A 231,162-nucleotide genomic window follows, 5' to 3' on the forward strand; every position below is an offset into this window, starting at 1 on the left:
TGGTAGGAAAGGAGTTGCAAGAAGCATGAATATCTAAAATGTGTTGGTTTTTTTTAAAATTTATCTCAGTATATAAAAGGAGTCCCTTTTATGACCAGACATAAAAAAGGGAGAAGTCGTCTATGGCTTATGATTTTTGAAAAAATTAGTTTCATGTATGATTTCTTTTTTTTTTTTTTTAATTAGTTTCAGGTGCACAAGACAAAGCAAAACTTAGACGTTTATCATTTACATCCCTCACACTGTGCATGTATGATTTCTTTACGATGGATGAAATGAGATAGCCTCGAGTTCTCCACAGCAACACACATGTGCACACACACATGCACACATGCATGTACATACACGCACACACACACATACATACATGCACATCTGTAGAGGGCAGGACTTGTAGAATCTGGACCATCCACTCTGGGCTCTTCTCCTCCTTCACACTCTGAATCCAGCTTCCTGGCTGGACCCGAGCAGGATAATGAGTGAAATGTGCTCAGGACAGGAGGAGGGAGAGGGGACGCCGGGAAGGCTGGTGTCTCTGAGCCAGAAGGTCCAGTGGCAGGTGTGCCAGAACTTAGATTGGAGAAGGTTTTGTTTAGTTCAGCAAATGTCTCCCTGGAAAAACCTGCCCCGAGGTTTGATTTAATATTGACCCCAGACGACTTGAATCAGACGTGCGAGAATTACAGCCCTAGCAGAGCAGTTAGGATCAGAACAGGTTTACAAAGAAGGCAAACGAGCACAATATTTTGGTCACTGGCTTTTTCCTCCATACCTACTGTCATGCAGGGTGTCATGCGGGGTCTCTGGTCCCGCTCCCCGCGTAAGACCGCAGGACATGGTGAGGCCAAAAAGGAACACCCACGGAGCCATAGATAGTGGAATCATACCACTATAGTCTCGCTGGCGGCTGGTTGGAGACACAGGAAACAGGATCCACACAATCTGCAACCTGCGGTCTGCTTCTCTACCAACCAACCAACCCCTCTTGCTAGCTGCTATCCATCGTGCTAACTGCAATCCGCGCTTGCCAGCCACAATCCGCTGCTAGCGTAGCCATGGTAGTGATATCAGTGGCTAATGGCTAACTGGTAACAGCTGAGGGCCACCTAGCCACAGCTGATGGCCATCTACTACCCGAGCCAGCACCTTTCCATGTAAGGCCGAGAGCCTGGAAACTGCTTTCTGGGACTCTGTCTCCACACCTGCTTCATGACTTCACACCTGAATCATGTCAATAGACCCCTCTACCTTGCAGGCCCTGGTTTCCCTGCAAAGTGCTCAGGAAATCCTGTGCATTGCCTGCCTCCCACAGCCACCAGAGGGTTTTGGTCTTTGTGGTTGTGCTGAGTGAGTCGTTGGGTCTTCCCAGGCTGCTGTCCTGCCTGCTACAGCAGGGCTGCAGAGTCTCTGTCAGGACACCCCCGTCAGTAGAGGACTCCTCAATGGAGCTTGTGGCCAGGAGAACACAGAGATGGGACTTGATTCTTAGAAGCTGCCTTATTTCCTTCCCACTTTACGTGGAGAAAGACCAAGTATAAGCATCATCGCAGATTGAGGGTTACAGCTTAAAAGCAGTCTACATTTTCTTGTCACGTCACCCTGTCTCCTGGGCTCCCTAGAGTTATTTGTGAAAGGTTGGTGCCTCAGTTTCTGAGCTGGGGCCTTCCTCCCACTGTCATTTCCACTTGGGCTGACTCCACCCATCAGATTCTCCCATCCTGGGGGTCCAAGGGACAAGCTGAAGGACTTGTTGGGACAGTAAATGCGGCAGGGCAGGCTGCTAACAGCTACTAAGGCCTTGTTGATGTTTGCAGAGATCATTAAAATTGGAAGGGTCTGGCAAGCTCATCTCATTCTAGCCTCTCATTTTACAGAAAAGGCTCCGAGGGGCTGGCCCCTGCACCTAGGGCAAGTAGACGTGAGGACCTTGGAATCAGCCCTCGGGTTGCCTTGTCCCATTTCTGTGACTTGGTTCAGGTGCTTTCTGAGCCTCAGTTTTCTCATCTATATAATGAGGATAATACTTACCTCCTGGGTTTCTTGTGGGGTCAAGTAGGATAATCCAGGCCTTCTACGTGGCAGGAATTAGTAGGTGTTCAGATAATGTTAGTACTTCTAGTCTCTCCCCAATTCTCTTTTCTGTGTGATACCTAGTCCCCTAATAGATAGTTTCCCACACTAGGCTATGAATTCCTGGAGGTCAGGGACTCCAATAAATACTTCTCAGGTTTCTCAGCATCTACGACAGTGCCGGGCATATACCAGTGAAATTTCAAATTGACCAATGTCATGCATGGCTTCCCCACTCCCAGAGCACTGACTGCCCCGTGGGAGCAGAGAGACTGGCCCCCATGGACAACTGCTCACAGCTGGCATGTCTGGGACTTCACAGCCCATTTCACAGAAGCACAGGAGCCATGGGGAGGTTTCTGGGACTTTTATTCTTACTCTTTATTTTTTAAAAGCCTGTAAAGATGGGTGAATGCTTGGTCCCTTTTGGGCTGCTCCCCTCTGGCCAGCCCCCACCCGCCTCCCCGAGCCCCTCCCACACGCCAGTAGCTCAGAATCACCTGGAGTCAAAAACACCGCCCTGCTGGCCAGGGCTCCCCAAGCAGCAGCTCCAGTGCCAGGCCACAGGGCATCCCAGGAAAGGAAGGGCCGTGGGTCCCATGCAAGTCCTTGGTGCAGCCCCTCCCTGTAGGGGCCTCTCCCTTCCTGTGTGGATACCTCAGTTGGCGGAGCAGGGGGTTCTGAGATCCCTTCCAGCCCTTTCTGTGGGTGGTTTTGTCTTGCATCAGCACCGAGGAAAGCCCAGGGGGGTGGCTTTGGGGTGCAGCATCAACTGCTAGGATTCTCTCATCTTTTCCTGCCTCTGTCTACAACCTGACCCTTTCCCAGCAATAGGGGTTTCTTGTCTCTTCCTGTCTCTGGGGAATCCTTCTGAGTGCAAAGTGGAGGAAGGAGGCCAGGAGGACTTCTCCCTCCAGGGGCGTCATCTTTGACTTTGAGTGTACGGGCTGTTTCTTCTTCGCTGGGACCCGCCTCCCCTCCCTGAGGTGGATGTCCTCCAGCCTGGGTTATATATTTGGCTCTGGCCCCTCAAGTGGGATCCTTCCCATGCCAGGGTCTGAGGAGAGTACCTGGACATGCCATTGTTTCTTCCGATGTCAGCCAGTAGCTGCCCTGGGCCCCGGGCCCTGGTGTCCCAACTCCCAGAGCAGAGGGGAGCCCCTTGCCAGGGCCAGCTGCCTCCCTGGGGGAAGGCCTCCCACGGCAGGAGCACAGTGGCATGTCTGAGACCCCCACGACCAGTTTCCTGGCTGCAGAACTTGGTCATTTTCATCTACCTGTGCACTTAGGAATCTGTAGAGCTGGCAGGGCAAGGCCTGGGTCCTCAGAGGTGCAAGATGGCACAGAAGGGACTAGGCCCCAGGACGCGATTGTGGCTCTCTCTTTGCTCCCTCCTCCCTTAGCCAGGGGAGCCTCCTCCAGCACCATCTCTGCTCCCGCCTCCTCCTCCCTCCCCCTTCCCTTCCCTCCTCCTCTTCCTCCTCCTCCTCCGCCCTCAGGTTTGCGTTCTGGCCCCTGTCCCTCCCAAGCATCGTGGGGAGGGAAGGGGGCTGAAGGCAGGCCCTTCTGAGATGCGGACCACCGGGCGGGCTGGGGCTGGCGGGGCGGGTGTCAGACGCCGTGCGCGCCCAGGCTGAGCACCGAGAAGGCGGCGCGGTGCTTGCGGAGCAGCAGCCGGATCTTCTCGTCGTCCGAGTCAGGGTCCAGCGGCTTGTTGTATTCGTCGTCCTCGTTCTCCGAGGCCGCGCGGTCCCCGCCCGAGCCCGCGCCGCCGGGGGCCCGAGGCGTGGAGGATGAGGGCTCCAGGGCGCTCTTCTTCCGCCACTTGGTCCTTCGGTTCTGGAACCACACCTGGGATGAGAAAGACTGAGGATCACACACAGCACACCCAGCGCCCCCCCCCCGTTTTTTTGGAGGGTGACTCTATTTGGTGGCAAGTACACTCAATCCTTGTTTTTATAGTAAAATAAATGGCTCAATAATAGAGTAGGCTGTAATGTCCACGCTCCTTTTTTTGTTTTTTCAGAGGCGCAATAAAATAAAAAGAAATGTTGTGAGTGCAGCAGTCCTTTAGGCTTAGCTGTAACCTTCTCCGTGGTGTGTCTTCCTTCTCGTTTGCCATCTGCGGCGCTTGCGTGGAAAATGCTGAGCCGGCCCCCGGTGGGAGGGTTTAGCCCAGGTGAGGGCGTGTCAGTAGGTGCTTGAGAGCGGCCCCTTCTTTTAGCCCTGCCGCCCCTCACTGAACTTCATGAAAAAAACTTCCGCTTAATTATAAAAATAATATATTCTCATTGCTTGAGATAGTTGAAGAGCACAGAAAAGTACCTAAAGCAGAAAAATATATAAGAGAGCCAAATTGTTTCCTTCCACTTCAATTCGGCAGCTTTCTCTCCAGTGGAGTTAATACTGGGCTGAGCAGGAGGCTGCAGACGTCAGTGGGTGGACATCCAGGGCCCTGAGCAGACCCCAGACCTGGGTCTCAACCTGCCCTTCTCTTTCCCTCTCCCCTCAAACTGTTGCCAGGTCACAGGACTGGGCAGTTCTGCCACAGCTCAAAGCTTTCTGCTTTGTGCTGCGCATCCAAAGCCCCTCAGGAGAGATCCAACATTAAAGCTGCCCAAGTTGTGCCAGGGAACCTGAGGAGGCCTGTTTACCCATTTCAGGCTCTGGTGTAAGCATGAGAGTGACCTTTGCGTGGGGCAGAGAAGCTTCCTACCTCTGGTATCCCATCGGAACTTCGTTTGGATGGGCGTGGGTAGGAGACGGTGTTATCTTCACTTTCAAGTGTAGTAAACCAAACTTTAGGCCAGCTCTGTCTGCTACCTAATAGAACAAGCCTAAATCCAGTTCTAAACTGGCCCTGTGGCTGACTCCTGATCTGAGCCAGAGGCTGTCATCAGCTCTTAAAATTTCTGGCCGAGACTATGCAGAGGAAGGAAAAGCATGAGGTTGGAGTCCCACAAATCTGGGTTTGACTCCCAACTCTACGCTTACCAGCTGGGTGACCTTGAGCAAGAGGCTCCGCTGAGATTGTTTTTCCATCTGTAAAATAGGTAATAATCCTCACCTCGAGGTTGCCGTGAGGGTTAAATGAGGTACTACACAAAAGGCTCTCAAAATAGGGCTCCGTCCTGACAGCCATTTTTTGGCTACAGTAATTATCACCATCTCTAGGGCTGGGTGGGCAGGCAGTGCCCAACCAGCAGGAGGCCTCCCACTCAGAGCTGGGAATTACTAGGAGAGTGCAGCTACTGCGCTCCCACGCGGTGGCATTCAGTCCTGCAGGCTCTTCACAGCCAGGCAGACCCCTTCTCCTGCACAGGCTTACCTTGACCTGCGACTCGGTCATTCCCAGGGAGTACGCCAGTCTTGCCCTCTCAGGGCCAGCCAAGTACTTGGTCTGCTCAAAGGTCTTCTCCAGGGCAAAGATCTGGTGCCCCGTGAAGGTGGGCCGGGTGTGCTTTTTCTTATGGATGCTGTCACTCAGGGGGTCTGGGGCTGGCAGGAGCAAGGACAGGTGTGGTTAGCAGGATGAGTGGGGTGCCAGCCCTGCCCTGCCTCTCCCCCACGGTTAGCTCTCCACTACAGAGAAGCCACTGAGGTGGCAGGGGTTGCGACACCTCTTACATAAGCAGCATTCCTGACGTTCCAATAACAATGACTTTAACCTCTGCCGTGTCTGGGTGGGCAGGCACCTGCTGAGAAGGCACGTGCCCCAGGTTACAGCTACTTAGGGGCAGAGGGAGCTGAGAACCTGCCCAGGTCTCATGCCTCTCTGTGTAATGTTCTTACTCAGTGATTCCACCTTCCCCAAAGCAGCAAGAAGAGTTTTCTCTCAGTCTCAGGGATGTCAAGCAATGGATTAGGCACCTTCCACCAGGCTTAGGGCTCTGGGGGGGTGGGAATTCCTCCCCTTTGGACTTACTTGTTCTTGGGATCCCATTTTCCAGATCACCAGAAACCAGAGTCTGGACACAGAGGCTCAAGACCCAACCATCTGCCCAGTTAGGGCAGCCTCCTCAGGAAGTTGCTGGGCCAGAGGGTGGCTGGGCTCAGGATAAGCAGAATGTCTACGTGTTGGGTCTTGTTCAGTGTAGCCCAATGGCCCATGTCCAGTCTCCTCATGTTACAGATGAGGAAACTGAGGACCAGAAAGGGGGAAGTGACATCCCGAGAGACCGTCACTTTCAGTCCTCCCTCCTTTTGTTAATCTACCCACTGACCCTCTTAGTTGTTTTCCTGTGTGGATATGCACCAGGATTGAAGAGCAGAGGTGTAGAGAGGGTGTGTGTTTGGTGTGTGTGTGGGGGGAAGACGGAGGTGAGAGGGAGAGACACCTTGAGACCTAAAGCACCCCCAAAAGTGGGTTATAAAATAGGTTTCAAGAGATGAGGCCTCCCCCCCCCAGGAACTCACTGTGTTTTCAGGTTGAGTGAGGGGTGGGCTACCAGGTAGTGTGACCACCTGGAGCAGTGCAGTGGAAGATGGGAGGCAATTGAGCTTCAGGGTTTCCTTGGCTGGCCCTACTGCAGTGGGCAGCCCCAAGTTCAGACAGAAATGGAGGCTCCCTCTGCCCTTGCCCTCGCCTAATCTAAGCAAGACCTTTGAGGCTCAGGAATGGCTCCTGCAGCGACTGTCACTCTCCCTGCCTCCCAGGTGAGCCTCACCTGCTTGTGCAGGTCCTGCCATCTCCTCCACTCCCTGACGGGCCTCATGGGGACCCTGGATCAGTTCTTTTTTTTTTTTTTTAATTTTTATAAGAGTTTATTTGAGCCAAACTGACGACATATGCTGGGAAGCAAGATCACAAATGCTGTCTAGTTCTTTGGAAACAGTTTTGGGGATGGGGAGGGTGAGTACAGCCCCCCCCCCCCCCGGCCCCAGCTACAGCCAAGTCCGACCTGGCTCAGCAGCTGCTCCTGGAGTTGGGGCAGTTGTCCCTGGGGAGGATGGTGGGAAACAGGGTCCCTTTTTCAAAGGTGGGAACTCAATGGGGTCAGCGTGCATTCTGTATCCCTGAATGGTGCCAAGGCATGAGTGGGCTCTCTGGGAAGGTGATGCTGTGGCAACTTCTCGCTATGGACAGCATTTGCCCACTTTGGTGAAGAAGTGGTGACATGGTTTCTGAGTGGGAGAAGGAAGGTGAGCAGCCAGATGGACCCTACACTGAGAGGGTGTGGGCTATGTGGTCTTCCTCAGACCTAGAGACTCCCAGGTCCCCTAGGAGGGCAGCTGAGATGGCAGCTAGTAAGTGTTGGGGGTGGGGAGCAAGACACCCCATCCAAACAAATCTGGGCAGGATGGAGGGGAGAACCCAGTCCCGCACCAAGCTCAGATACAGATCCAGGTGTCTGAGCTGGGCTGTGTGATGGTAGCTGAGGAGAGGTGGGCAGCAGGTGCGGGCCCCACCGTGGCGTCCCTTCCCATGCCTCCTCCTCCCTGATCTGGGGGTGCCCGGTACTCACTGTTGTTGCACTGCCTCCCGCCTCGCCAGTCTTGGCCTGTGTCTGCCCAGCAGTTCCGGGTCCGGGTGACGTACTCGTTCCCAGTCTTGGAAAAATTCCCCACCTGGGGGCCATAGTAGACCCCCTGGGAGCCGAGTCCACCAAAACCTGCCACATGGGGGTAGCTGGAGAGCAGGCTGTTGTTTGGGGTGGCCACAGGCCTGCTCAGGATGTCTGTGATGCCGTGGGGCGTCCCGGCGGCCAGCTGGGGGCCCAGCCCCGGGGGGCTGAGCTTGTAGAAGGAGTTCTGCACGGAGTACTGGCACACGGGGGCCTTCATCTCCGAGAACTGAGCCAGCGGCGTGTTGTTCAGCAGGAACGTCCCTTGCAGGTTGGACTCCATGTTCCCTAGGTCAGGGCGAGGGAAAGCAGGAAGCCCAAATCCAGGCTCCTACACCCTGAGACCCCGTGCTCTGGCCCAGAATCCCATGGCAGGTTTGGAGGGTCAAAAGCGGCCCGGAGCCCCAGCCAGCCCTCCAATCTAAGGCATCTGCCCAGCCCCTGCCCAGGGACTGGCACCCACGTCAGCTGCTAGGAAGTCAGGTGCTCCTGGACAGGTGAGAGGCCTCACCCGCGCCCCTGCCCTCTCTCCCTGCCAGGCCTTGAGAAAGGCGGCTCCCACACCTCAGCTCAGACCCCTCCTCTGCCTCTGAGTCTGGGGACCCTCCATGAGAAGTTTTAAGTTCAGAGAAGCAACATTTCCCTGATAAAGATATGGCCCATTAGAATACAGACCGGAGACTGGCTGAGGAGCGCCAGCTGCGTCGCCATTGGTCGAAATCCACACGGGCCTCACATTGGCTTTCCCTAGACAAATTGCACTTTGAAAGATTGACTGTAAAATCAGCCAGGGTGTGTGTGTGCGCGCGTGCATGTGTGTGTGTGTGTGTGTGTGTGTGTGTGTGTGTGTGTGTGTGTGTGTGTGTGAAAGAGAGAGAGAGAGCGAGAGAGGGAGCGAAAGAGAGAGAATGAGCAAGAATGAGCTCTGGAAGCTCAGTTCATTCTCAGAGGGTCCACCTGCTCCTAGTCCCCCAACACCAGCATCTAGGAAAAGGTGGGTGACTGGGGGGCCTCTGGAGAAGGCTCCTGAGGCAGCTGACAGTCACAGTTCCTCTAGCTGCTCCCCCCTGAGGGTGAGGAAGGAAGCTCAGGGTTCGCTGTCCTGGGGTGCTCAGGCCCCTTATGTGCAGATACCCAAGACTCTAGGGGAGTGTGCAGTCTGAGCATGGATGCTTCCCTTCCCTCCTCGTGCTGGGATGGGTAAGTGGGGAGGCTGGGCTTTGGGGTGGGGGGTGCAAATCCCTGTGCCTGGCCTGTGAGCCTGGGGTGGGAGCCTGCCTGGCAGACTGGGGCAGCTCTGGGCCGGCCAGGTGTGTGCTCCTCCTGTCTCTGCCGCTGGGCAGCCTTCGCTGATCAATTTTGTCCTCCCTTTCTTGGAGGAGGAGGAATCACTTGTGCCTCTGCTGGAGCAATTGCCATGTCCTGTCTGTCTTGGCACCTGGGTTGGAAATCATTGATGACTGAGATGGCTATTGATCCAGCAGTGGGTCCCTGTGCCTTGCACTTGGTTGGTGCTCAGTAAGTATTTGATGGACGAAACTAGATTGAATCACAGAGCACCCACATGACTTCTTTTTTCCTTTTTCTAATAAATTTTTACAACATACGAAGTTCTACTAGAGGCTATCTCTCATATTACAAACGGGGAAACCACGGTAAAAATCTTGAGTTATTTTTCTTTGGGCCAGTGTCCTTTCTTGAAGTTGTTTGTTTGTTTGTTTGTTTGTTTGTTTGTTTGTTTGTTTTTAATGGAGACTAGCATGCCACTGGTCTGAACAGGCAAAATGACAGGAAAAATAGTGACTGCCAGACAGATGGGTTTCTATCTCTCGTCTGTCTCTCCTCTCCCAAAGCCTCTCCTGACCATGCTGTAGGCTCCTTGGCCGTCTCACCACCCCATGGGTGCTCTTCAGCAGGTGAGCGATAAGAAGTGCTCTTCGCTGGCCTTCTCCTTGGTTTCCAATGGGAGGCCCAGGGCCAGGACTCAGGAGGGCTCCCCTTTCCCACAGAGCCCGGCCCCTCACACTGCTATTATCTGTTCATGGAGGAATTGGTTTCTGAGCCATGCTCTCTGTAGCATAAATGATGGAGTTTAATGCAAAAAAGACCTCACAAAGGCTGCATGTGGAGATTGTTTTTCTAAAATTTGGATTAAAAATAAGAAAAAGTTTTCTTATCCATTAGAGTTAGCTATGCTACCAAGCTGCACATAATCTGAACCCCAGTGCTGTAGCCTGGCCCCACACAGGCAATGGTGATTCCGAACCTCTGTTCAAAAGCAGAGGGTTTTCTGTTGAAAACCCTCTAGGCCATTTGTTTGCACAGCCCTGACTGGCCCTTTGGCCTGCGTGGTTCTTCCGATACTGAGAAAGAAGCTTCAGAGTGAGGGCTAGGAGTGCTTCTAAGATCCTGTGACTGTGCCTTGGTCACCCTTTAATGATGGGAACTTATGAGGAAGAAAAGCTGCAGCAAATGATTTGGCTCTTATTTAATGCCAAGCTTGACAAAGGCATTCGTGTTTAGGAATCTCAGGATGACAAACTGAAGAGATCTTAGCAAGTGCTTAATCCAGTTCCCCATTTGACAGATGAGGAAATTGAGGCCAGCTTGATGGCCAGCCTTGTATGCAACAGTAGGAACTAGTTGTTAGGGACAGGGCAATTTTCTAGAGAGTTCTTCAACTCCGAATGGCATCAAATGCAGGGTCCAGACAGCTTCACAGGGAGCACTAGGGGTTCCCCTGAGTGTATGCCAGCTGTGGGCTCAGGCATGTACCCTGCTGGTTTCTAGTGCCTCCCTCCCACCCACCTTAGACTTGTCCCCATCTCGTGGTAGTCATTAGGTGGGACAGAAATCTGCTCTATCTTAGGGGCTGGGGTGGCTTCTCCCAAAGTGAGTGGTCCTCATTAAAGGGCTGTCCAGGTTTCCAGGAGGTGGATACCTCCCGGGGTGCAGGTCTCTCTGCTGACTGATCCCACCCCAGGCTTCACTCCTGCCCCCCACCTCAAACTCCCCAAGGACAAGCCAGAAAGGACAGATCGAGCCCTGTGCCATGAGTCAATTTCTTTAATTTTGACATTTGTTCAGCTGGTGTAGGGAGAATGGTCTATACATCAGAGTGGGTACGGGGAATTCTCTCCCGATTACAGATCATGTGGGAGAGAGTCAAGAAAAGATTCATTTCATAACAATTAGAAAAATCAAGGTAATTCCAAAACTTCTAAAAAGCGTCTAATGTGCAGACTGCAGCATTCTCTAGGCATCGTGTGGAGACCCCAAACTCCTCCCCTAACAGCTCCTACTAGCAACCGGAGCAGGCAGCCATGCCGCCGAGGACCCGGGGCTACCCGGCCAAGCAGCCATGCCGGACGGAGCGGAAGGTGCCAAAGCATAGCCTGGGGCCGCGGGTTTGGGGCCGCGGGGCCACGCGGGGCTCTGAGGGGGGCTACTGGGGACGGCTGCAGCGGCGGACTGGGGCAGGAAGGAAGGTACAGGATCGAGGCGGGAGGCCGGCCCTGCGCCTGTCTTCCCTGGACCAGGTGGCGGGGCCGAAGGTGCCCGGGACGGGCGCGCGCTCCAGCCGAGCCGCACCGCCCGCTGCGAAGAAGCCCTGCGCTTCGGCCCCGCAGGGAGGGCGGGGGCTGCGCTTGCTTGGTCACAGCCTTGGGGGCCTGAGGCTGCGAGCCTGGCCTTTCCCTCCCTGGCCTGCCCCTCTGAAAGCAAAAGCGAAACTGCCCGGATCGACAGGAGCGCCTCGGCCAGGCCCCTGGGTTCCCCACTCCGCGCGGCCGCCCCACTGCGCCCGCTCCGCCAGTACCCGCGCGGCCGGCAGCAGGCACCAGGACCGTGGGGGCTCGGACACTGAGGGAGCTTCTGTGCTACTTGGAAGGTGTGAATGTGTTCTGAGGACACGTCAGAAGAGCGGCAGGGAGGAAGGTGACTGGACACCCACAAGCAGTGGCTCTGTGACAGCCACCAGAGCCTGCCAGTCTCTCTGGCCCAGGAGGGCGCCCGCCGCGCAGGTCGGGGCCGGATTGTGCTGATTCGGGCCTCCCTCTGCCGGGGGCTCTAGTGTAACTTTAAGGCTCTTCCCTGGTGGCACCGAGGCGAGGAACAACCAGCTGTCTGTTTCCTTCCTGCCCTGACCAGGGGGCCTGGCCTAGGAGGGTCTCCGCCTTAGCCCAGGTCAGCTGCTCTCTCGTCCTCCTCCTCCTCCGGCTCTCCTCCCTTGGGCTTGTGATCAGGAGCAGGCCCTTCCCCCACCTCTCCAGGTGGGGCTAAGGGGATTGGTCAGAGTGGGGGCACTGAGGCTGTCCAGCCTAGGCCCCCCATCCTGCGGGCTGCCAGGACTTAGAGCACCAAGTTCGCTCTGGGAGACCTTGGGGGTGGTGGCTGACTTCTGAGAACCCGCAGATACATTCACCAGCCCTATTCCCTTCCTTCCTCTTTCACTGAAAGACAGGCTGTAGCTCCCTTCTCCTGCAGCCTGGAGAAGTCCTCAGGAGCTGAGCTGTTAGTGCTTTGCACATACTGCTAAAGTGTTTCTATTGGTTTGCATAGTATTTATTATTTTTCATATACACAAGGCTGATTACTGTACAGTTTACACTTTGAACACAGACTATGATATAAGTGCTTCAAGATATAGAAAACCTCTTCTCTATTGAACATGCTGGTGCAATCCTGGCACAGCCACCAACTGAGAGAGAAGACCCTTTCAGATGGGGCACTGGCTCCCTTTGAGCCCTATAGCTAAGCCTGGGGTCCTCACCTCAGATTCTTAAGTCCCTAACACGAGGAACCCCGAATGCACTCTAAAGGTAATGATTTTCCATTGGAAGATGATTAATACTGAAACTGGGAGAGAGAGAGAGAGAGACAGAGAGACAGAGAGAGACAGAGAGAGAGAGAGCGACAGAGAGAGACAGAGAGACAGAGAGAGACAGAGAGAGAGAGAGAGAGAGAGACAGAGAGAGAGAGAGAGAAAACATAAAAAATTCCAGTTTATCCACAGGAGATTCTATACAGCTTCAGACATCACAGTAAAATCTGTGTGTATACTGAGTAGAGGGGAGAGGTGTGTGTGTGTCCTGAATGTCATGTCGAGCGTTCTGGGGGGAGCAGTCCACTGGGGAGAGGGAGGTACTATCACAAATGGAATGGAGATGTGTGTGCGTAGGGAAGGCTGGCAGATGAGGACACGGGAGTAAGAGGTGCTGAACTGATTTCATGCCTAGTTCTTTCCAGGAAGCCCACATTTTCTTTTCTTTTTTTTCCTTTCCAGGAAGCCCACAAGGATTTCTTACAGATGAGGTTGAAAAAAAATAAGTACCCTGTAAGAAGTTGAAATTAAAATGATTTAAAAATATATATCATCTCCAGCCACAAAGAGCCCTTGTTCACGTCTGCATTCATGCGCTCACTTGCATTTGTTTTTCTATCCCTCTCTCTCTCCCCACTTCTTGCTGCTTTTGTCCTGATTCCCCACAGAGATCCGTCGTCATCGCTAGAGGCAGGATTGAGGACTGTAGGTCATGCGTCTACAGTCAGTCGTTCATGCGAATAGGAGACTAAAGGAAGCCCCTTACGGAGACCATGCCGTTAGCCTAGAGGAACACGTGTGCCGCTTGTGGAGCCCTCCGGTCCAGCTCTCCTCCTGTGTGCATGGCAGAGTGTGTGGAGTTCAAGGGTTGGGTGTTGAGGTGCGATCCTGAGGGACACAAAGAGAGAAGGAGACACTTAGAATTTAAAGGTACAACTCCCTGCAAAACCCCCAAACACCGAGTTTTGGGCTGGTTGCTCAGGCAGTGTCTGATTCAGAAAAAGCAGCCTCCCCAAGCAAGGTGATGAGCTGAAGGGTGTTGAGCTCAGAGCCCCTGACCTTCCTGAGATAACAGCTATCCTTCCCCTGCTCCCCAACCCAAAGGTTGCCTCTCAGAGGTGGCTGCCCTGGCCTACATTAATTCCCTGCTGAGTGGATGAGCACTCCAGAAAACCCTCCTGTGTGGGTGCTCTGTGCCTCAGGAGGCAGGAGTTTCCCACGCCCTTGCAGTCACCTGGGGAGAAATCTCCATGAGTAGATCTTGTACCTACAAAAGGGGCCATGTTCATGAGCCAGGGCTTGTGCCAAGAAAGGGGCTAGGCTAGGCAGCAGTACCCTCTGCTTTTTCAGTTCAGTTCAGCCAACATGCACAGGTGTCTGCTATGTGCCAGCCCCAGGATCCCAGAGGTGGAACAGACATGATCGTAGCCTCAGGAGCTCATCATGGCTTCAAGGGATGACAGCACTTCTTCAGCTCTGGTCCACAGCTCCCACCGTCTGTCAGATGCCTCTAGCACCTCTCCCCATGTCTCATGGACAACCTCTGTTATGGCCAAGAGGTCTTTGGAAGACAGGTGCATTCTCCCTAGGATATTGTGTATCTCAGGCTGGAAGACAGTGCTTTGCCTACAGAATCAATTCCAAATTCTGCAGCCTGGGATTCACAGCAAGACACCACTCCTGCCACCCCTGGTGCCTCATCCTCTAACCTGGGGTGAAACTCTGTTTCCAAGACCAGCCACTGGGGGTTCTGTCCACAGAGACCTTGGGGCCAACCGGAAAAGGAGGACACTTAAATAAAGAGGAAATGACTGACAATCTTCTGGGTGGGGTAGGAAGTGACACAGAAAGGCAGAAACCCTTTCTGAGGCAGAGCTCTCCCCACAGGGAGCTGTCTTGGGCCCTTTGGGAATAGGCTTGGGGAAGAAGCTGGTGATGACGAACTCATTCTATTTGAGTGTTTTTCCAAGGATGAGAGAATGGTGCTAAACTCCTTGCCAGAGGCTGTGATAAAGCGAAAAACCAAGCCTTCTACTGCTATAGCTTGAAGGAGCTGTCACCTGGAGGGCAAGACTCTTCCATCACTGCCTGGAACGCTCTGCCTTCAGAACCCCCAATGCCTGCCTGTTCCCTGCCTTTGTTTGTGGCTGTCCTATCAAGGATGCCATCCAGTCTCCTCTGTGCTGAAGTTCTGCCCACCACCCTCAAGAACTCTGCTCCATGAAGCCTTCCTGATAATTCCAACTCACTCTTGTTTCTCTCCTCACAACTCTAGAAGCTTTTCCCTTCTGTCATTCCCTTTTATTTAGGGCGGTCATAGAGTATAGCAGTTAAGACCATGAACTCTGAAGCCAGACTGCCTGAGTTCATATCCTATCTCTGCCAAGTTCCTGCTGTGTGACCTTGATCAAGTTAGTTACGCTCTCTGTGACTCAGTTTCCTTTGTTGTAAAATCAGGGCAATAAGAGGAGGCACCTCGTCAGATTGTTTTGATGTTTAAAAGAGGTAAGGTATATAAAGTGCTTAGAACAATAAGTACTACTATGTGAATGTGACTGTAACTGACTGTCTGGAAATGCGACTGTCTTGCTTATCTTTCCTTTTTCACATCTGCATTCTTCCTCTGGCTACAGTATAAATTCTCTGAGGGCAAGAGCCGGGCCTTGCCTTCCCTGTGGTCTCCACATTGCTTACCCCAGTGCTAAGCATACCTGAAATAAGAAACCTTATAAAATCTTGGCCCCGGGGAAGAGAGGCTATAATCTGTCACACACTTTTCTGCCCAGACAGGGAGCAGAGGAGAAAGTTCAAGGCCAAGAGATCCTTCTATGGTAACTGCTTATTTCATCTTTGGGTAAAGTAATACTCCAGGAGAAGCGACAGGTCCAGTGGGGGCCCCCAGGCAGGGGTAGGACTAGAATGCAAGTCTGTCTGTGTCCAGTATGTGCCTCTGTCCTGCACCTCTGCTCCTGGGTGCCCTTCGAGAAAGGTCTTACCCTAATAAAAAGCTTAGACAATAGCCGCTTGCCACTCCTAGTGGTTACACTAATGAGGTTCTTTTCCTCTTTTCATCTCTCTGTGCTGTGTCACCTGTTCCCACCCCCTACCCAGTGTCTGTGGCGCTTTCCTCTCCCCAGCCCCAGACTCCAACAACACCTGCCATGTCTGAGGAGTGAGGGTGGACCAAAGCTTAAAACAGCCAAATAAAACAGGACCTGTTGCCTCCCCGCCTCTTTCCAATGAGATTATTGATTAAGTTTTAAACTCACTAAAATATTCTGTCAGAGCTAACATAAGTCTTGCAATCATAGGGTCTGAATGGAAAGTGTCTCTTAAAAAAGAAAAGAAAACAAAACCCCCAGCAGTCTTTAATACTGCAGCTTCTGAGAGTCCCAGAAGGTGGAGTGACATAGATGCAAAGGACTATTGAGAACCAGAGGGCTGCCCTGGCTCTGGGTATTGGGCGGCCCCTGTCCCCAGCCCTCTAGCTGCCCTGCTCCATGCTGTCATTCTAGTAGCACTGACACACTAATTCTTGGACCTAAATACTTGCCACAAAGCAAAACCCACTAGCTGCTACAGTCTGCCCCAAACAATCAGAACTTGACTAAACAGCAATTTTCTAGTTTCTTAGAAACTACTGGAAAGCATCCTTCCCCAACCTGCCAGGCCTTAAATGCAAAATCCTTCCCAAGGCGGGAGTGATTGTGGGGGCATCAGAACGGGTGACTGGGATCTAGTCAGGCCTCTCCTGGGATGGGGGTATTCTGCCCTTTGGGGGTGTTCCGTAGCTCTGAACAAACTACAACCATTATTCCTTTCAGCTTACCTTTTAAACACAAAGTCTACAACTGTGCCGTATCACCTCTAGGAGGTTTGTAAGGGAAAACTCAAATCAGTCATCATAGCTCACTCTTCCTTACGCATACAAATCACTTGAGGAGCTTGAGGCAGAAGCCTGAGTTCCAGAATTTTAATTCAGTAGGTCTGGGAGAGGCACCAGGAATCTGCACTTTAACCAGACTCTCGGAGGACTGACATGCAGGGATGCCGTGACCCTTTGAGAAACAGTAGATTAGAACTTGGCAATTTCTAAAGCCCTTTAACAAACATAAACTCATCGATCACCACAGCCACCCTACAAGGGGAATATCGGCATCATTGCTGTTGTATGGCTAAGGAACCCGAAGCTTTGAGAGGCCAATTGACTTGCCCCTGTCACACTCCAAATAAAATCTGCAACAGGTTGAGCACCAGAATACGTATGTTCTCCTTGACTCGTCACAATGGCCCTCACAGCTCCATTATAATAATACCGTGATTATTTTTATGGAAGTGTAACACACATTCAGAAGGAACTATTTTCATCCTTGCTTGAGGAGACAGAAGCTCAGGGCAGTTAAATGACTCGTGTAAGATAACACAACCTGTAAATCCGGGGGAGCTGGGCCTTGAATCTAGACTCCCAAGCCCCAGGTTTCCCCCTCTCTGAAACATATACAATCGATTCTCATTATCTGCAGTAGTTTTGTTCATGAACACTGGATTAGCCAATCTGAACCACTGCTCCTAAGGAAAACATGGCATTAGGTTCCTGCAAGCTTCTGTTCACAACATTTTTGTCAACCAATGACTACATAACGTTGTTTTACGTGTGTTTCTGTTTAAAGACGCCTGATTTAACATATATGGTTCATTAACATTGAACTCATGGCCACCAACACTCCAACTCAGGCCTGAAGGAAGCTTATCGAACACATGTATTTTCTCCATAAGGCACATCACAGCCTTCCTGCACTTAAGAACACTACACCGCTCTTCAACACTAGTCTTGAAAGCCATTTTAAACAGCAAAATCACCAACAAATAGCCCCAAATGCAAAACAAAAAAACCAAAAAACATGGCATTAGATAGACTGCCAAAAAGACATTTCTAATAGGAGAACAGAAACAAGAGGGCAGAGCACGGCCTTGTTTCACTTCACCTGGGAGTGTGCATGAAAGGCAACTCAAATTTTTCACCACTGTGCACGTACGTGTCTGTGGATGACCACGAAAGTGCAGTGAGTATTGGTTTGGGGGTTAAAATAAATTTGAGTCAGTAAGAGAATTTGCAAGTGTGGAATCCACGAATAATAAGGGCTGACTGTACATGCTTTCCAGTGGGTGGTCGTTAAGTATTAAGGACCAGAGAGGTTTCAGCCTCTTCACTGTTGTCTCTGTATCTGTCTTACTGGGAGGGTAAAGCATTGCAGGCCACCCGCCAGGCTCTCTGGGACCACACTGGCTCCCTCACCACGGTCCCCACCACACACTTCCCCGGCCTTCTCTTGGCAGAGGCCCCAGTACTGTCCTGGAGCCAGGCTGCTCTGTGTTCCTGACACTCACGCTCTGTGGTCTGGACTCACATCCCTGCGGAGGGTTCAGCCACTTCGCAGAAAAATCATCTATAGAAAATTTAAAAACAAAACCAAACTCCAAGGTTCTACCCTTCCCCTTCAGCCTGGCTTCTGGCTGCCTCGCTCCTGTTCAGGAACATCAATCAGTAGAACCCGAGCCAAACAGAAGCTAAAATTTAAAAATTTAAAGCCTCTGCTGCTGCTACTGCTGCTGCTGCTGCTGCAGACGCCACAAGGAAAATAGGACAGAAAAGTATACTTTTGCTTCCACTCTGCTTTTTCAAATTATTGGTACCGTTGGATTATCTTCAGGACTCATCACAGCTAATCTCCTAAACCAGCAGCCTGGTGGGACCCTCTGGCAGTGCCAGGGTTAACACTGTGACCTCCTTAAGCTGCTGAGGAGTCAGGTCTAATTTTATCCTATAACTGGATCCGCCAGTCCTCTTTTTTGCCCAAGTGCTGAGGTATGTCAGGAAGCCCCAAGTCAGCACTTCTGCTGGTTCGGGAGCAGACGCAGCGGCCCTGCTTTTTGCCGAAAGCAGAAAGTCGAAGCCAGCTTGCAGCTCGGCCCAGAGCCAGGCCCTGGGGGTTTAGATGGCAGCCACCTGGTTAGTGCCACGCTGGGGACACAGTGCTTCCTCGCTTTCCTGCCGACTCCCACCCCGACGCATCCTGTACTGAGCTGCCCCGAGCCGGGCACCGTGAAGAGCCTCGGGGCAGCTCAGTACAGGATCCCTCAGGGAGGATGAGGTCAGAGCTGGCCGCTGAAGCCCCCAGCACTGCACGGCCCGCTGGAGAGCCTTCGCCGCCACGTCGTCACAGCCCTCCCTCACTGCACAGCACCGTACACCCGCGCCCCTGGGCCACACTGCCCCATGCTCACACGCCATGCTCCGAGGCCCGGCAGCCCTCCTGACTCATAGGGAAAACACCATCCACCCCGTGGGCTTGTTAACTTTACCCTTTCCTAGAAAGCAAGGGAGCGACAGGTTTCAAGAAACACCAGGGAGAATGGAAGCCTTGGGTTCATGGGGACTTTTGTACGGTTCCAGGTTCAAGCGACAGTTCAGTTCTAAGTCTGTCACTGTTGGAGCTCTTCCTGGGGTCGTGGATCGAAACAGCACAGCCTAGACAGACTCGGCTGCCCTCTCCAATGCCCTGTCCCCATTGCTTGGTTTCCAGGAAAGCAATATTATTGAGATTACCAAGCACTTTGCACTCATCAAAGCATTTTTTTCAAATCTGTATTGTTGCACTTCCTGAAACGTAGGTCAACAGATATTGTTGATTTTGTTTTCTTGACAAGGAAATGAAGACTCAGAGACGCAGTTGGAAGGTGGGGAAATGAGAATCTGTGTCTCGAGACCACAGTAATGCTGTTCATCCTGAATCATGCCGGGGAGAGGGGACGGGAGTGAGCATGTGAGTAGCCCTTCCCAGGACCCACCACTCCACGAGGACCAAACCATGCAGAAAGCATGCAGAAAGACCTGTTACCTCCAAAGAGGCCATTCGAGGGCGGGGGTTTGCTCGAGATCACTGTTTCCCCCTTTTCAGGCTGGCCCGCTTCACTATCTGAGCCCCCTTCCTGCCCTCTATCAGGTCCGGTGGCTGCAGGCTCCTCCCTCTCAGCTCCACCTGGAGACAGCAGCAGAGACAGAATGCAGAACAGATGGCACCGAGAGACCGGCAACAATAGGCAAGAGAACGAAAGGCATCACACGGAGGTGTGGAACACACTGCCTTCTTCAGGGTAAGGGAGGCTCAAGCGAGAGCCCCGAGAGGTGGGCACAGTGCAGTCTGAAACCCCAGCAGGGCTGGCACAGAGGTGAGCAGCAGGAAGAGGTGCCGCCAGGCCCCTCGGAAGAGCGAGTGCCTCGGGGGACTGCGGCCACTGCAGTACCTTGGCGTGTTTCATAAAGTCATCAATATCATCTTCCATCTCCCTAGGATCCTCTGGGGGCCCCTCAATAATCACCTCCTCATGCTCCTGGGTGTCATCGGCACCAGACGAGTCTATCTGCCGAACAATTTTCCGAACGATCTGGAAAAGAGAGGGAAGGGAGAAAGGGCTGGTGAAGCCGGCAAGACAAAGCTTGAGAAGGGCGGGTCCCCAGGAATGACGTCGGGGGAGAGGCAATCTTTGTCCTAAAGTGCTCCTTCTTGAGAGGCAAAAATAGGGACAGGTCTCTCACTCCCATCACTGTGTGGAAACACGTGCATTGAACAGCCTCAGAGGGACTAGAATTTACAGAGGGGTCTTAGCAGAGGTTTTTAACGACCAAGGTTGGACCACATGTAACTTCTATCTCTTGTCCACAGCATTTCCTTCTGCCTCTTGGTATTAATGGACATTTACACTGTCTTGATTATACGCCTATAAGCTGCTGAGGGCATTTCTTTCTCATCTATAGTAATTCGATGCAATCTAGCCATCCCTTATTCCTTCCTCCAAATATCCTAACAACCATTTACTCTGTACCTACCATGCCTTAGGATGGGAGATGAAAACATAACTAAGACATGTTCCCTCCTGCACGTAGCTCACCATACACAGGGAAAGACGGACATAAGGGTTCTACTCCAAGGCACTGTGAGCAGCACCACAGGGGAGCACATAGGAGTTTTACCCTTTGTTCCTTCTTCTCCCTTCTGCGCAAACTCTTGACAGGCAACTTCATGTCTATTGAATTAAAATCTGCTACCGATTCAATGCCTTTCCACATCTCTTCTATTTTAGGAAGCGGTGGTAGTCTGGGGACCATCACACTGCTGTCTTACAGTTGTTTGCAGGGCTAGGCATCACGGGACAAGGTTTCTGGGCGGTCCTAGGGGGCTTCGTTCGTCAGGAACAGAGTAGCAGGAGCCCAATTCAGGTTGAATCAGGCAATGCGACTATGAAAAATGTCCAAATGTCATGTCCACATTGTGGAAGATAAGGGCTCCTGGCACCTGAGCCGTCCTGTCTGAGCCCTGCTTATCCCTCTGTTAGGGCAGCAACGAGAAGCTGGGAGGTGGGTGCACCACCTTTTAGCCTCTGGTCCACCTGCCTCTTCCCAACTTGGGAGACTCCTTATACCCACCTTCTTGGTGACGATGTTGCCCTGATCATCTGTGAATTGTTCCTCAGTCACCTGCTCCCCTGGAATATTCTGAAGCTCACTTCCCTGCAATTAGAGAAAGGGAGGAAACTTGAGATTGATTAAGTGGGAGATCAGGAATAAGAATCGAGGATGAGGAAATAGAAGAACAGCAGCAACGATAGACACTGTCCGACAAATCCCCACCCCAGCAGGAAACTCCAACTCAGCAAGTAGCAGCCGCCAAACCACCAGCTCCAAGTACAAGAGGTGCCCCGTGGGGCCATGGGGCCCAAGGACAGGATGGAGCCCAGAGCTTGCAAGAGCTTTGTGTGCTGGGTTCCCGCGTAGCACCGGGAGCAGGCAAAACAGGGACAATTACGCAAGTTTTATGAAGGAGGCCCTGAGAGAAGAAGTGAGTCACCTAATTTATATTTCTACCGCACTTTACAGTGTAGAAAGCCCTTCCACAGACATCATCACACTGAGTGTGACTTGAGGACAGAAGCAAAATGAGAACAGGCCTGCTAAGTCCCAGAGCTGAGCGAGCTCTGCCATCACACAGCTATGGTCCAAATGGGGGCCGCACACAGCTCTGGCTCCCAGTGCAGAGTCAGTCCCCCGAAGCCTTCCTGGCCCTTCTCTTCCAACATGTCTCCTGACCTGGAGTCTGGCGCCGTCCCCCAGCTCCTCCCCATTCACTTCACAGCACTGTGCCCTCAGCCCTGCCTCCTGCCTGGTGGTTACCTTCAAGAGGACCCGACGCCGGACCACCCTGGTAGAGATGGTCTCTTCGTCGTCACTCAGGCCCTCGTTCTCCCCCAGCTCCTTGTCCAGTTCCTGGTGGATGTGCTTCAGCACAAAGCACAGGGAGCCCCTGACAATGTGCATCACGTTCTGACAGCTGACCAGGAAGAAACCCAGCAGCACTAGGGTGACCAGGAGCTGGGTGATGAAAGTCCACATCCTCACCTCCTCACCAGCCGGGCCCTCCGGGGACCAGTGGAGCCAGGGCTCTGGCTGCTGCAGGGGTCCAACCTCTCATTCTCCTCTTGGACTCCAGAGTCCCCTGAGGACCCCTTTCATTGTTGCTCCTCAGTCTCCCACTCTTTTTCTCCAGGCAGGAGGCTGACCGGCCCCTCACTAGAACTGTCTGCCTGAGTGTCCTCCTCCTGCCGAGCAGCCCCAGGATCTGCCCTCATGCCTGGGTGACGTCGGGCTTCGATAATTTTAGCTCCCAAACCAGCTGCTGAGGCTGTCCAACTGGGCTAGAAGGAAGCTGGCAGGTGCGCGTGTCCTGGGCTCTGAAATTCCATGTCAAAGTCACTGTGAGTGACTTCCACCCTGCCCCACAATGAGAGTCTGAAGAGGGGCTTGGCTCCTCTCCTTTCCTGCCTGCCTGCCGCTATGCAAACTAAAGGTGGCTCTGCCCAGGGAAATCTGGTTCAGGGGCTCCAGAAAATAAGGCATCCGAAGAATATGGCTACTTGCATTTCCCTGCGCTGCTATTGCAGTGATCAGACTGATGTTTACCCTCTCCTGTGGGGGTGGGACCAGCTAATAACCTGGAGAGTGAGGGTTTATTTCAAAAATAGCCCTGGGATGAGTGATTTGCTCAGGTCCAGCGCAGCAGAGTCCAGCATAGGTGGTGGTGCAGTGCAATTCCCATCAGCCCCTTTACCGGCACAACAACCCTAAACGTAAGCGTGGAACTGGTGTTGTCTATTTAAGGCCTGTCCTCAAAGGCTCTTCCCATGCTGGCTGTCAATGCCCGCCCACGAGGAGCAGGAACCACGCACATTATACTCGCCTTTGCAGAGCTGATTCACAAATGCAGCTGTGGCTGAAAGGAATTTCGCTTTCGGGATCAGGCTGTTCCTCTTTGAGTAGCAGCTCACACGGCGGAGAGAACAAAGACCTGGGATGGCACACTGACCCTGGATGGCACACTGACCCTGCAACAAGCTCACTGTGGGGGCTTGGGAAAGCTGGATACCTTGTCTGGGCCTCAGTTTCCTCACCCAAAAACAGGGAGGATTAATGTGCTCTCCCCACCCCATTCTCAAGAGTGCTGTGCGGATCCTAGGGTTCATGAGTGCTACCACTATGAGTAATAACAGCAAACACTGACCACAGTGCACACTGTCCTTGTTCCATGTGTACTTCGCGTATTAACTCAGTTAAGCCTTCCCACAATCCTACCATGCAGGGTCTATCATTTCCCACCAAGGAAAAGGAAGCACGAATAAAGTTGCCTACGTGAAGGAGTAAATAAGTCAAAGAGTCAGATTTCAAACTCCTATCACTGCACAACACGGCCTCATTTCAACAAGAAAGCACTTGGAAAAATAGAAGCCACAGCACATTCAGTTTCAGCCCAGCCAAGAAGAGTCCACCTTCAGATAATTTTTCTCAGGTCCTCAGAGAGGGACTGGCTGGCTTAGTCATTTCAGGCCTGTTTTTCAAGCCCTTAATTACAGGGCATCCCTCTATCTCTCTGTCACTGTTTTCAGGACTCACTGGAAATACTAGCAAATGGGTGCTTTGCAAACCGGCACCTTAAATGATCACCCCCTTGTCCCCCAACCGGGGTTCTGTCAGATGATTCGGACAACAGCTCATCATCCATGCCATCCAATCTTGTCCTAGGCTGGGGAGGTGTTAGGTGTGCTGCTTGCCCCCCACCACACACACACACACACACACACACACACACACACACTCCTACTGGAAAACAGGGCATCTGGACTCTCCTGGCTCTGACGCTGGTTCACTGTGTGATCCTGGAGAAGCTGCCGGCTCTCTAGACCTCAGTTTCCTCCTGTGTAAATGATGCAGGAGGACCATATGACCTAGAAGTTTTCTCCCTTAACTCCCTGGGCCGGTCTTGCTTCCTCCCCAGTTCTCCCTTCACCAAAGGCTGACTGCAGAGGACTGGTGGGAAAGATTGCTCCTGGCATCCTTCTCTTTCCCCAGGAGACAGGAGTCCAGACCGGGTTAAGAGCCCCTGTGCTCTGGGCCAAGCACTTGCTACTGAGAGCAGTAGAAGTGGGTAACAAGGAATAGCCTGATGGCAAATAATGCATGGGGTGGGCTAGGGTTAAAAACGGACACGGTCGCCTGTCCTGTCTGAGGCACATACTTGGCAAGGACGCATTCTAAATAAAACCCTATTTAATTCCTAGCAGCGCTCGACAGCCAGCATCACAGGACCACTGTGGAGCCAGCTGAGTCCTGGGGTCTTCAAAGATGCCTGCTAGGCCTAATTTCAGATAGGAGTGAGGGGAGAAAAGGGAAGAAAGAAGCAGAGGAGAAAGAGAGGAGGAAAGTGGTTCCTGGATGAGGAAACGGTGCTGACTGAACAGTAAGAAACCAAACGAGACACAGAACACACTGTGAATGCACGTATTAAAAATACATATGCACATAACAGCAATGCACATCTTATAAAAACACATAAATTAAAAAGACACATTAATAAGACGTCTGCGATTTGCTTCACACTAATATGGAGGTGGGCTGGAAGAGAGCAGAGCGGGGTACAGATGAAACAAGATTGGCCATGAGTGGGTAATTGTGCAGCCTTGGTGGTGTGTGCATGGAAAGTTAATATGCTATTCTGTCTGTTTTGCTGCTTATTTGCAATTTTTCACAATAAAATTTTTTTGCAGAAAACACATTTAAATGGACGTCTATGGGAATGGGGAGGGGCAAGAGAATGGGAATGGGGCATGAAGATAAAAGTGAATAAATTAAAAAAGTAAAGTAGGGCAAACTGAAATGGAGGGAGGGAGGACTGAGAGAGGAAGAGGTCGGGGAAACTGGGAGGAGAGAGGAAAACGGGACGTGGCGAGAACCTTCTCCCCATCCATCTCCTGTTCCACTTGGTGAGCCTACCCACAGAATCACAGAATTCTCAAACTGTATGGACCTTGGTGATAATCCATTCACTCCTCCTCTAGTAGTGAGGAAACTGAGTTGCCAAGAAGAAAGTGGCTTGTCCACGGCCATGCAGACCACGGTAAGACCAGAGTTAGCACAACATCCAGCTTTCTTGGCTCTAAGCTCTTCCTAAAATATGATGGAAAAAGAAAAGAAGCAAAAAACCATGGCTTTGGAGTCAGCTAGACCTAGCTCAAAGCCCACCTCTGACCCCGTGACCTTGGGCAAGTTGCTTCACCATCTGTTGTCAGATGGGAATAACCTCTTGTGAGGATGATAACACCACAGGCTGTGCCTGGAATACTCAGGAGCTCCATGCATGTCAGCCCCTCCCTTTCCTCAATAGGGATCAAGGAAGCAGACAGGTAGACCAAGAACTTGTATCCTTCGTTCTAGAGAAAGTGAAGTCACCACCAAAATTTTTAAAGAAAGCAAACATTCTCAGCTCTGTGCTAAGTGAGCAAGAGGCTGCCTAGACATTAGGCCCCTTCTGGCACTGGTGCAGGCATCAGCTGGCTCCTTCCTGCGGTTCTCACCTTCACCACCTGGGAGAATGTGCTCCTGGACTCCTGCAGCCACTCTCGGTGTCCTTGTTGTCTCTGTTCCCAGTCAGCCTGTAGGCTCTCAGCCTCGGGCTGCTCTGGCTGCATGTGCTCAGTTGCAGACACCAGGACCTTCTCATACTCCCGAGACCCACTGGGCTCCAGCCCTTTGATGGTGGTGACTGTTCTCTGGAATGAGTGTGGGCCTTGCGTGACCTCTTCTTGCCAGGAACCTTGTGCAGCATCTTGCAGGTATGAGACAATGGAACCTTCTCCATCCCAGTCCTGCAGTCTTGGGTCCAGGAAGAGAGAAAGGACACCTGGTCACCCTTCAATCTCTGCTCTGTCTCAGATACCCTTCTCCTCCAAGTCCTGGCTCACTCAAAACACATCCTATACTGCCCATCCAAGGGACAGGAGAGTGTGAGCAAATCACGCAGTTGACTGCCCTGTCCAGAGAGGTACAAATAGGCCATCCATGCTGTCCAGGTGGAGAGGGCCAAGGATACCAGTGCCATTGCTTCCCTGGAGTGGACGGCTTCACTCTGGGCTCCCGAGGCACTTGGCTCACACCTATGATACCGTCCACACCCATCACCGCATCCCCCTCCCCTTCAGCCCCCCAGGCTACCTGCACTCCATAGACCTCATCTCAGTGCTCATCTGACAAGGTGATAACTGTCCCCCTCTGGAAACACGCTCTTCAATGGCTTCTAGGACACCACATTGGTCTGCTCCCCCTAACCCCCACTTCTCTGGCCACCACTACTTAGTGTCCTTGGTTGGTTCCTCCTAATTTTTTCCCTGACTTCTGAACATTGGAGCTCCCCAGGGCTCAGTTCTCAGACCTCAGCTCTATCTACATGTACTTCCTAAGGGAGCTCATTCAGTTTATGGCTTTACACCCTATCCGAATGCTCCAAACGCTCAGATGTACATCTCCAGCATCTCTTCCTTGAACTGCAGGTGTATAACTGCCTCCTCAACATCTCTGCTTTTTCTAATAGGCATCTTGAGGATAGCATGGTCAAATCCACACTTACGATCTTCGCCCCAAACCTGTTCCACCCAGTCTTCCCCCACTGCAGTAAATCAATTGACCTTTCAATTGCCAGGTCAAGGATACCAGGGAGCTCTTTGACTTCTCTCTTCTGCTCACACTCCACATCTTATTTCTCAGCAAACCCCTTGGTTCAACTTTCAAAAACATATCCTGAACACAACCACTTCTCACCACCACCACTGCTACCATCCTGGCCCATATCGCTATGAACGCTGGCCTCCTAGCTCATCTCCCCACCTACCTCTGGCCATGTCAGGCTGTTCTCAAAGCATTTGCCAGGTCATCTCACTGCCCTGCTTAGAACCCACCAATGGTCCTCCATCCCACTCAGTAAATGCCCAAGTCTTCCCAGGACTCAAGGCCTGACATGTGTGTCCCCATTACCTTCCTGACCTCATCTTCCTTGGCCACCTTATCTGTAATTTCAACCACCCCTCTCCACATACATACACACCTCCTGCTCCCCTTCCCTGCTTTGTTTTTCATTTTAGCACTTAATATCTAGCATTTCTCTTTTAATTTTATTTACTTTATCTTGTTTACTGTCAGTTTCTGCACTAGAACATAAACTTCTTGCTGATAGAGACTTTTGTCTCTTTTGTTCAACGCCACATCCGCAGCACCTAGGCACTTTTTACAGGTGCCCAGCATATCGTGGGCACTCAATACATATTGTTGAGTGAGTAAATGAAATTCGTCTGTCCCCGTCAGACGATTGACCAAGGTCACAGAGCCAAAGTGCAACATACTGAAGCCCAGCACTCAGGCCTTCTGGTTTCCCTGCTGTTGCAATGGTGCAGTGGTCAGCGCATAGGTAAGTATTCAATCAATGCTTGTGGAATGAAAGGCCATCACAGGTTGTTGGAAGATGGCCTCTCTCTATGGAAGGCCAGTATTTTACTTTGAATCCTCCCAGGCTCAGTCTGTCCAATTCTCCCCACTAATCAAAGGATTTGTTTGGAAACTAAATAAATCCTTGCTGTCTTGTTTTTTAAATGACTTTCCTTTCCTTCCTACTATGGTATTGGGGCCACCCTGAATGGGCCCTAGGGAATGGCCAGTCAGCCTGGGCTTTTGAGTGGAGCAATGTGGGTGGGAAGAGGACATGAGAACAGATATCCCGTAGCCGAGCCAGACCTGAGCTCTTTGGGTGGCCACAGCCTTCTGGGAGCACATAAACTGTGTTCCAACTTTAGGGGAAATTTAGGAAGCACAGCCATATGGAAGAAAGGGTCACTGTCACTTGCTTCCTGTGCCAGTGCAGGAAGGCCAAAGCGATACCTGCCACATGTCTGTCTCCTCTCTTTCTCACCCCAAGCCCTCCTCCACGCTCAGCACAGTGCGAGAGTGTGGTGTCCAGTGCAGGACTGCGTCGGGGCCGTGGCCTGAGGGCTTTCAGCGTCTGCAGAGATGCACAAGGCTCTTCTGCCTGAACTGCCACTGCTGTCTCCCTCCTGCTGGTATAGTGCCAAGCCTTCTCATCATGGGAGCTGGCTGAGGACTGACCCACGGGAATATCCATCTCTTCACAGTTGAAAGCTCTGTTCTGCCCCAGATAAGCCCACCAGCCTCACTCTTTCAGAGCGGTGAAGCAGAAAGGGCACCATTATCAGCTCTGTCACACTCAGGCTGTGTGACCACACAAATAACTTCCTGGGCCCTGATGTTAGTAGGTTTCTAAATGTGGTCTTCAACGATAAGCACACAACAGTGATGGGGGCCTAGAGCACCTCGCCCCAGTTGCACTTTGGAGACATGGTTCCTCCAAGCCTTATAACCTCTCTCCTAAGTATGCTCCAACTTGTCATGACACCCCAAGCCTCTCTCCTGCTGGCCACACCCAGGAGGTGTCTTGGGGAGGGACTGGCCTTTGCAGACCACAGCTCCGTTCTTATAATACATGACAGAGGCACGAGTGAGGGCTGGATGGCTTCAAATGCAAGGTGGAGCCTCCAGAATGTATTTTTGCTCCAGGGCATTTAGAACGCAGTGGTAGGGTCGGCAGCAGCACCTAAAAATTCCCTCTGTACTCACTGCCAGGCAGTCTCACCCAGAAGCCCAGGAAGACGAAAGGCATCCCGCCACGGCTGCCCAGCCCTTACCTGTCCTGGCTGGCCTCCATCACCCGACTCACGGTGGGGGATTCTGTGATGTGGGCTTGCACCCTCTGCTGGCCTGAAACAAGAGACACTTCATTCTCTGAGTCCTGCCCTGCACCTGTCGAGTCCTCCTGCCTGTTATGACTTGGCTGCTTCTCTTCTGACCTCTGACCTTCCTCCTGGTCAAGCAAATCGATAAGGCCATTTGTGGCATCTGAATCCACTGTGTCGTCCTCCACAAGGTCCAGAGAGCCCAGCGTGGGGCCCTGGGGTCCCTCGGAGAATGCCCCCTCCAGCTTCCACTCGTGGCCGGTGGCATCAGAGTCCTCGGCCTTGCTGCACTCCAGAGAGGAGTCCTCAGCAGTGACCAGAGAGGGTGTGAGGCCCGCGGACCACACCTGCATGTCAGACATCTCCAGCATGGCGTCATGCTCCGTGGCCGCCAAGGGGATGGCATCTATGACGGCCACCTCGTTCCAGTACTGGTCTGCACGCAGCGGAGAGGGAAGCGCGTAGTGCAGGGAGGCAGGGGACAGCAGCTCGTCCTGCAGCGAGGAGTAACCTGGATGGGCAGACAGAGGGCAACATGCTCCAGAAGCGATTTTTGTCACACACGCTTACGTGCAAGTCCACACACACACACACACACACACACACACACACACACACACACGGGCACAGCCACAGATAGGCATGCACATTCCGGGCGAGGGGCTTTCCAAGCTTAAAGTCCATTGCTCAGGCCTTGTGGCTGCTGCCCAGGGCGCCTGGGCAAGAGAAACAAGGCTCTAGGTTGGGTGACGGGCAGCCAGGGAGTGGGGGCAGAGAGGGAAGCTCCTTTGCTGGACGGCAAAGAGAAGAGATTGGAATTCTTTCTTATTCAGTTCAGAGCGCGAGATCAAGAAGCCTTGATCCAAAGGACTTGTGCTCCAACCTGTCTCCAGTCAGAGAAAAGCCCCACTTCTCAATGGCTGGGCAGAAAGAAATATTGCTCTTTCTTTGCTCAAAACTGCCCCTCAGCACAGTCCTCAGGTTGTCTGCCAGGAATGTGTGTTAAAGGGAGGGAACAATCCACCCGGATTCAGGGTCAGAAACTGAGCTGCCTTGGAGGGGTCTAACAGGGTACACTGAACACCCACAGACCTCAGGGCGGTGGTCAAATGGGAAACAATTTGGTTTGGGATGAAGTAACTTTTCCTCAAGTTGCAGATTCGTTCTAGAAACTCTGAATAGGCTAACGTGGCACAAGTAAGGGCTGTAAGCATTCAAAACAGAGGCCAGGTCAGAGGACACCAGGAGGTGCCAGGTACACTGGCTGCCACGTCAGCACTCTGCCCTGACACCCCTCACCCACGGGCCCTGAGCTCTTCATGCCAGCTCCCAGTCAGCAGTGAGCCGGCGGGAGTGGAGCCAGCCAGCTCCGGCCCCAGTGCATGGCCTCCTGGGCAGCACAGTCTGTTCATACGTCTGTTCCTGGCTGAGTCCCTGCTAGCTTTCTGCTGGGCTCTGGTATTGGCTCCCTGCTGGTCAGAAGTGACTAGGAACCTGAGTGAGCGGCACGTGTAAGTGTGTAAGGAATTTGTGTGCCAGTTGAGCGAGCAGTGTCCTGTCAGGTGGCTCTTCTGCCCTCCACTGGCCAGGAGCGGGGGTACCTGTGACAGGGGCAAGGGGGTCTCTACGCCCCTTCAGAGCAGGTGCTAACCTGTGGGTGGGAGAACGGACTAGAAGACAAAATTCTCCATTTGGCTAAGCTTGTCTGAGGAACTGGGGAGCAGGTGTATGCGTACAACCTCTGAAGACCCAGCAGAGCCCAAGGAGGGCCCTGGGTATGAGTGGGGCTGCCTCATGCGAGGTCTGTAAGGACTTTCCTGTGTCCAGAGAGGTGCCTACCCTAGTGTCCAGGTTCTTCATTCTGTCATTCATCCCTCCCCCCCTCGTGTCACCCCCTCTCTGGGTGTGGCTTTTCTTAAGCCAAATGGGTCCTACTCACTCACAGCTCTGGGCCTCAGCTCTTCTCCTCATCTCTTCTCTACTTCTGACAACACCATCTCCAGCTAACCTCATCCACTCACTTGTTTCAACCAAAAATTATTAATTGAGGTCCAGTTACACGCCAGGGACCATGCTAAAGGGTTGGGAATTACAAACATACAACACACACAAGCAAGACGGGTTTGCTTTGTCCTCTTTTTTCATGATGTTTTCCCAGCAACTTCCGCTCACCTGGATTTCCCCCATCTTTGAACCTGTCCTCGGTTCCCTCACTAAGCTGCTCACGAACTGTACACTCTTTGAGGGAAGGGATGGTGTTTACCTTTTCCTTCCACTTGCCTAGAACAGGACTGGGAATTCACTGGCCCCACTGACTACTGCAGAGCTCTCCAGGTGGGTAAGGGGGACACAGGAGCCAGACAGGTGACTTCATCCATATTTAGTAAAACCACAATTGCGAACGTTCACACTGTGACAGGAACCATGCTATGTGATTGACATACTCGTACATCCTCTCTTAATCTTCCCAGGAGAGTTTTCTTCCTGACTGAACTCTACAAGCCTATGCAGTTCCAGGTCCCAAAATTAGGAGGAGGGAGACCATGAAGCGATAGGGTGGCTGGCAGGTAGGGCTACGCAGTGACAGAAACTAAGGGAATCGCCTTTCAGCTCTGACCAAACTACGAACAAAGAGGAGGTAGGAGACTAGGAGAAATGGGTGGGTCAAATCTTACTACAATGTTAACTCCAAGTCATTGTATGTGAAACTGTGACCTAAGGAACTGGGAAACCAGGGGCAATGGCCTTCAAACCCTTCATAGACATCTGTCCAGATATACGCAAGCAGAACATTTTAGAGTCAAGTGATATTTTTCTTCTTGTTACTCTTGAAAGTGTTATTACATTAGTTCCATTACTAATTGAGCATCTATTTTGTATAAAACATATTTAACATATTGTTTTAAATTATCACAGCAATCCTACAAGGACAGCGACATTATTCCTACTTTATAAATTAGGAAATTAGAGGTTTAGCACCTTGCTTAAGGCACACAGAATGGTCTTTTCACTAGATTCTGCCCTGAATATCTTTTAAAGATAGCTTTATTGAGATGTAGTCGACACACAGTAAATGCACAGATTTAAAGTAGATAATTTGATAGGTTCTAACATCGGTATACACCCATGGAACCATCAACACAATGAGACATACGCATCATTCCTGAAAGGATTCCTTATGCTTCTTTGTAATCCTTCCTTCCGCTACCCTATTCCCAGGTAACTGCTGGTCTGCTTTTCATCACGATACATTAGTTTGAATTTCCTAGAATTTTACATAAATGAAACTAGTCAGAGTGTACTCGTTCTTGTCTGGCTTCTTTCACTCAGCTTAAACATTTGGGTATCATCCATATTGCTGCATGTATTGATGATGTACGCATTCTTAGTTTTGAGCTGTATTCCATTGGATGGATAGACCACAGTTTGTTTACCCATTTACCTGCTAATGGACATTTGGGGCTTCCAGTTTAGGGCTATTACAAATAAAGCTGCTTATCAGTGCAGACAGACACTTTCTTTTCTTTGGGTAAATACCTAGGAGTGGAATGGCTGGATCACATGGTAAGTATATGTTTAACTTTTTAAGAAACAACCAAAGTGTTTTCCCAAGTAGTTGTCCATTTTACATTCCCACCAGCAGTGTATGAGTCCCAGTTCTTGGTATGGTCAGCCTTTTTCATTTCATTCTTATGTGTAATGGTATCTCCTTATAGTTTCAATTTTTATTTCCCTAATAGTAACTGATGATGTTGAGGGTCTTCTCATGTGCTTATTTGCCATCTGTACATCTTCTGGGTTAAGTGTCTGTTCAAATCTTTTGCCCATTCTAAAAACTGGTTTGTTTGTTTTCCTATTATTGAGTTTTGAGAGTTCTTTATATATTTTGGATACAAGCCCTATATCAGATTTGCCAATATTTTCTCCCAATCTGTTGCTTGTTTTTTCATTTTCTTCACAGTGTATTTTGAAGAGCAGAAGTTTTTAATTTTGATAAAATCCAACTTATCAACTTGTTCTTTTATAGATTGTGCTTTTGGTGTTGTATTTAAGAAATCTTTGCCTTACCCAAGATCTCTACGGTTTTCTTTTATGTTTTCTTCTAGAAGTTTTATAGTTCTATGTTTACTTCTAGAAGTTTTTATATTAGGTTTTAAATTTAATTTATGATCCATTTGGGGTTAATTTTTGTATGTGGTGCAAAGTATGAATCCAAATTCATTTTTGCATATGGACATCCAATTGTTCCAGTACCACTTGTTGCAAACATTATCCTTTCTCCACTGAACTGCCTTTGCACCTTTGTTGAAAATCAGTTGTTCGTACATATGTGATTCTATTTCTGGACTCTATTCTGTTCCACTCATTTATGTACCTTTATGACAATCCCACACTTTATTGATTACTATAGCTTTATAACAAATCTTGAAGTCAGATATTGTAAGTCCTCCAAGTTTGTTCATTTTCTAGGTCCTTTCTATATGAATATTAGAATCACTTTGTTGATTTTTACAAAAAAGCCTGCCGGGATTTTGATTGGGATTGCATCAAATATATAGATCATTTAGGGAGTATTTACAACAATATCAAGTCTTCTGACCCATCAACAAGGTGAATCTCTACTTTCATTTCTGTCTTCTTTAATTCCTCTCAGAAATGTTTTGTAGTTTTCAATGTATAAGTCTTTCATCAGACTTATCTCCAAGTATTTCAAATTTTTCAATGCTATTGTAAATGTACATTTACAACTAACATAAGTCCACTTTTAATTTCAATTTACAATTGATTTTTATATATTGCAGTTGTATCTTGCAACCTTCCTAAATTCATTTATTAATCACTTTCTGTAGATTCCATTGGATTTCTTATATAGGTGATCTTGTGTCTGTGAATAAAGACAGTTTACTTCTTCCTTTCCAATCTGGCTGTCGTTTACGTGTCTTATTGTATTGGCTAGCGCTCCTAATGCAATGTTGAAAAGAGGCAGTGAGAGTAGACATCATTGTCTTGTTACTGAACTTAGAGGGAAAGCATTCAGTCTTTCACCATTAAGTTAATGTTAGCTTCAGGGGTTTTCTGTAGATGCCCTTTATCAGGTTGAATACATTCCTTTCTATTCCTACTTTGCTAAGAATTTTTAACAGGAATGGATGTTGGATTTGTCAAATACATTTCCTGCATCTAGTGCAATGATCATATGGTTTTTCTCTTTTAGTTTGTTAATGTGATGAAGTATATTGATTTATTTTACGATTTCTATTCTTTTACATTTGGTAAGGTGTGTTTTATGTCCCAGAATGTCGTCTATCTTGCTAAACATTCCATGTGAGCTTGAGAAGAATGTGTATTCTGCTGCTGTTGGAAGAAGTAGTTTGTAGATGTCACTTATATCTAGTTGATTAATGGTATTGTTTAGTTCAACTATGTCCTGATTTTTAGCCTGCGGGATCTGTCCATTTCTGATATAGGGGTGTTGAAGTTTCCAATTATGAGAGTGGAGTCATCTATGTCCCCTTGCAGTTCTATCAGTTTTGGTCTCATATAGTTTGATGCTCTGTTGTTAGGTGCATACACATTAAGGATCATTTTGTTTTCTTGAAAAATTGACCTCTATCATGCAATGCCCTTCTTTATCCCTAACTTTACTTGCTTTGAAGTCTGCTCTGTCTGAAATTAATATAGCTAATCCTGCTTTTTTTTTTTCAATTATTAGTTTCAGGTGTAATCCTGCTTTCTTTTGACTAGTGTTAGCGTGGTATATTTTTCTCAATCCATTTACTTTTAATCTATACGTATCTTTATATTTAAAGTGGGTTTCATGCAGGCAATATATAGTTGGGTTGTATTGTTTGATCCACTCTAAATAGCTCTATCTTTTAACTGGTACATTTAGACATTGATGTTCAAAGTGATTATTGACATAGTAGTTGGATTAATATATACCATATTTGTTACTGTTCTCTATTTGTTGCCCTTGTTCTTTGTTCCTATTTTTATCTTCTACTTTTTCTGCCTTTTGTGGTTTCAGTTGGGCATTTTATATGATCCCATTTTTTCTCCTTTCTTAGCATATTGATTATGCTTTTTTAAAACTTTTATTAGTGGTTGCCCTAGATAGTTTGCAATATACGTTTACAACTAATGCAAGTTCACTTTTAAATGAAATGATACCACTTCGCAGGTAGTGTATCTTACAACATAACAATCTTAATTCCTCCTTCCTGTCCTTTCTACATAGCTGTTTGCTGTCATTCATCATTCATTTCATTTACATAGAAGCAAACATAAGCAAATGTGTGTATATATATGATATACATAAATATACATAATTAAATACCTTGTTGCTATTATTATTTTGAACAAACTTATAGATCAACTAAAAATAAGATAAAGTTTTTATTTTATCTTCACTTAATCCTTCTTTGATATTCTTCCTTACTTTATGTAGATCCAAGTTTCTGACTTATATTACTTTAAAACTTCTTTTAACAGTTCTTTCAAAGCAGTTCTGCTGGCAACAATTTCCCTCAATTTTTGTTTGTCTGAGACTTTATTTTTCCTTTACCTGTGAAGGATAACTTTTCAAGATACAGACTTCTTGGTTGGTGGGTTTTCTTTCTCTCAACACTTCAAATAATTCACTCCACTTTCTTCTCGTTTGCAGGGCTTCTGAAGAGAAGTCTAATTAGAAAATTATGTATTTATCCATACGGTTAACATTTTTGGCACTGTTCATTCCTTTATGTTGTTTCAGTGCCCTGAAGGGCTTGTAGCATGGGTCTCATTCAGCCTTTGTATGTCTGATGAATTCGTTCAGACTTTGTATGTCTGAAAAAGTTATTTGCCTTCATTTTGAGTTATTTTTGTTGAGTATAAAATTCTAGGTTTAGAGATGTTCTTTAAAGATGTGGTCTGCTTTAAAGGTGTTGCTCCACTGTCTTCTCACTTGCATTGTTTCCAATAAGAAATCTGATGTCATCCTTATCTTTGTTTCTTTGTACATACTTTTTTCCTTTGGCTGCTTTTAAGACTTTCTCACTGGTTTTGACCATTTTGTTTAAAATATGCTTTGGCATAGTTGCTTTCATGCTTCCTGTGTATGTGGTTCATTGAACTTCTTGGCTCTGTCTATATAGTTTTCATCAAATTTAGAAAAATTTCAGCCATTATTTATTTAAATACTTTTTCACCCTGTGTTCTGTTGGAAACTCTAATTTCACAAATATAAGACCACTTCAAATTGTCACACAGTTCTCTAATATTTTTTAAAATGTTCTTTTCTTTTTGTGTTTCATTTTAGAGAGTTTCTACTGCTATGTCATCAAGTTCATTAATCTTTTCTTCTGTAATGTCTAATGTCTAATCCTATCCAGTGCATTTTTCATCTTACATATTATAGTTTCATCTCTAGAAGATTGGTTAGAGTCTTTTAAAAATATCTTCCATGTCTCTACTTAACATTTTGAATTTCTGAAATACAGTTATAATAACTGTTTTACCATTTAAAAAAATAGATTGTTTTACCACTCTTGTCTGCTAATTCTAATATCTGTATCAGTTGTAGGTCAGTTTCAATTGATTGGTTTTTCTCCTCATTATGGGTTATGGGTTATGTTTTCCTGCCTCTTTGTATGTCTGATAATCTTTAATTGGATGTCAGACATTGTGAATTTTTTCTTGTCTGGTGCTGGATATTTCTGTATTCTTATAAGTATTCCTGAGATTTGTTTTGTTATGCAGTTACTTTGAAATACTTTGATCTTTTAAAGTTTTGCTTTCAAGGTTGATAAGGCAGGGCTGCAGCACTGCTCAATTTCGGGCTAGTTATTCTCCATTTCTGAGACAGAACCTTTCGTTGTTCCCTGTGCAAAATCTGTGAATGTTCAGTCTGACAGTTGGGAATAATTGATTAATACTCAACCAAAACTTGCAGGAGACCCTATGAAGATCTCTATCCGGAGTTGTCTGTCTGTGCAGCTGTCTCTTCCTTAGTACTCTATCTTGGTACGTCTAGCCTGGACTCTCAACAACTTCTCAAACCAGGGAGTCTTCTTGGATTTCTCTTCCCTATGCCACGATCCAGGAACTAGCAACGGGATTCACCTCATGCATTTCCCATGTCTCATGGATCACTGCCCTTTGTTATCAGATGTCCAATGTCTTGAAACTGTTGTTTCATATATTTTGTCCACTTTTTGGCTGTTTTGAGAAGGAAGGTATATTCAGTACCTATTGTTTCTTCTTGGCCAGAAGTGAAATGCATCTTAAACAGCCCCTCAGATGTGGCCAGATGACTATTCTGTCACTCTGGGGAATCTTGATAAGAATTGGGAGAGCGTAGCTGTATTGGCCACAGAATACCTGAGGCTCATTTTTGGGTATTCTTTGTGACTTTTCCACCTTGAAACTTCCATGGTGTTCATTTTAATGGAATTTCACCCTAATGAAAATATGCCCGTGAAGAGAACTCATGCACACTCTCTCCCACCTTGTGTTTATCCTGGAGCCGCTCCCCTGGTAATAGTATTTAGTGTCTACACCTCACTGCTCCCTCTCAGTCTCCAGTGGACTCACTGATCCACCCACATCCCACAAGTTCAGATCTGAGGCTCTAGGTGTCCATACTAGTGCTGGTGGGAATTACTATTAAGTCAGAGCAATGCTCACTAAAGCCTGAGCACCTCATGCTCAGAAACATCTCACAAAGGGGGACGAGACCAAAATAAGGTCTGCTGAGTCTTCTAGGTTGAGTTTCAGAAGTATCTGTCTCTCTAGGAGTCTCATGTGGCCTTACCTGGGTCACCAGCCCATCTCTCAGCCTAGAGGTCTCCCCTCTGGGGTTGCATTTTGAGGAAATCAGGTAAAACGCAACCATACATACTGCTTTGGGGAAGAGAACAGTCCAGTTCTCCCCAGGTCTCTTGGGTTATCAGACTGGCTCTCTGCTAATCCAGACATAGTGATTATCCTGTTAGCTCAGTGTCAATAGCAAGCTAGACAGGGAGTGACAGACATCCTGGCCTCAGACAGGAGCCACATTCACCAGTCATAGTCAGTAACAGTCGATAGAAATAAAACACATTTTATTTCTAAGTAGATATTAATATGTGTTCAATTTATCAAGCCAAATGGAGCTGACAAGTGTAGGTATGAGATGTCCACTTTTTCCTTTCATATGAGAAATCTGTTTTACTTTTAGGAACATGGTACTTTTTTCTCCTTTTATGTAGTATTTTCCCCTACACATTTATTACCCAAGGGCCTGGGGTAGGCTCCTCTTGTGTAGGAGAAGCAAAGTGGCCTTTTGACTTAAGCCGCCTTCTATTCCGGTCAGTCGAAGAGCATATAGCAAGAGGACCCAGGAAGGAAGGAAAAGAGACCTCATATTTCTATTGCCCTGAAGCCATGGAGCATCCAATCCCTGCCCTGAGTTGCCATGGCTTCACAAGGAGGCTCAGACAAGCAGCGAGATGAGGTAAAGCACAAAGGAGGTAAGGTACGACCGTGACCACCAGCGCAGGGGGCTGGGCTGGCTCCAGGGCAACCCATCACTGTTCCTGCCCAGAAGAAAGCCAGAGAAACCGCAGCAGGCTGCTGTCTCCTACCCTTCGACCTCTGACTCCTCCTCCTCCTTCTTTCCAGGCCAGAGGACACCCAGACTTGGGATGCTCTTCCTGGGACAGGGAAGAGGGCAGGAAAAACAAACAAAAGACAATTCTGGTGCCCCATAAAGGTAGAATGGACCAAGCGCGGCATCTGTTTCTGAGTGTCTGCTCAGGCTGTGGCGGGAGCGAGCACGCAGGACACACAACCTGTGTCTACCCAGAGAGCGGGGGGTTCGGAGGGGCTGACAGGGCTGGACAGAGAGGCCAGGAAGCACAGCAGCAGTCAATCTGTGACTGTCTATAATCAACAAAGAGGAAGTGGGATCCTTTGAAAACTCAAGTTAGATCATGTTCCTGTTTTGCTCCGAAGCCTCCATCTCACTGCAGGTGAGATATCCTCAGGATAGTCTGTAAGAGCTGGCCTCCTGTGGCCCTTTGACCTCCACTGCTGCCCTTTCTTCTCCCCTCCCTCTGCCCCGCCCCTCTGGCCCCTCACTGTTCTGCAGCAAACACGCATCCCTCACTGGGCCACTGCTTGCTGTGCTTGCCTAGGAGCTTTCTCCACGTTTCCTTGACCCAGTCGGTCTCCTTCTATCCTCATTCAATGTTACCTACTCCCACCGTTTATTTATGCCCTTAACCCCAGCATGCCCATCACTCGTTACTCAAGTCTATTTACTTTCTACACCACTTATTGTTACCTGCCCCCACATTATATAACTCACCTTTCTGTCAAGTTATTGTTTGACTCTCCAAACAGAAGGTAAGCTCCATGAAGATAGAGTTTTGGGGTTCGGGGTGGGGCATCTGTTCAAAAACTGATTTATCTCCCCTACCTAGAACAACACCTGGCATGTGGTAGGTGTTCAAAACATATTTGCCAAATCAGCTGACCAACTGAAACAGAGACTCTTCCACCAGTCATGGAGCACAGAGAGACCCAGCCCCACATGGGAATTTAGAGTTCAGGCATTAGAGTCTCTAGGCTGGACTGGGCTAAGGGTGCTAAGTCCAATAGGAGACATTTAAAAATACCTGGGTCTGTTACTCTATTTTATTATTTTATTTTATATTTTATTTTATTGTGGTAAGAACACTTACCATGGGATCTATCCTCTTAACAGATTTTTAATTATTGTAACTGCCTTGTTTATAGTCCGGTAATTCTATGGGCCCGTTGTCCTGTAGGTACATAGGTGGGGCACAAAAACCAAACACTTGCTGATGTGACTTGACTGAAACAGCACTGGGGATGTTAAGAAACCCAACCAAGTGATGGCTTATCACATAGACAAGGAGAAGAGCTTTGTTAGTTGCATTTCCCGAAGATGGCCACATTCCTCAACCACCTTCCCTACTTCCCTCTGTGAAAAGGAGTGGATCTACTTAACAGTCCTGCAACGCTCCAACCAGGTGCCCTGAGGAACACGGGAGTGGCTCTCTATCGTGGAGCCATTTATGCTGGATGTGAAGAGCGAGCAGTGCACAGTGTGCAGCTTCCACTGAGAGCCAGAGATAAGCCCCTGTGCACGCACACACACATGCCCTCGCACACAGCCATGAGATGCGGGGCAGGGAAGGGCTAGGAGTCCCCCAGGACATGCATCTGTGGAGGCTGTTGGCTCCTGAACACCTGGCCAGGGTGGAGACAGTGGAGACAGGCAGTGGAAGAGAATGAGCGGACTAGAGGTCCAGATGAGGTCAGAGGCAGAAGAGAAAGGAGACAAGATGTGATCAACAGAATCTGAGCCCTGCACTCAGGGCTGCTAGGTGGCATGTTTCAGGAGATACAGGACAGGGGAGAAACATTTGAGGGGCTCAGCATGCACAGGCTAAACCTGGCAGAAGGAGGCCCTGTGCCCAGCCCAGCCTAGAACTTCCCCAGTCATGGCCTGTGCCTGGTGCCACAGGTGCCCATACAGGGAGCATGCTTGTGAGTGGCCAGGGACATCCATTACACTAGGAGCTTGGGGAGCATAAATAGCGTGATGCAGCTGTCCAGGGTGACATATTAGGCACCAGAGGGTGATAGTGCACAGAATTAAAAATAGGTTTTCTAGGTCTGTAAGGAACCTTGGGGATGTAACTCAACTTGCTGATTTTAAAGCACAGAAGATGACTCAGCTGCACGTGGAATCATTAGGAAAGAGAGACTAGAACCCTGGCCTCCTGGCTCCCACCACAGAGCGGGGTTCTGCTCTGTTTCTGTGTCCACTGGTTAGAGACAGGGCAGACAAAGAAGAGGGAATGGAGGTCCCTGGCTGGCTCCTTCATGGGGCTAGCTACTTCCACTGCTGCTGCAACAATAGCGGTCCTCAAGGGGCAGCAGTGGGGGTACCGGGAGCAAAGGTCAGCCCCCACCAGGGGCCTGGTCACATTTGGGACTCCCCACCATGCTGAACCACATCAAAAAGAATGAGGGGAAAGAGATGGGGTGAGAAAAAAAGGGACAGAGTGGAAAGGAGAAACTGGACGCAAAGAAAAGTAGCCCACTTAGCTTCACAGAAGGGGCCCGATAGGACTTTTAAACCAGCACCCAGCTAATCCACATCAGATCTTGGGCCAAAAGCTCCATGCCCTTTGTTCCTCAACCACTGACTGTTTTACAGATGGGGACACTGAAGCCCAAAAGGGCTCCTGCCTGGCACAGAGCTACACAGAGCACTTGTGACCTGTAGGGGCAGGAATTCAGTGGCTGCCTGAGACTAGATTCTGGATTCCAGCTACTCCACCAGGGAGCCTGTCCCTGGGAGCCTGTGGCTGATGGGAGCTGCAGGGAGCCTCTCTGCAGAGAAGGGCACACCTGTCTTTCTCACTAGTGCTCTCACTGCCCTCAGGGAGGGAGTTTGTAGACACAGACCTCCCACCACCGGAAGAGATGGTTTCATAGTCTTCTGCAGGCGGCTGGAAGGCTAGGCTTGGCTCAGCCTCACTTCCCTCCAGGAGACACTCACCATTCATCTGGGAGGGTGAGGACGAGTAGTCCCGCTCCGTGCGCCGCCGGTCGGGTTTCAGGTTGCGGCTTTGTCTGCCAGAGTTTTCCAACATGTTCACAATCTCACTGCGGTCAATGTTCCTCAGGGCGGCGTACAGGTTCTCCACTGCCGGGAGAAGAGAAGAAGGTGCTTGCAGAGGGAATTCTAATTACAGTAGGGCAGGGTGGGAATGTCGCTGGGGCTCTGAAAATTATGCCAAGAGGAAATGGGAGAAAGAAGGGAGATGACTTATTTTTTTCAGAACATGGAGGCATTGCTCTTTGGTCAGAATCAAAACAAACTTCCTCTTTAGAGAAGATTTCATTACCCTTCAACAGGTCTTTTCCAAACCCTAACAGTGGTCAATTTCAAAGCATGGAAAGACTTTCTTTTTCTTTCTGTCATCTAAGAGGAATACTACAAGAAAAGGAGACTGAGACAGACTGGATTCTATTCTTTTGAAATCCTGGGTCCTTGCCAGTTGATTTCAGATGCAAATGTAAACACTCAATCTCCTCTTGGTGTTTGTGACTATGGGACTTTGACTGAGGAGGATCTGAAAAGAGTGAGACAAATCTTCCCTCCAGATGGGAGAAAAAGATGTTGCTGAGAATGAGAACAGGCTTTGCTCACCCATGCGCTGCCCTGAGAGAACATTTCTCATTTGTTTGAGGAATTCAACAGGAAGTCACACACCCTACACACATGCTGTCATGTAGGGGTCCTGGTGCAATTGTTATATTATTCTGAGGATGGGAAAAGATGGAGGCCAAGATTCTCTGGTATTGTCTTCTGGCAGGATTGCCTAGAAAACCCAGTGACCCTGAGACGGGTGTGTGTGAGAGAGAGACGGAGACAGTGCAAAAGAGACTGGCTCCCAAGGTCACAGCACAAATGGAATTTGGAGAAAGAACTACTTTGGTGAAGACTATTTCCTGGCACAGACTTTGGAAAGAGAAGTCTTCTTCAGCTTAATGGTACTGACTGTTTGCATTTTTGCCTTCACGGATGACCCAGAGGTTCAACAAGGCTGCGCTCTGCTCCAACAGTGAGTTGGGGTTTTCTACGCGGATCCTGTTGATGTCTTCCACACTAAACTGAAGCTCCCGGGCCAGCTCTGCAAGCAAAGAACCAAGACCAGGTGTGAGCTAAGCCAGAGCTCGGCTCCAGCTCCCAAATATGCTCTGTGGACTGGAACATCTGTAGGGGAGCACCGGAAGTCTCCCTTTGGATTTGGTCTTCCTGCTTACCAAGAAATACCCAGGGAAATGCAGACAGCTACATTTTTATATCTTCAGAAAATGGGGCAGGAGTAAGGGTGCTCAATAAATAGGTATTGAATGAATGAATGAATGAATGAACGCCCTTTCTTCCATCACTTCAAATATGAGATGAGGAGACAGCTTCTCAGCAAGGTTAGCAACTGATGCAAGGTCACAGAACAGGCTGGTGCCAGACCAGGAAGTGGGGTTGAACCTGTTAATGTCTGCTCCAGTGCTGTCTGGGCTATACCAGGATGCCACTGACTTTCCACTCAGAAGCAATTATAACAGAAATGCATTTCTGTATTTATGTTTCTTCAGGGAAAGGCATTATTTACGTATAAAATGAAAATACAAGTTCCCATCTCAATGCAAGGCAATAACACAGAATGTTTCATTTTTCCCCTCCCATTGTTTTTTATTTTTCACAGGTGCTTTAGAAGGGAGAACAGCATCAACGTCTAATTTCAAGGATGAGGAAGGCCAGAGGGAGATTGATAGTGAGATAAGAACGTGCATGTGACACACACACACACACACACACACACACACACACACGTGCCTTCCCACCTAAGAAGTAGCAGTAGACACTCTTTTTTGCCTTCAAAAAATGAACCTTACTCTGAATTTCTGTTGTTGTGAACTTTTGTCACACTGCCTTTCAGAATGCCATTGCTAAGATTTCTGAGTTTGTTTGAAGCCCTCTCTGCAGGGTGACTGAGTGATAGGAGTTCATTCATATAAAAGCTACCGGAAAAAAGGGGGAGGGCAGAATTAAGTTATAGGACCTGTGATTGAGTAAAGCACATTTTGAGCTTTCACTTTATTTTGCCCATTGCCTTACTTTAAATAAGAGCAACCATTATTTTTGACAAGACATCTGGTAGACTTCAGCTGTTACCGGAGATTATAAATGAAAAATATTGAGACTTGCTCTTTAATTCCCCTTTTCCCTCAGCAATGCCATCCTGTGAGGAAAGGCATGTGTACAGTGTAGGGGGCAGTAGATGGGCCGCCAGGTGACAGGTCTTTTATTGAGTGTTTGTTATTTGTTTGCTGGCTTTTCTGGGTTCTGTCACTAACTAGCTACATAATTAAAGTCATGTCATTTATCTGGGTCTCAGTTTTCCCATCTGTAAAATGAAGTGAACTAGATCAATTCTAAGGTCTCTTGTAATATCAAATGTTGATTCTTTCTTAACAAAGGAAAGCCAGACAGAAGTGTAAGATGGAGCGAGCTACCCCCTTTCCATTGGCCCCCAAAGGCACTGCTTGGGCAACAGACCTATCTAAGCCAATCAGAACAGAAACACAATGGATAGTAAAAAGAGGTTCCGAAATGCTTTCATCAGTTGCTCATTAGAGGGAAGGAGATGTATGGGTGGGTAGGTAGGTATAGACAAGCAAAGTGCTTTTCTACCTCAAATTCTCCAACTCACCTGCCCAACTGAGGCCAAGGTGTTCTGATATAATAGCCATCTTCATATCTGCTCGGTCTGTCCCACTGAGAAAACCTGGGGAGAAGCATTGGATTTCACTCAGTAGCCTCACTGGACACAGACTAGACAGGGGTGAGTAAACGACCTCCGATGGATGCTCAAGTCCGGTGGCGGACCTCACAGTACACCAGGTAGATTGCTAAACCTGTAATGGTCAGGTGGAGATGCAAGCCAAAGGCTCCACCTGCTATATTCATAGCACACTGAGTCCATCGTGTCACATGGAGCTCTTGTCAGGGTGGGGGGAAGCGAGCTCCCTCACAAGCTCCTTGGGAAGGGAGTGAGCACATATCATCACAAAGAGGTTTATACCCTGTGTCGATTCACTGAGTATGCTGTATCTCAGGGCCAGCGGTGTCAAAGTCCTTCTCCTGTCATCGGCTCCGCTCCCCTGCAGAAGGAAGACAAAGAAAGGGTGCTTGGCGTTTCGGGTTATCTTCCTTCGTGGAGAAGGTGATTCAAGCTTATAGACGGTGGGGTGTGGAATGATGCCCGATCCTGGCAAACAGTAAGTACTCACTTCTTTGGAGCCTGAACACAAAGAGTAGAAGTGTGGGAGGAGGTAGGAGTGACAGGGAGTTGATGAGGCTCGTGTACTTTATTAATAATAATAATACTGGGAAAATCATGTGGCTCTGATCATGTGCCAATCCCTGTTTAATTTGATGCTCACAACTACCTATATGGCAGGTACTATTATTATTCCCATCTCATTGATGTGGAAACTGAGGCATAGAAGGGTTAAACAACTTGCCCAAGGTCACTCAGCTAGTAAGTGGGGGAGCTGGGGTTTGAACTTAAAAAAACAAGATTTTCTTTCTGGATTCTTTTCTGCTCAAACGGCCTGTTTTTTTTGTGTGTTTTTTTATACTGGCCTGAGATTTAACACGCTGGCCTTGTGGCAAAGCACCCAGATGCAGAAAAATCCTATTTAGAAAGAGAACTTGATTCACCCTGGTTCCCAAACAGAAGAGAAATTGAGCTGCGGATGTATGAACAGAACCTTGCTTCTTTTCTAGTTTGGCATGGAAGGCTGATAATTGAAATGACAATAGCAAAACAACACCAACAAAAATATGGAGACATATGATCTCTTCAAAGTCCATACGATAGGTACTGACTGTGATACTCCTACAGGTATCGATAAATAAACATACTTGATCAAGACACCTTTGCTGAGCTCAAAAACCTGGGTGTTTGCAAGGGCTGAGACACCAGGGTTCCCTTCTCTGAGAGCCTGGCTCCCTGGGGAAGATACATGAAAAAGAGGCTCAAAAAAAAAAAAAAAAAGCTATCAAACAGTTGGGTGGCCTTGAGCGTTATATACACATATGTACCAGGTACTATTAAAAGTGTTTGACCTGATGCCCAACTCTAAGCCTCAGAAGCCTCAGACAAAGGGTTCCAGGGTGGATGCCTTTCAGACTCCTTTGAACCTTCTAGAAAGAACATCCTAGATAGCTCAGGACCCCCAAAGAACATGCATATGAACACACATATTGCCATCTGACACTGATGTTTTGTTTTGAGCTTTGCAGAAAGGGCCAGGGCAGGCTCTCCCTGGCAGGTCACAGCCAAATGTCCAGAGGAGACCAAAGAGCCTTTCTGTGCCTTGGGGAATTCAAAGGCATCTTTTCAACAGAACGAAATGCTCTATCTGGAGTCTGTGTTGGGACCTCCTCCAGGACCCCATCTCTGGCCGAGGGTCCTTCTTGGTGGCAGCTCACCTTGGTGCAGGGGGGCATGGTGATGTTTAAGTGGCAGAGGATGTGCTGGGTGTCCTCATACTTCATCGCCTTGCGCAGAAATGACAAAGCCCCGCCCGGTTCTCGACTGCTGTCCCTCACCTAAATTCAATCACACGAAAAGAAGATTCAGAGGGCTGTTCTACAGACCACCAGATTGGCTGAGAGATTTGTGCCTCCCAAACTTTCGAGACCCAGACGAAAGATCGGCACCTTTACGGGAATGGCCAAACGGTTCTCCCGAAATGACTGGAAGTGGAAACTCCGCTGCTGGGCAGCTTTTTTGACGGGTACCAGGTTCCCAGAGAGCTCTGCAAACAGGGACATTCCTTCTAAAACCTGTAGGAAGGGCAAAACAAATACAGCTTGGCAAGCAGAAGTGGCCAGATGGCTTGTCCTGCCTTTCAGCTTTGGTCTTTCCTTCTCCACACACCCCCTTTCTACAGCATGAGGCACAGTGGGTGTGCTCTGAGAAATCCCTAGTTGTATCGGAAAAGGTTGTTTCCCAGGTTATGCTTCCACACTGGAAAGAGTTTATAATAAGCAGGACCCTCCATGTATCTTTGTGTAGTTGATGAGGGTCGCTGTCAGAGTATTCTAGAACTCTGCCAGGATATCAGCGCTTATTATCACACATCACTGGGCCCACAGTGGCTCCTCACCTTAGGTGAAACTTCCTTAGGATGCTTCTCAAGAGGGGAGCAAAGAGACACAACCTGGGACCCTCCGCCAACCCCTTTTCCCCCCACAGGAGGATTTTCTGACTGCTTTGGATCACAGTATCCTGGAGAAAACAAACCACGAGTGCCCTGTCCTAGGAGCACAGCGAGGAGCTTTGCCTCACTGTGAGAGAGGAAGGCCTGCGAGGGCTCAGCAACAAGGGACCCAGGTGCTGTACCTCTATGTCCCTGCTCCGGGCCACCTCAACAAAGTTCTCGTGCTGCTCGAGGGTCTTGTCCACTTTATCATCTGTCATGCAGTAGCAGCGCAGCCTCCCTTCTCGGGGGTCATTCATCTTGGCGAAAATGACGAACTTGGCCATGTAGGGCACTGCCGTCAGCTCCTTGTACAGCAGAGTGGCAAAGTTCACAGCCTCAGCAGTCCGAGGACAGTCTGACAGCCAAAACCTGGAAAGAGGGATAATTGTAATCATGTTCCTAAATGCCCGATGGACAGCTTCATTTCCATCCAGACAGGAGCAACGTGTGACCAAGCGTTGGCCCCTCTAACACTCCTGGAGGTCACGGCAGGGCTTTTAAGTGGAGAGGAGCCGCGGAGGATGCTCAGGTTCGAGCCTGGGATGGGCAGGGCAGGGCATGAGGACGGCTACCTGCACTGACCCCTCAGTGCACGGCCCTGGAGCCCCCTGGGCTGGGCTGGGATGCATCTCACCTGGCAGAGACGTTGGTGGTGAAGGTGGCACACTCATTGGCATACACGAGCTTGGTTGTTCCTGTTATATCTTCCCATTGGGCTTGATCTGTTCCTCCTGCAACAAGAGCAGAAATGGGCTGAGGACAGTCTTCAGAACATAGGCACAGAGCTTGCCTAAATAGTAAAGGCTAAGCGAGCAAGAGCAGAGATGGGCACGTCTAGATGCGGCCTTGAGCGCACCTATTCTCCCATACTCTCCTCCTCCTAGCAACCTGGAGCACTCCTCCTCTAGGGAACAGAGGGCTCTGCCACGGAGTGCGTGGACTCTACCCAGATGCATCACCCTTCCATCCATTTGAAGAGCACATCACCAGGAGAAGCCAACAAAACACGGGATGATTGTTAGCTTTCCCTTCTCCTATCGCCCCCTAGTGTGGCCAGAAGGAGGACAGAAGATATGACAGAGGCCAGGAGGCACCTCTCACCAATGACACTGCAGAGCAGGCGCAGGCTGGTGGTGTCTCCCTCCCCACTGTCCCGTGGATTGTCCGTCCAGGAAGGAGGGAGCGGGATCCGAAGCCCGATGGGGCGGTGGAACTTCCGGCGCCGTGGCTCCACAGTGACAATGGGGCTGAACGTGGCTTGGTTGCCCAGGAGTTTGGTGACTAGTTCATCTGGTACAGGCTGGGCCTGCAAAGTGCCAAACGGGGGACACTCATCCCCAGAACAACCCAGCTCATGAACAGGAGGCAGCACCATCCTCTAAGGGAGAGTGGGCTGTCTATGCAGAGTGAAAACGCTCCGGGAGTAGGGGGGTGTCCCCTGACAGTTGACCACAGGGCCTGCTTCAGGTCTGACGTCACTGCTTGGCCCTCCTTTCTGAGCACTTTCTCCCCCTTCCCCCACTGCTCCTCATTCCTGGGATGGTACCATCTTTACTCAGCATGAGGTACCCGTCCAGAAAGCCATGTGGATTAATGCATTATCTGGGGTTTTCTGAAACCCACCCAACTTTCTTTTGAGCTTTAAGATCAAATCTCTCCCTCAACTTTTCAGGTGTTGGACAAAAATGGGGATGTCCAGGGGACAACGGTCCTTTTCCTGAGGCCCTGAACTCCTTCCACCTTCCATGAACGGTCTGAGTGGTGGTAGGGGCACCCCAACTGGTGAGGAGAGGAGGGCTGTGTCACCTGCAGAGCCAGCTTCACTTTCTTGGTGACAGCATTTTCTGGGAATGTCGCCTGCACCAGGGGGACCAGCTTGCTCCTCAGAGAGCCTCCTTCAGGGCCAATGGTGTCATAGTCCTGGCAGAGCCGTGACATGATCACGAAGTACAGGGGGAAGTCCGTGGTGATGATGCGGCAGACCCTCTTCTTCTCCAGCTCTTCCAGACTCCCTAGCTCTGGAAGCACACGGCATGGTGGCGCCAGCCCGGTCATGCTGAGTGAGGGGTCCAGAGACCCCTCAAGCCCAGCTTCCAGGCATGCCCCCTCCCCAGGACCCAACAACGGGGCTGAGCTGCCTGGAGGGAGAAATCTCTGGATCCAAAAGGTCCAGCAGAAGGAGATGCAGGTGGCAGTCAGGGGCCAGGTGCTTACTCAGATGCCCTAAGGACTGGGAACTGGACCTCATGGGGCCATCTCTAGTCTCTCAGGGCTCCCCCAAACTCCAGGTGGCCCTGGCGGCCCACCCCAAAAGTGCAACCTCAAATCCCATCTTCCAGAAGGAGGGCACCTGCTCTGGGATACCGGGGTCTCCGTTACCTTCGTCCATCCCGTTGAGGATCTGATCCAGGTAGCTTTCTCCATAGCGGCTTTTGTGTTCCTTCCACACAGAGCCGTTTTCACTCCGCAGCACCACGAGCTCACGGTCCCCGCGGCCGTGGGAGGCAAAGTGGGGGATCTCCACAATCACAGGGCTGAGGGGACAGAGCGAATGGTGGGGAGATGTCTGGATGTGGGTGTTCACAGCTTGCGGGCAGGTGGCCAGCGGCAAAGGGAGGGAAGCACAGGTGGGGCAGGGCAGTTGGTTCCTGCCTGGAGCAGGAAGGGGTACCGTAGCCCCAGTGGGGGCCCCAGCTGTGGGCAGGTCCCAACAGTGGAACAGATCTATGCAGTTTTCCTGTCACTCACCACCAGGCCCCTATCTCATTCCTCAAGGCTGAGGCTCAGCCAAATAACCTTGCCCTTGGACCCGATCTTCGGAACTGGCCTGAAATCTCTAGACAGGGGACTGAAGCTCTCTGAGCCTCAGCTTCCTCTTCCATCAATCAGCGATAATGGCATGTCTTTTGCAGGCAGGCTTTGAGGAGTCCATTTAAAATGGAAAATTAACCCGAAAGCCTTCTGCAGGCTGCTTTACAAATGGTAGATGAAAGCTCGGAGGTGGGGACAGGCAGTGGATGGAGATGGGAAGGCAGGGCCTCCGGGGTAAGATCTGTCCCGAAGTTACAGCCATGGTGCCTGAAGCATAACAAAGCTCCTAGAAGAAGCCCAGCCTGTCTCAGACGGGGTGAGGAACGGGACTCTGAAGCCCATTGATCTTGCCGTCCTTGGGGGCAATACTGTAAAGCTGTCTTCTGTAAGACTGTTTCCGAGCTGAAATAATTAAACCCTTGGGGGCCCCCAAAGTAGCCCTGTCTTCTCCGTCCCTTCTCTGGTGTCATACAAGATTTGAGGGTATTAAGCTCCACCTGGCCTATGGACTCCTTGGTGTACCAAAGAAAAGGCAGTGAAAAGGGGAATGAGAGCTCTGGGTTCTGTTCCTGTCAGGACAGTAACGAGGTGAGATGGGGCTGTAGGGCTTGCCTCACCCTCTGCCCTGTGGCTAGATGGTTCTGGGTAGTTGCTGCTGAGGTGGCAGTAATGGACCAGCAGGGCAGGGACAGGTTAGGGGCACGCTGCACACGCACACACAGAGAAAGAGAGAGCCCTCTTACCTCAAGAACTGGGCCCCCGTGGGCCCCAGTGCAATGATCCTGCTGGCCAGGCCTTCCTCCTCGGCCAGTGGGGGTGGTGTGCTCAGCTTCTGCGGCTTGACCAGGCGGCAGGTGATGCGAGTGGGGGCGGCACACGTCCGCGGTGGGATCACCACCCTCAGGCCGTTGTGACGGCTCCCCCTCATAGAGCCTCCCCGGGCGTCCACCATGAAGCTCACCAGAAACCTAGGGCACAGGCAGGTCCATGTTGGGCCTCTGTGCACTCTCTCTGAGACAGGGAAGGTGTGGGCCCGGATCCCTGTCACAGGGGTCACTCACCCTGTGTGGACGGGGCTGGCCACCGGGCTGATGTTATCTGAGGTCTCCGTGGCTGGGCTGCTGGGGATGAGCGAGTCTTCATCATACTCTTTAGAGGCCTGAGGAGGAGAGAAAGGCCACTGTCCCACTGCCTCCCAGGCCACAGGGGCTGGTCCAAGGCCAGCTGATATTGTGCCCGGCAGGGGAGGCTCAGGAGCACCTCCTAGCCAGAAACATGTGGACCAATGGAGGCAGTCCTCGCACACACTCACCACTGGCCCTTTTGGGACACGGCATGCCTGAAGCTAAAAGGAAGCATGGGCTTCTTCCTGCCGTCATGGCTGCTCCTTGGCTCAAGACCCTGGGATAGAGCCCCGGAACACATGCAGCGGGTCCTCACTCCACTCTGGCTTCAGTCGTATGTCCTGCACCCACGGCTGACCTACCCACCCTGCTCTCCAGCTATGTACCTCAGCATGAAACCTCTGCTCTACGTGGCTTGCTGTTCACACTAGAACTGGCAATGGACTCTGCACCACCACCTACTTGCTGTTTAGTTTTGGGCGAGCTACTTGCCCTGTAGGCACCTGAGGTACATGAGGTGAATGGAATAGATCCTTGCCCTTGGGGGGCTTCCTGTTTCCTCATCTGCAAACGAGATGGTACCCTGTCCCACAGTAGCATCGCAATTATCGGGTCATGGGGCCGCCTCACACAGGGTTGTATACATCGCAGGGACGCATGAAAATTAGCAGGGTCTGAATCTGGCCCGGGCCCCCTCCAGGTTTTTTCTTAACTCTGCTCTTACTCATGCTTTCCCATCGGTGCAGATGCCCTGCCCTCTCCTTCGCTTGTCCAATTCCATTCACTTTTTTCACATCTCTCTTCCTTCATGAATCTTTCCTGTTGAGTCTAATCTGGATAAACTCACACCACACAGTTGAACACTTTGATATTTATCCTTCCTGCATTCTGTGTTAACTGGTTTCTCATATCTGAGTACACCAGTTGGACCATAAGCTCCTAGAGGCAGGTATGGGTCTCATAGTCCACATAGTAGGACTCCAGTAAACACCTGCTGAGTTGAGTTCATGATGTAAATGAAGAGTCAAAGAGAATGGGTTGGTCAAAGGACAGCAGGACCGGTCCACTTGGCAGCTTTCTCATCTCTGTCTTTGGAAGCATTCAGGGAGTGTGCCTCTGCAGTCCTGGGGCTGTATCTGACCATATCTGCCAGGTGCCACTCAGTGAGTCACACCAACATCCATCACTATGCTACGCCCAGCAAGGAGTAGCTGGCTGGACAGCTTCACAGCCGGCTTATCCCTGTACGCCATTTGGGTCTAGGTTATGGCTGCTGAGTTCCAACACACACCCTTTCAAGTGGCAGAGGAAGAGGTCAGCCTTTGCTGGGACACAGACACACTTAGGTCAGTTATCAGGGCTTGGGCAGTCATTTCCAGCCTCCAAACACCACATTGCTTTCTTTTTATCCTAGAAAGCCCCCTCACCCTGGAAAAAAATGCCAAATGGCATAAAATTAAAATATGGGGAATTAAATTTTTTTTATCTCTTTTTGGGACAAATTCAGGTGGCAACCAGGGAAGCCACAAAATAGGATAGTATAATGAATAACAGCCCCCACTGGGAACGTTCTCTCTGACACCCTTTTCTTTCTGTATTGGCATTTTAAGCTTCCAATAATCCTTTGAGGAAGGTGAGGCAGAAACTGTTCCCTTTTTTACAGATGTAGAAGAAAACGAGTGCATAGTTCCATGACTTGCCATAGTTTCTGGCAGGGACAGGCTACAGTCTCCAGCTCCCTCTCCAGCACTGCGACCCACTGCCCTCATGGGTGCAGACCGCGTGTGTACAGGGGTGGTGGCCATGAGAACATGGGCGGTGAAGCCAAACTTCTAGTGTCAGTTCTCAGTCTCACTCGTTACCGGGCCAGTGTAGTGATATTTCACAAGCTGTGGGCTGCAAGCCGTGGCCTCGCTGAGACTCCTATCAGTCATATCTGGGATAATGAGACTATGACAGCACTACAAAAAGCACATGGAATCACGGATCTGCAAGGCTTGGTAAATGTTACAAGGTTTACAACTCTTAGTTCCTATCATTCTGCAGATCTTCTCAAAGTAATTGTTGTCTGGGGGTCCCCATTCTCTGCAAAAAGGAAAATAAGAGAAATGATGCTTCTTACTTGTTCTTGATCTTCTGATCTGATCACCACTGTCTCGGGTGTGACACACGGAATCCTGGGGATGGCTGGAGATTCTACCCTGTGTGCCAAGAATATTGGGAAGTCAAAGAGATGATCCTCTAAGTAGCCCCCCGTCTTCTATGGGAGGCCTACCTCTGTACCCCTGTAATAACCTACCCAATCTGCCCCTCTCACTGTAGCACATGCAATACAACTCAACCTCTACGCACTGACTAACCTCTGCCCTTCATCTCAAAGCCTTTCCCGAGAGTGCCCTGTTCTTCACAACCTCGCCAAAGGAACTGCCTCCTCCACAAATCTTCTCCCGCATTCATCACCCCAATTCTTATCCTGCATTGCTACTCTGCAAACACGTCTTGGTGTTTGTTTGATCCTACCAAATAAATCTGCAAGTTCTTTACGGTCAGGAGCCAAGTCTCATATTTCTTTCTAATTGATGTTCAATAAATACTAATTGATTACATACTCTGGTCATTTCACCTCCCACTTGTTCCACTGTCCTGTTTTGTATAAGCCATGGGACTAAGCTGGCACACATCTGTCTCTTCAGAAAACATCGAGGGCCCAGTGTTTCTACGCAGTTGTCAATTTTAGATTTATGTGCAAAATATCCCTGTGTACTAATGTACCTATAGCAGAATAACTCAGAGCATCACAGGGAGGAATGAGAAATGTGTTCCAGGCAAACACAGACCCTTTGTGGGTTTCCCCTAATGGACCGCACTGACAGGGAGATGTGGTCAGTGATTGAGTTTAGTGTGCCAATGTGTATTTTAGAGTTTCTAATGTGTATTTTCCTCAGTGGATTTTTTCTGGTGAGAAGCTGAGACTGCATGAAAGGGAGAGGGGGTGTGCATATGAGACGGTGAATGAGGGGAGGAAGGAAGTTGGGAGGCAAGGATACCGGAAAAGGAAGGGAGACATTCCCAGACAGCATGCTGTAGGGAAGGCCTCCATGCCCCCGCTTAGCGGTCAAGGACAGAGCTAATTTATCCTAAGGTGCTGGACCCACGTCCAACCCAGCAGCGTTCTATCCTTGTCAGTGGCACATGCAGGGCGGGGCCTTCTTGTGACTTTTCCTGGCTCTGGAACCCTCCTACTCTGAGTTCCAGGGCTGGACCTCAGCCATTCCCGCTGTGAGCACTTCTTACACTTGGTCTAGCTTCGGCACAAAATCCAGCAGCTCTTTCTCTTCATCTATATCCCTGGATTCCTGCTTCTCAGCCTTGGAGCCAACAAGTTCTTCCCCTGAAACCACACAAGTTTAAGTGAGTGACACGATGGAGATTTCCTCTTTCTTTTTAAAAAGCTTTGCCTGGTCCTCTCAATGCTGAGGAGTAGAGGAAGGTCTCTGATGCTTGAGGGGGATCATTAGCAACGTCTTTGACTAGCCCTGCTCCTCTAGTCCTGGTATATAGAGCAGGGCAACCAGCTCCTAATATCTTAGTCTGTACCAGGTTTTGTAGAAGAAAAAAACAACTACAACCAGAAAGAACGGTCTTTGCTTGACATGTTCCAGTTCCAAACAGCCATTGAGGGGTGTGCAATGACACCGAAGAAAGGACTGTTTTCATTGTTTTCCACATCACACACTACAAAAAAATAAGCTACAAAGGAACTGAACCCATTCATTTTGAAGGGTTGTAGGGTTCTTTGTAACCATGGCAGGTAGAAGTTCATTATTTCCTAAGCCCATTACCAAGAGGTTCAAACTATGTCTGCAACCCAGACTGCCTCTTTGTTTCTCTCTCCTTGCTTGAACTGGAGTTGCAGCCCTCGACCTTGCAGTGTCATTTACTGTCACTTAGCAGTGAGTGTCCTGGATTTGTGATCTGGAGCTGACAGAATGGATAACAACAGCTCATGCAGTTATGATCACAAACACAGTGGCATGGGCACAGACACAGAGATGGACAGGCAGGAGCTACCCGCCAGGGCATGGATCTTATGGGTGTACATTTCCTGTTTTAGTCAAGCTCCTGGCTCCAGATTGTTAGCCGTCAGAGGAGGGTGGAAAGCAGGAATGGATTAGTGAGAGCTTGGATTGCTTAGGGTGAAATGCACTTGTGAGAAAGGACCACAGGGAACAGAAAGTGTTTCATACCCATTATAGTTATATGAGCAGTTCCTGGAAAGCAAAGAAGAGTCAAGTTTAAGAAAGGACAGGATTGAAGTCAGTTAAAGCAAGAGGCATATTACCAAAGGGGACACAAGGAGAGCTTTAATCATCTAGTTGACAAAGTTATGAAACCAACAGCCAGAGAGACAACCCAGTCCAACCGCACCACTTACACCCTAAGAATATCATTCAAACTTAAGTGAGGAGATAGGCTTCTCAGGGGCAGGAAAACTACTACCAGCACTCTGTGGTTCACAGAAGTTGAAACTATAGTAATTTCATAATAATGGATATGCCCCAAAACTTAATGACCCATTATGTGGTCAGAAACGCAGCTTATTAAAAGGAATTCATACAAATTTTAAGCAAATAGCTTGTTATTCATTCAAAGCAGAAGGAAAGCATCAGGCAGAATTTTATGACAGTTCTTTATAGCGCTAGAGTTGATTTAAGTAGAATTATATTCAATGCATAATATATGCAAACACATATATATTTATGAAACAAGATTTTTGTATTTTAATCTCCGAGATATAGATTTTCCTTCTCCTAAAATTACATTAAAGGAGTAATTTTGATAACAGACAACATCTTTAAAAAACAATTCTCTCTGGTTTTAATTCAGACCCGCAGACTTGGTTGTGCTGTAAGGACCCTTGAGTACAACATGGCAGCTGACAGGAAGCCGTCAGGGAGTACTCAGGCAGCGGACAGGAAGCACTCAGGGAGTACTCAGGCAGCTGACAGGAAGCACTCAGGGAGTACTCAGGCAGCTGACAGGAAGCACTCAGGGAGTACTCAAAGCACCATTATGTCCCCTGACTTTACCCCGACTTCTGTTCATTCCCAGACTTTACCTTCATCTTCAGAGACATCCAGGATTTCATCTACTGTCTCAGGGAAACTCATCCGGTGCTTGTCGCTGACTAACTAAAATGAGAAAAAGCAGAGATTTCAACTCAAATAGAGCAGTGGGTCCTTTCCCCAATCGGCAGTTACCTGGTCAAGACTGTGGAGACAGGAAGGAGGTGGGAAAGGAGGTGTGTCCCAAATGAAGACAATTGGAGCTAAGAGACTCTCAGCCTGGAAGCTGAGGCCCGACAGGAACCACAGGAGGGATGAACAGGAAATGCCAGCTTCCCATTGCCTAGTCCCTGCCCTAACCCCATCTTGCCCCCTAGGTCTAGTCACAACCCAAATTTCTTCTGCCACTAGGTGGCAGTAAAATTCCTTCTGATGGAGGAAACACCCCCACAACTTGGTGTGGCTCTTTCTACTGGGTGTCCTCAGTAGAACCCCAGAAAACCTCTACTTTTAACTGAGAAACACATAGGGGCACCCTGTCTGTTAGGCTGTGTGTGTTTGGGAGTGAGGGTGTGGGGGGAAAAGCAGACATACCACGACACTGGGTTCATCTGTGACAACCTTGAGCACATCCGTTACAGAAATGTAGCCCAAACGCTTGGCTATTGCAAGAGGTGTGGTTCCATTCTGAGAAAAATAGCAGAGAGGTGAGATCATGAAAATGGAGTCTAGGAGAAAAGCCCGCCCCCTTTACAGAATCCGAGCTCACATTCTAATTGTTCAGAAGGGTCTAAGTGGACAAACTGCAAGTTGGAACCCAGAGCAGGACCCCTGCACATGAGCCCAGATGTGTGTTAGGTGTTAAACGGGGTATGGGAGAGAGAAAGGCAGTGATACTTTAAATCTGTAGCATTGAGTGTGGGAGCCTTGAAATGAGAGCATAGAAACCTTGCCAGGACATGTCAAAAACTGCCAAGAGGGAACCAACTGGGAAGGAATGGGTCAGGAAAGCACCACATGCCATTTAGTGGGGAGGACAGGGCAACACTGTTCCCAGCTCTCAATGCCAGCTCTTTGGGTATCAGTAACTGAGCATTAAAATTATTAAAGTCATCCATATACTTCAATGAACTCCTTTCAGGCCAATCAGAAACCACAAATCACCAGAAATAGGGGAGGGATATATTTTCTACTCTGATTTTAAGAGAAAGAGCGAAGTGAAAATAAACTGATACTGAGGCTTTGTTTTTCTTTTAAATCCTCTAGTTCCAGGATGTGCCCCAGACCCCATACAGGTTCAGCCCCATCCACCGTTACAATTTTAGAAACCACATCTATAATCAAAGGCCCACACACTTTCTGAGCTGGAAGCAGCCATGGAGATAATCTAGCAAAGCCTGCACATTGTCCGATATGGAAGTTCATACTCAATGATCACAGATGCTGCTAAAAACAACCCTGAGGCCCTGAAACATCATGAACCACCCAAGACATTTGGTTTTGTTCACTTGTACCATACTGAAAGCAGCTTCACATATTTTAGAAATGGTTTCAACAATATTTAAACAAAAATAAAAGGGGGAGGTAAATGGTGCTTCAAAGGATAGCCTTCAGTTCACCAGAAAGAGAAACGAATCACAACAGCCCATGTTATGGGCTGTTACCCAGGCAGCTGCGCCCTCACGGTACTGCATCACGTCTCGGCCAAGACGTGCAGTAAGGGTGTCAAGTGAGCCTCTGTGGTTATGGGATGTCTCACAGACCTGCCCAAAAGAGTGGTTTTCCGAAATCAGGAAATGGGTGGGTACTCACCGAGCTGACTTCGTTTGGGGAAGCACCATTTTTGAGAAGCAGTGTCACAATGTCCGTATGTCCTTGTTGGGCTGCCTGGTGCAAAGGGCTGTATCCTAGCTATAAAGCGAGGTAGACATTTTGGCAGGATTAGCTAGCTCCAAGATAAACAACTGCCCACATACTACAGAACCTATCCATCTTCTACGTGCAACATAAAAAAAGTGCATTTCCCCACGTCCTCCTCCAGGGTCAAAGCTGACAATTGTGGCAGAGCCCGGGTCTGCCCAGAGCCACCCTGGCTGCACCATAATTTGGCATTTAAGAAGTGTCAGCATAGGAGTCAGGCCTGAGGCATCCCTGTACCTTAGTCTTGGCATTGACGTCTGCATGGTGCTGTAGCAGAAACTTCACCAGCTTGATATTTCCGTAATGACTGGCCACATGGAGGGGAGTGTAACCCATCTGAAAAGCAAGAGATGAGAGGGGGGGACTAGCAGGGCTTCTGGGCACACCAAGAGCCACTATGAGCTGCGCGTGAATGAAACGGCTCATTAAAAGAGAGGACGAATGGGGAAATCCTTTGGAAGCTTGACAGCTACACTAAGGTGTAAGCTACACTGCCATGGCCAGTCAGATACTATGGGCCTGGAGAGGAACAGGGCTCAGTGTCAGACAAGTGAAGTTCAAGATGCCTAGGAGAGATCCAAGTAGAGTAGGTGACGAGAAAACTGACGCTGAGCCCTGTGAAGAGCTTTAGGTGAGGATGCCTATAGAAAATTGAAAGCCTTGGCGATGAGCGAGGTCACCGAGGATAAATACAGAGAGAAACAGGTGGGCCCCACATACTGAGCAACACCTGGAGGGAGATCAGAGGACTGTGAGGGAACAGCCAAGAGGTAGGAGGAAAACCAGGGGATCTGTGCTATGGAAGCCAAGAATGATCGTCCAAGGAAGGAACAGTCATCAGGCCCTTTGCTGGGAAAGGGGCTCAGATGAGGACAGATGGTGGCTTGGAGATCTCTGCCGACCCCTACAAGAGCAGACTTATTTCTACTAGAAAGGTGAGAGTCCATTGTAAAACCCCCCAAAAGGCTGTCTGAGTTGCTGAGTTGTAGTGTAATGGAATTTATAGGAACTGGTCATTGCTTGAAATGAGTGGGCTTTGGGTATTTATTCATTTGTTTTTTGGCTGCAGAGTAGACAATTTTCAAGCAATCTGTCCTGCTGAATATTTTGGTGCTTCCTCCAAAGGCCGACTAGCCAAGGCTCTCTGAACCATTTGATCCTAAGTGCCCTAGGGGACCTGGCTGAACCTCAAAGTAATGATATGGCTTTGGGACCTCCAAGTTCTAACCTACAGTATACAATCTCTTAGGGCAGGACCCCAAAAGACAAAACTGGGCCTAAAAACGAAGCCTTAAAGATCCAGAACATTCTTGGTTTTCAAGCAGATTCCTGTTGAAGCTGCAGGCAGTGGGGGGATAAAATACAGTTTCTAGACCTTTCTCAGAGGGACTTCAACATCATGTTGTTGATTGGTGTTCCTGGAGGGGGCTGGGGTTGGAGGGGGTGTCACTTTGTCCTTTTAATGCAGTTGCCTTGTGGTGAGAAGGAACGAAATGCCACTCCGTCTCCCACCAAAGGGAAACACTGTCCTCTCTTTGTGCTCCATTTGCTTCTCCGGGGCCCCTCTCACACCAGAAACCACATTGGGCTGCCTCTTCCAGCTCTGACAGTCACCTCCTCGCAAATGCCTTGAGCAGATTCCGCTGCCTTGTTGTGCCCTCGGTTCTCCTCAGCCACCTCACAGAGCTCCTTGCACACCAGAGAGGTTCAAAGAAAGCTGAACTGAATTTAACTAAATGTTGGAATAAAACGGGCTGAATTTTCAAGTGAATCCTGGGAAGCCTGACATCTTGACACCCTGCTCATATAAGACAGGACTTGGAACCATGATTAAACATTCCTCTCAGTTTCTCGCTATAGAGGCCCAAACAAAGGTCCAGCAAACTTCAAAATTCCCCACCGGAAAGTAAGGTAATTAGGATCAATGCCTTCAAAACTCTGCTGCCACCCCGAGGAAGTGGCAGAGAAGAATGTGCCAGTGGGTCCTTGGGGTTTCAAGCACCGTGGAGGAGCCAGTTCTGAAGCATGGAGACAGGCACTGGGCAGGACGAGGGGTGCACACAGGGAGGGCGGGGAGGGAAGCCCATGAGGACAGAGGCGCGGCTGCCTGCCTTACCCGGGTGGTGGCATCCACCGTGACACCGTGTTTGATCAGCACGTCTGCCACTGGAACGTGGCCTTCTTGTGCTACCAGATGGAGAGGAGTGAGTCCACTCTGGAAAGAAAAAGAAGTTCATCATCGTGTAGCCAGTAAAGAATTCCAGACCACAGTGAAAGAGCACTGATGTCTGGGAGCTGAACATCAGTGGGAGGTGGCTCTGCAGCCACCAACCAGCTATTTGACCTTGGACAAAGCTCTTCCAGCTCTGGACCTCCATAGCTTTATCTAAAAAAATGAGGTGGTTAAACTAAATCACAGGTCAGCAACATTTTCTATTAAGGGCCAGACAGTCAATATTTTAGGCTCGTGTCTATTGCAACTACACAACTCTGCAGGTTATAGTGAGAAAGCAGCTATGGCCAACACATAAACAACTGGGGCATGGCTGTGCTCCAATAAAACTTTATTTACACAAACAAGTGGTGAGCCAGATTTGGCCCAAGGCTATATGACCTCTGAACTATATGAGCTTTATGGTGCTCTCCAATTGTAACATTCCCTATTTCCAAGATTCAAGATGAGCTTCAGAGCCTTGGTTTCATTACTTAGAAAATAGGAATCGTCATTGACTTATTTCAAGGGCTAAGCAGGGATCACTGGAGAAAACACAGATGAAAACATGTTGAAAAGCATGACGTGCCATTGAAATGCAGCATGTGATTTGATCACAGCCAGTGCTGTACTATAAAAAGGATGGAGGATCTCCCTGGGACTAAAAACATAGTATTCTTGGAGTTCTCATCACAGCTGTCTCATGAGGATGGAAGTGCCCCAGAGATACTGTTTGATATGTACATACTCCTACAAAAATGTCAGAAAAGTCTTCTCTCCTCTATATCCCGCCTCAATCCACTTTACTAACTGTGGGACAAACAGAGCTGCAATTCCTCTGCAGTCAGAGGCAGTGGACAGTGCCTGTCCTGTCTTCAGGGACTCTACCTGCCCTCCTCTGCCTTCTGCACTTTCCCCCAGGCTGACCGGAGGCCCACCAGCATACCCCTCCCCAGCTGAAGCTTGAGCAGGCAAGGCATCTCCCTCAGGCCTGGGGGGTTGGCCGAAATGTGAAGAGGCCACGATTGAGCAGTTCCCAGGTCATCCCAAGTCTCTGGGTGCCCTGTCTGATTCTTGGGATAACACAGTAATCTGCCTCATGAGGGCTGTGAGTGGATGAGTGAGGATGTCTCCAGAGAATTGCTAGCATTCTTAGGGCTCCTTACAGACCCCACTTTAAATGGCACATGGAAGAAACCAAGAATCCCATCCAATGTAGGGGTCCTACCATAACACTTCTCTCCTGGGGGTCACCTGTCCAAATCTGTACAAAAAGAGCCAATGGAGCCACAGGTTTTTAAGAAATCTTAAGTTACCCTTAAGATTTCTGACACTTTGTTGTGTTCATTTATCATCCAAAGAAGTGGCTCTTCATATTGTATGATTCCATTTATATGAAATGTCCAGAATGAGCAAATTCATAGTGACAGGAAGCAGATTAGTGGTTGCCAGGGGCTGGAGGGTTTGGGGAAAATGGGAAGTGACTGCTAACGGGTATGAGGTTTCCTTTTGGGGTGAAGAAAATGTTCTGAGATAGTGGCGATGGTTGCCACTGAATAGTACAAAAACCACTGAACAGTATAATTCAAAAGGGTGAAATTTACAGTATGTGAATTATATTTCAATAAAACTGTTTAAAAAAGAAGTGATTCTTAGTCTTTCTTGGGTCATGTATTCCTTTGAGAAAATGATGAAAACGATGAAGACTTCACCTAGAAAAATGCTCACCTGCCTGTGTACAACCTTGGAAGGTTTCAGACTCATATGCTAATAGTTCCTGGATTGAGAACTCCTAATTTAATGTATAGGGTGGCATTTAAAAAACTATCTCCCCCAGAGAAAAAGAATATTTAGTACCAAATTACTTAATACATTCTTGAATGTAACACTGGCCTATATTTGAAAAAGAAGTGTACTATGGATTTTAATATTGATTTTTTGTAGATTCTATTTAGAAAGATCTATTTAGAAAGAATCAGCAAAGGCTTTGACATCAGACAGGCTCAGGGTCATGCAACCTTGCAACCTTGGGAATAAGTAACCTCTTGTAAGAATTACACACACACACACACACACACACACACACACACACACACACACACCACCTAATTCAGAACCTGGACACACAGTGGGTACTCAATATTCAGACATAATCTAGTTAGCTAACACTAAACCATTAATGAGACCACAGGGCCAAACCAAAGATGCCATGTTTACCTTGTTCCCCAGGTTGCCATTGGCTTGTTTGGAGAGTAGCAGGGCCACCATTTCTGCATGACCCTCCTGGGCAGCCAGGTGAAGGGGTGTCACGCCTTGCGCTGACTCTGTATTAGCCGATGCCCCATACTGCAGCAAACTGCGGGCCACCTCGATTTGGTTCTGCTTGGCAGCAATGTGCAAAGGGGTGTAGCCATTCTGAAACAGAAGAATAGTTCCAGAAATGTTGAGTTGACAATATGAGTGCATGCCTTAAATTTTAAATCCTCTGAGGCAGGTCTAGACCTGGTTCTTGGCCTACTGGACACTCATTGAACAGAGCTGGTGTCATCCAGGAGGGCCACTTAAGTAAATAAACAAACAAACAAACAAACCAAGTTCATGTGATTTGGAAAGGCACCCACACAAGTCAGCAAATGTCCTGTACGTTTTCTCACCATCTATTTTCTGTTATCACGCTCTGACAAACTGCTGTGCAAGAAGTGCTGTCACCAACAGATGCTAGGATGCAATTAGGCTGCTTCTAGAGCAACTAGAAGGCCAGGTAAGCAAGAAAATAAAGGGTTCCCATTTCCTCCTTCCTGCATTAAGAACCAACCCCCCAACATTGCATAAAGGAAAAGGAACAGAGCCCGTTTTTTTTTTTCCCTGTGCAATTGGGCCAAGTGCTCCCCCGGGCTTGCCAGCTTTAGGCAGGTGGTATAAGAGGACATGCTCCTAGTAAGGGACTTGGGGACGTGGCATCAGTCCTTGTTCCACTCTAACTAGCCATGCAACGGGGGCAAGCTATTCAGCAACCTCTGGACTTCCGTTTGTATTTTGTAAGCCACTGAGAGTGGATAGTAAGACGCACCTTGTTCTTAAAGTTGTTGAATAGATCAAATCTATAAGGTGGAGGTGCTTTCCAAAATTAAGACATACAAGTAATAAACCTTTGTATAGTTTGGCAGGGCACTGGTTCACAAGATGTTTTGGGTCCATGATGATAGATGGAGGAGCTGGCCCCAGAGTTAATCAGCTGTGTTACTGTTTATGTAGCTGGCTTTTCTTTTTTCTTTTAGTTTTGGTAGGAAGACGCTGTCAATGAGGGAAAGCAACGCATGGGTTGACATTCTGACGCAAGCGCCTTATCCCACTGTAGACAGGTGACAGTGATTTGGTCATCACTGCTAGAAACCATTTTCACTTACATTATCCGTTTTGAGCTTCACTACAACCATGTACAGCAAATAAGGCAGGTGTTTTTATTATGACCCCACTTGGTAGGTAAAGAGGCCAATTCTCGGAGAGCCTAAGTGCCTTATCTAATGTCACATAGTAAAGGAAATAACAAATGACCCAAGCCTGGCCTTCCGACTCCAGATCCCAGGTTCTATCAGCTGGAGCAGCACTTCTCAAACTTCAGTGCGTCTAAAATCACTTGGGATCTGGTTCAAATGCAGATTCTGACTCAGAAGCGCTAGGGAGGCCCAAGATTCTGCATTTCTGACAAGTGCCCCTGTAATGATGACGCGGCTGGTCCAGGGGCCACACTTTGAGTAGCCAGGACCCAAAGCATTCCGGGCTAAGGGGGATGCCAGGCTGCGGACCTCCAAGCAGGACCCAGGACTTTTTAAGCATATGCCCCCCCAGCTCCAGAGCAGATGGCAGAAAGCATATGGTTCCCCCACACTGGCCAGCATTCTTCTGGCTGTCCCAGAGAAATGAGTCTCCCTTGCCAGCCATTGTCTTATTGGGGAAACCATCATTTCTGATTCTGCCAGAATCACTGATCAGGAACAAGAAAGAGAAAAAGAAAAAGGGGGCTGACCAATATAGTAAAGTCTCAGGTTTAGAGCACTGGGGGACAGGGAGAGATCTATCTGCAAAGTGGACTTTATGGGGAAATGAAAAGTTGTCATATACCCAAAGAATGAAACCGAATTTAAACATCATTCCCTTTAAATAATCATGCAAGATAATTCGTTTGAGCGTTCCTCCTTTTTAATTTGATGTTATGAGAAAACATTAAATTCTTTGTAGAGTGTGTTCCCATAACAAGATCAGCATTTTGATTATAATACAATTAATTAAACAAAATGATTTTTGCACTGTATCAGAACAGAGCAAAGAAAAGAGGTGTGGTTCAGTGGATCAGGCCTGAGATTTGGAGCCATCCCCAAATGAAGATCCTTTTCTCTTAGTATCGGAGAATATCTCCTTCACAGAGCAGCTGTCAGGATGAGACAGGATGAGGCAGCTGAACACCTAGCTGCTGCCTGGCCCATAGCAGGCATTTGGGGCGTAAAAGCAATGATTATTAGGACTTATTTTAATGTACAAAAGACTGTAGTAACTCGAGCAATTTGAAATATATTCATGGAAGTATAATCAGTAGTCCCAGGCCACTTGGGCAGCTGTGGATGTCCACGCTGGCAAGGATAGCACCCTGTCCCGCCAAAGGGCAAGCTGGCCCTGGGGGTGGCTGGGGTTGCCAGGTGACTCCGGTTGAAGTTCAGCTATAACAGCAACTGCCAGTCCCCAAACCAGGACCTAAATGGAATGAATGACCTTCTGTAGGTGACAAAAACAAGGAGCAAGGAGGCAGGAGGGTCAGGGAGAGGTTAGGGAGGGCTAGGTGCCAGCTCAAGGCTCTGCTTTCCCCAGGAAATGAGCTCATCCAAAGGCATGCACACTGGAGAGAGATCTGCCTAAATGCTAAAACATTAGCATCCAAATTAGAAAGGGGAGGGTTTGGTTTGGGTGCAGAGAGATTTGCATGTGAAATTCTACAAAATTGCCAGACGACTTGGTAAACTATTTTTTGCCATGGAAACAAAACCCATCTGTACAGCATTTGTGCTTGGATAAAGCTCTCTTTAAATGCCATGGACCTGGCTCTGATTTCTTTTATATAAGGACGGGTGTGAGGAGGGGGGGAGTCCAGCTTTTTATTTTTAGAGGCAGGAGTAAGTCACATCTTAGCAGGGCCCATGCTCCATCTACACGGTGACAGTGACGGATGACAACGTGGGCTTTGCTACAACAGCAGCAGGGACAGGAGCCCACGGAGACTGGCGTCTGGGAGACGCTGCGTCTGCAGGAAAAGTGAGGCTGTAAAATTCAGATGAGCATCCATTCTGAGGAGGGAAGACACACTGAAGGCCCTCACTGATTTTCCCTGACTTGGCTGCGTCCCCAGGAAGTCAGCAAGAGCTTGCTGCCTGTCTGAGCACTGGGGTTTGCTGTCCCAGAAATTATCCAGTTTCTTCTGAGTCGTGGCTGCCCTACTGGATGGTGTACTCCCCAGGGCAGGGACCGCCTGTGTCCTTTGTGTCCAAGCCCCGCTCCCTCCCCTCACTCCTCTTCCTATGCCCCACAGTGCCCCGCCCCTGCCCGACAAACACTGCACACCGTCTCTTCCCACAGGGGGCAGCCTGTCCCCAAAAATGATTCTCTCTTGCTTCCCCTACACCTTGTATTACCTTGCCCTTCCCCAGTCTGGTCTTACATAAGCAAGCCTGGTCATCTCCTTTCACTCGGGTTCCCTTAAGAGGCTATGCACCTGCTGCTCTGAGCAGCACATTTCAGAGGCCGGCACGCTGGGCATATGTTTACCGTGTAGTATACAGGCGTGTGCCTCATTGAAAAACACAACAACCTAAAAGTCTGAACTTATAAGAGGAATATGGGGACTATAAGGGGACTATGGTTCGCATTCAGAAGAGATTCCTTGCTTCAAGGTTCTGGCAAGTTCATCCCCAGCCCTGAACATTTCTCAATGCGTGGCCACTGTGCTGGAATCCAAGAATGAGACTGACCACTTGTGGAGATTCCTATACTTGCTGATGTTGGACAGCCAGGGTACAAAACTCAGCCGACACGCGGTGGTTTGGGGAACACGTTTGTTGTATAAAAAGAATCCATCTCTGTGAGGTAACCTGTTACTAAGAGGTGTTACCCACTTCCCACCCCACTCTTGATCCCCAAATGATACTACCACAGGTAACATTAGTGACAGTGCAGTGAGGTTTCTGAGGTAAAAAGAAAAGCAAAACACAAAAGCTCTTTGGCTGCTTTTGGAATTGCCGTCTCCAAAGGAGTGGCAGGTGTCCTGCTCTCCGGGGGCCCAGGCTGTGAGATGTCTCGGTCTGGTGCTCCTGGTGTACGGGCCAGAGCAAGCTTACCGAAGCGGGGCTGTGCGGGGAGCCGCCCCGGGGAAGCAGCAGCTTGACGATGTCCAGGTGGTTGTGATGGACGGCCACGTGCAGGGGAGTCAAGCCATTCTGCAGGGGGTAGGGGGGAGACCGACAAATAGAACAGCCTTCACTCATGTGATTTTCTATTAGTGATCCCTTTAGCTATAGGCAGCACCATTCTGAGATCGGTGTTGCTTCTTTTATACAGGTAAAATCTGGTTAAAAATCATTCCCAAACCAATCTTGATTGGGAATCACTAAAAAGCAGTACCAGCTGCACCCAGGGCCACCTCCTCATTCCTGAGGGGCCCAATGGGACAGAACAATCAGCCTACTTGCTCAGAGTAGGCCACCAGTCTTTTTAGAAGGTCAAGGCCTTTGTCAGAAATATCAGTCTTCCCCAAGGCCACTATCCCTAGATGGCTGCCCATTCCAAAGATGGACAAAATAGGCTTGTGTAGGCAAGAGATGCCCTTCACACGTAGTAAAATTTACCCTTCTAAACTGACAGAGGTAGAGAAATTGAAACTCACTTTTCCTGCAGCATTTGGATGTGCATCTCGTTCCAGCAGCAGCTCAGCTACCCTAACCTTCCCGTACTTGGCTGCCACATGGAGAGGGGTAAATCCTTTCTGAGGAGAAACACAGGCCATCAGAACCATGGGGAATCACAGCCATCCTCCCGGGAGAAAGGGCCCATGGCAAAAAGGTATCCCACCTTACTGGGCATGGAGACACCAAACGAATAAAGGACACAGAATTTCTGAGCCCTCCAAGAGGACAAGACCTCAGGAATCGGCAGGCTTCCTCTCCCACCTGCTACCTGCACCGCTTGTGAAGAGCATAAAACCATCTTGTACTATGATTCGACTGCTAGCTAGCTGAGGGCAAGGTTGAGTTTTACTCCTTCCTGTAACCCAGAACCTGTCTGATGTGTCTAGAGCAGGTGCTGAGCAGGTAGTTATTCCATAATAAATTGTTGAAGGTTGGGTGGGTGAGAACATACAGTTCACCACGTTTCTGGGGCAGGACAACAACACATCAGTCTCACAGATGGCGGCCAGTCCTGTGGGTGTTGGCCCTCCCAGCTGTTTTCAGCACAACTGAGGCAAGCCAAGGGACGAGATGGGACCGCCCCTACCATGCCCCAGGCCCAGCAGTGACTAGCCTGCTCTAGTTACCCCTAGAGAACAGGAGGAGGAAGTCTGTACCTTGGTCATGCACGCCTGGGAGGCTTCCTTTTCCAGAAGGGCCAGGGCCGTTTCCACGTGGCCCTCTCTGGCTGCAATGTGCAGGGGTGTGTGCCCGGCAGTGGTGGCCAGGTTGGGGTTGGCATTATTTTCTAGCAGGAGCTTCACCATGTTTGTGTGGCCAATGCGAGCTGCACAATGAAGTGGGGTCTGGTCATCCTGGAACCGAAAGTGAAAACAAAGAACAGGGAATACTATGGTTACCTAATCCAAAGTTTCATTTCAAAAGAAGGAAAATGAGGCTTACAGAGGTTAAGTGACTTTCTCAAAGTCACATAGCTAGTAAGATGAAGAGCTGGGATTCAAATCATGTGTCTGAGTTACAGAAACCAAAACGCTGTCTCTTATTTAATCCTTACAACAACCCTTCAAGTTAGTTGTAATTTCTTCTTAGTTGCCCAAAAAGGCTCAGCCTTCCCATCTGGGAAACGGGAATAATAATATCGACCTCCTAGGACCAAGGATAGGACCAAGCAGATAGTATATGTGAGATGCTTCACACAGTGTTTGGTACGTGATAGGTGCTCAGTTAGTTGTGGTGATGATTACTGTTTCCCACGTCATGTCTAAGTATACACTTGTCTTTTTGTTTGACACTTCTTTTGTTTGCCCTATGTCAGGGGTCATGAGAGAGTCTAAACTGCTGAAGAGGAAGATGACTTTTTAATCCCACCCCATCCCTCCTTGTTTGTGCCTGATGCTGGGTGGGTTCAGTGGGTGAGTTCTCGGTGTTACGTAGCCCAGCTGGGGGCCTTCCTCACATGGCCCAAACACAAACAAGAGTTCCAACTCTAAACAGAGCCTCTGTCACCTGTGGGCTTGGAAAGCCTGATCTTGTCCAAAGCTAATCAATTTCCAAACTCAGCAGCTATTTTTATTTTTCATTCACCCAATACCTTGAAAATGCCTTTAACAGCAAGGGGGAATCATCCAGTTTTAGATCAAGTCATTTCTGACTTATTTTCACCGGCAATACTTTCTTCAAAAAGTTGCTTTGCTTCTTATACCATGACTGTAACACCATTAAACCCTTTCAGCCCAGTAAACGCTGCAGACCAGCCGTGCTCTTTGGAATTTCATCATCTGATGCAAAAATGTCCGTAGCCTTCTCAGAACCCCTGCAAAGCGGAATCTGCGTGCTTAGTGCAACAGACATGGAATGACGAAGAATCTTTGTGCCACGAGTACTGCAGCCAGGCCTCTATTTAGGATGGAGTTCTTCTCATTACACTTGAATTTTTTTATATCCCACGATCCTTCCCACCTCCAGAACGCACCTTGGCCTTGGCATTGACTTTGGCTTTGTTCTGGAGCAAATATTTGGCCACCTCTGTGTGCCCCGCTCTGGCTGCCATGTGTAGCGGGGTCTCCACTTTCTGTAAAATGACAAAATTATACAAGTGTTAATACATCCTGGGTTTCCAAAAGGACACAGGCAGAGTTCCAAAGTGGGAGCCTACAGAAGCTTGGCAGGTTTTCATCCGAGAGGGGGAGTTGCCCCAGCAAGCAGCTCTTTCAGCCTTTACCTGGCTGATGCCTGATGTGTGTGTGTGTGTGTGTGTGTGTGTGTGTGTGTATGTTCTAATTATACTTACAAGTAAACCCCAGAGGTAATGAATGTTTAAAAATGCAAATGTATTTCAAGATGACACTTACAGAATTTCCCAAGTTATTGTCCAAAATAAAACCCCTGAGACAAGTTTAATCGGGAAAGCATCGGTATATATGGATGTTCTCCCCAAGGCTGAAGTCTCTGCTAGTCTGAGAATTCTGCCTCTATCCCCAGAGAGAAGATCTAGGGATCACTGGCTAAAGCATCCCTCTGAGCTCTTGGTGCTGAGACAAGAGCCCTTGCTCTCCCCACAGGCTTACCACATTCGAGACATTGGGCGATGCCCCCCGCTGCAGGAGGTTCTTCACAATGGGCAGGTGCCCCATGAAGGAGGCCACGTGGAGAGGTGTCAGGCCGGACTAGAATAGGTAAGAGAGGAATGAGGAGAAAGGAATCTTTCCTGCTCTTCCAAAGAAGAGACAGCCAGATGTTGCTAAGGCTTTCTTGCCTCTAGCTGCTCTAGACTGGTTTACCAAGAAACGGGAATTAAATGAGATGGATTCATTTCTAGGAAAATGGATGGAGGGGGGGGAAAATCACTGCAGGGTGATTCTGTGCACATTTACAACTCAAAAAACTGCATCTGATCTTGGAAAGCTCCCTGAGACTTGACACATGTTTTCTTGTCTTAGTAACCCCCGATTTACTCCTCTGGGCAGTCTAGACGTGCATACACATGCACCCTTGTACCACACACAGCTACAAAGAACCCCTCTAAAGAAGGCTGCTGGAGGAAGACCATGGGCGGGAGCCATCCACGCCTCCAGAGCTTCTCTTACCTCGGTGACAGCATCGATGGAGGCTCCTGTCTTCAGCAGCAGCTCCATGACCCGGATATGGTTCTTCTTGCAGGCAATGTGTAAGGGGGTGAAGCCATTCTGCAGCCCCACAAAGGAAGACAGACAAGCAGGAGCTTATACACGAGCCCAAGGAGCACCCAGACCCCCTCGCTGATGGTGGCAGCCTCTGCCCCAGCCTGTCAGCGAGTCCCACAGATCAGAATGTCAATCACTGCAAACCTTTTCAGAGGCAGGTGCCTCTTACTTTACACACGAGGCACGTTCCGGAGTATGTTGTCTATAAACCTTTTTTAAAAATTTAATCATATTTTTGGATGTACGAAAAGATAAAAGAGCCTGCTGCTTAAAGTTTCCTTAAGGAGAAATCTTTCATAAAGAGTACTTTTGTGAAGCAAATCACGTTCTCTCTTTCCGGAAACTGACAATCATTTTTAGTAAAATGGATTTCTGTGTATCAGCTCTGCTCTAAAGTGATATGCTGGAATGCGGACTCCACAGGGGCAGGGAGACTTGTTTATTTGCTTGGTTTTGTCTGTTTGCTTATGTTTTCAGTGCGTTCGACCCCTAGGGCAGTGGTGCTCAAAGTGTGTGTGGGGGATTTTGTGTCCCCATGCCCACCCTTGGGACCTTTGGCAATGTCTAGAGACATTTTTGATTGTCACAGCTAGAGGAGCTGTTAGCACCCAGCGGGTAGAGGCTGCTAAACACCGTATAGTGTACAGGTGAGCTCCCTGCGACAAAAAATGTCAGGCCCCACATGTCCATAGTGCTGAGGTTGAGAAGCTCCGACTACCCTAGAACAGTGCCTGGCATGTGGTGAGAGCTGAATGAGAGCTTTCTGAGTGACTGGATGAGCCATGCTTGCAGTCCCTGGAGGCTATCCTGCCTTCTACATTCTCCTCCCCTGGGAACAGGCAGAGGGAAGAGGGTGGTCAGGGGCCGGCTCAGTGCAGAGTTCCAGCCCCACTATATCCCTGCGCTACGCTGGGAGGCTCTGACCTAGGGCGTGGGGAGGAGCCATGGTCCCGGGAGGGCATTAGCTTTAGCCTGAACTCACGTTTACATGAGCACCGTGAACACTGTAAGCCCCTCTGCAGAGGAAGGATGCTTAGCTCAGGCCATTTCACTCGCCCCAAAAGCAGATAAAAAAAAAGCCAGGCAGTCTCTGAGAAACCACCCTAGGCTCTGGGCTGGGGTCAGACGCAGTGACACCCCCAACCCACGTAGATGCCATGAACACTGCTTCCTGAGTCAGGTCTCTTGGGCCCAAGCCCTCCCCTGCTCTCAGGCTGTTACCAGGGGTGCAGGAGGTGACACCCAGCTGGAGGTGGTGGGGAGTGGAAAGTTACCGTCCTGCCTATGCACTGACATGCCTCCTGAGCCTTCGCAGGCACTGACACTTTCCAGGCCCTGAAGCTCAGGAGGAGTTCCAGTGCCAGCTGGCGCCCCTCCCACAAGGCTCAGTCATGCAGCTCGGGTCCTGCCTCCCTTGGCCCTTGCCCCTCTGGCACCTTCTCCAATAGCCTCCCACTCACCAGGGCTCTGGAGTTTGGTTTGGCCCCTTTATCCAAAAGGACCTTGGCCACTCTGTGATGGCCACAGTGGGCTGCCACGTGGAGTGGGGTCAGGTGATCCAGGGTGATGTCATCTATCTCTGCGTTGTATTGCAACAGAAGTCGGACACAGTCAAGGTGGTCTCCCTGAGCCGCCATGTGAATTGGGGACAAGCCATTCTGGAGAAAGGGGAAAAAAACACACAAATAATCGCAAAGGCACCTGGGGACAGACAGAACATGGAAATTTAGGACATGATTCCAACCTCACTTCCTACTTCTTCCCTACACTACACTTTGTGTGGCTCCAGAGTGAGGTTGGCTCATTCTGGCCGCTATGCTCACACTGATCTCTGACTGCACTCTTCCTTTCCACCTTGCCAAATCCTCCCAGCCAGCTCCAGCCAGGCCCACTTCTTCCAGGAAGCCTTCCCTGGACTACTGTGGGCTTTTCTTATCTGTACCATTCACTCGGACCTTATTCATATATTTGCTGACTTGTATTCATAATTAACTTTTCAGGTGTGTGTGTCTTCTCTCCTTACTTATAAGTGTCTTAAGATCAGTGACCATGCCTAATATCTCTTACATGCCTACAGTGCCCTGTACAGGCATGTAACACACATAGTGGTGGTCCTTAATTAATGTGGCTTTGAATGAATTAATGATGATAAAATGGAACTTGGATGTAAACCCTTCTGTTCTTTGACTCTAACAAATATACATCAATTAAAAATGTGCTAAGGATTCTCAGTTTCTTAGGTAGCAATTTATTTTAAAAACCATTAAAGACAGGGAGACACATTCGTTCGTTCATTCATTCATTCATTCATTCAACACTTTAAGTGATTAATAGATACTGGGTATGGGTCAAACTCTGGGATAAAAGAAGAGAATTGACATAATTCTGGGCCTAAGGAAGCTAGTGGACTAGAAGGTAAAAAAAAGTGGAAACAGATACATTGTTGCTATTCAGTTGGTGACATCAGGGAAAGCATGATCAAAGCAGAGAGGTACACCGGAGGGTGGAGTCACGAGGGAAGGGACCCAAGGAGAGAAGGCTTCTGGGAGAACATGACCCCTGAGCTAGGACTTCGCCAGGAAGACAAAAGGGGAAGAATCTCCCATCAAAGGGAACAATGTATGCAATGCCAGAGGCAACCATCCTAGGGAAGGAGGGCCACATGCAGGAGGGCCAAGTGTCAGAGGGGTGTGGAGCTGGCCTGGAGTAGCAGGCAGGAGCTGCGTTGTAAGTCTGCGAGTTAAGGAACTGAGACTTCAGCTTTCAGAAAGTAACAATTGAAAGGATTTTCAGCAAGCGAGAAACACAATCAGGCTGCATGACAGCTGATATTAGTGTTATGGGTTGACCTGTGATCCCTCAAAATGCACATGTCGAAGTACTAACATCCGGGACCTCGGATCGTCACCTTATTTGGAAATAGGGTCATTGTAAATGTAGTTAGTTAAGATGAGGTCATTATTGTGGGCCGTATTCCAATTTGATTGCTCTCTTTACAAAAAGGGGGAAATTTGGACACAGACACACAAACACGGAAACTGCCATGTGAAGATGAGGCAGAGATTGAAGTGATGCCTCTACAAGCCAGAGAAAGCCAGAGATTGCCAGCAAACCACCAGACGCTAGGGGAGAGGCCTGGAACAGATTCTCCCTCACAGCCCTCTGAAGGAACCAATTCTGCTGACACTGATCTCAGATTTCTAGCCTCCAGAAATGTAAGACAATAAATAACCTTCTGTTGTTTAAGATAACCAACCCAGTGTATAATACTGTTACAGCAGCCCTAGCAAACCAACAGTTTGCTATACTTACTGTGTTTTTAAAAAGTCATACCATATTTCCCACTTGAAAAGAAGGAAGTTCTTAGTAAAGAATTTTCATAATCATTCTTTTTAGTCCCATTCTAATAATCTGGATAATATAAAATCATTACTAATTTAGGAACATTTATAAATTTAAATACAAGGCCTCTGTGGAAAAATGTTGAGAATTTCCTGACCTAACAGTATAATTGGCAGTAGCAATTCTACTTTCACTTATCTGAGGATTTTTACTTTTATATGTACTTTCAAAGATATTGTCTCATGTGATCATCCCAACAACCCTGAGAGAGAGGAGTAGAGCTCTCCAGATGAGGAAATGGAGGCACAGTAAGAGACATGCTCAAAGTCACACAGCAAATCAGCCATGGATGGAGAATTAAATAAATTGGTTTAGTAGAGGACATCTTTATTCAACACACACACACACACACACACACACACACACACACACACACACACAGCAGCTTGGTACTGCGAATCATAAATTACAGATAGCACTGTAGAATACTCACACAATAATTTGTCAGGGAATAAATTAGCTTTCACGGTTATGAACCGTGCTACAATTTTATGACAGAGAGCTTCTCACAGAAAACCTCCAGAGTGGCCATGAATGGGCCTGGTTTCTGCCTTGCTCTTCTAAGTTCACTCCCTCTAAATTTACCCCAAAGAATGGGGCAGAAGGCCAGGCAGCGCCAGGTGGTCTGACAGCCTCAGCCCCAGGAAGACTCAAGACTCCATGCTAGAACTGGAGGTTGGGCCTTGGCTCTGGCCCCTAATGGACCTTGAGAACTGTTTTGTTGTTTCATTTATAATTTCACTTCAGTCTAGTCCAGGTTCTGAAGACTTCTCCAAGTGCTTAGCTCCTGTCTTTTCTGGAGCCAGGGTAAAATAGACAAGGGTTGGGCTAGAGCTATGGTAGACACAGGTCAAATCTGAACTGCTGCCTGTGTTTGTTTGTAAATAAAGTTTTATTGGAACACAGCCACAGTATGGATATTACCCATGGCAGCTTTCCTACTACAATGGCAGAGTTGAGTTACTATGACAAGAGACCATGGCCTGCAAAGCCTAAAAATATTTGGTCCTTTAGAGAAAATTTGCTGACCCTGAACTAGATAATAATCAGGGCTGTACAGAGTGCCTCCTGTGTGACAGGCATTGGGGTAAATGTCACACACACTGCCTCAGTTAGCAGTATTACGATCTCTGTTTCTCAGAAATGGGATTTGGTCCCAGGTTGGCCTGACCTGGACCCCTGCATAAAAGATGCTCCTCCCAGAAAGGAAGTACGCACCTTGGTTTTAGCCTGGATAGGCGCCCCGTGGTCCAGCAGGATCTCTGAGATTCGCACGTGCCCATTCCGAGCTGCACAGTGGAGAGGTGTCAATTCATCCTTTAAAAGACAGAGTCACAAAGAGAAAGCCCCAAAGGCACCTATCAGAGGCCGTGGGAGACAAGACTCCCCACAGCATCATTCCAGCTGCAGAAGTATGATGCTTCCTGAAGGACCAGCTCGACACCCGCACCGTCTCGTTATATCGTCTCCTGCTGCACCCTGGCTCTTGCTGTGAGCTGCTCTGGGAGACTGGAGGCCCATCACTACCTGGTCAGCAGGAGCCCACCACTCTGGTGAGGCTCTGGAAGGCAGAACTCCCTCCCCGGGCCTTGCCACAGAGCTCGCTGGCACCCACCTTGGTCCTCGTTTCTATCTGGGCTCCACGGTCCAGCAGGAGCCGCACCATGATCACGTTCCCCCTGCGGGAGGCGATGTGCAGTGGCGTGATGCCGTTCTGGAGGGGAGGAACAGGACCAATCAGGGTGCGGCATCTTTCTCTGGAAAGCAGCTGCTCTGCACCCTACTCCCCTACACCCCACTGCATCAGCCCTATAATGGCAGTAGTACCAGCGGCCATGTTAAGCCTACTGTTAGGACATTTGTCACCTAAGAAAGATTTCAAAACCTGTAAGGACATGATAGCACTGTGGTTAATCACAGCAATCTGGCTAAGCCCAGGTCACCCAGAGTCAATAGGATGGGCTGGAAGGAAGCCAGTCCCCAGTCCTCCAGGTTTGCCCCTTCTAGAAAGGGAAAATGGAGACTGAGGTGTGCGTGATTAGAAACCCACCAATGAGGAGCCTTAATAGGCACCAGGGCTGTCTCACCCACAGACTTTTGCAGTACAGGGGAAGTCATGGTGAGATAGGAGAGGCGGGAGTACCTAGATTCTAGACACCCCTGAGCCCCTGGCAAATGTGTGGGGCTTACCAGAGAGCCTTACCTGTGGTGTGAAGTTGACACTAGCTCCCCTGTTGAGGAGTAACTGGGCCACGTTGAGGTTCTCGTAGTGAGCTGCGATGTGGAGGGGGGTAAATCCCGTCTGGGGCACAACAGAGGGGGAACAACTTGTCACATGCCATGTACTGTCATTTCTAGCTCAGAATCAGCCCAGGGATTCTGAAAATGTTGGCAGGGCCAGAGCACCCTATACGTAAAGCAGATTTAGACTGATGAGAACATTTGCTGAAGGGGTCAAGAGATATTCTGCGGCAAGTTATATTCAAAAGCCAGATGCTGCCTCTGAGTGACCCACATTCTTTGTTTTGTGGTTCATATGGACACACCATGGACCCACCAATGAGGAGCCTTTTCCATGTCTGTGGGGCCAATTACTTGAATGTTTACTTATGAAGAGATTTTAATTAATGAATAAAAGTGGTATGGGGTCCATGCTCTTGATTCTAGGGATTGTTTCCACCCACGAAAAGGGTGTGGCCAAAGGCAGACCTTTGACCCCTTGGTGGGTCCACTGTCATCTTTTTGTTCCATAACCTCAGACCATGCCTCACCCAGTCAGCAGTTTTTCAGACAAAACCCAGTGACCATGGGGTGGGGAGACTGAGAATAACCTAATATAAATCCATTCCCGCTATAAAGAAGAAATGAACAACCTAAATTTATAGAGAGTAGATCAGTCGTGACTCAAAACATCAGACAGTGAGTACACACTGCGAGCTGTCCAGGCCCCCGGGATGATCTTCCATGTTCTCACCTCAAACATTTGAGGTCACCTCCCTGCCTCCACCAGGGGGCGGCCAGGGAAAGACAGTAGGATAAAATTCTAGAACACCACCTGCTGGGATTCCAAAGTTTCACTCTGGCCAGAGACCCATCCTGCCCAACTGGACGCTTTTCTGGATGGTCTGGAGCAACAGAAACCTTCCTTGCTCCATGCCAAACACATTTTTTTGGCGTTCAGCAGGGGTTTACAGTGAAGCTGTCCCCTGTGGCTCAGTGTGCATGGTTGGCACCGTCTCTGGTTTGGGTCAGTGTTTGGAGAAATTGTTGGGAATTGACGGTGCCTTGGTAACCCACAGGTGTCCACGGTCCAGGCCCTAGAATTCTCCTGGTCCTCCGTTTGGCTGCTCTCACCTTGGAAAGCACGTCTGGGTTGGGGTCATTCTGCAGAAGCACCGCAGCTGTGCGGGTATCGTCATTGCGGGCGGCAATGTGCAGGGCAGGGAGTCGCACCTTCCCCTTCGTCCCGTAGTTGATGAGGTGTGCCACTACGTTCTCATGGCCCTGCTGCAGAGCCACGGCGAGAGGAGTGAAGCCGTCCTGGCCAGAGGGGAGTTGGAAAGATCAGCTTTCTTTGACTGGATCTGACCCCTGGCTGTCCTCAAAGCAGGACACATGCTTTCACACCGCACGGTTCTTCTTGCACATGACAGGCCCTCATCCTCCAATTCTCTGCTCTTCAAAGCCCACCTCATCCATCAAGCTTGGCTTAAATGCCACATCCTCCCTGAAGCCTTTCTTGGCCCCACTTTCTTTCTCTGCCACCTCACAGAGCCCACAGTAATTTTTCTTAAGCACTTACATAATTTTCCTTTATAATTTGTTCCCAATCTGAATGAGTACTATAAGAATATTTTTACTACCCTTTGCTTCTTGCTTACCCTCCCTCTCACCCCATCTATAGGTGCCCAGACAGTGCCTTAAACATGGCAGATGGTCATTCATTTATTCATTTCACGAATATTATTGAACACCTACCAAATACTAGGAATGATGCCAGGCACAGAGGATTCGATTGTGAGCTACTGTTATTAATTCCCTCAGTTGCGTACTGTGGGGCACAGGACCCCATAAGCTGCCAAAGCAGAATGATAACAAAGTCATGTAATCGTTGAGTCTTACAATGTTAAGGGTTAAAAGAACCCTTGGATTTTAGTCCAATTTCATCATTTCACCAATGACAAAATCAGGATCAAGCTAAGTGACTTGTCCAAGAGTGTGCAGCGGGTTCACGGCAAGAGCCTTTCTCATTAAGGTCCAAGGCAGACTTGTTAACCATACCCACCCACACTACCTTCACTCCTGTTCAGCCCTCAGTGTTGGTTACAGTGGGAATGACATGTTAGACTCTGATGTCATTTCTCTGCTATGTGTCTGGGCATTCCTCAAGACCCATGACTTTGTCTCTTACTCCCTTGCAGAGTCCGACAGCAACCAGGATTAGTGCAGTGATCTGAAGGTCAAGAGCACTCAGTGGCACACTACATTGATCATGACAGAGGATGCAGCTCGAGCCACATCCCAGGAGCACATGCCCCCACCACCATGTCCTACCCCCAGAGACTTCCAACATTGAGGCCATTTCCCAAGGTTCTTACTTCTGTGGCTACATTCTGATTAGCTCCATTTTCCAGTAAAAACTTAACCACTTCCAAGTGATTCTCTTGTGCTGCCATGTACAGGGGTGTAAAACCTTTCTGTAAACCAAGAGAAAAACTCATTAAAATTCACCCACAATATTGAGAGATGCTAAAACTGGTGCAAAATCCTCTACACTCTAGGACAGGTCTGTCTTTATCCTATTTTCACTCAGCCCACAGAGCAATACCCCTCACCCATATCTCCAGTTATAAAAACTCATTGCCACTTTGAAATGGCTTAGTAGGATTATTATAAAAGGCCACAAGGTGGGGGTGACACTCCATGGAAGTCTGTTTCTACCCCTCACCATCATCATCAGTCAGCCTCCCGCACACACTTCTCTATTTTCACTCCCTTCTTTATCAGCCCTCCATATCCCTTCATACAGTTTCTCCCCCCAATGAACCATAACTAAACATATCGTTTGGCTGGTTTACTGAACAGGGAAGGGGTCCACAATGACCAACCACATCGTGCTTAGAATGTGTAATAGAAGAATGAAAAAAATAATAAAGGATGCCTTCTTCAGTGCTGGGAGACACATCACTAATAAATCTAGATTCAGCTACATAGTACGTGTACCCCTGAGGTAGCCACCACGGACCCACTATGTAACAGACACACAGGTGAAGGAGAAAGGCAGCGCCCTCTAGCGCCCGTACTGGAGCGAGCCATCACCTGTGACTGAGCGTTGACGTTGGCGCCATAGTTGACCAGCTCCCGAACCACCTCGTCCTGACCAGCAAGGGCTGCAATGTGCAGAGCCGTGTTCCCTTTCTGAAACACATTGGGAAGAAGGAGAGGAGGTTTCCCACTGGGCCTGGGTAAGTGACTGTCAAAGGGACAGGAACAAGGGGGGGATGGGCAGTGGCTTTCTTTACAGCCAAAAGGGGTAGATAACACACATGTATACACCTGACCCATCATACATCTTGAAATAGTGCTGGAAGCACAAGGAGGAAATTAATATCAAAGAATAAGAAACCCGACTCCTCAACACTAATCAACTGCATACAGGCGCAGCATCGTGTCACCGGCTGACAGGACACACACTGAAGGTTTGCCAGGCAAGCTGGCCTCCTTTGGACTCCCAGCTCCTCCCAATCTATAACTGCAGGATGAAGCAGAGCCCCCATGAGGCCTGGAGCTCTGCAGAAAAGGAGGCTGGCAGGTCCCGCAGGCTCAGCTCCTTTGATGTTGTTACCGTGATACCCACTGAGCAAACGCTGGACCAAAGCAGACAGAGGGAATGAGAGGGGAAGAGAATGAGTAAAGTATCAAACAAAGAAAAGGGGTGTGTGTGTAAAAATATGTATAGGAGTTGAGGGGGGGTGTAATTAAATGAGCTATATAATGTATGCAGGGAAGAGAAGAAAATATGAAAGTAAATTGGGGAAAATAAATAGAATAAAATCTGGCAAAGGAAAACACAAAGAAAGTATATTTGAAATATTAATTAGTAAAATGTCACCAAATAAGAGAGGAGAGAAAAGCCAGAAAAAATAAACACTAGAACAAAATGAGGTACAAAATTGTTTTCAAGTAAATTTTTTAAAAGCTAAGAACTGATAACAGAGACTAAGAAACCAGGCAGGTTCTGAGAAGGTGAGTGGAACATTCAGGTTTTCTTGTACGGATTCATCCGAGGTATTTATTACACAATTCCTAGACAGGGTTTGGGCCTAGCAGGCTTCTTCTGCCCTAGGACGCCAGTTTCCTTGTGGCTCCTTCTTGCCTCCTGGATGTCCTGGGGCTGGAACGTCAGCACTTTCTCCAAGGGCGCCTTGCCTCCATGACCCCACTGGCACCCGTGCTCAGTGAGAGGCAGGCAGGACAGGCCCCGCCTGACAACTTTGGGCAAATAGGGCAGGTGAGAAAAACCCGAACTACAGCTGGAGCCATCTGTCCCTCTGCTACTTAAGGAGCAGAGATCTCAAACGACCTCATTTTTTCTAGTTCACACGGTATATAGTTTTTAACTAAACTACATAAACACTTACTAATCCATCTCAGGAATCTCAAGCCCTGACAAGCAGGGACTTCAAACCCATTCCACGTGCATCAGCCATCTGTCACCTGCAAGAAAAGGGTCCTTGCCCAGGCGGAACTGAGAAGCACGAGGTCTAAGCTCTCTGGCCATCCCATCACTGTTGCCCCAAGAGCCCGCAGGTGGGTGAGGCGGCCCCCAAGGAAGGCACCCTAGGGGCCAGAAGGGGCTCAGGTCTTTGCCTCTAAAGCGTGGCCTGTGTCAGGCAGGAGGGTCCTGCTCGTTGCCTCTGGGCTTGTCATTTTGATTTCTCCTTAAGTTCCATTTGATAAACAAAAGGGTTCTTCCTCAAATATCTGTCAGAGAGTAAGTGCCAGAAATGAATGTATAGATGCTAATTAATCATTTTTCATAGAAGTCCAAAGAGCCTACATTTAGAATCCTTGGCACTTGGGTTTGACTCACGCTGTGTACAAAGTGGAACAGGGCTGTTGGCACCAGAACCTTCTCTAGAAATCAGGACTCAGAACTCCAAGTCTCTCCATTTAGAAGAAGGAAGCGTGCTATGTCCATTCGTTCGTCACACACTGAGCATATGTGTGTGTCAGGCTCTGGGTCAGGCCTGGAGGTACAGAGATGATTGAGACTCAGACTCTTTGACCTCAAGAAGCTATGCTGATTGCTTCTTCCATCTGCCCCTTCCTTCCACACTACATCAGCGCTCTCCCTGTATAAACCCTGTGAAGGGAAGCAGGTCAGCTGTGGAGCCCTGACTGTGGATCTCGGCCTGTGCTGTCTTCTGGGTCTGGGCTGAAGGCAGCACTGGTGAGCAATAAGACCCAAGGGAAGACCCTGGGAAACAAACTCCCCCACGCCCATCGATACACAAATGCACACAGTGTAAGGCTCCAGAAGAAGGTCCCCTGGTCCTGGGGCAGGAATCACAGGGAGAGAGGTCCTGGGCCTCCGTTTTCTCTGCTCCTCCCTTAGCATGAAGGAACACACCCTCGAAGAAGCAGGAAAATTTTCTTAGCTATATTTGATCAGCAAAGACCCAATTTCTCCATTTCCAGGGAGTCCAAGAGCTCATGGGAGGGAGGATGGTTGCAGTAGGGGCTGAATGAACGTGAGTGGAGGGATTGAACTTTTCTCCCTGTTCACCACCAGCTTGGATGCTGCGCTCTGGCGTCTAAGTAGTGGAGACGGCAGGATGGAGAGAGAACGCATTTGTTTTGTGCTTTTAAAATATCTAAGCACAGTTTAGGAAACTATATTGGTTTTGGCTTTTTACTCTTTTCCATTTTTAATCTTTCTCAGGCTTGCGAGACCCATCACAATTCCCCAATCTGTTATGACTCTTTCTTAGCCCACGGTTTCAGTTTCACCTTTTTTTTTCCTCCCTCTGCATGGCATTCAGAAACCACGCTGGCTTATAAAATTTCTATAAATAACAGACACTCCAAGTGTTCACTTGCAAAATAACAATCAAAGGGGGAAATTCGGAAAGAGTAAAAGTGCTGAGCCATAATGTTTTTGCAGCTCTTGGGGGAATGCCAGGGGAAGAAAATCGGCTGTGGCCTACACAGAGCCCGTCAGATGGCACGCTGCTTGCAGCCAGGTATGTGAGAGCATCAGGAGAAAAATTAATTGCATCCCTGTACCCACAGAAGGATCAGGGTGGAAACAATCGGTGTTTGTCGTGGGGTTAGAAGAACATGCCCCATATACACTCAGAAAGAGCAACTCCGTCTGTTTTACATGAGATGTTTTTACCTTCAGGAAATGACATGAAAATTACAGAATTTTACCTCAAGAGATGATTCTACCTTCATAATATTTTGCTAGTTCACTTCATAAACATAAATTATATCTGTTCTCTACATAATGTTCTTCTGGTTCTCTGCTTGAGAGGTGGCAAAATGTTTCCTGCATGGAACTGAAATTGAGGCTGATGTGAGACCATGTTTAATAAATAGCAAATGGAAAATAAGAGACTGGAGGGAGAGGCCCAAGAGGAAAACCATGGGAAGTAACAAAGGAAGAAAGAGAAGAGGAAAACAGGACTTGAGTTAGTAAGCAGAGGCGACTTTTTGTTTAGTTTAGTTGTGTGTTTCAATGCTGGCTGCATCTTGCTTAATGAGCAAATAAGATGCATGGATATAAGAAATAAAACTGTCTTGCAACCTGTAGATGAATCAGTTTCATGACTGTGGTTTCTGGACTTACGCCACTGGTGTTTGTAACCTATTGCTATAGGTAGAAACAGACCGCTGTGAGAGGTGTGACTCAGCCTCTGCTGAGTGCCTCCCGGTGAAAGAGAAGGTTGTTCAAGGTAATCAGAGGAGACCAGTGTGGGGTTAACCACAGAGAAGGATGAGTGAGGGGGATCTGGACTCTTCTACAGCCCTCAGTAACAGCAGAGTCACCAATAATCATTGATTCCTTCCTAGGTGCCAGGCATTTTTTAACACTATCTCATTTCATTTTCATGTCAATCCCGCAACTAAGCATTATAACCCTCATTTTACAGATGAAGAAATGGAGGATTCTCATTGGATGAGCAACTTGCTTAAGGTCACAGAATATGACATATCTCAGGACCCGGACCCCAAGCACCGGACTGTGGCGCTCACAATGCTCTTGTTAGTCACTGTGTTCAAGCCAAGCACCCTGAGGAAGTATGAAGCCACCAGAAAAGTGGTTTGATTTTCAGATTTATTGTCTAGTGACAAGGATGAAGGAAAGGCCCACTGAATCTCTGTGGAAAAAGGGTCCTGTGTTTTAAGGGGACTTCAGCGACTCAGAATGAGAACATGATGGGAAAGACAAATCCAGAAGCAAGTTCGCGTTTCTCTCATGAATGGCTGGCTTTCATGCCAGGGTTTGGGATACTACGTGAGGGACACACACACTTGAAGTTTCAATGTAAAGTTCCCCCACTCCCTAAGAGACATACCTTGGTTGTTGTTTCTAGAATGATTTCTTTGTGCAGGAGTTCAACCACCATCTTCACGTGGCCTTCCTTAGAGGCCAGGTGCAAGCCGTTCAGCCCATTCTGTAAAGAGCAGAGAGAGAGTGTGGTTAGGGATTGTGTACCTGCTGGAACAGCCAGCCTCGATCCAAGTGGCTGGAGTGACACCCTTTCCTACAAAGGGCTGGGAGGGAAGAACTGGCGGGGCCCTGGGTGGTATCACCACAGGCGGAGCAGAGCCCGCCCAGCCTCTCCTAGCAGCTCTTCTGAAGGAGCATCAGACGACAGGAGAGCACAGAAAGGAAAACGGGGTGTAACAAGACTACCACCCCCAGACATGAATGGAGTGTAGAGAAGCTCTCACAAAGTCAATGGGGTGACCTTGAAATTCAGATCTTGGTCAGGCTTTAGAGCATTCACTTAACTGAAAAGGTGTAGCTTCAGCCCCCTGATTAAATTTCTCAGGAGCAACCAGGAGAAGCAGAGAGGCAATACTAGTGCATCCTAAACATTTGCAGAAAGAGATGTATATTTAATAAAATAATACATTTTGAAATAAGGTCATATGAAAACTAAATACCACCAACAACTCAGCTGTAAGATTTCCTCAGCAGAAGAATTAGTATTAAAATAGCCTTTTTGCCACCTTGTCATTTCAAATGTTACCAAGCTTGTCTGACAGTTAAATTTTAGGGGTAGGGTATGTGTGTGTGTGGAAACAAGTAAACATTATCCACATCCAATTATCAGTCCACAAAAGCAGAATGCTCACTAACCAATTAAAGTTTCAACTGTATCTGGCGAAGCTACTAGTGTGCCCTAGAGAAAGCAGCCTGGCTCAGGTTTGACTTATTACCCGCCTGCTTCCTGGTTTTCTGCTCCATGCACTTCAGTGCCTTCAAAATTTCTGGCAAAAGCTGACTTCCAAGAGTGCCACGTAGAGCCACAAATAATTCTGACAATGTGATGGAACTAATTTCAATGAACTAAATTTCACTTCCAATGGATGAATAGATCTTGGCTCCATATAGAAAATGATTTTAGTCTATAAGCAACCTCTCTATCCCTGACGTTTGTGTCTTGTTCCTTTCCGCCTCCTTCCCCATCAGCAATTCTCTTCTCTTTTCCCATCCCTCTTTCCTGTCTTCTGTTTTGGTCAATTATGTTCTACCATGTTCCTTTCCAGGGAATGCCCCCAAACCACCACAGCCTCTGGCCAATAAGAAAAACCTTCGTCACCTATCCTCACATAGCTCCACAGCCCCACCAGTGATGCCTGAAATTCCCATTCTCCCTTTGTGTCAGAGCATTATTTCCAGGAGATTCCTTGTTAAAACCAAACATTCTGCCTGGGAGTGGTAGTGCACTAACCCTTAACAGATTAGTCTTATTGCTTTGCTAAAACCCCAGAGGAAAGTAATGAGTAATTACTGAAGTAAAGAGACACAGGACAGGTATCCCATGATGGAAGAAAGGAAGGTGTATAAAACTCTCTTTACATAGAGGCCTCAGACAGGGCAAATATAACAGGTGCCTTGGATGTCAGAGAAAAGAGTGGGTTCCAAAGGGTACTTTACCTACTTCCTCCTTAGATCAGGTCCAGCCTGCACTCCAAACACGAAAAGTGCAGTTGGCCAAATCTTTGCACATCAGCACAGCCAGCCTCACCAAGGTGCGTGTGGTGGGAGAGTAGAGGGTGGGTGTTGGGAGGGCCCCTTCACCCGATATTTCCGCATGCAAATATCTGAAAATCTCCATTGGATTTTTTTCCTCTTGCAGATTTTGAACATCATTAAATGTAGGGTCCACAGCAGTATGATTTTAAATGAATTATTCACACCCCAGTGTGAATGAGTTTATCAGAAAAAGTCTAGGTTTTGATAACAGAAAGAGAGACCGTGATTAAAGGCAAGACAGCAGTCTTGTTAGAACAGGAATCGGGGAGAGGGAGAAGAGCATTGGGCGGAAGGAAACCAGTTCCCCTCAAATCAATTTGCAAAACACAAATTCTCTGAAAAGTCATTTGTCAACTGACAGCGCTCTGGGAACCTGGAGCCACTCCTTCCAGCTTTGCATCCTCGGCTCTACTCTGGAGCAGGTCTGCACAGGAGTCTCGCTCCTTCCAGAGCATTGCGATCTGCAGTGGCTTTGTCTGGAAGGTTCCAGCGCTGAGCGCAGGCACCCTGTGATGGAGCTGATGCGGCTGTGGGAGTCTCTGCTGCTGCTGCAGTTGGCTTATCTCTGGGGACTCAGCTGTGGCAGTATCGGTGTGGTGGGGGCTGACTCGTGGGTTTTTGTGCTTATTTGTACAGCACAATCACTTCCCATGAGTATTTGTTGGTCCCGAATGCCTCAAAGCCAGGAAATTGGCAAGTGTAGAAGGAAAACACCTACTGTTTACTGCTACTGCTCTAGGGGGGCTGTCTCTGCTATTTGGAGCCAGTGTCAGGATCTTAGTTCAGAGAGATTGTAGACATATTGTCTGCCCAGAGAATGCTGGAGTCGAAAGGGATATTAGAGATCCCTGACTGCTGAGGAAGTCAAGGGCCAGAGTAGTCAAATGATTAGCTAAGGTCACACAGCCTTTTTAGGGCATGGCCACGTGTAGAACCAACCTGAATTTCCCAGGAATAAAACAGGGTTTGGGATTTAGTTTCCTCCTAGGAATTAGTATGTTTCTTTTTATCAGATGATGAAAGTACATTTCCCCCTTTTTGATTACCAAGCAACTCAGAGCTAAGGTTCAGTCACAATCATCACCCGTATAGGTCTGGTGATGACCACTGGAGTTGATTTCCAGGATCATAGTCCTGGTCCACAGAAAGCCCCTGTGCATCCCTCCCTGTGTCACATACCTTCCTCCCAAAGCTGCACTCTTGGCAGAAGCTGATGCTCTTCAGCGTAAAAGGCACTGTCTAAACGTAACTGCATCTCCAATAGTTTCACTTAGTTCCCATTTTGATCCTGGTTCCATGGATCTCTTTCTTCTTTACGATTTTTTAATTGTTCTTACTTTATTTTTAATTTGTTTGTTTTCAACATAGTCACCCCAAGTTCCTTCCAAAGTCTTTTACTGTGATGATCTGAGTCCAACACCCTCATAAGAGCTACAGAACTAGCCCATGTTGGCATTGCTGTGACAGGTGTGTACAAAGGCCCAGGAATTTAATGCAGAACAATGTCACACATGGCACGTGACTGTAACAAACACTCATCTCACCTACACTTACAGCCACTGCAATCACCTCCGGCTGAGCATTTGCTTAATCTGATTCAGCAGATGTTTATTGAGAACCTGTTCTGTGCTTGTCACCAGGCTACAGGTGAATAAAACACAAACCCTTACCATTAAAGAACACAGTTTAATAGATGCATAAAAAATAAATGCAAAATCATGTGAAAATGCCCCACATGGCATGTATAAGAGTAGAAGTAGCACAGAGGAGAAAGGAGTTGTTCTGTCAAGGAGGTCAGGAAAGTTTTACAGAGACCTTGCCAGGCAGCCAGGACACAGCCAGGGTTGCAAGTTCACTAACAGTGGCAACATGAGAAGCCCTGTCTGAGTTTAAATTCTAAACCCATGAGGCAAAACTTGAGAAACTATGCTCCCAGCAACCCTTATCAAGGGTTCCTTTTTCTTCCAGGAAGCACCTGAATTTGAGGGATGCACAGCATCCAGACCCACTGCAGAAAGTTTTCTCTAGCAACTCGCCTCAGCAGGTGGATGGCTGGTCACTCATTGTCCAGTAGCTGATGTCACTGAATGCCTGAAAACTAATTTACTGCACATATACACTAAAGGAATTTTCTTATCAGATGCATAACTAATCTATACAGGAGACCACTTATGGCATCCAAAAGAGTGTTTTGTGGATAAATACCATATTTAATACTTTCTTTTTCTTTAAGCAAAATTTTTATTGCTAAAATAAGAAGGGGCAAGGGATGAAAATTCTGTGAGTGATTTTTTTCTTAGCTATAACTATGGACAGAGATGAATTATAATATAGCACTCCTTCAAAGCCAGAATCCATGTGTTTTATTTTAGTTAAATTAAGTTTAGGTTTTTTGCTAAAAGTAAAAGGAAGGCTGCTGAATCTTGTCTTGTATCTTTTCAGCTACACCATCTAACCTTCACAACCACTCTTGTTGATGCAGAATGCAGACAGACTGAAGAGGAAAATTATGGGGGGAAATCACACATTTCTTCCCCTAAATGGCTGGGTGTAGAAGATAAGCAAGAAGGAGGTGGAGGAATCTGAGAGTAAATGCTTCAGCTAAAGTGGAAGCAGGGAGGCAGACAATAACTACCTGTGGCCATTTTTAAACCACATGCCTTTCTCAGGAAAACACCAACTTGCCAGCTTCCTCTTCCTGAGGACACCTCCTTCTAGGTTTCCAATTACATGTATGTTACGCTAGTTCACACTGTGCACAGCTTTTGGCTGCTCTGTTTTAGTTTTCTTTTCCCACTCTTTTTTTCTCTTGTGATTCATTTCTATTGATTTATCTTCAAGATGTTTCTTTCCTCAGCTATGTCCAGTCTACTGATGAGGCTACTGAAGAAATTCCTATTTGCCAAGGAAGTGTTTTTCAGTTTTTTGTTTTTAACTATTTCTAGCAATTCATTTGACTCTTTCTTATAGTTATCATCTCCTGCTGAAATTCCCCATCTGTTCATGAATGTTATCCACTTTCCCCTCTAGATCCTTTAGCATATTAATCATAGTTATTTTAAAATCCATCTGATAGTTCCAACATCCAGGCAATCTCTGTGTCTGGTTCTGTTGATTGATTTGTCTCTCGACAATGTTTTTTTTTTCTTATGTGTGTGTTGTAATTTTTAATTGAATGCAGACATTATGTGTAGAAGAACAGTAGACACTGAAGGAAATAGCATTTACAGATAGAAATGGACATGCCTTCTGTGAAGTTGTTAGCATGTTAGCATGGTGGTGGTGGTGGCGAGCTGAGTCAATCTACTCAGGAGCTGACCTAGGTCTGGATTTTGTTATCTTCAGTGTAGCACAGCCTTCAAATTCCTCTAGAGATAGGCTGCTGTTAACCTTAAACTTAATGTAGGAGCTGGGTGAGGTTTTTCTGTGTTCTCAATCTCCCCTTGGTTTTCAGCCATCCCTGCGTGCCTGTGTCTAAAATGGGGTCTTTTTCCACGCTCTCACCCTTCTCCCAGTAGTAGTATGCTCTTTCTTGTTATAAGATGCTGAGCAAGTGGGAACATAGAAGTTCTCTTTTGTTCTGGTCCAGCTTCAATCTTGGGCAAGCTGTGCACCTGGATCTCAAAGGTGGGATTTGGGCTTTTCGTTGTTATTGTTGTTGTTTGTTTTAGCATTCCTTCCCCTCTTCTCTGAGCCAGCCAAACCTGCCTTGTCTCTGTACTTGGTCTTGGATGGGAGTTTTGTGCTCCTCCTCCAGCAGTAGCAGACCTCTGCTCTTTATTGGTGTAGGATCCTGGTCTAAGACTGTTTCCTGCCAATCCCCAGAAGTAGATGGCTTTGCCTCTACCATTCCTGCAGCAGCACTGGATCTCTGCCTGTGTCCTAGAGCAGGACTGTTTCAAACAGCAGAGGCAGTCTGTTTCTATTCCTCCTCGTGGAGAATGGATTTTTGCCTGTAGTCTAAAGGTGAGAGGGTTTGATTTTGCTTCACATGAGGGAAGATTCTGGAGAAGCAGGCAAAGTCCCGTCCTCCCTCCCCTGCCTCCACAGCCACCAAGCACCTCCTACCCTCCTGTGCCACCAAGAGAGCCTCTCTCTGGTCTCCTGACTTACGTCAATATTTCTCATGAGCACCTGTGGAGAAAGCTTGTTTCAGACACACTGGCCCACATAGTCCTCTAAGAATGCGTAAGAATTTGGTTTGTACAGCCACCACATCTTTCTCTTATACTCTGCCAAAGCTAAAATAGTGGCCCTCTCCTAGGAGGGGCTTGTCTTTCTTTGGAATTCAGTTACCTTGATTAACTTTCTAACTCAGCCCTCTGATGGGCGCAGGAAAAATCATAATTTTTTTAGAATATCCAGGCTTTTTTCATTGTTGGGGTGTGAGCAATGTTCTTTGAAGCTTTTTACATCTTACATACTCCTTATACTGAGCTTCTAAGACCACCTGGCCCCATATGGTCTCATTCCACATGGTCCTAATATAGCAGACGCTTCTGGTCTCTTTTTTGGGCAAAAATATTTATGCCAAGCACACACCTGGAGTTTTTCATCTGCCTTTGCTCTTTTTCAGGTAAAATGTCAATTTAGAGGATTCTTCTGAGAAGCAATCTGTCTGATGGGAGGGGAAGAAGATCTCAGCCAGGCTGTGTTTCTTATAACAGTTTGAAGAAGAAGAAAAAAAGTCATATTCAGCCTGAATGATTTAATTTGGAGTATTTTCTTATACCAACTGTGAGAAATTCCACTGGCAAAATATACAATTCCAGACATTTGTTCTCAGTAAATTATTCCTCTGTTCAGCATAGCTGATTGCCCCAATTACACTAATTGATTTCTAAATGTACAAATACAGCCGACATGTCATAGGAAATTTAACTCTTATCCCATCCAGAGCACAGGATATTTTCAAATAGAAAGGCTATGGTGTCCTGAAATTCTATATATCTCTTTGAAAATTTCAAGAACATCTCAAAATCTGATGCTTACATTCTTGGGTGGACACACAACCCTTCCATTCCTTTTCTCACAGCCATTTATTTTACCCACAGACATGGCTGGCCCCTGTTTCCACGGAGCAGGCAACCTGAAGCTGTGTGTCCTGAGGACCTCAAAGTTCATCTCCCCCTTCCACCCCACATACCTGAAACTCATTATTTCCGTCCTCTACTTCCTTTCTTTGAGCCACGCCGTGCTCAAATTTCCAGAGGACTTGAGCTCATGTGCTAAGGCTGTCTCTAGGAAGTATGACCTTTTTATCCATAAACACCTACAACCATGTTATTGGTTCAGCTTATTCAATTAGTTGGCTGCCATCTAGCCAGGTTCAGAGGCATTAGGACACTGGCCAGGGGAAACTTTTATGGGAAAGTAAAGGACTGGAGTCCTGGGAAGAATAAACCAGGAGAATTGGCAGAGAATGTTAAGAAGTCTGAGGGCCCCAGAGTGAACAAAAAGGGAGATGAGGGAGGAGGACGTCTACATAAGTTTGCCTTCATGCAACGCTCCTCTTTCCCCGTGCAGTCAGTAAGAACCCGTCAGAGGGTCTTGCCCATAATAAGTACTAGGATGTATATGAAGAGGGTCACATCTATAGGTTTTTATATTTAATATCCCATTTTTCCTATTCAGTCCAGATCCTCTCTTAGTTTGTTATATCTGTCCAGAGATGACAAATATTACATCCTATGCTACAGAAGTTTAATTCCCCAAGTGACAACCAGACTGTGCATTTGTGACCTCTAGCATTGCTCTACTATTGGTCCCTATTTGTGGAGCAAGATCACTTATATTATGTGTCTGCAGGTCTACAGCCCTAAAACAGAGTATCAAAAAAGAATTAAACAGATCTTATGGAGAAAAAAAAATTAAAAAAAGAATTGAATGGTTGCCATTCCTACTCAAAATCCTGAAATTGATGGGAAAAAGAGAAACAGTAAGGGAAGAAAAAAAAGGCAAAGACCACGGAAACCAAAGAAGGCAGACGAGATGATGTACAAACAAGAGATGATGGGAAAGGAAAGAGGGAGTGTCCATTACTATGGGTTGACTAGATGAGGAAATGAATTGAGCAACTAGCAAAAACATTACTAGAACAATATAAAAATTTATTTCTTTCCTCAGATTGTCTGGATTAAATTTTCAACCAAAACAAATTAAATCAAAAGTGCATGGGAGCTTTCTCATCTTACCTTCTGTTGCTTTTCCCTTCCCTCCAGACCCAGCTCAGGGATGTCAAGACCTGAGAAGCAGGGCAGCGAACCAAAAGAGGTGCCCTACAAAGGCATTGTCAGAAGCGTGTCTGTGGTCTGAAAAAGGAGGGAGTGATTTCGGCGTGGTTGGGAGATTGTTACTTCAAGCAAATAAATAAATATGTTGAGGATGGAGTAACTCAGTGGGAGTTAGGTTTATCATTGAAGGGATTTATAAACCTGGAAAGAGGAAAGGCTAGAAAGAACCCTGAAGTGTGGAACTAGAATTAGAAGTACTGCCATGCTCTCATGGATTTTTAAAATATTTATACATAGATAAGTGTAGAAATAGTTATAGATGTATGTATACACACACATGTATGTACAGCAACCCGTAGCAGTGGGCACAACAAGTGACCAGATTTTGGTATCTAAATACCATCCTCACTAAAAGGAACCTTGAAAAATGGCTGATCCAGGGGTGGAGCAGGGAAAGAAAAAAAAATCACCCTGGGACAATATGTGCCAGGAGTAAGAAAATGCTCAAAGAACGATGAGGACGTGCAAAGAAGCCATTATTGAAAGGGCTCCTATCAGCCTAATATAGAGTTGACCCTCAAAATAAATCACGAGAATGTGAGATTATACCCATCAAATAAAGTAGGAACCCATGAGTCTGTACAGGTATAAATAAATAATGAAAAAATAAATCAGTGAGGGAGGAGGAAAAGCACATTCTTCAGTAGTATGTTAGGTAATAAACACAGAAAAAATGATGGAGATGGAGAATCACTCCTTGGAACTGCTTAGTGGTAGTTGAAACAGGCAGAAGTCATCGATGTATGCCAAGGTTAGTGGCTGGAAGTTTGATGAGGAACAGGGTATTGGCATTATATTAGAATAGGCCCCCTCCCATGACAAAATACTGATCAACTATAAAGGGGAAAATTGATAATTTTATAACAGAAAAAGCCGGCAGATACCAACTTCACCAGGTTATCAAGGCTAACATCACCACAGTGGAAAGGGAGCACGATTTCTGTGGTATTCCTGCCAAGAATGCACTGCCTTAGTCTCGTCATAAGGAAACATCAGCAGACGTAACTGAGGTTCAAATTACAGAATAGAAGACTGTCAAAAACATGAGACACAGGCAAAGACTGAGGAAGTGTTTCCTATTGAAGTAGACTAATGAGACATGATAACTAAATACAAAGTGTGTTCTGGGAAGACTCCTGGAACAGAGAGAGATAGAGACAAGGATAGGATGAAAGATAGAGACAGAGACAGAGATAGAGATAGGAAGTGGGTTGGAGCAGGAAAGAAGGAGAGGGAGGGAGGGAGTGGGGGGGTGTAAAAAGGGAGGGAGGGAGAGGAAGAACAATTTCTCATTGTTGGGACACTTAGGAAAATGTTATCGGGGTCTGTGGATAGTTGTGTTGCATCATTGTTGATTTCCTGATTTCTGGCAGGTTTGTAGGGTGGTTATGTGGGACAGTGTTCTTACGTTTGGGTGTATGGTGCACACTAGAATGTTTAGAAGTGATGGGAAATTATGTCATACTCGTATATAGTGTATATAATTAGATAGATAGATAGATAGATAGATAGATAGATAGATAGATAGATAGATAGATAGACAGACAGATGACAGATAGAGCAAATGCAGTAAAATGGTAACCTGGGTGAAGGAGATGTGTGAATTCTTTGTACTGTTCTTGCAACTTTTTTATAGGTTTGAAACTATTTAAATTTTTAAAAATGAAAGTGGGAGGCAGGAGAAAGTGGTACTGGAAGAGGCTGCTGGAGACGCAGAAGCAGAGCTGTGGGTCACTCTGGGCTCTGGCTATGGTGGTAGAGGATGGGTACCCCAGAAGTTTTCTGCTTGTGTCAGAACTAAGACCCAGTGTGAGGAGCTGAGCACACACATCCCTCCTATTTCTAAATAGGAGAGGTGCAAGTCTTACCAGAATTCCAAGATTATTCCAGGACAAAAACCCTGGAGTGCCACCAAACGACGGCAAGAGAGCAGGCTGCAGCCCCGCGTGGGAACCAGCTAATGGGGAAGCCTCTTGCCAAGAGCAGGTATCAGTTCCCCAGGGCCGACCCACCTGCAGCCTCATCCTGACCCAGATATCACATGGCTCCCCAGAGACCGCTTGGTGTGATAGGTCTGCTAAAAATATGTGATCCTGGGATCTAATGGATCAGAAGCCAGACAGAACTGAAGCAATGGCCATAACCTGGTGGGAAAATCACACCTTATCTCTTTTGCCAACCTGTCTCTCATCCAGGGATGGGGAAAGGAGACTATGAGCAGAAACAGTGGAAAGGGCAAACTCAGAAAGAAAGAGGTGGCGCTGATGGAAAGGAATCAGACGGGCTCTAAGCACTTTCCCTCCTTTGTTTCATTGCAACCTAAATTTAGTTCTCCCACCCAGGCAGCTCTGAAGAGTCATAGTTTACTAGATATTCATAAGGAGGGAAAATGCTTTAAACCTTTTCATTTTCTGGAAGGAAGGAAGGAAGGAAGGAAGGAAGGAAGGAAGGAAGGAAGGAAGGAAGGAAGGAAGGAAGGAAGGAAGGAGGGAAGTCACAACTATTTCAGAACTCTGTGAGAAGATGAATCAGCCCCAGATCACCTTCTCTCTACTCTAAGTAACAAACATGCACGGCCTCCCACTCTGCGAAGTCTCACGGCTCAGAGCAGATCAGCTGCAGGGTTTGAAGGCCCTTGGGGAGACTGGAGGAGGAAGTGTGAGCTCAAGTTAATGAGAGAATAAAACTTTAAAATTCAGCTCAGCAGCTAAGAATATCTCCTATGGACTAGAAAGAGTTTCTATGTCCGAGATCTTGGCATTCCTTTAGAAGAGAAAAAGAGCCAGACCTTCAGAAACAGGGCAGTGGAGTTTAGAGCAAAGAACTGGATAAGGGCTTGAGGCCTCTAAACTGTCCTGCTGACATGTCACTTCATTTCCCTGGGCCTCCATCTATCTGTCTTCAAACTGTCAGAACTGCTCCATCTCCAAGATTCCTCTTAATTCCATATTTCCAGAATAAAACAATGTAACAGCTCTCAGAAAACAAGGTACGCATGGAGAGATGCATAGAGAAAGGTATGACAAGATTCACACCAAACTGTTCACAGAGATTTGGGGCACAGGGGGAGACTTACAGAGACTTTATATATTTCTGTATAGTATGAATTTGTAAACAACTACCATGTATTAATTTTGTTGTTAAATTAAAAATCACAAAACAATTGAAATCAGGGGCAGGGTTGTCAAAAATGACCCCAAAAGTTTGTATCAAAGAATTCATAATCAACTATAAATAAGCTCAGGCTAATTTACATGCATGGTCTATTCCAATCAGAAAGGATAGGAATCGGGTTTAGCATTTCCTCTAATAACCAGAGAGGCAAATCTTCCTTCAAGGCCCAGATCAAATGCCATTTTTCTCTGTGACTTTCCCTGTCAGTCTCTCTTCGGCAAAACATAGCCTATTTCCAGCCCTGCAAAAGTGAACTGCTCTCTCAACTGTGTTCCCATGGTACTCGATGGTAACGCTAGCAAGGTCCTGTACCACACGGAATTGCGTTTATCTGCTCTTGTGTCTCTCAAAGGATAGGCCTTTTTAAAGTTCTATGTTTTCCTCTCCGTTGTATCTAAGGTCTTAGCATGGGGCTTGGCGTGTAGTGTGCGTTCCATAAGAGTTTGCAGAATTGAATGCACATTCATGAAACCTGACCCACACACAGAGCTATCTTTTTTTTTAGTCTCTCAAGAGTAAAAATATCACATCTGATCTTCATATTGTAAATTCACAGCAATCCAACCATGAAGGGAGTTTGGAGGGTGCACTTTCCTTGCAATATGTTCCAGATCATTCTTTCTTTCTTTTTTTTTTAATTTATTGGGGTGACTCAGATCATTCTTGAGGATGTTAGTCACACTTTTCCTAGTTCCTAGGATCCCAGAGATTTCCCCATTGTGGCAACCAATGGAATTCTTTATGTGACTGAATTGGTCAGTTAACTCTTCCTTCACCAAGAAGGAAGGGGAAATGAAACCAGTACATGGAAGGTCTCCCAGAGGAACTGGACCTGCTGCAGGTCTCAAGTCCACCTGTGGGGTGCAATGCACAGACACTCAGGCTGGGAGTTGGGAGACGGGGCTCTAGTTCTGGAATACTCTTCATCTCTGACAACCTCACTTGTCAGTCGTCTGCTCTGTCCAACTCACAAGAGTGATGTGAGCCTTACAAGTGGTTGTGCCTGGGGAAAGCAGAGACACCGCAGAACTGGAATCTGTGATTATTAAAACACTGGGTCACTCTGACTCACGACAAATAATCAAGTTACTTTAAAACTGTATATTGGTCATATAATTAGCAAGATGAACATCAAATAGCTTATTCTGCTGAAATGCAAAGGTAATTTACCCATTTAAAATAATTCAGGGGATGGAAGCTTTTAAGTTTCATCTTTTTTCACTAATACTTTTTCTAGTAAGAACGAGAACTTCAGAACAATGCGTGGTCCCAGGCCCGCGGCATCTAGTTGCTTCTCTTGTTGAACTGCACACCACACAACACCAATTTCCCATGTAGGGGCTGCAAAAATATATTCTTCTCTCTCCTTCCAGAGCTGCAACAAGGCAGCAAGTTTTAAGACAGTTTAATAATGCCATATTATCATATTAGGAAGGCTTTCTGTGTGAGTTTGGGGAGTGCAGGTAAAATTAGGCAACGACATATTTGAATGCCATTTCTATCCTTGTCAATAGTTCCTAAGAAAAAGATGACAGAGAAAAGCAACAGACGACTGACCCAGACATAACCTCTTTAGCCTGGCTGACCACCGTCCTCACCCTCTTTCATTTCATTTACCCCAATCCCACTGGACTCCCTGATGCCCATGACCTTCACCACTCCTGCCTTTGCATAATCTATTCTTCCTGCTGCATTTCCCTTTTTCCAATTTCTACCTAAAAAACTCCTACTCTTTCTTCAAAGCCTTTCTCTGACTCATCAGCCTGTTAGCCACTATCCCCAGGCTAGAGAGCGGGCGCCAGGACTTACTCACCTATGAGTGAGCAGCACGCAGCCAATTATAGCAGTTCATTCAATATTTGTTGAACGAATGAAAACATCCTCTGTGCTCATTCTGGTTGGCACTTATGACACTGAGTTTGTAACCTTCTATATACAAGCTGTATATACAAGCTGTATTTCTTCTATATACAACCTGCCTCTGAGTTCGTTGAGATCACGGGATGAATGATTTAGTCTCTAGCAAGGGGTGTGGGGCACTGTAAGTGCTCAGTACATGTTTGTGGACTAAACGAATGAGCGGAGAAAGTTTAGGTGGTCTTCTTAAGCCCATGCCACCAAATCCAAAGTCATAAAGCTCAGAAGATTTTCAGAAATACCCTCTACTCCTCAGCTTTCTGAACTATACAGTGAGAGAGTTGAATGCCCTGATCTCTAAGCTCTAAGAGTCTATGGTTTGGAAAGGTAGAAACTACCACAAACACCAGAGCCCAAGAAATCCTGATCCAATGACTTGGCATTTGGCTTCTGTAGTAAAGATTGCAGCAGAAACTTTTGTTATAGGTGCTCCATTTATTTGAAATGCTTAAAATCCTTTACCTCCAAGATAAACAAGTCCCTGTAGTCCTGGGGGACATGTGAATTGTACCTGTGGAAATTTAGGGCCATCACTGGAACTAGCATGGCCTCACATGGTTTCATTGGCTGTCTTAGCATTGGAAGTCATTTACGTTTTTGTGATCGTTCAGATGGTTGAACTCCTTGATACGGCAGCAAATATTGCCGTGTACTTGACGAGTGGGGCTAGTGCCAGAATCTGAACCACCAGAGTCATTATCCTAAGAATGACTATTTCACAATGCTCTTAAAAGTGATAGTGCTTAGATCAAGTTCCTAAGTAGGCTAAGCATCAAATGCATAAACTTTGATCATCAGTGGGTCGCAGGCTTAACATCTACTGACTGAATCCATGAGCACTTGCTATGTGCCAGGCAGGTGACAAGGGGCCTTGAATAAAACCAAGTCATCTCCCCTCGAAGTGCCTACATTTTAGTAGAGAAGACAGAGAAAAGAGAAGAGACACAGATGCATCGTAAGTCAGGTAGTAAGATCTACTAGAATGGAGAGAAATAAGACAGGCTACGGGGATAGAGGCTGCCTGGGATGCTGCAGAAGACCTCTCTTCTAACTCTGTGTCTTATGCCAGCACCGCAGACAACAAGGCTTCTCTTTTTGGTGTGAACTTTTCTTCCAGTGTCTCAGGTCTTTCCTATGAGGGAGGCTGAGTGAACCAGTGGCTGCTAGCACTGCAAGAATAGAACAGAAACTAAAATAGTGGGCTCTTTTTGTCCCTGGAGTTACATACAGCTTGTGGTTCCAGTGCAGCATCCACACTGACCTGACAATTCCAGGAATTCAGCAGACCAGAGGTTCTGAGCACTTTCCTCTTGTTATCTTTTTATTTGGCTAACTGGTAAACATGTAAGATCAATGCGTTCATCCAGAAAATATTTTTTTAAATCGCTATGTGTTCCATAATAAAGCAATTTGATCTCATTAAGTAATCTAGCAATAATTCTGAAAATGGAACATATGAAGCTGATAGTGGTATGTGCATAATTATGTAGCCATTTAGTCAAACAAATATCGAGCATGTACTATACGACAGCCCCTAATCCGAGTGCTGTGAGAAATAAGCAGTCCTGGACTTCACCTTCAGGTGGCTTAGCATCCGCTAGGACAGATAAGATAAACTCAACATTACCAAGCTACATGGTAGGACAGGCTGAGCTGGAAGAGAGGCACTGATCACTTGTAAAGGCAGAGATTACTTCAAGCCCTGGGGATCAAAGATGTCGTCACAATGGCTTTTGAGCTGAGACTCAAACAAATCATCCCATTGCCATGTGGGTCCTGTGGTAGCAAGAATGACATGGTTCCAGGATGAGTAAAGAGCCCCTGGCCTCTACATGCCTTCGTGTAATGTGTGCTGAGACCACCATAACCAGGGCAACAACACCGCAAGCCCAAAGAGGCAATCCACTGTCCCCGCTTATTTAGAGTCACAGCAGGGATCTACCAAGTCCACTGTCTTAGTCTCCTGACCAGTCTCCCTGCTTCTGTCCGTGTCCCGAGTCTATTCTCCACATAGCAGCCAGGGTGATCATTTAAAACACCTACATCAGACTGAGTATCTCTTGTGTAATACCTTCCAATGGCTTCTCACCTCTCTTGGAGTAAAATTCAAGTCTTCAACATGGCCCACAAGCCCTTTAAGATTTGGCCCTAGAAAATTCTCCCACCTCCATTCTATTCTCCCACCTCCCCCTTTGATCATTCCACAGCAGCCACACTGTTGTTCTTGCTGTTCCCCAAACAAACAAAGCTTACTCCTGCCCCCAGGGCCTTTGCATATGTTTCCCCCTCTTCCAGGAACGCTCTTCCCGCAGAAACCACATTGTCTCATTTACTTCTCTTCGGTCTCTCAAAAGTCATCTCCTTAGAGAGGCCTTCATTAACTACCCCATCTAAAATACCTTTCTCCTCCATGATACTTCTCATTAGCTGACGTTACGTATTCATTCTTTTTCTTGGTTATCGTCTGTCTTCTTTACTAGCATGTAAATGCCACAAGAGCACAGACTTGATTTATTTTGTCTGTCTCACTCAATGCCTGGAATAGTACCTGGCACAAAGTGGGTATTTAATAAATACGTGGAGAATAACCCCACAAAAACACTGGTGGGATTAGATTCAACATGCCTCTTGGCCCAGTTTTTATCAGCCAACTCCAGCATTTGACTTCCTCGAATGTTGAATGACTTCCAAATATCTATCTTTGGGCTGGATCTCTTATCTACATTCCAGGCTCAAATGTTTAATTGCTTATTATATCTCTTCACTTAGATTCCTCTAAGACTCTTTAAGAGGCTCTGCACACAGCCCTGTTCTTGTCTCCTCACCCTGTTTCCACACACAGTTCTCTCCCAGGGTCTCCTGTCTCAATGAATGTTGTCTCCACCTCCTGCATAAGGCAGACCTCTGAGGGTCATGTGTACAGTCCTCTTTCCTGCCCTCCTGACGTAGGTGATGTTGGATCTGCCGGCAGTTTCTGAGTGCGGGCCAGGAACGTGTCTCGTGAAGCCAAAGAATGGAAACACAGACCAGGGAGAGGCAAAAAGTTTTAAAAAGAGGATAATTTATTAGAGGCAGGAGAAGAGGTTGCAGCTCCCAAGTGGGAGGGGGTCCCGAATGGGGGGTGCCCCATGACTGAGGCAAAAGCTCTTACTTTTATACCTTCCCTTGCCTGCTTGGGGAAGGGGAGCTGTTTGGAGAAGGGAACTTGTTTGAAGAAGGGAACTGGCGCCTTCTAATGAAATTTGTCTTCCAGGTTTGTTCTGCTTGCCCATGTAAAGGAAGTAGCAAAGTTACCCACTTTTTATCTATCAGATCAGCTCCATTTGTCAGGCCAAAATGAATTTTATGATTAACCTCAAGGGCTTGTTACATTATGTCCTGGAGCAAAGGAGTGATTTCAAAACCTGAAGTTTTAGGATATGGCTGTCTTTGTTTATTCCACCAGGGACCTCCCTGTCTACCTAAGGACATGCTAACTCTCCTGTATCACTCCCACATCCTATTCATCACAGAGGCGTTAATTTTGTTCCATCTCCACACCCACGACCTTTACCCAAGCTACCGATATTTCTCACCCAGACTAATACAACAGTCTCCTAACTGACTTCCCCATATTCACCTCTGGGCCCTTCCATCTGTCTTCTACACAGTAGCAAGTATGATCCTTTAAAGCACACCTCTGATCATGTCACTCCTATGCTTGAACCTATGGTTTTCTTTCCTCTGCTCTTAAGATAAAGATCAGAATCCTTAACACTACTTCTATAAGTAGTGTTACTCTATTCTACCAGGACACACTGATACAGCTATATAGGTTGTTAAATGCTAAAATACCTCCATTCCTCTTGGTCAATAGCCATTGCTTCAAGCTCTTAAATACCCCCCACTGCTACTGCTCTGGCCACTCTGTCCCCTCCCCAGATCCTTCCCCTCAATCAGCAACGACAGGGTTAACGTCTGGGGACAGCAGGCAAACACACTGTGATGCACATAATAGGCATAAATGTGCATGCACACACTGCTCAGGGTCCTGGGACATACGTCCCAGATGGAGACTGTTGTGACTATTTCTCCAGCCTCATGTGGTCCAGTCCCTCTTGCTTTCTGCACTGCAGCCACTCTGACCTTCCTTAAACTTCCCATGCTTTTCCCTGCCTCAGGGACTTTGCACAGGCTGCTCCCCATGACTACAATGTTTTTCCCTTCCTTCACCTCACTCACTCCTAGTCATCCGTTAGCTCGATTATCTCTTCCTCACAGTAGCCTTCTCTGACCTCCACCTAGGTCAAGTCTTTCTTATATATGTTCTCATAAAATCCTCTGCCTTTCCTTCACAGTGTCTATGTTTGGTTTGCATATCTATTTGTGTGATTATTTGATTAAAATAGCTCTCATTACCGGGGGACTACAGTTCAGAGAGGACGAGGACCAGGACTTTTTTTTTTAACTATCAAATCCCTAAAGTCCAGTACTCCGTATACATGTAGAGATGTACAGGAAGACATTGGCTAAAGACAATGCATGCAAAGCACGACCAACGTTTGAATAAATGAAAGAATCATATATTCATGTAAAACTATGGTGCACGCATGTGTATATGTATGTCCTTATGGGTAGATTTGTTCTTTTCTATAAATATAATGATGACGATGATGATGCTGATGATGATAAAAATGAGTAGACATAATCTATGCAGCAAGGAAACTGCCCTGAATATTCATCTGTCTCTTATGTAAGCCAAGAGTTCCTCTTTTCACACTACTTATAGTAATTACTTCCTATTATGGCAAGCAGCACATACTCTTTCCACACAACATACTATTTGAAAGTGTGTTACTTATATAAAGATCAGCATTTGCTGTATTACTGCTATCACGGTCCACCAGCTCAAAAGATTCAAGCCAAAGCACATTCTCAAGCCCTGACCCCAGGACAAGAGCCTGTTTTTATCTTCCCAAAACAACAAACGCATCTTTGAAAGAGAAGAAAGCTCTGGCGCTAGCTCTGTGCACGTTATCAAGCAGCAGCATTGTCCCGATGGGTACACTAATGTGTTTAATGAGGGCGTAAGTTCAGCTACTATAGTCCTTCCCCCATTAACCATACTCTCCACTCAAGAGCAAAAGCCATAATACCCCATAAAACCAGAATGAGGCTCAGCAAGGCTGGCACCCTAGGGGTAGCCCATCTGCAGCCCCTGCACTGAGGCAGTCACAGAACGTAGGACAAAGACCAACAGGGCCCAAGATCTGGGGAACCAGGACTAAACCAGCAGGGAGGGGCTTTGCATGATGGCGAATCCTTCCTTTTACTCCCCTGCCACTCATTTCCCTGCTAGAAGAATTTTTCTCTTTGAAAATCAGAGGCCTGTCTTAGCCAAGACCAGTCTGCACTCTGAAGTCGGAGCCTCCCCTCAGTCTCTAGCAGGGTTAAATGTGACCTGTCACTGGCGCTGAGCCGATGGATCCATCAATTGGAAATGGTGTCAATAAAGTGCAAATAACACCTGGGTGCCTGCTGCTCTCTAAGCCTCAGATGAACCCAGGAGGTGCTCTGAGGAGAGACAGAAGCGGTACAAGCCAGTTACACCCAGGGCCTCACCAATAGGAGACCAATCAGGACAAAGCCATTCCCCGGGTGTCATCAAAATCTTCCAATTTCACACCGAAAATGAGCCTTGGCTCAAGGCTTATGAATGCTCAGTTGTCCCCATTTCTGCTAAATGGATTCCTTTGAGAGCTGGCATCTTAACCCTTGGAAGGCCTCTGGAGGCGTGGTGTTCCCCAACAGGGCACTGCAGTGCAGAGAAACGTGCATCTGGATTCCTGCAGCCCAGTTGGAACAAAGGAAGCCTCAGAACTGGCCTGTCTCTGCCAAGAATGAATCCCCAGTGGGGAGAGATAACAATCCCCTCACCTGGGGGGCCTGGGAACAATACAACTGTAGCTCCTACAGCTGTTTCCGGGGTGCAGTGTTCAACCGGTCCCTGGGACCCCTCTCCTGAGCAACTCTGATCCACCCTTTGCCCATACTTTGTTCCTACTGCCTCTTCCCATTGAAAGAAATGGGTTCAGAGTTTTAATCTGCTATCAGTTTTACCTCTGCATGTCTGATGAGAATTACCACAAATGTCCTTAGGCCCCTGTTGGCATATTTGGATGAGGGACGAAAGAAGAGGAGGAGGGCTTGCTTCTCCTCATCCAGATTGGGACCTCAAGTCCAGTCTACATGCTTCATCTCCCCTCTGAAGGTCACTGCCATGGGCGTCTGCTTCATGTCACACACCCACTACTTCTGTTTCCTATCAGTCACTACCCGCTCTGTCCTCTCTGATCTTTTAGCTGTGAATTTACACCACAGAAGACCAACTGAATCCAAATGGGGTCTTGGCCCTGGGAGAGAGAGAACATGGTATTTTACATTTTAAGCAGGGTGGAGGGGGCAGAAGGACAGAAGCACATAACCAGTGGAAAAGTTAACCTTCATTCTGGGCATTTGCCCCTGCTGGCTTGTAAAAGTCATCCAGCCCACGGCAACATGGATGAACTTGGAGGACATTATAAGGTGAAATGAGCCAGTCACAAAAGACAAGTACTTTCTGCTTCCATTTATATGAGGCACCTAGAGTAGTCAGATTCACAGAGATAGAAAGAATGGTTGCCAGAGGCTGGGGGAAGCAGGAATGGGGAGATATTGCATAAGGGGTACAGAGTTTCAGTTTTGCATGATGAAAAAAGTTCTGTGGATGGATAATGCTGATGGCTGTACCACAATATGAATGCACTTAATGCCACGGAACTGTACACTTAAAAATGGTTAAGATAGTAAATTTTATGTTATGTATATTTCACCACAATGTAAAAGATTTCTTAAATGGTTAAAATGGTAAAAACAAAAAAAGTCACAATTGGTAAATTTATTCTAAATTAGAAACTGAATTAGTTATGTGCACATGAACAACTTAATTGGCTGGCAAAACAAACAAACAAAAGTCATCCAAGCCACAAGCCCAAGACACACCCCTGTTTTCTTTCTAGGGGAGTGATTTCCTCTTTATTCAGTCAGTTCCTGGAGCTTTGGTCTGACTGCCCTCCAATCAATCCTGCATACATTCAGTTTCTTTACCATCCCCTCCTGAAACCAAGGTCCTGTCACTTAGCACTAGAAACCTCCAGAGAGGCCTTTGAAGCCACACTGTTTTCCAACCTGAGCCAGACTTGCCTTTGTCAATACCCTGTGAGCCAGCCCTCACCTCTATTTCCTTCTCAGCCCGCAGAGAACCCTCAAAGGCTGCTGACGGACAAAGGAGATTTAATGTCACCACTGACACAACCTCCTTCAAAGGCTCTTCTCCTGTGCCCACTTTCAAAGGCCACATATTCTAAGACCACAGCAGGGACCAACAGCGACTTCTAAGGGAAGAGGCCCCAGGGGTGGAGCTGGGCTCAGCCCACACTGTTCAAGCACCAACCCTTCTCTGTGGGGCCTTGGACTGGAGCAGGGATATGAGCACCAAGGTTAGGGCCTTCAGCTGGTGGGAGCCCTGGGGGATTTTTGAGGCCACTGGGAAAAGGTTAATAGAAGCAGATTAAAAATCTCAGGGAGTAGCACCAGGCAAGAGCCACTCTTCAGAGACCACATCCCTGTCCCCATCCCACTTACCTGGTTACAGGTATTAATGTCTACCCCATTCCTCAGGTGATCCAAAGCTTTGTCCAAGTTACCTGATCTTGCTGCCCTGAGAAAGCTGGTAGCAGCATCGGCCTGTGAGGAGAAACAGCAGGCTGTCAGTGTGTTCTGTGTGGTAACAACCTCACGATCCCATTCAAGCCCAGGGCTGTGAAAAATGGGCAAGGTCATGGCGGCAGCCTTGCACCCTCCGATTACAGCACCCTGGTGCCCACCATGGTACCCAGGTGTGGTACGGGCCCTAGAACCCCTGGCAGGATCCCTCTGGGGTCTGTAATGTGAGGCTGCCCTCAAGCCCAGCCTCCCTTCCTTTTGGTATTTTTATGAGCAAGCATTTTTGGCTAAGACCCAGAAGGGACCAACCAGCTTTTGAGAGGGACCCCATTCTAAAGCCTGGTGTCTTACTGCTTTGATGTTTCCAAGGGCTCTACATCTTTACTAAAGAGCCTACATCAATCACATAGCCCCTGGCCCCCATGAGTCATGGATGCAGGCACTACAGGAACCAAACGTGCTCTTTGGTGCTATTTTGTGGTTTTGTTTTTTAAGTAAACAGCACATAGCACTTACTGTGCGCTAAGAACCATTATCAGCACTTTACATATAATATAGATTTATACACACACAGATATGTATCTAATTCTCATTAAAAAGAACAACACCTAAGGTAAGTACTATTGTGGTCTCCATTTTATAAATGAGGGAACTGAGGCACAGAGAGCTAAAATCACTTGTGCAGGGTCACACCACAGGTAAAAGGCACAGCCGGGGACTACAATGCAGGCGGTTTGGCTCTGAAATCAGTTAACTTAACCTTCTTTCTTTGTTGCCAGCTTAACGTGAGCTGGCAGGTGCCCCTCATCTTGAATGAGAGTAAAGCACTTCTGTTCCCTAGGTGTTGCTCAGCCACCTACACCAACATATCAAGACGCTGCTGCCAGGAACATTTGTTTGTATTAAGGATAAATGACAGTCAGAAAGAGTGAGAGCTAAGGACAATAAAATAAAGTCAACGAATACAGACAAGTATAGTGGGAGAGCACACGATTACAGAGGGGTGAGGTGGCTTAGAGCAGCTCTCCTGTGTGTAGCTGAGAGCCCTACATTCTTAGGCACCTTTATACCTGTTTCCTTATCTAAAAGCCAGGGAGGGTAAGGCCTTTCTCATTGCTGTGAAGCTGAAAGGAAATAATATATATTATTAGGTTGGTGAAAAAGTAATTGCGGTTTCTGCAATTGTTTTTAACCTTTTAAACTGTAATTGCTTTTGCACCAACCTAATATTATCATTATTATATCAGCACAAGTGCTGAGTATGGTGCTCACTCAGGTTGAGTCTGACAGGTAAGAGTCACATGACAGGCCATAGGTGATGCGTGTGATGCCATTCTTCCAGAAGTCCCATCCATACATCATGTTTTTTCCTCCTGTCTCCTTCCTTCATGCTACCTCTTTAGAGAATATGTTATAGTGGGCTGAATGGTGGTCCTAAAAAGCTATGTCTGAGCCTTAATCTGTGGCAGAGTAAGTAAATGCTGTGCTCACCTCCTCTCAGGACCACATCAATTACAACTAAACCACAGAACAACTATTATTGAGATTCGCCTGAAGTCTAGCTGAACCGAAGCCCTACAACTATGGACATACAGAAAGCCACTTCAAGACTGGTAAGAGGGGCAGAGACCTGGAACGGGTTGGTCCCACACCTGAGTGTGGCCATTAAAAATCAAAAGAGATATCTCGGCTATGGAGGTTGCCCCCTGTGGAGCAAGGGATCCCAGCCCCTCCTCAGCCCAGGGCTTCAATGCCAGCAAGAGAAGTCCCATAACTTCTGGCTGTGAAAACCAGCAGAGATTGTGGCTGAGTGAGACAGAGGTCAGCTGCACTCCCAGGCACTCATCTTAAAGGCGCATGGATTTACTCACTGACAGACTCATTCGCTCTCAGCTCAAGCTCTGGAGCAGCAGCTTGAAAGGCACCAGACAGACGTAGAGGAACTGAGTTGTCTAACTTCATTAAGAAGGGGCAGCTTTCTCCCTGATGGAGAACTCATGGAAGCCATTGTTTCTTTGCTTAACCCTCCCCCTCCCTGAGTGCAGACGCAGGCAGACACCCTTTCTCTGAGTCTCCATCAAACTGGCCCCACCCTGGTGATTCCCTGAGACCATGCGCCACCCTTCAGGCACACCAAAGCTGCTTCCAGTGGCTTTTCCGTATAAACGACCTGCCTTTGTTCAGGCTGCAGAGTTTCCTAAAATCTCTCAAAGGGTCACAAAACTCAAACAAGAAGACCTGGCTTCAGCATGTCTCATACCTCTGGCTAAGCAGCCATAAGCCCAGCACTAGCAACAGTCAGCCTTGGTGGCTTGGCCTCTCAAGGCACCTCTAAGCAGAGTGCAGATGGCAACCATCTCTAGATTGCTTTGTGGCTCATGCCAAGTGGCCCCAGGCAGATCATAGACTGAGGCTGAACTTGGCCTGCAGCAGGGCCCCTCCCAGGAGGCCCTAGGCCTCGCAGTCCCAGTGGCCAGCTTCACACTGGGCCAGACCATCACCCAGCCACCTCCAAATATGACACACCCAAAGGGCAGACTGGGCAGGCACCAGAGCCCTGATAGAGCAAACTCTGCTCTGTAGGGTCAGCCCCTGCACAACAGCCCCTTCACTGTAGTCACAGCCAGTCCTCACAGACAAGCATCTTGAAGGTCAATCCCTCCCACTGATGTGCAAACCGCAATCAAGTCTCAACTACAACAGGAAGGCACACACAAGAGACACACCTGGCACACCCGGCTCTGGTGACCAGAGAGACTGCACCACTGGGTCCCACAACCCACCTAGGCCACTCTAGTAAGACCAGGAGGCATAGCAGTCCTACATAGAAACACACACAGGGAGGCAGCCAAAATGGGGAGACAAAGAAACATGTCCCAAATAAAAGAACAGAACAAAGCTCCAGAGAGAGAACAGATGAAATGGAGACAAGCAATCTACTAATGCAGAGTTCCAAACATCGGTTATAAGGATGCTCAATGGTCTCAGGAAGATCTTCAACAAAGAGATAGGAAACATAAAAATGGAGATAGAAAACATAAAAAAGAACCAGTCAGAAATAAAGACTACAATAACTGAATGAAGACTACATTAGAGGGAATCTACAGTAGCTTAGATGAAGCAGAGGATCAAATCAGAGATTCAGAAGACAAGGTAGCAGAAAACACCCAATCAGAACAGCAAAAAGAAAACAGAATCCAAAAACTGAGGAAAGTTTAAGGGGTCTCTGGGACAACATCAAGTGTACCAACATTTTCATCATAGAGGTACCAGAAGGAGAAGAGAGAGCAAGCAATTGAAAACCTATTTGAAGAAATGATGACTGAAAACTTCCCTAAGTTGGTGAAGGAAATAGATATATAAGCCCAGGAAGTGCAGAGTCCCAAACAAGATAAACCCAAAGAGGTCCACACCAAGACACATCATAATTAAAATGCCAAAGGTTAAAGACAAAGAGAGAATCTTAAAAGCAGCAAGAGAAAAACAATTAGTTACTACAAGGGAGCTGCCATAAGACTGTCAGCTGGTTTCTCAACAGAAACTTTGCAGGCAAGAAGGGAGTGGCAGGAAATATTCAAAGTGATGAAAAGCAAGGACCTACAACCAAGATTACTCTACCCAGCAAAGCTATCATTTAAAATTGAAGGACAGGGCGGATGGGTGGCTCAGTTGGTTAGAGCGCGAGCTCTGGGCAATGGGGCTGCCGGTTCAGTTCCCACATGGGGTCAGTGAGCTGCACCCTCTGCAACTAGAATGAAGTCAATGAGCTGCCGCTCAGCTCCCAGGTGGCCAGGTTGCTCAGTTGGTTGGAGGGAGTCCTCTCAACCACAAGGTTGCTGGTTCGACTCCTCGACTCCCGCAAGGGATGGTGGGGTCCGCCCTTCACAACTAAGATTCAACAAGGCACCTTCTGCTGAGCTCCCGGATGGCTCAGTTGGTTGTAGTGCGGGCTCTCAACCACAAGGTTGCCGGTTCTACTCCCACAAGGGATGGTGGGCTGCGCCCCCTGCAAATAACAACTGACAATGGCAACTGGACCTGGAGCTGAGCTGCGCCCTCCACAACTAAGACTGAAAGGACAACAACTTGACTTGGAAAAGTCCTGGAAGTACATACTGTTCCCCAATAAAGTCCTGTTCCCCTTCCCCAATAAAATCTTTTAAATAAATAAATAAAATAAAAATGAAGGACAGATAAAGAGCTTCCCAGAAAAAGCTAAAGGAGTTCATCACCACCAAACCAATATTACAAGGAATGTTAGAGGGACTTCTTTCAGACAAAAAACAAAAAAAAAAAAATAGTAAAATAGCAATAACTATACATCTATCAACAATTACTTTAAATGTAAATGGATTAAATATTCCAGTCATAAGATAGGGTGGCTGAATGGATAAGAAAACCAGACCCTTACATATGCTGCCTACAAGAGACTCACTTGAGATCAAAAGACACACAAAGACTCAAAGTAAAGGGATGGGAAAAAGATATTTCATGAAAATGGAAATGAAAAAAACAAAAACAAAAAAGCTGTGGTAACAATACTTATGCCAGACTTTAAAACAAAGTCTATAACAAGATACAAAGAAGGACCCAGTAATCCCACTTCTGGGTAATTATCCGAAAAAACTCAAAATGCTACTTTGAGGGGACATATGCATCCATATGTTCATTACAGCATTGTTTAGTGGCCATGATGAGGAGGCAGCCTGGGTGTCTGTCAATGGATGAATGGACAAAGAGTAGGTTGTACTCAATATTCCATATAATGGAATATTGCTTGGCCATGGAAGGAAATAGGTTCTTGCCATTAGCAGCGGCATGGGTGGACCTGAAGGGTATTGTGCTGAGTGAAGTATTATATCAGACAGTGAAAGACAGATGCAATGTGATTTCACTTATATGAGAAATGTAAGGAGCAAAATAAACAAACAAACCAAACAGAACAAACTCATAGACACAGAGAACATTTTGATGGTTGCCTGATAGGAGGGGGGGTGGGAATGGGTGAAAAGGGGAAGGGATTAAGAAGTACAGATTGGTTGTTACAAAGTAGTTATGTGGATGTAGGGTATAGCATAAGCAATACAGTAAAAAATATTATAACTATCCATGGTGTCAGATGGGTACTAGATTTTTTGGGGTGGTGGATGGAAGGGGTGTTGGGAGACAGAGTGAAAAAGGCATTAAGAAGTACAAATTGGTAGTTACAAAGTAGTCATGGGGATGTAAAGTACAGCATAGGGAATACAGGCAATAACATGGTAATAATTATGTATAGCGCCAGGTGGGTACTAGACTAGTCAGGGGGACCACTTCTTAAATTATGCAAATGTCTAACCACTGTGCTGTACACCTGAAATTAATATAAAATAATACTGAATGTTAACTGTAATTGAAAAATTGAAAAGGGGGGGGGAAATGAAGGGGAATAAAAGGTTCAAATTTCCAGGTATAAAACAAATAAGTCACAGGGATGTAATGTACAGCATAGAGTATATAGTCAATACTATTGTCATAGCATAATGTCAGATGGTTGCTGACTTACGGTGATCACTTCTTTAGGTATATAAATGTTGAATAACTATTGTGTACACCTGAAACTAATATAATATTGTATGTTAGCTATATTTTAATAAAAATCTTCAAAAAATAAAATGTATTTTACATACATCTTTCTCAAGTTATTTGATTTATGCAAGTCTTGTCTCCCCAGCCAAATATTTGCTTCTTGGGTTAGGGACCAAATTTTCTACTGCTTTTGAATCCTTCAAAGCATGAAGTGTCTGCTAGGCCAAGACCTCCCTTGGCCTAAAACACAGGGCACCTAATATTCCCAGGTTCCTTGGCAAGACATCTGTGGTGGAGGAAATATTTCAGAAATGAGGGTCAATCCGTTGGTTCCCCATGAGCTGTATTCTCAGAGAAATCAGACGCAAGGTTTTGTCCCTCAGAGGAATGTGTGTCTGTGCCTGCTGATTCAGAAAGACTGTCAACTATTATATAGACAGAGTATTTTCCTATATCCAACTATTAGGAAGAACACTATATTTTTCCCTAAGAATAAGAGTGTTAGAGAGACATACCTCCAGCTATCCCCTCTACCTAAACTACCTTCTGCAGCACAATAATAGAACTTAGGATGAAAACCTGAGAATGGTGGGTAAAAACAGATGCAATATCAACTGATACTGTTTGACTGTTAAAAGTCCTGAATGTAGAAAGTGAAGCAGAGTATTTCTGACAGACAGACACACAGATAAATAGAGAGTAAGGTATCCCAGTGTAGACTAGGCTGAAGAGTGTTAAATAGTTTCTGCAGTTTGTATAATAATGGAATTATGATACTATTACTAGTCATTGGGCATATGTATTGCCAACATGATACCTTTTAATCATCATAACAAGCAGTGAGGTAGTATAATTATTATCCCCATTTTAGGGGTCATGAAACTGATATCAGGAGAGGTTAAAAACTTGCCCAAATTCTGCACTTAATTAACATTCAGGGAATCAGCCGGGAACTCCCTGTCTAAAGCTTCTGCCTTTTTTATTGCCCTTGACCCTGAGGTGCATTCTCAGCAATTTCAAATCTGAGGGTGTCCACACAGACTGCACGGACTGGGAGGGACCACATACCTTTCCCCATCAAACAGCTAATCCATGGCAGAAAAAGGGTCCCCAGCAGATCCCAGCTCTGACCCCTGAGCCCTGTGTTAAAGCCAAGTCAGGCCTCTAAAAAGGAATCATCCTGTCCCAGTCCTTCCTTTTGCTGGTGACAAAATTGATGGTAAAATAAAGTGACTGGCTGAGGTCACCAGATAGTTAAAGTTCAGTGGCTAAGACTTTTTCACTTTCTTTTTGGTCTTCTCTAGGCATAGAGTAATCGGCACATAAGCAGGATCCTCAGGGTATGTTACAGGTGAATTATAGATAATGGTGGCAGAAAATCAGTCCACAATGACCCTAAACCCTGAATCATCACTGAGGAGCTGCCACCCTCTCTGAGCACCTCACCAAGGCTGCCCACTTGTGTCTTTGCCCCTTCCTCATCTTGGGCTGTACTTTAATTTTACCTGTGAGAAAACTGCTCGCGCCTGCATTGAGGGGAAGAGGGGGTGTACACATTTTGTTGTGTCCCCGGCCCACATCCCTGCTGGTTAATCCCAGAACTTCCTTTCATAACAAAATAAGTTTGCTTTTATAAAGCTCTGACTGAGTTTTAAGCACTTTACTTAAATTAATTCTCTCCAATAATCTCATGAGGCAGGTACTTTTATTGTCTCCTTTGCACAGATGAGGTAAATTAATCATAGAGAAATTAAGTGACTTGTCCAAAGTCACACAACTAATATGTGGCTTGGCCAGGATTTGAATCTAGGTAGCCTGCCTCCGGGGTCTTTCTCTTAACCCTGGTGCTGTACTGCCTCACAGGCCAATCATTTTCTAGTGCCCATAAGATTCTTCGCAAATTCAGCTTCAGCTGGAGGAAGGCTTCCACCTGCACTGAGAGGCTGTGCCCACTTCAGCCCTCACTCCAGAAGGAAGTAAGCGGAGGGGAAAGGAAGGGAATGGAATTCCTTCTGGGACTCAAGTTGTCATCAGGGCTGCTCAGGAAAAAGGAGGTGAACCCTTGGTTACCTGAGACACCCAGACTATTATTAAACTTGCACTTCCTGAGTGGGGTGATACGAATATAGCAATATATAAGCAGCTGAGGGGGCTCCAGTGTCCTGGGAGGGAAAGGCCGGAAGCTGCTAAATGTCAGCATGCTTGTAACACATGAGCCGTGAAGGCTTCAAAAACAGAGGCCAGGAGAATTTTAGTTTTAGGCGGGGTAAGAGAACCCTAGGGCCTCTCTCTTCACATCTTCTCTGGGACTTGAGATGGCCTAAGTTCTCCCAGGACAAATCATGACTTACTTTTTCAAGGTCTTTTACTGCAACATTCTTATCTCAAAAGATGAGTGGAAACTGAGCTATTTATTAATTTCTATAAACAGTGATAAGACAGTCTCTTTCCCAAAGGGTCCTGTTTGGGCAAAATGCAGTTCCTTTAACAAAGTCCTCGTCAGAACTCCCAGGAAGAGATTCCAGATCCTTTCCTGCGGGTACTGCAGCACATCCAGAGGAGTACAGCAGGCAGCGTTCTGGATGTGGAGCTGTCTGCGTGGCTGTTGGGGTTGCCCTCTACATCTGAGAGTTCCTTCAAATTCAGCGCCTCGTATTTCTCGCAGGCCACATCAGGCCTCACAGAAAGGACAGTTTCAGCCAGCTCGCACACCTGTGTGGCCGCTGCCTTTATCCCATCGACTACAGAGAAACAGATGTGAACCCTGGGTCACAGTGTGTTTATAGCAGGTTTCTTTCCTTTTTCTTTCCAGAAAGTTCTGCTTTTAAAGCTTTATGAACTGTCTCCTCCAGGTGCTCCAATCAGAATACCATTGGCAAAGATAAAATGAACAAATCAAAGGTGTCATTAGGGAAAAGAGATGTGTAAGCAGGAGTCCTGGATTCCATTATCATCTCCCAACACGACTGCCAGGCCTTGGGAAAAACCCTGTCCGTGCTTGCGCTCTTCCTGAATCCTGCCTCAGAGGCTGGGTGATGCCGTGATGTGTGAAAAGCCAGAGTGGACCCTTTTGCTGGGAAGACCTTGTGTAAATTCCTGCTCTGCCACTTGATGCTGTGCCTCTCACAAGTTCCCAAACCTCAATTTCCCCATTGCCATAATGGGGCTAACACCCAGCTTGCTGGGGTCTGTGACAGGGCCAAGGCACAGGGAAAGCACCAGGCTCCCGAGCACACAACAGGTCTGCCTTCCTCTCGCCCCCATTCATTGCCTGCTACCTCTGGCCCTCGGGGCCATCGTGTTGCTAAGGTTTAGGGGTCAGGCATGCCATGAGCGAGGCGGTCCCTTCTCCGGCCAACGGCCAAGGCCGTGGCATCCCCGCTGGTCCGGCTGGGTCCTGGTGAAGGGCAGCTGGGCGTCCCCACACCAAAATCCGCTAGGCGGGACTCTCTTCCCGGGGTGAGGGGGACGCGGCCTCGACTAGGGCCCCGCGCGCCCCGGGTCCCCTCTGGGAACCTGAGCGACGGCTCCGCACTCCCGCGTGCGCCGCTCACCCGGGCCGCCTCCCGGAACCAGCCCGTCAGCCAAGGCAGCCTCCGGGCTAAAGGAATTTTCCTCTGGATCTTGCTGGAAGCCGTGGCCGCCCGGCGCGCGTCCCCGCACCCTCCCGAAAGTTGGCGCCTGCGAAGCCCGCAGCGAGGGGCCCGGTGCCCCGAACCCCGCACAGCGGCCCCCCGCGCGCGGAGCTCCCTGGCCGAGCGACCGCGGGCCAGTCGTCACTCACCGCAGGGTCTGGACCGGACCTGCCCTGTCTCGCTGCCATCGTCCGGCGCCCGCGCTGCAATCCGAGCCCGGCTCCCTGCTCCCCCTCCCCCGTTATCTGCTCGGCGGCGCGGGGAGCGCCAGCAAGTTACGCGGCATCTGGCTAAAAATACAGGCTCCCTGCGCTGGGCTCAGGCTCCGGCGCGGACTCTGCGCCCGCCCGCCCTCCAGCCGGCCAGCCAGCCAGCCAGCCGCTAATGGGATCTCTTCATTTTCTCTCCATTATGTCAGATAGGAAAGTTAATGCGAAGAGATCTCAGGAGGGAAAGCACCTGCTTTCAAGCCCAGCGGAGGGGGGAGCATGGAGGGTGCGGGTGGGGTGCGGCCCGAGCTGCAGGTGCGGGCCCGGGCGGAGAGCTGGCGTCCTGCCTCTGCAGAAGGGAGGCACACACGTCCAATGGAGGTGAGGAGCTCCAAGCTGCACGGCACTCCCGCCCTTCCTCCTGTCATCCGGCTGCCCTAGTGAATGGGCTTCGGAGCCTGTAAAGACGGCCAGGGTGAGCTCAGCAAAGTCTATTTATGCCCCATAACCAATTTGCATGTTTTGAGCTTTTACATCCTGTCCTGAGATCCCAGCTAATCAGTCTATTCCAGATTCTGCCCGAGAGCAGAGACGCGAAATGAAGCTGAGAGGCAGGACGCAGATCTGTTACTACGGCCTCCCTCATCCCTCAGGTCTGCTGCTGTTAATGAAATGTCACGCAAGGCTGGAGTACGCTCCCAGTTATCTGCTCTGGGACCATCCTCACCTTTTCATGAGGTCATTTCAGGGGCAGATGTCAAAGCATGTTGGGGCTGGCCATGTCTTTGGAGTGACAGCAGGGATTGTTAAGAGCAGGCTCAACATAGTCATGAAAAATGGTCAGCAAAAGCAATGCCAGATACCTGGGCCCCTGACAATATTGCTTGTTCAAATCATAGATGTTCTATATTATGAGCCCGGTTTCATGCTCTCTTCAAATAGCTGTCCAGACACAATACCAAATGCTCTTTTTCCACCCCTCCTACCCTGACTCAGGAGTAGAGTAGAGCTGTATGCTGGTGAGGAATTATTAACACATTGATCACCTTAGGTGATGGACATATTGCATTACCTCATATAACCCTCACAGCCACCCCGTAAGGTAGCCAATGGTAATAAAGTTGTGTGGATGGAGAAACTGAGCTTGGAGAGGTTAAGAGTCAGGACCAAGGTCACCACCGATCAATGGAGGGTCCTACTGACCCAAAGCCCTTCTGTGAACAGCACTGCCAGGATTCCTCACAAAAATGTGCTCAGAGCCAGAAGAGATAATGTGGAGGATGTTCCTGAAAGGTAGAAAACACTCTGAGAGTGTTTTCCAAAATAAGGTGTTCTTCAAGCCCATTTGACAATTATGGGAAAGTCCCAAACTAGTAGGATAAATAAAGATCAAGAGAAAAGATCAGGATGTTGCCAAAAAAGAGTGATCTGAAGCATATAATGCAAATAACTCCTCCCTATGTGGGTGAAAAAAAAACAAAACAAAAACAAAAACAAAAAAACCAAAAAAAAAAAACTTGTATTTGAAGACAGCATCAGAATTCTCCAGGCCAAGAACCTCAACATTGTCAGAGGATGAATTTCAGGACAGGCAACTTCTGAAAGGTGGCTGAAAAACCCCCACTCTGCTGTACCAAAGGGCAGGGTGTCTGGATGGGGTAGTCACTGCAGCCCCTTCTCTCCCCACGCACACTTTTTAAAAGTACAAGTCATGCTACAGGTCTCTTGCCCTGTGCCTCTTAAAACTGCTTCTCAGATCTGCTTAATCCTCTTCACCGAAAGCTTCCATTAATAAATTATGGTTACTGGAACAGCCCTGATCATAGCCCAGTGGGACATCGCAAGGGATTCTAAAGCACTGTTCCAACATTAATATTTAGAGAGAGAAAAAGCCCTAGTCAAATGGAAGATGAATAATATGTACAATACTTTCAAAACACTGATACAATTGACTTGCACAATAAACTGAAAGAGTATTTTTTAACAGCTATATTGAATATTGAAGTATAGTTGACATACCATAAACCACATATCTAAAATGTAGTTTGGTAAGTTTTGATATTATGTATGCCCCCCATAAAACTATCACTACAATCAAGATAATGAAACTCCAAAAGTTTCCTCTTGTCCCTTAGTGATCCCTCCCTCCTGCCAGTTGGTCCACGTGCGTGCCAGCACCTGGTATGGTCAGTCTTAATTAAGACATCCTAATACTTGTGTACTAGTATGTCAGTAATTTGTATTATAATTTAATTTGTATTTTCCTGATAACTAATGATGTTAAACATCTTCTCAGGGGCTTACTTGCCATCCACATAGGTATTTGTTTTCTTTGCTGATGTATCCATTGAAATCTCTTGCCCTTTTTTAAATTGGGTTGTTTGTTTTTCTATTATTGAGTTTTGAGAATATCTATTTTAAAGGTGAGATAAACTGAGATCTTGCAAGTAAAGTGAAATGTTCAAAGTTAAATACAAAACAAAAAAAATCCCAGTCCAACTTTGGTACCCAGATCTTATAACTCCTAAGCCCAGTACTCTTTATACTATACAGTGCTATAGGTTATAGACAATCACAAAGGAAAAAGTAGAGATAGTCATAGTGGACCAGAAGCTGAATACAATCCATAGCACTGTGAAAGTAATGGGAAAGATGCTAAGGTATTATCAGAGGACTTGAGTACTCAGGACTGCCAAGAACTCTTGATGCTAGCCATGACCTCATTAGGGTTGAGGCTTTACAACTTAGATATGTGAAGAGTTAAGCAAGGCCCAAGAGGGGAAGAAAAGAAATGACTACAGACATGTTGCTCAGTAAGGTTTGAGGTTAAAGGAACTGAGATGGCAGACACTGAAGATGAGGAAGCTAAAGGACATGACCCTCAAGATGTAAACTCTACCAGGACTAGAGCCTGGAACCCCAGAATGGGACTAACTATAAGGTGCCCTCTCCCAGGTGTGGTAGCCTGGTCACCATGATTCAATTATAAGCTGCTCACAGGCAGAGACAGCTTGATTCACATGTTCTGTGTACCCAGCCGCTTCCCCTTGCTGCCCCCACTAGCTCCCTATGTGCTTAGCATAGGGCTGGGCAGTTGCGCCAAGTAATTGCTTATGGACAAATGTCTAAAGACGACATAAGCACTATTTCTAGTAGTCATAAGGAAACTGTAAATCATGGGTTTAAATTGACGTAGAGAAGATTTAGATTATTCAGAAAGGCCGAATCTTTGCTGAGGATCCTTCAGGATAGCAGAGAAAGATAACTCACCATTTGATACAGCGTATAAAAGCACAGGATAAACAAAATGACTTGTAGGGGTCTCTTTGGGTTCTAGGGATTCGGAAAGATAAGCCATTATTTTTTCCCCATTAATTGACTATCATTCCTCCACCTTCTATCACTATCACACCCGTCAACAACAAATATTCATCCTACTCCTTGCCTGTTTCCTGGTTTTTTTCATACTTCAAGGCTGCATTTTTTATTGCAGGTATTTAGTGTGCCCAAGAGATCTGCCAGTGAGAATCACCGAAACTAAAGCAAAGGAACAAAAAGGGATTGATGGGCTAAAGAAAAAACTAGGGGTTCTCAGTGAGGACACCAGACCACTTGTTCTATCCTACAGATTCACAGCGTCCGCAGGTTTTTTCCAATCTTGCTAAATATTTTACCAACTACCTCCGCAGTTCCCTCCGCAGAGAAGCATAATGAAGTGCTGGAGGCTTTCGCTGTGGAGTTCAGTCCTCTAGGCCACTTTAAGCTACGTCAGGAGGAGACAGTGCAGGAAATAAAAAGAGAAGAAATTCACTGTGCAACACATAAAATCCCTGGGTAGAATGGGAGCCTGGAACCGCTATGGGCCCCCTGCCACAAACTCTCCCGTGAATCTTTAGCTCTTCCAAGAACTGGGAGAAGACTTCTTTCTGCTCAAAAGCCTGAAGCAAACAATCCCAGGGGTGTGGGATTCTCAGCTGACTGCCTCCCAAGAATGCTTTAGAGAACCAGGAACAGGAAGCTTCCTGTGGCGGCTAGCCTGGACCCAAGGGCTCCCCTCTAAAGGAACATCAGAGCGGAAATTCAGGGCAGACCCAGGATTCCAGTGAAGGGCTTCCTGGTACCTCCCGCCCTGGGCAATGACCATTCCTCTCCCCTGCAGTTAACTGGAGGACAGATGTGTCCCTCCTTCTCCTCGTCCTGCTTTAACCATGCTCTGCAATCTACTCAGACTTGGAACTGACTTAATAACAAGAGCTTTTCTGGGAAACCTTAAAATAATTGAAGTTACTAGGCCCACCCACTACAGTTGAGCTGAGTAACTTTGATAAGGGAAACAACTTTACTGAGCCTTCGTTTCCTCATCACTAGAATGCAGATAACTTGGCCCACCTCTCCAGTTGTTGTAAGAATAATGTGAAAATGCCTTAGCACCACTTTGGGCACATAGTAGGTACTCAATAAATGATAGTTGGACACTCTTTTTCCCTCCTTCCCTTCCTTCTTCTCAGCCAAAGCATTTGCCAAAGGTTAACTCCCCCCCACACCCCAGGTATGGGGTGCTACTGATCTTGTTTCTATCCTGGAAAATTAAGGCCTAGTCACTACTTATCCAAGATCAAACATCCACATCAGAGAACAGGACCCCATGAATCTCCAACACTCTGCTATAGCAACTAGACCTCTTGGGCCTATAAAGAACCATTTTCAATTTCCATTTTCTCTGCAGTGAGGAAACAGTTCTCCAGTAATGTATACAGCTGATGTCCTGCTCCCCCACCCCCCCACCCCCCACCCCTGCCCCATGACTGACAGCTCCTCTTGCAGCATTCCTGCCATTGGCTGCATCGTGGCCTGCTGACAAGTACAGCTTTGCTCTCCACCATTCTTCTATCTGTCCTACCCCTCACCCACACAGGGAGTTGCCCCAGCTCCTACAGTCTCTGGGCCCGGCTGATAAGGGTGGGTACCAGGAACTCCACCCTTTACGGAGAAAGGCAGGTTAGGTTATCTCCACTGGGAGCCAGCCATCAAGTACCCTGGGCGTTTGTAAACCATCAAGAGCATCATTGCTGGGAAAATGTTATTCCTCATATGGACACCGCTGTACCCTCCTGCGCAAGCCATCTCCCCAGTTACTTAGGAAGGAAGTTTACAGAATGCACACTACAGCCATTATGTTGAGTGGATTAAGCAATCCAGTCTGACTCCTTTCAGACCTTGTAATTCCTCCTTAACCTTTTTAGTAGTGAGAGAAGAAAGGCAGAGGAGAAAAGAGAGTCTTGGCTGTTTTGCTAACTTTGTGTAGTGAGTTTCCAGTGGCCAATTAGGGTGCCCTTCCTCACCAGAGCAAGGGATCCCAACAGCAAGTCTATTTAGGGAGATGATCAGAGCAGGGTATCAGGTCCCACAGTGCTGGCACTGATCTCTATTATGTTCCTTTTAAGAGGGTTGGCCAGCCTGGAGTCTATTTTTAAATCCATGAGAAAGGTGTTACATGGATTCCAGAGAGGGCCAACACTGCGGGAGAGGTGGGAGAGAGTGAAGCTGAACCTAGGATTTTCTCTGTGTGGGGACAGAGCCCCAGAGAGTAGTTTCCAGGCTCTCAGCCTCGCATAGAAAGGTGCTGGCTCAGGTAGTAGATGGTCATCAGCTGTGACTAGTTGGCCATCAGCTGTTACCAGTTAGCCATTAGCCACTGCTATAACTGCCGTGGCTACGCTAGCAGGTGGTGGAGTGTGGATTGCGGATCGTGTGGCTCCTTCTTCCTGTGTCTCCAGCCCAGCTGCCAGCGAGACTATAGTGGTATGACTCCCCTATCTATGGCTCCGTGGGTGTTCCTTTTTGGCCTCACCAGGTCCTGCGTTCTTTTGTGGGGAGCGGGACCAGAGACCCCGCATGACACCCTGCATGATGCTCTGTATACACACATAGGGTTTCTCCTTATTCCTGGGAACAGATATTGACTGTCGTTCCAAAGGGATCTCTTTAGTTGCAGGCCCACCTTGACATGACCTCAGTGGAATGTGACTTCTCACATGCCCTTGAGTTAGAAAAGGATTTTGCCCTCTGGACTTATTTTTCAGTATTGAGATTTTTTTTATTTTTTTTTAATATCCCCCTTCCCCGTGTAAAACAATTAACATGCTTTTTTTATATGTCTGTCATCTCCCTCTCTTCTCCATATCGTATGCTCTGGACACACCTTTTCCTGCTATCCCTACCTCAGCACTGCAGAGCCCACAGTCAAGACTTTGCCAACGGGAGAAGCTAAGCAAAGCCTGAGGTCCCAGTGGTCTCTGTGCCCAGCACCCCAGAAATCCTTTCCCTGTGCTGGAGAGAAGGGTGGGGACAGGATTCAAGTGGCAAGTCAACAGGGGACAGGATTATTTTCCCAGTAGTGAGAAGCTAATAGGCATCCAAACATCACTGTTTCTCATCAAATAACCAGATGAAAAGAACAGAATGTTTTATGTACAATAACAAATTTCAGCTTCAGTATCCATTTCTCTTTTTGGATCAGAAATAGAACCAGATCTGATTCCTAAAGAACTAAATGCCTTGAGAACAAGCAAATGCTTCGGCTAAGCAGTTCTGGGACCACCCAGGACTACCCACGCAGGGAAGTACGAAATGAGGCATCTTCTCATAGTCATTCGTTTCAGAATCCCCATGCCCAGCACAGAGGAAGCACTCACCTGAGTTGAATAAGATTATGTCCCCCAACCAAACGGGAGCTTCAGTGAGGCTGGGTCACAACAACATATGTGAGTGTTAGCATAATACTGACCACACACCAGAGTCTCAAAAAATGTTAGCTGAATTGGAATCCAAAGGAACCCAATTAATTCAAATTTCCAAATGAGTCACATCAGTGAAAAAAACAATGACATGTTTGGGGTTGACCAAATTGTTCATTTCCCCACAAGCTGTTATGGCCCCTGTGGGAACAGCCTTGGAAACACTGTCTTTTCCTTAGGTAGGAAAGTTACAGGCGCTGCCCATCCCAGAGCCCTGAGCTATGCTGCAGGAATGGATCCTGCACCCAATCCACACCTCCGGCCTTTCCTCCGCAATCTCCATTAGCACTAAATTGCCAGTCCAGGCCCAACTCCCAAGGCAATGAGGCAGGCAGTTCTTCAACAGTTCATCTCTCTCTGCTGAGGGTAAGAAGATGTTGCGATGTCATGAGGTGCGTACATATAATTCTAACAGCATCCCCCATCAGCAAGTGTACTGGCCCATGTTGCCTCGCCATGCTTCGTTTTCCCCACTGTGTGAGGTGCTGGCTACATTCAGAACTAACACTTCAGAACATATTGCCTAGCAGCTGACTGGGGAGCCCAGATGCAGGGTGGAGATTACGCACATTTTGGAGAACATGTATGAGACGCACTGCCAGAATGGTCCCATTTACTAAACTACATCCCGTGCTTCCCTACGTTATGGAAACCTGCCTCTGCAGCCTGCTGGTACGGGAAGAAGAGTAATATACGTTGGAGAAACTGCAAAATCAAACTCACTTCTCACTGGGACATGTTAATATGGAAAACTTTTTGGTTTTCAAATTGCCAAATGGGCTTGATATTGGCAGTGAACCCCATGATTCCAGAGTTTCTGAAGGATTCCCAAGAGTCAGTTCAGACAGCCTTGCATAGCTGGCCAGTAGATCTGCTCACCTCTCCTTTGCTTGAACAATTCTCCCTGAAGAGACAGAGGCAGGATGGGGGACCCATCGCCAGCCTGACCTGCCTGAAGAATTCAGAGGGGCCTGTGTTCCCCAAAGTTTGTCCAGCCTCTGGAGAGAGGTTTTCCCAGCTTAGGGGAGATGGCCTTGGGACATCTACTAGGAATAGGGGCTTGGGAATATCGTGCGGTGTGACCCCTCCAGTGCCCTCTGGCCCATAATGACTCACTGTAGTGACAATGAGATACAAATGAAAGAGCAGAAAGGAGAAAGGATTTGAAAATAACAGTTAAACTTTACACGCCAGGCAGGTACTTTTCTAAGAATTTTAAATGTCTTAACACATTTAATCTTTACCACCACCCTATGAGGTAGCTACTATTATTATCCCCACTTGACAAAAGACAACCAAGGCATGAAACATTAAGTAATTCACCAAAAGTCACCCAAGAAGAGTACTATGATGCTTGGGGTGGTGTACGTAGCAGAGTGAAGGCAGTGCTCTGGCTTTTGCTTGATCACAGGCACCTCAGGTATGTTTAGGGTAAGTGAGAAAAGTGAAATTCAATATTCTCTGGGAAGAATTGGTCAGTCTTAGAAATCTGAGTGCCTCTAAGTCCTCTTTATTAATCTGGCCACTCTCTCTAGTCAGAAAAGACCTCAGCCACTGACCGGAGGCACGTTCAGTGCAGAAATGTTAGGCCGCTATTGCTACGAACCCAAGCCCTCAAGTAGTTAATGAGAGGCGACTGAACTGAGACCGTCCCTTCCCACAGGGTTGGGGAAATGGAGTCTTGAAACAATAAGGTTGATTTTAATCCCAGTCTACTCCCGTTGAGTTCTCTAGGATTATAGCAGTAACTTCAATAATACCTGCTTCTGAACCAGGTGAAAGCGGCTCCAGGAAGCAGGTGCTAAGACTTCCAGCGTGGTCCTGGATGCTCAGCCTCAAGGAGAGATAATGAGATCGTGGAGTCTTTAGGGACCCTGTGCTCTGGTACCAGCTTCTTTCCCCTTCATTCGGGCCCTAATGGTCGGAGGCAGACCCAGCTGGCCAAACGCTGACTGAAGAGGTTTCTTTTTTCTCTCTGGAGCCCAAACAATTAAACTCAATTAAGTTACTACCTGGCCTACCTACCATCTCCAGAATTTTGTCATTCCTCACAACTTGACAGCAGGATGACAAGCTCTTTCTTTTGAGATCCTCTTAAACTCCTTTCAACAGGGTACTTAGCAGCTACCACTGAAGAATACCTTGGCATCCGCCTCCTGTTCCCCAACCTTATTTTCTCTTTACTACCAAGGCAACAAGAGCAGGTGCCACACGTATTTCACACAAGGCTCATTATATCCTTAATATTTGAATAGAGACCATTATCTTTCTATTTAATCCTCTTGTGAATTCTGGCGGGCTTCTCTTTCAGATATCTTTTCATGCAGTATTTCTATCACCCTTTGATAATTATTTAAATAAAAAAGGTGAGGAAATAAGCTATAATTCATCAGCCACCTCCACACTTCTCTCCGTCCTGCTTATCTGCAGAAACTGCCCCCTACACTGGGTGAATCCCCAGGTATGTTACTCATTTGGACATTTCTAATCTGCACAGCGATGACGCACATCTAGATGTTCCCTTTTTGAAATCTTGGCTTCCTATTTTTTAAAAGAAATAAAATGTGACAGATGTATCGATGTGCTTTCCATCTCTAAAATTTTATGACTTTATGAAGTGAACACCTTATTTCTACTCTAACATTAACCGTGTAGTCCACTTCCATAAGCTGTTTTTCAACATGACCCTTCTCAGCACCCCAACCTGAGCTCCTAAATAAATGAAGGTTAAGTATTAGAGAACGAATGAGAGAAATGGGCAGTGTACCAAGTATCACTAAAAATACTATTATTGTACTACTGTATCTGTAATGACCAAGACGGTGATTGGCCTCCAGACAGAGACATTTCCAGGATTTCTGAAATAAGATACAAAGATGATAATCAACAATTCCAAAGGAAAATCATTGCCAATATCCACATCAACCTTTATCCCTCAAGTGATGCGAGGCTGAAGGCAACGGAGATACATTATCAATATAAGACTTGATGGTATAACCAGGTCAGCTTCTCCTTATTCATTCCCTCTTTCATTCAGATATGAACTTGTTGAGTTGTCATGTGCAGTTTATCACCCAACAGCAGACATAAGTAAGTATATTCTATGGTTCCAAGCCTTGGGAAGATGGCAAACTTGTAGAGGTGAAAGATACAGCCATACAGAAAATAAAAAAGAACAACGACTCACTGAGACAATAACTCAAGAGATGCCCCATGGCCATGTATGATTAAAACGAAATGAGCGGTTCCAACAAAAAGTGCCAAGAGTTCAAATGAGGGGTTGAGATCAGAGGAGGAATCTTTTATGGAGCAGTGAGGTTTGACCCAAACTTTAAGAACCGCCAGTTTTTAGGAAGTCATGGGGATCAATGTCAACATGACCAAAGCTTATTTGGAGCCACCTGTATTCCAGGTGTTTGGTTATAGAAGATCTTCAAAGGGCACACATGCTTCCAACAGAATGCGTGGATCCAAAAACAACTGCTTGCAAATTAATAATATATATGTTAGGCAACAAAATAAATATGCCTCCTCTAGGGAATTAAGTGATTATGCAAAAGAATGATTTATTCTTAATGATAGTGCAGCTTTTAAAGTTCTAAATGTCCCCTATCATGAGGTTGAAGGCCGTTTCCATCCCTCACAAGGATGTTACACAAAGAGGAAAGTGAGATGATGGTTGTTTGAATCATTCGTTCGTTTAAAATATATTTGTGCGCCTCTTCGGTGCCAGACACTGTTTAGCATCCAGCACTGGACAAACAGACAAAACTCCTACTTTCGTGGAATCTGTATTCTAATAGGAGACAGGGGAAGTGGCTAGATGGGCAATAAAATATCTACCCTATGGGAAGTACTAGTAAGTGCCATACAAATTGAACAGGGAAAGGAGATGGACAGTGATGTGGGGTGAAGTGTTAGATACATGAGGCCTTTGAAGAGGTAACACTGGAGCAGAGGCATGTGCAGGCACGATGGACCTTGTGGTAGCTAGTTGTGAGAGGTAAACTTGATGAGGTCAGGGAATACTTTAGTACCCTCCTCAACCCCCTCCCATCACCAAGATACGCCTCCTGCTCGGTCTGGAAGGCCCCCCTCTGTACCTACAGATTCTATGCGTCTTTTGATGCCCATTTTGACAAGAAAGAATAGGAACCAAAAGAAAGAATGAAAGTTATTTTGGGGGCAGCTGGTTGCTCAGTTGGTTAGAGCACGAGCTCTCAACAACAAGGTTGCCGGTTCAATTGCCACATGGGATGGTGGGCTGCGGCCCCTGCAACTAAAGATTGAGAACGGCGACTGGACTTGGAGCTGAGCTGCGCCCTCCACAACTAGATTGAAGGATGACTTGGAGCTGATGGGCCCTGGAAAAACACACTCTTCCCCCATATTCCCCAATTTTAAAAAAAAGTTATTTTGGTGGGTGCTTACTATGTGCGAGTCACTGTTCTAAGCATTTTGTAAGTGTTAACTCACTTAATCCTCATAGCAACATTAGAAAGTAGATGCTCTAATTGTCCGTATTTTATGAGTGGAAAACAGAGGCACAGAAAGGTAAAAACACTTGCCCAAGGTCACATTGCATGTAAGTGTTAGAGGCAGGATTTGAACTGAGCAATCTGGAGCCAAGCCTGCTCTTATGAGCATTCTGCTATAGACAACAATGAGACTGCAGAAGGATAGAGAGCCCAGGAACTCTGAGGAAGCAATAAATAAAAGAGACATCAGGTCTGGCTGAGAAAGAGACAAGAGAAAGCCCGAGCAAATCTCTGTTCTCTAAGCTCTGTGTGTTCTACAGCATGGCTTTGTCCAGGCCACTTACTCTAATTATTATTTACTGTTTACTGTCCTACTCTGTCCTGAGGCCAGTCAGGGAAGCTGAAGTCACAGACAGCTGAAACAGACCTTCCAGGTCCTCCCTGGGGCTCCCCTGGAAGGCAGCTGGCCAAGCAGACCAGATAGGAGGCCCATATTCACCTCTTGATTTTGAACCAATAACTTTCAATTATTACCTCTTAGACTCTGATTCAATTTATGAACAACATTAATATTTTCCAAATGCCTGTAGGGGTTTGTTGAGTTAACCTGAGTGACTCATTATTATAGCATCAACTTAGTCTCATCTCCTTGCCTGGGATGAGACACCCTCCTACACCCACCCAGGGGGAGGGGAGAGGAGCAGACTCCTCTCTTTTACTAGATTCTTCCCACCCCAGTGGGTTGATGTTTCTCAGGCCCAAAGAGTAATGGTTTTCCTGGAGTCTGAGGGCTGGGTGGCTCTAGTACTTGCCTAGGCCACTTTGAGGGAGTGTGTGTGTGTGTGTGTGTGTGTGTGTGTGTGTGTGTGAGATCATTGTCAGGGCAACTTCAGACAGTGAGACAAACAAGTGTGGGTCAAGAGTGTTAGACTCTGGGGTCTGGGAGCTGGTGGTGGGGAGGGCTGTGAGGAGAGCAGAGGATTGCTGGATTCACTGTCTTTTCTGCAGGCAAAAGGATTATAGTTTACTAAACAGATTACTTAAAGCGGGTACAGGCAGCTGGGGGGTTGAGGGTGGGGGGAGAAAATACCCCAAAGAAACAAACTAACAAACAAATCAAAAGTCATTGAGCATTTAACTTCTAATAGCATTGCACTAAGAAACCAGTGAAATCCCTAACGGGAATTCTAAAGAGAAGGATCTCTGCCCTGTTCTTCTACATTTGTGGGGAAAAAGTCATACCACTTTCTGTTTTAAATGGGGCCTGCGTTTGGAAGGTTGGAGAAAGGAGATAACAGCAGGAGGTTTTGTTGGTGATGGCGGTGGGATCACCTCCAGCTTTGTTCCTCACTCCGAATCTCCCCTGTCACCTCAACCTCCCGCTGCCCTCTGCAGTTTTCCTAGACAGTCAGCAAGCTCTGGACTGTCCACAAACCCCCAGCCAGCCCCCCCAGCCTAGTGGCCCTTCCCTACCTGGAGAGACACTGTGTTGTGCAATTTGAGAAACTCCTTTTAGGCAGGTACCACATGGACCACACCCACCCAGCAGTGTTGCCAGGTGCCTTCTGCTTGGGTACCACACCCCAAGGATCACGGGATGGCCCCGCCTTTCCAGGCTCTCTCTGAGCCTTAGGTGCTCAAGCTCTGCTCTTACCACATTTCCTACAGCCCTTCCTCCTTTTATTTCTAAGTTGTCCCCCAGCCCACCCCAGTTCTGGGAAAGTCTACCTCTGCTGTGGGGCTGCCTGATGGAAAAAGGCATATTTCCAAAGAAAGCTTTCAAACATTCCAATCTCAAGGCCAAGACATAAGGCCAAAAAGAAATCGGGGAAGTTGTAGAGAAGCCCATCTGTGTTGCGTGAGGATGTTCCTGGCATTTCTTGGGTGGGGATTTCAAACTGGGGGAGCCAAGCGGCTGTCCTTCAGGCCTCCTAATATCACCCCTCCATGTGTCTCCCTTTATTTGTTCAGCACTAACCAGTGAGTGACTACAGCAAGTCACCTAACCATTCTGCTCCCTAGTCTCCACCTCCGCAAAATGAGAACTTATTTCCCAGTGGGAGCATCAGACTGAGTGAGTCAGTTCTGCATCCTGCAGGCCAGTCCCTAAATATTTCTAAGGCCCTCCTTGCCCCCCAGGTATTTCCTAACACCCATGGGGGAGAGGTGCCACCTGTTGAAAACCACCTCAGGAGGTCTTGGATTCTTGGTGAATCAAACACTAAGCATTATATGTGAATCAAGATACAGTACACGACATAAACTGATTTTTATTTCATCTTACTCATCTGGAGTTAGGGCCTCTCTAAGCACCTATGCAAATCTAAACAAGATGCAAATCTGGATCCCAAAAATAGATGAAAGATTCCATCCTATTCAGATTACAAAATTTCAAGTATTTTATTGACTCAATCATTAGACACCAGCTGATCAGAAAGTCCCCAAATTTCTAACTACTATATTTACTAAATGGTATAGGCTTTCCTAAAATATCCATACCGGAAAAAGCTTCTTTGCTCATCCCAAATCCATTTCCCCTGATTAAATGATTTTCTCATTTTGACAGAGAGCTGTTAAACCAACCATGTAAACTCTCCAGGCCCCACAGACCCAAGAGGAGAAAGAAATTGGATGACATTTTAGTAAGTCAACCCTTAGCAAAGTGACTGCACCAAAGTGAATGCAGCCCACGCAGTTTTTGTTAATCAAACCCCATTTTCTCTGAGTTGTATATCTTACAATCACGTCATTCAAGGTTGTCATTTCCAAGGTCATCCTGGTCCACGCAACTGTCCTTCCTTGGAAATTCTTGACAGGCCAGATCAGATACTTCTATAATTGTCAGAAAGTTATTTCTCATAAAAAATTGGAATCTATTTTCCTGTGATGAATACCTTACCCTTTACCTGATGCTGACCTTGGGAACACCATGGGGTGAGTCTCTGCTCTTGCCAGTGGCACCCTGGTGACAATTAGGGACTATCTTTCAGCCTCTTTAGTCTGGCTTATCTTTCTTATTTCTTCAAGGTTTCTCCTAGCCACAGTTCCAGACCCTTTTCCTTGGTGATTCCCTGCCTATATATGTGCTCCAATTACCAAGGTCTCTCCAAAACGAAAATCTGAATACTCTCCTCTCAACATAGCCTGATACTACATTTCCCAAAATGAGGTCTCAGGAACGCCAGCCTTGTTCAATATCACCCAGTTCACCCCCAAAGGGTGCATTGGGCAAGTAAACATGGGACAACAAACTTTATCCTTAGAGAGTCTCAAAACAAGGGAGTATGTTAGAGCTCTGAGTAGTCGTGAGGAAAACCTGATCAGCGGTGTTTAAGCCAATGGCCCCCACTGTTATTTGACTGGAAGACTCTATTTTCCCCCACATAATACAATTTCGGGAAAGGCTGGTCATTTTCACCCTGACTGAGCTCCAGCTGGCTAAAAGCCTCGTAACACTTCATCGTATTTCTTTTACCTTACCTACTCTATCCTACCTCCAGCCTCCTTGACCTCCAGGATCTAATAACATAAAAACAAAGGACTTAAAAAAAATTTAAAAAGAACTTGAATGCAATAGCTAACTGAATTTCATAAATTCCTTCTTAAAGCAAAATATCCTTTTGAGGTATAATTAACCAATTCCATAATTTTCCTGTTTTGTACATGTGAACTTTAGTAGCTTACACTTTCATTTCTTCAGTAAGCCCTGTAATACAATTAATTCAATGCTACCACCTATTATAGGGATTATTTTTTAGGCAATTGAATTTGTTATTAAATTCACAGACAAATATGAAAAGCAAGGAGAAAAATGGAAACATTTCTAGCTACTTTTAACATGTACGGTGTATCCAAATCTATTCTGTTAAAGCATTTTTTTTTTGCCTTCCACGAAAGATTTTATGTATAATACTTTTCCTATGCACTTGGGAGCTAGCTACTTAAAGAAACCCCATAGCGAAGCTTTTGCAAATTAAGTAAACATTCTGTCATGCATCTGTTTGGTGGGTTCAGATGCCTATATACTTATTGAGGGCATTCTGCTCTGGGTTTTTTAAGCACAGGGGACAGCCCTGTGCACAGTGGGTCCAATAAGAGTTTTTGAAGAAATGAGCAGAGTGAGTGATATGAAGCGTCCAAAACCGAGCCTGCCATGATCCTGTCACAGGGCCAAATATTCGTACCCCTGGAGTCAAGCCTTTGGGGAGTGGGCTCCCGGGAGTTCCATGTGAAAACCCACAGCGTGACAAGGAAGGAGTGATGCCAGTCCTTGCCAGCCCCTGCTTCTCTTCCCGAGTCTCCTGCTCTACCACTCAATGAAAGCAGAATAAGGTACTGGGGGTTAAGAAGCCAGGCTCTGGGCCAGTTTCCTGGCTTCATATACTAGTTCCACTGCTTACTAGTTTTCTAACCTTGAGCAAATTAAATCTCTCTGTGCCTCAGTTTCCTTATCTGTGACATGCAATGACCTCATAGGGCCATTACAGGGATTAAATGCGTGAATATCTGCTTGGTTCTTAGAACAGGGCCAGGCACAGGGCTCAGGAAGTGTTAGTGAGGGCTCTCACGGTTTCCTTTTCTCCGTGTGAGCTCTCACATCCATCCACTGCTTTTCATTTTAATGCTACCACTGTAGATTGGATCTCCGTGACTTCTCATCTGGATCACTCAGCATCCACCTCCAAATCTTCTCCACCTCCAGGCTCCCTCCCATCAACTGTACACAGTGGTGCAAGAGTCAGCTTCCCAGAGCATTTTACCCCTTGCAGGAGCTTCCTTCCTTCGTTGGGATTAGAGTGATTTACAGTACGCGCCTCACCTCCACTTCCGAGCTGAAAGTCCTTTAAGAGCATCCACCCCAGGCTGCTTCACATTTGCAGCCCCACGGGACTTTGCCCATCTCAGACGCTCAGTAATTATACATCAGCTTGGGAAATGCTCCGGAGCAAGACTCTGAAGGAATAGGAGTGAGGGCCAGTCATGACGGGGATCAAGAAAATTTCAGAGGAAGGCCTCCATGTGTGAAAGGCGTGATAGAAGGGAGGCTACAGGCCGCCCTGCACACTGCTTCTGGGTGCTGCCTGGGGAGGAGCCGCACTGAACTGCGGGAGACCCTGAGGATGGACAGCCCAGTCCAGTTCTCAGCAGTGTCTCTAAACAGGGTGCACCTCTATTGTTACACAAAATTAGATGCAAACAAGCAAAGAACCTTAATCAGCAACTTAGTGCTGCCCCACGCACTGCCTGCTAGTCATATTTCCCATTTGTTCAAAAGCTAGAGACGAAGTTCCTGACGGTGCAAGTGAATGGAGGCGAGAGAAAGAGCTTGGTGTGGTTATCCTAATCCTGGAGCATCTGCTGAAATGTCACTTTGTGCCTGAGACATTCACAACTACCTGCTAATACTAACTCAGCACTTGACACCAAACTCCTTTGGGGTTGTCAGTGCCAAGTGTTATTATATTAGCCTTTTTCCGATGGAGACACAGGACGTTCAAAATTAAGTAATTTTTCAAAACCCCACAGGAGACGATTTAGATGGCGACTGAAAATTCAAACCTGCCAACTTGTCGGTTCATCACCCCATCTACAAATGTTTTTTAACCAAATTTGAGAAAGACTGCAATTCTAATAAAAGGCAGTTTCCATGAGGGATCCATAAAAAATAAAGTTCCACATTTCACACACACACAAGTCAGAGTTAGTGTTCAATGATCATTCACTTTTTTAACTCCACAAGTATTCATTTAGTGCCAGAGACATCCCAAAGCAGAGCTGGATCAACTGCTAGATGAAGGCCACGGCTTTAAGGGGACAAGAAGATGGGAGAAGCTGTGACAGCTGGAGAGGATGGTGGGCCCTTCTCTGGCCCAAAGGATGGGTAGCATTTGGATTGGCACAGAGAGATGGAGGTGGAGGGGCAGGCCTGGCCTGGAGGCCAACAGTGACGGTTTGTTGGTGATTCTATCAAAAGCTTAAGGAAGTTGGGTTGGAAAGCTCAACTCTAACACATGATACTCAATGGCAATTCACACACATTTGGCAATGAAAAGACCTCCACTGTTTGTTGCCTGTGTCTCAATGCAGACACTACCACTTCCTGGCTCTCTGGACTGAATTTAACCCCCCCGCCCCCCCACCCCCCAGAACATGATAGTGGTAGCTAGGAGAGATAAGTAACTTGAAATATGCGATATAATATTGCCTGCTGAGAGGTAACCAGCTAAATCAACACAATGCACTACACTAGCTTCAGAAGTCTCCTTGAAAGATTGGATGTCTCTCAAATAAACAGCAATCAGAAAGAACGTGGCCCATCTGATTAAGGCTCAACGGAAGAAGAGACAGAAGTAAAAGAGAAACCACAATGGCCTAGAAATGGCTACTATCACACTCCCACCAATACACCAGCCCTCCCCCACCAGGCCCAGCAGAGGCTGATACTTTATCACACGCTCTTGCCCATATGCCTAAAAAGGGCTCCAGAATTTTTCTCAGCACAGCCTCCTAGGCAGGTGCTACCAACTGGATTGGAGCTGACACGAGCAATGAGGAGACTCATTTTCTATTTCAATGTTGTTTAATCAGCACTTTGCAATAAATGAGATGCTCTTGGCTATGGGACATGAATGGTTCGTCAGGCCTTACCACAGTTTTGATGACGTATTCTTCAAGAATTTCGCCCGCTGTTTCTCTGATTGCATGTTTTCCAGAACACTGTTATAACTGACTTGCCATTTAGAGTTTTTTAACGGGACAGAGTTCACTGACCAGAGAACACAAGTGAACAAGAACACACACACAAAACAGAAAACCAGAGGCGTCATATTTCTCATTGTAAAGGTGGCAGGTTGATGTCAACACCAGATTCCTGTGAGTTGGATTAGCATTCAGTTAGTCACCAAAACCTGCTGTCCTCTAATTGTGCCTCAAAACTGCAAGCTGAGGACCAGATCCCAGACCACAGGGCTCCCTTATGAGCAATGTATCGATAGCCCCAGACAACAATCTTATTTCCTCGCTCTTCCTGACTGCAACAAGACTCAGTTTCCTCATCTGTGACGTGGGTACTAATCCCTATATGGCTGCCGTGAGCATTAAATGGACTGAGGTATGTAAATCACATAGCATCGCGGTTGGTACACAGTAGCTACTCAGTAATGTTAATTGTCTGCCATTCCCCTTAAGTGGGACCTCATCAATTCTCACCTGGAGAGCAGTAATATTTTTCCAACTGGTTTTTACTCCCTGCTGCTCCAATGACCCCTCTTCCTCAATCCTGCCAGAATGAGCTTTCTGATCATGACACTTTCCTATTCAAAACCCTTCACTAGCTCTGCAACACCTGTAGAATAAAGTCCAAAGTCTTAGGCTGACATTCAGAATCTTTTACAGTTTAGCCCCTTCCTACCTCTTCATCCTCATCTCCCACCACCCACCTGCCCCTGAACACCTGGATCATATGCTTCACCAGACATATGAGGCACGTGTGCATTTTCCATACTTCTGATCATGCTTTTTCTGCTGCCAGCACATTCCAAATCTCTGCTTTGTAAAACGCCATTGATTCTTCCAGGCCCATTCAATATTCTCTTTCCCTCCAAAGCTTCCCTGACAAACTCCCTTGTTCAAAAGAAAAGTAGAATTAATTCTTCCCCATTCTAACCTCCCACTAATATAGCACTTCCCTGACCTGAAGCTATGAAAGGGAAGGAAGATACTTTTTAAAATTTCCAAAGCTCTTAAGATGTTAAAAGTTATTGCTCCAAAGAAAAACACGCGATTCCCAAAAAATCATAATAACCAGCATTTCCTGATACGCTCATTTCCAATTTCATGTACTTCTCACGACACCCCTAGGACAACCACTGTTGTCTCCAGTTTACAGACGAGAAAATGAAGGTATGGGGATGGTTTATAGCTGGTCCACTGCGCCATCTAGAAAGTTGTAGAGCAGACATTCAAACCCAGGTGGTCTGGCTGCAGAGCCTACCAGCTGGACCACTGTGGTCAGATTGTCAGCCCTTACTGTTGCTCGGGCGAGTGTACTTGCACTGTATAGTTTGGGCATTGGGAGTGCAGACTAGTGGGGAGACAGACATATAAAATAACTTCAGCACAACTAGCCTGTAAGGTGAGGAAGATACACACCTGTGAGCATCAAAAAACAAACAATCCAATTTAAAAATTAGTAGACCATCTCAATAGACATTTCTCCAAAGGAGACATACAGATGGCCGAAAGACATATCAAGAGATGGTCAACATCACTAATCATCAGGGATGTGCAAATTAAAACTCACACTGTGGGAGTGGCTAGGATGTGGAGAAAAGGAAACCCTACTGTACTATTGGTAGGATTGCAAATTGGTGCAGCCACTATGGAAAAAAGTACAGAAGTCCCTCAAAAAATGAAAAATAGAACTACCATGACCCAGCAATTCCGCTTCTGGGTATATATCCAAAGAAAACAAAAACACTAATTTGAAAAGATATATGCACCCCTATGTTCATTGCAGCATTACTAGTAATAGCCAAGATATGGAGGCAGCATAGATGTCCATCAATAGATGAGTGGATAAAAAAGATGTGGTACATATATACAATGGAATATTACTCTGCCATAAAAAATGAAATCTTACTATTTGCAACAACATGGATGGCCCTAGAGGATATTATGCTAAGTGAAATAAATTAGACAGAGGACAAATACCATATGGTTTCACTTATATGTGGAATCTAAAAACAAAACAAAATAGAAACAGACTCATAGATATAGAGAACAAACTGATTGTTGCCAGAGGGGAGGTGGGTGGGGAGATAGGTAGAAAAGGTGAAGGGGAATAAGAGGTACAATTTCCAGTTATAAAATAAATAACAGGGATGTAATGTACAACATAGGAAATATAGTCAATAATAACATAATAACTTTGTACAGTGACAGATGGTTACTAGACTTATTATGATGATTTTTATTAGGTGTATAAATGTTGAATAACTATGTTGTACACCTGAACCTATTATAATATTGTCTGTTAACTATACTTTAGTAAAAAAAAAAAGAATTAGTTCTTTGCATCTGTAAAATTCAAGATCCTATTCTAAAGGCATAAGTGTATGCAATTAATAGAAGACTTTTAGAGATCAAAACCCCTTTAAGTATCTAAGGAATAATCTCTAATGGTGGAACTTCAGGCTTTCCAGAAGATTGGTGGTGAGGTATTGGAGGCCTAGGGGATTCTGCTGGTACCTTCAAATCATACCCTGTAGGCAGAAACTAGCCAGCCCTGGAGGGACTTACAGATGACACATCCCTCGCCATTCCCTCCCTTTGGAGAAAAAGGAAAATCACAGGTACAAATTATAACTCGACCTACCCCACCCTACCCACTGGGAGGAGAGGTTGCCAGAGTGGGAAGATGAGTGGAACCTAGTATGGGTTTTCTGAGTAGCTGGAACCTGTTCCATTGTTTGCAAATCATCAGCAGCCTTGATCACTAGCTGAGAATGAGAAGGATTGGACCCAAGCCAGCTTTTTTCAACCTCTATAGGCACTAGCTTTCCAAAGGAAATGGAAACCAGGTGCTCTTTCTTACAGTCCACTCCTGGAAAGGTACAGCAATATTCTGACCAACATAGTCACAGGGAGGATCAGACAGGTGTCCCACTCACTGCCTTCTCAGTCTCCTGGTGCTAACTGGTGCCTGCAGCTTCCAGGAGGGAACACATGTTCCAGCATACGCTCCCCAACCCCCACCCCCAGGAAAGAAGGGCTGGGGGCAGGAGTTGTTGGCTTATTTTGTTTTTACTAAGCTGTCTGTAAGCAACTTTCCCCTTCAAGCAATCTACTCTGTTTCCATTCCCAGACCACCTTCCACTCCAGGCTAACATTTCTGAAGCTGGCTGGTCAGGCCCATTAATAGTGGGACCACTTCCTCCCTTAATGTGCCTTCCTTCCTTCGTTCCTGTGCTGTGACAGTAAATTCAGGGGATAAATCAGCCTCTACTCGGAGAGCAAGTCACAGAGGGATGGTGGTGGTCAAGGGAGAGGGGGAGGCAGGGGAGATGACAATTCTATTTCTCACTAGAATTCTGATTGGTTGTCACTGCCTGTTGGAAAATGATGACAAATTCTGAACCTGGCCTGAGCAGGTTGACACCACTCTCAGTCCAGACTGGACGTGTCAGAGAAACCAGGGTGCTTGGCCAGCGGGGGCATTTAGGCTGTGACCGCTGACTTCTGCACAGGGCCGGTCGGAGATTTATTTTCCAAATAAACGACCCAATAAATTCCTAACATTCAGCAAGTCAGTGCCTGCAGTTTGGGCAAGTAAAGGAGAAGCAAGAGCTCAGATTCATTCATGGTTTGAAATGACTTCATTTCACAAATATATTTTTTCAGCCCCATGTTTAAGACCTTGGTCAATGCCGGGGAAAATAGAAATGACTCAAAGATGAGTCAGCCGGGGCTGCTGCCCCCAGCTTGTAAGGGGTGGCATAGATGTAAATAAGTGTCAAGATGTAGAAAATGTGAACGGCCTTAAGGGAGATTCCAATAAAGTACCCGGAGAGTTCAGAAGAAGGAGATACGATCTTGTGGATTTAAAAAAAACATCCCAAGAGCAGAGTGTCTAAAAAGTCATACACATAAACCATTAGAGACGTTCATTTTTGACTGCAGGTTTGTGACCAAATTAGTGAGCGGTAATCATTTGTGAATTGTTTAGCAAATAGTTTGTTGATCATTCATGAGTGCAGCTGATACTTGCTGAGCGCCTACTCAGTGCCAGTGTCAAGGATACAATCGTGAACAAGACAAGCACAACCACCCAGGTATGGAGCTTACAAATATAATATAAACATCTCCAAGAGCAGCCTGTTGAAGGAACTGACAGGCGGAAGCAATTGTCATGGGAGCTCAGAGTAGGAAGCAGGGTGGGAAAGATGGGCAGGCCAGGGCAGAAGGGGTCACTGGGAGGAGTCTGGACTCTATCCCAAGAACAACCGGAAGCCATTGAAGATTTAAAGCAGGTGAGTGACACGGGGAGATTTGCTCTTCTACAAATCACCTCAGTTGTGTGTAAAGAATGGATCCTAGGGAACCAGACCACCTATGGGAAGACCACTAATACCTTATACAACTTAGAGCAAATTCAAGGTCCCCCACCTCCGTGACAGCTCTGCTTTCCCATGCTTACACCTGATAAACTTGCTCGGCAGCTAGTGTCCAAAGAAAACAAAGAAGGATCGGCAGCAACTATAATCACAAATTACTGTACTGCATATGAATTGTGATTTCATAATAGCTCTGTTTCCTTTTCAATTTCACCCATGGTAATTTTTTAAAGTATAGAGCATCTGTGGAACTATTCATTTTCTCATTAAATTAGATAGCGTAAAGGAGAAGGGGAGTATCAATACCAGGCTATGGCCGTGAACTACAATACTATGCATAACTATGTAAAAATCCTGCTCTGTGTACCCCCAAAAAGCAGGCTGAGTTTGGGGATAATGCCACTTGCCACACTATGTTTGGTAGCTCGTTCCTGGGATTTTTGGTGTCAAAGACATTAGGAAGTCACAGGTACAGAGAGAAGTGAAATCATACCAACTGTCTAATCCCACGACTGTCTAATGCTTTTTGTCTTGCTCAGGGCAGAAATAATGTCCTTACAAGGATGTACAAGGCTCTACACGTTCATACCCCTGTCCCCTCCTCCATATCTCGCTTCTGCCACCTCTCTGACCTCAGCCTCTCCTACGCTGCCCTCCTCCCTCTGCTCCCGCCACTCTGGTCTCCTGGTTCTTCCCACAGCACATGCCTGCCTCAGGACCTCTGCATTCGTTATTTCCTCCAGAGCTGTGCATGGCTCTGTCCCTCACCTCCTTTAAGTCTTGGCTCAATAGTGGTTTTTTCAAGAGATATAAAAAACAATATTCTTTATTCTCAAGAACACCGCTAACCATATCATCATGTCTGTCAGTGCCAGTAACACATTTAACAAGTCACCTGACAAAAGTTTCCCCAAAAATCAGAATAGACAAAAACAATCATCAGCAGTATGACATAAGAAATCCTGGCTACCCAAAAATCAGAGGCCTAAGATGTCATCCAACCACTTGGGTCAGCCAGAAAGAAAAGCTACCGACCCACTACCGTAAGAGTCTCACTCAGACAGCACAGGCAAGTATCACGGATTCTGTTACGTTCGAAAGGTAATCCATCTCAGCAGTGATGATGTAACAGAAATCTGTAGCTTCTGATAATCAAAGCTTAATGTTTAAGATTCTTGACATTAAATTTTAATCCTGATTAATGGTCATGTGGAATCTAACTTTGAAACACAACAGCCAAAGTAAACCGCATTGAGGCTCTCTTAAAGTGCCTTATTTAAATTGCACAACTCCCTACATTTCTTATCTCCATTGCCTGCTCCCAGCCCCAGAGCACTTCTCATCTTTTCATAAATGAGCGCTCATTTATTCTGTATTGAGTCTGTCTGTTTGTCCAGCTGGAAGGTAAACTCCACAGGGCAGGGGTTTGTGTCTTTGTTCAGTGCTGTATTTCCAGTGCCTACAGCAGGACTGGACACAAGCAGGTATGTGATAAATGATTGTCAAATGTTAACAGACCTTAAATATTTGCTGAATAAATGGATGAACCAAAAAAAATGTTAACAGACCTTGAGGCCAAAGATTTTGTTACTTTACCTTTAGGAAGCACTCTTTTATCTTTCTTACTTTCTCTGCTTTACTTTTTCAGTAAGAAAAACAAACAAAAAACCCCAGTCTTTCTAAATATGTTTCACTTAGATTACACTCAAAATAAGCTAGCTGATTTTGCAAAGACACTGGCCAAATCACGTTGGGGTGAGGGGTGGCAGGCAGAGTTTAAAAACTAATTACGATTGACCCCTGAAATTAAGGGTCAGCTCAGTTTATATGACACTGCTTATAAAAACAACCCTCAAAGCTTTTGTTTCCTTTTCTAATACTTTCAGATTTCACCTCACTGCAGACCCAGTTCCCAGATTAGAAAAACTGAGGCACACAAAAAGTGGTTCTTCCCCAGCTATTTGGTTGGTGAAAATAATCATGGTAATGTTAGATATTTGGTTCATAAACCATTCCATATTTCTGCAAAACGCCAGGATTGTTTTGGGGTCTGGAGACAGTTTCTGAGTCCCCATGTACCACTCAGTCATGGCCCTGTGGTCTGGGGTCTGTGAGGTGCAACCTCTGAGACTCACTATACCGCTGTGGCCTGGGGTTGCCCAGGGAAAACAGAAGACTCACTTGACCTTAACCTGTCTCATGCTGCTGAACTAAAAGCGGGAATCCCGGGGTTCTTCCACAGACCCTACACCCTCCTGGGGGAAAAAAAATCAATCACCAGGAAGGCAAATTACGAAGATGCCAGACCACTAAAAGACGTTCCCACTTAACAGAGCTTCCCTGCACTCAAAGACTGTTAGAGAAGTGGAAGTGTAGATGCTCTGTCTGCCCACTACACTATGGTCCCTCGGAGCGTGTGGCCCGGGGTCCAACTCTGACTTCTGAATTTACCACCAAAACATTGAACCTCACCCTGACATAGGACACTTTACAAACAGCACAGTGGCAGTGCTGCTAGACAGTGATATGTCCTATCGTCACAGGGAGGGGGTGCGGGGCATAAGTAACCCTCTATAGTGCTCCATTATCACTTTAAATATATCCATCAGACTCTATCTCCCAGAGCCACTCTGATGCTTTTGGCCCTTCTTTCTTAGACTTTTGTCCCTCTAGTTAGTTAGCAACATAAACCCAAATTTCAGAGTTTCAAGAACAGAGAAGATGTGACAATGAGGTGACTGGCTTTTGTGGGTATTGGAGAAAACTCCCTTCCAAATGGGGGTGACCCAGGACCCCCAGCGGAGCAGCCCACCCTCACAGGCCTGTGACCCTTATTCTCTCCCTCAGGGTCAGTGGCCTGTGATAACACACCTGAAAAATACATTGCTCAGTAGAGTCAAAGGAAAGCTTCTAGAATCTCAATAGACAGATCAAAGGAATATAATCCAAAGCTAGTTCTTCTCAACCTCTAAAGCAGAGAGAACATAATTCTGAGGCCTAGGAAGGTGGAACTCAATTTGACAGCAAATCTCTTGCTGTAAAAAGTATGAACTAGATTAATTGAGTCAAGCAGAGGCCACCTGCTACCTTCAGCGACAAAGCAAATGAGTGCTGATGTAATTATAAAGCACAGAGCTGCTCTAGGTGACACAGACTTTCAAGTTCCCAGGACTGTCGCAGCCCCTCCCTGTGTCCTCAGCCTTCCCAAGCCCCACCTGCTTCCCTTCAAGCAGCTGCTCAAGAACTCACTTTGCAGAAGCCCATCGGGCAGGGCATGCCGGCCGGTCCCTCACCAGATCCCTTTGAGGGTCAGTTGCGCTTTGCGGCGGGAACAGCTGGGGCTGCGGATGGCACCACTGCTCTGCGGGGCCCTGGGACGTCTGGGGCCCTGGGACAGGCCTTATCAGCAGCAGAGGCGCGGGAAGAGGAGAGGCCTCTGCCTGGCTCGTGCAGATTACAGGGGTGACCTGGTCTGCTCCGGATCAACCCGCTCAACCCCTCTCATGCACCAGGCCTAAACCGGTGCAGTCCCTGCCAAGGGCCCCTGGGGCCGCCAGCAAGGCAGGGGCAGCCTGCACGGAGTCAAAGGGAGCATCTGCCCGCTGCCTCTCCTCTCCGCTGGCTGCGAAGTTTGAGGGGCAGGAGTCCTCCAGAGGCCAGGCTACCTGGAGAAGGCTCCTGGGGCAGACGGAGCCCCCAGGTGAGGGCAGGGGACTCTCTGGAGAGCCAATGGCCTTCTCTGCTTAACCAGCTCTGGCTCTGCAGGACACTTGGTTCTGGCCCTCTATTTTTCAGAAGCTTTACAGGGGGGCCATGTTCCTTAACTGCTGGTTTGCAGGGAATCTGGGCACAATCTTAATAACACTGGCGCCAAAAATAACGGTCCTGGGAACCAGAGGTAAATTACCACAAACAGCAGCTAGGAGAGTAGGGGGGGCCAAGGCAGCTACCCACACCCTGCTGCCAGGACATTGGGGCTGCCCAGTGAGGCCAGGCTGGGCCCATCCAAGGCCAAGCTCCTGCTGGCCTGGCTTGAGGAGGCTTCTTTTGCAATATTCGTCCATCGCACAATGGGATGAGGTGGCATCCGCCCAAAGTGGCTTTATCCGGTGAGAACACTGCGCCCTGGAGTAGCAGCTGGTGGCTGGCAGAGGCAATGGATAACCCAAAGGAATTGAAACGTTAGGCCTGAAGAATAGCAGTTTCCCTGGGGTCCATTTGTAGCCTCACCTACATGGGGGCTGCTGCTTACATGTAATGTATCCGTGATTTTGTTTCTTGATATGCATTGACAACATTGGGCTCCGTCCTGCCCGAGAAGGGTACCTCCAGCCTCCTTCACATGCCTCTTAGCCTCCTGCGGGGCTGAGGCTGGTCCAGGGCCCCTGACAGGCAGCCATCTGGTTTCAGAGCAGTCCTACAGATCCAAATGGGCCCTGCTGTGAGGACACAGCTGCAGTCGAAAATGCCAAGGGCCTCTCCACGACCCTCTATTTTCCATAGCAGCTGGAAAGCCCCCCAGTGAAAGGGGGGCCATCTCTGAGCTGACCAGCACCTGATATAGTGTGTGGAACGCAAAGCAGGGGCAAGGCTACATTTCTACCAAAAATTACCAACACAGTCATTATAGCACAAAACCCTTTGAAGCACAAAATTCAAAACAATGGTCTTCTGCTTTTTTTTTTTTTTTTTTTTTTTTTGAGAGGGCCGGAAAACTAAAACATAAAAAAGAAGCAGGTCATTGTAGGCATTATTTCAAACAACTCGGCCTCAGGACAAATAGTCTTATTTGGTAACAAAAATTGGGCGAGGCTGGCTCACGATGGCAGGGTGTTGCCCTGCACCCCACTCAGGTATAGGAACAAGTTTGGAATTAGAGCAGAAATGGTACATGGCAAGTGCTCAATAAAGGTTTCTGGAATGGATCCACGTTTGTCACTATCCGGGTGACAAGAACAAGAAGCCATTTCACCACTCAGGGAAGAGGAGAAACAAGATTTTTCTCTTTAGAGTTCCCAAGTTCTGAGGAGAAAATGCCAGCAAGTAATCATGGAGTGGAACAATGCTTTAGAAAATGCCCTGTATGTAGAAACTGTAATTTCAAATCTTTGGCAAAGCGCAGATGGTCAGGCAGGCTTGATTCTGGGAGGTCCTTGTGTGGTGCTTCCAGTGGCAAGACAGTCTCTCACATGTCCCTGAGCCCTAAAACTCCAGCAGCTCAGCTTCTCCAGGAGCCAAGGCGCCTCAGAATGTAACCCCAGAACAGGGCCCTCCAGGCAACGTAAGGCTATTGTCCTGTGGATACATCAAAAAGGGGAAAAGGCCAGACGCATGAGGGACAAACCAAACAACCAGGCTAGAGGGAACTGGGCCAGTCATGCAAGCAGCTTGATTTTAAAGAACTGGACTCATGATGTGCTTGACATCCCTAAATTTGTCCCTAAGACAGTGTTTCTTGTGACAATCAGGCTAAGGATGGGCACATTATACGATGTGGGTTGAAGTCAAATTTGTCACTCCCCTGTCAGCAGATTGCTTCCAAGGGCTTCCACAAGTTCTCTGATACAATTCTTTTTTTCTTCATTTCAGAAGCCACCAAATCTGTCCCAGCTCATGAAGTGCAAGGCCAGGCTATTTCAGGATTGTGAGGATCCCTTGAAAATTTCAGCACTCCACTCCCCCTGCCCAGTCCTTCAGAAGCCCCTCTCCTCTTTGTTTCATGTATTTATTTATGTAGAAGCTTATACACAGTGCTTACTATGCGCCAGGCACTGTTCTAACCACTTGGCATTCACTCACATAATCCTTTTCATTGCTCTGTAAGTTATGCATCACGAAACCTACTCAAGAAGAAGCAGAGCCAGTTTCCAACCAGTGGTCTGGATCTTGGGCCTAGAGGCCAAGTCCACCATTTTGTTTTGGGATTAACACTTGAAGTTCACAGTTCGCCAGTCCATTTCCCTTAGTAAGTATAGGACTCAACAACTGGTTGTTGAATGTTTCAAGTGTTCTTGTCTCAGTGATCTATGATAAATAAATAATTCGATAGAAGAGGTTTTTAATAGGTTTTTTACTATATAAATAATGACTTCCTCATTGACCAAAAGAATGAAAAATGATGGATGTTGCATATAATCTCAGTCCTCCTCAATCCCCCAATATTTTGATGTATTTCCTTCCAGCCTCTTTTTCTCTGCATATTTCTCTTACATTAATGTTTTTATTATGAAATATTTCAAACAAAAAGAAAATTACAGAGACTATCTGTACAAACCCTTCTATGTCCACTTCTTAGCTTCATTAAGTTTTGCCACATGTGTCAGGTTTTTTTAAAGAAATAAAACATAGATACTGTTGAAGCCGCTGTGCAATGCATCTTGATCCCATTCCCTCCATCCTAGAGGTAACAAGTTACCTGAATTTGGTGTTTATCAGTCCTATGAATTTTCAATACAAAAAAATATCTATTAATCAAGCCTTTGTTACTTCAGGCTATGGAAACTGGGACATGCCACATACCTTTTCTGAGCCTCAGTTCCCTTCATCTATAAAATGGGTGTAACATGCCTGCTTCCCAGGATTGTTATGAGGATCGTTAAGTGCTCGATTTAAAAGCACTTTATTATCATCAACAGGAACAATAGTCATGCTTCTAGATAATATATGTCAGGAGTGAGAAATTACCTGATTTATCTATTCCCCCGTTCCTGATAAATCAATTCAAATTCAACGAGGCTTTCTTTCTTTCTTTTTTTTTGGCAGTATTCAGAATGCCAGTAGCCTCTGGTGCCCACTTATCTCCTGGAGCATTCACAGATTTCCCTGAGTTGATTTCCCCATCCTATCCACTTGGTAAAGACACAGTTTACTTCTTTAAATACACAAGCAATGAGCATTTTTCATAAGATAAATGTTTTAAATCAGATAACTTTAAAAAATGAGAAAATAACTGTGATCTCACTGAATAGAACCACTATTGTGACTGAAAGGTTGTATCACAACAGGGTTACGAGCCCAGGACCACACCGATGTGGCTCATCCAGTGCCTACACTGACCTGGTGACATACTTTCTAGAACTGTCCTTAGCTGGGGAATAGTCTTTAACCCCCACTGTGACCTCATTCCTTATAGTTCTTCTTTGTACATATTGTGAGTTAAGTGCATGACCACCTGGTCTGGCAGTTACACATGCTGGCTTAGCAGAGATTTATTTACCTAATTATCCCAATCTTTAAGGACCCATAAAACAAACACTGCGTTTATACCAAATCCACACCTCTGCAAGAACCTCCAAGCCAGCGGGGGTTTCCATCTTATAATAATCATGGTAATAATGTACATTTGTAGAGCAATTGCAGTTTGCAAACATATTGACATCCCTATGGTATGTAATACTCAAACCAATCCTGGACTTTTTATTATCATTAAAAATTTTTATTATCATTTCTGTTTTCCAAAGTAAGGAACTGAAACTCAGAATCAAACTGACTTGCCCGTGGTTCTATAGCTAATTAGTGACTGAGGCTAGAATCCATTCTTCTGACAAAATCCCAGACTCTCAAGCCACACTGCTTCTCCTACTTTGTGAAAATAAATTAAGCATATTGTTGAGGGTTAATTGATTACTGGTGCTCTCTCATCATCATTTTACAGTGAACCATAGTGTGTGATGGATGGGGGAGGGTGTACTTAGGGGTGAGGAGTGGGGGAGGGGGAAATGAGAGACAGAGAGAAGGAGAGAATTTTGCTTCAGTTTCCCCCAAATTTTAGCTTTACCCCTGATCTAATGATAATAACATTTCAAGTGTTGACTATTCGAAGGATCATTCGCCAACTTGGAGTGCATTTAGACTCCTAAAATCTTCAGCTTATGCTTTCAGATAGAGCATGTTTGTCTGATTATTTATAGTCTAGCATTTCCTAAATCGAGGCAGTGTTGGGGAGGAAAGTCAGCCATACTGACAAGTGCTGAATGTTCAAAATTCAGCTGAATAAGTGAATATAAAGTTTCATGCTACAAGTCGTAAAGGTGGACGGCTATTTTTTACCCCCTACCCCACCCCAAAAGGCAAATCTTAGGTACTAGCAGCTCAGCCTTGTTCCTTCCACCCCTCAGGTCATGGATCTGGCCTCTCTGGAAAGGAATCAGGTTTCCACAGTGAAGCTCCTCCATGGAGACTGCCCCGAAGCCAGATCAATGTCGCTTTCAATGGCTGGCAAACCCACAGTCTATGCACAGCAACTGCAGGTCCATTACTTTACACAGGATCACAGAACTCGAAGAGGAAATAGACCTTAAAGCTCATCTGGCATCGGAATCCCTCTTCCTACCTGGACTGGTGCTGCCTCCCCTAGACCTTGTGAAATGGCGTGTACCAGAGGTAGAAGGTCCTTCCTCACACACAGAGGCTGCTGCCCTGTGACTCCCTCCCCTTGCTCCCAGCTGTGCCTGCCACCTCCTTCCTCTCAGCTTTAATGCTCACATAGGGTGCCGGCTGCCCCACCTCACTCAGGCTACCTCCCTTCCAGGCCACAAGCCCAGGTCCTTCACCCAGTCTTGAGTGGTTGGGCTGGCTTGGGCTTGAATTCCAGCTGCACCTCAGGTTGGGTAACCTTCCTAAACCTTAATGTGTCCCACTGTCTGGTGGGAATAACAATAGTGTCTACCTCATAGAGCTTCTGTGAGGATCAGATGAGATATGCATATATAGTGCTCACCATGGTGCCTGCACATAGTAGGTGCTCAGTAAATGTAACCATTATCGTTATCTTTATTTTCTCCAAACATACTTTTAGTTTGTCCAAAGTTCTCAAAGTCTTTCATCTGGAGATCCTGGCGAAACACTCCAGTATGTTCTAACACAGGACAGACAGCTATTATGATCTCCGTTCCTCTGAATGCATTTAATGCTCCACCTTCCCCAAAGTTAAATAAACATGCTTACTATATCTGCAGGCAAACTGGAAACTGGAAAGTTAAATAGTACATAGCTGAGGATGGGCTCCGTAGCACGTCACCAAAGCCCCCTCCTTCGGGCTGATGTTGGTCCATTAAGTAACCCACTTATGGTTGTTTAACTAGTTTCAAGTCACTTAACTATTATCATCCAACCCAAACGTCTTTACTTTTTTCATTTGGTCCACAAAGACATCATGAGATACTCTGTCAATATAAAGCATTTGCAAAATAGAAAATTGAGATATGATATTTAAAAATAGAGAGAGAGGTTCTAAGCTTCCTTTCCTCACTGAAATGGAATGTCTATCAGGAGTCACTGTCCTTATAGCATTCTCCTTTTGCTGAATCCTGGTCACATTTGTTTATAATACAACCACGTTATTTGTAATATAACCACTACATGGCGCTTAAGAAGTACTTAATTTTATTATGGTTATTTGTGTACATGTTTGTCTCCTCTATTAAAAGGAAAGCTCTTTGGGGGCAGAGATTACAATACATTCATTGCTAGATGTTACCCACGCATGGGGCTTTAAACATCATAGCTGCTCAGTAATTGCCTGTCAAGCGGACCATGATTGTACGCAGGCATCGAAGAATGGATGAACGAATGGTCTCTCTCAATAAACTATTGTCGAGTACTATAAAGGAAATGAAGTTAGTTGGGCGTGACTCATTCCTGGTGAATCCATGTTAGTTGCCAGAGACCACTATTTTCCCCTAACTGGTCATAAACCATCTGTTTAATAATCCATTCTTAATATTTTTCAAGAATTTGGCATTGTGAAATTGTTTTCTCAAAAAGTGAGATAGCTACCTGCCCCCAGTTTTCTTCTCCAATTCTTCAGGATTTTACCAACATTCCCAAGAGCGTCTCTGTGACCACATGGCCAAGTTTACACAGCATCAGGAAGGACATGTGTCAGGACTAGAAAACCCGAGTGAATTTAGAACTCATGTGTCAACATCATGGCTGATTGGAAACAAGATGGATCAATTTAGTTGAGTAGATGTTGCAAAATCTCACAAGCTTTTACAATTGCACACTCCTATCAATAAAAATATATTTGAGCATATACCTTCAATATATGGATTTTTTTTATCTATAAATCAAACACATGGACTACTGTGCCAATATATTATGTACATTATAACACAGACAACAAAATAGAAATTTTAAAAGGATAAAATATCTTCTTCTTGCATTTTCTTGCACACCACTGGGGTACATGGACCCCTCTTTGGAGACCAAAGGACCATCAGAGTTTACCATCGGTGTGATGAGCTAATTCCCCTTCAGGCCAGAGAGGTTCACTGCCCTCTGGAACAACCTAGCTTATATTCTTAACCTTCCAGGCACCTCCTAAGTGTGTGTCACTGGTCACAAGGTGGAGAGCCAGAAAATGTGGCTGGACCTGTAACCCTGTATTTGAAGCACAACACAAGAACATGGGCAATGGACGGTGGTTTGGGTGTCAACCCTCGCCATGGGTGCCTTATCCCAGGCTAGTTTCTGAGCAGCACCATGCTGTCATCGCTCATCTATAAAATAGGAAAGTTAATACCTACATTTCAGGCTGTTAGGAGGATTAAATAAGGTAATATGTGTACCATGGGCACAGAATATTGTATAATATATGCCCAACCAACGGCTGTGTCCTCTCACGTACGTTGCATTATCTTTTTATATAAATGGTGGTGTCTATAAGAAATGAAGTCGCTTGGCTCTCATCAAGAGCCTCCATATTGATGCATGGAAGTACTTTACTTCTAGCCGGTAGTGGAAGATATAATTACTTAGAAACGCTGGAAGGGACAATCTAGGGAGAGAGAAGTGGTTGGTGTAGATAAGAAAGGGAGTGGGAGTTAATTAGCAACATGAGAAAAAAAGCGCCCAATTTAAGGAAGAAACAGACTTATTTACTCAACTTTTCCGCCCTCCACTTTTTCTTCAGTGAAGCAATCTTGTATTAGAGATATTTTTAAATGTAATTTTATTTATATTTAAAATGTATCATGCAACATTTAAGACATACCAAAAAAAAAAAGACAAAGAAAAATACAACACATAGCTAAGTATACACACTCAACTCAGAAAATAAAACATTGGAAACAGTTAAATCCAACTTCTCCATCACCTCCTTCCCCCTCAATATTATGAATTTAGTATCTATCACCCCACACATTTCTACACCTTTATGACATACATCTGTAAACCTAAGGAATATATAGTATCATTTTTAATATATTTTTTACCTTAAAAATATGTCTTATAAATATATTATTATTATTATTATTATTATCACTTTGGTTCATTAACTCATTCATGCAACAGATATTTATAACGTGCCTACTATGTTCTTTGTGCTATGATTAATTGTACTAATAATTTTTTTAAATCCCTTCACTTCCAAGTCCTGGAAAGATGTCAGTACAAACTACATGAAAAATGATTCCCTTGCAAAACCATTTTTGGATTTGCAAATCTTTACTGCTTCCATTTCACTATTTCCACAGAAAACCCACCTTTCTGTTATTAGGCAGAGCAGCGATGGATACTGCGATTCAAGAAATGGAGCATAAGGACATGTCACGAATATCTAAATGAGTTCTCCCCAGAGAAAGCAGGTGGAATATGTAGGAAAGACAGGGAGTTCACCCCCACCTTCACAAGTCTGATTTTCTATCCAAGAGAGTTTTCTAACAGAGGCATCTGCATATGAGTTTATGCCAAAGAGACTCCCAATCCTCCCAGTTCCATTCACACTGAGCCAGTAAGTGCGGAGGGCTAGCTCCAGACAGGTCCACCTGGCTCTAGGGTCCACCTTCCTTTCACAGGTTCCAGCTGTGTGTTGACTCAAGAGTGAAAACCTCATAGGCTTCCCTTTTTGCTTCCCACTGGTCCCAAGTGGGTGGAGCAAGAAAGTGAGGCAAACTTCACACCTTACTAGCAGGGTAATCCAACATGACTCTTTAGCCCATCCTAGTTTTCTGTTAATCAGGCTTCTGGCTAAAAAGACTTTCGACTTCATGGTGTTCCTTGTTCTTCTATGAATATACGTGATCAATATTCTATTAATCTTTCATTGCAATTATTGGTAAGTTGCAAGACTCCTCTAGCCCCTGTCCCCTCTAGATTGGCCTCTGGGTCACACTTTCACTTTGATCACACTCACGCCAGTGATGCTCATTGACTGTGCCCCTACATTCTGGGTGGGAGAACCGCCCTTCAACACACACTGGACAATTCAGAGTGAAAATGCAGTGTTTGTTAGGTCTTTAGATAGTCCATCTCAGAAGAGCAAATGTGTCCCAGGCAGGTGAGCAGACGCATTAATATTGCTTCTGTCCTAAGCAGAATGGCTGATGTTCCTCTTCCACACCGGGAAATAGCTATGCAATGCTGCAGAGGGCCCCTCCTGACACAGCCCCCCATGCTCAGGGCTACCCGTGCAGCAACTGCCTCTGAGAACCGTGTCCTGTTGACTGAGGTGAGCATCAAAGACAACTAGTAGGCACACACTCCACACTGAAGAGCCCCACCTTTACAGATGGAGACTTTGGACAGAGTGACGGGGTCTCATGTCCATCCCCTGACCCTACCCACTAATGACAACACGCAGGATCACCGATCCCACAAGGTCCCAATCCAAAGAGGCCTGGCAACTTGGGAACTCTCAGCACTTTCTGATGGAGGGCATGCACTCCTCCACTGATGGGAAAGGTCATTTCAGGGCCCTCAGTGCCCCCAGCCTACCCACTGTTAGATTCTTTACCCTCCCTTTCCTGCCCATGCAATTGCCCTATTTTCTAGAAAAGCTTTCTCTGGTCCAGGCTGTTATCTCACTGTCCATGGCCCTGCTGGGGCCGAGGGCCCATTCTCTTGGGTCTAAATCACTCACTTGCCCACTACTGCTAGACAAGCCCCAAATGCAGCCTGCAAGGCACTGCCCGCTCCATCCGCTCCGTTCACTGGCCCGCTCCTCCTGTTGCCGGGCACCAGGCTCTCCAGGCCACAGATGTGCCCAGGGTCTCCCCAGGCACACCCTTCCCGGCAAGAAGCCTTTTGCTCGGTGTCCCACCAGTGCGTGAGCACATCCATCTCTCAATCAGGAACAATGGCTTTTATTTTTCTCCTGGTTATGAGAATAAGTCACTTCATTGTAAACAGTTAGAAAATACCAAGTAAAAACAGGAAACTAAAAATCACCCATAATCCCTCCATCATGTGATAAACATATTTTGATCCATTTGTTCACAGTCTTTTTATTTGCATATGAATAAAAATTTTTTTTTTCTCAAAATTGGGTTTATACCATGTATAATAGCTTGTAGTCTGCAACTTTTTTCAAGCCTCACTGTGACAATAAACACATCCCTCTTACTCTCGCCTCTATCTCAGGCATGCTGTTGTTCTCAACTTCCCCTCCCCTCCCTGCCACCCATCTAAATCTTCCCCTACCTTTAATTCCCTGTTCTGCAAAGCCAAACCTAATAATCCCAGACTGTATTCATTTTGCTCCTGTCAATATGTTCAGACTTTGTTTATACAGGTTGCATAATTCAGTGCTTGATCTATCGTCTTGTCTTTTCTAATAACTTTGAGAATTGGTTTTCTATTCCTGGAAGAGACTCCCCTAAAGGTCAGCAACAACCATGTCTCACATATAGTAGGTGCTCAGTAAGGATTTGCTGATTTTCATATTGCTTCATAGTTTTCAGATTCCATTACTCCTTCTGCCCTTTGTTGTTTCTATGCAAAGGTGAAAATTATCAGATAAAGCCACCAAAAGCTGGGAATGAATAACCAATCTCATGGTGATAATGCTTTTGTAAAGTTTATCCTAGAAAAACATGGGTCTCCCATCTTGTATTATCATAATTCAACCCTTCCCTTGGCTGGTACAGACATAGCACAGGTCACTAAGAAGCACTGACGGAGCCAGAACCATCCTGGACCTTCCTGGCCTGTAGTTTATCCAGGGTAAGTCACCCTAGAGCCAGAATGATTCAAACATCATAGAAATAATGAGATACAAACTCTCCTCCTCACACTCTCTTCACAACTTAAAAATAAATAAAATAAAAAGGTCTTTATGAGAAAATTCAGGTTAGAGAGGATTGCAAATTAACGACAGTTATTTTCTAACATTACAGCAGCACTTTTTCTGACCCCATTTTGCAAAGGCGATTCCCTCTGCTCCCAAACACAAATCCACACACACATGCCCCCTGCTGGAGCGAGAAAGAGTAACCGCCCCAATTTTTGCAACTCAACCTATTATTAATAAGGTGCTGAGATTATTGGACTCCAGTTCCGTTCCAGGGCCACAGAAACTAAACAGGACACTTTCTCCCTAGCTCACGGGAAGGAGTTTAATTCCAGGCCCATAGCATCCACTTGGAGTTATCAAACCCCATCAGCTACGTTTAACGCTGAATTTCACAGTAAAGGCTGTGTGCAGGGGGAGGAAAAGCAGACAGGGAGTCTAAGTGCTACTTCCTCTTCCTTCCCGTGCTCCCCACCCCTGACCCTTCACTTGCTTGGCTGTTTGACTTTGACAAATCACTTTACCTCTCTGGGCCGTGTTTCCCCATTTGTACATGAATCATGACCTCCTTCTAGCACATCGTCTAACATTCTATGAAATACCCTCCCCACTTTCACCGTCTTCATATTCCAAATTTTAAAGTGCCAATTTGAGGTATGTGTGTGTGAAGAGGGGTAAGGGGGTGGGGTGAGTTGTAGATTCCATCTGTGACCACCAGCCTCTATTTCCTGCCTGAATCCCCTTCCCTAAGCAGCAGCCAAGGCGCACCCCAGATATCACCTCCTCCATGAAGCCTTTCTTTCCTTATAATTATCATGATCATGATCACGACTACAAATGGAGTGAGTCTTCTCCTCTGTGCTCCAAGTACATTTCGTTTATTCCTCTGTGGTGAGCTTTATACCAAAAGCTCTTACATCCTTTAAACAGTAGCACTGAAATTCCCTTGAGTGCCACTGTGAATTGGATTATTCCTGCATACACTACAGCGACAGGGTTGGGGAGCGGGCACTTGTAACAAAAATAGGCATCGTGTCTCATGCATGCTTCACAGTCCCTTACCTCTGGTGGGAGAGCTACTTTTTATTTCCCTGAAGATGTTCCATAGAAGGTTTGAGAAGACACTGAGGACGGGTATTTGCACAGAATGCAAAAGCAGCAGAGAGGGGGAAGGTGATGGCAGGCTGTCTCTCCTCCTCGAGAACCCTGAAAACAGCGGGATAAGGGCCTGTTTCCATCGTAGCACCCGTGCTTTGCTTTGCTGGGGCTGGAGACCCAGGGGCTCCTTCTCTGGTAGGAGGGCTGAGTCCCACAACGCATCCCGGGGCCGCCTGTCCACTCTAGAGCGCTCCCTAGCGGCCTCTGGGCTGTCTTGGTCCCACCGGCCTCAAACCTGAGGCAGACTCACTGTCTAAAAATAAAAAAGAATAAATCTTATTCTGACCCGACTTTAGAACCGTTAGGGAGGGGTTTTGGGGGGAAGGTCCCTTGCTCACTGCACAGTCTTGCTGATGTCCCCTCTCCAGCCTCGGCTGCCTCAGATGGAGACCACCGTTTATACACCAGTGGCATTTGGGGAAGCGCCTTCCTGGATCTGTGAGTCGGTTTTCAGAAGCTTCCTCACAAGGTTTCAAGGAAAATCTCAATTGTGGCATTTCCTAGAAGAAAAATCTGAGATTTCTCATTGTGGCTTCATGATCTTAGCTGATGTTTCTGAGGGGCTGCAGGTACATTGCTTAATCCTCATTGCAACATTAGGAGATGGGCCAACACTACCCCCATTTTGCAGATGCTGAAACTGAGGCTCAGAGAGGCTAAGTGTTACTTGCTCAAGGCTACATAAGCATTGCGTGGAGCTGGATCTGAACGCAGGCAATCCGACTCCAGAGTCCCAATCCTTACCACTATGCTTTCCTTTCTCCAAGGCTAACCCACTCTATAAGATCTGGCATTTATAGTTCCATAAGATAGAATAAATAGTCTTCCAAAATTTAGATTCTCTTTATTTTCCATTTGAAGCGCACTAGAGGACCTCTTGTTGAAAAGATGGCCATCCCTTGTTTAAAAGACTGCCATCCCCTAACTGGACTTTTACAACTGACTTGGCAAGGTATTTTGGTTTTATAAGTGAAGTTCCCCTATCTTTGCCTAGATATTCCCCCAGATAATATAAATGAAAGTATCCTGCATGTTTTGTCTGGCACACAGTGAGTCCTAAATACCTATTTATTGAATCTAATTTTGTGCCTGCACGAATCCAACTGGAAACATCCACTCAGCCATGGCCTCCCTCTCCTCGACATGAGGGACACTGCAGGTCCCTGTACAGAGGGACTCGGTCACGCTGGGACAGCCAGTGCATGCCTCCATGTGAGGCTTCCAGACCCAGTCTCCACGACTAAACACCCCTCTCCTTTTCTTCAAAATACATGAATTTCTACAAAGTACACAGGCTACCAGATAAGCAGGCAGTTCCTCTCTGGGGCCACGTGTTCCTGATGAAACTTATTAAAATAGGAAACTATTTTTAAGCTAAATCATCAATCAAAAGTATTATCCATTCCGGTATGACTGCTTTCCACAGATAATAAAATCCCATCAACTGGCTCCAAAGGAAAAGTGACCTACATAACAATGGCAGCATGAATAACAATGAATCCCCCACTGAAATGTTCAAAAGCTGGAATTGTGGTAAAGCCGAGATTCCCAGGGAGGATCAGGACCGGCTGTCTTCGTTCTGAACTTACATCAGATAAAGGAAGAGCTGTCTGGGACTAGGACTTTCAGGCAGTGGACTGAAATCCCAGACGACAGATACAAGGGCAATAGTCAGAACTGAACAAGACAAAGTAAACAGTACCCGCTCCCAAGGAAAAACTCAGAAAACCAGTCCTGCGTTGGTTCTGCTTGAGAAGGTCTCCGAAGAATAATTTGGTAGATGAATCATAGAAGAATAATGTTGTGGATGACTCCATCATGCCAAACAACCAGAGCCAGGGCTGTGTCTATAATTCTCTCATAACCCCAGGAGAGCAATTCAGCTCATCGATATGTCTGTATTTACACAGGACCTTGGTTTTCTTCACCAAATGGGTTAATCCTTTCGGTCACATTCCTTACCAGTGGAAGCAGAAGTTTAGTCATGGCTACCCAATACGTCCCAGAAAGGGTCCCCCTAGAATAAAGTTGCAGCGAAAGATGACAAAGGGAACTATAAGATACAGGCGGAAGAGCACTGAACTGGGAGGCAGGAGACCAGGTTGTGGCCTGGACCTTGACGCGGACTTTCTTTAAAACTCTGGACTAGTCATTGACCTCTCCATCATCTGAAAAGTGTGGAATGGCTGTGGGTACCCACTAGTGCCCTAACAGCAATCAAGTTCAGGGAGTTTCTTCTAATATTAAATATATACTTTGCACACGACCAAGCAATCCCACTCCTGGGTAGGTAGCCAAGATAAATGAAAACCTATGTTCACCAAAAACCTATGCACAAATGTTTATAGCAGCTTTATTTGTAATCACCCCACCTGGAAACAACCCAAATGTCCTTGGCAGGTAAGTGAATAAACAAAGCGCACGTCCATGCGTGCATCACGACTCAGCCATGAACCACTGACATTTGTAACAACATGGATGGATCTCAAATGCTAAGTAGAAAAGGCCAGATGCAAAGGCTATGTACTGAATGATCCCATTTATATGACATTCCAGAAAAAGCAAAACTATAGTGGCAGAGAACAGAACTGTGGTTGCCAGGGCATGGGGGTGGAGGAGGACCTGACCTCAAAGAGGCAGCATGAGAGAATTCTGAGGGGTAATGAAGCTGTTCTATGTCTTGATTGTGGTGGTAGATGACCCTGCATCTGCCACAACTCATAGGACTGAAGAAAAAGGGAAGTAAATGTTACTGTAATTGAATTAAAAAATAAATATTAAAAATTATTTTCAAACTCAAGCCCAGATCCTCCAAGGCAGAAAAGAGAGAAAGACTCCTCGCTGAGAGGAGAGAGACAGGGAAAGAGAAGTGTCCTCAAAGTTAGCTCAGGTCCTCCAGAACCCATCTACCCACTGCCACTTCCTGGTGGTCTCCATGCAAGGACCATGCTATTCCCTCCATGTTCTCAGCCCCCCAGTCACCAGGCCAGAAAAAGTCATGGAACTTGACTAAAGACTCAGGTCAACGAGGGGGAAATAAATCCAGAGAAGAACGCCCATCAACCCCCTGCCTAGATCCCACTCAGTGTCAATGAGGCAGAGGCCACTTCTACCATCAGGCTGGCCACCCCAAAGAAAGACCTGGCACCCCAAGAAAGCAAAGCCAAGAGGAATGACCTGGGTCCTTAGGCCCAGGTTCCCAGTTCCCCTTCTCCTGAAAGAGGACTCACTTCTCTTGATTGACTGACACCGGGAATGCCCACCCCCTTCAAGGGAGAATTTTCCCCCAGGCTTACCAGAGAAAATGGAGGATGCCCAATCAATTTGAATTTCAGATAAACAACGAATTACATTTTGGTATAAGTTTGTCCCGTGCAATATTTGCATGTATTTTTAGTTGCTAAATCTGGCAACCTTATCCTCCACCCATAGGGGTGTGGCTTTACCTGCCACACATCAGAAGGTAATTTGTTGTACCTTCATCAATCTGGATCCAAACATCCATTTTGTCTGCCTCATTGACCATCCCCTGGAGATTAGAGAACTGGGTCTATTAGGCAAATCGCTCTAGAAACCTGGCCCCAAAGCAGACTGGGGTGCTGAGGAAGGGGGAGAAAAAGCCAGGCAAATAGCATACCCTCTCCAACCTCTACTCCTTACCAGAATCTGGACTCCAGCCAAATGTGTGTGGGGTGGATAGGGACAGGCAAACCTATCCTGAGACTATTTATGAGAAGGCTGGGGTGAGGGCAACCCCAAGTCCATCCCAGGAGGCATCAAACCCTCTCAAAGGATATAAGGCGTCACCCACAGAGACCCTGTCAGATGGATTCTGCAATCAGCCCACCTCTTCCAGGTCACCACTTTTTGAGCTACTGTGATTACAGCAGGTGACCGTGGGAGTCACGCACAATGTAGGGAACGGGGTGGCTATTCCTTTCTGGGGCTTTTTATTTTGCCATTAACAAAGGAAAACCTGTTCCGAATTTATATTAAAAGCTCCAGCAGATGCTAAGCAGATGTTCTCCATCTGTGAGGTTGCTGGAACAAGGTTAAATTGAAACATCAGGGATTTAGGTTAGATAAGATATGGCGAAGGGAGTTATGACAAGAAACATGTTCAAAGGTGGGAATGGTCACTGCACAGGATTGGATCATCTCTTGTTCCTGGTTTTCTAAAACATGGTATAGGTTAGCATTTGCCTAATAGAGGGTCAGATGGGGCCTCAAGTTCTCATTGCATCCTATTCATACAATTACTAAATATTTATTGAGCATGTCCGTGTTCCCAGTGCTGCGCTAGTGCTGTGGTTACAAAGATATATACAAAACATTGCTGGGATCCCAGGAGGTCACATTCTGGGGACAATCACCACCACAAAGGGCCAAGGTGATAACAGAGCTGAGTCTGGGGATGTTAGAGCATAGCCGGGCTGCAGCAGGAGGCTCAGGCTGGGTTACCTGGAGGTCATGTCTGAGCTGAGTCTTAAAGGAGAAGCAGAGGTTAGCCAGGAAGAGGAGGGCTGGAGCTTGGAGATTGTAGAGGGACAATGCTCCAGGCAGAGGACCTAGATGAACAAAGGCATGGAGGTAAGAAACGGCTGAGGAACAACAATGTGGCTGGAGCATAAAATTGAAGAATGGCAAGAGATAGGAGTGGAGGGCCTGGTGGGCCTGGCATGACAAGTTAGAGGTTTTCCCTCTATGCTGAGCAGCCATGAGGCTTTTTAACATGTCAGAGTATCATGTCCAAGGTGCATCTCAGGAAGGTTAGTCCGGTAGCAAAGAGGAGCACGCTGGTCCAAAGACTGTCCAGGGTTGGGTTACCATGGTCCCGAGCAAGCCACGGTAGCATGGTTGAGAGCAAGAGACAGATCTGAAGAACTCTTAGGAGGTGAACCAGCACACCTGAAGATTAACTGGATATGGGAAACAAGAGGCTGGAGATGGTGAACTCCAGGTTTCTAGATTCCATGTCTCTTCAGGCCTCAAACACCAGTCAACTGGCTAGGATCATATAAATGAAATGACTGTGGCCTCAGGGGCGGTACTGTGTTTCCATTCCTGTAAATTCTAGGTACACACCCCACCCTACCCTGGCCAATCAAACCCCCATCCCCAAACATCACACAAAGGCTGCTCTGCAGTGTCCAGTCTGCCCTGCCATTTCAGCCAGAGTTTCATGGGTGTGCCTGGACCTGGATCTGTGGAAAGAGGCAATCAGGCTCCAGAGCAGACTTTTAGTGGTCACCATGGCAATGTCCTGAAGGCATCAAAGAGGTCAAACAAAGTACAAGAACATGGCCCAATCTTAGTGGAAGCAATGTGGCAATGGAGCCCAGGTAAGGATTCCAAAGCAGCTGCCCCACTCTGGAGCTCAGTATCCCTGTCTGTCCAATGATGGGCAAAGGCTATACAGTCCTATCGGGTGTAAGGATCCTGCGGAGAGTGACGATAAGTAAATGCAGCTCAGTGCTGCCGCCTACTGTTCCCCTCCTGCCACTGCATACACTGGACACCACGGAACACCCTCACTCTTCAGAAGCACCTCACTGCTGACTAGGATGGTCATTGCATGCAGGACTAATTCCAAGCAAGTAAATGTTGGAACTGAAGGCAACAAAAAGGGGGTGAGAAATCCAGTCGAATCAGCCACAACGTGCATAGCTAGAAGGAAGGAAGTGACGTAGAAACCAGGGGCCACTTCCAGTGAGTCTTTCCACATCCAGTCTCAGTAGTAACGGGAGATAGGCTGTTGAAAGGACGTGCAGAACAACTCTGAATAAACACTCTTGTTGTGGGGGACTTTGAGGAGATAGGAGGAGACCACAGACTAAATCAGGGATGTGCAAACTGTGGCCCACAGGTCAAATCCAGTCACTGACTATACAGCTCACAAGCTCAGAATGGTTTGTACATTTTTATTTATTTATTTATTTTTTAATTACAGTTGACATACAGTATTACATTTGTTTTAGGTGTACAACATAGTGATTAGATGTTTATGTAACTTATGAAGTGATCACCTCGATAAATCTAGTCCCCATCTGACACCATAAGTAGTCATTACAGTATTATTGACTATATTCTCTATGCTATACTTTACATCCCCATGACTATTTTTGCAACTACCAAGTTGTACCTCTTAATCCCTTCCCCCCACCCCCCCTACCATCTGGATACCATCAAAATGTTCTCTGTATCTATGAGGTTGTTTCTATTTTGTTTGCTTGTTATTTAGATTCCACACATAAGTGAAATCATATAGTATTTGCCTTTCTCTGTCTGACTTCTTTCACTCAGCATAATACCCTCTAGGTCCATCCATGTTGCTACAGATGGCAAGATTTCATTCTTTTTTATGGCTGAGTACTGTTCCACTGTATGTATGTACACTTCTTTATCCATTCCTCTAACATGGAAACTTAGGTTGCTTCCGTATCTTGGTTATTGTAAATAATGCTGCAATGAACATATAGATGCCTATGTCTTTTTAATTTAGTGTTTTGGATTTCTTCAGATAAATACCCAGAAGTGGAATTACTGGGTCCTTTTTTGTCTCTTGTTATAGTTTTTAAGTCTATTTTGTTTGGCATAAGTATGGGTACACCAGTCTTTTTCGTTTTTCATTTCCATTTTCATGAAATATCTTTTTCCATCCCTGTACTTCAACTGTGTGTATCTTTCTATATGAAATGAGTCTCTTGTAGGCAGCATGTGTAAGGGTCTTATTTTCTTATCCATTCAGCCACCCTATGTCTTTTGATTGGAGCACTTAATCCATTTAAAGTAATTGTTGATAGGTATGTAGTTATTGCCATTTTAGTATTCATCTTTTTCATCTTTTTCTCCCTCTTCTTCTTAAAGAAGTCCCTTTAACATTTATTGTAATCCTGGTTTGGTGGTGATGAATTCCTTTCATTTTTTTCTTATTTATCCTTTGATTCTAAATGATAGCTTTGCTGGGTAGAGTAATCTTAGTTGTAGATCCTTGCTTTATCACTTTGAATATTTCCTGCCAATCCCTTCTGGCCTGCAAAGTTTCTGTTAAGAAATCAGCTGACAATCTTATGGGAGCTCCCTAGTAGGTGAGTTGTAACCGCTTTTCTCTTGCTGCTTTTAAGATTCTCTCTTTGTCTTTAACTTTTGGCATTTTAATTATGATGTGTCTTGGTGTGGGCCTCTTTGGGTTCATCTTGTTTGGGACTCTCTGTACTTCCTGGGTTTGTATATCTATTTCCTTCATCAGGTTAGGGAAGTTTTCCATCATTATTTCTTTAAACAGTTTTCAATTTCTTGGTGTCTCTCTTCTCTTTCTAGTACCCCTATGATGAGAATGTTGGTGCACGTGATGTTATCCCACAGGTCCCTTAAACTATCCTCATTTTTTTTAGATTCTTTTTGATGCTCTGATTGAGTGTTTTCGGCTACCTTATCTTCCAAATTGCTGACTCGCTCTCTGCTTCGCCTAATCTTCTGTTGATTCCCTCATTAATGCCTTCTTCGTTCCTAATGGGTTCTTTTTTCTATTTGTATTTTCATATTGCCTATCTCTTTGTTGAACTTCTGAGATCACTGAGCATCCATATAACCAGTGTTTTGAACTCTGCATTTGGTACATTGCTTATCTCCATTTTGTTTAGTTCTTTTTCAGGAGCTTTGTTATGGTCTTTCATTTGGAACATGTTTCTTTGTCTCTTTGTTTTGGCTGTCTCTTGTATTTGTTTCTATGTATTATGTAGAGCTGCTACATAATCAGATCTTGGTAGAGTTGTCTTATTTAGTAGGTGTCCTATGCAGCCCAGTCACACAGTCTTCCTAGTCACTTGAGCTGGGTGCTCCAGGTGTGTCTCTTCTGTGGGTTGTGTGTGTCCTCCTGTTGTAGTTGAGCCTTGATTGCTGTTTGCAAGTCAATGGGAGGGATTGATCCTCAGGCTGATTGGTTGTGAGGACTGGCTATGACTACAGTAGAGGAGCTGTTGTGCAAGGGATGACCCCACAGAGCAGGGTTCGCTTTAGTGGAGCTGTGGTGCCTGCTGAGTCTGCCCTTTGGGTGTGTCATCCTTGGAGGTGGTTTGGTGGTGCTCTGGTGTGGTGTGAAGTTAGCCAACAGGGGCACTTGTTCTGGGGCCTCTTGGGAGGCGCCGAGGTCAGTCACTGCCTGTGCCCTGTCCAGGGCCATTTGGTATGAGCTACAAAGCAATCTGCATTTCACTTTGTGCCAGGTGTGCTGGACTTGGTGGTGCCTGTGAGAGGCTAAGCTGGGAACCGAGGCTGGCTGCTGCTAGTGCTGGTCTTGGGGCTGTTTAGCATGAGGTATGGGGCATGCTGAGGCCGAATGCTGTTTGTTTGGGGTTTGTGAACCTTTGAGAGATTTTAGGAAAGTCCAAAGCATGAACCAAAATAGGCCATTTGTATGGAAAAGCCACTGGAAGTGGCTTGGGTGGGACCACAGGTTGGATGGGGTGGGGTCTCAGGGAATCAACAGGACAGGGCGAACCGTGTTACCCAGGTTGATGGAGACTCAGATATGGCACCTGCCTGTGTGTACAGGCTGGGTTGGAGGAGAGTTCCACAAAGGAACAATGGCTTCTGCCACCAATTCTGTCTGGGAAAAAGCTGCTTCTCCAGCCCTCACCCTGAGGCCAGACAATTCAGTTCCTCCCCATATGTCCCTGGCACCTATCAAGCTGTTTGCCCCAGTGTTAGAGCTCCAAGTGAGTCAGCCCTTTAAGAGGAATACCCGGGGCTCGAGCCACCCTTTGCCTCACTAAGCCACAATCTCCACTGGTTTTTACAGCCAGAAGTTATGGGGACTTCTTTCCATGGCACTGGAACCCTGGGCTGGGGAGCCTCCTGTAGGGCTGGAACCCCTCATTCCTCAGGGGGGGACCTCCACAGCCAAGATATCCTTCCTGATTTTTAACTGCCACACGCGAGTGTGGGCCAGCCCATTCTGCATCTCCACCCCTCCTTACTAGTCTTGACATGTCTTCTTCTGTATGTTATTAGAGGTAGGATTTGGTTCAGCTAAACTTCAGATGATTCTTAATGATGGTTGTTCTGTAGTTCATTTGTAATTTTGAGGTGGTTGTGAGAGGAGGTGAGCACAGCATTTACCTACTCCACAATCTTGACTGGAAGTACCTAGTTTTTACATTTTTAAATGGCTGGAAAAATCAATCAAGGATAACAGTTGTGACAGACCATATGGTCTGCAAAATCTGAAATATTTACTGTCTGGCCTTTTACAGAAATTTGCTGACTCCTGGACTAGAGGGCAGCTAAGGTTTCTCCCACTCTGAGACGTTGATTTGGGGTCAGGGCTGCCCTGGAACACTGTCACTGCAAGGTCTGTGGCTCCTCCGCCAGACAAAAGCCTCATCAGCCCTGCTGGGACCCTCACATCCAACAAAGGCCTCCCTGATGCTGATAGCCAGTCTCCTGAAAGGCCACACCAGAGAAAGAGGAAAGGATCCACTGTCTCCTGAGGGTGGGAAGAATGGGGAGGTGCTCGAAAAAGTGCAGCTCAGGTCAAATGTGCTGATCCCCAAGGCTCTCTCTGGGCCTGTGCCCAGCACAGCTGTTCCAATTAGGGGGGCCACTGCTCCCCCTTGGAACTTTATCAGGAATTATGTGGCTCTCTGAGGCCTCAGAAAAATACTTCAGCAGTTCTGGTAGGTCCAGACTGCCAGAAAGTTCCCCTGTGCCCAGCTCAACTCACAGGACTTGTCAAAATGACCTCCTTTCCTGCTGCAAATCCCTTCTCAAGAAGGAAAATCTGCTGATGATTCAGTTCTTTTGTTAACCAAAAAAAATTTTGGTTTTTTTTTAAGATGGAAAAAAACCTCAGTTCTTGCTCTTTCTGAGGGGAGAAGAATTCATTAGTAACATAAAGAAATGAAGCAAAGTTTTCACCCTCCAGTAATTTCTTGCTCTGTCTCCTGTCTACAAGAGCAGGTACCATGTGATTAAAGAATAAGAATGCCTGATGACAACAGCCGCCATGCTGTGAGCACACCCCATGTGCTAGACATTGTGGCAAGACCTTGACTGATATTGTCTCAGCACTGCTGGCAGAGTTCCCGCTTTCCCCGGGATTGTGGTGGTCTTAGGGGGGCTTGAGTATCTTGGGGTCCTAGTAAAGTTCCATTTTCAGTGCCCTGGCTTCCAACTTGCAACTACTCAGCCTGAGCTCAGGGCTGTGAGGGCAGGGGCCTCTGGAAAGGAAGGTGGGAGGTATTGGGGGCAGCGGGCAGCACATGGGCCTGGGTCTGGACGTGGGGGCCATTGTTCTAGCTCTGCAGGCAGCAGCTGCAGGACACTCCCTCAAAGACTACATGCATTAATGAAATGAGGCTATACCAACAAAACATCTGCTTCTTAGAAAGCCCTCGGTACATGTTCATTTCCCTCACATTTCTTTGGCCCTGAAAATGGAGATCGTATCATCAACTGCCTTCTCTCAGGGGAGTTTTACGGCTTGGATGAGATAAAGAATGCAGCACAGCTGTAAATTTCTATAGTTATACATTCATTCAGCAAATATTTATTAAACACTTATTAGGTGCCACTTCCTGGACCAAGTTCTGAGATGAAGGTGAAGCAGACAGAAACAGCCCTTGTCCTGGTGAGATTTAAGTCTACTTTTCATGAATAAAGATGGTATTTTGGTTTTCTTTAAATTTCTCGAGCACATGATCCTTGTGGTGCTCCAGAGATGGGGAGCTAAACACACTGGCCGTGGGCTCCCCATTCCATTGTCAATCGTCTCACAACCTGAGGATGGCCATGTGAGCCTTCATTTCTTTACCTGTAAAATAAGGTACTGTTTGTAAAAATCAAATAAACTAATATTCATGAAAGCTTCTGGCATCGTCTATGGCACATGGCAGACCTTTAACAATGTTAACTTAATCAGATGACACCAATAAACAATATAAGGAGGCATAAGCATAACCGCTTGGGCACCCGGAGTCCCAGGGGTGGGGGGGACTGGCCTCAGATGTCACCTCCTCCACACATTCACCCCCTCCTGCCATTCGTGATCTCTCCCTGAGCCCCTAAGCAACGCCTTCCACAAAGACAGTGCCCATGGATGTATTAATAACATAAACCACTACCATTTATTGAGCACTTACTATATGTCAACCCCTATCATCTCATTTACTTCTCAGAATAATCTTATTAGGAGGTACTACTGCTATCCCTATTTTACATATGGGGAAAGCGAGGCACAGAAAAGTTTTGTCAATTGCCCAATATCACATAGCTGGTGGTTAGAGAGGCCAGGACTTGAACTCTAGCCCTCTGACTGCAGAGCGCACAGGTTAAACACTAGGTTATATGACCGGAATCAGCTGGGTGGGTCAAGGGGACGGCAGTGAGCCCAGGGTGCTTGTGAAACATACTATCCTGATAACAGCTAACATTTGTTAACCACTTACTATGTGCCACACACTCCTCTACTGTGTCTTAAAGAGATCTGAAAAATATAATACCAACGCTACCCACAGTATCAGTTAGGAACTGTGCTGCAGAAAGAAGTGACCTGTTTTGTCTATGTATCATAATTTCCAGTTATAATTGGTACTTTTATATAATAATAATAATAGTGCTGACTCTATGCTAGGTGTATTCTAAGCACTTTGCAGATATGAACTAAGATGGGTACAACTGTTATCTTCACTTTGAGAAAAGGCAACAAAGTCACTTGGCTGGGGTTACCCATGCTGTAAGTGGCAGAGCTGCATGCACCCCCAGGCAGTCTGTACCCCGAGCCAACCAGTATGCTCCCTCCCTGAACTGCACAGGGATTCAGGGGGACATGGTGAAGCAGGGTCCCCTCCCACAAGACAACTGTGAAAGGAATAGCGTTCAGCAGACAATAGGCTCGGCCTCCCCAGGGCCTGGAGAGGCCTCTCCATCTCTGGCTCCCTCAGAGGGGTGGGATAAGAATTCCTTTGATTTAACTATTGCTCAGGAAAGTGGTGTGTTTAGCCCCAAATCCTCGTTCACTGTGGGACCTCCCCAGATGGGTGGGATAAGATATAAGGCTTGGGCACCCCTGATTGGGGCATCACCTTTGTCAATGACTGGTAACAACCAAATCAGCCAAAATTATAGCCTAGAAAACCAGTGGCCACTAGCACCCCTCAAAACTGTCAAGGTCATCAAAAATAAGGAAAGTCAGAGACACTGTCACAGGCAAAAGGAATCTAAGGACACATGATGACAAAATATAGTATGGCATTCTGAATGGCACCCTGGAACAGAAAAAGGACATTAGGAAAAGATGAAGGCAATCTGAATAAAGTATGAGTTTTTAGTTACTAATACTGTATCAACACTGGGTCATTAATTTTAACAAATGTATCACACTAATGGAAGCCGTAGTAATAGGGAAAACCAGGTGCAGTATATATGGGAACTCTGTACTATCTTTGCAATTTTTCTGTAAATCTAAAACTGTTCTAAAAATAAAGTGTATTATAAATACATATATATATATACTCATTAATGATACTACTTAGTAGCTTTACAGCGATGCCTACTTTTTCACATTTTAATTTGTCGCGTCAGCTCAGGCTGCTATAACAAAATACCTCAGCCGGGGGGGGGGGGGGGCTTATAAAACATACACTAACTTTGGTGAGGCACATGCTGTGGAACAGGAGCAGTACACGTCATAGGCACAGGTCTCTCCCAGCCAGTCCAGCTCTGGCATACTGGAAGCATCACTTCCAGAAGAAATAACCTGATGTTCCTAGAGTTCGTGGTACAAGTAGTTTGTTCAAACCCAGGAAACAGTGCTTGACTGGGAGACAAGGGGCCAGATCGGCCTGTTTAGCAGGTAGAAAGCCATGCTGTGAGCTGGGTAGAAACTAGAGCTGGGGTGATCACTCACCAGTCTGTCCCGGCAGCCAGAGAATGACAGTGGGGATGCCAATAGGGGAACAGGGCTCCAGGGGACACTGGGGGGGAAGCAGAGGCCACCTCTTGCACAGCACTGTGGCTTTCAGGTAAAGATCTGGAGTCAAGCTTTTGTTTGGCCATTTCCTGGCTCAAGTGACCCTGGGCAAACCACGTGTCCCCTTTAAGATTCCGTTTCTTCATCTATAAAGTGTAGATAATAGTACCTACCTCATGTGATTGCCGCGCAGATTAAATGAGAGCATGAATTAATGTTTAGATAAGAAAGTAACTACCAAAAGACTGAAACAAACAGTTAAAGTAGATTTGCTTAGGACTGGATCCAAGGAGTGGAAGGGATGGGGGAAGGACCGTTGCTTTCGTGTAACCACGCGCATCCATTATCTGGATAAAATAAGTGAAAACATGTTTTAAGAGAGATTGTGCATGTAAAGCTCTCAGCCCTGTGTCAGCACACAGAGCAAGAACACGGTAAGTGGTGCCGGCTGCGCAACTGGGAGTCTGAAGATGCGTTCTGTCTCTCAAGACATTCCCTGGGGTTTCCTGGGAAGGCCCAGGGGATGACAATGATGGGAGTCTAGAAAATCTCCGGGAGGTGGATTGGTGGACACGAAATTGTTCACCAAACCCCAGAACACCAGAGCCAGAAGATCTCTCAGGAAACTTGAAGGAGGTGATTTGAGAACAAATTACAGCAGCTTACAAATGTATGGAACTTGTCAAGCCAAGAGATGGGGAAGGCTGGAAATCACAGAGAGGGAGGTCAGGAAGGGCTTTCCTAAATCTCATCATGAAACCATACATTTATCACTGAGGGGAGACCAGGAGGTTTGGGAGTGTCCCTGGCCTTTTGAAGTTGAAGTCTCGAAAGGCAGCTGCTGTCCAACATCTACACCTGGCAGACCTTGGAACCCTCTCAGGGACATCCATAGGTGAACTGTGGGTGTGACCTGTTCTAATAAGCACAGCCAGACACAGGCGCAAAGGTGGAGCAGTGGACATACAGGCAGACCAGATCGGGAAGATGGATGGATGGATCTGCAGGTCTCTGCATGAGCCAGTACAGGTGACAGCCTCCTCACCTCCATCACCACTGCGTAGGCCCACCTCCCTCCTACGCACACAAGCACATACACACGCGCACACACACAGGCATACACAGGCACACACGCACAGGCACGCACACACACACAGGCACACACACAGGCACACACAGGCACACACACACACAGGCACACACACGTACACTGCTGCGGAGGGGCAAGCATAGGATATAGTCAGAGGCTCTGGGCTCCAGCCTTACCACCTATCACTCCTGATTCCAGGCACGCCATTTCATCTCCCTGATCTGCGGTTTCCACAACTACAAAGAGAAATGGCAAAGAGCAAAGAGGAAGAAGTCTGTGAACGAGCTGTGTACATTGCCAATCAGTTCACAAATGTAAGCTACTGTTATTACATGGTCATTTCTACTTTAGATTATAGAGAATGTAATTCCTTCATCCAAGGAAATAATAAGGGGTGGATGGGGGCAGGCACAGAGTTGGGAGAGGAAAGGTAAGAACCAAGAGCCTGAAAAGTACCCTCTGGGATGAACTTTCTGGACCTGTCTGCACCTCCATGGGGTTTGCACCAACTGTAGCATCTCAAGGAAGGAAAAAGGTATCTTTGTTCAGCTAACTGACCAAGTTCATTTTTATTCTGGAGGAGATACTCCACCCCCCACAACAGCGGGTTAGTAAATATTCTCACATAATCATGTGAATTTCTGACCCAAGGGACTAGTGATTTCTTCATTCAGTTCTTCTCTCATTTCTTCAGTGGTCTCCTGGTAGGGGTGCCTGTCTGTGGGGAAGCTGTATTTCGCAGCAGGGTCTGCCTGGAAGACTTAAGGGCAGCCCCATGGAAAGGTGTGTGCCTTTGGAGAGAGGGATTTGAGACTCGGGAGTTTTGATTGTGAAACAGTGAGTCACTCCCTTCCTGCTGCAGCTCCACTCACTCAGGAAGTGGGGCAAGGAGAAATGAATAACTCTAGGAAACTGGCTCATTTGCATGATCATTTGCGTAGAAGTACATAAATTATGCCTTCCAATGAAATAATCTGACCGTGAGTAAAGGTAGAAGGAAATGTGCCTTTCTGTTCCTCTTCCCCATCTGTTTTTCTTCTTCCCTTCTCACTACATCAATAAACATACGAAACGATTTTAAGCTTCCGCAGGCAAAAAGTACGTCAGTGCATCTATTACACAGAGATTTGCAGAATGTTTATACATTGGAATCACCAAAAAAATCCTGCTTCTGTCCATGTTTTGCCCCACTACCTCATCCCCAAATTCATTTTTACTACCTTCTCTGCAAAATGGAATGCTTCAGATTTCAGTGTTATTGTCATAGAACCTGAGAATTCTTGAGCACAGAGTGGTGAACCAGACTGGAAGCTTCATGAGGGCAGGGATGCTGTCTGTGCTGCGTTGTCTCCCAGGGTCTATGATTGGACAAACAAGACTCCCTAGACCACTGAAGAGAGGAGAAAACCAAGTCCCTGCACATGGCTGTGGCAGGGCCAGGTTCATGCAGCTTGTTACGGATTCCACCAAAATCCGAACCAGAATCTGGAGCTCTGTCCAAATGACCATGCCGACCCATTAGACTGGCAAAGTGGCAGATGAGGCAGACTCACTTTTGTGCCCTTAAAGCCCCTTTCCAGAAGTATTCACCTGCAGAACAGAAGCACCAGATGACCCGGGCCTGGAGCTAGCACAGAGTCCTGCCAAGGCCTCTATGAGCTGCAGCACATGCAGGCACGTGTCACCTGTCCCCATCTGAGCCGGCTCCTGAGGCCGGCAGCTCTGAAGGCTCACAGGGGCTGGCATGCATCCCAGGAACAGGGGCCAAGGGCAAATCACTTCTTAATTACTGCTTACAGTGCAAGTTTTTGCTTTGGCCTGGGTAATGGCCAATTCCCCAAAACACACTGAGTCTCTTATCAGCCTGCAGTGAATTGATCCTTGGAATTGATCCTTGCCTGGTCCATGGGTCCCATTGTAACTAGAGAAGCTTGCAGCAACCACCTCCAGCCACAGGCTCCTGTGTGCAGCTGGGGGATGCCCGAACGCCCTCCTCCCAAGCCCTTCTCCTCACCCCACCACCCCAGCCCTTCAGACGGTCTGAGGCCAGGCCCTCCTTATCAGGGGTTTCACCTATTCGGCCTGCTATTTACCACATGGCCCGAGGGATTCCAAAAGGCACACTTTCTAAGCCCTCTATCCAGTCTGCCACATCCCTTCAGCAGCCACAGAGCAGTTTCACAATCAATCTCTCATTGGGTTTTTACACACAACCTTCTGAGGCAGGCAAGAAAGGCCAAACACCAAAAAAGTAACTTTTCCCACCTTACAGTGAACAAACTGAGATTTAGATAGTAGAATAGAGTCATAAATTCAGAACCAAAAGAGACGATATATTAATACACCCAGCACTGACAACAAATAACCCCCGAATCTCAGTGGCTTGACACAAGAACCTCACTTCTTGCTCACATCACAGTCTAATGTGAGCGAGGTGGCTTTTCAGGTGGCTGTCCTCTAGGTAGACACTTGGGGATGGAGGCTCCTTCCATCCTGGGACACCACTACCTCTAATGTTTACCTGAGGAGATAAATATGAGGAGGATGGTGCAGGTGGGTTTGTGGTGAGGCCAGAAATGGTATACATCACTTCTACACACATTTCATTGGCCAAAACTAGTCATGTGATTGCTGCAAGGGAGGCTAGGAAATATAGTCTTCTGTGGGACCAGGAAGAGGAAATGGACAAGTGAGCATCCAATCACGCTGCTACAGAGGGGACAATGACACTGGCTTTTACGGAGTTCCATGTGCCAAGCAGCTATATAGGAATCATCTCATTCAATCGCCATGACAGCTCAGTGAAGATTACTTATCTTCATTTCACTCATGAGGAGGTTCAGAGAGCCCAGCCCTCTGACTCCAAATCCTCTGCTCTGACATATGAATATGTTCTCCTTGGATAAAATCGAAACATTATAGAGAAGACTATAATCCTTTTTGGCCATCTTACCTCTTATCCCAGATCTCTCCCAAATTCCCATTGGTATCAGTTTGGTGTGCATCCTTCTGGGTCTTTTTGTTCATGCATTTATATATATGTATGTATTCACAGTGATTATCCAATTGATTTATCATTTTCTTGAAAAATAGAACTATAGACATTATTTGGCAACAAACATCTAACACACCACGCTTCCTGATAAATATCCAGTGTTTTTCCCACCAGATCACACAGCCTCCCAGATTTCCACCAGAGTAATTCCTTAGTAATAAGGTATAGCTAGAAGGTCTTCGCTAAAATGCAAATACTGCACAAGGCAAGTGTAAATCATGGAGCATTAACAGTCATTCACACCTTAGCTCAGTATCATTTGTCTCTGTAGAGCCAGACCCAAGGGCTGATGTCTTCTCTTCTCCGGCAGCCAGCCCTGGTTCATTGTCCGCTTTGGGGACACCCTCATCTGTACCCTCAGACTCTCTCCTGTGTAGACAAATGTCTCAGCAAACCACCCAGGATGTCAGGGGTTGAGGGAACGGATCCCTAAAGGTGAAGAAAAAAACTCATTCTTTCTGAAAGTGGGATTAGATGAAACTAACTTGAAAACAGCACAAGTCTGGGCAGGTGAATATCCTGTACCCTAAGGTCATCTCATGGAATCCTCACAACAAGCCGCGTTCAGAGAGGTCAGTGTGGTCATCCCCATTTTACAACTAGATGCCCCAAGTCCAAGGCAGGAGGTAGACTGTCCAAGGTTGGCATGCAAAGCCATTCCCCACCATGCCTTCCAGGTCTGGGGCCACAGCCCTGAGTAGGGCCTGCCCTAAATCCCCTAAAATCTGGGGCATTATTTTTTGAGCTTCTACTCTCCAGTGCCACACAGGGCACCAGGGATTTGAACCAAACCTAAAAATGACTCAAAAATCACTGAACTGTGTGAAATTTCAACAAAGCTTCAACATTATTTCATTGATCTCCAAACCAGATTTGGAGGGACCCACTGTATATGTCCTACCCATCCTCTAAGACCTAATGGAAACCCCATCCTCTAGGTGAGACTGTTCTGATGTCTTTGCCTGAAGTGCTTTGTTCTTCTCTGAAGTCATGAGCACTTACTATCTGTACAATTAATGGGCCAATTACGCAGCTTCACCTGTGTCAGCTCTTCTTTGATGTTGGGCTTTTATTTAAATAATTTGTTGTCATAATTTATTAGGAGCATCTGTCGTGTCTCCCTCAATAGAGGACAATCTCCTCGAAGGCAAAGGTCAGGCCCTGACCATGACCGTGAGCCCCACAGAACTCAGCCCCGACGCCTTGCACATGGAAGGTACTCAACACACACTAGGGGTTTTACATCATTTCATCATTTGAATATTTTCATATTTGATATTTTATTATTTCCACCTAACAGGATAATGCCTTTTCTAAATTATGTCTTCAGTTCCTTTCATTAGCACATATCAAGCACAGTTTTCTCTCTCATGTCCTCTTAACTGTTTTTCACCAGCAAAGCTAAAATCTGAGAAAACTTCATCTCATTACCATCACCATCACGGCCATCATCCTCTGTCAGGTGCCTGCTATTAGCCAGGTACTTGCTATAAGCAGCCAGCAGCTCAGTAATGGTGCCCATGTTTCCTTATCCCATTGTTGCTATGGCACCATCATCACCTCACGCCAGCAGCTCTCCATTCTCACTGAATCCTCAACAGCCATATGACTGCCCACATGTGTGAGGGCCACACACCCTTACTGTCACTGTCCTAGAACACTACATAAAATACATCATTTAATCCCCTATACTGTTCTATAAGGTAAGTACATGTTTTCCCATTTTACAGATGAAGAAATTTAGCCTGAGAGACGTCCATAACTTGTGTAGGGTCTCAGCAACTTCCTTTAGCTCTTGTCACAGTGTACTGTAGTTATTTAGTCTACTGGCTAACAGCTCTGCCCAAATGCTTAATAATTGTTTAAATTGGGTGATAGTTAAGTGGGAGGTTTGTGAAAATTCTTCATCTGTATTTGATATTTTTCATAATATAAATTTTAAATCAAAAGTTACCTCTCCAAGCAAGAACAAAAGAATGTTACTAAAACAGGTATAGGTCTAACTTACTCACTGGGATATCCCAAGTAACCAGTGTAGAGTAAGCGTTCAATAAACAGTTATTGAACAGAAAGGTTCTGCCCTGTGCCTGAAGTCCCACAGCTAGTAAAGGCAGGGACTCAGTCAGGAGTCAAAGCCAAGTGTGTTTCACTTAAAAGCTCACTTCATGTCACCAGGCCAAGCTACTTTCCTCTTTCTTAGGCAGGGGGAATGAATTGCCACCAATGGAAAGTCCTTTAAAGAGATTTCCGTGGTCTCTGAGAAAGAAGACCCCTCCACAGAAATCTTACCTGTATCCTCTCACTCAAAGTTCACTTCAGCATCTGAGCTGGCCAACTCATCTGACTTCTGACAATAAGATGCCTTCCTATTTGATTTTAGCGCTTAGAGATCAATAGTGGGGCTGCAGAGTTCACGGACAGAAATTGGTTAAATCTTGATCAATATTAATATCATGACATGGTCATCAGCTTACTCAGCTGCTTCCCTCTCTGTCTCCCTCTCCCTGTCTCTTCCTTTCTTTCTCTCTCAAAAGCTTCACCAGGCCCCAAGAACACCAGATAACATGGGAGGGATGGAGCAGTGGCATGTTGCAGGGTCAGCTGGAAAGCCGGAACCTACACTACCACCAACCAGATCACTTAGATCTAAACCCAGGGGAACCAGAGGCAGGCGAAAAGGTTCTCGTGAGACGAAGTCAACTCAAAGGGCCTAGCACAGTGCCTGGTATAGAGCAGGCACTCGATAACGGTCACTGCCTCCCTCCCTCCTGCCTGCCTGCCAGCGCAGCTCTCCACTACACCAGTCTGCCTCTGGAGACCACTCCTTGGCATCTAAGTATTGAAAGTCCCCGCTCAATAAATGCAAATGTGTTAATTGGCTTGGCTATTACATTCTTCCACCACTGGCCCCCAGTTCTTAGTTCAAACAGGCTCCTAATAATAACCCATGACAAGGGGCTTTCTGCGTATTACCCTTGATCTTCAATACTTTCTCAGTCACACATCATCACTCCCATTTTGTAGCTAAGGAAACAGAAGATTCAGGATAAGAAGTAGTGTATCAAGACCATACAGCCAGTAGGTGGTTGAGCCCTGGTTACCTACCTGAATTCAGATGGAGAGAAGGAGAGCAGAGTTCGGGGTGTGAGCCTTGAAAGGGAAGCAGGAGGGCACGAGGCCGCTTTGGGAAGGCACCTACAGTGGAAGGAAGGAGGTGGGAGTGCACAGAGAGGTCGGGGGGCTGCTCTGAGGGATCAGCCATGAAACAGATAGTGGGTTAGTAAGAGGGATTGGCCCATCCTCAGATTGCCTGGGTGAGGGGGATGGGGCAGCAGCTTGATATAAAAACTAGATAGCAACTGTAACATTTTGATGTCACCACTTGCCTCTCCGCTAATTGGTCATGGTACTCTCAATGCAAATCATTGAGAGAAGTATCACCTTTAGTAGACTGTACGAGCAGCACAAAGTAGGGACAGGAATGGGGTATGTAGAGACGAAGAGGCGGGGAGAAACCACAGGATATTCCAGTTTGGTCAGGGGCTCTGCACCAAAAGACCCCGGCCCCTCCCTAAATGTGGCTACCATTTATTGGGCATCTGCTATTTGTCTGGCACAATCTCATTTCATCCCTTAAGCAGTTTCTAAGAGAAATAGCCTCAGTGTTATAGAGTCGAGGAAGTGCAGTGCACTGAGGTCTGATGACTTCTCTAGGAGGACACAGCTGGTGGGAGATGAAATCAGGAGCCAAACTGAAGTCAGTCTGTCCCCAAAGCTACGCTCCGCCCCCTCCTCATGCCCCGGCCACCAGAGCACGTATGATTCACCCTGCTCTGGAAGGTCTTCCATGAAGAAGCTGCTCCAAGGCTTCCTGCATCTGGCCTGACCCTCTGAAATGCTCTCCAAGCACTCAGACGGGAACTGGGACAAATTATCCTGCCTTCTCTTCCCTTCATCCACAGGTGATCTATACCTTAAAACAGACAAAATATACAAAAATCCAGACTTAAAAAAATTTTTTTAATTGCAAAACAAGAGAGAAGGAAAGTATTTACTTAACGAAAAGGCTTCTTTGTTTTTATGGGATTTCCCTGGTACACACAAAATAAGACTCAACTTACAAAACTCATTTGACACTCAACTTTTCAGGAACGTAACCACTGTCAATTTACAAGAGAACAAAACAGTTCTCTCTCCTGGCTTTTCTCCTGATATTGACATGCCAAAGAGAGTCAGAGTTTGCTAAAAAATGATTTGCTCTACAAAAATGTTCTGGCAACTTACAACTTACAATGTCTCTTTAATGCAATGTTCAAATAAACTTTGGGAATTCCTGCATTGCAAAGGCAGAATAGTGAGGAAAAAATATCAAACTTAAAAATGCTGTGACAAGATCAATGAAATATATCTTAGACTTTCCTTCTTCTGGGGGTCTGAACACTTAACGTTTTTCTTCCTCTCAGTAATTTTTCAACTTGAAATTTTATTATTGATTTTGCTCTAGGTTATATTGATGTACCGCTCCTTTTAAAAATCAAATTTATTTTAATTTTTGTATCTTAAAGACAGCAAAAAATGAGACTAGAATAAACTGCTTCTTGTCTTCTCTAAATTCAGTCCCCTTATATCCCCACCCTCACCACCTTGTAGCAGATACTGACAGAGAATGGACATTCATAAAACACAGGGTCACCTTCCCTTGGGTTTATATTGTATTGGCTAGTGAAGGGCTTCTATGGTCACCCTAGGCATAATATACATCATGACCATTTTCCCATAAAAGGCAGAAGTGCTTTCTCTTTATCAGGCTAATACAGTATTTATTTACTAATTAATCTTAAATTAAATACTTGGCTCTTTATTATGGCTCCCAATCTTGCCAATTAGTTAAAAGACAAAAACATCTCCCTGCAGAGGGTCACTGCTCTGGACAATTTCAGGAAAAAGAAAACATCTTTCATAGAAAAACTCACATGAAATAGGAAGGAGAGGAAAGAGGGGAGAGGGAGCTGAGCTTGTGTAACTATCTGACCCAACTCTGAATCTAGATTAAAACTTGAATCTTCTGATAGCCATGTAGCTCAGCTTGGCCCTCAGTTCCATTGAGCCAATCAAGAGGCCACATAACACGTCCAACAGAAACCATCTACATTCCCTAATGGTCTGGAGACCAGAAAGAATACATTGCAAGAACACACATTTTACTTGACACGGACCCTGCTTTCCTAAAGTATCTTTATATACACAAACCCACAGGATTCTCACAATAATGCTGAAAAAATGGGGGAGATGATGAGGACCTTGAAGCTACTTGCTCCTCAAAGCGTGGTCTTTGGGCCAAGCAGCATCAGCGGGGAGCATTTCAAAAATGCAGAATTCTGGGCCCTCCCTTAGGCCTACAACTCAGAATCTGAATTTTAACAAGATTCCCGGGTATTCACGTGCACATTAACATTGAGAAGCACTGCTCTAGTATCTAGAGCTCAGAAACTAAGTTTTATTCATCTCTGCATTCCCAACTGCAGTGTTGATTAATAGCTAATACTCAAGAAATGTTAGTTGAACAGATGATAGGTAGATGATAGATAGATAGATAGATAGATAGATAGATAGATAGATAGATAGATAGAAACATGACAATAGAATAAATAAATGAGATGCATTGTGATGGGACAGGAAAATGTTAAATGATAAAAATCACTAGAATCCAGGTCATCGCTAGACTCATTCACTTTGCATTTTTTATTTCAAGGTGAAGAAAGCGGGCTGCAAACCTAATATGAGTCCTCCCATTTAGAATGTGCTTGAGTGAAGGAAGATATATAACAAACCACACTGCACAGAAGCCATTCATCCTCCTTCAGTCAACATTGCAGATCACTGGGTCATGTTTACAGTATTTTTCACAGTCCAATTCAATTAAAAAAGCCACTTTGGAAAACAGTATGGAGGTTCCTCAAAAAAATAAAAATAGAACTACTTTATGACCCAGCAATTAATTCCACTCCTGCATATTTATCCAAGGAAATCCAAAATACTAATTCGACAAGATATATGCACCCGTATGTTTACTGCAGCACTATTCACAACATAAAGAAATTGTGGTACATATATACAATGGAGCATTATTCTGCCATAAAACAGAATGAAATCTTACCATTTGCAACAACATGGATGGACCTAGAGGGTATTATGCTAAGTGAAACAAGTCAGAAAGAGAAAGACAAATACCATATGATCTCACTTATGTGTGGAATCTAAAGAATAGAATAAACTAACAAACAAAATAGAAATAGACTCATGGATACAGAGAACAAACTGATGGCTGCTAGAAGGGAGGGGGATTGGGGGATGGGTGAAAAAGGTGAAGGGATTAGGAAGTACAGATTGTTAGTTACAAAATAGTCGTGGGGATGTGAAATACAGTATGGGGACTATAGTCAATAATATTGAAAAAACTATATATAGTGTCAGGTGGGTACTAGACTTATTGGGGGGATCACTTCATAAATTGTATAAATGCCTAACCACTATGCTGTACACCTGAAACTAATATAAAATAATATTGAATGTCAACTGTAATTTAAAAATATACATAGTCACGGAATGTAAAGTACAGCATAGGGAATACAGTCAATGGCATTGTAATAGTTATGTACAGTGTCAGATGGGTAGTAGACTTATTGGGGTTATCACTTCGGGAGGTATGTAAATGTCTAGTCACTGTGTTATTTTCTATACCTGAAACTAACAAAAAATAAAAAAAGAAGCCACTTTATGTATGGAGGAACCAACAGATTCACTGTGATGTGTTTCTTTTTCAACCATGTTGGAAATCAAATCATTCTGAGTAAAGAAAGTCAGGAAGAAGGTCTCTGCCTACCCAAGATAACTGACCCTATTTTTATAACCCTTTGGATTATCTAAATCTGGACTTTGCCTTCAGTGCATTCTGTAGCCTGCACACATCCTCTCCTCCTTTCCCTGGCATCAGCAAGAATGCCGGAATGCATTAACCCAAGAGGGCAGAGCTTCACTCAGGACCTGCCCTTGCCAAGTGAAAACTCCTACAGCTTCTGGCTCCCGTACCATCTACCTTCTGTCACATCTAATTCATCACCTACTGTAGGATGGCCCTGCAGACTGCAGTCTCCATGGACTCAGAGCCATGACATGGCTCTAAATCTAGAGCTCCAAAGAGGCTTTGAGAGATCTTCTGACTGACTCCCTCCTGAAGGCCCGTGAAATTTTGTCAACAATCCAGGACAAACTCTCTTCCATCCGAAGTCTGCACATGAAATTTCCTTTGGGCATCTGTCCCTTTAAATTGGAAGCCCTTAACCCTTTTTTTTTTTTTTTTTTTTTTGAGTCAATGGACACTTTTGAGAAACTGATAAAAGGTATGGCCCCTTCCTGTCTCCCAAGGAAAATGCACATAAACACACTATTTGCTTTCAATTTCAAGGGAATATCTTGGGGGAGCTTTTCATAGGGTCCAGAAGGTTTAGATTAATAATCCCTCAAAACCTTGAAGCCTTTGCTCTAGTCTTCTAAACGTGTCTATACCTCATCTAATGCTAACATCCACAAGATTCATTTTAAATCATTTGCCTCAATGTGGCTTAGAAATTAGAGGAGAGAGGCTTTGTGCAGAGTGGAAGCTGCATGGCTTATGATCACAAAAACCTGGGTTCAAATTCCCATTCTTCATTTAATATCTGTGTCCTTGAAAAATCACTTAATCTGTCTGAGTCTCATTTTCTCATCTGAAAAATAGGAATGATAATACTACCTCAGAGTTTTCAGACAATGCATGAAAAGTATTGTGCCTTGGTGCTTAGTAAATATTATTTCATTGTCCCTTCTCTTTTTCCCTTTCCTTTAATGAGAACTGGCAGATTCCCCAAGCAAGCTTCTCACCCTAAAATACTTTGTATCCCCTCTTTAACTCATTTCTTTGTGTTAAGACATTGATGGTCTCTGTTCAAAACCTGCTTAGGCCAAAGGGTGTAACACCCAAATCATCTGTCAAGAAGTATTTGTTTAGCACTTTTTTCCACATGTGAGACACTGGGGGAAGTACTATGGGATGTTCCTCAAGTTGTTTTGAGTCCCAAGAAATGAATATAACCCCACACAAAAATAATGACATAAGTCGTGCATACTAAGTGCCAGGCGAGCCACTCAGACTATAAGGATAGATGTTGAAGAGCATCTGAGGGCTTGGTGATCAAGAGCCTGGGCTCAGAAGTGAGGCACATCTAGGTCTCAATTCTGGTCCTTCTACTTATCACCTGTAAACACAGGGCAAGTTCACCTTACGCTTGTCGGAAAACAACACCAACAAAGAACGACAGCACTAAAACCTACTTCACAGGGCTGTTGTGTAGATTCAATGACGTGCTTATGTAAAATACCTAGCACAGGACACAATTTACAGAGCATTTAATAAATTAAGGTCATTTTCATGACCTGTGTGGGGTGTGGTTGACTGGAGGAAGCTTCCGGAGAAGGGCAAATAACAGGCATTGAAGAGTGGAGAGAATTCAGAACAGGGAGGGAAGTGGGCAGTGAGAACAGAAACGAGGGCAGAGGGGGTCCCATCAACCTCACCCATTGTTGTCACGTACACTGCCATGCTCAGAGACAGTGCCCTCGGGCAGAAGGATACTGAACAGAGGACCAATGGAGTTGGATCCTAGGAGTTTTCCATCCAGAGGGTAGGCCTGGGAGGTTCCATGTGGGGTCTCTGAGGCCCGAAGGTACACCATGAGAATCTAGAATAGAGAGCAGGTATGGGTGCACCACGGGAAAGCAAGCTCCCTTGGACTGGGGTTGGGAAGACAATGAGCCCCACATTTCCTACAAGAATGTTCCTGCGGCTTGGCCCTCTGACAAAAGTTTAGTTTCTTAATTCCATATTGCTTTAGTGGCGACTTTTTTGACAGTTACAGACTGTGTGCTCGATAACTACTTATTGATTGATTGATTTCTTCCTTGGCTAATGTTGCCAGGAGTGAAACTATTTGTGCAATGTTTCAAGCACAGGGTTATGAACTGCATGTTCCCCAACCTCTAAGGGGACTGGAGCATTACAAATCCAAGCAGGGGCTCAGTGATGGCCGCAACAGCAAAAGGCAGGTTGACAGGTGACTCTGGCCCCAATCAACCAGAAAAATTGTTGTGCCCACAGTCCGGATTCTCTAGAAAACTGCCAATCCTCTGACTGACCTCTGCCACCAAGCGCTTAATCTCACTTAAAGAAGAGAAAATGAGGAGGGAGACAGGGTCAGAGAGAAGGATGTGGACAAAACATCGCCCTCCGGACATCTACCATTAGCAAATAGAACAAGACAGATACAGACAGAACCTGCTCAAACATTTATGACATCAAAGTGGGAGGAGACAGCTGGGGTGGGGAAGGTGGGAGCCTAATTCTGGACGGATACTTTAAAATTCTGCTAAGTCTCCCAAGTCCAGAGGACACAGATCATTAGAGTCTTGTCTTTGCGGGCCAAGAATAGTGCAAGATTTATGCCACACGCTGGATAGTCCTGCTCCACCTGGATGCTGCCTCTGAGCAAGCGGTGCAATCTCACCGTGGCTTAGACCAGCTCCATTGCTGGGGTTCACAGAAGAAAGCACCCCACTCGATAAAGGGGTCAGATCAGCCCTGTCCAAGGAAATGGAGCAGTCAAGGAACAGTCAAGGCCAAATCTCACACCCTTTGTAAAAACGTACCTGGGACACCCAGGATATGAGACACCCAGATACGAAGGGCCTCACTCCAGGCTGTAGGTGTGGTCCAAACTCTTGCTGTGTTACGTGAGCAGGTCACTTAACCTCTCTGAACCTCAGGTTTCTCAACCTTAAAATGAGAGTAATAAAAATACCTACCTCATTGACTGTTGAGGATTAATACAGGAAACGTTCACAGGACGGTGACTGGCACTGAATAAGCATGCAACAGAATTGGTGTTTTTAAGATCAGCATCTCTCCCAAATATGGGGAAAACACCGTAAGTGAAGGAGTCCACAAGTAACTGAGAGCATTCTCCAGGAGGTGGCCCTCTTAGGGTTGCTGTGGGGGCCAAATAAGAAACTCTAAGGGGTGAAGCAGACCCCGGAGCACCTCTCCTGGTGTGCACAGAGCAACATTTAAGGACAAATAAACAGATTTCTAAACCTGGCCTGCAGTGCTGCCAATAAAAACGATGTAAAGCGGGTCAAATAGTCTCAAGCAATTTGGGGACAGAGCAACTGCTGCTTCCAGAAACTCCTGTGCCATTTTATCAACCTCAGAAATGCTTCATCCTAGAAACCCTGGCACAAGTGATCAAAATACTAACAAGGTCCCCCCAACCATGGTTTGGCAGGACAATCAACAGGAGGCAAGGCTTTCGAGTGTGGCTGAGGAGGAGGACAATAGATCCTCGAAAGTGATAGACTGATAGATACCAGTCCTCAGTTGGAATGAAATCTCACAAAGCACAGTCACGTGCACTGAAGGGAGCTCTCTTCCAATGAGGTGGTAGCTGACGATCCTGTTTTATAGGACGCAGAGTTTTACAGTCTTTCACATAATCCTAGAGAGTAGCATTTCCCAAAGTGTATTTCATGGAAACTAATACTGCAACATGCTCCATTCTTAAAGGGTTCCGTGGTCAAAAGTGTTTGGGAACACAGCAGAACACAACCCCTATTGTACATTTGCAAAGCACGGAGTAAAGGCACTGAGAGGTCCTGCAGTAAAGAAATACCAGACAGGTTGGAACATGGAACCATATTTAGTTTTTTGGTAAAACACCATGGAACACACTTCGGTGACACCATTTTCGAGCTCTGCTACAGAAGGAAAAGCCTTGTTTGGAAGTCCCGACCCTGCTGCTAATTCGGCGGTTAGTTCTTACTCGGTGCCTTCATCGTCCAGGACGCCACGTCCTGGTCTACCAGACCTAACCGAGTACGTCAGACACAGCCAGGCCTGCGCCCAGCACTGCAGCAGAAATGATTGCAGGAGCACACCCAAGCCCTCCAGACAGATGGCCACACCAGGGAGACGCTCGAGACCTGGCATCTGGGAGGACCAGCAGGCGAGGAGTTTCTCCACCTCTCCCTGGATTGACCTCTCCCTGGATTAATGCTTTCCTTGCTAAATCTTAAAGGGTACTCTTACTTTACTAGCATGCCTTCTTAGAAAAATCATCATAATCTTGCACGCAAGAGGTAATTTTAAATGACCTAATACAACATGCGCTCTTAGTCATTTGCTTTTTTATTAATGCATATTAATATATTCATTTTATTATGCATATTAATACAAAATGGACATTAACATTGTTTGCTTTTGATAATGTCCATAGAATCTTAGCTTTTGGTGGGTTAGGGCCTTGGCTGGACTGGTTGAAAAATATTCTGAGTTTTGTCCTTGTCAGTGAGGTATTGTTAACCCCATTTTTGCAGATGAAGCAACTGAGGCCCAGAAAGGGACTTTAGGAATGTCATACAAGTTGTCAGAAGTGGACTGGAGCCCAGAGCTGAGGTCTCCTACCTCCTGGAATAGGAATATTCTTTCTTTGGGCTGTTCCTCTGAGTCTAGAGATGGAAAAAGCACCAAAGTCAGTTCATATTTGTTCTTATTATATAACATCAGGTACCAGAAATGAGTCGGCTTCATTTTAAGTGCTTCCTTTATATTTAAGGGTGCCATTTCCTCCTAAAGCCAAATGGAATATTATTTCTCCCCATTGGATTACCTATGAAAGGCCTATAGTCAAGTGTCCTTATTTAAACGCCTGGGACGCTTATCAGTGGCCATATGGGGCCGTGGACAATTCCTGCTGCAGAAGTGAGCTGCTAGAGCCTGCGCCTGGAGAGCTGCTGCCGGCGTTCTGCTCGGGTGACTCTGAAGGAACCAGTCTCCATGGCCCTCCCTGCCCATCGCTCTTCCTTACGTGTACAGGATTTACTGTCTGGTAACCACACTCGGGCTGCACTGTAAACAACAGCAAACCTCATCCGCTTCTGCCACAGTAACTGCATCATAAACCAAATAAATGGAAGAATTTAAGGAAAATTAAGCCCTGCAGAGAGATGAGCACAGAAGGGGTGAAAATGATCAGAAGGCGGAAATGATCACTCCGGCCACCTCATCCGCTCGTGTCTGTCATTGAGCACGTGATGGTGGGGTATGCAGACCCCTCCGAGACTAGTGACTCGATCTCACCGCTCTCTGCCTTCTTCCAGGGCCCCACAGCTCCCCTGATCAAAGCTGTGTGCACATGAAGCCAAACACCTAGATTTTTATACTGTTTCCCAATAAACATTCCGCAGTCCAAGCCACTCAGCTTATCCCCCCAGGAAAGGTGTCTCTCTGACCAGCCTGATCACAAGATGACAAGAAGGGAAGCCAGCAGTAGCTGCAGCCTCCTTCAGGCCGCCAGCCCTTACAGGAAGCCTTGCACACTCAGGGACCCAGCATACCATCCCCATTCCTGCCAAGCCAGCTGTGGCCGGTCCCTGCTCTCGCGGTGTGTGACTGGCTGCAGACGTGATCTGGCCTGTGTTCCTAAGATCCTCTGGGCTCCCAAAGATTTTGTGAGCCTACGATCAATGGGCACAAAGAGCCTAAAGCATCCAGTTTGGATACACAGGCTCAAGTGCCTGCGTTAGGGTTAACTGGGGCAAACTTTCCGCTTTAGTCCTGGCAAAAAGACAAACTCACGAGGCAACCGAACACTGCTTTATGAGGGTTAGCAGATTTCACTCCCATAGATGAAAGCGTTAAAAACTTGGCCAAGAGCCCCGGAGGGTTTTGCTCATTTATAGGAACAACATCGTGTATTATGAGGGACCCACTACTCATTTAAGTGGCTATAAACCTCACATTTTCAGGGGCTCGGTTAACTCTGTAGGCGCCCCAGGCCCACCTTCTCTGAGTGAGTCTTAGAGGGACTTTAACCAGCTGCTTAAAAATGATGGTTTTGAACAGTTGCAGGACCTGCGCAGGGCTGAGCTGGGCCTTCTTTCATCTTCATTCCTAGCAAAGTGCCCAGTCCATACAACTTACTACCCAACAAATCCCACTGAGCTCATGACAAAATGAAAAGTGTGTACCCCTGCTCTGCCTCGCATGGTGTTTAGCTGAGAGTCGGGGCTCAGTAAAAAGTTATGGAAACGACTCCCTCACTTACCGCTCCATCTGTTAGTATCTGTGCTATGACGCCTCCCAAACCTGTACCTCTGGCCCAGCTCTTCCTCTTCAGAGCCAAATCCACACACCCCACTGGCTGCAAGAGCAGATGACCCTGGTCTGGGCATGTCTGAGAGGAAACTCATTAACTTTCTCACTGACACCTATCCACTTTCCTTTCTGCCCATGTAAGACCTCAGAAATAGTTCTCAAAGCATTTCCCTCTTTCCCATCCTCCTCCGCTACTTCCCTCAGGCGTTCATTACTTCCCAGTGGATCATTTCATCACCTCTTAATTGCCTCCAGCTTCCTCCTCACCACTCTCTCTCCTACCCCTGCACCAGCCTCCGAAGCCATGGCCCACAGTGACCCCAGAAAATCTTTCTAAAATGCCACCGTGAAAGTGCCACTCCACGGGGCTCCAATATCACTGGCTTACAAGCTGCTTCATGCCCAGCCACTATCAGCCTCTCGCCCTCAGCTCTCACCTCTTCTTCACAGCAATACCCACTTCATTGGAATTTGAAGGAATTCGGCTGACACCTCTTAGGTGGAGGATGCTGAAACCTGCCCTCTCTTTTCTTACTTTTCTTTTTCGAATACACAGGGCCACCCAGTGATAACCTATATTGTCTTCTGTCTTAAGACATCATGCCTTCTTTACCTTTTCTCAAATGTAACTTTATTTTGTGTGTGTGGTAAAATACACATAACATAAAATTTACTGTCTTACCCATTTTTGAGTGTACAGTTCAGCAGCATTAAGTACATTCACATTGTTGTGCTGCCATAACCACCATCCATCCGCAAGAATTTATTTCATCTTGGAAGACTAAAACTCAGCATCTATTAAACGACTCCCCATTCTTCCCATCCCCAGCCCCTGACCACCACCATTCTACTTTCTATCTCTATGAATTTAATTTAGGTAGACCTCATATAAGTGGACTCATACAATATTTGTCTCTTTATGACTAGTTTAGTTTACTTAGCATAATGTCCTCAAGATTCTTCCATGTAGCATCTATCAGATTTTTCTTCATTTTTAAGGCTGAATAACATTCCACTGTATGTATATACCACAATTTGTGTATCCATTCATCTATCAATGGGCACTTGGGTTACTTCCATGTTTTGGCTTTTGTGAATAATGCTGCTATGAGCATGAGTGTACAAATATCTGTTCAAAACCCTGCTTTTAATTTTTGGGGGGGTTATACCCAGAATTGGAATTGCTGGATCATATAGTAATTCTGTTTAATTTTTTGAGGAACATCCATACAGTTTTCTATCCAAATGTCATTTTTATATCCATCTAACAAATTTATTCTGAGCATGGGGGAGGACAGACCCCAACACCCAGAGAAACAGCTAAGGTGCAATTTGCTAAAAGCTCATTCAGAGGCCTTAGAAAGAGACGTCTCCGGACAGGAGTTTCCGAGAGCCGGGTGAGTGCCAGGCCCACATCTCCCATAATGCTCCTCTCCCCTCTTGTCTTAGGATGGCCCTGTTCCAATGTTGAAGGGGAAAGGATCTAAGAGGGAGCTATGACGTACTGCAAAGGGTGAAGATACTTGCTCATCAATAAGCCACTTGAGAGCTCAGTGGACAAGGCCCATCCCTGTTTCTCATGGTGTCTAGCTGATACCACAACATCAATACAAATCTCTTAAAATGCTATGAGCCAGGGATTTTGGACCCAGCAACAGCCCCAACCCCCAGGTGCTCTCCATTTCACATGTGCTGCTCTCCTGCCTGGCGCACCCTCCCCCACCCGTGGCCACGTGTCAGTCTCTTATTTATGCTCGAAGATTCCATTCCAGCATTGCCTTCTCAGGGAAGCCTCCCTGATCCCCAGGCTAGTTGTGCCTTCCTCTGTGCTCCTAGCAGCTTGGCATGTCTCCATTGCTATATTGCTTGGTTTTCTTTTTCATCACCCCCGCTAAACTGTATGTTCCTTTGTTGAAATGACAGTGTCTCTCGTCTCTGTATCCCCAATACCTAGCCCGAGAACCAGCACACAGCTGAATCTCTGCAAATATATTTGGATGGATGAACGATATTTCTAAAGCAAGTTTTGATGACAGTAGCACTGGTAGTAGTACTAAGATATGGTTTCTCCACCTGAGACATTTGGGGCTGGATAATTCTTTGTTGTGCGGGCTGCCCTATGCACTGTAGGATGTTTAGCAGTATCTCTGGCCTCTACCCTCTGGATGCCAGTAGCACCATTTTTCCTAGTTGCAACCCCCTAAATGTTTCTAGGATTTGACAAAAGTCCCCTGGCGGAGGGCGGGGCGCAAAAATCACCTCAAGTTCAGATCCACTGCACCAAAATGAAGTACAATTATTCAGGAAGGGTTTGTCCTCTCAGGGACCTTCTGAAAGTGCATGCATATTCCAGACAATGTATGAAGTCTCATCAGAAATATTCACATTTGTTACCTCGTGAATGCTTTATAACTTTATATACCTTGTGAATAATTAAAAAATGTGCCTGCGAACATTTTCCAAAGACCATCTGGTAGGAATCTTAAATCATTTGCTATAAGATATTGACCCTGGTCTGATGCATTATTTAGAAACCTCGCTGAAGCCTCGGTTGAGGAAATGCTGCATTAAAACTGTTCCATTCAAAATCTTTTTTAAAGAGCTTAGAACATTTGGGGAAAGGGGAGTAAAATCCCTGGAACAAACATTTATAGTGGCCAAACTTTCAAATGGAAGAAAGCCCATCGATGGCCTATTTAACGAAAGGGAAAGGAATGAGAAAAGTGAGGTTCAGACTGGGGAAAAAGAAAAGGAATGGCCAGGATTTCAGTACCCAGGTGAAGTATGTCCTAATGAGAAAGGGGCAACGGAAATATCTGCCTAAAACCATTTCATAGTCTTTGGAGCGGTTAAATGAGATTCGAGGAGCAAAGGACATAGCACAGGGACGACACACAGGAGAAGCGCAGTACATAATGGTCTCCCTTGTGAATCTTCCTGTGTTGAGAAAGGAGGGGGATCACAAATCCAGGGCAGGGAGACATCAGAAAATGAGCTCTTCCTAAACTCTCAAGACTAGCAGGAGGCCCTAGCACACCCGTACCATCTTTAAGGTCCCAGGCGGGGAGGTGACAACTGTGGTTCTTGAACTTTACTGAGCAGAAGACTCATCAGGGATCTTGTTTAAAATGCAGATTTGGGGACCCCATCCTGAGATCTTAATTCAGTCACTGAGCAGCTGGACACAGAGGCTGCCTTTTTATGATGGGCCCTGCACACTGACACAGGTAAGAGAAGGCCCACACTGCAAAACGCCCTCATTAAAAAGAGCAGCCTGAGAACGTGCAGAGGCTGCACCCACGGTGCAGCGTCTCCAACACCTGGACACGCTGGAGGCAGCTAACAGAAGATTCTGAGTTGGTGACACCATACTCAGTAAAAGCTGATGTCCAGTGAAAATGGTAGGAGTTACATGTATTTTCCATGTTGCTACAAGTCCAAACGCTCAATAACTCAGCAGTCATGTTGGTCTCTTAGTGTAATAGCTCTCAAACCTTAGTGTACATAAGACTTACCTAAGAAGAGATTAAAAAATACAAGTTTCTGGAGGTCTAGCCCTAGAGAGTTCAATTCAGTAGGTTGAGGAGGGCAGGACTCTGACACGAACAGCACTCCAGACGGTTGGGGTTCAGGTGGTCTGAAGACCACTCTGCAAGAAACACAAACACAGCTGGAGGAGAGGGTCACCTCTTTGTGCCCTGTGAGAAGGTCGTCTAAGGGAGAAGGCTGAGAGATCCAGCCAGATAAGGAGAGTCACCCGCCCCTCCCAAACCTACCTTTCTTTACCAAATGACATTGAGATCACAGTAGGTGAACACAAGGAAGATAAGGAGAAAAATGGCTGGGCTAAAGTTTCTGCTAAAAAAACGAGAGATTTTGATGGGCACATTCTTTTTATGCAAATATATCCCGGGTCCCTTCTGAAAACAAGGCAGAGTCACCTTCTCTCATTCACTCACCTTCATTCATTCAAGCCACACGTACTGAGCTCTAATCATGAGTCAGATCCTGTGCTAGACACCAGGGAAAGGAGTGTCACTCCCATCCTGAAGAATTCCCTATGCCTTCACTGTTGTTACTCAAGGATTCTCGACCCCACAATATCAAGGGGCCTCTTACTAACCCCTAGCTCCACAGATCACGGAAGGAACTGCACAAAAATAGTTATGCCCTCGGCAAGGCTGCCAGAGGCCAGAGAAACATGTGGCCCTGAGCAAGAGCACCTCTGAGAGGCCCATTTTGGGGGACGATGAACAGATACAAGTTCTAAGAAAGTCAGTAAAATAAATTCTTAATCTGCCCAGAGTTAAGCTGGAAGAGACTGAAGGAAGGGGTGGGCCTGGCATACACTCCATCTGGATCCTGGGGCTTCCGCAGCAACAGCCAAGCTCATAGTCACAGAGCTTTTGGTCCTGTTGGTGATGCTCTGACCGGGGTTCTGCCTCCCAGTGCCAGTGGTGCACATGGCAAGGCACACAGCTAGAAGCAGAGGGTCGGTGCCTCCACTTGGTAAACCCCTTCTAAAATCAAAGACAAGCTACTTCCTTGCCCTCCTGGCTCTCACATGATCATGCAGCCTGTCTGTCTCTTCCCATCCTTTTCTCTCATTGTCCTCCAAACTCATGCTCCAGCTAATCACTGTCCTCGAGAAGTGGCCCTTTCTGCAGCCTCCATGTCCAATGGAGCAAGTCCACCCTTCTCCTCCCAGACCACACTCATTCAGGTGAGTCCCTCCCACCAGGCAGACACCTGACCTACAGGCCTTCTGCTACCATTACCCCCTCCTCAGGAATGTCGGCTGAGACCACTCCCTGTCTATTCAGACCAATGTGGACCTTAACAACTCTGTACTGTTCTTTGATTCATTTATGAGTCTGAATCTTCTCTCCCCAATTGGATTGGAAGCCATTGAAGGACAAGACTATGGACGTGCCCTCCCGACTTCCCCATAGAACCTAGGCAGGGGCTGGAGCCACAGTGGGTATTTCAACAAATCCTTATTGATTTGACTTACTCTACGCCCCTCTTTCAAATCAATCATTACCGTGTTTCCCTGAAAATAAGACCTTGCCGGACAATCAGCTCTAATGCGTCTTTTGGAGCAAAAATTAATATAAGACCCGGTCTTATTTTACTATAATATAAGACTGGGTCTTATATCATATCATATCATATCATATTATATCATGTCATGTAATAATATAATACCGGGTCTTATATTATTTTTGCTCCAAAAGACTCATTAGAGCTGATTGTCTAGCTAGGTCTTATTTTCGAGGAAACACGGTAGATATAAGCCACTACTTCTAAGGCAGCACACAGTGGAAAGTAGAAAGAGAAAGAACTTTGCTGTGAACCAACTGGGGTCCTAATTCCAGCCTTCCACTACCCACACACTGCAATCTTTGGCCAGTTACATAATTTCTGAGCCTTGATTGTCTCATCCTTAAAATGGGGATGGAAACTCAACAACAACAACAACAACAACAACACACCCAATTCAAAAACGGGCAAAGGTCTTGACTAGACATCTCTCCAAAGAAGCTATATGAATATGGCCAAGAAGCATAAGAAAAGATGCTCAACATCACTACCCATTAGGGAAATGCAAATCAAAACTACAATGAGATACAACCTCACACACATCAGGATGGCTACTATCAAAATAAAGAAAACAAATGAGGATGTGGAAAATTGGAATCCTTGTGCACTGCGAGTGGGCATATAAAATGGTATAGCCACTGGAGAAAACAGTATGGTAATTCCTCAAAAAATTAAATATAGAATTACCATATGAGCTAGTTATTCCACTTGTGGGTATATAAAAGAATTGAGAGCAGGGAACAGATATTTGTATACCATGTTCACAGTAGCATTATTCACAATAGCTAAAATGTGGATGCAACGCAAGGATCCATTGATAAGCAAGATGTTATATATATATATATATATATATATATATATGTATATATATATATACATATATATATATATATATAATGAAACATTAGTCTTGAAAAGAAATAAAACTCTGACACATGTTACAATATGGATGAACTCTGAGGATATTATTTATGCTAAGCAAAATAAGCCAATCACAAAAAGACAAATACTGTATGATTCCAGTTATATGAGGTACCTAGAGTAGTCAAAGTCATAGAGACAGAAAGCAGAATGGTGGTTGCCAGGAGCTGGGAGGAAATAAAAATGGGGAGTGATTGTTTAATAAGTATAGAGTTTCAGTCCTACAAGATGAAAAGAATTCTGAGGATGGATGATGGTGATGGTTGCACAACGCAAATGTATTGAATACCACGGAACTGTACATTTAAAAATGGTTCAGGGTGTCCAGTTGGCTCAGTTGGTTAGAGCGCAGTGCTTATAACACCCAGGTCACCAGTTCGATTCCCACATGGGCCAGTGAGCTGTGCCCTCCACAACTAGAGTGAAAAACAACAGCTTGACTTGGAGCTGATGGGTCTTGGAAAAATACACTGTTCCCCAATACTCCCCAATAAAAAAAAGAAAAGAAAAAAATAAATGGTTCAGATGGTAAATTTTATGTCATGTCTATTTTACCACAATAAAAAAAAAAGGAAAAAAGGGGGATGGTCATATCCAGCATAAAAATTAAATGAGGTGTGGAAGTATCTGACACACATGAAATGTTGCCTTCCCCCTTTCCCTTCCCTTCCTTCTGGTCATAGAAATATATGCAGTCACACTAACAGTTCCAGCAGGGGAGGCACAGAGTGTGGCTGCAAGCCTGAGGGCCTGGGATTCAGGCCGCTGGCTCTCTGACACAGGGGCCACCCTTTCAGAGCTTCCTCATTAGTAAATGAGCGGAAGCCCCACCAGCTCTGAGAGTCTGAGATTCCAGAGCCTGGGCTCCTCTCCAAGGACAGACAAGGGTTTCAGGGTGACACTGTCCAGCAAACCACCAGAAGCTAGGTTGACTTGTGTTCCCCATAGTACAAAAAGATACACTGAAGTCCTAACCCCCAGTACCTGGAATGTGACCGTATTTGGCAATAGGGGCTTCACAGAGGTAATCGAGTTAAAATGGGGTCCTTAGGGTGGGCTCTAATGTAATGACTGGTGTCCTTGATCAAAGGGGAAATACAGACACAGAGAGAGCAGCACACAAAGAAGCCATGTGAACATGAAGGCAGAGGTCAGAGTGACATATCTATAAGTCAGGGAACACCAAAGATTGCCAGCAAACCCCAGAAGCCAGGAGAATGGCCTGGGACAGATTCTCCCTCACAGCCCTCAGAAGGAACCAACCCTGCTGACGCCTTGATCTTAGACTTTTTGCCTCCAGTACTTCGAGAGAATAAATTTCTGTTGCTTAAGCCACCGAGTTTGTGGTACTTTGTTACGGAAGCCCCAGCAAGCTAATACACCATGCATCTAAGATCCTGAAAGAAAACATTTGTTTAAAATCTGTGCGGTTCCAAAGAGCCACGGTAGCTGCCATGGAGCAGAGGGCAGGGGCTGTGCTGGCTGTGGATCCATGGATCTTAGAAAGCCCAGTGAAAGCAGCCCCAGAAGCCCCTCCCATGGGTTTGAGCTTCCCCCCCCCCCCCCCCCGGGGTGGGGAAGGGGGAGAGTCCGGCAGAGACAGGCACACACCAGGCGACAGGGCCTCAGCAATCCAGTGGGTTTATTATTTATAAGCTGCTGTCATCACTTGCTCAGTCTAACTCACTTCAGAGCGTTTTTAATATTTTAGAAACAGATGAGCCTAGCATTGCCTAAGCTATTCGTCGTCTCAGTCATACCAAATACTTCCTCCAAAATGAGGCTGCACGATGGCTCCGACTTAACCGCTCACAGTGGTGCAGAGGGAAGAAGCTGAGCCCCTCGAGGCTTCAGCGCCCCCAAACCAAGCTTGAACACATCAGTCAAGATGGCCCCAGCTGAGAGGCCTGGCCTGGCCTCATGATGGATCGCCCTGACATCCATCCTCCACCTGCCCAGCCTGCCACTGCCCCATTTTCATTTGCCACTCCATGCCCGGCACTGGACCAAACCCTCTGCGCACATTATCCCATTGACTCCTCCAGGGCTGCTAGTTCCCCCATTTCGGAGAAAAAGAAACTCAGGTCTGAAGAACTTCAATAGCAGCCAGAAGCCATGTGGTGACTTGAAGCCAGGATTCTCATGTAGTTCTAATTCCAAAACCCCCAGCTTTTCCCTACTAATAAGCCATATTTCTGGAGGGTCATTCCAGGTGAAGGTGAGAGGGAGAGCAAAGGTCCGGGGTCCCAGACCTGAAAGCCATGTGGGGTACACCCAGCAGTGGATGCATGATCAGTGCACCCGGGGTGTGTGCCAAGTGGGGTGGGGACACTCGCTTTATAATCCTCAACCTGGGTTATAAGGGGAACTTAAGTTATTTTGTGCCTTTTTTTTTTAAAGGTGACATACTTGCAGAAAGGCTTCATAAAGCCTCTGAAAGATGAGAGGTTTGCCCAGGTGTTCCCCTGGAATGACCTTTATGAGACTGGCCAGGGTCTCCCTTCCACCTCGGCTTCCTACTGCCCTCACCTGACAAACACTGAGCTCCCCAACTCTCAAAGCACCTCCCCTGCCATGATTCACCCCCAGTGGTGAGGGACTCGTAACCCCGACGTCTCTGGTGGCAAAGGCAGAGCTGTTTGGGGCAAAACCACCAGTAACATGGCTCATGGAAACACAATATTAAAGTCTCAATCCTTTTCCACTGAAGAAAAATCTCACACACGAGCACACTATAGAGGATGAAAGCCTGACGCCATCAATGTGAAAAGGATTTTGTTTTCTGCGACGGCTCATTCTCCCTGAGTGCTCTCTCTCTCCGTTATAGTTCACTTTCTTTAGGGAAAAAAAAAAAAAAAAATCACTGTTCTATTTAAAAGATTTGATTGATTTAGTCTGTGAAGAAACAAGTGACTAAGTTTTTTCCCCATTGCCTCAAAGTTTCATTTAATATCATTATCTCTAACCATGTTTTGAGTGCCTCTCAGAAAAACGACTTTTAAAGTCATATTTGATCCATCTCACTGCGACAGTGCCACACTCTCTTTAAGATAGCTTCTCTCTCCAGGCCCCAATTTCCCCATTTGTAAAATTAAGATAATATCAACGTCCATAAATTACAGTCTGAGCACTTACCATGAACCAGACACATTACATTCATGATTTCATTTAATCCTCTCAATAACCTTACAAGAGAGGTATTATTAGTCTCGTCCCCATTTTGCAGATAAAAAAACTGAGGCTTAAAGAGGTTAATTGGCTCATGGTTACAAGTGGTGGAGCTGGGATTTATATCCAAGCTAGCCCTACTCGAAAACTCAAGCTGGAATCACAATGCCCCTTTGAGGATTAAATTACGAGAGCGCAGACCTGAGCCCTTTGTAAACCAGCAAATGTCAGGCCCAGGTTCACAGATATTTCTAGGGGTGGGAAGAGCTACTACCAGGTTGGGCAGCTCTGGAACAGAGTCTTGTGCCTTGCCTGCTTCAGAGCCAGGCAGGAAAAGACTTCTGAGGCCCTGGACACCCTTCCTTGAGAGCCTCAGATCTTTAAGAGAAATCAGGCCACGAGTACGGCAGTGACAATGCCTCTACCTCAGGCCTTAGCAGGACTTGTTACTGTAGGAATCAACAGATCTAGCCAAGCTCCCCCTACACACACACACAAATACATATGGGCTTTCAGTACTAAAACACCATTGGACACACAACAGGAAGGGGTGGGGCCTTGAAACAGCCCAGATTTTGGACATCCCACAGGTAGGGGGAAGAGCCACTGCTTTCTGGGGTAGGTGAGGCATGGAAATTGCACCCTGAATTTTCTAGGGGACACCCTTGTCTGACTGCAGCGACTGCAGAAATAGAGCATCTGATGGCTGCCTTCAGAGAAAGGCCCACTGCCGCACAGCCAGGACCAGCAGGATCTTGGAAATGCCTTTATTTCAGATCTCTTTTTTTCATATCCATTAAAATTCATTTCTACTAAATTAAATTTAATTTTGAAAGGTCGTGGGCCCAGGAAAATGATGGGTTAAGGTAAAAATTGTTTAGCAAAGGTGTAGTTTCCTAAAGTTCACCTGCTCACCTTTGTGGCACACCTGGGCCCTGTGCCCTCCAGGCCCTCCAACCAGCCTATTGTGCTGTTGGGTAAATTTGTATCTTTCTCATGTACCACAGCAGGGACATGAGGTACAGGACAGTTCCCTCTGCCTTTCCCTTTATCTCCAGGCACAGTGTGCCAATGAGGAGGTGACAACAAATGCCTTTATCACTCCCTGACTGGTCTATAATAAGAAGGCCCTCACCGGCCTCCGTCATAGATGTCCACTCTTTAGCACTGGCAAAGAAAAAACTTACAACTGAGAATTTCACTTCCTGAGCTCTGGCCTTCTCATTTCACTCTGCCTCCCCTTCACTGTCACGACTTCTTGCTTTTAAACTTCCCATTTCTCCAGTATGACTGACCCTCCCTAGGGCTATTCCTCCAGGCATTTGCATGTAACCATGGATGTCTAACTATGAGACAAAATGCTTCCTCCCAGCTGCAAGACTCTCAGGACAGGAAGTTGCAGTACTAGGTGGTCCAGAAAGGAGGCATTTTCCATCCCTGGCAGACGCTCGGGACACTCCTTCAGTCCATTTATGGAGCCTCAAAGGGCAGAGAGCTTGGCTGGAAGGGACATGGGATGACAAGGTTCCCCTCTTCCTGCTGCTCTTCTCCCCTACCCTTAACCCCAAGCCCTCCTACCCTGCTTGTCCAGGCCCTGGTGGCCCAGAAGCTGGGGCTCTGCAGCCCGCTGGCACACAGTGTCAGCCATAACCGGTCCAGCAGCCAGGTCCCAGCTCAGAGGCTGGCAGCAATAGGCCTACACTGAAGAATCTGGGGCAGAGAGGAGGGAGGTAAGTGATGCAGAGCATGGGTCAGAATGGATGAAGACAAAATCCTCAGCTCTGGGTGTCCAGAAGTCCTGGAGAGAGCAACCACTGGCCTCTCCACACCACAAGTTAGATGCATGACCTAAACACTAATACTGGAGAACTGACAAGATGAGAAAAGAAAAGCTGCAAGTGACGTGGCCAGGTGGAGCCTAGGTTTGACTCCAAACCCATCCAAGTCCAAAATTCTGACTCTTTCCAACAGGCTACCAAGCTTCAGTGTCAAAGCTCCACAGTGAAACCCATCTGTACACATAGTAGGTAGACACTTCCAACATCTAGTTCACTTTGTCCATTATTCCAGGTGTTCAACAACTGCTGATTGAATGAATATCCATCCACCGGCCTCCCTTTCTAATTAAGCGCAGCGGGTAGCACGGCACGTGCAGGAAGGCAAAGACGCTGCAGGGCGTCTGACGGATTCCCTATACGACCGGTTCACAGGGGAGGCCCTTTCTCTCAGAGGGACAGAAACATCTTTCCATATTCTTTTTGCTGTGTTTTCACATGATCTAATGTTGCAAGACCCAGGGCCAGAAGGCTGCAGGGTGTGAGAAGGGAGGCCCAAAGACACCTGTTTGGCTTTCAATACTCCGCTATATCCAAGGCTTCCCCTCGGGCCTGAGCATGCCTGGGCACGTGCACAAACACGCTCGCTCCCACACCTCGCCCCAGCACCTTGAGCATCTGCTTGGGCCATCACCCTCACCTGATGCTTGCTGCCCAGATGGAGAAGCCCTCCTCCTTTTCTGCAGCCTGCGAGTGGCCACCCCAACTGAGCTCCTGGTCTCCGCGTGTCTGCAGATGCTCAGAGAAGACCGATCCCACCTGTAAGCGCAAGGTTCCCAGCCACTGCAGGTCGGCCAGCGTCACCACCCTGCACAAACAGCACTTAGCTCCGAGGTGCTGCACTCCTGCAGGGATGTTCCCTCACCTCCAGCTGCCTATCCCCAGCCGTGAGGGGGGATAGTGTCCTGCCGCTCAGTGCCACCATCCTCCCGGAAAGGGAGTAACATTGAACATGATGGAGATGATGGAGAAGTGGGGCAGAGGGAAGCACACGCACTTAGCGTTTCCTTTCAACCTCCAGCCACAAGGAGAGGTCAAGGAGGGGCTGGTGACCTATGTTATAGGTAGAAAAACTGAGGTTCAGATGGGCTACATCAGCACCTAGTACGTATAGCTCAGATCCGAGCAGAGGTCTGCCCAACACCACTTTCCTTTAACACCACTAAGAGGTCTGACTTCCAACCTGAACGCTGAAGGTGCAAAAAGAAACCTCTAAAATCCCCTAATCTTATCCTCATCGTATTGATAGATTTTATTAAGAAATCAAGACAGCAGATGTGTCGGTAATAGAAATCCTCCCATTTCTGTACCACTTTTAACTTTTCCAAGTATATTTGCATAGTTATCTCATGGTTATAGGAACCATCCATCAGAGGTTCAGACAGGTTTCATGGCATATTTTCTTTTCAATAAAGGCCATTTGATCAACGTAAAACTAAATGTGATTTAGTGTAAAGACTTGTATTTAAAACTTAGCAAATCAAAATCATTTCTGTGTCCAATTTTTTAGAAAAACAAAGATATTTTATGGACCCCCCAAGGCCAGGCACAGCAGAGGTCAGAAAACTGACACCTGAGCTGTAGAAGCACACATACCCCTCCTGACCAGTGACCTCCAGGCTGGGACGGGGAGCAGGGTCCCGGATAGGCGGGAGGGCATACCTGTGCCCTTGGCGGAAGAGGAGCTGGAGGCTGACCTGCTGGCCTTCTCACCAGAAGCCATAAAGGAATCTCACCTTTAGACAGATTTGAGGAAAGTTGTTTATAAAAAGAAGCTCTTCTGGACATCCCAGCTGCATAGCCAAGATCAAATTGCATCCAAGGTTAACTGGATAGAAAGACACAAGTGCTAACCCATGAAGACACTCTGATGGCCAGGACTGGCTACATAATTTGCATGGCCCAGTGCAAAACGAAAATGCAAAGTCCCTTGTTAAAAAAATAAAAGACGCATTATTTCAAAATGGCCATAGCAGAACATTAAAGCAAGCTCAGGACCCTTCTAGGGGCAGGATCCTGTGCAGCTGCCTGCAAATGAAGCCAGCCTTGCCTACAGCTCAAAAAAAAGGGGGGGGGGGGTGTGGGGGGACAAAGTTTTTAAACTATAGCAGTAGTGGAATGGAGGCCACCTAGAAATCAGACCTGTGTGACCTGGGGAATGTAACATCACCGTCTGGGCCTTGGATCCCCCATCCAGGAAACAGGGATCACGTCTCTGGGCTGCTGCCCTCCTGAGTTTATTGTGACAGAGAAAATGAGATAATGAAGGTGGAAGTGCCAGGGAATGGAGAGGCCCCACATAAATATAAGGGATCACTATTATTCACCCAGACCCACAGAGCTCTGGGATTTGTGGAGAACATTGACATTCCCCAGCAATTAAATCAAATTAACATAATTCAAACAATACATCTAATTTTAGCTATGTGTAACAATTCCCCCTCAGCAGAACACTGCCTCTCATTCGAGGAGTGTAATGCCAGGGATGCAGGAAGGAAACCAAACCATTCTGACACAGGCCTTTTTACCCAGGCAGGCACCAGACTATTTCTATTTTCACAGCTGAAAGATGTGCTCCTAGATGGCTTCTACTGCATCCAGCAGCAGAGCCATCCTGCTGGCCCAGCTCCTCAGAGCTTCCCCAGAGACTGAGGAGGACGCAGCAACCCTCCAGGACCAAACACACAGCAACTCCCCTGCTGGACTGGGAGTCAGACAGGGCGCCAGACCTACAGCCTCAATCTTCCTGTCTGTGAAATCGGAGTGAGCATGCCTCTCCTGTGTCCCTCCCTCAAAGGACTGTTTAAGAAGTTAGTGATCGTTATTCTCTGTGGATGGGTTTAATGTAAATTGCCAGATTCATTCATTCAACCAACAGGTTCTAGAAATGCAGAGATGACCAAGGTCCAGCCTCTGTGCAAGGTCTAATGAGGAGAACAAGCATTTAGCCCAGGGGTTGGCAAACTGTACCCAAAGGACAGATCCAGCTTGCCGCATGTTTTTGTATAGCCCACAAGCTAAGAATGAGCTTCACATTTTTAAATGGTTGCAGGAAACAAAAATTAACATTTTGTAACATGTGAAAATGAAATGAAACTCAAATTTCAGTGTCCATAAATAAAGCTTTATTGGAACACAGCCATGCTCATTCATTTGTGTGTCTATGGTGCTTTTGTGCCACAACAGCAGAGTTGAATACTTGCAACAGAGACTAAAAAACAGTTACCATATGGCCTTTTACAGTAAAAAAATTTGCGCCCACCTCTCACTTAAATAAACAGTGAGTGTTGTGATAGTGAGATTAGCAGTGCTAATGGAACACAAAAGAGGGAGCAATTATTTCTGCTTAATGAAATCATGGAAGACTTCCCAGAAGAGGTGATATTTTTTTTCTGGATTTGAAAACTGAATAGGCATTTACTTGGTAGCCAAGGGCAGAGAGAGAGGGGTTTCGGACTTTGTGTCTAGCGCTGCCAGTAGGGAAAAAGCATGGGGAGTATGGCAACATGTAGGAAATGCTCAGAACATATTGAGGCGATGAAGAGAAGGAGAAGAGGGAAGAAGAAGACAAAACTGAAAAGACAGGCTTAAGCCTCATGAAGAGTTCACTGTACCTACAAAGGAGCTTTTCTTATTCCCTCTTTCCCCAAGAAGCCCAATAAAATAGTAGGCAGACAGACTCTGTAACCCAAGGGGCAACCAGACCTTGCATCCAAACAGTATTCAGAAATCTCAGGTTCAGGCCCAGTTCAGCCGTGAGCCTTTGGGAGGTCCCTGCCCCCACCCTCAGTTCCCAACCGTAGAATGAGCAGCTTGTATTTAATGACTATGCCCCAAAAGCCAGAGATGCAAAGAACAAACTAAGTGCCAACACCAGGCCGTGGCTGGCAGCCCATCAGGCCCTGAACATGCCTGAAGCTGCATGTGACACCAAAGAGCACTAATTAGGATAGTGAGACGAGGACCAGATTGGAATGATCTATCCAGGACACATTTCCCTCCACCAGGCCCAGAGAGGGCTCAGGCTTCTAGGCCCAAATCAAGCTCCCTGACAGCCTTCTCCCTGGCATAGGCGCCCTGAGGCCCCCAAATCATTTAGCCCCTCCACCCTCGGCGCAGACGGCCACATCTGATTTTTGCACACTCTTCACCTTTACTTGGTGGGACTGTTTCCACATGGAACAAAAGAACCAAAGTCCCTTCCCTTCTCCAAGTCCTTCTCACCATCTAGTGCTCAAAGAATCATAGCCTGTAAGGGCTGGCATTTCTTACCAGGCACAGAAAAACCAAGCTTGGAGACCTGCTTCTAGTGTTTGCTTGGCCACGAAAAATAGCTGCATGGTCTGGACAAGTCATTTCCTTTCTCTGGACTACAGTTTCCCCATGAAGGGAATGGTGTATGAGATCTCCAACGTCCCTTCCAAGATGCTATATCAGCTAGCCAGGCTCTCCATATGACAGAGTGAGAAAACAGAGGCCCAGAGAGGTGAAGCGATTTTCCAAGGTCACCCAGCCACTTCCTAGGGGCAGAGTCGGGACCATCCTTAGTTCCTAATGTTCCCATTCTAAGGCAGTGGCCATGAACGGCCTCGTATGCATGTCTGTAACTGTCTCTCTGTCTATCTGTATGTCCATCTGTATCTTTAGATCCATATCTATAGCGGTCATTCTTCTAGTAGGAATGCATGCCTTCTCTCCCCAAGTGGGGATGGTATTTTATCTTACAAAGTCAAGGGAACTGATATGTAGAGTTCTCATCCAGCTCTAGGCTACATTAACTGTTTTTAAAATGTTTTGTTTTTTTGTTGTTGTTGTTTTTTTGCCCCTCATCTCTCCCCATTTAGGCACTTTATCTATTTGATTTTAATCTTCACAATCGCCCTAGAGGCAGTAAGGTGAAGGTTTTCAAATCAGGCAGCTGGTGTGAACCCCAGCTCTGGCTCTGATCAGATGTGTGACGATGGGCAAGCTACTTAACCTTCCTGAGCTCTCCAAGGTCCTCACCTGTCAAATGGGCTGTTCTCCCAGCCCCTCAGGCTAAGTGGGCTCCAGCGAGTAGTGTGAGGGTCAGAGAAGTCCCTTGCTTTCTCTTCTCTCCTTCATCAGCCACCCATGACTGGGCCTTGCTGTGTTCCTGCCGGTCGCTGGGTAATAGTTGATAGATGAGAGAAACAGAAAACAACATGAATTTCGATCCCTACAACACCCTACATCTGCTCTCACCTGCTTATTATAAAAAACCAGGACTTGAGAGAGAAAGACAGTCCCAGGGTTCTCTGAGGCCTGAAGACCCAGGGGTTCGTCTCCCAGGAGATACGACCACTGGAGAGGGTCCTAGCTCAACAACAGCCTGGACCTGGCTGTCCCCTTCCTGGGACAGTTCTCTCCTTCCCCTCCCCAGCCCCAGCAGAGCAGCCACTGGAGAAAATGTGACAGGCTTTTAGCGCCTCGGGCTTTCATTAAAACCAGTGAACACTGTATTCCACGGAGAAAGAGAGGGCCAGTGGGGGCAGAGACTGGAATCAGAAAAGCACTTCAGTTGGGGCTGAGTTGGGGTACTGATCTCTCCTGAAAACAATGACTCCTTGAAAATTCAGTAAGTGATGGAGCTGGGATTTTCCCAAAATGTGCAATTCATGTCTAAAAGACAAGTCGCTAAAAAGCCAGGCTTGACAAACCACATCATATAACCCATAAGACATTACCTGATCTTTGGGCTGTGGGTTTGCCTGGGTCTGCTTTCCAGGAAAACGCAAGAGAGGGCTGCTTGAGCCCCTCCCCCTGCTGAAGTCAGCCTCCTGTGCTTCTCCAAGCTCCACGGGAGGAGGCCTGCTTTGCTCATGACCTTGAAAGCAACTCTGCGTGTGACAGACCCAGACACCTTGCACTGAAAATAGAAGGCGCTCTGTCTCCTGCATTCTCTCAGTTCACCTGCGGCAGGTACTCTGACCTCTCAGAGGTTACTCTTTGTTACAAAGGTAGAAGGGGCCTTACTGGCCTCAGCAGAGGTTTATAGAGTCACAGGGGCCCGTGATTACATAGGCTCTCCAAAAACACACACCCCAAGGACCAGAGCTGCTAACCTTGCGCATGGCCACCTTCCAACAGCCCGCATGGCCCCCACACGCCCTCCTCTCCTTAATCGACCCACAGTAGTGTCAGAGCTGTGGAAATAATATGCTGGATGGGATGAGTATCAGTGAGCTGCACCTGAACCCTATTCTGGGTGGCCTTTCACACTTCTGCTAACATTCCTGTGCCTCGCAGTCTGGTACCCATTAGAGCTGGACCACAACACAGGACGGCCTCCTCCATCCACATTTCCCTTCCGGCACACCGCAGGCCAGGGTAAGCTAGCTGGCATCTGGGAACCATTTTGCCCTGCAGCCTTGTAAAGTCACATAATCACAGAATTATAAGTACCTCCAGGAGAGGCTTCAAAGCCCTCTAAACCAATCCCCTTAATTTAGAGATAGGGAAACTGAGGCTCAGAGAAGTGTCCAAAGCTACACAAGAGAGTGAAGAGGACTAGAACTCAACCCTGCTCTCTCGACCCCAAGATCTGTTCTTTTTATTCATAACCACATGTAGTTAACACTTGCAAATCTGAAGGGTGGGATGGGAAGGAGAGGCTCCTACAATCCAGATCATAGACAGGCTCCGTTAACTGAGAAACGCAAGGTAATACACTGGCTTCATTTCCTGCCAGGGCCCATAATCCTGTGTTGTCCTAGGACTTATTTGAAAGTGCCATCAGCGTTAAAAGACCTGAGAAACTCCCTGGGCCCACACACAGTGTCCAAATGGACACAATGTAAGCAGCCTCCATTCAGGTCAGACTCAGGAGAGCTTCTTGGGGGGGGCCTTAAGGGATGAGTAGGGATTAGACCAAGTTCCAGAGAGCATGTGAGGGCGCGGGAGCAGCAGAGCACCACAAACTGGAAGCAAGGGGAGGGCCGTGGGCGGAAGGGGTAAGACGCAGGCATAGGCAGAGCCTGGACAGGCTCAGAAGCCCTGGGAAAGGGTTTGACTTCCTCCTAAAGGCAATGCGAACTAACTGAAAGATCTTATCAAGGGAGGTGACACCTATCATGCTATTTGAGAAAAACATGAGTCTTGCTGCAAGATAAAGACTGGATTGGAGAGAAAGACTAGAAGAGCTTACTGCAGGAATGACGCTTGGGCAACAGCAGGGGAGGTGCCAGCTGGGGTGGAGAAAGGTACATTCATGGGAAGAGCCATCAAAGTGCTTCCTGAAGAATCTAATGATGGTATAGCTTTTCCTCGGTACAGAATCATAAAGCATATCTTTTCCATCTGCCTCATTTCAGTCCTATCGTGTGTGGGGGGGATGGGGGGGTACGATATTGACATGTGGGTTAAAGTACTCAAATTCAACCAGTCCAGATGTCCTTCAAAGGCAGATCTGCTCAAGAATGAGGTCCAAAGGCTATGACACATGTGACAAGCAAGAAGACAACGTTAAAAGAAAGACAAACTGACTAGGGTTTACTCTACCTAAAGCAGATAGTGAAGCCCAGCTGCTCAAGGACTCTACCATATATCATGGCTCTTAAGACACTGCTCAATGTCAACGGACAGGCATGGGCCCTTCCACTGTGTGCTGCAGCTGTCCTAAGCAGAGAAGACTCTCGCACTGAATCCACTGCACGCCCGGCCGGCCCAAGGCATTCCCAAGCAGGATCTAACCTGAGATCAGCAGGGCAGCATTCTTGTTTCCAGAGTGGCAGAGACCAAAGCAACTCTTTCAAATGGCATTAAAATGAATTTGCCAAATCTCCACGCCAAAGGAGAATCTACCGTGTTTCCCCGAAAATAAGACCTAGCCAGACAATCAGTGCTAATGCATCTTTTGGAGCAAAAATTAATGTAAGACCCGGTATTATATTATATTATATATTATATTATATTATATTATATGCAGTCTTACGTTAAAATAAGACCAGGTCTTGTATTAATTTTTGCTCCAAAAGACGCACTAGATCTGATGGTCTGGTTAGGTCTTATTTTTGGGGAAACACGGTAACGTCTTCATAAATTCAATGCAATTCTACAGACATTTCAGACGTTGAAGCTTTTCTGACGGGCTGTTTTCGATTCTTCATTTTAATTGGAGTTTTAGATCAGGTTCACATTTCTCCAGTCTTTCCTAATTCATTTAAGAAATTGGCAGCAGTACTAAGTGAGTATGCTTAACCTTGGGATATAACCTTCACAGCCATCTCTGGAAAGGAATTCACTGTGCTTGAATTATACACAAGGTGAGAATTTAGCAAAGTGGGCCCAGACTTTCACCTTTTAAGTCTTATTTAGGGTTAAAGAGGAAACCTCCAGTGGTCACATTTTAAAAAATCTTTATTTATCCATTCAGGGCTCTGGGTGCAAACATGTGTTTCTCTCTGTCGCCCTTCCCCTCCCCACATGTCCACAGCCTGTGTCTTGGTTTTATTGGTTGCTCCAGGGTAGGAGACGGATTTGAGTGGGAACTGAGGCGTTGGAGCAGGCACTTACTGAGCGCTTACTATATCCCAGGTGTCTTACACATATTAACTCACTCAATCCTTCCAACAACCCTGTGTGGTTGTACACTAGATATTTTTCTCCCCACCTTACAAATGGCAAAACAGAGACTCAGGGAGGGTAACTGAGCAACTTGCCCATGGTCACCCAGCTAGTCACATCTGAGCCAGGACACCAACTAAGGACAATTTGACTCCATCTAATTCCAAAGCCCACATCCCTTCATGGCTGCTTCACCATCACAATCAAAGATGACCTCCTGTCATACACTAAAGTCCTTTTAATTTTCTGGTCACCTTGCCCACAAGCGTACCAGAATAATATGGGGCAGGGTAGCTTAACCTCATCTAGGACTTGGGAGGCAATGTTTAAACTCAATTCTGACAGAGGAGTCAGTGTTAGTGTTTGAAGTGAAAGATTCAGCAGACAAGGAGACCTAAAGGCAGAGAAAGAACACATATCCAAAGTACTAGTTCAGAATACAGCTGAGTGCAGCACGTAGGAAAGGAAGAAAGGGATGGGAACGGCGGCTACGGGCTAGATGGGGGTGGGGTAGCTAGGAAGCCAGAGTAAGGAGCCTGGACTTTATTCTAAAGGCAATTAGGAAGCCACTGAAGAAGGATCTAAAGGAGGGAGTATCGAGATCTGATTTGCATTTTTGGAACATCAGTCTGGCGGCAGAGTGGAGTATTAGACCCAACACACACACATTTTCAAGTTGGTTTACAATGGACGGCTTCACATGCCAAAACCCAGACTTTTCGGACCACACTCCAGCTCCACTTTGAGCCAGTACGTTCTGTTACCTACTTGGCTCTAGTCCACATCACCTTGGAATTCTTAATTGGGGGTATGATGTCATCTATAACTTCCAGCTTTCATGTCCAGAAGACACACAGGCAGAGAAGGACCTGGCTACCCTCTTTGACATGCAGTGCATTCTCTGTCTTTCTTTACAATTACATTACATTTTTTTAAATTACGTTACAGCTAAGCATATTCCTACTTTTTTATTAGAAGCATAGTCTTAAAAACATATTCTTTTAAGCACCTTGTTTAATGATTGCGTAGCATTTCACCATATGGGTGACGGTGCCCAAGTCATTTGTTTGAGCAGGTTAGTCCTGGCTCCCTACAGCCCACCTCTGGCCCGAGGGGCTCGCTTTCCCTGCCAGCAGGGGCATCCACCAGTCAGATTCCTTAGTTCCCACAAGGCCCCGACAGCTCTATCACATGCTAGTGTTCTATTTAAAGCAATCACTCAGAAGGTTAGCAGTCCAGGAGAGCTCGGACTTGAGCTGACTGCCCCTCCTTCGAACCATAAGCCTCACAGAGTCCCCGATACTTAAGAACAGTTCTCTCCCTCTATCACCTGAGAGGCTCAGGAAGCTACCTAACAATATATCACTGAGAAAGGACTCATCACTGTCTTCCTAACCTGCTCCCCCTCCTCTTTCCTAGCTCAATGAACAGCACCACCAACTAACTACCCTAACACCAAGTCAGAAATGAGGTCCGGTAGACATTTAATCACACACACACACACATACACACACACAGGCAAGTATGTTACATATGTCAAAATGAAACATAGCCTTGTCCATGACTACCTCCTTGTACCCACTTTATTACTCATGAAGACCAAGTTTTCAACCACCCAAATATCTCCAGTTTGTCACATGCTCTCCATCCCCATCAGTCACCCCAGCCTATTCCTCAGCTGGATTATCCCTCTGCATTCTAGATGCCCAGTTCACCAATTACCCCACCCCATACCCCCATTTCTGCACTGAAGGCAAAGTAACTTTTCAGGCTTCTACCCGGAGCCCCTCAGAGCCGGGCCTGTCTCAGCCCCTTCTCCAGCCTCTCCTGTCCTCCTTCACTCTGCTTTCTTTGCTCCTGCTCTTGGCCCCACAGTTCCCAGACCACTTCCTCCTCTAGACCCCACCTGCTCACCCTCCACACCTCATCCACCAGGCGGACCCCTAGCAGTCCATGAAGACCCAGCCTCCACTTGGGAAGCCTGCTCAGCTCCCTCCCCTCCCCAGGCCCAATCCAGGGCCCTGGCCAGGCTTACTTCCCCCGTATGACTGGCCACAGTGCTCAAGTCAACTTTTTACTTGCCCACCTCCTTTCAGGAGTTGGATACAGAATAAATAATAAGTGAATACCAATCCTCTCCTCCTTTACCTCTTTCCTTCATCTCCTGGTTTGATTCTCCCTTAGTTCTGCCACATTCCATCAACTTGTTCCTGTCAGTCTGCTAGCACAGAGGCTCTCCAATGAGCTCTGTGCAAACTTCACCTGAGAGGCCTGGCCCCACCCACCCCAGCATCAGATTCTGCAGGGAGAGGTGCAGCAGGTCTGCGTGTAACAAGCTCTCTCCCCCCAGGTGGTTCTGATACTAGCAAAGCTGAGGGGCTACTGTGCCCATCTCTCCCTTCCCTCTTCCTGCAGTCTCACCTTGAGTATTTGGGCGGTCCCTTCAATTTCAGAATTGGGTCTAGGGGTCATAACTCTGGCCAGTCCATAATTAAGTGCCTCCTTCCCTTTTCCTATAATGCTTTGTCATGCAGGGACTCTGGTTGCGCTCCCCACATAAGAACGCAGGATATGGTGAAGCCAAAAAGGAACACCCACGGAGCCATAGATTGGGGAGTCATACCGCTATATTCTCGCTGGTGGCTGGTCAAGACACAAAAGCAAACATCCACCAGTACCCCAACAGGGGGGTCTTCCTGCACCCTAGTTTCACTGGCAAAGTATCCTACAGGAAGTAGGATCCACACGATCTGCAATCCACCATCCACACTTGCTAACCGCACTTGCTACCCGCAATCTGCCCTTCTGCTTCTCCGCCAACCAACCAACCCCCTAGCGTCGCCGCGGCAGTTATATTAGTGCCTAATGGCTAACCAGTAACAGCTGATGGCCACTCAGCCACAGCGGATGGCCATCTGATTACAGCTGATGGCCATTTAATAACCGAGCCCGCACCTTTCCACGTGAGGCGGAGAGCCTGGAAACTGCTCTCTGGGACTCTGTCCCCACAGCTTCCTCTCACTCCCTCCCCACCTCTCCCAATTCTACTTCAATGATATTCTGTGCCTTCTAATCTGTGCCTGTTTTCTCCCTGACCACACTCCTCTTTGTGGGCATTCCTTTTCCCACTTGACTTCTTAGGGGCAGGAAATGAGACCATAGGGATCCCAGGAATGGACACGGGAACTTGGGGCAAGAGTTGCGTCGTGCTCATCTTTTACTCCTATGTGTCCCTAATGCACCGAACCCCAAGTCCGGTTCCTGGCAAGCACGTCATGTAAAGGCCCAGGAGCTCAGAGGTCCCGGGGTCCCTCTGTGTACTAAGTAAAAGTTCCAGATCAGAGCAAGTATAGATGACAATAGCAGAAATGCTGTTTGTCAGTATCTTTGTGTGTAATGTAAGCACAGTATTAAACAATTATACGAAAGATGCTGACTGTGTACTCGGTAGAGAAATCTCCCAAAGAGAAAATAAAGGGGGAAATAACCATTTTGTGAACAGAGCAGGTAACCCCTAGGACTCAATTTTCAGCCACTCTTTCATCTGGCCCCTTGTCTTTCCCCGGGTGCCTGAACAGGGTCTTCGCCATCACTCGGGCTGCTCCTGAGACGTCCGGAGGAGCCTTTGGACACCCCAGTTCCACCTGGAATCCGGACGCCAGCACTTCTGTCCTGCGCCCAAATCACCTGCCTCCACTCTCTGCCTTGGGTTACTTCCTCCTCTGGCAGCTTTCCCACTAATTTGCAAGTCCTTCACATGAAGGCAAGAAAAATATCATCAGTCCACCTCCGCTTTCAGTGCCTAGCATAGCCTTGACTCTCCTGAGAGGGCAACAAATACCTAAGAAGGCAGCTTAGTGCAGAAGCGTGTGGATAAGCTTTGAAGCCAGGTGGATCTGGGTTTGAGCTCCGGCTTTGCCCTTGTTTGGAGGGTCCAGTGAGGTAATGCCTATAGGGCACGCAGGCTCTCAATAAATACAGACTCTACCTTTGATAAACAAGGAAGGTCGCTTCGCAGCTAACATTGTCAGGGATGCTCTGACGTGAATAAAAATGTGGTAACTGAAACTGAAAATGTATCAGCACCTCAGCAAAAACACGGGGAAATTTTCTTTGAGGGGAAGCATCCTGTCACAGAAACAAATAAGAAAAAAAGGTTTTTTTAAAAAATTGGCTGGCCATTACATCTTCTTTGCTTTGAGTGTCCATAACACAATTTCTCCTTTATTAGAGGATGTGTTATGCTTGCACTCCCAAGATGCACAGAGTCTCCCTGGAGGAGTCTGGTCTGCCCATGACACCATGTGTCCCATTATCTGTGATATTCCACACTCTGGATATATCGGCCATGGCTCTCCCAATGATGGGATTCTCAGAAAATGTAGGAATCACTTTTAGGTTCCCATTTTGACATACAGCTCCAATTGCCAGGCAGAATTTTGGTAAAGCCTGTCTCAAAGTTATAAACTGGATCCATGTAGATAACTAAATCTGGAATAATAAATCTTATCAAAATAGCAAATTCATTCCTTTCCTGAAAATGAAATGAAGAGATGATTTAAAGTATCCCCTTCTCACTTCCTAGCACCGCATTAATAATATGCTGGCCTTCCCAGGCAAGCATCAAGACGTCACGCTACCACTGGAAGGCTAGCACGAGCTTTGGCGTTGCATTTATTAGAAAGAATAAGTTAACTGACAAGACAATCACGTCGTTCACTATAACCTCTTAAATATATGGGAGTTTTAAATTTTACAAAGCACACCCTCATTTGATTCTCATCCCTATTTTACAGATGGGCAAACTGAGACTCAGAGAAATTCAGAGACTTACTCACACACGTAGCTGATAAATGCAAGAGCTGAAACTGGAACCCAGGCATGACTCCTAGCCTAATACTCTGTAAGAGGTAGACTTTTGAGCTGCTTTTTGAGAACCAAAAATGGAGATATGGAGCCAAGCAAAGCTTATTTGCCTTTTTCCAAAAAACCAAACATTGATGACAACAGACTTTGGTTTGCTCAAAATAATTCAGAGGAAAAAATATTTGCTTCCAATTCTATAGGGCCAACTCTTGCAAAATCAAATAGAAAGACTAAGAAAAAAGTCTGAACCACAGTTAAATGTAGCTTCTGAATCAATTCGAGCCATAAATATTTACTGAGTGGTTATATACAAAGACTCAGGCCTTGGTGTCAGGGAGCTTATAATCTGGTAGAAGGGATAAAACAAGAATGAGTCTCACACACGCACAGAACGAAGGCCAGGCTGACATAAAGCAGAGTGTAGAGAAAGAGTGATGGGGGTGGAGGTGAAGAGGGGACATTCACAATGGGTTTCCTGAAGAAGAGAGTGATGGGCTTTGACATGGAAGGAGGAAGAAATGAATGACAGATCAGCCATACAAAGGTATAATGGGGACCAAGCATGGGAATGAGTTAACGTACATGGAAAGTGCGTGGCACACAGTATCCACTTACCAATGCTTGCTCATGTTTATTAGAAGAAGGGGGAAGGAGGCCTTAGACAGGTTTAAAAAAAAAAAAGCAGCATTGCCATATTGAGAGGAGATAGGCCGAACTGGTGAGCCAGCAGTTTGATGGGGTGAGCAAGAGAACAGAGAGGGCCTGGAGGCTGGCTCGAGGTCCCCTTCACAGGGAGGTCGCTTGCTTCAGGCTCTGCCCCGCCTGTTTTGAACTGTGGCTGTGGGAAGCAAATGATGTGCAAACTATATAGGTCTGGACGTAACTGAGGGTGTAACATCTTCTCTGCCCACAAAAACCTGCTCTTCTGGTCTAGCAGATAGTTGGGGGGGGCAGTGATGGAAGCACCCTGGAAACAGCCCCCACTACCACTGCCTCTGCAGCACGGAGGGAAGCACTAGGCTGGAAGATGGACATAGAGCAGGCTGGGAAAGTTCCCATATCTTCAGCTACTGCCAGCACCTCCCAGAGCTCGAGAGGGACTGGGCCACTTCCATTTTCTGAGGCTTACTAGGTAATAACGTAAGAAGAGATGCCAAAGTAGGGTTACCAAAGTTGTGGTGTGTTTTAAAGGTTTGCAACTAATAAATTAACAAGTTTAATAATTAACATGCAATGCAGCATGTACTATTCAAAAGCCAAACAGAGACTTTATATACAAATATCAGTTCATATTGCAACATACACTAGTGATGTGGTTAGCAACAGGACATAGGTTTAAAGAACAGGACCTACGTTTAAAGATATGTGATGAACCTAGTCTCTTTCTGTCCTGTCAGTTATCTCTTGGATTAAATGTATAAACTCATTTGGAAATAAGAGCAGAAGTGAAAATTCGAGGCCCTTTACAAATGAATGACATAAGCCCATATGACCCTCCTGCTTAATTTCCTTCTCTTCACCCCACCCTCACCCTTTCCCCACCCTCACCCTCCATTGACCATCCTGATGATAAGCCCTGGCTGGACCACTCCAGTCTCGTGCAGATACCCCAAAATCAGCCCTGTGCTTCCAATCACTGGATCAACGAAAAACATCTCTGCAGTCCAGAAGCAGGGCCCAGGCCAGCTGTGTGAGGAAGGCTGAGGGCTCTTCTGGGAGAACCGCACAGACGGCCTGCACAGCAGAGTGGTGATGGCTGCTTTCCACTCCTGGGCTTGCTTTTTTCTTTCTGTGCCCTCCTCTGCTTGGCTCCTTGGGCCCCTGTGCAAACGCTGCTGTTGTTCCAAATGGCTAAAACCACTTGACATTTAGTGTAGCAGAGACCCTGCAAGGAACTAACTATATGCTCAGTGGTAGAATTCACTGCACCAAAAAAAAAAAAAAAAAAAAAAAATGGTTCCACTGCCTGCCTACGATTTTCAATTATTTAGTAAATGATTAGAAAAGAAGAAATTATCAGGCTTTCTTCAGATGCCCCCAAAAGACAGCCCATCAAAGAGTGTATTGTTCACCCGAACACATGCCTTTGAGCAAGAGAACACCTAGGCAAGCAGAGAAAAATACATGGATCCACTCATTCAACCATTCATTCCATACACCTTTATTTATTGCATGCCCATTGTTTGTCAGGTGCTCAGCGAGGTATTGGGTATACAGCTACGAATAGGACATGAACTTTTCCTTCATCAGCATCGGAAGATGAAGTAGCCAGAGGAACAAGGAGAGAGCTCGGTAAACGCTATCCCGGAGTACTTAGTGACTGCAGGCTTAGTGTTACCCTTAAAGTAAGGCTGTGATGCCAGCCCCTTTCCCTCCTGCTCTGTCTCCCTCACCTCTTCATCCTCTCCTCCTTTCTTCAATTCTGCCCCTCTTCCTCCCATTCATCCTCAGCCTCACTTTCTCTCCAACCTCCCTGTCCTCTTCTACATTCAAGCTCTGGGTAAACATAAAAAAAACACTGGCATTCTCACGCCCAAGGCTTCCTCATCCTAGAAAACTGTCATTTGAATACAAATATCTGCTTTATAAACGCTTTGCAATTTATTTATTTCCATCCACACCTTCAGAAGCAAGGGGACTTATCAGTAAATGTCATAAATACTGGATTTTATTCTTTTTTGAAAAGCTGCAGCTCTACCAGCAAGCATCGGGCCAGGATGGGTGCTACAGAAACAGAAAACTGAATGGAGCCCCAGAAGAATGCAGGCATTTTTGGAGCTCCAGAGTTTCAGCTCAATTCCCTGTGTCGAGGTGGTTTCTATCTGTGACAGTCAGTGCGTCACAACATCAGCCTCCCTCCCCCGTTGCACAGCACCCCTCAGCAAGCGCCTTCCCACACTGTATCATCAACTGTAAAACTGCAACCACCGCTGAAGTTACAACCGTGATTATTTCTACAAACGGGGAGGAATGCGGTTCAGCTCAGTCAGTTAGGTTACCCGTGGGACAAACATCTTTCCTTTTAGTAAATTCAGAATGCCCTTGGCTCAGCCACACATTCACACGAGTTTCCAATTCACTGGAACAAACTGTTTATTTGCGTGTATGAAGTTCTTTCTTCCTGCTGATGTAAGGATGGTTCCACAGCATTCCCACAGTCTGTGGTGACCAAATGTAAAGTCCTCAGCCACTTGATTTTAATACACTGTCTTTAAACATTACTTCATTTGTGAAAAATGGGTCTTAGACTTCACCTTATATTTAGCCACCCAGCCATCTGCTTAACCAGGACCTATATGAGCTTCTCCTGCCTGCTCTAAACATCCTCTCTGCATTTTCCTGCCTCCCTCACCTTTTCTCTGTAGGGTCTTCTACCTACCTGTCATTTTGTATTTTGCTATAAATTTTAACCCTATTCTCTGAGATGGCTTTCAAGGCCATGCCAATGTGTAACAAAACTCACAATCATGAAATACAAATGAAGGACGCCCCCATACCTAACCCTGTAAAATACCTACCCCTTACCCAAAGAATCAGCTCTCAGAGTTTATATCATCGCTGTCACTTTGAATCAAGCTTTCCTTATTATTGTTGTATCAATCATAGCACCCAGGATACTGCATAAAATAATGAAAATCTGTATGGAAGATTTTTGAATGCTACTGACGCAGTATGCTGTGACCAGCTAGTAAAACGACATAACACAACTCAGGGGGAGGGGAATATATTATCATCTAGCACTGAAAATAGAAATAAAGTTGACTAGTAATGTAAACGTTAAGACCAAAGGAGTAAAAAGAATATTGAAATTGCACTTTTATATGCGTGTGTTACATGTAGTCAGGATTCGGAGTTACATTGAAGAGAGTTTCACAGAATGAAAGGAAATCAAAGAAGAAAAAGGGAGAGTATTCCTTTGACTATTGCTCAAAAAAAATTATTTATGGTATCAGGAGCATCCAGGAAGAAGCTCAAGAGAAAAAGTGGGATAAAAACATAGAGTGAGCAGTTTGGGAGAGAAGATCGGCTTGGCTCCTAAAGCAATAGGCAGAAATTGAAATCGAGAGGACGCCTTCCTAATAAGAAGTTTACATTCATGCCAAGAAAGTGGGTGAACACCGTCAGATATAACCAGACGTTCCCCTGCCTGACTCACAGGATGGGCTCTGGTATTTCAGACCCTAGCAGCAGGACTTGATGAGATTCTCTCTCTAAGTGGCACCAACCCAAACTCTGATTCACCATCGGTTTGGGGAAGGCCTCTTTTTTGGTCCTGCTAGAGGGGTGGTGCTTTTGTGAAACTACTATTTACACAGAAGAAGGCAATCCCTTGAGGGAAGAGAAGCTGTCTTTTGAAGGAAGGGGTGTAGGAAAGCCCAGAGTGTTGGTTACATCGGTTACAGAGACCCTCGCTGTCCCTGTGTGTCATCTTTAGGAAAAGGTGGGATGCTGGTCCACTGGTTAAGTGGAGCGGAACTCACAGGCAGCCTGTTTCCCACACTCTGCTGTCAACCACAGGCTCCAAACTTCTTTCTCAGAGTGAGGCAATTTCAGGAAAAAACTGGTTCCTTCTCAACTAAGACCAATGCCTCTGTCCTGGAACCCGAGGGGCCCCATGCCCTGGCCAGGAGGCTGCCGGCCGTGCTCCACCTAGACTTCTTCAGGTTAAAACGGCTTTTCTGAAGCTTTCCCTATCTTCAAGTCCCAAAACTGCACCCTCCTACTCCTGGCGTCCTCCATGGTGGTGGGGGGAGGGGAGCAGGGTGCTCGAAAACACCTCTTGGCTGGAGCCCTTTGCTCAGTTAACTGCCCCCTCCCATCACAAGCAAAGGTGTTCCTCATTATAGGTGCTTTGAGTCAGGGGTAGGAAGACCCCAGACCCAAAATGGAAGTGCTAAACATAGCAACATTTGCCCTAAAGTGTCTGGGTCATTGTGGGGGGAATAGCTTGTCTCCACACTCTTCCACGAAAAGGCAGACCTAGTCTCTGACCAGGCCCTTAGGCCGGGCTGGACAGCACCCGTGTCTGGCTTCCAAAGGAACTTCCGCTTGGCCATCAGTCGCTCATCTTGAGTGACCCGAACGGAAGACGTTGCCAAATGCCCTGGGGTCATGCCTTTCTGCTGCCGACCCAGAGGGTTACGAAAGGCGCTTCCTGGGCTCGAGAAGGGATAGGGAAGGGCGGGAGCTCCACTCCTTTAGAGACCCGGGAGCGATGCTCTCCGCGCCAAAGAGTGGGTCACCGCGGGAGGCGCCGGGCAAAGCAGCCTCGGAAGCCCGGTGCTTCCTTGGAAAGCAAGAGAGGCGGCGAGCCGGAGTGGAGCAGCCCACCACCCGCCTGCCGCCAGGAAGCGGAAAAAGTTCCTCCCAGATCAGCGCGGGCCTGTCGGCGTCTGTCCAAGGTGCTGAAAGGTCTCCGCGGGCGGCAGGCGGGCTAGTTGCCGTGAGCCCTGCGCCTCCTGGCCGCCCGCTCTGCCCTTCCAGCCTCCTGCCCTGTCCTCTTCCCCGCCTCACCCGAGCCTCTTCCTCGTCCCTCCTCTCCTTCTGCCCCGGGCCCTCCACTCTCGGGCGGCAGCAACTCCGCGGGCGCCCGGGCCCCGCGCCCCCACCTCGCTCCTGAGTCCGCTGAGCGTCTTCCCCCAGCAGCTACCCCCAGGGCGCCTCTGCCGCTGGTCTGTTGCCGCCGCCCCCCTCTTACCTTCTTCTTTCGATCACGGGAGCGGTTCCTCCGCTTCCTGTTGGATTCCTCCTTCTCCTTCTGCTCCTGGAGGGCCTGCGCCTCGATGTCTTTGATTTTCTTCAGCTGTTTGGCCGCTTGAGCCATGGTGGGTCACGGTGCTCCGGTCCCCGCCTCCCGGACCCCTAACACTTGGCAATCCAGGTGGCGACACCCGCCCGAGAAGGAAAAAACGAGTCTCTGCTCCGCGGAGTGGGGAGCTTCTTTCCCTGCCGCGGGAAGGATGCGGCCGGGTCGGCGGGGGAGGCGGCTGCAAGCCCCGCGGAGGGCTAGGCGCGCCGCGGCTGCCCTGCGGCCCCCGGATGGCGCCTCCCGCCGCGGCCGTAGCTCACTCGCCGGCGCCGGGGACCGGCTCTGGGCTCGGCCCCGCCACCTCCCTCCCTCCGCCCCTCCCTCCTTCTCCTGCGGCGGCGGCGGCGGCGGCGCGGGAGGCGGGGGTGGGGAGGCAGCTTGTACTGCGGCGAGCGGCGAGCGGGCCGGGAAGGAGGCGGACTCCAGCAGTTAACGCAGGAGGGCGCGGGTGCAGCTCGCGACCGGGGAGCCAGGCCGGCCCGACGAGGCTCGGAGCGCTCGGCGCCCGCGCTGGTGCATTGCGAGCGCACGGCGGGGGACTGGCGGGCCAGCCGGGCTTCCACCACTGCAGTGCTGCCGCTGCCGCTGCCGCCAGATACACGGGCCCCGCGCCGTCGGGTCCCGGGTGACAAAACCGGCGGCTCTACCCGGAGCCGCTGGGGCGCCGCAGAGGATCCTGCGGCGGGTGGCCTCGCCGCGCCGGGTGGCGAGGGGAGGCTGCGGCGGGCGGCGGGCCCCACGCCGAGGCGACCCTGCGGACCGGCACGCCTGGAGGCGGCGGCGGAAGCGACGGCGGAAACGACAGCATCGCGGGGCGCTGAGGCCCGGCCCGCGTGGCCGGGGTGGGGGCGGGGGCGACCCCGGGCGGCGGCCGCTGCCCTGCAGCCACGCGCCAAGGCCGAGCCTCGGTTGCCTTCCCGCTAAGGCAGCCCGCGGAGGGGCGCGCGCTGTGCCAGGGCTCCCCGGGGAAGAGCCGGTTTCCCCTGTCGCTCTCTTAGAGCTTGATTTGCCCCTTTTAGACCATGTGGGCCTTTCATTTGCATATTTACCAATTATAGATAGAAAACGTGTCCAAGATGAAGTAAGCAGTTTCCTTTCGATTCTCTTTGAAGGGAGTGGAACTGGGTCTCTGCACCCGGGACCTCCCCCCGCCATTCCCAACATTCACACACACCCTCAATCGGCAACGCCGTCTGTACCCGTGTTCAGCTGTAAAGAACCTCACACCTGGTTGTGTGGGTCACGCAGCCACAAATCCAGGCTGCGGGAGGGGTAGGTGCCCTTAAGGTTACCTAAGCACCCCCTCCCGTGACAGGCGGGGAAACTGAGGCCCCAACTTGGGGACCACAGCCCCTCCAGCCTGGTGCCACTTCCAGCCCACTCTTTCCCCATATGGTGGGATGGAGCTCTTCATCTACATGGGGCGAAAGAGGGATTTGTGGGAAACAGTTATCCAAGAATTCGGGAAAAGTTAAATAGTCTGCTTCCTTTGGCCCTACTAAGCTAAGGGCTTGATGCATACATTTAACCAGCCACAGACTAGAGCCTAGAAGGTATCTCCACTATGCTATGAGGAAATGACTCTCAAAGGGCTCTGATTTGGGCACCCCATTTCCATGCAGCACACACTTGAGGAGTGGCTGAATCACCCACATGCTCTCCAGCCTCCATGCTTCCCCTTACTAGAACCTTCCCTCTGCCTCTCTCCCCACTCCCCCTGCATCTCCCTATCCCTTCCAACGCTCTCCACCCAGATACTTGCCATTAATTATGGTGCTGGCTGAAACCGAGCTTTGAACCGTTCTTTCCCAGGGCCATCTTGGACCCCTCTCCTCTTCCCGTCTAGATCAGCGTTGTCAAACTGAAACATAATGGGAGCTACAAATGCAAATCCTGGATGTTATTTAAATTTTCCAGTAGGCACATTTTAAAAAGTTAAAAGAAACTGATATAGTTAATGTTAATAATATATTTTGATTTAATTCAATGTATCCAAAATATGATCATTTCAACATGCAACTGATATAAAATTATTAATGAAATAGTTCACATTCTTTTATACCAAGGCTTCAAATTTTAGTGTGTATTTTATACTTAGAGCACATCTAAATTCAGAGAAGGCACATTTTCGTTGCTCAAGAGCCACATGTGACTCGTGGTTACTGTATTGGACAGCACCATTGCCAGCTGACCATGACCTTGGCTGCAATCAGCCTGCCAAGGAGGCACACATTTTATCTCAGCGCAGAACTGTCCTCTGAGCATCAAGCTATGTACCTGTGGTCCTCAGCCTCCTACCCCTCACGCCTGCATCCCTTCTAGCCACCCACCAATCTATCCCCACACTGCAGTCACACAAGTCTTTTCAAAACACAGATCTGATCATTGTCACTTCTCAGCTTACCATTTTTCTTTTTGCTCCTGGGATGAAGACCAAACTCGTTTATAGGGCCCTGAATGATCAGGCTCTTCTTACCTACTGGTCTCACCCCAGGTGTGCCCTGGTCCCAGTGTTCCTGCCTCAGTGGCCTTTGAACATGCCAGTGCTGTCCTTCCGCAAGGCCACTGTCCTCTCTGCCCCCTATCCAGACTGCTCTGTCTCCACTCCAACCACCCCACCCTCAGTCTGGCTCATTCCAACTCACTCATCAGACATCAAGGTCGTCTTCACTTCCTCACGGAGGTTCCTCTGGAGCCTGGAACCAACTCTCCCTTTTTACTATAACTCCATCTGTGCCTCCTGTATGGCACCTGCTGTGCATGCAATCTTACGTTAGTGTGATTGTGTTGATTGATGCGTGCCTCTCCCACTAGACTTAAACTCCATAAGCGAAGGGATGGTGTCTGATTTTGCTCACCCTATGTCTTCAGTACCTTGCATGGCTCCTGGCATACAGGAGCTCAATAAACATGTGTTGAAGATACCAACCGGTCTCCTGTGTTCCGGCTTAAGGAATAACAATAAAACTAGCTGACACTTAGCATTTCCATGGCCCCAACCATTACCATTTTATAGATTAGGGGAATAGGGTTCAAGTGGGTTCAGGAACTTGCTCCAGGTCACACAGCTCGTCAATTGTGGAGCCAGAATTTGAACCCTAGCAGTCTGGCTCCAGAGTACATACTCTAAACCATCATGCTGCACTAAATAAGTCAATTTCCCTATCTATGAACAAGGATACTGATTTAAATTTAAAAAATCCAGGAGGACCAGGGAGAGAGTGAATGGGGAATGAATGATTCAGTAAAACATAAAGTGCTGTACCGAGCTTCAATTTCTTGATGCAAGGAGTGAAGAAAATGGAGAAGTTGGTGTCTAAGGCCCCTTTCAGCTCCAGAATCCTGACTTCTCTTATATATCTAAATCCTTATAGGTACCTTTTTAAGATCCAAAGAAAAACTCATAGGCACAAAGGGGAAACATTATCATTAATGAACAGTGGGTGATGGGTACAAAGGTCCTGCCTTGGTTCCCCCCAAATTACACCTAATGGTGGCAGCTTTGGCCTTGGATTTCCCAAAACTCAATAGAGGACAAGATGAAAGTTCTGTTCACGTCCAGGGTTCACTTGTAAGGTAGTTCTTTTGGATCCTATTGCATATTAAGAAGATTGCAAGCGGAGAAAGAGGAAACAGAATTGTGCTGTCTGAAGGCATTTGCTCCAACAGACTGACCTGGATACTGGCGGGGATGCTGAGGGGACAACGGTCGCTCTAGCTGAGTTCCTATGTCAGATGATGAGAGGGGAGAAAACAGACACCAGCCGTCTCAGCGGCTGGAGGGACTTCCTCCCTCCCCATCAGAGGATGGACAATGTTGGGTATCTATAGGGTTCAGAAGCTAATCCTTCTAGACACTCCATGTCAGCAGCCAATAATCACCACTTACAGTATTGACAGTTTGCTATGCCCTAGGCACTACTAATTGTTTACATAACATTTATTTCTCACAACAAAAGCCTTGTTTTCACATGAGGAAGCTGAGTGTGTTTACCTGACTTCCCTGAGGTTACACATCTAATGGGATGGAGTCTGAATTCAGATCCAAGCTGCCTAACTCCAAGCCTGACACAAAGGAAACCATCAGATGACTCGTTTTGGCACTGACTCAGCAGGCTCTCCTGTGGTGCAGAAGTAATAGGAATTACTTGAGTTAAACACATACAATAATATCCCCAGGCAGGCAACCAAAAGGTCAACCTAGTCCTCTGAAGTTGTAAAAACAAAATTCATAGCACTCTGCACAGCATCAGGTTTGAAGAGACGGCCCCTCTGCAGTCAGCAGGGGCCACATCTGCTGCTGCCACAACCACTTGACCAGGTGGAGGTCTTAGGGCTCTTCTTGTGTGTTTTTCTTGTATCCCAGAGTCCCGTGTGCACCCATGGTGAGGACAGGCTGTTCACTCAGATGTACAGGAAAAGGGCCCTGAAATGCAAGTGGAAACCCCAGCCCAGCAAAGTCTCTAGAAGCCCCTCTTCTTTCTCTTTCCCCATGGAGCGATTATTACTCAAGTAAATTCTGTATGTCAGTGGGGGGCCCTTTTAGTTAGCTGTTAAGTAAAGGGAAAGGGATCCATTTTTATATTTTTGCTTCCTTCCCTAAAATTTCCAACCGATTCCCCCAACCCCATTCTGTTATTATGGGTTTATGCAACTTGACCGATTTGTGTTCTTAAAAGAAACAGTATTAATAATTAATAAAGCTTCCGAAGGTAAAAGCTGCCTCCTGCACTAAATAATATAAATAGCTAAAATACATCGAGTGTACCAGACAGTCTCCTGAGCATATTTAACCCTCATAACAAGTCCATGAGGCAGGTGCCGTTATCATCAGCACCATTTTACAGATGGGGAAACTGAAGCACAGAGAGAATCAATAACTTGTTCCAGATCAATGGCTAGTAAGTCATGGGACCTAGGATTTGAACCAAAAAGTCAATCTTTAGGGTCTGTACTTTTACTACAATGCTGTGCCCTTGATCCCTTTCAGGAAAGAAGGAGCCAATAAATGTCCAGCAGCACCTGAGTCCTCTGAGGCCAGAGGCTGTCCCACTCCCCTGTGGGTCCCAACCATCCAGCCCAGTGTCGCACCTGCAGGTCCAGTTCAAGTTTGAGCCAGGAAGGATCATCCATGAGGCATGAATGTTGTAGGTGGAACAGGGAAGCAAATGGAAAATCAGAGAATCTGAGGATCTGAAGGAATTGCCTTTCCATTTCCCAACCAATGGGAGGATTGGATTCCTTCCTCTGCTCACTCTCACATTCCCAGGACGTATCATGCCCTGGACAGCCGACCCAGTGGGCCGGTTCTCTGCTCCACATGGATTCCAAACCCTCTCCCTAGAGTGTGCTCACATCAGCCCCTGCTCTGCCCTCGGGCAACACACAGCAGATATTCAAACCCTTTCCCTGTGTGATAGCCCTTCAAATATTTGAGAAGAGCTTTCACTTCTCCCTTATATTTGTCCAAAATAATTTCAGGAGTTCATAGCAAAGGTGAAAATGAGCTCGGGAATTGTTCATCTCCTGTCCAAGGTTTAAAAATGAAGGCAACATATCATTTTAATCATTGCGTTTTCCAGGGTGGAATTTGAAGAGGTAAAGAGCATATAAGCCAAGGTGTTCAGAGAAAACAGAAAAATTGAAGATGTTTTACATTTGGATTCTTGGGAAATACTGGGATAAAATTCATTTATTCACTCAACCTGAATTAGCCCTCGGGGTCCATAGGTAACCCCTTCTGCTACTCTCCTATCTGCTCTTGGAAATCTCAAGCCCTACCCCCTCCTCTCTCCTTTGTCATTCTCAATAGACGCCATTGTCCTAAACTTCATAGAAGAAATGGAAGCCACCACTTGACCATTGACTGTCCCCAGCTTCCTGTCATCCTCACCATTCACACTTATTTACACTCTCTCCCTTGACAACACTTTTCTTTTGGTTTAGCCTCTGGATCTCATCCCCTCTCACCTTCTCAGAAAATGCTGCCATCAGGGATCCCTTCCTCCCCCATCTCCGCAACATGCCTCTCCACAGCTCCCTCCACTCAGCCTGTAGGCTTTCTACCCACCATAACTATCTCACTTTCCTCCACAGCCAAGCAGCCAGAAAGAGCGGTCAACGCTTGCTCACCCCCCTCACTCCTCACCCTGAATTCTGTCCCCACGTCGCAGAACCTCCTCACATGTGCATCATTAATTTAACTCCCTGGTGCATTTGACCTGGTTGCACACTGTTTTAGTTTCTGAGACTGCACTCTCTCCTTGTTCTCTTCCTATCTCCTGAATGCTCTTTAAAGGGCTCGTTAATAAAAACTTCTGCCCTCGCCCTATTTCAGCTTATTGCTTCTCCTTCAATAATCTCAACATTGGTTTCAACCAGCACCCACACGCCAGTGACACTGAATCTGTAACTCCAGCTTTAACCTGTCTCCTAAGACTGAGGCTAGTCGTGAGCCCCAGGGCTGCCAAGACAGCACCGTAAGTCACGGCCTCATCCCTCTCCTGGCATCTCAGTTCCCACTTTAATGGCACAGCATTCACCCACTCTCCAAAGCTGGAAACCTGGGGTCCCATGAAACTCCCCACTGCCTCTCCTTTACACCCCTAATCCCACTGCCCATTAGATTCCATTCTTTCTTCCTAACTAATTCTCAAATTTGAATGTGCATTCAAATCACCTAGGGATCTTATTAAAACGCAGGTGCTGATTCAGTAGGTATGGGTGGATTGCAACAATGGCCCCTACTCTCGTCCCTACAGCCTGTGTGACACCACCCAGATCAGATAAAGACCGGTTGCAGCACCAGACTGTGCTCCGTTTTGCCCCCTCCCACCAGTGCTCCTCCCCACAGCGAAGCACGCTTCTGAGCTAGATCACCTCAGAATTAACTTTGCCTACGCTTACACTTCATGTAGATGGAATCATACAATGTATATCCTTTCTTTCTTTTTTCTTTTTTTGCTAATGCATTTCATCCACATTAAGGCCCCAGTCCATTGAGAGGGGACCCGGCTCCTCACACCTACACTACCTCTAGGTAGAGCTACTAAAATCTAACTTCTGCCCACACTGAAATTACAGAAGCCCATACCACCAATCTAATATTATCAAACATCTTCCTGAAGGCAGGCATGACTCAACGCTGATCCCCAAGAGTCTCAGCATGGAGGAAGTGAGGTAAGAAGGACAAAGGCTTCCCTCTCTCTAAGGTGGGGGTTGGGAAGAAGGGAGGAATGTTCTCAGTATAAAATCACGCAGGGGCATGATTTGTTTCACATTGCTTTTGGAAGAAGTGCTGACTACTGTACAAAGATCGGCCCAAGAGGAAACACCAGGAGAAATATTTCACATAAATTTACCAACATTTGTATGTACCTACATTTGTAAGTATTAGTTTTCTGTCATAAAACCAAATAAAATGAAATCATTTTTTATTTCAAATCCAATGAATTATAAAGTAAAAATAGGAAATGCTTCCTTGTTAAAAGTTATTTTTCCATGCTGAATTTTAAACATTCATTGTCATAGATACTGGTGTATGTTTTATGTTCACACTGTAGATGAATAAAATAAATTTCAGTAAATTTCTGGTGGTTAGTTTTTCTTTTTCTACGTTAGGCCTTACTTGCTCATTTCCATCTTCCCCTGATCTGTATAGGCTATTAAAAAACAAAATTCAACTGAGTAAATTTAAAGACCTAATTGGCTTTATTGAATGATTCATGAATTGGGCAGGATCCCATTGAGTAAACAGAAAAGTGCTCCTGATATGTACCCTTTCACACGGGTCTTGTTTCCCTCAACGTTATGTCTATCATATGTATCTATGGTGTTGCATATGTCAGCAGTTTGTTCTTTTCTAACTCAGAAGTTACTGTCTCAATGAGGCCTTTGTATCTCTGTGTAGTATTCCACGGCATGAATATATGATAATTTCTCCATTCTCCTGTTGATGGACAGAGGTTGTTTCCAGTTTGAGGCTACTATGAATAAAGCTGCTCCAGACATAGCGTTCCTGTGCATTGTTTTTGGTAGAGGGAGGCTTGTAACACGCCCAAAGCTGAGTTCCTGACACTTCCTCATACTCTGCTCCGCCATGGTCTTGCCCATCCTGGGTAATGTTAACTCCACTCCTCCAGGCATTCAGGACGAAAGCATTAGTGTTCTCTTGATTCTTCTCTTTCTATTGCATTCACATGTGATTGATTAGCCAATCCTACTGGCCCTGCCTTCAAAATACATGCAAAATCCAACCACATTTACCACCCCCTCTGCCACGCCTTGTCCGAGACTCTCTCCTCTCTCATCTGAAGTACTAACTAACCCCCTAACTGGTTTCCCTGATTCCGCCCTTGTCTTCCTGATATCTATCCTCAAGTCAGCAGCCAGAATGTTTCTGTTGAAATACAGGTCAGACAATGTCACACATCTCTGTTCAAAGCCCTCCAACAGTTCCCATCTCAAAGTAAAAGCCCGAGCTGCCCGCCCCCACACACCCGGTCGCCACTCTGACGGCTCTCACTGCTCGGCTCCAGCCACGTGGGGCATATCCCTGTCTTAGGGCCTTTCTCCCTGCTGACCTCACCCCCTTGACCCATCTGCTTGGCTCCTTCCCTCACTTTCTTCTGATCTCTACTCCAAAGTTACCTTCTCAGTGGGGTCTTTGTGTTAGTGTGTTAGGGTTGCCATACACACACTGGGTGCTTAAACAGCAGAAATGTATTGTCTTACAATTCCAGAGGCTGGAAGTCCGAGACCAAGGTGTTGGAACGGTTGGTTTCTTCTGAGGCCTCTCTCCTGGGCTTTGTGGATAGTCGTCTTCTCCCTGTGTCCTCACACCACCTTTCCTCTCCCTGAGTCCGAATCTCCCTGTAAGGACACCATGTTAGATTAGGGCCCACCCTAATTATTCCACTTTAATTTAATTATCTCTTTAAAGACCCAATCTCCAGTTACAGTAGTATTCTGAGATACTGGGAGGTAGGACTTCAATATATGAATTATGGGGGTGACACAGTTCAGCCCCTAACAGTCTTCCTTAAACCCTCTATCAAAAATCTTCTCCCCCTCCACGCCACAGTCTCATTTCTCCCTTTCCTGCTACATGTCGCTCCTTAGCACTTATCACTATCTGTCACACTATGTTTTAATTATGTGCTGTATTTCTCCTCTGTCTCCCCTACTAGAATGTAAGCCCCGTGAGAGCAGGGATTTTTGTCTGCTTTGTTCTCTGCCTCATCCCCAGTGCCACTAACAGAGCCTGGAACAGAGCAGGCATTATGCTGATATAATTTACATACATAATTAATATATATTTAATTAATTAATGAAAGCCACAACTGTTTTTGCAAGGCCTCCAGAGCGTCCTGGTGCTCATATTTCTTTCTTTGATTATTTTTCTGAAAGATTTCTTAATGAGCTTTGAAAATGGACTTAACATTTAAAACATTTGCCATCATTATTAATGGCATGCTTTTGCTCATTTATTAGCAGACTGTTTTCTCTCTGGTACCTTTTCCCCCAATCCAACTGTAAAAAGCCTTTTCATTTCTTAACCTCTTTTTTGGCACCAGAAGGCATGTGATTTTTTTCCCTCCTGCCCTTCTGTTTGGTATTTAAAAACATACCCCAAGAGGCATAAGTGCAGCTTTCTTCCTCCAGTGAGTTTTCTATAATTGTGGGCTTTGCTTTAAGAAGGCTCAATGTATAAAAAGTTTAAAATGCCAAAAACATCAACTAAAGGGAATGGGGTAAAAAAGAAGGGTGATTGCTTTACTAAAAGAACCTTTTTTAAAAAAGTATTTTCTTTTTAAGGATTTACTGTGCATTTCCTTAGTAATGGTTTTCTTCTAGTGCTTTTAAAATGTGGATTGACTTACATGTTTTCATTCATATAATACTAGTTAGAGCGCTTGCATGCATCAAGTTAGATAGAGGTGACCTGGTATTTCTTTGGTAAAAAGTCTTTTCTTCCCTTTTTAATTTTTCCTCCTCAAATTTCTAAATGGCTGCTCTGGGATCGATCCCATTTTGGAATCAAGGGCTTGTGTGAGGGCAGGGCAGCAGGGCGGTGATTCAGGGGAAAGTGGAGGAGTCAGGGGCAGGAGGCCTGTCCACACACACCTCTGTTCCCCAACACTAGGGGGCCCTCACGGCTTCTGTTGATTTCCCTTGAGACCAAGGAGCAACGCATATCACAGAATGGGCCTTAAGAGATTCCACAGACAGTTCCCCTTGTTCCTCAGGACTTTTTTTCTTTTTTGTTTTGTTTGTTTGTTTGTTTGTTTGTGTTTCTTTTGTTCCTTCCTCAGGATTTTGAAGTCATAAGTGAGGGCTGTGTCCAGAATCCCAGGCTGGCCGATGCAATCACAGGATGTCAGAGCCAAAAGGCACTTGCAAAATCCTCTGACCCACCATTGCAGAGGAGGAAACTGAGGTGCAGGGAGGGGTGTGAGTTGCCTGAGACCATGCTGGGATGACTGGAGAGGCCAGAGAGACGGTCGGGTTTTCCAGAGACATCCTGGGATGGCAGTTCCAGGGAACATGGAGCTCAAGGCAGGAGACAGAACTCTGTAGGGCAGCCAAGGGGGGGGGGGGTCAGTTTGAGGGAACTTTTAGCTCATGCGAGGTGCATCCCCCCCCAAGTGGAGTCACAGCCCAGGGACCCGCCTTAAACAGAGAGCAACGCAGGGTGTGAGAGAGGCCTGGCTGAAGGAGCCCTCAGCCAAGAGCACCCCATTCTACAGGTGGCTGGGAGATGGCCCTGGCACAGGGAGGGCGCAAGGGGAAAGAACTGTGGTGAAGGATGAGGGAGGCAGCCACCCCCAGGCAGTCCGGAGGAGTCCAGAGCAGGGGAGGACAGTGTGGTCTCTTCTTAGCAGTGACCACCCAGGGGTCGGCTCTGTGACTTGGACAAGTGACTCACTGAGGCTCAGCAAGTGTGGGCACCATTCATCTGTCTCTCTTGTTCCGTCACTGCTGTATCTTCAGCCTCGTCCAGTGTTTGACTGACAAGTAAAACACAGTGTTTATTGACTGACTGACTGAATGAGACATATTTCCATATACACAATCACACGCAGCCTGGAAATGACAATCCAGATGTGTGACCACAGGCCAGCCGCTTGGCCTCCCCAGGCCCCAGTTTCCTCATCGCTAAAGTCAAGTGCTCTGTCAGGTCCCTTCCACTGCAAATGTTCTCAGATTCTATGAAGTTCTCCAAATTAAAAGTACATTTCTCATCTACCAAGACCAAACCTAATTTCCCAGTACTCTAAATGTAGACATCTACAGAAATATATCAACATGAAGAGTTTAAAATGCATCTAAATATAAGTTGTGCAGTATTCCATTTAACCTTTAATTGTAGGTTTTGTTTTGTTTCTAATCAAGCAAAAGGTGAAAGACCCTCTGGGGGAACAGGAGCCCAAGCGAGAAAAGAAGTCAAGGCCAGTGAAGGTGGTGAGGGTGAGGGAGCGAGCCATCTCCTTGGAGGCATTTCAGAAGAAAAGACGCAGGAAGCCAAATAGGGCGGAAGAGAGAGAAAATGAACAAGAAGAAAAACCTAAGTGGAATGAAAGCAAATGTGAAGGGCGGGGAGACTTGGGACCCGAGAATTTAAAAGATTTTCACAGGCAGAAAAGTCACATCATTCCTTCAAGTGCTTACTGAGCATGGCTACTGCCCGGCCCCTGCGGAGAAAATGTCACATGGCATCTCGCATCTGTGCTCCAGGTAGCAGCTGAGCAGCAAATAACCTAGAGGTCACAAGAAAAAGTGAAAAAAGGATTTGAGTTAGCCTACAGGCATAATGGAAACATTCCCATACTATGGAAAACAATGCAGCTTTTAAGGAAAACAAGGCAATTCCATGTACACGTGGGATGTCTCCAAGATGGAGTAATTGATAAAAATAAGAACAGTATAGGCTTTCAATAGGGAGATAAAACAAGAAAGCAGAGAGCTATATGAGAAAGCCACACACATATTCGCAGGCAGACGTACCTATCTATGCCTAGATGTACATAGAAAATGGAAAGATATAAGGAGAATTCTTAACTAGTCTGCCCTTGGTGCAGGGAACAGAGGATTGGGGAAGAGAGAGGAATTTAACTTTTCATTGCATACATCCCCTTCTATGCAGTTTTATTTCTTTAACTGTGGATATCTTCTTACTTTACTTACTATCAGTTACTAGTCAATTGCTGTCAAAAACATAATTTTTAGGTTCTTCTTTGGTTGCTCTGGGTTTTTCCTGCATCTCTCTGTTACCTACTTGCAGGACCTTGATGAAGGACTCGTGTTTGTGTCAGTGTAAACGTGGTGAAGATAGTTCTGTTTCTTCTGTGGTGTCCCATATTTATCCTTTGCGTGAGCACTGTCAGCATATGGTAAGCTCTTCTCCATCGGTCATTTGACCCTGCTCTGCCATGTGGTAGGTCTACCTTCCTGCTGGCACAGGGCCCCTGACACACACCCACGCCTGTAATCAGGGTTAGCGCTCAGAAAATTTACAAAGAAGACATTGGTCCCCAGCTCTCCCTTGTTGGGTCTTTCCCTTCTCTTCTTTTTTTTAAAAAAATTGTAGTAACATATACATAAGATAAATTTTACCATCTTAAGCATTTTTAAGTGTATAGTGGCATTAAGCATAGCCACATTGTTGTGACACCATCACCACCACCCATCTCCAGAACTTTTTCATCTGCCCAAACTGAAACTCTGTCCTCATTAAATATGAACTCCCCATTCTCCCCTCCTCCCAGCCCGGTCACCATCATTCTACTTTCTATCTCTATAAATTTGATGCCTCTAGGTACCTCATACAAGTAGTATCATATAGTTTTTGTCTTTTTGTGTCTGGCTTATTTCATTTAGCATATTGTCCTCAAGTTTCACCCATATTGTAGCACGTCATCATTTCCTTCCTTCGAAAAGCTGACTAATATTCCATTGGGTGTATATAACACGGCTTGTTTATCCATTTACCCATCAATGGGTATGTAGGTTGCTTCCACTTTGGGGCTCTTGTGGCAAATACAGCTAAGAGCATGGGTTTTATCTTTCAATCAGATTTAATGAGGTATAATTTACATACAATAACATTCACCCACTTTATGTGTGCGCTTTGATTACTGTTGACCAGATGTAGAATACTTCCATCCCCTCACATTCTTTGTGCCCCTTTGCAGCCAGTCCCTCACCCCACCCCTAGGCAACCAATCCCTGATCTGCTTTTTGCCACTAGAGATTAGTTTTGCCTTTTCTAGAATTTTATACAAATGGGATGATACAGGTAAGTACTCTTTTAAGTTTGGCTTCTTTAGCTCAGTGTAGTGTGTTTGAGATTCCTCTACGTTGTCATGTATCAGTAGTGTTTCCTTTATTGCAGAGTAAGTATCCCATTGTATAGATATAGCACATTTGTTCTCCCATTCCACAGCTGATGAACAGTGTTTCTTCAGTGTTGTACATTTGTGAATATTTGTGTATAACTCTTTGGGTGGACATATGCTTCCATTTCTCTTGGGTAAACACCTAGGAGTGGACTTGCAGGGAAATGTGTGGTAAGTCTATGTGGTTATGAATCAGAGCACAGAGTCCAGAGAGAGACCTATGCATATATGGATACTTGATATAGAGCAGTGGTGGAACAACAAGCGGTGTTAGAACTCTATAGCCATATGTGAAGAAAAGGAAACTGGTCCCCTTACCTCGTGCTATGAACAAAAATCAATTCCATATATATTAAAGCATTAACTATGTAAGCAAAACAACGAAGCTGTTAGAAATTACAGAGAATATTATTATAATCTCAGGGTAGGAAAAGACTTTTTAATCTGGACAGAAAAAGCACTACCCACAAAGGAAGACATTATTGAACTGGATCACTTTAAGAACTCTGTTCATCAAAAGACACCATTAAGAAAGTGAAAGGGCAAGTTATAGAATGGGAGACGATATGTGTGATACATATAAAATGACAGAAGACTCATCCAAAGTGCATAAAGCACTCCTGCAAATCAATAAGACAAAGACAACTTAATAGTAGTACAGGCAAAAGACTTGAACAGACACTTCAAAAAAGAGGAATTTCAAATAGCCAACAAACATGAAAACGTGCTCAACCTCATTAGTAATCAGGAAAATGCAAAACATAACCACAAAGAGACTCCACTACACATCCACTGGACTCACAAAAATTGAAATAACTGAAAACTTCAAATATTGAAGAGAATGTATAATAACAGAAATTACCATACACTGCTGATAGGAGTAAAAAAAATGGTGATGGTTACATTTGAAACTTTGGCATTATCTAGTATAGCTGAAGTTACACCTACCCTATCAGCCAGCAATTCCTTCTAGGAATATACTAGTCATATAATAGGATATCAGGGATCTTATGCAGTGAAAATTAATGAACTATAGCAATAGGCAGTACCATGAATGAATCTCACAATCACGTTGGAGGAGGCCAGGTGCAAAATGCACGATTCCATTTCCATAACGATCGAGATCAGGCAAAATGATACTATGCTGTTTAACATGCATACAAGGGAGTAACTTCTTTTTTTTTAATTAAAGGAAGCATTTACTACCCAATTGGTGATTAGCCTCAGTTGGGAGAGAAGACTGTGATTAGAAAGGGGCCCTGAGTCAGGGTAGAGGATTTCTAGGCTGCTGTTCCACTTTTTGAACTACTTTATTTTTACAGAAGTATTCACTTTATACAGATCATTAAATTGTCTGTATTTTCTATGCTCTCTGTATACTCAATTTTCACAATAAAAATATGCATAAGAAAGATGTTGGGGAACAAAGTCCCTCTTCTTCTCTGGGCATATCTTCTTCATATCTCCGCACGATGCTTGAACCTGCAGAGGAAGGCAGCTTGGGCAGGAGCCATCGGGACACAAAGTCGATACACCAAGGAGGGTGGAGTAGATTGACGACAGACATTCCCTGGGAGGCCCAACAAAATGACTCAACAAAGAGGCTGTAGTGGCTGGTTTGGGTCTGTTTTGCTTTGTTTTCCTTTGTAATTTTAATGGAATTATTGCTTGGCTCTCTAAAGTTGTTCTTGCAACATTTCATATTATTCAGTTTTCCGATTACAACCTTCAATTAAGAACCCTTTGGGGATATCAAATTAGGAGTTCTAGTCAATTCTAGTTATTTTCCTTAAACAGGAGATAGACAAACTTTTAAAGAATCCTGTAATTAGGGGCAGCCGCTTAGCTCACTTGGTTAGAGTGTGGTGCTCTTAACAATAAGGTTGTCAGTTCGATCCCCACATGGGTCAGTGAGCTGCGCCCTCCACGACTACCGTGTTTCCCCGAAAATAAGACCTAGCCAGACCATCAGCTCTAATGCATCTTTTGGAGCAAAAATTAATATAAGACCCAGTTGTATTTTACCGTAAGACCGGGTCTTATATAATTTATATTACAACTATGTATTATAGAAAATTATAATTATGTGTTATAGAAAATTATATTAAAATTATATTATAATTTTCTATAAAACCGGGTCTTATATTAATTTTTGCTCCAAAAGACACATTAGAGGTGATGGTCCGACTAGGTCTTATTTTGGGGGAAACACGGTAGATTGACTACTTGAGTTGGAGCTGATGGGTGCTGGAAAAACACTTAAAATAAATAAAAGTTAAAAAAAAAGAATCCTGTAATTATTCTATTTCGCAAGAGGACCTTGCCTTTTGTAAAGCCTTCACTACTGTCTCCTAGTCAATATATAACTGTTTGCATTTTCTTCGGAAAACTATGATCAATTTCAATCATTTTGACATAACTGACTGTAACTGCTTTTCTTAACCTTCTTTTAAAAAGAAAATTAAATCAGTCAATTTTAAAAAATGTAATACATCAATTAAACAATTAGACCTTGTTTGTACATGGGGCAGAGCCTCAGTCCTAGTAAAGAAGTTTTATATATGAATGTTTTTCTTTACTTCGTTTACAAGAGACTTTAAGCTTAGGATACCAAGTACAGTGTTTGGTATCCTAAACTAGAAGATTCTGGGACCCAAAAAGCTCTTTAAGGTCTTAAATAACGCAAGAGGTGATCTGAATGGCTTGTGTGTCCCAACATGAACCGGATGTCAGTTTTTCAGTGCATATTCATAGAAATTCCAACGAGCTATACCAGCACTATCGTTTCATATACATTAAACAATTAGCTTCTCTCTCAGGTCATCTGCTCATCTTAGCTTGCTCATTTTGTGCACGTATAAACTAAAAATGGTTAGCTAAAAATGAACATATCATCCCAGAGAACGTTTAATATTTTTTTGAATGTTAAATGTGGCTTTCGGAAATATCTATTTAGTAGTTAAATGTTAGAATATTTTTTTTCCTGCTAATAAGAATGCATATCTCACTAATGTATATCTCAAAAAGTTTATTCACAATAGTCACAGGAAACAATCCTCTATGACTCTGTCTAGTGCTTTAAAAGATCTCAAAAAACCAAAGCCCATCATACTCTAGGGCTTTCCTTATTTCAGACAAAAATTACAACCACCACCTTTTTGAGCTTTTAAGTAATCTGTATACCAATATTCAGGCTCCTTATTGATATCTCAAGGAATCTCAAGCCCAATTTGTAGCTGTCACTCTGGGAAGAAAATCCACGGGTCTGTGCTGCATTATGTAACCACACCAACGTATATGAAAAACCCATCCTGCCCCTTAACAGGGATTTATTAAGGAATGAGTTGGGTTTTGATCTGGGGATTGTCGGCTTTTAATCCCATGGCCATGCTCAAGAATTCCAGACATTGGTCAACATAAAAAAATGTTATTCTACATGGTGTTCTGTGTTCATTTACAGAAAACGTGTCACTTGAATTTTTAGATTACTTGAAAGCCGTCACACCAAGGATATGGAGCTCTGCCCCCAACCCCTCTTCTCATAACAACCCTGCTTACTCTGTCTGCCAACAAGGACAGTTATTTTTTGTTTCTCTTTTCACTATGTCTTTCCATTATCATCACTGTACATTATGAAAAGACAAGAAGTACAAAAAACACCACACACTGCCCAGACTGTTAATACGGAGAACCTGAAACAGTAATTCTCACCTAAAGAGCTAGAATCGTCCACCTGACAGACTCGGCAGTCAGTGAACACACACACACTTGTCATCATGCTACAAAGAAAGCTGGGCACCTCAAGATACTGAGAGGCCTTATAGGAAGGTGACTTCTGGAACCCTGGTTACTGAATGCATGGCAAGTCTAAACTGGTAATCCGAGGCCCTCAGTAGCATACACATTAATCAAGGGCACTACCACCTCCCTCCCTCACCTACTTTCCGATGCAGAATGAAAAGGTCAGAGGGTGGACAATAAACAAATGAGAGCACCTCCTCTGTTCATATCACTTGTGAGTTGGCTATAAATGAAATTACATTATTCAAATTCTATTTTAAATGTAGTATAGAGTGGGAGGTGTTAATACGCAAAAAAAAATCTATAATGCATTCTTTGGTCACATGATCTCCTTTGTAGAAAAATCAGAATTCCTGTATGTTGAATTCACTTAAAGCAGGTAGTTGGTAGCAGGAAAGGCAAGAAGTATGTTTTTGAGAAAATCCACTAATAAGTACAGGGTACTGCAACAGTCTTGGGTCCAAACCATGGTTACTTCAGCAAGCAAAGAAATCAGGGAAACAAACCATTTCTTTTCTGGAGATGACATGACTTTATGACCTAAAACTTTAATGGCATGAGGTTTAGAACAAATGTCTGCTACAGATACTATTCATGTACACTTCCTAGATTCCTAGCTCAGTGTGCAAGAGTGGCATACAGTTTGAAAGTCACTAAAACTTGTACCTGCTTCACCTTCCTATCCAAGCTGTTAGTTTTCCAGGAATCTGCCTTATATCCAAAATTCTAAATGATGACAGGTAAATACATTAACTCAGGCAACATCCAAAAAGATCATCAATGTTCATTCGGGACCTTGATGTCTGGCAAATCTTCCTAAATTACATTAATCAGGTAAATTGAGATGAGAAAAACACTGCTTTGTTTCAGGTCTAAGCGCCACCTGTCATTACAACTGTATTTGCTTTCTTTGGTTGGGTGAGTCACAACGCCTTTACAAGGTTTTCCAGTGGATTTCCCTGAAAAAATCCAAAGTGAAATCACAATACCATTTTCCTTGGAAAGGGAAAAACCATTTATATTGTTGGCATTCATATATATTTGAAAACTGAAGTTTCAAAGCAAAGGTCATGAACTTATACTTGCTAGATAAAGAGGAACATGAAAAGGTTAATGTTTTTAAGTCTGTGTGTGTAGAAAAAGAATTGGAGAGTTTGAAATATTTGGGAGAAAAATTCCACATGCAAGACAAACATCCAAAATGGCTCAACATAATTTATTTTTTTATGTTAAAATGTACAGAGTTCTTTTGAAAGTACTTGCTAGAAAGGGGAAAAAAAAGCGATATTACATACAAGGAGAGGAAGGGACACCGACTGGCCCAGGAGCGCGTGACATGGAGAAATACAAAGGCATCTAGGTATCCCTTCCCCTTAGCTTACAAGTCACCATGAACAAAGTACAAAGAGGTTACAAAACAGGAAAAGCAAATATAAACAGACAGGTATAGACTTAGCTTCATTTGTACATGCGGCTTTTAGAGGCATCTGGAGCTCTATTCACACACTCTAGAGATCTCTTTAAAGAGAATTTTTATCTTTCTTAAAATAGTTTTTAATATTCTACAACAAAGATAAAAAATTTTAAAGATGGAATGAAATGAAAAAGCTCTTATTTTAAAAGGCATCAAAGTCACTAACAGTGAGTTTTTAAATTTCTTTTTTAGAAGATTACCCAAGTTATTTTGCTAAAAATACATTTTTTTTTTTTAAACAGAAGTGAAAAAATGACAGGTACCAATATTACTGTGTTGGATAATTTCTTTTATAATATAGAAAAGAACATTTTCTCTACAATAGTTCTACAGTCACAAAAAGGCTTGTGGAAAAAGGGAGCTGCCCGATTGAATTTTTATTTTTTTTAAAGAAATAAACAAAACCAAACACAACCGCAAACCAACAGAAACTGAATTCACGGCCCTCATTTCAACAGCTTCTCCTTCTGCCTTGACCCACCCTCCTCCCCATATACTTCCCTCCCGACCCACCCCACCCCCACCCCCACCAGGAAGCAGTGACATAGCTGAAGATGTAGGGAGAGGGCAGCACAGTGCACTTTCTACATAGATGATTGGGAACCGGAATAGTATATACAGAGAAACTGGGTCCTACACAGCCTTGCACATGCTCAGAATTGATAGCGGTAAGATGTGAATTCTGCTTTTTTCCTACCTAACACATTTAATTGAGAAAGTCAATTAAAGTGTATTAAAAAAAACCAACAAACCTGTGCATTTGAAAAAATTTAATGCCTAATTAGTACTTCAAAAATTTATCTATATAAAGTGTACAAATAAAGGAGAATTTAATGCTTACAGGTAATTCTTTAAGCAGTATTTCCCCCTTTTGGATATTTGACTGCACATACCAAGTGGTATAATAGTTTCCATCTTCTAATGATGGAATATATATATATATATATTTTTTTTTACCTATCCCTGGAGCAAGTAACAGGAAGAGAATGGGCAAACCGGCTGCATAAGAAAAGCGAGTGGAACTGGGAACAACACAGGAGCCTGACAAAACCCTGCTGTCCAGGTTTGCCCTACTATGCTGGTGGTTGGTTTATCCCTCTTCTCTTCAGCCACTCCCAGGAGAGGGGCTGGTGCACTGATTCACAGGGGTGAACTCAGGATGGCAGAAGACAAATGAAGACTAGAGGTATGTATCATGTAAGTAGCTATAAAACACACGCCAGGATCTCCCTTATGACACACATCCTGTGTCATCCCTTCCAACATAAAACAAACAGTGTCAAAGGTTCGTCAGGTATTTTCAAATCACTGACATGTACAGTCATCCAC

General features: G+C 46.4%; 2 protein-coding genes across 21 annotated transcripts; both read right to left on the reverse strand.

The window, feature by feature from the left end:
- Positions 1-3,537: 3,537 nt before the first annotated feature.
- Positions 3,538-8,054, reverse strand: NKX6-3 (NK6 homeobox 3). The gene is made up of 3 exons (XM_019742093.3): positions 7,536-8,054; positions 5,399-5,568; positions 3,538-3,921 (listed from the first exon to the last, which is right to left on the reverse strand). Exons 1-3 carry the CDS (start codon positions 7,915-7,917, stop codon positions 3,682-3,684), a joined length of 792 nt encoding a protein of 263 aa, XP_019597652.1. The 5' UTR covers positions 7,918-8,054; the 3' UTR covers positions 3,538-3,681.
- A 4,923-nt stretch (positions 8,055-12,977) lies between these two features.
- On the reverse strand, positions 12,978-211,319 carry ANK1 (ankyrin 1). 20 transcript variants are annotated; one of them, XM_019742079.3, is made up of 45 exons: positions 211,051-211,319; positions 103,468-103,569; positions 82,731-82,829; positions 78,466-78,564; positions 77,745-77,843; positions 76,501-76,686; positions 75,350-75,448; positions 74,762-74,860; positions 74,365-74,463; positions 71,205-71,402; positions 69,649-69,747; positions 69,130-69,228; positions 68,535-68,633; positions 67,219-67,416; positions 66,541-66,639; positions 65,996-66,094; positions 61,830-62,027; positions 59,517-59,615; positions 57,638-57,736; positions 57,293-57,391; positions 56,075-56,167; positions 55,534-55,606; positions 54,662-54,685; positions 53,709-53,805; positions 52,537-52,615; positions 50,352-50,449; positions 50,034-50,258; positions 48,859-49,013; positions 48,286-48,497; positions 47,581-47,785; positions 47,114-47,210; positions 46,620-46,848; positions 45,935-46,060; positions 45,704-45,823; positions 44,289-44,367; positions 43,917-43,991; positions 42,201-42,332; positions 41,195-41,341; positions 38,241-38,309; positions 28,588-29,146; positions 25,417-25,714; positions 20,942-21,025; positions 19,837-19,902; positions 19,356-19,496; positions 12,978-13,344 (listed from the first exon to the last, which is right to left on the reverse strand). In XM_019742079.3, the coding sequence occupies exons 1-44, from the start codon at positions 211,174-211,176 to the stop codon at positions 19,395-19,397; spliced, it is 5,838 nt and encodes a 1,945-aa protein (XP_019597638.1). In that variant the 5' UTR covers positions 211,177-211,319; the 3' UTR covers positions 12,978-13,344; positions 19,356-19,394. The 20 variants fall into 20 exon arrangements, with proteins under 20 accessions (XP_019597638.1, XP_019597644.1, XP_019597642.1 ...); XM_019742085.3 differs by lacking the exon at positions 211,051-211,319 and adding an exon at positions 138,599-138,733; XM_019742083.3 differs by lacking the exon at positions 211,051-211,319 and adding an exon at positions 112,901-113,063.
- Positions 211,320-231,162: the final 19,843 nt, after the last annotated feature.

This window comes from Rhinolophus sinicus, chromosome 16, assembly GCF_057876585.1.
Source record: "Rhinolophus sinicus isolate RSI-liver-muscle chromosome 16, RSI-T2T, whole genome shotgun sequence".
Classification (NCBI taxonomy): domain Eukaryota; kingdom Metazoa; phylum Chordata; class Mammalia; order Chiroptera; family Rhinolophidae; genus Rhinolophus; species Rhinolophus sinicus.

Bases quoted from the DNA above. Each gene is read 5' to 3' on its own strand.
- NKX6-3 (XM_019742093.3), bottom strand. From the start codon at position 7,917: ATGGAGTCCAACCTGCAAGGGACGTTCCTGCTGAACAACACGCCGCTG. The intron at 5,569-7,535 runs GTGAGTACCGGG...TGCTCCTGCCAG, and splicing joins CGGGAGGCAGTGCAACAACA to CCCCAGACCCCCTGAGTGAC. The intron at 3,922-5,398 runs GTAAGCCTGTGC...TTCTCATCCCAG, and splicing joins TGACCGAGTCGCAGGTCAAG to GTGTGGTTCCAGAACCGAAG.
- ANK1 (XM_019742079.3), bottom strand. From the start codon at position 211,176: ATGGCTCAAGCGGCCAAACAGCTGAAGAAAATCAAAGACATCGAGGCG. The intron at 42,333-43,916 runs GTGAGTTGGAGA...CTTTGCTTGCAG, and splicing joins CCTTGGCCTCAGTTGGGCAG to AGCTGGCCCGGGAGCTTCAG. The intron at 19,497-19,836 runs GTGATTATTGAG...TGCTGTCTCCAG, and splicing joins ACACCCAGGAGCATGAGGAG to GTGGAGCTGAGAGGGAGGAG.